The sequence below is a fragment of the Chiloscyllium plagiosum genome, unplaced genomic scaffold (genome assembly GCF_037043375.1).
Source record: "Chiloscyllium plagiosum isolate Xiang-an unplaced genomic scaffold, Cpla_swu_hap1 HiC_scaffold_30, whole genome shotgun sequence".
In the NCBI taxonomy this organism is placed as follows: Eukaryota; Metazoa; Chordata; class Chondrichthyes; order Orectolobiformes; family Hemiscylliidae; genus Chiloscyllium; species Chiloscyllium plagiosum.
In genome coordinates, this window is record NW_028270168.1 from 21,809,355 (window position 1) to 22,097,712 (window position 288,358).

General features: G+C 42.3%; 3 protein-coding genes and 1 pseudogene across 7 annotated transcripts; 3 read left to right on the forward strand and 1 right to left on the reverse strand.

Annotated features, from left to right (window-relative positions):
• The first annotated feature begins 17,668 nt into the window (after nucleotides 1–17,668).
• e2f2 (E2F transcription factor 2) lies at nucleotides 17,669–69,543 on the forward strand. Of its 3 annotated transcripts, none has more exons than XM_043717574.2 (7): nucleotides 17,669–18,166; nucleotides 53,291–53,396; nucleotides 54,704–54,923; nucleotides 55,884–56,042; nucleotides 56,628–56,742; nucleotides 59,153–59,381; nucleotides 60,992–69,543. In XM_043717574.2, exons 1-7 carry the CDS (start codon nucleotides 17,921–17,923, stop codon nucleotides 61,237–61,239), a joined length of 1,323 nt encoding a protein of 440 aa, XP_043573509.1. In that variant the 5' UTR covers nucleotides 17,669–17,920; the 3' UTR covers nucleotides 61,240–69,543. The 3 variants fall into 3 exon arrangements, with proteins under 3 accessions (XP_043573509.1, XP_087832927.1, XP_087832928.1); XM_087976801.1 differs by lacking the exon at nucleotides 17,669–18,166 and adding an exon at nucleotides 37,769–37,827; XM_087976802.1 differs by lacking the exon at nucleotides 17,669–18,166 and adding an exon at nucleotides 38,020–38,129.
• Nucleotides 69,544–86,955: 17,412 nt separating this feature from the next.
• LOC122563615 (arf-GAP with SH3 domain, ANK repeat and PH domain-containing protein 2-like) lies at nucleotides 86,956–165,553 on the forward strand. Its single transcript, XM_043717576.2, has 28 exons — nucleotides 86,956–87,230; nucleotides 105,211–105,283; nucleotides 111,898–112,043; nucleotides 115,100–115,174; nucleotides 117,837–117,886; nucleotides 124,647–124,776; nucleotides 126,249–126,334; nucleotides 127,460–127,535; nucleotides 132,341–132,427; nucleotides 133,766–133,869; nucleotides 134,658–134,727; nucleotides 135,813–135,900; nucleotides 136,354–136,402; nucleotides 137,349–137,515; nucleotides 140,656–140,789; nucleotides 143,196–143,290; nucleotides 147,585–147,765; nucleotides 148,488–148,573; nucleotides 149,697–149,812; nucleotides 152,496–152,563; nucleotides 152,669–152,776; nucleotides 155,650–155,893; nucleotides 156,584–156,682; nucleotides 157,218–157,452; nucleotides 158,672–158,733; nucleotides 160,467–160,576; nucleotides 162,778–162,900; nucleotides 164,167–165,553. Exons 1-28 carry the CDS (start codon nucleotides 87,105–87,107, stop codon nucleotides 164,239–164,241), a joined length of 3,063 nt encoding a protein of 1,020 aa, XP_043573511.1. The 5' UTR covers nucleotides 86,956–87,104; the 3' UTR covers nucleotides 164,242–165,553.
• A 31,855-nt stretch (nucleotides 165,554–197,408) lies between these two features.
• LOC122563617 (transcription elongation factor A protein 3) lies at nucleotides 197,409–226,132 on the forward strand. 2 transcript variants are annotated; one of them, XM_043717578.2, is made up of 13 exons: nucleotides 197,409–197,606; nucleotides 199,675–199,737; nucleotides 205,101–205,206; nucleotides 207,968–208,091; nucleotides 209,600–209,686; nucleotides 210,782–210,859; nucleotides 215,458–215,538; nucleotides 218,564–218,715; nucleotides 220,046–220,102; nucleotides 221,494–221,648; nucleotides 222,276–222,422; nucleotides 222,729–222,800; nucleotides 223,903–226,132. In XM_043717578.2, exons 1-13 carry the CDS (start codon nucleotides 197,538–197,540, stop codon nucleotides 223,909–223,911), a joined length of 1,200 nt encoding a protein of 399 aa, XP_043573513.2. In that variant the 5' UTR covers nucleotides 197,409–197,537; the 3' UTR covers nucleotides 223,912–226,132. The 2 variants fall into 2 exon arrangements, with proteins under 2 accessions (XP_043573513.2, XP_043573515.2); XM_043717580.2 differs by lacking the exon at nucleotides 215,458–215,538.
• A 2,545-nt stretch (nucleotides 226,133–228,677) lies between these two features.
• On the reverse strand, nucleotides 228,678–246,990 carry LOC122563618 (regulator of G protein signaling 17-like; annotated as a pseudogene). The gene is made up of 5 exons (XR_015752142.1): nucleotides 246,576–246,990; nucleotides 241,234–241,361; nucleotides 237,638–237,727; nucleotides 231,552–231,786; nucleotides 228,678–229,380 (listed from the first exon to the last, which is right to left on the reverse strand). The product of XR_015752142.1 is annotated as a regulator of G protein signaling 17-like (transcript).
• Between the last annotated feature and the right edge of the window lie 41,368 nt (nucleotides 246,991–288,358).

The following is a 288,358-nucleotide window of genomic DNA, read 5'->3' on the forward strand; positions in this document are numbered from 1 at the left end:
CTCAGGGAATACAGGGAGAACTAGCCATTTGGATACAGAATTGGCTCAAAGGTAGAAGACAGAGAGTGGTGGTAGAGGGTTGTTTTTCAGACTGGAGGCCTGTGACCAGTGGAGTGCCACAAGGATCGGTGCTGGGTCCTCTAATTTTTGTCATTTACATAAATGATTTGGATGTGAGCATAAGACGTGTAGTTAGTAAGTTTGCAGATGACACCAAAATTGGAGGTGTAGTGGACAGCGAAGAGGGTTACCTCAGATTACAACAGGATCTTGACCACATGGGCCAATGGGCTGAGGAGTGGCAGATGGAGTTTGATTCAGATAAATGCAAGGTGCTGCATTTTGGGAAAACAAATCTTAGCAGGACTTATACACTTAATGGTAAGGTCCTAGGGAGTGTGGCTGAACAAAGAGACCTTGGAGTGCAGGTTCATAGCTCCTTGAAAGTGATTTGGAGATGCCGGAGTTGGACTGAAGAAAGGCTTATGCCCGAAACATTGATTCTCCTGCTCCTTGGATGCTGCCTGACCTGCTGCGCTTTTCCAACAACACATTTTTCAGCTCTGATCTCCAGCATCTGCAGTCATCACTTTCTCAAAGTTAAAAATCACACAACACCAGGTTATAGTCCAACAGGTTTAATTGGAAACACTGGCTTTCGGAGCACCGCTCCATCAGGTGGTTGTGGAGGACACAATTGTAAGGCACAGAATTTATAGCAAAAGTTTGAGTGTGATGTAACTGAAATTATACATTGAAATTACCTTGATTGTCTGTTGAGTCTTTCATCTGTTCGAATACCATGATAGTTTCACTTCTTTCATGTGTAAATCACAAAACGTTTTTTAAAAGTTGCATTCTCAGGTTAACTGTAACAATTGGTGTTAGGTAGACAATATTTTGAAGGTGTTAGCCCCCTGTGTTTATCCTTGAAAGTGGAGTCGCAGATAGATAGAATAGTGAAGAAGGCATTTGGTATGCTTTCCTTTATTGGTCAGAGTATTGAGTACAGGAGTTGGGAGGTCATGTTGCAGCTGTACAGCAAATTGGTTAGGCCACTGTTGGAATATTGCATGCAATTCTGGTCTCCTTCCTATCGGAAAGATGTTGTGAAACTTGAAAGGGTTCAGAAAAGATTTACAAGGATGTTGCCAGAGTTGAAGGATTTGAGCTATAGGGAGAGGCTGAACAGGCTGGGGCTGTTTTCCCTGGAGCGTCGGAGGCTGAGGGGTGACCTTATAGAGGTTTACAAAATTATGAGGGACATGGATAGGGTAAATAGGCAAAGTCTTTTCCCTGGGGTCGGCGAGTCCAGAACTAGAGGGCATAGGTTTAGGGTGAGAGGGGAAAGATATAAAAGAGACCTACGGGGCAACGTTTTCATGCAGAGGGTGGTACATGTATGGAATGAGCTGCCAGAGGAAGTGGTGGAGGCTGGTACAATTGCAACATTTAAGAAGCATTTGGATGGGTATATGAATAGGAAGGGTTTGGAGGGACATGGGCCGGGTGCTGGCAGGTGGGACTAGATTGGGTTGGGATATCTGGTCGGCATGGACGGGTTGACCGAAGGGTCTGTTTCCGTGCTGTACATCTCTATGACTCTTGTGGGAATCTGTAAATCCATGCTAGACCTTTCCAATATTTCTTTATTCTACTGCTCAGATTAGATGTTAATCTTTCGGGCCCTGTCACACTGGCCTCTAAGAAATTGGCTAAAACGTATTGATGAGGAAGACAGGAGGCCAGCCAGGTTTCCTTCAGAACAGTCAACTTCATAAATAGCAAACAACTGTAGAAGAGTTGAGGCAAAGGAAGAATCAGCCAATGTTACCAAAATGGAAACAGGTGGTCCTTATGCTTGCCTGGGAAAAAGCTCATCTCAAAGTCAATGCACCAAGTTTATGAGCAGTCTGCTGTAGCCTCAGCCAGTGACCAGAAAGAACTAATGGGAAGGGATCTGAGGTGGACATCAAGGGCAATGGCTTCAGTCTTGCCAATATTTTGTCCGATGAAATCTCTGTTCAACCAACTGTGGATGTCAGACAGGTTGCATGACAATTTAGAAACAGTGGAGGGATCAAGAGGAAATGGTGATGGTGAGGTAACACTGAGTAATGTACTGAGTACATGTGAAACCTGACTGTTTTTGATGAGTAGCTGGGATATAGATGGCACGGATATAGATGAGAAGTTAGACAGACCATGGATTGATCCTTGTGAGACCTCATCAGAATGGTGCAAAAATGATAAGAAAAGCTATAGAAGATGTTTCTCTGGCTACGATTAAATAAACATGGAACCGGATGAGAGCACCTTGCTGGACAACAATGGAGAAGTAATGAAGCCAGGGCACAAAACATCATTTCCTTTTAGAGATTTCTTCTTGAAACTTACTCAGAAGCTACTTTAATTTTCCGGACCTACCTTTTGGTTTTCAGGGATTTTTTATCCATTCTCACTAACTCATTTGTTAGGGTATACGGTCATATGATTACAATAGATTTTGTATTTATGCTGACACATGGCGTATTTGTACTTCCACAGAGCCAGAATTAAAATATTAATATCATCAAGGTTGTCAATCTTCTACTAAATTAAAAGCTATAACACCCATGGAAAACTTTAATTTCTTAGTATTTAAATGGCACAAGACAGCAGACACTGGTTAACAATGAAAGGTTTTTCAAAATAATTGACACACATTCTACACACAAAATGTCATCACTCTAAGTAAGCCTTCTGCGGAGTGGTGAGGTCACAGCCAATATACTTCTCCCACAGATATACAAAACTGAAATGGTTTATCAGGCAGTTGCTGCTGTTTTTAAAGACATTTCACGTTTAAATTTAACAATTAACACAAACACTCATTGCAGTGGTATCCATTCCATTTTACCCCTGTAGGAATTCTTGTACTTATGCAGCCTTAAACTAGAAATTCCACATTCAGTTGCAATGAACTTTTTATTCTGGTCATCAATATTTCCTTGTTGACAGCTTTCAATTATTTTTTCGCAGTCTCCACCTTGTACTGACTGATGATACCCTCACCAGTGAACCTAAAGGCCAGGCTGGGTAAGAATGGCAGACATCCTTTCTAAAGAGTGAGGTGTGGTGACCCTAAAGTTAAACTCACCACCAGTCATCCAACTCAAATAACAGAGTAGCCTTATGGTCCTCTGAGGCTATGGTGACTTTCCTTATTAATGAATGAAATGAGATTTTACTTAATTGATTATAGTCGTCATGATCACCATACTGTAACTAGCTTTAGGGCAGCATGGTGGCACAATGGTTAGCACTGCAGCCTCACAGCGCCAGGGACTGGGTTCAATTCCCGCCTCTGGCAACTGTCTGTGTGGAGTGTTTGCACATTCTCCCCGTGTCTGCATGGGTTTCCTCTGGGTGCTCTGGTTTCCTCCCACAGTCCAAAGATGTGCAGGTCAGGTGAATTCGCCATGCTAAATTGCCCATAGTGTTAAGGGAATGGGTCTGGGTGGGTTGCTCTTCAGAGGGTCTGTATGGACTTGTTGGGCCGAAGGGCCTGTTTCCACATTGTAGGGAATCTAATCTTTATATTTCCATGTTAATTAATGAAATTCAAGTTCCTGCCTTTGCCATGGCACTAGCCTGGGCCCCCAGATTACTGTTATAGTGATGTTTCTATGACTCCTCCTTTTCCCCCCAGGATAGATTGAATTGCGATCATAGCTAGATAAAACTATGAGCCATCACAGATTAGAAGATTAGATTGATTGAAGTTGATGAGGCAAATTAGTTGAGAGACTGTGTAGAGCTTAAACACTGACATGGAAAGATTGGGCTAAAAGGCTTGTTTCTGGGTTGGAAACACAATATAACTCAATGTGATCACAGTGGCTACTGAGGCAAGTTACTGTGAATAAACAACACAAAGAATTTGGGTCACTAGCAAGAGGAATACAATATTTTTTTAAAGGAAAAGGGCCACCGTTCTGTGAGGATATTTCTTTTCTTTATCCCAAGGGTCATATCACTAACTTTCTCCATGTCTGATAAAAGAAAATAGAAGACCCGTATGCCAGTGAATGGAGAGAATATGCAGAGCAGGATAAATCAAACCTTCTTCCTTATGCACATGGACTGACTTTTGTTGAAATACAGGATCTCAGGGATGGTGGTTATAGAGGTGATATATTGGAACCATCAGCCTGGGTTCTCAGAACCAAATTCAGTGCCTCTTGTTATCAAGAGTGGCTCTCTCCAGAATGATAATCTCCATAGTTGAACAGCTGATGGATACTCACAATTTCAAAGTCATGCAGGAAGAATGGCTACTTGGATGAAGTATCAAAGGACCATGAGTACCCAAAGAGTGGTAAAACATAGGAGCAGGAGTAGGCCACATGACCCCTCAAGCCTGATCTTCCATTCATTACGATTATGGCTGACCTGCCTACAATAATGAATTGTCTCTCAAATGGAGAGAGATACCTATGTCCTTTGTGAAAAGTGGCTCTTTACATTATATCTGTTTATAGGCTCCTTATGTCCTCCTCTGGACTTATTCCTTTTATGTTAGCAGCAGATTTAACAACCATTTGTTTGGTTCCATCATCCAAGTCATTTATATAAATGGTAAAACGTTGAGGGCCCAGAAATGATCTCTGTGGCACAGCACGCCTGCCAATCAGAAAATGACCCATTTATACCTACTCTCTGTTTCCTGTTAGCTAGCTAATCTTCTACCCATGCGAATATGTTACCCACTATACCACAAACTTTTGTTTGCACATGTTGCACTTTATCAAATAATTCTGGAAACCTATATATTCACCAATTCTCTTTTTTCCACATCATTTGTTACTTCCTTAAAGAACTTAACAAACAACAAATTGGTTAAATATGATTTCCTTTTCACAAAAACATGGGCAATTGTTTTAGCCCTCTCTGGTATGATGACATTAATAGGGAGAGAGTTGGCTTTATCTTGTGAGAGTTAAAAATTAAGATTCTTAACATGAGGAAAATTCACTGATTCAGTCCTCAAGCCCCAGACAGTAAGATTAGAATCTCATCCTTGATGAACAGCAAGATTATACAATTTATTTGCATAAGTGTTCGCATTAGCATCGCACTTTCAATTTTTATCTCCTCCAATGAGACAATAGATGGTGCCAAATCCTGGCAGATAAAACAAACCTGGTACCTGGAGATAAAAACAGAAAGTGCTGGAGAAACTCAGCAGGTCTGCCAGCATCTGTGGAGAGAGAAACCAAGTTAATGTTTTGAGTCCAATATGACTCTTCTTCAGAACTGCTTCAAAACCTGGATTCATTATGTCCATGCCCATTAAAACCTGTAGAAAGCCTGTGCTGGCGTCAAGCTTCTCTCTCCCTTGGAGGCACCGTTCTGCATAAGGTACCTCCAAGGACAATGACTACACTCTTCTTGAATCCTTCATCCTTGCAACTTGACACCAGCAAAGCACCAGCCTCAGAATATCTTTGGAGCTTGATATCAGGCCAACTCTGTTGCCACTTGACACCTTCAGCCACCTACTGTTGAACTGAGGGACAGCCAGACATACTTCTTACATACTTCTGCTCGGCCACTTTGCACTCAGGGACAACCAGACAGCTCATGGATCTATGAAGGACTTTTACACTGACAAGGAGACAGGCATCCTATACATCTTAGCTTGCATTTTTAATGCACAACACTTATTTGGCAGTATCTAGCCTCGATGTGTTAGCCACATTTTTAGCATGGACAGTCTTTACTTCTGAGTTACAGGTAGCTAACCTTGTGGTTTATGCTGCTTTTCAGTGGAGAAGGAGACGCAAACAGCTTTTGGCAGTGGGAGCAGTGAAGTATAATTGTATCAGTCACAAACAGGGGTAGGATATATTGTTGTGAGGTTCCATGCAGCATCACCATGTGTTAGAGCTGATGTGACAAAGTACACTGCAAAGCATAAAAGTCAAAGGAAGAGTCCTTAGTGAGGTGAAGGTGGGTTACATTCAGTCAGAGTATCATCAGAGTCAGTCAAGGGGCTCATCTAATTACTATCCATGGGGTTGTTTAGAGTCAGTCAAGTGCTTGGTCCCACATAAATCTGAGCATCCACGCCCTACAAGAACAGGGATTGAACCATAATCAGTCCTTCAGTTCAATTGCAAGCTGTCTGGGAGTTACATGTATTTCAGTCAGGATGCTGATGAGGGATCAATCTGGGTATGGTGGCACCGCTGTCCTGCCAAGTCATTCTGGGGGAGAAGGTGTGCCCCTGTCAGTTCATGGTATTCAGTTACTAATACCAGGGGAACTCAACAAGGACAGGCTTTGACATTGTGGGGAAGTGGGCACATCAAGTCTGGGGATGGACTTCATTGTACTGGGTCACTGAGAGAATGGTTGTAGAGAAAGGTCCAGTTGTAGACAGTACCAGGGGTGACCCCATAAGGGTTCTGGAAGTGCTTGGAGTGTGATGGGGTGGGGGTTCAAGCAATTCCCAGTTACACTGGCTTTGACACGGGTGAGTTCAGGGCCAGCATGGGTATGGTAATCTCAAGAATGATGGGCTCTTGGGTAAAGCTAGCAGCTTTATAATAATGTAAAGGGGCTCAGTTGGAATGGGAGAGGCTGAAGGAGCATCAGGGTGACAGGAACAGCAACACAAAAGGGGATGTGAAGAATGGGTGGAATCACAGATGGAGCCTGCATTTCACTCACAATGACACAAGGTTGGAACTTTGCCAGGGTGGACTGAAAGAGAACTGTGCAATAACTTCATAAAATGACTGTGACCACATACAAAGTGAGAGATGCAAGTGACATTTTTATCTATGGCAGGAGAGTTACAAACCTTGATTTTGAGATCCCGCAAGAGGAAATGGAAGTAACCTCATCCATCTGCCTTCAATTCTCACTTTATCTGGAGGTCAGCAATTGTTGAATAATGTAGATAACCAGTTATGACCTCAAGCAATCATGAGCATCTCTTTGCGAGCACTGAGTGTCTCCTCATCATGTAAGTTCAACAAGTGCTTTTTTAACAAAAACTTAATAGTGAAACTTGGAGTTCCCATTTGGCAACTGGAACCCATAGCAAGTACTAAAATGCAACACACTAAAATTGCTACATTCTCACATGAAAATTATGTCTGCAAGGATCTTGGCTGTGATTTGTAAAGGAGATTTATGTTTTGGAGGTGGGTGCATGCTCCATGTTGGCAGAAGTCTGCTCCAAATGGAGCTCAGACACATTATTATCCGAGCATATCATTGATCACATATCTCAGTGCATGACAATGACTTTCTTCAGAGGACTCCATGCCACAAAATGTTCGTCAAGGAGGGTGAGGGCTCAGACGTCCCTTTAATATCACTGAGTGAACTCTCCAATTTTACCCAAGGATACTTTCCGACTGAACTGAAATGACCATGACCTTGCCTGGCTTTGCCACTACCCAACAAGAACAGCAATATCCAGCAGCTGCCACACAGCCTCCAGGTCAAGGCCCACCAGGAAGGGCAGGCAAATAGTAAGACCCAGAGTGTATAGGCTTCACCACAATTATCTTCAAATGTCCAAATGGCATTACCAACAAAGATCATGGATGTCACGTTCCACTGTATCAGAAACCTGACTGCTGCTCGAGGAGTCAAGAGTGTGGTGCTGGAAAAGCACAGCCGACCAGGCAGCATCCGAGAAATAGGAGAATCGAAGGGCTTATGCCTGAAATGTTGATTCTCCTGCTCCTCGGATTCTGCCTGAAATGCTGTGCTTTTCCAGCACCACACTCTCGATTCTGATCTCCAGCATCTGCAGTCCTAACTTTCTCCCTGCTACTTGAGGAGGACTTGTGGTCACAAATACTGAATGTAGCAAATCCATCCCTCTGGGGAATTAAGGTCACAAAGGTCATTAATTGTTAGGTAAATTAAGCGGGCATGGAACGCACTGCCTGCAATAGTAATAGACTTGCCAACTTTAAGAGCATTTAAATGGTCATTGGCTGGGCATATGGACAAGAATGGAATAGTGTAGGTTAGATGGGCTTCAGATTGGTTTCACAGGTTGTGCAACATCGAGGGCCGAAGGGCCTGTACCGCACTGTAATGTTCTATGTTCTATGTTCTAACTGGTTTGTTTCAGGGAACAACTGTGAACTTTTAAGGTATCTCCAAATACATGAGTCATGGGTCTATCTGGGATACCATTAATGCTATTTTTGCTAGAGCCCACCGCTTTATATCCTTTCTCCTTGATGGTGACAGTCATACAGTTATGGAATTAGAGTGGTCCACCATCGTTGGCTTCTCCCTATCGATCGCACCCAGTCACTCACTCATTGTGTTTGTGAACAGGAAAGGATTCCACTCCCTTAATGTTCAGATAATTTATGATCATTGAAGCCATATTTTGGAGGTCTGTGGCAGATATCCTGGGAGCTGACATGTTATGAATGTACTGGAGTATTCACAGGTACCTGGCTCTTTCCAAAATCATGGGCCATACAGGGAGGGCAACTAGACGCCCAAGGGTTACCCCGCCAAACATGAGTCATGACAACACCTCCACTGTTTTCTAGCTTGCTATTATTACAAAATATCATGGACCCTTCAACATTCAGGTCTCAGTCTATGCTATCCATAGCACTATTCACGAAGGTAATTTCAGGATTTTCACCCAGAGGTAGTGAAGGAATGATGATATGATTCAAGTCAGGATGGCTTATTACTTGAAAGGAAATCTGGTGTGATGATTTTTACATGCCTTGGAGATGGTGAGCTCGCAGCTTTGAAAGGGGCTGTCGGAATAGTCTTTGTGAGTTGTTGCAGCACATCCAGTAGGTGGCACACACTGCTGCCACTGCATTGGTGATGAAGAGGGTGAAGGTTTAGAATGGTGGATGGGGTGTCAATCAAGTGGGCTGCTTTTTACTGTACAGTGTTGACCTTCTTGAGTATTGTTAGAGTTGCACTCAACCAGGCAAGAGGAGACAATAACATCAGACCCTTGACTTGTGTCCTTTAGATAATGGAGAGGATTTGGGCATCAAGAGGATAGTTACTGCTGCAGAGTTCTCAATCTTTGATATACTCTTATAGCCACAGCATTGACATGGTTGAAGGGATACGTGGTAAGGTTTCATTCAGCTAGTCCTGGTTGTTCCAAGAACTCAGTTTGACCCAATTCTATCCTACTTGGCAATTAAGCCTCTTGAAGAAATAGCAATCAATTCTGGTTTTAAAATGCATCTTATCATATCATCAGAAAATTTCTAAAGAAATCAGATAACAAATTATTTTGGAGTACTGTTGAAGTTGGTATTGAGATATATGTCCTACCTAATATAATTTTGACTTATTTTCCAAGCTGTGATGTGTTTGTCACTGGAAATCTATAACTTACTACCCGTCACTAATTTCCCGGAGAGGCTGGTGGTGGGCCTTCTTCGGTTGTTGTAAATGAGGGGCATCTGGGCCTCTTTAGGTGGCAGTTAAGAGTCCAAGAATATAGGATGTTTAGTTGTTTATTATTTCGTCATGAGATGTCAGTGTCATTGGCTAGACCAGCGTTTATTGCTCATCTTGAATTGCTCGTGAGAAGATGGTGGTGAGCTGCCTTCTTTATCTGCTGCAGTCCTTGGGGTGTAGGGACACCCGTTGTGCAGTCGGGGAAGAGGTTCCAGGATTTTGACTCAGCAACAGTGAAGGAACAGTACATTCTCCCAATGTTTGTGTGGGTTTCCTCTGGGTGCTCTGATTTGCTCCCACAGTCCAAAGTGTGCAAGTTCGGTGGCCTGGCTATGCTAAATTGCCCATAGTGTTCAGGGATGTGCAGGCTAGGTAGGTTGGCCATGGGAGGTGCAGGGTTGCTGGAATGGTGGTGTGAGGAGAGGGTGTGGGGGTGCGGTTCTGTGTGGGATGCTCTTCGGAGGGTCCAAGTTCCAAGTCAGGATGGTATGTAGCTTGAAGGAATATATAGGTCAGATCAACAAGTTTCCTTCTTTGATGGACCTTTGTGAATTGGTTAGAACTTTAAGAAAATCTAATGGCTCCTCTTTTACTGAGGTTAGCTTTTTCATAGAATCATAGAACCATACAGCCCCTACAGAATGGAAACAGGCCTTTTGGCCTAACGGGTCAACACGGATCCTCCAAAGAGCATCCCACAGAGAACGGCTCCCCCAACACACCCTCTCCTTACCCCATCTCTGCAACCCTCCATCTTGCATGGCCAATCTACATAGTCTGCATATCCCTGAGCACTATGGGCAATTCAGCAGGGCCAATCCACTTAACTTGCACATCCTTGGGCTGTGGAAGGAAACCGCACATCCAGTGATAACCCATGCAAATACATGGAGAACATATAGATTCCACACAGATAGTTGTCTGAGGGTGGCATACCTACCAAGCTGGGATTGTAGATAGATTTCTAGATGATATATCCAGCAAAGTCTTATTTACTAATCCAAAGGTCTACCCACTGGATCTGTTTAATCACATTTTCTGCTTATGGGAGCTTACTGTACATAAATTAGCTGCTGTGTTTCTTATATTACAATATTGACTAACCTTTCTCTACTGTAATGTATTTTGTGATGACTTAGTAGGTTAATGTGAAGCCAGAAGGTGAAAGGGAGGGAAGAACTTAAAACAGTCACAATCTCTGGAGAAAATATACCAGGATAACCAATAGCATGAAAGGCTGACAAATTTCCCTAATCCAATGTCCTGCTTCCTAAGGTCTTAAAGAAGATGATGCTATGATTGTAATCTTCTAAAATTCCCTAGATTGTATAAAGGTCCCAATGGATTGAAAACCACAATTGTAATACCACTATTCAAGAAAGGAGGGAGAAAGAAAGCACCAAATTATAGCTCAGTTAGCCTGACATCTGTCATTGGGGAAGTGCTAAAATTCATTATTGAGAAAGTAGTGGCAGAATATTAGAAACTCATAATAAATAAAAGCAGAGTGAACATATTTTTATGAAAGGAAAATCAGTTTGACAAATTGATTAGATTTTTTTGAGAAATGTGTGATTTCTATGTCACAAGCAAGGCATATAAGAGGAACCAGTAGATGTTGAGTACAGTATTTGGACTTTTCAAAAGAGATTTGGCAAGGGATAACATTAAAAATTATTGCTCAAGAGAAGAGCTTATGGTGCCAAAGGGGCTACATTAGTGGGGGCTCAGTTTAGCTCAATTGGCTGAATGATTGTTTTGCAAAGCAGTATGATACCAACAGTCTGGGTTAAGTTCCCATCCTGGCTGAGATTACCATAAAGGACACTTCTTCTCAACCTCATCCCTCATCTGAGGTATGGTGGTCCTCAGGTTTAACCAGTCACCTACCTCTAATGAGAGAGCCACCCTATGGTCTGATAAGACTATGGCAACTTGACTAGATAAACGATTGACTAACAGGAAATAGACAATTGAGATAAATGTTAATATTCAACTTGACAAACTTTAGCTAGTGGAGTGCCATAGGGGCCCAATGGCATGGTCTCAACTATTTGAAATTTATATCAATAACTTGGATGAAAGAACTGACATTTTTGTAGCCAAACTTGCTGATGATACAAGGTTAAGAAGGAAAGCAAATTGTGCAGATTATACGAAGAATCTGCAAAGGAATATCAATAGGTTAAGTGCGTGGGCTAAAATTTGGCAGATGAAATATAATGTGAGAAATGTGAGGTTGACCATTTTGACAGGTAGTGTTAAAAAAACTGAATATGGAGACTACATAATGTTATGGCCTAGAGGCATCTGGGTATCCTCGTATGTGAATCACAAAATATTAGTCTCTGGATACAGAAAGTAATTAGGAAGGCAAAGGGAATATTGGCATCTATTGCAAGTGAGTTGGAGTATGAAAGTAGCAAAATCTTGCTGTATTTGCATTGGGAATTGGTGAGACCACATCTTAGGTATTGTGTCCAGTCTCCCTACTTAATAAGGAGTATTTTTGGATTGGAAGCAGTCCAAAGAAGATCCACTGGGCTGCATCCTAGCTTGAAGGGGTTATCTTTGGATGAAGGTTGACTGTTTAGGCCTTTGTTCATTGGAGTTCAGAAGAATGACAGGTGATGTTTCCTCAGGCAGCTGGGGAAATTTGGCATGACGGTGAATACCCTTGCCAACTTTCATATGTGCACAAACGAGAGCATTCTGTCTGGATGTATCACTACCAGATATGACAACTGTGTCATTCAAGATCAGAGACGGTTACAGAGAGTGGTGAACTTGGCCCGGACAATCACAAAGGCCAACCTCCCATCTATAGAATCCATCTACCAGGCCCACTGTCAAGGAAAGGCCGCCAGCATTCTCAAAGATCCATCCCACCCTGGCAATGTCAATCCCACCCTACAATCTCTATCATTGGGAAGAAGCCTGAACACACGCACCAGCCGATTTCGCAACAGTTTCTAATCTAGTGTTGTTAGAATACTGAATGGACTCACAAACTCTTACACAGAAACATTCGCCTGTACGTATGTTTTGTTTTTGCCACTGTTTACCTATTATTTATTTATCTATGCTACTTAACTAAGTGATCTGCCTGTATTGCTTGCAAGACAAAGCTTTTCACTGTACCTAGGTACATGTGACAATAAATTCAATTCAATGTTTTAAAACTTGTAAGATTATGATAGATCTTGACAGAGTAAATACTGAGAGGATGTTTCCTCACATTGGGTGCTCTGAGAACTAGGATGCACAGTTTAAAATGAGGAGTTTCCCAATTTAAGGTGGAGATGAGAAGGTTTTTCTCAGTTGTTTCTGGAATTCTGTTCCTCACAGAGCGCTGGAGATGGGGTAATTGAATAAATTCAAGGCTGAGTTAGATAAATTTTTATTCTGCTGTGGAGTTAAGGGTTGCGTGGGGTAGCAGGAAAGTGGTGGTAAGGCCACAATCCATTCAGATGCAAGCTCAAGGGCTGGATAGCTCACCATTGCTCCTATTTCTTTACGATCTTATGTCTGTAGGTGGTGAAGGCACTCAAAAGTTCATTTAATTTAAATGTAAAGGATTTTGGTACAATTGCAGGTGGCAATATTTTTTAGTATATCATTAAACTTGTTATTACCCAGCCATGTTTCCAGAGGCTTGGTAAAAAGATTATGTTACCAGGACAACGCTGCACTAGGGAGGAGTTGCATTTGCTTAGAAAATTATCAAAGTATTTTAATTAGGCACTTTGTTATGTAGTCATTAATCTTATGCAGCCAATTTTGCAGCCAACAAGATTCCAAACAATAATGAAACGAATGATGCTTTAGTTTTTTAATATAGAATTTTACCATGTAGATTCAGATATAAAACTAACCTATGCCAATGTTTATACTCCACATGAGATTCCACCTCATCCATTATCCCTTATCTAGCTCCCTTTTAATTGGTGCTGTTTGTCACAATTACTTCAGCTTGTAGCAAGTTCCATATTCTCTCAGAGTAAAGAGGTTACTCCTGAATTCCAGTGGGCAGGTAACGATCAACCACATTGCTGTGGCTCTGAAGTCACACATTTTCCAGACCAGGTAAGGTTGGCTGTTTCCTTCCCAAAAGGAAGGACATTAAATTTAGAATCCCTACAGTGTGGAAACAGGCCCTTTGGCCCAACAAGTCCACACAGACCCTCTGAAGAGTAACCAAACCCAAATCCATTCCCCTACCCTATTATCCTACATTTACCCCTGACTAATGCACCAAACCAACACATCCCCAAACACTATGGGCAATTTAGCATGGCCAATTCACCTAACCTGCACATCTTTGGATTGTGGGAGGAAACTGGAGCACCCAGAGGAAACGCACATACACGGGGAGAATGTGCAAACTCCACACAGATAGTTGCCCGAGGCTGGAATCAAACCTGGGTCCCTGGTACAGTGAGGCAGCAGTGCTAACTGCTGAGCCACTGTGCCACCCCACATTAGTGAACCAGATTTTTCTTTTCCTTGACAATCAACAATATTGCATAGTCATCATTAGACTTTTAATTCTAAATTTTTATTGAATTAAAATTCCACCATCTGCTTTGGCGAGATTCAAATCCAGGTCTCCAGAACATTGCTTGGGTCTCTGGATTAACAGTCCAATAATAATACCACTCGGCCATCACTTTGACACATGGAAGCATATATTTCTAATTATCTCACCAAACTCTACCTGTAATTTTAAAGACTTCTATCAGGTCACTCTTCACTGTCTGCTTTCTCTTTAGTAAAATAAACCCAACATTTTCTTGAAATTATGTAACCTGAGTCCTTAAATCAGCCTTGGAAATAATTGTTCCATATTCTCCGGTGTCTTCAGAGCCTTTTCATATTACTGGTACACACTCCTAATTTAAGCAACCTTGGGACCCAGGCTGTGTCAGACTTTGGAACATGCCAGTCTTCAGAGAGATAATAAATTGGAATGCGCTGGTTTAGATTGGAATGCTTTAATATGGTAAGTATGGGCTGCTGCAAAACCAACTTATATGATTACCAAGTATTTTAAGTTAATATCATTTGTCTGGTGATGTTAAATAACTGCTCATGCATTGGATTTAATATCCCTTTCATGCATTCCCACTTCATTATGTCAGCGCAATCTGGTTGAGGTCAGAACTATATAAAGGTCAGAACTATGTACCGTATTCCAAGAGTGGTCTAACCTAAGTTGTGTACAAGTTTAAAATAACATCTTTCCTTTCAATTCTATCCCTCTAGAAATTAATCTCAGTGCTCTGACCTCATTAACCTGCGTTGTTATTTTTAGTGATGTATGCATCTGTATCCCTCGAGCTCTTTGCTCCTCTCATTTTGACTCTAATTTTGCGCATTTACTAATGTTCACTACTTCACACTTACCTATGTTTAAATAAATGTGCCAGATATCCTTTGACCTGCTTCATTCACCTTGTACTCCCACCACAAGCAGATGGATGAACCAGAGAATGATTTTGGAAATGGCTGTCCTCTCAGGAAACTCCACCTCACAACTTCTTTGCAGTGACACGTGCAAATTTTGCTCTCCCAGTATGATATGTGACATGCTGAAGGAGGAAGTATTTCACAGATCTCTTGTTATTTCAAAAAGTTCAGATTTTTTTAGTGATTCTGGGCAAAGTGATTCACTTCCTTTGGTACTCATCTCTTCATTAGAGACAAATAAGTTGCACTTATACAGCACCTAGCCTGAGAGGAGTAAAAATGGAAAGAATTTGTGACTGGGAGGGGTGGTAGGTGTTGGGAAATAGATTTATTTACAGCCATCTCTGCAACATTTGAGTGACAGTGACCTCTGAGACATCATGCTGTAATGGATGGGTGAAAGTAAGTTCCCTCATGCTTCTAAACAGTTCAGGCTTGATGTGTTCACATTACTCTGACTATTATGAACAGTTAGTTTTGAGATCCTATTTCCCTGCCTTCTCTGTCTCTCACACATGGTTTGCTACTCCCAATATCTCTCCTTTTCTCTTGTCTCCTTCTGCCCATCTGTTTCTACTCACTTTTTCCTCTCCTCTTTGTTGACTGTTTCCTCCCAATGTGAAAAGGTGTTTTCTTTCTTCAAATTCCACCGCCAAGGCACAATACAGTTAGTTCGTGCATCAACAGCCTTCTATTCCTTGAACCCTTCCAGAATCTGACAAAGACTTGGGTTGGGGTTCCTCCTGGGACGCCGCTGATCTCAGCTGCAATGGCTTTGGGAAAGTTACAATTGGCCACAATCCCTCTGGGTTAAGGCAGAGGTAAATCAGCTAGCTCCCTGTTGCTGCTCATTATCCAAACACCCTGTCATTGAAAGTGCTTTTGTGTGTTGACATTGCATCCTGGAAGGGTTTGTGTGTTGCAAGGATGCAGAATTAGCAATAACAGCGTACATTACTTTATTTTTTTAAGAAAACCTTGCATTTGTGTAATGCCTTTCCCAACCTCAGGACACTATGCAATATCTAATGGCCAACAAAATAAGTTTTGAAAAATAGAATTACAGCAGTTCAAGAAGACAGCTCATCACCACTTGTTGCAGGATAATTGACAGTGAACAACAGATGTTGGCCCAACTAGTGGAGCCCACATCACATGGACAGTTAAATACGAATACAGCAGCCAACCTGTGCATAAGAAGATCCCACAACCTGATTATAACTAGAAATTCTATGTTATAATGCTGTTTGTTGAGGATAGAGGATATCAAGACCCTGGGGTGATCTCCCCTGTTTGTCTTTAAAGCAGTGATGTAGGGTTCCTGACAGGAAAGAGATGGCATCGATTGAACATTGCATTCAAAAGGAAGTGCCTTCAACAGTGCAGCACTCCCACAGTACCCTGGCAAGAATATCAGTCTGGATTACATGCTCAAGTGTCTGGAGGAGTTTTTAACTGTGTCTTGTGTGATTGGATAACCAGCAGCCACTCACTGTAGTGCCAGAGCAAACAGCGTTTCAGGAGACAGTCTTAGCGTCCTACAGTTATGTTCAGTCCAACTTGTCTATGGTGACCAGATATCCTAAATTAATCTATTCCCATTTGCCAGTGTTTGGTCCATATCCCTCTAAACCCTGGTAAAAACAATGACTGCAGATGCTGGAAACCAGATTCTGGATCAGTGGTGCTGGAAGAGCACAGCAATTCAGGCAGCATCCGACGAGCAGCAAAATCGACGTTTCGGCTTTTGCCCGAAACGTCGATTTTGCTGCTCGTCGGATGCTGCCTGAATTGCTGTGCTCTTCCAGCACCACTGATCCAGAATCCCTCTAAACCCTTCCTACTCAGATACCTTTTAAATGTTGTAATTGTACCAGACTACACCACTTCTTTTGGCAGCTCAATAAATACACACATCACCCTCTGCATGAATAAGTTGCCCCTTAGGTCCCTTTCATATCTACCCCTCTCACCTTAAACCTATGCCCTCAAGTTTATGACTCCCCTACACTGGGAAAAAAAAGACCCTATCCATGCCCTTCATGATTTTATAAACTTCGATAAGGTCATCCTTCAGCCTCCACTGCTCCAGGGAAAAATAGGCCCAGCCAATTCAGCCTCTCCCTTTAGCTGAAAGCCTCCAAACCCAGCAACATCCTTATAATCTTGCCTACACCCCTTCATGTTTAACGACATCATTCCTACAGCAGGGAGACCAGAATTGGACACAGTATTCCAAAAGTAGCTGAAGTCACAACTCCTATAGTCAATACATTGACCAACAAAGACGCGTGCGTGTGCCAAATGCCTTCTGTATTACCAGGTAGAGAAAGAGAGCAACATCATGCCAAATAATGAAGGTGGGAATGCAGCTTAGTAAAAGGAATGCAGGGAATAGAAATATAATTTGCTTCCACTAAAGAATCACTATTGTATCCAAAAACAGAATCCTCTGTTTGCGAAATATGAAGGCATTCAGGATGCTGTGGGAGCCTCAGCTGGAGTCAGGTTCTGTACGGAGCCTGCCGCTTTAAGAAACCGGTTCGAGCGCTGTGATTGGCCACCGCTGTACGTATCCCGGTTTGTTTTACGCCAATCAGCCGCGGGTATTTGCAACAGATGGCGGGAAATATGAATTTCGCGGCACAGGCTTTGGCGCCAGAGGCTGAGTTTCAGACTCTGTGAATCAGGCTGCATTCAGCAGCTAGTACAGTTTCTGCAGCCATTTTTCCCCTCTGAATCAGAGAGGACCTTTCACAATCCATTGCATCCTGCTGCATCTAAAGCAACATTAGCTCCGAGACCCCGTGCAGTTTAATCTAGAGACTTTGCTAATCATTTATATGCCTGCATTTGTTGACTTTGTCTTTTATTTTGTGTTCAAATCCCGGTTTGAAGTTAACCATTTTTTTTGCCCCTCTCTCTCTCTCTCGTTGCAAACAAAAGGGGGAGAGTGGGGGGAAGATTGCAGCTTTGCAAAAAAATGCCAAAAGGAGTTTCCCCAGCCCCGGGCAGGGGAATTATTGGGGTGGTGACTGGTTCCCAGAAAAAACTTAGCAATGTGGAAAATGGGAGTACGGGGCTATGTAGCCCCCAAATCCCTACCATCCCTGCCAGTTATTTCACTCAAATTGCAGGAGCAGTGTACTCTGATCACAGTGATTGTTTGTATGCAACCCCTCAAGGACCTGAAGTTAGAACAATAAGGACCAGCACAGGGCGCCTGCCGGTAAGTGTAATTTATAATTTATATGTTCATTTTGAAATAGATGTGCATTTATACTTGTGTGTTTAGCTCAGTTCCTGCAGATATCAGGTCATTCTGCATTAGTCATCATTCAGGGGAATTAACTTCGCTATTTCTGACATGTCTTTTTGCAAAAATACAAAAAACAACCCTACTTTGTATACGTATGGGAGTTGGGGGGAAGTGGGGGGTGTGAAAACAGGTTTCGCTTTCTTGCTGTGTAACTGGATCTATTGTAATAGAGAAACAGCTCAGATAGCTGTTTACTGCAACTCTTGGCTGCCTTAATTTTGCATTTATTTCAGGGCAAGCGAAAAAAGTTTCTCCAGCCTCTCGATTTATCATCAAAACACGTTGACCATTTTCTTAGGTGATCAAACTGTCACTGTCTGAAATTTTACTGGGCTTGTCTTGAGATTTAACTCTTAGGTTCAGAGGACTTTCTCAATATTTATATTTAGATATGAGGGTCAACATTTGAAGATTTTGGTGCTTTCATGTATGAAATTCAAATGAATGAAAGTGAAACTAACCAATCATTGGCACTTTACTGGCACTCAGCCTTTAACCTCATCAATCAATATTTTTACTGGAGGGTGGGGGAAGGATGTTTACTGCAAACTCTACGGTGTAGGCAGCTTAGGGTTCAAAGTTAAAAATGCAACTGACAATACACTGCCTGGTAGAGAAATTTGAAAGAAATAGTATGACAATGTCATGATTAATTTCAAAACGTGGGAAAAGTTGCTGCTGAATTTTCTTTTTGATCCTCTTTGTGAAATGTACCTGTTTCAATTTTAAACATCTTCAGTGGCTTAAAATTTAGATCCAATATTGTGTCTGAACAGGGCACTCATAGCCCCACTCATCATCTTTGAGGGTGAAGCAATATTAATACAAGACTATGCTCACCTGTGACACCTTTTTTATTATTGAACTCATTGAAGTTTCCTCTCGTGGATTGGGGAGCTTGTAAAGCACAGATGTCCTCAAAAATGCATCCATCGTTTCTAGTTTTTAAACCATGTCTGATTTTGGTCATGGCCTACTTTTTTTTTGAGGGGGATGGAATGGGGAAGGAGTTTCTTGTTGACTGAACTGCTTTTCTGGCAAAGGACTCCAGTCGTAGAACTTTATTTTTCCAAGGGTGCCTGTATTTATCTCTTGAATTCTGTATAAATGTTGCTGCTTTGTCTCATTGTTCTTCCTCCTATAGGATTGGAGTTCTTGTTCAGCTGCTCCCTCCATTGCCTCTGAAACAGGGAACACCATTTAATCCTCTGAGTCCTACCTTTGCCCCAAATACCTTTTTTAATATATATGCAAACCAAAGGTAGTAATAATTGGGTTAGCATTTGTTGAGAGTCTTTCACGACCCCCTGGAATAGTCAGAAGGCTGGCAAGGGGATTTAATTGGAGGCAAAAATTCAGTTTCCTGATGGGTTAAGGTTTTGCAGTCAAGTTCTCAAGAACTTTCAGATGGATAAACTTTCCTAATCTTCATTCTTAAGAGCCATTTCTGCATTCATTAGCATGTCATGAATGCTCATTAATAGCCCAGCCCACTGGAATTGAGTTAACAGTGCAATCCCATAATCCAAAATGGCAAGTCCATGTATATACTTGTGTATTCACAGATAGTCTACTCTGGCAGGCACAGGCCTTAATGTGCATACACTATGTCCTCCATACTCAACTTCACCGACTTGGCTCCTTTCCAAACAAGCTGTTGTTTTGCGCAAATGTTTAAAGGGTGAAGCCTGACCTGGTTAATCAGCTGGTGATAAGTCTGCCATATGCAAACTGCATCCCTGTAGTTAAATACTTGTAAAGAGTGAGGCATCTCCATGTTCAGCAGCTCACTGATTGAGAAGTCTTAGCTTTATGCAGTATGATTTTAGATTAGATTACTTACATTACTTACTTCGGCCCAACAAGTCCACACCGACCCTCCGAAGAGCAACCCACTCAGACCCATTCCTCTACATTTACCCTTTCACCTAACACTACGGGCAATTTAGCATGGCCAATTCACCTGACCTGCACATTTTTGGACTGTGGGAGGAAACCGGAGCACCCGGAGGAAACCCTCACAGACATGGGGAGAATGTGCAAACTCCACACAGACAGTTGCCTGAAGTGGGAATTGAACCTGGGTCTCTGGCGCTGTGAGGCAGCAGTGCTAACCACTGTGCTACAGTGCCACCCTAAAGTATGTAAGTGTTTAACATGTCAGTGTTGGGGATGAACACTGGGCCATCCATTATGTCTGCTCACATGAGGCAGCCACACCAGCTGATGCCAACAAATCTGATTGGGGCTGGCAAATGAGGCTGAACTCAGTGGGGTCATCTTTTGTGTTTGTACCTTTGTTCCATACCAGCCATTGCTGAAAACTATCAGTTGTGTACTTGTGTCAAGTTGTGATGGAAGGTCAATGAGTTGATGTATGAGCTGCTGTGTATTGTAGCTCCTTTTACTGTTTTGTATATGAACCCTGGCAGTTGTGAGAGTCAGTACTGCTGGTGCATGCAGTGCTGCTTAGGTAGCTGCAGTTAAGTGGCAGACATTGATTGTACATGAAGGATCCATTGGAGCTGCGTGGTAGCCAACCTCCTGTGTTGCTGTTCTCAGCTTGACAATGCTAACACTCACCCAGAGGGACGTCGAGTGGTACGTACTGTGCCAGAAGGCAACAGTTATTCACCAAGAGAGCCAGGTTCTCTTGAGCTGGCCACAGGCACTACCTCCAACAACTGCATTCATCAGTTGGGCTGGCCTCTTGTTGTCATCCACAGGGTAAAGAGCTTCCCTTCTCTCCAGGACAGCCCTCAGGGGAGCCTCTGAATGTAATGCCCACCCACCCATAAAAAATTGTCATTTTGCACACGTATGTATGTAATGAACTGAGAAGGTAATTGCCCAAGAAAACTCAGCCCATACCTGAGCAGAAATACCCCCTGCCTTTGAACCTGCCTTCAAACTTGGGGTGGAATTTTCACTTTGCTTTTTGAGCGAGTATCTTAAAGTGCTTCTTGGCTTCCTTTCTGAAAGATTTGGATTTAATTTGTAGACTTGTATCCCTTTCATTCTAGGCTACTGATTTACTGGAATTGGTTTCTTCCAAGTTAACTTGGCAGTTTCCCTTACTATCTTGAAAACTTTGCTGGAGCAGGTGATGTGTTAGGAGAAAGTGAGGACTGCAGATGCTGGAGATCGGAGTTGGAAAGTGTGGTGCTGGAAAAGTTAGCGGAAGAAATGCTCGATGTCTAGCCGCGTGTCGAACTCATTGATCTGGGAGCGTAGGGGGATGAAGGTGAGGCCTCTGCTGAGGACTGATTGTTCATCCTCAGAGAGGGGGAGGTCTGGAGGGATGGTGAAAATACGGCAGGGCTGGGAGCTAGGGCCTGCTGTGCTTTTCCAACACCACACTTTCCAACTCTGGAGCAGGTGATGGCCTAGTGGTGTTATCAGAGATATCAGGTGTTCATCTAGAAACATAAGTAATGTTGTGGAGACCTGGTTTCAAATCCCACCTTGGCAATAAAACTCTGGAATTAAAACTCTAATGATGTTCATTTGGAACCATTGTTGATAGTTGGTGTAAGAAAAAACCCAGTTCACTCATGTCCTTTAGGGAAGAAAAGTGCCATCCTTACTTGGGCAGGAATACATGTTGACTCTTAACTCCCCTCTAGGCAATTTCAGGATGGGCAATAAAAACTGTCTGGCCAGTAGCATTCATCCTGTCAATGAACAAAGGTCATATTGTACCCATCCAACCCTTGACTGTGTAATTCTTCACTGATACATGGAGTCCAAGGGTTACAATAAATCCATGTTGAACTCATTTCAAAGTTGGGCATGTATCCCTTGGAATGTGAGAGAATAAGAGGTGATCATGTTGAAATTTCTCAGACCCCAGGAGGGGGAGTTTGACAGAGTGAACACTTTTTAAAAAGAAAGTTTCCTCTTGTGGTGGACACCATAACTAGGAGACAGTATGTAAAAGTAAATGGGCTCCCAAGTAAGAGTAGCAGTTAGGAGAATTTATTTTCTTGATGTCTTGAGTCTGTGGAACGCTCCCTCTTCCTGAGGAAGCACTGGAATCTTGGAAATTGAATATTGTTAAGGTTGAGCTGGATGGATTCCTATCAGGCAAGGAAGTCAAAGGGAAATGGGAAAGTTGGTTTGTGGGCACAATCTGATTTGCCACAATCTTCTCCGGAGGAGGCCTGAGGACCTGAAAGCTGAATAGAAAGTGCTGACTGTTTGTTTTGCCCATGGGGGATGCTGGTTCTGATCCCAGTTCTGTCCTCGCTCTGCTGTTCAGATGGGCATTTTGAGTGAGCTGTTTTTGTAGGTTAGTGATGAGGGTGTAGGAAACCTGACAGCTTAGCTCACTCACCAGTCCAAAGACTCAGACAGGAGATTCATGCTGATTCTATAGTATATTTCTGATGGCACCCCCTCCCTCAGCCGTAGCACCATTTTGGGAGGATTGTATACAGTGTGTGGGCAAGGTTGTTTGATTGAACTCTTGGTGTTATTTGTGTGGCTGTTATCCAGTCCTTAACCAAGCCCTACCTATCCTCATACATCTTGTATTTGGTGGTCCTGTTTAAATCGTGTGGTTTTGGAGGGGAATGTCCTTCTGCTATTATCCAATTGATTGTTAAAACTTAACTCTGAGAATCATTTGATTGAAATTAAATAGGAACATGTAAATTCATGAAAACAGGAGATTTGGACTTTTATGGCCTTTATCTGGGCTATGATACGTTCCCTTACATAGGCTACCAATACTATCTACCCAGCACCTTTTTGGCAGGATGTTGTCATGTCTGCTATAATAAAATCAGGAATGAAGGCCTGAGGAAGGACTTATGCCCGAAACGTCAATTCTGCTGCTGTTTGGATGCTGCCTGACCTGCTGTGCTTTTCCAGCACCACACACTCGGCTCTGATCTCCAGCATCTGCAGTCCTCACTTTCTCCTGCTATAGTAAGTGGCTTTCCTGGGGTCTTGATCTCCTAAAATAGTTCCCGTTTTCTCTAGATCTTGAGTTAATGCTGTTTTTTTTCCCTTCGCTTGTATATTCTTCCATCTCCTTCATCTGTGTAATTGTCCCCTTCACAAAACTCGGATCTCTGTTCTTCTCTGTTTCTGGTCTTTTGTAGTCCCTGTTTTGATTGGCCATTGGTGGCCATGCCATCATCTACCTAGACACTTCACTCTGGAATTCCCTCCCTAAGCCTTTCTGTCCTTTTTAACTCACTCTCTTCTGAAGCCAACTTTATGATGAAGTTCTAGGCCACCCACTGAAAAAAATATTTGGGCAGATTAATGTTGAATAAAAACCAAAATAACTACAGATGATGTAAATAAGAAACAAAAATAGAAATTGCTGGAAAAGCTCAGCAGGTCTGGCAGCATCTGTGGAGAGAAATCAGAGTTAATGTTTCTGGTCAAGTGACCCTTCCTCCGTTCTGCCAGACCCGATTTAGTGTTGAATGTTGTTAACACTCCTCCATATCACTTTGGTGGGTTTTACATTTTTTTATAGGTGATATATAAATGCAGCTTGTTGTTGGAAGCAACTGCACCATAATTAAAGTTTTTTTGATTTATTAGTGGAGCTCAGTCCATCTTGCCTGCAAACATTTTCAACTGGTGTTGAGTTCAGGGCCTTGTTTACATATTTGCCCTTCGTTAAAGTCTTCTGATTTCATGTTGCTTTTATGACGTATTGTGATTCATTCCAATTCTCTAGTTGTTTAACATGCAAACAGACAAATTTAAATTTAACGTACAAGACAGGGTTGGTCCATTTCATAATGTGAAACAGGTACACTCCTGAAATGGAGATTTGTTTTTGGGAAGGGCTATGGGAGACAGAGAGCCAGTATAGAGATGGGCTGAATGGCTTCCTTCCATGTTATCGAAATGAGGAGAGTCTGAAATGCTAGTTTAAGAGCCCCTTCATATTCAAAGTTTGGGAGAAGATTTGTAGCTCGGGTGCTGGTTGTTGTGGTTCTGTTCGCTGAGCTGGGAATTTGTGTTGCAGACGTTTCGTCCCCTGTCTAGGTGACATCCTCAGTGCTTGGGAACCTCCTGTGAAGCGCTTCTGTGATGTTTCCTCCGGCACTTGTCATGGTTTGAATCTGCCGCTTCCGGTTGTCAGTTCCAGCTGTCCGTTGCAGTCGGTGGAACTGACAACCGGAAGCGGCAGATTCAAACCATTACAAATGCCGGAGGAAACATCACAGAAGCGCTTCACAGGAGGCTCCCAAGCACTGAGGATGTCACCTAGACAGGGGACGAAACGTCTGCAACACAAATTCCCAGCTCGGCGAACAGAACCACAACAGCCCCTTCATATAGCTCAGTGTGCCTTCTCTCTGTAACTAAGCAGGTGTTGCCTTTTGTCTCAATAGACTTTGTTGTTTTCAGGTTTATGAATGGAAGTTTATGGTGCTGATCTTTGTTTTGAAGCTTTGAATGAAAGATTTAGGGAGATGGTATGACAGCTAAAATGTCCCGCAATTACAACCAAAAAATCTGAGGAAAGCAAGGTCTTCATCTAAAGGGAGTAAGAGTTATGAAGTTGTAATTGCTAGAGCAAGCCATTGAAGTAGCCAATGTTAATTAGACAGATTTTATGATTAACCAGGAAGCCAACGGCATTGGGGAATAGTGGCGGGGGAGTGGAGTTGCAGCCACATCAGATCAGCCATGGTCCTGTTTACTGGCAGAGCAGGTTGGAGGGACCAAATAGTCTGTTTCTAATTTTTATGTTTTGTTTGATCCAAAGGCAATTGGGTAGATGTTTGGAAAGAATCTGATGAGCCAATGAGACCGAGTTGCGGAAAACCAGCTTGTGTTTTTGGGCCTAATGATGTTTTCCTACCTTTTCTCTCCCCTTCAGATTTCCTATTATCCTAATCAGCCCTGTATGATACAAAAACAGAAATTGCTCAAAAGGCTCAGCAAGTCAGGCAGCATCTGCGGAGAGCAGTCAGCCATGTACGGTGCCTGTATCTTTCCATGTTCTGCCATTCCAAGTGGACATTTGAGTTTGAATGCTGTGTGGTTGTTGCATCTGGCAATTGGTTGTCATTCAGTTGTAACTTCACTACAGAAAGCTGACTTCAAATTGGTCAGTTTTGGGAGGAGTCCATTTTAGCCATGTCCAAGTCAATGCTGAATTATATTTTCTCTTCTTTGAAGGACAGCTAAATTGGCTGCTAGTTGGGACGATGGCTAACCTCAGCGAGACTGTCTGTCTCTCTCCCCCACCCTCCCACGCTGTGCAAAATATTGGCTTTAGATGAGACTAAGTGCAAGCAATGCACCAGAAGTGGGCACAACGGAAATGAAACACATTCAAATGCTCACCAGCTAGTTTCAGGGGCTACCTTTTGAGGTCAAGTTTAAATTATTGCTGAAACTCTTTTATAAAACTGGAACACGAGAAGCTGATTGATGTCCACCTCTTGGACCTTGTCCCATTAAACCATCCTCTGCTTCTGCTGTTGTTTGGAGGGCAGATATTTGCTTTCATGTGTGTTTTTAAAACTTTTAAGCTGGTGCATTTCTTTGTTACTCTTCTTCCCATGCGCTGGGGTATTGTTTACTTCAATTAATTTGGTGTCGGCCCTAAAAATGTACAGAATATAAACTATACTTTTCTAAATATCACCTAGGCCCTAAGGACATGGCTGTGGTCATGAGCATAAAAACTACAACTTGTGCCCATATAGACAGAAACTTCAGACCTCTCTCTCTCTCTCTCTCTAAGTGCTTTACAGGAGAGTTATTGGACAAAATCTGGTACAGAGGTGCATAGCTTTAATAGCATAAGTGTCCAAACATTTAGTCAAAGGACTAGAGTTTTTTAAAAGGGAATCTCAAAGGCAGGAAGAGAGGCTGAGAGATTCAGGGAGGAAATTCCAGACCTTTGGGCTAAAGCAGCTGATGGTAAAACTGCCAATGGTGAAGGAATTCAGAATTGGTAAGGATGTCAAGGGATGATCTGATTAAGGTCTTTGATATTTGGGTTTCAATGTAGAGGGATTTGTATAGAGAGAGTACTTTCTGTCTGAGGGGAATCTGAGCAAGGAGGCACAATCTTGAAATTAGAGGTAGGCCGTTCAAGACAGAAATCAGGAAGCAATTCTTTACATAAATGTAGTTGAGATCTGGAACATTATCAGTCGCAAGTATTTAGTCTTTTGGGGTGAAAAAGAGGTCAATTAAAACTTTAAAGATGAAGGTGGAAGACTTATTCCTTGTAAAAGGTTATGGAGCAAAGATAGATAATTGGAGGTGAAGAAATTTGATGCATTTATACCAAATTATCTTTGGCTTTCTTACAATCCCCCCCCAAATTCTCCATCAAAGCAAATAGCGGCTTATGTGGCAGTGACTGCTCAGGGCTTTTCGAAATAAATATTCAGGAAGATCCAGATTCGCTTCCAATGATCTTCACATGTTAACATGGTTCAGGTTCTCCACCCAGTAGGTCCTGAAGATGTGGAGGGTTGTTTAGATTTGAATGAGTCAGCAACCAGGTGGTGGTTTTTTTTTTAAAAAAAGCGCATGTATTGTTTTGAATACTTCGAACACCCTTGAATGCTTGTGTGAGTGCCATGAAACCACAACAGATGTGGTCCTACTCCTATTGCCTACTTGCTTCCCTTCACTTCAGCACCCAGCTGTCGTCATGGTGGGTGACACTGAGCTGTGCTGAGGTTAACACTGAGGCCAAGGCAAGGACAATGTGAAACAGTCAGCTAAAGCATAACTGTAGAAAACAACCTGATTTCCTCTGGGGACACTCTTGTGATTAAACCAAGCAGATTGGTGGAGATCAAGTATTTTATTGATTTACAAAGCAAGCTGCAGGATAGGGATAGGCTATTTGGCCCATCTGCTTTTTGCATGCTCTACCCATTCATATCAGTCTATCCTGCTGTTGCTTTTTTGCTTATCTACTGTGTAACTTTCCCTTGTATGCAATTATGCTACTTGTCTCCCGTATTCCCACAAGGTTGTAAATTCTCCATTCTAACCAATCTCTCAGTAGAAGTATTTTTATATTGTCAGTTTCTTGTTTGTGACTCAGAAACATCATCTCAGTCTACTCTTTTATTTTCCTTTTCATCATTGTCATGGTCTCTGTTGAGTGAAGTTAATCCTAATCTTATACTTGAGCTGCACAATCTATCAATATGTGAACATGCAGCCAATGATTGTTCAAACCCAGTCAGAAGTCTCGTCAGACAATTGAATGGCCACATCTGGGAGTTGCCTTACTTGCCTCCAGATAAACCTGCAGTGCAATACTCAGCTTGGTAGGGTAGTTCAATGTCTCCAAAACTATGATACTCTTATCTCTAAAATTTCTGACTGTATCAGATCCCACTCACCCAAACCCTGACCTACATTGCTGCCTGATCTGGTGATGTCTTCATTTCCAAATTTCTACCTTTTTGCTTTCTGGTTCATCCATGCCTCGTTCTCGCCAATTCAGCACCCTTTGATTTTAATTACTGTACCATTGTTGGCTGTGCTTCAATTACCTAGACCTCAAACTTCTGGGCACCCTCTCCCATATCCCTGTCTCTCCACTGGCCTCTCCTATTGAGGATCCTTCTTAACACCTACCTGTCCAATCAAGCTTTTGGTCACTTTTCTGACAATCACTTGATGTGGCTTAGTTCCATATTCAGCTTTCAAACTTGCTGCGAAGTGTCGTGTATTAATGGCACTGTGTAAATCTCTTAAATTGTTGTCCTGACTTGGGTTAGCAATAAAATGTTAGGAGCATGCTCACAGTGGACAATATGCATGAACTTAGCAGCTGAATTTCAGTATGGCCAAGTAGATTTTGACCACTCTGAACTGTGGCTGTTGCCAACCTGTGGCATCTTCTCTGGATTGTGTGGCTGTGATATATCCTTTGGGCTGAGGTAAGAGTTTGTCCTCCATAATCAAAGGAAATAGTAACTAGTCTGTCAAGCTTGTTTTGGAGATTAGCAAAACCTTTGAACTGTGACTATTAGACTCTGTCCTTGCTGGGTGAGGCAGGGGTAGAGGATAATCTCAGGTTGTGGCCATTTTGCATAAAGGACTTTTTGGGAGACCCACCACTCAATCAGCAGCTTTGCAGGAGGAGTGAAGGCTAGAGGTTGGGTTGTTAGGCTGCAAGGGTAATTCTGCATCTCCTATTAGTTAAGTGGTATGCCATAATTGGAGCTACTCAAAATTTAAGCCTTGTGTCTTGCGATTGTTGAACTATTGTCCTCATAAATTTGAATTCCATTACCATAACAGGAAGGTGAATCCTTTACAAGGATGGTTGGTCTCAGTGAATTGTACATGCACACAAATAAAGCATTGTTCTGAGAGGGGAAGAGGTGAGGGGCTGATGGTGTGATGGGGAGAAAGAGACAGTTGAGGGAGACAGTGGGCTAACAAGAGAGGAGTCTGGCAATATAAAGCGCAGTGAGTTCCATCCTTTGAAGTTTGGCTGTTGGGAGACCTTCAAGTTCAAACATTGATCTGAGGCAAAAATGGAGGAGGAAGCAGAGAAGGTAAAAAAGAAACCATGGTTTTGATTAGTCTCTAAACCTCAACCACAGAACCTAACTTTTATCTTCACGGGTGCAGTCGATGTAATTATGATCTTGTCTGTGATCTAGATAAAATGTGCCATAACCGGTTGGTTGAGGTGGGGCCTCACCAGACTTTTCTCTTTTAGCATCTTTACAAATGTAAAATAAAAAGAATCAAAAATGTTACCCCTTCCATCCCCACCCCTCTCAGAAGCTCGTGTCTCAGCATGATTTCTTATTGAGTGTTATGATATTTTTACAGGCCATTCGGGCCAACACGGTTGTGCTGGTGGCTGCGCGCACACCATCTCCTATTCCACCTTTTCCAACCCTGTCATTTTAACCTTCCAGTCCAATCTACCTCATGTCCTGTTTTGGCTTCCTCCTAAATGTCCCTTTGCTATTCAACCCAATTTCTTCCTGTGCTTGTGACTTCCATAGCTTAATTGTTATTTGAATAGATGGGGTTCTGAAATTCCATACTGGATTTATTGGTGACAATTGTAAATTTATACCTCAGACTTTTGTGTTGTGCAAGGTTTTGTATTGTCCCCAATGCCCTTTTTCGGGGGGGGGGGGGGGGGGGTTGAAAAAAGTCATCTTTACCAGCAGTCTGTCAAACCCTTCCATAGTTGTCTAAAATTTCAATTTGGTACAAAAATGAGGAACTAATACCCCCCATGCCTGAAAGTTATGTCCCTTGGCATGGAGCACAAAGAGAATTTGATGTGGCTGTGATTTTTTTTTTGTTTCTCTGCCACTCCCTTATTGAATAGCCCGCCTAACCAGTCATGTCTAAATGTTTAACAAATGGTTGCAGCCCAAGGCGAATCTTTCAAATCCCTTTAAATTCTAATAGTCATGTTTGATTTTAGCTCTTGCCAAGGGGCAGTCCAATTGTTGGATTTTTCTCTGTTTGGTTCCTTAATCCATCCCTGTCCTCAATTCCTGTTTTGCAACGAACACTGTTACCTGTCAAGACTTTGATCTATGCTGTTTAGTACTGCCTCAACGCCAGGAACCCGGGTTCGATTCCAGCCTCTGTGCAAACTCCACACAGACAGTTGCCATTCTCCCCATGTCTGCATGGGTTTCCTCTAGGTGCTCCAGTTTCCTCCCACAATCCAAAGATATGCAGTCTAAGTGAATTGGCCATGATAAATCACCATAGTGTTCGGGGATGTGGAGGTTAGGTGCATTAGTCGGGGTAAATGTAGAGTAATAGGTTAGGAGAATGGGTTTGGGTGGGTTACGTTTTGGAGGGTCAGTGTGAACTTGCTGGGCTGAAGGTCCTGTTTCCACCCTGTAGGGATTCTATGATTCATGCCAGAAGGCTATGATCAACCTCTTCCTTGACCCTATTTCATTACTACCAAGGTGCTTGAAGCACATATTTCCATTAAGTCTTATGAAAGCAAACAGTGTTAGCCTCATTGTGACTTTTCTGAATTAATATTCATTTAAATTGAATTCATTTAAATTCCTGGTATGTTTCCTCACTTGTGCCATTGCCTGTTCACCCATTGACCCTTTGTTTGACGTTTCCATTTGCTCCTGGTTCACCAGATTTTTAAGTTGTTCATTCTTGTTTTCGATCACCGCATGGTCTTGTTCTCTCCAAATGTCCTCATTCCACTCTACTACCCTCTGAGATCTCTGTTCTTCAATTCTGGCCTCTTGTACATTTTTGTAACTCCATTGGTGATTTATGCCTTCAGCTCTAGGCCCTAAGCTCTGGAAATTCCGCGCCCCCCACCCCACCCCAAAAAATGGCTCCAGTTCTCTCATCTTTTGTGTTGCTCCTTAATGGTTTTTGGTGAACAAACCTAATGTCACCTCGTGTGTTCGTTTTCTTTGTGTAACATTCCAGTGAAGCTCCCTAGGGCATTTTTACTTAGAGTCATAGAGATGTACAGCATGGAAACAGACCCTTCGGTCCAACTCGTCTGTGCCGACCAGATATCCCAACCCAATCTAGTCCCACCTGCCTTGATTAAAGATGTTACAGAAATGGGAGTTCTTCAATTTTACACTCCATTTGGACCTGAGCCTCTGTCCTTTTTGGAAGGTCCTTTTCTAGACCTTCTTTCTGGTCTCCAAAGCTGGTTGCTTAGCTGGTGATGGTGGAAAGAGTCTCCATTTTGTCTACAGTTCCTTGTGAAGAACTTCCTCATCGTTCTTTGGAGGAGACTGTTGGACTGGGAACTTTGAACCTGGTGGCTTGCAAATCGGTGGCTTTAGCAGCACAGGACATGGTATGAGCTTGGATGAAAACATTCTTTCAGTTTACTTCAGCCTGGCAAAGACAAGTTCAAACTTGAGTGCCAGCAAGGGGTAGTTAGTTGAGTGATAGAGGGAAAATGCAAGGGCAGACTTGCAATGTGCAGGGAGTTGCCCTGGTTTAATTTGTGATTGCATCTCTTCTGTTCAGTCCGATCCCTGCTAACACCCTCTAGCCATGATTGTAGTTAGGGATTTTCTTTAATGTGGAGGCGATAAAGCCTAGACCAATTTGCTCATCGAATCGTCTGGTGTATCTCTTGAAATCCGTGTCTCTCCGTCTTACCATACTGATGGAATGTTTTTGTGAATGTTGTTCATTTTTGTTTGGGACTGTCAGATTAAATACTGACTATTACCTAATGCTTAATTCACTCTGATTACCTCAACATTGATCTCAAAAGTGCGTTGTTTGTTTTTTGCCTTTTATTCTCAACAGTAATTGAAGTGCAGGTAGCATTTATGAGTTTGAGCAAAGACCGAATGGAGTGAGATGAATTGGAAAGAACTCCCAAAGGGCTGGTAGAGGCATGCTGGGCAGAATGGCCTTGTTTGCAGCTGAGGTTGAGCTTATAACTTTTCCAAGTCTACGTGACTCCCTGCCTCACCACGCAGGGCATTAGCACATTAAAGCTTTTTGGGTACGAGGAGTGTGGGATTGTTCAGAATGCTAATACCTAATTAGATCAGTATATTCAGCTGGGTTGGTGCCTCACTTTTTGTGACCAGTACTGTAATCCATCACCACAACCTGCCCAGTGTGGCAGTGGTGAGGGAGCAGGGGATTGGCGAATTGATGGGCAAATGCTTCAGTTTTGACTGGAATCTGGTTATTTGTGTGGAACTCAGTGGATAGCACTCACTCACTCCATGAAACAGAAGATTTTGTTTTGCAGTCCACTCCAGAGACTAGACTACATAATCCCAGCTGGCATTGTCAGCTGAGGCACGGTGTATGTGTTCTAATAGGGTGGGAGTTGTGTAAAAGACCTCATGGCTCTATTTGAAGCACACTGCTGTTCTCCCAGGTTTCTCGGCCAAAGTTAATCTTACAGTCAACCCTGAAAAATGGGTCATCGAGTCACTTCCTTTCATTGGTACTTCTTCTCTTGTGTATGTTATCTGCCACTTTCTAACGTTGCAGCAGTAACTTCATTTCAGAATTGCCTATTCAGTTTTCATGTTGGTTGTGGAATGAGTATAGAGGACACTGGGGCGGAGGTTCAGTGAGCTGCAACATTAGTTTTGTTCACCACAGGTGCTCTGACCTGATGAGTCCTTTTATTGAATTTCCAGCATCCATGGTATTATTAACTATTGCATCAGGAGCAGGAGCTCATCTTGATGCCTCTTCCTCAGGCAGTGAAGCAACCCCTCAGTACTGCAGGGGGTGCTTGAACCCATGGTTGGAAGCCATTGGGGCTGGTGGTGGTGAGGAGCTGAAGTGCTACTGACTGAGGCATGGCTGGTGCATCGGGGTCAAGACACCGTAGAAGGCCAATCTTTTATTTTCGGATCTGTTTTTCACCTGGTTTGGCTGTTTAGAATTGTACAGCATGGAAACAGACCCGTTGGTCCACTCAGTCTACGCCGAACATAATCCCAAACTGCCTGCATTTTGCCCTTATCCCTCCAAACATTTCTTAGCCATGTACAGAGGAATCTTGATTATCCGAATATCAATTATCCAAAGGTGATCTCCAGATCCCGATAAAAGCATTACATCAAAAAGGTGTTTCCAACACTGATCACGTCTTGTATTTACAGTGATTAAAAACTAACTTGGCTTCCTGAAATGATGCCTAGAACAGTCCTGGACATTGATGGGAGCCCAGGCACATTCTCCAAATGACTGATCCTCTCTCTCTCTCTCTCTTTCCCTCCCCCCCCACACTTTCCCTGGAGTTCTACACAAACCTCCCCTTCTCTCCAACATTGTACTGTATAGTGATGTGGGTGGGGCAGGGGCGGACTGGTAAAACGGGGTTGGGGGGGGGGGGGCGGGGGTTCACAAGCAGTGTGCTGCTGCCTAATTTTCTGAATGGGGACCGACTTAGCAAGTGCTTGCTGTGTCAATCCCATTGAGCTGACTGGGGGCGGGAGGCTTGAGCAATGCTGCAGGTCTCTTACACACAAGTGTGTGTCTGCTCAGAAACAAACCCTGAGACCGGGAGAGTGAGCAAGGCAGGCAGAGCGAGGCATTGAATCAATTAACCAAGTAATCAATTATCTGAACGAAATAGTGCCTGCTCATCTCATTCGAATAATCGAGGTTCGTCTGTACTTCTCCAAATGTCTTTTAAATGCTGTAATTATAACTGTATTCACCACTTCCTCTGGCAGTTTATTCCTCATACTTTTTCTTGAAAGTTTCACCTCAATATCTTTTTAAATCTTTCCCCTCTCACCTTTAAAAGATGCTCCCCAGGCTTGAAATCCCCAACTCTAGGGAAAAGACATTTGCTGTTAACCTTCTGTATACGCCTCATAATTTTATAAACCTCTAAGGTCCCCTTTTTTTAGATCGGGCTGGTGCTCATCAACCACCTTGGCATCTTTGAAGACAAGACAAGATGGAAATCTCAGCGGGCATCCATGGATTGTTGAACAGGAAGGAGCTAACACATTATTCAGGTCAAAGTGCTGGTTTGAATATGTAAAGTGAACAGGGAGCCCAGGGAATGAAAATATTCTACAACTTGCAAATGACTACCAACTGCGGAGAGTAATAAAGGACACCACATTCTTGTTGATGCACTGACTGAGATCTGGCTGTGTTCTGCCTTTGTCTTTTTACTCTTTATTTCTGTTTATCCGGAGGCTAGTGGGCACTATAGTTCCCTTGATTTGAATTGCAAACAGAATGCGCTCAGCAGCTGTAAAGAGCGAGTAGGCCCCATTGCATGTTTCTGTTGTGACTCTGTCTTTATGACCCATTATTATCGCAAGTCCAATTCTGCCCAAATTGGCAAACTGATAGGCGTTCTGTGCAAACAGCTCGAGAGAGTAAATAGTACCTTTCATATGCCCATTAGAGATTATCACGAGATAAGGCTTTAATGTTACATGGGATTGGGAGTGGGGGTGTGCAGGGGGGAGGGGGAGCCTCTATCCAATGTCTCTTTTCCAATTACCCTCCTTTGCACAGTGTGATGCAGAGCCACTGGCAATGTGCAGGCTCACACAGAAACATTTTAAGATCAGCTCAGATGTTTTTCTACCACTAAAACATTGGTGCCCAGTAGGTGACAATTCTCCACTCCATTGTCCATGCTGTGATGAGTATGGCATTTGGGAATGCCTCCTTAACACCTGCTTTCTGCGCTGTAAAGATCGCATTGTCACTGTTTGTACACCTTGATTCAGGCTTTGAGGAATGTGCTTTGTCGCAGTGGTGTTGGAGTTTGTGCTGTGGATTTCTGCCTTGCTCTGTCCTTTTGTTTTATGCCTAAAAACGAATGTTGGCTGAAAGAAGAATCTTGCAGAGGCTTAGCAGATGGGAGGTAGAGAATCAAGTGGACGTTTTCTGTATTGTACGATGATCCTGCATGTTCCCTGCACCTCTGAGCAAATAGTTGAACTTCTGACTTTGGTTACTGTGTAGCAGCATTTGTCTGTCCATGGGGTAAAGAGACATTGGGTTAACAATGCGCAGCCTGTTGGTGGGGCCTCACCATGTGGTTTTATCACTCCCACCTTAACTCCTCTTGTTGAGTCGGAATTTTGGAAACCAAGAAACAAATTTGCATTTATAGAGTCATCGAGATGTACATAACGGAAATGGACTCTTCGGTCCAACTTGCCCATGCCGACCAGATAGCCCAACCTAATCTAGTCCCATTTGCCAGCACTTGGACCCATATCCCTCTAAATCTTTCCTATTCTTATACCCATCCAGATGCCTTTTTAAATGTTGTAATTGTACCACTTCCTCTGGCAGCTCATTCCATACACATGCACTACACTCTCTGCATGAAAAAGTTGCCCCTTAGGTCTCTTTTACTGCATAGTTTTCCCCTCTCTCCCGAAATCTATGTCCTCTAGTTCTGGACTCCCACCCCCCCACCCCAGAGAAAAAACCTTGTCTACCCTATTATAAAACATCTTTTCCCATTCTCAGGATGTGCCTTTTTAAAAGTATTTTTTAAAAAAGTGTTGCCATTCTTATGATTCATAGAATGAGCAACCAATTTACACACAGCAAGCTCACAAACTGTAATGTGACACCCACCAGTTTGTTCATGTAGGGATAAATATTGACCAGGACACCAGGGAGAATGTCTGTCTTTGGCCTGTCTTCAAAGAATGCCACGAGGTCTTGTCTGCCCTGTATCATCATGTGCAAATAGATGGCACTCCTGACAATGCAGCACTAAGGTCAATTGGAGGCTATTAGCCCAGCTTAAGAGTAAGATACCACCCAGCCTGCAATTCCAGACTCCACCCTTTTGTCATATCTACCACGGTGTCTTGGAGTCACCACCAGGTTTCAGAATGGAAAGCTTGCTTGCTGTGATTCCCTGCTGGTTGGTGCTCCAGTTGATTTCTCCACCTCCTGATGCTGCCTGGTTTGTTGTGTTCTTCCAGCCTCTTGCTTGTTTACGCTGGATTCCAGCATTTGCAGTTTTTTTTTAATTGTCTGTAACCAAGTTTGATGCTCAAGTAGCTATTTTTATTTCTGTCTCCCATGTAATCTCTGCCAGCCAATCCGCTGGTGACTTGAGATCAACTCTCCCAGTGACCAGCTATTCTCTGTTCTACTGTCCACACCTGATTCCCACCATGCCCCCCCGATTTTTCTGATAGCTGCTTTGGCAGGAAGCAGCTGTCCTCTCAATTGCCTCTTGCCCCCACCCACATATGGTATAGGGACACAGTGCCCTGTTAGGGAGGGAGTTCTAGGATTCTGATCCTGAAGGAATGGCCAATATGTTTCAGGATGGTGTTGAGGGGGTGCTCAGAGGGTAACTTGCAGGGGCTGATGTTCCCCAGACATCTGCTGCCCTCGCCCACTCCACAGGGGAGAGGTGATTGGTTTGGAAGATACTGTCTGAGGAGCCTCACTGCAGTGGGTCTTGAAAATGGTACACACTGCTGCGACTGAGCATTGGTGGTGGAGGGACTGGGTGCTTCCAGGAGTAGAGCTTTACTCTGTATCTAACCCCATCCTGTCCCTTTCCCTGGGATGGATTGGGATAGTGTTATACTCTAACTCTGTCAGGAAGCAACCAGCCAGGAGGACATAGTGAATTCCCATTTGTTGGAATAAGTGACTGCTGTTTCTAAACACCAGGGCCTGCAGTTTGTGGTGCTATCTGAGTGATGCTCCACTCCTCTGGAGTAGGTTCTGTATACATTGATTATTGGAATTCAGGGAGACTTAAAGTGGATTCCCGATTGTTTACCTAATAGCTTCTTAGCTCCTTTCCTGTTTTATTTAAGTGTCTTTCTCACTGGCTTGGATTTTGTATCTTTTCTTTAACTTCACCAGGCACTGTCTCTAACTGGGTAATGTGACCTCACATCCTGAGTGGTTTTTGGCCTTTAGTTTCCTTCCCCCTTGGCCACTGTGACTCATTGTTTCACCATGGTTACCCGTGAATCAGAAATTAATGTTCAAGTCCAGAAACATGACTGGCATTTTCACTCCTCCTTTGTGTGCTAGGCAGAGGGAGTGCTACACTGGCTGAAGTGCTGTCTTTTCAGGGCAGTAGTTAAATCAAGGCCCTGTTCGTTCTTAGTGTTGAAGAATATTTGGCATTCACTTATTTTGAAGGGGATCCAGGCAGATCTCTCCAGTATTAATCACTTGATTAATGTTGAGTTCAATTATGTGGACAGACTGAAGGTGCTGTGGAGATGATTGAAAGACTTGATAGAGGTGTTCATGGTGGTCCGAACAACTCTGATGGACAAAATCTGCTTTCCATTGGTAACAGTGTTGAGCCCGAGGACTGCAATGTGAGATAATTGGCAGAATAACCAGACTTGAGGAAAAATTTCTTTTATGCAACAAATAGAATGCATTGCCTGAGTTGTGTACGGTGGAGTTAGATTCAACCCTGACTATCCAAAAGGGATTGGAGAATTATCAGAAGAGTAAAGGGTTCCAAAGAAGATGCATTAAACGCAAAACATTAACAGTTGGTGCCAAACCTGTTTCTCCAGCACTTGCCGTTTTTATTTTAACATCATAGAATCCCTACAGTGTGGAAACGGGCTATTCAGTCATCCATTTTCTCCACCCGCCCCCCCTCCCCAAAGAGGATCCACCTGGCCCACCCTGTCATTCTGCATTTCACATGGGCCAATCCACTGCAGGAGGAAACCAGAGCACCCAGAGGAAACCCACACAGACACAGGGAGAATGTGCAAGTTCCACACAGACGCAGTCACCTGAGGTTGGAATCAAACACCGGTCCCTGGTGCTGTCAGGCAGCTGTGCTAACCACTGAGCCACCAGTGCCTACAGTAATTTTGCTTTTAATAAAAGTGAAGATTTACCAGCTATAGGGACAAAGTGGAGAGCTGCACTTGCTGAGAACCTGCACAATGGGTTAAATCTCCTCCTTCTGTGCTGTAACCATTCCAGATATTTGTAATCAGTCTGCTGAGACATGTTAAGACGCACCTGAACAGCAGGTAGAACCTGAACCCAGGGACACACTCACTGTACCAGAAAAGCCCTCCCTCCTGTTGCGGTTTGGAAACCCTATCTGCCTATCTTCAAGGTTTTATTTGGAGGTAACTTTCAGTAGCCCGATGGTCTAGGCAGATTATGGTGACTTCACCTTTACTTTTACTTTTAAGATACCTTTTTAAAAAAAATCTATTTGTTCAGACATGTTATGACCCACCTCTGGGCCAGGTGTGACTCGAACCCAGTGTCCTAGCCCAGAGGTGGAGACACCAGTACTGCACCACAAGAACCCTTTCCTCTGACTTTGAAACTGAGACCAACTCTTACAAATTGCCTTGATTGAGATCAGCTAGGTAACTTCTAAGTTACAACCTCACTGGTGTTGAATAGTGTTGCTCAGCTTTACGTAAGTATGATTACATACACATTGGAAATGGAGGACTGTGGTCTGTTGATGTGAAGGCCTATTGCTTACTTTAAAAGTTGGCGACAGTAATATCCTTTATAATGCTCCTGTATATGTGTGGAGCTGAGTGCTGGGGTGATCCAGTTCATTGCTGCTTTCTCAGTGCTTCTATTTATATAACCCATGCTGCTCCCAGGCCTGTGGAATGCAACTTATTTGCATGGATACACTGGGTTCTTCAGCAGTTCATGTTGTGCTGAGAGATTTGAAAAGGCAGTAACTTGCGTTTATTTCACGCAAAACCACTGAGGCAGAAATGTAGAAAAGTACTATCCTGTAAATGGAGGAAACTCAAAATTCTTGCAGTACAGAGGGATCTGGGTGTCCTGCGACAGGAAGAACAAAAAGTTAGTCAGCAGGGGATTGATAGTGATTAGAAAGGTGCAGGAAATGTTGGCATTTCTTATTTGGGGTTTGGAATATCAAATTACAGCCCGTTCTGCAATAATGCGGTAGTTCTATTCACATGCAATCCCGTGTTGTAAGAAAATCGTGTAATAGTAGCACCATTTAAACTAATGGGGCCAGAATCACGTTATAACCCATACACTGTTTAAAGGATCGTGCTAAAGAAACTGTGTTCCCCAATTCGTCAATTGCATAACAGTGAATTTGCATTAACAAAATGCAAGTTATAGCAGAAAGACCTGTAGGTTGTTTTGCTGCAGTGGTACTAGACATTTGGATGAGACCTCAGAGTGTGCAATTTGGTTTGACATATTTAAGGAAGTAGACATTTCAAATTTTTTGAAGAGAATGTTCACTTGAGTAAGAGATTAGTTTCTGAGGAAAGGTTATTCAGGTTGGGCTAGTATCCACTGGTGTTTAGAAGAATGACCGGTGATCCTTTCTGAATCATGTAAGATCCGAAGGGGTCTTGGTGGGATGAATGCTGATAGGATGTTTCCATTTCTGGAAGGAACAAGAACTCGGGAACCAAGTTTTTTTTTTTAACAAACAAAGTCTCCCATTTAAGCCTGATATGCAAAGATATATTCTCTCTGTCTCTCTGTCTTCCCCCTCCATCCTCTCTCTCTTTTCTTCCCCCCCCCCCCCACCCCGTCCAACTTTGTCACCCCCATCCCCACTCCCTCTCTGTCCCTTCCCCCTCTCCGTGTCTCTCCCTCTCCCACCCAGGGAGGGCTGAGAATATATACACCTTGCTGTCACTGAACGTTAAGGCAAAGGTTGATAGGTCCTTGATTAAAAAGGGATGTGGGGAGGGGATCTTTGGGCAAACAGGAAACTGGAGCCAACGCGATGATCTTATCAAATGGTGGAACAGGTTCAGGGAGCAAAATGGTCTTTTTACATATCAAATCGCTATAGTCTGGAAGCAGGCCATTCGGTTCAACAATGTCCCCACCGATCCTCTGACGAGCCTATTAGACTATTATTTCATTCCCAGGCCATTTGGCCGACTAGTGGGCGGCACGGTGGCACAGTGGTTAGCACTGCTGCCTCACAGCGCCAGAGACCCGGGTTCAATTCCCGCCTCAGGCGACTAACTGTGTGGAGTTTGCACGTTCTCCCCGTGTCTGCGTGGGTTTCCTCCGGGTGCTCCGGTTTCCTCCCACAGTCCAAAGATGTGCAGGTCAGGTGAATTGGCCATGCTAAATTGCCCGTAGTGTTAGGTAAGGGGTAAACGTAAGGGTATGGGTGGGTGGCGCTTCGGCGGGGCGGTGTGGACTTGTTGGGCCGAAGGGCCTGTTTCCACACTGTAAGTAATCTAGATCTATGCCAGTGTTTGTGTTTCAAACAAACCTCCTCCCATCCTAGCTTCATCTTGCCTTATCAGCATGTCCTTCTGTTCTCCCCTCGGTTGTGTTTATCTGCCATTCTCTGTACTGTCAGTAACACTGACAAGACTTGCTGAGTCCCACTGTCAATGGGATTTTTATTGAATTTGTTATTGGATTAATTGTTGAGGGGCTTTGTGTTCTTTGCCAGAAATGTGAGTGCATAATTTTAGGCATTGGTGGGACATCTGGACTGAAGCCCATCTGTACTGCCAGGTGGAAGTTACTGATCCTAAGCCATAGTTTAGAGGCAGAGCTAGGAGAGGATGTAGGTTAGTCATGAGGACAGATCAAGACATCCAAAGTACTTAGAATTAACTCTTACTTCCAACATGTCCTTTTTGTTTTCAATAGAAGTGCTGCAGCCAAAAGATGACTGCAGCTGTAAGTTCAGTGGCTGTCTGGCAGAATCCTTTTTCAGTGTTGCACCTGTACAAATTCAGGGAAATCTCAACAGGAATACTGAAAAGGAAAAGATAAAGAGGCTGATTGTTCTCACCAGGGAGCCATCTCCAGACATGTTTTTGTTTTACTCTTTCAAGGGTCTACGAAAGGGTTAAAAACTGATTGCGGCCCCTAGTCTGTGTATGCGTCTGATGTACTAGTGTGGCTAATTATCACAGCATTAGAATAGTTACTAAGCACCCCTACATTGAAGGTAAGAAGTCAAGGATGTCTTCTGCTCTGAATGCTGGCAAGCAGCCATTATCGAAAGGCACCAGAACAAAATTTCAATCAACCAGCAGAACCAAGAATCTCTAAATCAAGTGTTTGGCTCCCACCTTCAACTTGACCTGTACAATATAATGGCCATAGCATTCTACTATCTCTGCTTCATGATGAACTCTGACCTGTAAATATTTTCCATAACGTTTCTCCTTCTTATCTTTTTAGACGCCCTTATTTGTAACCTGTATCTTGCATTATTTCTTCTTGCATTTAGTGACTAATAAACTTACTCTTCTACTATAACATAAGTCTGGTTAAGTTGATTCATTTTAATACAAATTAATTTGTAGAAGTGTTCATAAGGGGAGGAAGTTTTTCTACATGAACCTTGTCGTAACCGAGTGAAAGAGATGGAGTTGACAGCTGAATGACAAAGGGAAGCCAGTTCCTTATTCTTCACACGGGAGCTTAACAATTTGGGGTAAGATATTGGGAACCTCACCCTAACGACAGTTGTTGGTGGTACAGTTGATGTGGCTGTTTCTGGAATCTTGCTGTCTTCAAAGTTGGGCTGTCACATTTCTTGCATTCCAATAGTGGCTATTTCACAAAAAAAACTATAAAATGGTTTGGCACCTCATGAGGTGGTTTTAAAAAAGTACTGGAGAAATGCAAACCTTTCATTAAAGGCCCAAGTGTTTGGCTGGCTTGTGACTTGAAGGGATCTTGTTAAAGAATTGATGATGAAAGGGATGTTGGAGGAATCCAAAGTGTTTGTGTGTGGTGTTGGAAGGAGATTGGACATTGGACATTGTGAAGTGAATTGTTTTGTGCAGTTGGGGGACAGGTGTGGGTGTTCCAGGCTGTTTCAGCAAAATGTTCCAACATGTTTCAACCTTTTTGCTTCAGCAAAGTTGTGCCTTGCCATTTGGAAACTTGACTCTTCTACTTGTATTTGAATAGTGCTCTTTTCAAGACTTCTGGATGTCCCAGGAAAACTTGCAATTTGGAATCCAGCCATTGTTGCATTGGAGTAAAACATGACAGCAAAGTTGCATACAGAACAGCAATGCAATGAAATGATGGGCAGATAATTTGTTTTCGAGTCTTTTGTGATTCCTCAGAGTTTGGGCATGCCCAGCTGACTGACTATGCACAACCCCAGGGCAGTGTCAGAAGCTTGTTCATCTAGGGCCCCAGTCAGGCTTCTCCCCATCCGACACTCACAAGTGCTGTTGATCTATCCCAAACAGAGGATGTGATTTGGATTCTGTTCATTGAGCTCCTCGTGGGATACTATTGTCATAGAACATTGCAGCGCAGTACAGGCCCTTCAGCCCTTGATGATTTCACAGGTCAGCGCAACAATCTGAAGCCCATCTAACCTACACTATTGCATTCTCATCCATATACCTATCCAATGACCATTTAAATGCCCTTATGGTTGGCGAGTCTACTACAGTTGCAGGCAGTGCGTTTCACACCATAACTACTGAGTAAAGAACCTACTTCTGACATCGGTCCTATATCTATCACCCCTCAATTTAAAGCTACGTCCCCTCTTGCTACACTTCGCCATCCGAGGGAAAAAGGCTCTCACTTTCCAATCTATTTAACTCTCTAATTATCTTTGTCTCAATTAAGTCACCTCTCTAATTTCTTCTCTCTAAAGAAAACCGCCTTAAATCCCTCAGCCTTCCTCATAAGACCTTCCCTCCATACCAGGCAACATCCTAGTAAATCTTCTCTGAACTCTTTCCAAAGCTTCCACATCCTTCCCATAATGCGGTGTCCAGGACTGTGTACGCAGAACTCCAAGTGTGGTCGCACCAGAGTTTTGTATTGTGTATTGATGTTGGAATCTCTTTCTTTTCCCTATTTATAAACTTCATTGGCAAAAAGTGTGGTGCTGGAAAAGCACAGCCGGTTAGGCAGCATCTGAGGAGCAGGAGAGATGACATTTCCAGCATTAGCTCTTCATCAGAAATGTGAAGACCTTATGCTTGAAATGTTGACTCTCCTGCTCCGTGGATACTGCCTGATTGGCTGTGCTTTTCCAGCACCACACGTTTTGACTCTGATCTCCAGCATCTGCAGTCCTCATTTTCTCCCAGCTGTTATCATTGGGTTGAGCTTTTCTGTGAACACAAACAAACGAAACAGACTATTCAGCCCCTCGAAGCTTGTTCTGACGTTCAATTGCATCATAAAAAAGCAGTCGGAACAATTGAACAAACATTCCTATTTTTAACTTGTTGAGGAGATTCTGTCAAAGGGAAGCATTTCTAATCCTGGAGAATCTGTCTACCTCCTGTCCCTTGGAGATTGTGACCAGAGTATAGTTTGACACCCTCATCTGAAACATTGCCAGGTGTGGTGTCGAGGAATTGAAGCCAGTTTCGTAATTCAGTTGCAATGTAACGTAGTTAGTTCTGATGTTATTATACAGAGTCTTTGAGCAGCACTGAGTCGGGAAGTTGTTGCTTCAAGACCAGTTCCGGAGGCTTGCACCCCTCATGCAGCTGAGAGTCTGAAGTCTTCAGTGTTGTGCAGAATTTAGTGTGCAGTATTTTGTACGCACTAGGTCCCACCATCTCCAAATGATCTCACCTTTTTGCCTGGCCAGCACTTTTTCTGTCTGAATGCAGTTGGCTACTGTCCACAGAGCCAAGGACAAGAGTACAATTGCTGAGGTGCCTTTCAGAGTTAAACTGTGTAAGCTCTTGCTTCTCAGGCTTGCATACTTTAGTGATGTGGAGGAGAGCAGGTAGGAAGGTGTAGAGTTACCTTTTCCACCACCAAACTCCCCCTGCTGCCCCAGCCCTTGAATTTGTTTATTAGCCCTTTTACAATTGTGCCTCCCATCTCTTCCTACCCAGTTGTCTGTCCTTTCCTGTGCATTTGATAGGCATTGACTATCTTCCCCCAACACAACATTCCTGCTGGAGTGTTTCAGGAAAATGGAGTGACAGGAGGTGAGTAAGCAAACCTTCTGCTGGGTCCTAGCGCCAGCCTTGTTTTGTCCCAGTTCACATGTCCTCTTGTGAGGCTGTTTCCAATCCCACCTTTCTATGTGCGACTGGCAGTGACTCCAAAATAGCATTGCTCACCCTCCCAAAGTCTCAGCCTGGGTCTCTGTCTTGATTGATCTGAGGCCAATCCAACCCTACCCTGTAATTTTGTACTGTTCTTTCTTTAAAGATAAAAATGCGACTTGCAAATATAGTAGTACTCTTTTGAATTGGATACTTGTGAACTGTAATTGTGCAAACAGAGTAATTTAACAGAGAATTCTTTCCCTCCGATTAACAGGGTGGGTACCTCTGAGTTTGAGAAGCCTTATTGGATTGGAAATCTCCATTTGTGTGCCCCTAAATGCACAGTGCTTTTTTAATTCTTACAAATACTCTAAATCCTCTGAAGCTGGGAGTTGGAGAGAAAATGGGGAGAAGGAAATAGTGACTTTCTTACTCCTCCTCCTCTCCCTGAGGTTAGGGGAAAGAGAGAGACAGACAGAAACAATGGTTTGCTTTGAAGTTTCCAGGTTTATGCAGAATAACTGCAGGCAAATTAACAGAGCCTTAGAGTGTGCCAATGAAAATGTCCCCGCACCCCCAACATGAATGTTACGTTCACACACTTGCAAACACACCTGTCAAGATGATAGCTGCCAACAGGTGTGGCCTTGTCACGGTGCAGTGCTAGGTCAAACCTGAGGAAATCCAGCCAGTCGCATCAACTGCTGCCTATTTGCCAGAGAGTCTCAGTTTAAAGCTCAAAGGCCCTGCTTTCATTGAACAGCATCTGCTGCTGTGGACTATAACCTCTTCCTAAAGAAGAGGCCAGTCCGTGGCACACATTGGGGCGACAAAGGGTTATGTCCATGGTGATCAGGGATGCTAGGTCCAGGGATCAAAGTCTTTGGTGAGAGGCAGATAGCGGAGGCTAACCCCCTAATGACTGTTAGCAATACAGTGAACCTCCTTCCTGCAATAGGCTCCTGCAGTGAGTAGGGGGTTCAGCTCATAAAGGGGCAGAACCTCATCAGCTAATTAAACATCAATAAGTTGTTTTTTTTTCCAAATATACGATCATAATATGCCGAAGCAGAGAATGCTCTTGCTGTTTATACAGTCTGTCTCTGATGTGCAGATTTCACCTTGTCTCTGGAATTCAGCTGTTTTGTCCATATTTGAACCAAGCCTATAATGAGGTTAGATGCGAAGAGGCCCTAGTGGAACCCAATCTGGGTGCCTGTTAACAGGTTATTGCTGAGTAAGTATCCTTGCCAACCTCTATCATCTGATGAATGGTGGTGGTGTGAGCTGGGTAATTAGTCTGATCAGATGTGTTTTGTTTCTTGTGTCCAGGACATACCTAGGCAATTTTCTAAATGTTTGAGGAGATGCCAGTGTTGTAGCAGCACAGGAAGAACTTGGCTAGAATCACCGCATATTCTATAGCACAAGTCTTCAGGGTTACAGCTGGGATGTTGTCAACAGCCGTCCCTTCTGCATGCAGTGGTTGTTGATATCCTGTTCTCCTGCATTAAAGAGGCTATTATAAGTGCAAGTTTATATACAGTGTTAGTATGGAATGACCTAATGTTCTCATGCTCTGGTACCTGTTATCTGAGCCTCCTTTTCTGTTCCGTGATGGTCAAACACACTCCTGATAGTGGAAGGAGATGTGATGGCTTGCAGTCCCAGTGCTCTACTGCTACATGACTGATGTTGACCAAAGGTTCTACGATGAAGAGACAGGGGTGGCAACAGCTCAGCAGAGCATGCAATGTTGAGATCACTGAAAGATAATTTGAAACGTGGGCCCAGAGGGAGAACCAAGCTAAGATCAGGGAGCCCAGAATTTTAAAAAAAAGGCTTCTTCAGCAGCAAGATGATTAAACACCAGAAAGAGTAAAGATATTTTATTTTTGCTGTGAAGTCCTTTGTCCATTTTCCCCGTACAATCATATGCTGATTTTTGAGTCGTCCTGCAGTTTAGTGAACAACATAATGGAAGCCATAACTACTAGAGTGCCTGGAAAATATTTAAGTTTTGCTTTTGGGAGTCTTTGTTGGATCCCTGAGGGTGGTCACTATCTGAGGTTCCTGGGTCTGCATTGCCCCACACAGCCATGAAATCTGAAACGGTCTCCACAAAAATTGGTAAGCTCGGAACGAAGGGGAGTTCATGGTGGGAATCAACTGGTAAGTTCCCAGCCTGAGCTTGATAGAGTTTTGCTAAGGGTTAGAGAATAGGGTTGAAGGGTATAATGGCTGCCTCCTACCCCCTATTGCAGTCAGAGGAACAAAAAGCTTTTATGATCCCTACTTTATCATCTATCTTGCACAGCACTGGCAGCCATGTGCAAGCAGAGTGCTGAGTGGAGGCCTCTCTGAGCCACAATGCCACAGGATCAATCATCCCTCCAAATTGTGTAGCTCCTCCGAGGTTCTGATTGTGCTCATTGTCCTACCAATACACGGACCTCCTCTGACAGATGTTTATTCCGAGCTCCGAGAAATAAAATGTAAAAGTATTCCACATGCCCATGGTTGGATATCTGAGGGTTTCCTCCAGTCCAGACCTTCACCGTCCTCCCTAATTGCCGAGACACCGAATGGGTTCCTACTTGTCTTGGGTGTGAAAATGAGTCCAAGAGTGACTTGAAATCAATAAATTTGTGTACTGCCTTTACCCTCAAACATTCTAAAATGCTTCACAGAAGATAATTGAGCAAATGTTGACCTCAAACCATGTTGAAACAGGATCTTGGTCAAAGAGAGAGAGGTTTTAAGGGAGCAACTTGGAAGAAGAGTGAGAGGCAGAGAGATTTGGGGAGGGATTTGTATAGCTTCGAACGGAGGCAGCTGAAGGTGCAGCTGTTAGTGACAGAATAAAGGAGGCCAGGGACGTTGTAGGGGCCAGAATTGGGGAATGCAGAGATCTCCAAGGCTTCTCTCTAGTTAAAGCGCTGAACTAATTAACACTCCTAGCTGAGCACTGGATGATTTGATGGCAAATTGAGCAATGTTTCTGCAAATTGCACCTGCCCTGACGTGTCTTGTTTGCTGCCTGGTCTATAGTGTAATTTTGAAAAAAACAGCAATGTGATCATGACCAGATTCTGATGCTGATTTAAGGAACAAATGTTGGCCAGGACAACTTCCCTGCCTTTCCTCAGCATAGTGCCATGGAATCTTTTGTATTCAGCTGAGCAGACAGGTGGTGCCACAGTTTAATGACTCTCCTGGAAGGTGGTATCTACAACCATGCAGCACTCCCTCAGTAGTGTGTTTTGAACTCATGTTCTGGAATTGGTGACTTGGGTCATGATGCTACTAACTGAACCATGCCTGGCACTGACTAACTTTCATGCCCAGGTCCTGGCAAGCTTGGTGGTGCAATAGATTGCTCCCTAATTTGATGGGTAACTGGCAACTTCTTACAGCAAGCACAAAGTGGCTGGGACCCTTGTTATAGGGATAAAGGTGAAAATGGAGAATTACAGTGTACCTAATGCAAAACTAGTGACCTCCAATTGCTGGATGGGAGCTCTTTCAATTGCCACTGCTAATGTCAGTCACTGAAAAGCTGTTGGATGATTAAAGTGTTCAAGCTGCCCCGGGAGTCTCTGGGAGCCCATTGTGTGGCTGTGACAATGCTATTCAACACCAAGATAATTCACAGCACAACAGAAGAAAGGATATCATTCAGCAAGTTGGGAAGCTGAATAATGGTGGCGTCGGTGTGGGGGTGTGTGCAAGAGTGATCCGAATACACGGTGAGTCTGCCAGAGTTTGAGAGGCATGCGTGGTGTTGGAGCAGCCTGGCCCTGGCTGTGTGAACTCGCTCCAGGAGTTTGAGAGCAGCATGCCATGAGACCACAGCACAGTTGTCCCAGAGGGATCCACTGGGAATGGGCTCGAGGTATGAGCTGTGAGAGCAAGCTTCTGGAGAAATGGCTTTGGAACTGTGAGGCTGGGGGTTGAAGGTGAAGAGGGAGTGAAGGGGAACAACTGGAAATGGGATCAAGTAGTAAGTTGGAAAGTAACAGGGCATTCGTGCAATGGGTTAGCGAGCATGGAAAGCAATGGAGTGAGGGTCTGTATGTCACAACTCCTGGAATCCCTCACCTGTACCCCTTTCAACACACTCTTACTCCAAGATACCACTCAACCTGATCTTTTGTTTTTGACCTCACACTTGTGTGGAACTTGGAGCATTTCTGACATAAAATTGGATGCCATTTGCTACACACGAGGGTGATGTACAATATTAGAAGATATGGCACTTAAAGTTGCTGTTATATCCTTGGAGGAAAGGGCCAATGTCCGTGAGCACTGGATGAGGGGAAGACTCTGAGCATTGTGTTCCTCTCAGCTGGCCAGAGGTCCCTCCATTCTCTCCAGATATCTGGCAGAGGGAGGTCTTGTAGGGAAGAGGGAAGTCCATCGAGGGCAGTGGCTCCCATCTGAATGATAATCAAAGGCCAACAAGGGGGTAGAGGTCAGATAAGGGGACAGCTTCTCGGCCTGTTATATCTGTTCAGGGTTAGACTTGGAACTGCAAGGGTCTGAGATTGGTAACAGTGTTCTCAAAATAAAGCTCTTCGGCCTGCACTTGGTTTACAATTCCTTAATTGCACGAAACCATTCAATGGCCAGTTTGGAGGTTTGTTGAGGGAGGAGTTCAGGGATTTTTTGAGAGAGAACGATCACAGCCACAACCCAGTGACCAGAGGAGAGCAATGAATCCTCAAATGGACCCTGCAGGGTATCCTTCCTCTTTTCCTCTTGTGTTTTGGGGAGACAATGAAGGCCCCTGTTTAGCAATGAGACTTGCTGCGACAGTGACCATGAAAGAGGGGAGCTGGAGTAGACCATTCAGCCCATTGAGTCTGCTCTACGATTCAATGAGATTATGGCTGATCTGATCATCCTTAATTGTGACTTTCCTGCTTTATCTCCAAAACCCTAGGAATTGGAGGATCACCTCCAGGCCATGTCAGCACTAACAAAAGCATTCCTGGGAAAAATTATCCTTGGGTCAATTAACATTGGCTTCTGAAAACACCTCTTGATGCTAGCTGTGTAAATATTGGAGATGATTTAAAAATTTATCTTGGCCTGGAGGACAGTAAACATCCTAACCTCGATGGCCCTCTGGAAAAACATTCCACCGATTCACTACCCTCAGAAATTCCTCCTCTTCTGTCTTCTAACTGGGAGACTCCTTACTATGAGACGGTGCCGTCTGATGTGGGACTCTTGCACAAGGGGAAACAATTTCTCCACATCCACCAGCAGTGACTTATCTTTAAAATTCCTTTCAAAGGCTCTGTGGTTTCACCCTTCCGTCTTCATGTAAACTGTGACAGCCCTCCGATCCCTGCACTCCTCCAGCTGTGGCTTTCGGGTTCATCGTTTAAATTCAAGTGTTGCTCAATTGGTGATCTCACTACCTTGTGGTTAAAGTGCTGAAACTCCCTGTCAGTCTTGAGGGTTTAAGCGGAACCCCCCCCCACTCCCCCTTGAGGATCGTTCCTGCTCCAATTGGGGTAGCATAGCAGTAATCGGCAGCTCTTCAGAAGATGTAGGGAGGAAGTGAGGCCTTGTCTGTAGGCCCTCAGCAACTCAAGTGGTTAGCTGCCTGTGTCAGTGAGAGATTGGCTGGGTGTGGGTTGTTCATGGTGTCAGATCAATTGAACAACAGGCTTCAGTTGTCACGTTTGTGATAACAAGGTGTCTGGGAAAAAGACCTGGGTTTGGAATCCAGCCAAACAGCGTGAGATCGCCCTTCAAAAGACTTTCGCCATGACAACGCCCCTAGTGATGAATGGCTGCAGTTAATGGTTTTCCTCCATGATGCTTTGTGGTTTCAAAGCCCTCTGAAGATACAGCAGCTCCGCTGGTGTGGTTTGTGGGGCTGTTTCAATGCTGTGGGCTCCTGCACTGTCACAATTGCAGAAGTTCTGGCCTGCTGAGCTATGGGTGTGACTTGTCTCAGAGCCAGAGTGTACACTCTAAATGTTCCAAGCTTTTGTGCTGAATCAGAAATGCTAATGATTTGCGACGATTAGCTTCTAAGCTCTTGGGCACTTGTTCCTATTTTCCACCTTCCTTGCAGCTGCTGAACCCTCTTCTCCTTTTCCCAGATGCACTGCCTCAGTCAACTAGCTGCTTCCTGCCATTGTGCCTGGAGGTAAGCATGGGCTATTCAACTATAGGGAGCATTACGATGGAGGCCCAGTATCCACATCTGTGCTGGGAGGATTCACTCACTCTCTGCTGGTTGAGATCCTGGCTGTTATTTGTCCCCCTCCAGCGCAGTTGTGTTGCCAACCCTTCAGGACTTTGTTGGACTCTCTAGGAATTGGAGGATCATCTCCAGGCCATGTCAGCACTAACAAAAACATTCCCAGAAAAAATTATTCTTGGGTCAATTAACATTGGCTTCTGAGAACACCTCTTGATGCTAGCTGTGTAAATATTGGAGATGAGGTAGAGAGCAGTGGCAGGTCACTTGGATGATGGAGATGAGAACCTGACTTTCTGAACGGCTTCGGAATTGCATGTTTTGAGGATGGACAGCTGGTTCTGTGTAAAAGTGGTCGACTGTGTAAATGGCTGGAATGTGGGGTTCATGTAGTTAGAGTCATGAGGCTTTGTTCTTCAATGTGTCCATCAGCTGGCAAGGCAAGCAAAGGATACATCTGTCATGAAGCAGTGGGGCATTTCAAGACTTGGGGCATGTTGTAAAGGTGAGAGGAGAAAGATTTTAAAGACAAGGGGGGTGCAATTGTTTTTTTAAGTGGAGCGGTGATAGATGTGGATACAGTTACAACATTTAAGACCTGTATTTATTTATTTAAATGAATAAGAAATATTTGAAGAGACGTAGATCAAGCATAAGCAAATAGGCCTAGTTTAGTTTGGGATTATGGGTCTGGTTGGACCAAGGAGTCTATTTCCATGCTGGTTGTCTCTGACGACTTTGGCACTGCCCTGGGATCTTCCAGAGTTTTGTCTCAGAGGGGTGCATTTCCCTGCTGAGCTGTTGCAGGAATTCACTGCTTTTATGAGGCTGTAGGACCTGTTTCTGGATTGGGTAAAGGAGGGAGGGTGCTGTGGTCACTGTTTAACCCTCACTCATTCACTCCCTGCCTTTTAACCATGTTTTTGCGATTGTGTTTGCATGACATTGTTTAACTGGGCTTGCATATTGTCACTCGATATAAAGCTGTTACCATCAAGCCTAATATAAATATTATCATTTAATTATACAAAGTTCATTTTTTTCGTATTACAAGAGATGTGCATAACTAACATGGGTCATACACATTCAGAATGTTCAAGGCCATTCATTTGAAGGAAGAGTTGCATTTACATAGTACCATTCCCGACTTCCAGATGCTTAAATACTTTAAAAAGGATGAATTATTACTTCTGTAATTTCATCTTGGCTGTATTATTAGGACTGGGACCTTTTTAACGAGCTGACTAAGTAATATTAATTAGTCAAGACACTAGAGAATTTTGCTACTGATCTTTGAATGAGTGCTGTACAGTCTTTTTACTAGCCACCTAATAGGTTTATGTCTCCCCTCCAGAGGCTGATAACTCCTTCTGTGCAGCTGTACTTACGTAGACCTCTATTTGTAGAATATATTTTAATGTCAGTGGCCGTCTTGTTAGTATCTAACTGCTTTAGTGATGGTAAATATTTAGGAGGTCAAGATGAGAAGGCGCTTGTATTAAAATGAGTATAAAGAAGAGTGGGTGATACATGGCTCAGTGGTTAGTACTGCTGCCTCAGTGCCAGGGACCCACTTCGATGCCACTCTCGGGTGACTGACTGTGTGTGGAATTTGAACGTTCTCCCTGTGTCTGTGTGGGTTTCCTCCAGGTGCTCCAGTTTCCTCCACAGTTCAAAAATGTGCAGTTTAGGTGAATTGGTCGTGCTAAATTGTCCATAGTGGCCGGAGATGTGCAGGCGCAGGATAGGGTTGGGTGGGATGCTTTTGGAGGGTCAGTGTGGACTCGATGGGCTGAATGGCCTGCTTTCACACTGTGTGTAGGGATTCTATGAAGAGCCTTTCAGAAGGAAGGACAGTGAATTTGAATGGGACAGAAAACTGCGCGAGTAAATAATGAAGCTCTTCCAAATACTCTAAATATGAATAGTTTCTCATCAACCTGTTGAAAATGCCCATTCTGTGCAATTGAAGATTTTCCACAGGGTCCACTTGGCCCCAGACTGCCTCGCAAAATTAAAAGTGGGTGCACCTCCAATGTGTCCTTAACATGAAGTGAGCGTGGGCATGCTCCCTCATTGTCTTTGGTCCTGCCACAGACAGTGGGCATGCTGGAGTGCTGTGGCAGGCGAAATAGAGAAGGCCTTGGGGACGGAGATGGCGATGGACCCGGTATCTCCTCTTCTTAGCTTTGCTAATTCATTTTTTCATTAAATGCACACAAAAAAAAGGCTTTTCAGTGTCCTCACTTTTTGTGCAAGAAAGAACATTCTGTTCAGGTGGGTGTCTGAAAATTCCCCCGGGGCTGTCAGGCTGGCGCAAACTAGCCATGGAACACATTCCCCACGCCCCTTTGCCTTAGACTTTCTCACTAGCATGGTGCACCATAAAATCGAGAACTTTTATAGGATACGGTGTCCCTTTTTGGACTATTTGGTACAGATTTGTCCACCATACTAATAAGAGCCTTTATATAGCCATGGCAATTCTATTTAATGAATCTGGTATCCAGAGAGGAAGAACTACGAACATATGAATATGTATAAACTTATGCACTCTGATCGAGGGCTGTTGCTTTGTTTCATTGAGCTTTTATTATGGTGGTGATTATTAATGTTAAGATTCTGCTTTGTTTTTGGTTTAGTTATTAGTTATTATTTATTTAGCTACGCAATTAGTGGGGTTTTTTTTAACATTGGTTTGACTTGTTTGGTTTTGTATATGTTGTTATATTCAAGAATTTATTTTTCCCCCCAAAAATTTTAAAAATCTGTTCAAAACTGTTTTTACGCCCTTCTGAGGCAGGGTGGACTTGGGTCAGAGGTCGGAGCACTATCACTGTGGTGGGCCTCCTGGATTAGAGATGGGAACACTACCACTGCGTCACAAGAATCCTTAGAGCCAGTAGGCTTGGAGTCCATCTAACACACCCAGCTCTGATGCCTCCCACAGTGTCTTCTAACCAGTGAAAGGTTTTCAAGAGCAAACTTGCATAAACACAAAACTGGGGTTACTTGCAAACTAAGTTGGTTGCAGCCATTTTACAATTGACCCCGACATTGTCCCCTCGGCAGAAATTCCTGCCTGTGATTTTTATTCCTATTTGTCTCTACTTTATTGAAAGAGGTTGGGATTATATCTGTCTGCCTCTCTCAATTGAATGGTACCTTGTTTGCTGTCTACCTTCATGTTAAAGAATAAATGTGTGGTATACAGAGCGGAGGTGGTAGAGCAAGGCTTTTTTTTTTAAGGAGTGTCTTGACTTTTGTTTTTGAGGCTGGCATAGGAGCAGAATAACTTTAGGAAATTTTAAAATGCAGAATTTTTTTAAAGACTTAAAGTTCCAATCTCAATCCGTTTTATTCCCCCCTCAGGCAAAACGCAAATTGGACCTGGAAGGCAGCGGTCATCAGTATTTACCGGAATTTCGAACTCCGAAAGGCAAAGGCAAAATGCCGGCCAGAATACCCAGTCCGAAAAGTGAGAATATGTCGTTGTGGTGGGTCACAGTGAAAAAGGGAGGACTTTCCAGGTTCTGTGCAAACCGTGGTGGAATTGAGCTCCCTTAAGTTGATTGATCTGGATTTGTGGGGAACTGATATTTAGGACTTGTTTGTAGCTTCTGTTCTCTCCTCTGTCTCAAGCGAAGAGAGAGACAGCAGTAATTATCCAGAGTTTCTGATCTTGATCACTAGACTTCACTCCCTTTGGAAAGGGCTGGGCTGAAGAGACTTACAAGGAGCTGTGTTGTTGAATAGGCTACCCTTGTTCAGTCTAAACTGCTAGATGAGGTCGGCTGGAACTAACACAGCTACTCTGCTGGGGCCTATTGCCCTCCGGTGAAAACAGAGTTGAGAGGACTTATCCCACCCTGCCATAGCTTTCCACAACTCACTCAATCCTCCCTAGCCGATGGTCATCTCCACTGTAAGCATCTACCCACAACAATTTGTCTTGAAATGGACTATTTTTAGGCTCCAGTTATTGAGTGGCCATCAGCTATGATTTTTTTTTTCAAGTGTCTAGAAGTGGTATTGAGGTCAAGGGACCTCCATTATAACAGACTGGAGAAGCAGGGAATGCAAGCCCAAGATGGGACCCTGAGAGGTTTCCTGGCCGGTTCAACAAGGAGCTCCATTGGTGAGGAGTTTGGTTATTACAGCACACCAACATGGGGTAATTGGCCAAAGAAACAGAACAGAGCTGAACAGAAAAGCTTTACAGTGACACATGACCTGAAATGCGCTGCCTGAAGGGGTGGTGGAAACTTTCAATCATAACCTTCAAAAGGATGTGTAAAGTTAGCTGGGTCCTGGGAAAAGAGCAGGATGTGAGACTAACCAGAGTGACGATGGACTGAATGGCCTTTTCTGAGCTTTATTCTTGTAAATGTTGATATTTTGCTGCCTTGTCTGTGTGAAATCCTCTCTCTCGTATCTGAACTCTAGAGAGTACAAGCCCAGTCTCCTCCATCTTTCCTCCATGCTGTCACCTCAGGAATTAATCAAATGAATCTCCATTGCACTCTGTGGGACATCCTTCCTTGGGTCAGGCCTAAAAATGCACCCACTGCTCCAGGTGTAAGCTCACCAAAGCACTATACAACTGAAGCAAGACCTTCTCTACACCCGTACTCAAACCACCTTGCACTGAAAGCCACTGTTCCACCTGCTTTCCTAAATGTTTGCTTGTTGATTTTATGAACTTCCTTATCTCTCTCCTTCTCTGATGTTTTCTCTGCCTGCGTTAATGCAGTGTGGTGTTTTATTTTTAATTGCCGCTCACAGCTCCCAAGTCTCCCGGGGAGAAGACTCGATATGACACCTCGCTTGGACTTCTGACCAAGAAGTTTGTCCATCTCCTCAGCGAGTCTCCAGATGGTGTCCTGGACCTGAACCGAGCAGCGGAGGTCCTCGAAGTCCAGAAGAGGCGAATTTACGATATCACCAACGTTCTGGAAGGAATTCAACTCATCCGGAAAAAATCCAAAAACAACATTCAGTGGATGTAAGTTGTTCCTTGCCCTCTGGGCTTTTCCAAATGACCACAGCCTTCAACTTGTGATTGAGTTTCTGAACAACTGGTGAGTCATTGCTCACTCAACGTGGACAGCCCTATGGACGTTTGCAATATCCAAATACGTTGTGGGCCCAATGTCCCCGTTGGTCACTTGATATTGGAACTGGGTCAATCATCGTGGTGCCTAATGTGAGACCGTTTCCTCTCCCAACAATTGACTGAGCATATCCCTTGCCAATAAGCCATTGGCATGGCCCATAATGGAACATGGTCTCTTTTCCTTTATGTAATTATTGAAAGAGGTCAGTGAGGCAAAGGGGGCCATACTCATGTCCAAAGATTACCTTGAGAATTGTATGGTGTCCACATCCCTGTCTTCAGTCACAATTTCACCTGCCTTTTGTCCCGCCTGTTAGAATTGGGAGTGGGAAGGGGTTAATATCTCCAACCTATCCAAACAATTACCACCTTACCAGCCCTTTGGCGAATTGGAGACTGAGCAGACTATTCCTTAACTAATTGGTTGATTCTCCAAACCAATCAAGCAGCTTATTCCCTGGCTCCAGGTTTTCTAAAGTTACATATAAGCAAAACTCTTCAGAGGAAGATTTTAAAAACAATGGTTTAATCCCTGCGTGATACTTCTGCATAAACTTTGATTACAGCAGTATCTTGAGAATTAATTTTCAATTCCAGTGTTTAGGAGTTTCTGGGGAATTTTGGAAGGTTGCAGTGACTTGTTAAGGCTTTTTTCTTGTGGATATTAATAGCACCATCATCATCTCCGATTGTGATGTTCCTTCCTTTGCCTCCTGTTTTATTTTAAAACAGAACTTGGTGCTTAGGATCAGCGACACCTCCAAGAGAGCCCTAAGCTCCAGGTTGCAGAAATGGAGCTCACTCACTCACTCTATCGCTCGCTCACTGACTCTGCCTTCCTTTCCACAGGGGCCGCAGTCTGTTTGAAGACACATCGGTGGTGGCGAAGCAGCAGTGCCTCAGGCAGGATCTGACTGATCTCATGAGGAAGGAGCGCTCCCTTGACGACCTCATCCAGAACTGCAGCACGCAGCTGAAAATGCTGACAGATGATGAGGAAAATCAGAGATATCCTTCCATGTGTTAAGTATTCTGTTCTGCATATCTCACTAATGAGTTGCATCTCTATCCCAATGGTGGAGTTATGTCCCGTATCATTGTGTCTCTTCCTCGTCTTCGATCTGCCCTTTTTGTTTTAAAAATTTCTATCATCCCAACATCAAAAGCAGATGTATCTGGTCATTAGTCCTCCCTGTTGTTAGTGAGAGCTTGCCGTGTGCACACTAGCTGCCCTGTTTCCGATTTGGCCATGGTGACTACACTTCAAAAAACCCCTCCGTGCCTGTGAAGTTGCTTTGGGATATGCTCAATTTGTGGAAGGCACTAAATGAATGCAGCTCCTCTCTTGAGTCTTCCAGGAGCCTTGCCTCATGGCTTTGTTCAGGCATAGGGAGTGTTGATCGTAGCGATTGAGTGGTTCAGTCTGGGAGATCCGAGGGGGTGCTGTGTGAGTCTACGGCCTCTTGCGAGCCTCACTTGCCTCCTGCCTGTCAATCTCCTCCAGGTGGAATTGGCCATTGCTGGGTGAGGCTTTGTGACATTGTGTGTGTCTTTGGAATCATTCTGTTCATTTCCACCTTGACCTGTGCTCACGCTAGCCTATGTCACATACCAAGATATTCGCTCAATTGACAGCTTCCAGGACCAGACAGTGATCGCGGTGAAAGCACCACCGGAGACAAGGCTAGAGGTGCCCGATGTCTGTGAGGTAAGGCATGCTGTCCTTCCTGATCTCTCCATCCCCTGTGGTTCACCCCAACGCCCGTGGGTTGGGCTGTGGTTTCAACTCCCATTCAGTAACTTGCACACATGCATGGTGGCCACACCAATGCAGCATAGAAGGAATGGTGCACTGCCAGATATTCTGTGGAAGCTCTGTATGCCATCTTGGGTTTCTAGAAGGTTCCAGGGTGCCTTTTTTGTTTTAAGAAGCTTCAGGGAGATTTCCTTCAGTCAACATTTAAAACCACATTTCTGCTCGCATTGCTGTTTGGGAGAGTTGGTTATGTAAATTGGCTTGTGTGGTCCATACATTCCAACAATGGCTACATGCTCAAGTAATTTCCAAACAATTGGAATCTAAGACATTGACTGCAATGTGGTTTGGAATATCACCATAAAATAGCTTTGAAATATTATCACTGTTAGTGTTTTCATCAGCAGTGTGTTAATAATTGGGACACAGCATAGCAGTAACCTCAGGTTCATGTTCTGGCATCGTTGGTTTGAATCACACTTACAGATGGTGCAATTTGAGTTCAATACAAATCTGGAATGAAGTTAGTTTAATGGCGATCATGTAACCATTGTCAAGTATTGTATCAGCTATCTGGTTCACTATTGTTCTTTCTCACGAAGAGAATCTGGTGTCTTTACGTGGTCGGATATCAATGTGACTCCAAACCCACAGCAGTATGGTTGATTCAGAACTGCCCTCTGGACAATTAGGAATGGGCAATATATGCTGGCTGGGTCAGTGAAGCTCATGTCCCATCAATGAATACAAACAATTAACTTTATTTATATAGACATTGGCCCAAGAATTCAGAAAGATGCCACACAAAACTGAGTCGGTTGCTGAAGCCGAATTAAAGCAATGGTTTTATGGATTAGCATGATCCTCCGACCTCAAGGTTTGCTGTAAACAGGGCATCCGTGACTAAGCTGTCATTAAGAGAGTGGGGACCTGGAAGAGGGTTAGATGCTAGTGGCCATGCAAAGCATTGGATGAGACAGTGGCTTCACTTTTTGTGATGGGGGTGGGAGGGGGAGGTAAGTGAAATCAGTTGATGACCCCCTCTATTGGAGGAATTTACTCCACGAGAGAAGGTTAGTGGATGATCTGAATGATGTTTCTGTCCTGGGTGTTTGAAAGGAAAGAGAGAAATCTTTCTTGGTTGGTCAGGGAGTCTAGGATAAGGTGACCTTAAAATACGAACCTGGTGATTTGAGGAAGACCCTTTCTGTCCAAGCACAGACATGTTTGTTCTATTCTCCCACGCTGTTCTCTTGCTCAGAAGCTTGAAGACCCTAAACTCACTGACTAGAGACCTGGCTCGTTTCTCTAACTGCTAGACTTGCTCAACATTTCCAGCACTTAGCTTCTCTCCCAAACAGAAAACAGTAAAATGCTTCTTCAGAAATTGTGACTCCCTTTTCCTGAGAAAAGGCAGCTGAAGCTTGCTGAATTAATAGTTTTCAAAGTGTGGTCCATAGGTCTTTGTTAGGCATAGGTGTGAAATGATACACTTTAACCACGATCCCCTGAATCGTGATAACTGAATGACACCACCTGATCCAAACTTAACGAGTGGAGACTTAATTTAGTTTATAAATCTCCCTCGGGGCTGTTGTAGTGCTGTGGTTGTGTCCCTGCCTCTGAGCCCTGAGGCCCAGGTTTAAGAGTTGTGTAAGAACAAGTTGATTAAAAATATCTATAAACTTTTCTAAACCAGGCAAAGTGCTCTGGGACCACCTAGTGGCCAGGGATGGAGCTACACTGTTATGGCAGATGCCAATTGTGTAAGTTTAGAATTTGCAATATCAAAACCAGTGCATCCTTGAAATTCAAAATGTGCACTTTTTTGTATATAACTATTTCTCTCATGCTCTGACACCTGTTCCACCTCCACCCCTCCCCAGAATATACACAACTCTCCGAGCACCTGCCTTCACCACTCCTCTATCTCCTACAACTCTCTGACCTCTGAACCCCTCCATTCTGGCCTTTTATGCATCTGCTTTGTTTATTTTGCTTCACCATTAGCGACAGTGCCTAAACTCTCACTGCTCTCCCTGGACTCTCTCTGCTTCTGTCTCCTCCTTTTAAGATGCTCCTTTAAAATCTCCCTCCCGGCTATTCTTTCGGTCACCTGTCCTGGTGTAATGTGACCTGGCAGCCTTTTTTGTTTTAGCATCGTTCCTGTGGACCATCTAGGAATAGTTTTCCATTCAAATGTCCCCATTAAATTGCAAGATGTTGTTGAAACACCTCATTGGTGCCACCTACACGAATTAACTAGTACTGCAGGGATTGTCACACATTGAAAGTCTAATGTTGGGTGGAATCAGCTGATCTCTAACTTCCGAGATTGACCAGCACTGTGTACTCCTTTTAGCAGGAGAACCTGCAGATTTACCTGAAGAGCACTAACGGTCCAATCGAGGTGTACCTTTGTCCAGAGGAAGCAATGGAGGAAAACAGCCCAATGAAGTACAGCACACCTAAGAAGGAGGAGGGTGCTGTCTCTGCAATTCTCCCAAAGGTTGAACCGGGGACACGTGCTCCAGTCCAGAGTGAAACAGAATGTCCGAAAATTGCCTGCAAACTTGAAATTAAGGAGGAAGGTAATTCGATGTGGGAGGAAATCCTGGAGTCATCCACTTCAGGCCTGGGCAAGCGAGTTTGGGATTGTTTTGTAAAACAGAAGGGCAGAGTGGTTGAGACAATCTTTGTAACAAACTAATGTAAGCAACAATTCCTAGGCTTGTCCACCAGAGCAGGACTAGGCTGTTTGGCACTTGAAGCATATGCTGCCATTCATTAGGGGTCTTTGCTCATCTGGTTTTCACACATTTCTACCTTCCTGCTGATGCCCACCCTTCCCCCTAAGCACGGACTCCCTTGTAGAACAAGAATCTGACTTTTCTAGTCTTAAATTCAGCAATCTAGCCCTAGGGAGAGAAACTAGGGACCATCAGAAAAGAGATTCCCCCTCATCAGTGTCTTAAATGGGAGACCCCCATGGTTAAAATTTGCCCACTCCCTCATTCGGTGCAATATACTTTCAGTATCTACCTTGTCGAGCCTCTTCAGCATCTTGTTTCAATAAGATTGGCCTTCTAAACTTCAATGGGTGTATGCCCAATCTTTCTTTATAAGGCAACCTGTTCATCACCGGAATGTGCCTAGTGAACAGTTTCCAAGTTTTAAGAAGACCAGTGATGTCTAGACACAGTCTTGTCAACACCCTGCCCAGTGGGAGCAAGTCTTTCCTGCTTTTTAGACTTCATTTCCTTGCAGTTAAAGTCAGCATTGCAAAAGCTAGTGGAATGTTGACTTTTATTGCAAGAGAGCTGGATTAACATGGGGTGGAGGTTTGTTAGTATAACCAGACCTTTAAGAGTCCTTTGGGCAGTTAAGAGGTTGCACCTTCTAAAGGATGTATTGGTGCTGGATGGGGATTCTCACAACGATGCAGTAAGTAACAGTTAAGTTGTAAACAGCTTGCATAGACTAGGCTTCTTGTTTTCGCTCGCATACGGACGATTGGGCCATTTCGGTGTCGATTGATTTAAAGGAACGGATCAGGAAGTTGGAGAGGAATTACAGTGGGAGGCACGGTGGCCCAGTCGTCAGCACTGCTGCCTCACAGTGCCAGGTACATGGGTTCGGTTCCACCCTTTGTGCAAACTGCACACAGACATTTGCCTTTCTCCCTGTGGTTTTCTGTCTGTTGCTCTGGTTTCCTCCCACAGTCCAAAGCTGTGCAGGTTAGGTGGATTGGCCATGGGAAATAAATAGGGTAGGGGCTGGGTCTGGGTGGGTTGCTGTTCAGAGAGTGTGAACTGCCTGCTTCCACACTGTAGGGATTGTATTTTCTCTAACGAGAATCTTGGACAAAGGTAAGGCTGTATAAAATTCAAGTTAGACCATTTGTGCGGGGTGTCAAAGTATTTCTTCACAAAGGCAGAAAATGGGAAATCTTATAACAAAATGCTGTTAAGGCAAGATGTTGTTGAAAATTTTAAAACTTGTAGATTTAATGTGCGGTAAAGATTAATGTGTTGAGGCGTAGAGGGACAGATGACTCCTCTTCTGTGCTGCCTCAATCTGTGATTGATTTTATGAAGGTGGGTGGCTGAACAGTATCGAGGGGCTGAACAGCCTGGTGCTATCTATTTAACGGTACTAGGTTCTGCCGAATTAATTCATGTCTTTCCACTCTCTCTCGTAGTTCCAGATGACCTGAAGCCAGTTTTGCCGAGCTCGCTGCTGGACTGTGAGGATGGGGTGCTCGGCCTGTCACATCACCTCCTCCAGCAGACAGAGGACCAACTCCCCTCCACGTCCTATGGCGATACCCCTTTTGTCAGCTTCTCACCGCCCTTGGACCGGGAGGATTACCTGTGGAGCCTAGAGGATGGCGAAGGGGTCAGTGACCTCTTTGACTCCTATGACCTTGATGAGCTGCTGCGTAACTAGTCCATTTGACCCTACGACATCCCACCCCCACCCTCAGATCCCCTGCTCCATCAAAGGCTCCATCTTCCTGAAGGTGATGAATGACTTTTAGAGAGAAGGCGTTCGCTCCCAACGGTCTACCCATGAACGTTTCAAGGGGCAATAGCGGACTTCTTGCTGATGTCGTCAAGGCATCTTGGGAGTTAGCAGGAGCGTGATGATCCCAGTGTCTGGAATCACAGGGATTGGCTGTGGGAGCCGGGAGGAACGTGCAGAGGATCTGCTCCTTGTGACTTGTAGTCTGTGCTGCCTTGAGTTTGGAATGGGGCTGTGTCAAAGAGGGAGTCTCGCCACTCTGTCACTGTTGACATGTTTGTTGCTGGTTTTATCAAATTTGACCGTATTGATGCTCGTCATTTCAGGCCCAGTTTACAATTCGTGACAAATTTTGAGGTGAGCAATGGGGCAGGCAATGCAATATGTTGGGCTGCCTTTCCCTGTCACCACTAGTTTTAAAATAAGCCTTGCCCTCCGATCTTCCTCACGTTTTATAGATTTTGGGTGAGTCATCTGTCTTTTATTCCCAGCTTTCTTACTCCCCTGCCTTTGAGCTGTGTGAATGTTACTCTGGCTCCATTTGAAAACAATGAAATACATCACTAACCATTACCCTATTGTATTGCACTGTGCCCCTTCCATAGTTTGTACCTGTCTTTGTCTTGTTTCCAATTAGTGCGCTCGCTTCCAGAGGGATCATGTGGAGGTAGGTTTAGGATTTGTGGGTTTTGCATGGTGGATTTCACTTTGCACCATTATCTCCTCTGGCTCCTGAGTTTCTGTCATTGGTCTTTCGCGTGACCGAGCATGTTGGCTTTTGTTTACAAAGCTTGTAGTTTTTTGGGTCCCCAGAATAGGGTAATCTGTAAAATCGTCAGAGACTGAGCACAGGATTTACTTCGCTCTTATATGCAATTCCCAGGAAATCAAAATATGAGTTTTTTTTTTTCCCCAAGTCCTGTTTTCTGATTTGGGAGCTTTGGAAAATGGGCTCAGCCGCCTCTCCCAGACTGTGAGTGGGTAGATGTTGGATGCAGCCTGGGTTGAATCAGTAATTAGAAAGTGAATTTGAGATCACCATCCAATCAGCTACGATCTAATCGAATGGGAAAGCAGACCTGGCTCAAGGGGCCCAGTGGCCTGCTCCTTCAAATTCTTGTGTTCTTTACAATTTCATCCCCAGTGTGGGTTAGTCCCATTTGGCCCATACCCCTCTAAACCTTTCCATTCCATGTGCCTGTCTAATTGTATTTTAAATGTACCCAACTCCACCACTTCCTCTGGCAGCTTGTTCCATACATGCACCACCCTCTCCATGAGAAAGTTGCTCCTCAGGTCCCTTTCTAAATCTTTTCCCCTCTCACCTTTTAAACCTATGCCCTCTTGTTTTGGTCTTCCCTCCCCTATAATTCACCATATGCATGGCCCTTTATGATTTTATAAATCTCTGTAAGGTCACCCCTCCGCTCCAGGGAAAAAGACGTGTACTACGCACAGCCCTCTAAGCTCTGAGAAACTTAGAAGGAATGTTGCAGGTGAGGGTGACTAGGCTCAGAGGTGGGGTGCTGGGGTTACTCATGGTCAATATGGTTATGTGTGGAGAGACTCCCTCCAGTGCGAGTGTGTTTAATGGATTGTTCGTCTGTCGACTGTTTACTGATCTGAAATGAATTTTTGGATTTCTGATGGTGCTTTTTTTTTACGAAGAAGAAAATCTTAAATGATGCCAGTTTTAAAACTCTGCTTAAATTTATCAACTTTTGAAATTGCTGTTTCTCAGGGGATAAGGGTGGGCACCGGTCACTTCCTGTGGATGAGGGTGAGCACCCTTGATTATCTTGAAAGCCACTCTGGCTGTCACTGAGGTGTTGGCAACCAAGTTAACTCTTCCTTTCTCGTCCTTTTCTGTGATGATTGCTTTCATTTTGAGGCACGACCGATAAAACATTTTTCTGACAGGAGAAACCATTCCTTTCCAAAGCTGCATTACATTGGCACAAGAATGGAACGTATGGTGTCACTAAAACTGTGGCTTTTGAGCTGGGTGTCACCATTTACTGCCTCAGTGACCCCACCGCTGTGTGAGTTTTTGGTGATTTCTTGCATCTTCTGACCTACAGCAGTTCAAGTCTCCACTCCATGGTGGATGAATGCTTTTAATGAGCTGTGTATCAAGAAGTGCCACTCCATTAAATTTAATGGTGATGTTTTTATAGCGGGCCATTCCCTCTTGTGACTGTGTTGGCTGACTTTGCTGAGGGAGTTGTGCCTGTCAACCCTGGCCCACCTCATACTTTTTGACAGAACTGACCGTAGTCCTGTTTCCCTTCTGTGTGTGCGTGTGTGTGCGTGTTCGTTCATTGCTGATGACCACCTCCTGACCAAAGCAATGTTTGAACATTCCTGTTTTCGAAACCGAGCAGCACCTGGTGATTCACCAGAAAAGTTGGCAAATCTGTGAATACTTTTTGAAACTTAAACAAAAAAAAAAGTGTTGATGTGTACATAGAGCAGAGATTTTAGTGGTAGGCTTTATATAAAATTGTGTATAGTTGTTATTTGAGGTGGTGTGTGCGTGCTTCGAGCAAGAACTGTTTGAGTTAAAGATGTTGTACAGAATCGATAGCTGATAATTTGGGAGATCAGCAGGAATTGTTTTGGGGGGTGGTGTGGGTGAGATCAGTGGCAAAGGAGAAACGCTGCTTTGGACACCAGTGGTGTGTGAAGGTATGCCACCTCTGTAGCTTTTCCTTTTTTTTTTGAATCCCCCATTCTATTTATTCATCAGATGGCCGCAAATTGATGAATGTAGGGAAAGTTGAGCGTGACAGACTCCATCTCCACATTATGCTCCCACCCAAGATCTCAACAGCAGTTCTCATCTCAGGTTCTGGTGGGATTTTTGTTATATTTGTTGGGGAGAGAGCAGGTTTTTGGTACGCTGGATGTTTCAGACTGCCAGGTGTTGCTATCTGTTTGGGAGCTCTGCAATTGCATTGTTTCTCCTTTTTTAGACATGGTATTTGATATCTTGAAAGCTCTGAGCTCACTGATCTAGAAAAGAATTGACTGGTGTGGTTTGATCTGATTTTCTTTTCACTAACCCGAGACCATCATGGTCTAATAAGCTCCTTTTGTGCAGTTTTATGTTTCATGAATAGGTAGTGATGGAATGGATTAGGAATTTGTGACTCTAAGTTGTCCAGTTTGATCTTAATAAATAATAGAATCAAAATGCTGTAGATTTTGGCAATCTGAAACAAACTATGAAAAAGCTGGAGAAACTCAGCAGGTCCTGCAGCATTTATGGAGAGGAACAAAATTAACTTTTGAGTCCAGCATCTCTGTGCTTCAAAATGCTTCTATTCATACTGGACTCTATTTCATTTTGATTTCCTCTCCACAAATCATGCCAGACCTGCTGAGTTCCTCTGGCATTTTCAAAACTTGTTTTAATCCTTATTGGACCCCCATTCATTTGGTCTCTGTCTCACACTGGCTTTCCTACTGGGTCCATTCAAGGAGCACCACCTACTTTTCTTGCAAATTCAAGTCTTTGTTGTTTTGAGAGGTATTGGAGGCAGGTGTAAGCTCGTCACCATGACAGCGGTCGTCCCTTTTAATCAGGTCCTATTCAGCCTGACCAGCGACACTATTAAAGGCAGCTCCTGTTCTCACGCAGAGCAGCCAGGACTTGCTCTCGTTTAGTGGGAACTCTGTTCCGGATGCCTGCTTCTATTTGATGAAAACGACCAGTCCCATGCTGGATAGGTTGAAGTTGGTCAATTTGGGGTCTGCAGGCTTGCCTGGACCTACTGTTGGAGGTCTCACTGTGTTCTAAACATGTCACCAGCCATGTCAGCCTCGGGAGCTGCTTTGACCCCAAAACAGGGTTGTACCAGTTTCTATCCCTTTGCCTGTGCCCACTAGCCTCCATTGGCAACAGTTCATGATTAGTGCTGCAGATCCGGGTAGAGTAAGGACTCTGTTTGCAGGGTTATGGAGACAATTTCTGTGGGGTGGCGTTAAGTTGGACAGGGCTTTTAAAGAGCTGTCACAGGCACAACCAGCCTGCTGTGCTGTAAGATCCAGCAGATCAGGAGGAAGGTCTGATGAATCGCCAAGGAACTTTTCTCTCTGCCTCAACTTGGTGTTTGCAAAAGCAATCGAAGCTGATGTCTACAAAGCTGCCACTTTGCACTGGGGATGTGGAATTTCAGGAGAGTTGTACTTGTATCAGCTGTGACCAGCAGAAAGCCCTGGCAATTTCATGATCCCATCCTGAGACAGCAGCAGGCTGGTTAATGACCAGCATTGTCACGAAGGCTGACAGGTGGCATGGAGGTTGTTGTTACAAGGACACTTTATTCTCCCTGTACTGTGTGGGATCAGACTTGTCCGATCAGTTCTTTAGTCCAATTTCAATTTTTTTTTTAACTGCATCAACTGTCCCTGTTGAATGTTGTCAGGGGCTCCTGCCCTGGATTGCCTAGCCCCTGCCCCATTGGTTGGCCAATCATCCTTGTATTTTCTGCATCTTTCCTAACTATTTGGAATGTGAATTCCTCTTCCTTCTTTACCGAGTTAGATCATTCTGGACTTTTGGTTTTAAAAAAAAGGTATTTTTTAATTCTGAGTTTTATAGCAAGTGCAAAGAGAAAAGTCAAACTTTCTGTTTGAACACCCAGATGATTTTGTTACACTCCAGAGGATTGTCTCTGATTCCTGAGAATTCTGAGTGGTCCATGTTGCTGATGTTTGGGTCTTTGACATCTTGTGGACATTTGACCCAAGTGTTGAAGGTATGAGAGGGAACATGGTTTCCTTTGTAACTGTCATGTCTCTCTAGTGAGTGTTTCACTGAATTTATCATTCTTTCATTTGATGCCTAGTCCTTGTGATTTTGCTATTTCAGTTGATAAAGATTTTAACTCTGTTTCTTCCATGTTTAACATCCTGGCAAATCATTGCCGAGTTTAATTTCCAATTCTCTGGACTCAAGTTTTGACCTTTGAGGCTATCAGGGACTATTTTTCCAATTTGCCCAACATCGTCCAAACCCAATGTATCATGCTACATACAATGGAAGTCTAATTGTGTGGTGCTGGAAAAGCACAGCTCATCATGCAGGGTTTATGCCTGAAATGTTTATTCTCCTGCTCTTTGGATGTTGCCTGACTGGCTGTGCTTTTCCAGCACCACACTCTTCGACTCTGATCTCCAGCATCTGCAGTCCTCCATTTCTCCTATGTAAGATGGAAGTTTATTTTCAGCTCTTAAAGCTCAACAGAAACTCAAACACTGCAGAGTTTCACATTTGGGGCCAGTTGGTGTGTACAGTTTATTGGGGCCCAAGAACATTGCAAAGTTCTCTTGCCGTGCTCTTGTGTTGCAAAAACAGTTGGGTGTATGGCACACTGGCAACAGTACATTTGTCAATCCTGCCCATGTTGTTCCCTGCTGCATAGGTTTCCTTCTCCCTGAGTCCTTATGTGTTCAAACCCAGCTAACATGTCACTGTCTCCTTCCTCTGTCATCTCTTGGAGCCTTGAAACTGTGGGTCAATCATCATCTCCCCCTGCCCACCCATCTCCCTTTTCTGGAACTGGTTCTGTTAAACACTATCTGTCTCACCCACATAGGCTGGCCTACTCTTGTAAAGTTCATGTTCAAGAGAAATTGATTCATCTTAATAGCACTGACCAAAAACTGTCCTTAACTTTATTCAGATTAGTGGATAATTGTCTGAGTGAATTTCTTTATATATTTTGAGGGGACTTGAGGAACTAATAAAAAACAAAAAGAAGGATTCACTTGATTCCAAATGAATTATGCAGTCTGTAGTTGAATGAAGTAAATGTGGCTGTGTATCATGTGTTCAGTTATCAGTTATTGTGTCCAGATTTGGATAAAATCCAAACCTAATTATCATTTTTTGCCTCTGGCTTTTTAAAAATTGTTCCCTTGTGGTGAACAATTGTTCAACAATGGGATACTGACGTGGGCAAACTTCCACTTTGTATATTTATATTGCGATTGGTAATTAGCTTAAATATCATCAATCAGACATTAAAATGCCTTGTGTGAAAGTGTGATTTGTAGCATTTTGTATCTGGTTTTAAGAGTTTAACTCTTGGAGGTTTATACAGTCTCTTGCAGCTTAAGATTCAGTTGTTTTCCTTTTCTCCGCTAAGCTCGGTCAATGGAAGAAGTATCTTCATTCTGCTGGTTTATAAGTGAATGGTTTAGTAGAACCCAGCATCTACACCAGACTCGGTCTGTGGTATGCCAGTAACTGGAATTGGACTGTTGTAGTCCACTTATTACACCCTTGCTAATGTTCTGAAAGAGCAATCCACTTCCTTAAATATTTATGTTGCAAATCTTTTATCTATTTTCACTTTTTTCATCTTAGAATCCAAAAAATAGGATTTTTCTTTTTTTTTCCATCGGTGTGGCACAAATGTTGCTTACGTTTAGCCCAGTGTTGTTCCTTGAGTTCTGGCTCAAGCAGTTTGTGTTGGCAGGTTATTTGACCATCTCCTGACATTTGGATTGCACATGGGAGACCAACCTTGAATCTAGGAAGGGAAAGAGCACAAGTGGTGGTGGCGGCATCAGAGATCTCATACCTCACTTCAGAGATTTAATATGTAAACTGTTTCATGACACCAAACAACAGGACTTTGGAATGGCATACTATATTATTAGGGTCAACTTTTTCTGTGGTATCAAGAGCACAAGTCATTTATCTTGATGCTGGTTGGACCATGCCACTACTTTCTGGCCTTTGTCTTTTGATGTCTTTTCATGCAATGTTTGTACAGAGCTGGAGAGTCTGTTGCAGTAATGAGGGTATTAATAGTATCAGTGTACAGTGAACATTACACTGTGTTTGGATCATGGTACAACTGCAAACAGTTTTAATTGGCTAATCCAACAATATTATGTATTTGAGTGACAGAGGTTTACTGAGTTTGCAGTTCCCCTCTTTTTAGTTCACCGCTCCCAACCTCCATATGTCTACCTCCTTATGAAGCCAAAATCCAAACTAAATAAATGATCATGCAATGAGGTGGGACGGTCCTTTTTTCTTTTTTGGTGTGGAATGCACTGTAGAAGTCTCTTGGGACTGGCTACAACATGACCTTTCGTTTCTGCTTCCGATCTCACCAGAAGTAAAGGGGCTGACAGCGTTTACTGTCCAATGGAGAGCTGGAGCTGTTGTACAGACCCTGTCCCTCGTGCCAATGCCCTGAAAGCAGCATTCGCCCAGGAGTGCCTGAAACCGCTTCTGTTCACTCGAGTTTCGACTGGAAACCCAAGTTGAAAGTCCCAATTCTTGGCACAACTAACAATACAGGTTACTGAAACTAATAGTCGTTATCTTATTGTACCCATCCTTGATAGGGTCAAATCCAGGGGAGCTGCTTGATATTGTAGTATACAATAATGCGTTGGACATAATGTATATTTCTGCATTTTTCTTTCCTCGACCCCCCCCCACCCTGTCTTTCTCTGTAGGGAAGTGTTTCCAAACTGCACCCAGCTTGGTGAGCCCTGTCAAAGGGTGGTCTGAAGTTAGCTCTTGTGATTTGTTTGTCTTCTGTATTCTCCTTGGTGCAGGATTTTTTTTGGAATAATGAGACACTGTGTCACTGAGATTCTGGTTGGATTGATGGTGAAGGAGCCTGCCAACACTTAGTATCTAGACTTGGGTGTGAGGGGGTGTCTCAGGTGATTGATCAGCACCACCTTTTTAGACAAGGCTTAGAATGAGTAAAGGGACCGTTTTGAAATGCCTTGGATTGTTCTAGCAGTTTTATCACCATAGTGTGAACAATGTCTCCAACAACATGAGCTGGGTGTTGTTTAAGGCAGTCCATTCCAGCATTCTTCACAATTGAACACTGATCAACAAGGAGGCTTGTCTATTTAACAAAACTCTGGGAGGGAGAGGCCAATTTGGATGATCGCAGATTGGCTTAGCATTGTTTCTGTAAATGGATTCTCCATCTCTAAAGAGGTGGTCTATAATTGTAAAGTTGTACATAGGAATGAGTGTATATTTACCCAGGTTTGAGCTGTTGCCTTAGTTTCTAGTGATTATATTTAAATGTTTGTTTCCTTTTTTTAAATAAACATGGAAAGGAATGCTAGGGTCTTAAACGTGTAAAAGTTGTGTGTTTTTTTAAATGCAAAAGTAAGTGTGGCACTTGATTTAGTATTGAATGAAATTTAAAAAATAAAAGATTGATTCTCCAGGTTTCTGGGCCTTCCATTAGGGAGGTTAGTTTATTGTCTTTTGTTCTCATTCCTGTCTACACTTGCCTACGTTTTTCCGAAAAAGATAACAATTTATTGGGCCTTGTGAAGAAGGTATTCACTGGGTTCCACAGGCACTCATTACCTCTACCCTACATTCTCTCAACCTGTTTCTTCATGTAACAACTGAGCTGCTGTGTGTACCACTCCTCTGAATACAAACTCGATAGTACAGAGGAACCTCGATTATCCGAAGGCCATGGGCAGGGAGTATTTTGTTTGGTTAATCAAATTCTGAATAATCAATTGCTGGATAACAACATTTTAGCCAAGCACTGGGACCTTGCGATCTTGCTGAATAATCAGATATTTGGATAATCGAGGTTCCTCTGTAGATAAAATTGCATAGCACTTTACCTGACCTAGATATGTGTTTCACAGCCAATTAAGGACTTTTGCAGTATCAGCAATATTGTAGGAAATACAACAAATGGCACAGAGGCAATGAGCAGGTTATGTTTGGTATTGTTTGGAGGATGTTGGCCATTTGTGCAGGATGATGATGATGACTATGTGCGTGCCTCCTTGAAACCACAAAAGCTTTTAATATCCATTTGACACAGCAGCCAGGGTCTATTCTGAAATGCAGTCCTTGCCTCTGTACTATATACAACAAAGTATTAGCCTTGACCTCTGCTCATGTTTCTACAATGGAAAGTTGAATCCAGAATCTTTCAAATCTCGAGGGTGTGTGTCATACCCTGACTTGAATACTATCTGTCTAGCTCCACCGCTATAATAGCTTCTCAGTTTTGACTCCCTGAATTGTGAATGGGGACACAAAGCTGGACTTTGATCTCCTTCTCTAATCTATTGCAGCCTGAAAGAACTGCCCCCATGAGCTGAAAGCCACCAGGATCTCAAATTGAGCATAGACCAACTTCCTTCATTTCCATGATGTGTTGGTATACACTTACTGCTACCATGATAAAACTGGGAGGCAGCTCCACCTCCCAGCCTCTTTTCAATTGGAAAGTCGTCTGTCCCCAGTTAGATGGCAGAGTAAAGCAGCTGGCACTGTGTTAACTTCAGGAAAGTTCATTTTGCTGTGAAGGACACGCTGACTGCACAAACTTGCCTACTTCTGTGGGTCCCAAGTTCTCTTGATGGTGGGCAACATTGTGAACAGACTTTGGGGTGGAACAAGGTGCATTTTATACAAAGGTGAGGATTAAAACAAGAGTGGATGTGAAACTTGCTGCATCATGTCTAGAAACTGGTTTGACTACAGATCAAAGCGAAAGGGAGGCATATTAAAAGTCAAATTTGTAGCTATGACTAATTTCTTTCTCTCGCACACCTGTTAGTAAGGTGCAAGTCTCATTGTAACACCTGTAAAGCAAAGATTCTTACTGGTTGTCATCTATTTACATAATACTGATCCATACAGACTTGAAATCCCAGGCTTGCTTTTGTGACAATCTGTAAGGACAGGTTTGTATTTTGGATGACAGGGTTTCTTATTGTTTGATGATTCAGTGGGTGATACATCCCAGGCAATGCTTGCTGCCCCATCGCTGTTTAACAAGCCCAAGGCATGGGTGTGCATTAGACAAGAGACCAGCTTCCTACTCAAACATGAGGATGCTCTCATACAGTTGTTCTGCAATCTTAATGAGGGGAAGCACCATGGTGCCAGATTGATCACAATTTGCACTCAATCTCTACCAAACACCCCCTGTTGCCTCCCTGAAAATTGTGGTAACCCTCACGTCTTTGTGACTTGCCTGTTGGAGGCAGTAAACCTGGGCAGGCCTAGGTCCTGCTTGTCCAGTGCCATTGCAGTTGGAAGACAATCTGGGGCATTTCCCAGCTCCACATTCCAAACTACAAACCTACTGGCAAGGGAAGGTAAAATCCAGCCTTTTGCTGTTCGTGCATAGAATATTTTGTTTTCCTCAATGAGAAAGTAACCTATTGATGAGAGAACAGTACCATAGTAGGAACTGACCATTCCATCCATGAGTTTGCTTATGATTCACTTTAGTTTCTCTCCTGAGAGATCCACTCCTGCTTTCATCACAACCATCCACACTATATCAGCTCCAGCCATGTGAAAAATATAAATCTCTTTTGATGACATTTTCCAGAGTTTGGTTTTGATAGCTAAGGCTATTATGATTGCCTCACTGGGTTTCAAAGTGTCCAGACAGTTGAGTTTTTATTTTGATTCAGTTTTAAGAAGCTTTTAAAGTTTATCTGTCTTTGGTGTTAGGAGTAGCTATGTTTCTTTCACAACAGATTAAGCATTTATGGAAGTTATTTTTTTATTGGGCATTGTAGATAATAGGTTTTTGAATATGATAGATTGTCAGGTCTTTACATGTCCATTTCAAAAGTTCTGCTGAAGTCTGCCAATGATGGATACAAATGAATGGTGATGGAGAATTAATGAAGGAGTCATGGAGATTAGGGTGGAGTGTTGATTCCAAGGGGTAACAGTGAGGTTGGGAAATGAGGAAATGTAGGAGTGAGTGGTAGAGGTGAGCGTTAGCCAGTATAAGAACTGGTTAGAAACCAAGCAGCTATCCTTGGGAACAGAAATTGGCTGCTGTACGCCTTTGACACTGCCCTGGGACTCCATGATATGACAATATGTGAGAATGGGTAAGAGTGATAGCCTCAGATTTCTGAACTCAGGAGATAGCCCAGTTGGCATTTCACAACTCACTCAACACAAAAGTCCAAACTCCTGTTGATAACCATGAAGGGGAGAGAGTTCCATATTTTCACCATTCTTTGAGTAAAGAAGTGCTTCCTGGTATCAGCCCTGAGCAGCACACTCCATTCTCTGAACAATACAATGAGTGGCTATATTCAACCTTTCCCCATACGTCAAACCTTTAGGCTCCAATAACTCTGTGCTGCATTCTTTGAGACCAATATCCATCACTTTAATCAACCTTTTCAGCCTTGTTATGACACACCTCCAAGGCAGGTGGGACTTGAACTAGACCTTCTGACCCAGAGGAAGGGAAACTACCACTGTACCACAAGATCCTTAAGGCAAACAGGTAAACGGTAAAATCAACATGGTTGCACAACTTATGGAGGTTTTAACTTCAGGAGAGGGGTGAGATTAGGAAGGTGGGACATTCATGATAACCTCAGCAGCTACAGGAACTGAACCCATACTGTTGACATGATTCTGCGTTGCAAACCAGCACCTAAACTCTTTCCCCCCCCCCTCCACGATTTATATAGGTACACAAAACTGAACTCCAGCTGCTGTCTAACCAAATCTTTGTTCAACTGCATTATAATTTCCATCTCTTCGTTGTCCAGCCACTTTCAGTTGAAGGCTGACATTTTGGTGAATGTTTAAAATACTTTACTGTGTCCAATAGATTTTATCCATGAAGTAAAGACTCTTAAGTCTGCATCTTCAGATTCTGAGCTTCTCCCCATATGCAAAAGAATTGCATTTTTATAGTGCTTTTTACAACTTCTTCCTTTTGACCTCTGAAGGTAGCATTGAACTCTGTGATAATTACTGACACTTGGCACTTTTTCAATTGGGTTTGTCCTGTGGAAAAATGGACTGTGTTTTGGTTGTCTTCTCACATCTGGGTGTGGGCAGGAGTGGTGCTGACACCGTATTGTGTTCCTGATTCAAGAGAGCTTTGATTGAACAGGTCAGGAGGTGCTGCAGATTTTCTCAATGTTCTGACATGTTTGGTGAAGTCTTTTAATCCCAAGCAATATCAATAAATGGAAGATGGTGCATTTTAGTCATGGAACAATTGGGCCTGTCTGAACTTTGGAAAATAAGAGGATAATTGGGGTCGAGGGGCACTGAGTTCTGGGGGTAGAGGATTGCAATTCATGGAAACTAATTACAGCATAATTAAGATATAAATGGGCAGATAAATCATTTTTAGAAGAAAACAAGAGAAATAACACTATGAAAATAGAAAATGTAGTTTTAGTAGGCTGCATATGTGTTGAAAGAAACAGCATTAATATTTCAGATCGATGATTCTTTGTGCCCATCCAATGAAATCTGGATTGGTTAATTCACTCATGAATAAGTGAATTGACCCAAACACTCCTGATCAATTTCCTGTGAAGGATCCCTACCTTTTTGATGTAACTTAAGAAAAAGATTGGTATATGTTGGAGAACTCTGAACCAATGACTGGCAATTGCCCTGAACACAGTAGATAGGCTTAATGCTCCCATACTTAGCAAAATGTTTGTACTGGTTATCTCCTGTGATTAAAGTGTCATTTTTACACACTGGCAGCAATCGCCATTATTATTACTGTGTCTTTTTGCTAAAGTACTTACAATGAGATTAACAATGATTGGATGCATCATACTTAATTTTAGTCCATTCCTATAATCATTTTTCTAAGAATTCAACATTTCTTGCAAAACAAATGACAGAATCATCAGTAGGAGGCCATAGCTTGCTTTCGCATTTTCTCCTGCCACCTCAGCTGTCACATAGACACATTTTGTATCTCTTTCTTATATATACTGCCAAGATTTTCACTTTTCAGATGTACAGCATCCATGTACAACAGCCTTCTGTACCCCACAGTGTAATGCAGGGAACTTTGGCAGCAGGTTTTGACACAGCAGCACACCATAAACAGTGCTGAGATGATATCCAGATAATCCTTTCTTTAAACAATGTTGATTGTAGAATAAACATTGGCCAGAACACTGACCATGGCAAGTGTCAGAAACTCCTGTCAAGGAGGGACGAGGCAGCAACAAGCAGAGTCCCTGTTGTTGATTATTGCTAAACAACAGATGTGGACACATGTTGAGTCTTGTGTATGCATTGCCCACAAGTCCAGGCGCCGTGCCAGTAAAAAAGTCACACTGATTGGAAATTGAGTGTGGCAACAAAGGAATTCAACTGGGAAATTCATTCTGTTCAACAGACTTGCACTTCTTGCTGACTGTCACTTAGAAATATAGAAGCTTACAGTATGGCAGATCATGTGATGCAGTTTATTTGTGCCAATTCTATGAAAGAGCTATCCAATTAGTCACATTCCACCTGCTGTCACCCACCAATACTACAGATTATTTCCCTTTTCAGTTCAAAATCCAATTCCCTTTTGAAAGTTACTATGGAATCTGCTTCCACCAGTCTTTCAGTAACTGTACTGCTAAGAACAATTCATCTCAGATTAAATAATTCTCCCAATATCTTACACAGGGGGATTTTCGTTATTTAACCAGACATTCACTGAGCACTACATGTCTAAACACTTCTGTGGTATGCCTCTCATAAGCATGCCAAGAGAGCCTAATGAGCTCAGGGATTTATTTCTGAAACTAGGTCAAATGTTCCATTTGTTAAAGTTCAAACACAAATACTTAGATATCTTCACAGCACAGGTTTTTCAAATTCGGGTGAGGAAATCTTCCCAAGAGAAATTCTGTTGTTTCAGCAGTACCTTATTTTCTACACAGGTCTTGAGGAAACAGTTACCATGAACATGCTTATGTTTGTTTGTTTTCTCAATTTTTTGCTCATTTTCAGTGAAAGCAAAGCAGGGAACAATACAAAGGCAGACACGGCACAATCTGAAGAAAGAAATATGCGTTTGTATAAAGACAGATAGGTTTTCATTTATATCTGATGTCTTTCATGACCTGATGCCCTAAAGTACTTCTCAGCCAAAAAAAACAGTTTTAAAGAGTAGTCACTGTGCAACATAGGAAACATGGAAGTTAATTTGTACACAGCAAAGTCCAGCACTAGAGTGAGACATGAAAGCAGAAATTGCTGGAAAAGCAAGAAGTTCTGAGGGTCACTCGATCTGAAATATTAACTTTGATTTCTCTCCAGTGATGTTGCCAGACTTGCTGAACTTTTCCAGCAATTTCTGTTCTCGTTTCTGATTTACAGCATCCACAATTTTTATCCAGCACTAAAGTGATGTTGGTTGATAAACAAATGTCATCCAGAAAGAAACCCCATCCCTAATCTTTGTTTGAAATAATGCTGTAAAACCTTTCACATCGATCTGAAAGGACAAATGGAAAGTTGTTTTTAACATCGCATCAGCACCTTATCAAATCTCTCAATAAACATTCTTCAAATATCAGAAATTACTTAGGAGTGCAGTATCTGCTGAAATGGAGCCAAACCTACAGTTCTTTTACAAAGCTAATCTACCTCCACGATTACAGGAAATGGGGGAGTGGGATCGTGGATGACGAGATTTTCAAAGTTGAGTCAAAAAGAGAAAAGAAGCATATGTAAGGTTTAAGAAACGGAAATCAGACAAGGTCCTTCAGGAACAGGAAATGTGTTGCTGGAAAAGCGCAGCAGGTCAGGCAGCACCCAGGGAACAGGAGAATCGACGTTTCGGGCATAAGCCCTTCTTCAGAAATTCCTGAAGAAGGGCTTATGCCCCAAACGTCGATTCTCCTGTTCCCTGGATGCTGCCTGACCTGCTGCACTTTTCCAGCAACACATTTCCAGCTCTGATCTCCAGCATCTGCAGACCTCACTTTCTCCTTCAGGAACATAAAGGGAACAGAAAATAACTTAAACAAGGAATTCGGTGGGCTAAACTGGGCCACAAAATATCTTTGGCAATAGGATTAAGGAAATCCCCAAGTCATTTTATACATCTATTAGGAGCAAGAGGGTAGCTGGGGAAAGGGTAGGTCCATTCAAGGACAAAGGAGGGAATTTATGTGTGGAGCTAGAACAAATGGGTGATGGTAAGTTTAGGGATGGGTATGTTGATATTCTAGGATATGTTGAGATGGTGGAGGTGTTAAGAATCTTGAAAAACATTAAGGTTGATAAATCCCCAGGGCCTGATGGGATTTATCCCATGATACTGAAGTTGACAAGTGAGGAGATTGCTGGGACCTTGACGAAGACCTTTGCATTCTCTTTAGCCACAGGTCAGGTCCTAGAAGACTAGACAATAGTCAATATTGTTTCTTGATTTAAGAAGGGCAACAGGGATAATCCAGGAAATTATTGGCCAATGACCCTTACATCAGTGGTAGGAAAATTATTGGAGGAGTTTCTTACGGACAGGATTTACTCGCATTTTGAAAAGAATGAACTTATTAGGAATAATCAGCATGACTTTGTGCAGAGGAGGTTTTGTCTCACAAATTGATTGAGTTTTTTGAAGAAATTATGAAGATGATTGATGAGGATAGGGCAATGAATGTTGTCTACATGGATTTTGCTAAAGCTTTTGAAAAGGTCCCTCATGTTAGGCTGGTCCAGACGTTTCAGTCGGATGCTGTTCCTCGGATGCTGCCTGACCTGCTGTGCTTTTCCAGCACCACACTCTCGACCCAGAGGTTTCAGTGACAGGACATCCACAGTGAGTTGGTGTTGAACACAAAATTGGCTCGGTCATAGAAGATCAGGGTAGCTGTGGAGCAATGGAGGCTCATCAACTCAACTAGTCCACTGAAAAAACACACCAACTGTCTGACTTCAGTTGTTCAGAGCAAAAGCATAGGTTGCATTCTCAAACAAGTTTAAAGCAGTGAAAAAGATGTGGTTAATGAATTATTCCATCAAAGAACAGCTCAAACTGAAATTAGTTGTAAAATATGAGTAGCTTTGGTTGCTAATCTGTGAAAATTAACCAGCTTCTACAGGAAAGCAAATTTACACATTGTGTGACCACATTGTTTTCCAGCAGAAATAGACTGCTTATAAAATAACACCACTGCTCTTGGGCAACCACACATTCTACTTGGATTGTAACTTTAACCTTGCAAAACATTCCATGATCCAATACAGGATCATTATCACAAAGAAGATATTAGAACTGGTGACCAAAAACCTGACTAAACAAATAGGTTTGAGATGCTTTTTAAAAGAAGAGAGTGTAACTGAGAGGTGGATAAGTCGAGGGAGGAAATCCCACAGCTAAGACAGCTGAAGACAATTGTGAAATGATAGAAATTGGACGTTTGGCAGAGACCAGAATTGGAGGAATGCATTGTGAGGTTAACGCTGTAGCAGTGACTGGAGCAGTAAGGCCTTTTAAATAAAGAATACTCTGGTGATACTGTCGGCAAAATCTATCAGCTGATGAACTACATGGGGATTCATGACCTCTGTCTGCTGGTTTACGTACCTTTGAGATTATGTTTTTGTCTGTGTATTTTTTAAATAGTCATTAGCTAAATTGCTCATTCCACCGCCCTTTTTAAATACGTAACACTGCCGGCTGCTTTATACCTCAGCTTGATGACCTGGTTTATGACTATACTGATCCAGGTGAATATCCTGTTCCTTTTTTAAGGCAAAAGACAATTGGACAGATGTAAATCTGGATTGACAGTATACCCATATTTGCCAGTCAGCCCACAATATCCTTGGGCTAAGTCTGTTGAGGCTGGGATACATTACAATTCATGTATAAAGGAGCAGGGAGTAGGCATTACATCAGTGCATCTGGGGTGGATAGCCAATTGAAGAATTTTGTAATAAGCATTCCAATACAACATAACCCAGAGCAGTCTGACAATTAAATAGCAGCTAAATTAATAAAGTCTCACCAAAGGGCGGTCTGGCTAGGGTGTGGCTGTAGGCTGCATTGTGTGGTGGTGTGCACGTCAACCTGCTATGTAAGACATTGCTGAATGCTTTGTCTTTAAACCGTTTCCTTAGGCAGATATGAGTCTCATGCCTTTGTGACCCCACTCAACGATTCCAATGCAAAAAACAACATACCGTGGGTACCGGATATCTGAGATAAAAACAGAAAATCTTGGAAATATCAATGTTGTAGGTGCATCCATGGAGAAAGAAGCAGAGTTCACATTTCAAATTAATGAATCTTCGACTTTTCTAATGCTTTCCTCTCTGGCACTCTAACATTTATCCTTTGTAAACTGGAGTAAATCCAAACCCTGATTGCTTATGTCCTGACTGGCACCAAATCTCGGTCACCAATCATCCCTGTGGCTGCTGACACATTGATTCCTGTCTCAAATTTAAAGGCTTCATCCTTTAAAATTCTTCAGGGGCTCACGCTTCCCCTATCTCTTAAAGCTCATACCTCCAATTCCGACCTCTTACATATCTCTGATGATAATGGCAGATAGAACATTGGCTCCCAAGTCTTTAAGTTCCAGAATTCCATTTTTATACCTCTCTTCCTCTTTACTTTCTTTAAGATGCTCTTAAAACCAGTCTCTTTGACCAAGCCATTTGTTCCAGCACTTCCTCAAGGGGCCAAGTTTCAAATTTAGTTTGTAACCAGCCTTCTGAAAGGTTTGATATGATTACTTTAATAAATTGAAGGCACTTTGTAAATGCAAGTTGATGATGTTCATTGTCCCCTGGATTTTTCCATCAGATTGAGTTTTGATCCAGCGGGGCTCTGCTAACTTGTACCAGCTGAGTTACATTAAAAACCTTAGAGACTTTCACACACTCCTTTCCTTATGCATTTATCTCCCCCTTACTTTCATGCATTACTCTACATCTGATTCATAGTTGTAAACCCTCATGTGTTAATCTGCCTCTGGCTACTGGCCACATTTTACTTGATGCTGAAGTGAACTCTCCTCCTCATTAAAATGATCCAGCACACAGATGTTAACTCATTGAAGTTTTTGAGCTGATATCATCAAATCTTTTACACTAAACCTTTCTCAGAATGAAATTCTCTGTGGTTTAATTCCACCGTGTAAGCATCCCCGCCCTCTCACGCCCAGCATGGCCAACACAGCTCCAGCTGTTTTCAGAAATCCCAGAGAAGGCCCACCAACAGCTGTTCTAACTTAAGCCATGGCACCATAAAGCTTCTTGTGAGATTGTAGTTACAGTCCTCACTCAATGGGCCATTCTTCATGTGTGAGTCTACACGGTGAGTGTCAGCAGGCCGTTCAATGGTGGAGGGATGTTTGAGGGTGGAGAGGACCTAAATGAGCCAGACTTTATCCTCAACTGAAGTTCACACACACAGTTGTCAATAAGCAAAAGCTTTTTAATTATGTAAGATTTTACACAACTTCAGCATGTCCCAAAGCTTTTTACAGTTAATGACATACTTTTAGAGTATGTTCTCTGATCTACTGACAACAACTAATCATAGAGTACAGAAGAGGCCCTTTGAGTCTATAGTGACTAGTCCCATTTCCTAGCACCTGGCACATTGCCTTAAATGGTACCACATTTCAAGTACTCGTGCGAGTATCATTTAAAGATGGCGAGGTTTTCTGCCTCAACTACCCCCCAGTGCACTCCAGACTCCCAGTAGTCTCTGGGTGAAAGCATTTGAGGCCGGGAGGTAGGGGCCCCATGTATCTCCACCCCCACTCCATCTTGGGTGGCAGCATTGGAAGACGAGCCAGGATCCAGGCCGTCAACCTGGAGCTAGGACTGATGATGTCCAGGGTCAGAGGAGGGCTGGGACCCGCACGGCACGACCATCTCCAGCTCAGAGGCCACAGGATGTGGTCGTGTCAGAAAAGGAGCACATTGCCAGGACCCCAGGGACGATGTCGGACAGTAGCGACTGGAGGAGCAGAAGCTTTAGTTTTAGTAATATCAATTTAATATTAATTTATTTCAGTATTTTACCATTTATACAATATATTCAGTAATTTATTCTGCAATCCAAAATGGTGGCGACATTATTCACTTTTCACTATCCCCAGGCACAAGTGACAACATTAAATAATTATGCCCGTTAAGGAAGTAACAAAGATGATTGATGAGGGCAGGGAGGTGGATGTTCTCTCTGTGGACTTTGACAAGACTTTTGACAATGTCCCTCATGATAGGCTGATACAGAAGGTGATGTTACATGGGATACGTGGTGAGCTGGTAAGATGGATGCAGAACTGCCTTGGCCATAGAAAACACAGTGTAGGTGTAGAGGGGTGTTTTTCTGACTGGAGGTCTGTGATCAGTGGTGTTCCACAAGGATCAATGCTGGGACCTCTGTTATTTGCAATATATATAAATGATTTGGATTAAATTGTAGGTGGTCTGATTAGTAAGCTTACAGATGACATGAACATTTGTGGATCCGTGGATAATAAGGAGGATTGCCAGAGGATACAGCAGGATATACATGGGCTGTAGACTTGGGTGGGGAAATGACTGTTATTGAATCCAGACTAATATAAGGTGATGCATTTTGGCAGGCCCAATGCAGGAGGGACATGTACAGTAATCGGCAGAACCCTGTGAAACATTAACATACAGAGGGATAGAGACATTCAGATCTACTGTTCCTTGGAAGTGGCAACACAAGTGGATAAAGTGGTTAAGAAGGCATATGGCAAGCTTGCCTTCATTGGACAGGGCATTGAGTATACAAATTGGCAAGTCATGTTGTAGCTGTGTAGAACTTTATTTCGGTCACATTTGGAATATTGTGTACAATTCTGGTCGCCACACTTCAGAGGGTATAGAAAATGTTTACCAGGACGTTGTCTGGTTTGGAGGGTTTTAGCTAGAGATTGCACAAACATGGTTTGTTTCACTTGAGCATCAAAACCTGAGGAGCGAACTGATAGATGTTTACAAAATGATGAGAAGCACAGATAGAATGAATAGCCTGAGTCTGTTTCCTGGGCTAGAAATGTCAATTGTTATGGGACATTGCTTTAAGGTAAAAGGGGGCAAGTTTAAAGGAGATGTGAGAGGCAATTTTTTACACAGAGATTAGTAAGGGCTTTGAATGCATTACAAAGGAGGTAGTAGAAGCAGATACAACAGCAACATTTAAGAGGCATTATGACAGATATATGAATAGGTAGGGAATAGAGGGGCATGGATCACATAGAGGCAAATGGGTTTTAGTTTCGAAAGGTGTCATGTGTTGACACAGGTTTGGTGGGCTGGAGGGCCAGTCCCTGTGTTGTACTGTCCTTTGTTATTGACTCTTCTACGAAGAGGAGCTAAACTATTTTCAATCCACCCTGTCCATGCCCCTCATAATCTCATACACCTCAATCAGTTCCCCTCTCAACCTTCTCTGCTCCAAAGAAAGCAACCAGAACTTATCCAACCTCTCCTCATAGCTGAAATGCTCCATCCCACACAATATCCTGGTGAATCGCCTCTGTATCCTCTCCAGTGCAATCACATCCTTGCGTCTGCACACAGTACTCCAGCTGCGGACTAACTAAAATGCTGTACAGCTCCAACATGACCTCCCTGCTCTTATAATCAATTAATAAAGACAGTTGTCCCAGATGCCTTCCGTATCTGACATCCCTGTCCTGCTGGCTCAGTGATCTGTGGAAAAGCATCCCAAGATCCCCCGGTTTCTTTGAGCTTCTAATGTCCTACCATTCATTGAGTACTCCCCTGTCCTGTTACTTCTTTCAAAGTGTATCAACTCATACTTCTCAGGGTTAAGTTCCATCTGCCACTGATCTGCCCATTTGACCAATCTGTTTATATCCTCCTGCAACCTACTACCTTCCTTCTCACTGTCAGTCACCAGGCCAATCTTTGTGTCATCCAGACTTATCATCTCACAGATACTTTCATTTTTATCGTTGATATATATAAAGGGCCTAATGTTAACATCTCACCTGAAAAATGGCACTTCCAACAATGCAGCACTTCCTAAGACTACACCAGAAGTGTAAGCCTAAATTTTGTGTCAAAGTTGCTGATGTGGGACTTGAACCCCATAACTTGATGCTTCAGTAGAGAAACTATCCACTGAGCAAAGCCTGCGTCTCATACTGGCACATGGGACAGTCACGATTGCTATTATTTTTTTCCATGTTTGGATTTGAGTGCTGAGACCGATCACTGCATTTAACAAACTGCTCCCTTGGGTCATATCAGCTGGTTTAACAGATTGTAGGTATTAACCATGGCTCAGCATCTTGCACTCTCATGTCTAAAGTTAGAAAGTTGTGGGTTTGAGGCCTATTTCAGGAACTTGTGCACATAATCAAAGCTAACACCTCAGTGTGGCAATCAATGAGTGCTGTGCTTTTGGAGGTACCATCTTTTGGATATTATTTTAAACCCAGGGCCTCATCTGTGCTCTTGAATGGATTTCATGGTGATATTTTGTGGTGGTGTTTTTTGACTTTCCATAACCACCCTCAATAAAACTGATCGTCAGGTTATGTGTTTCTTTGCTTTCTTTGTGACCTGCTTGTGCATAAATTACTTGCTGTGCTTTTGACATTACAACATGACCGCTGTAATCAGGGACACCATGTAATTCCATTTCTTTCTATTCAGAATGGAACTTGAGATTTTCCTGTTTGGTGGAATTAAACACATTTTATCTACGTCGATTCAACAATTAGCTCTGATGCTGCCTTAAGTCCCTATGCTAGCACTACACTGGCGGTGGAAGTAACGGAAACAACATGCAAAAGTGGGCTACAGAGGTCAGAAAATCTGGCAAGAACTATTTGCAATTTTTCCCTCGTGTTATTTATTTATCTAGTGACAGCACGCCATCTGTGTGGCCAGCTCCTGAAGCATATTGCATGTGGGGCCATGATCTCGTCAAATTGCCAGGAACTGAAGGGAGGGGCTAGGGTGGGGTGGTGATTGGTGAACCTTGGATCCACTTACTAGAATGATATTGAAAGTAAGAGCAGTTCCTCAGCTCAGAGCTGTTCTAAGTGTGGAAATACAAGAAGTGTTATTCCAGGCTCCAAGACCACACATACTGAGTTGAGAACTTGGGAGTGGAGCTGGAATGAATTGCATAGATTTTTAACTCTTACATTACCAGTCCCAACCAGGAGTGAGTGTCAACACCCACAGAGATGAAAGAAGACTGATGTGACTTGTATTTTTATGGCACTTTTCATGATCACAGGTTGCTCCAAAATGCTTTGCAGACAGTGAAGTGTAATCATTGTTGCAATGTCAGAAATATTGCTGTGACAATAACCTCCAAAACCCATAAATTTGACACAAACCAGATAATCTATTTCAGGGCTGTTTGGCAATGCTGAATATTGGTTGTGACAAGAGGAAACTTTTTTTTTCAAAGTTGGATATTTTACAAACACTCACAAAACATAGACAGGACATTGATTTAATATATTTAATGTGAAAGATGGCATGACCAACAGCACTGCATTTCCTCAGTACTGCACTGGGCAGTCTGGGCATTGCTTCAGAGAGCAATGGCACAAGAATTGCAATTGGATGCAACATGTCAATCAGGAAATGTTGTAATTTTATTGCATTTTTTGTGATGTCTAATTTGAAGTGCTTTGCAATGTCATTTTGGATATTTTGTGAATGCGTTATATTCTTGGACTACAAAATCAGAAGCTTGGGTACATGGACTAACTGTACTCTACAGGCTGTTCCCAGGCAAACCCTCCACGACAAACATCAGCTGCTGCTTGAGGATCATCAGCTCAGTAAAAGAGACGCTTTGCCTGAAACTTATTGGTCATCCATTGCAAAGAATTGTTTCCGACTGAATGATGCAGACTGGCTCATTCCAAGCTCTGGGACAATGTGTTGAGGAAGGCCTTAAAGTTTGGGGCAGCTGCTGTGAAGGTCCAGGTGAGAAAGGCCAGTCTATTGGCCTTCAACCATAACGCACTAAAGAGTCATTGGTTTTCAGAATCCTCTAGGCTGCATGCTGGACATTAAATGTATACAGTACCAGGACAGAAAGTTATTCCATTTAACATCTACAAAACAATGAAGCAGGTTCACCTCAAAACCCAGCATCTCCTCCAAGGCCTTGAGCATCATGGTGGCTCAGTGGTTAGCACTACTGCCTCACAGCGCCAGAGACCCAGATTCAATTCCTGCCTTGGGCTACTGTCTGTGTAGAGTTTGCACATTCTCCCTGTGTCTGCGTGGGTTTCCTCGAGGTGCTCTGGTTTCCTCCCACAGTCCAAGGATGTGCAGGTTAGGTGAATTGGCCATGCTAAATTGTCGTAGTGTTAGGTGAAGGGTACGCTTAGGGGAATGTGTCTGGGTGTGTTGCTCTTCGGAGGGTCAGTGTGGACTTGTTGGGCTGAAGGGCCTGTTTCCACACTGTAAGTAATCTAATCATGAACTTGCTCATCAATGATATTTTTGAGCACATTGCAGGGGAGGCTTCCCGTCTTGGCCCATTATAACAATCGCAGCATCATCAGTTAGTTCCCTGGAGATCCAGACCAACATGCGCCTGCTGCTGCCCGGGGAGCTGGCTAAACACACCATGTTGGAGGGCACAAAGATGGTGACCAGGTACACCAGCTCCATGTGAAACACCACAATGTACTGGAAATGCAGGAATTGGTCCAAGTATGGCAATTACACGGAGCCACCTAAGGCTGCAACAAATTCTTTCAAGAAAAATTGTATTTACATCCTATTTGAAATGTCTTTGAATGGAAGTTTCATAAATAAACAATACTTTTGAACAAAACAGAAGCATGGGTACAGAATCTGAGCCAGTAAACATTAAATACATACCTCAAAATCATTATACCTTGAAGGTCACATTTCCAAGGAGATCAATGAAACCAGGCAGACTACATTTACAAAAGATGTACAGTATTTGATACTGAAATCCCTCAAGTACATTCCATCCTGAAACCCACTCCCTAATATTGGATACAACTTCCACATCACGCCCCCCACAACCTCATTAGATTCCAGTCTAATAAAGACATATAAGGCTCGTTTCCTCGAAAGGAAATATCAAAATATTCTTAAAGTGGAACACGTGTTATTTGGTGTAGGAAGATCATTCCAATTTATAGTATTAATCTAAACAGTGAGAGCGGGACAATGTAGACACAGAATAGTGAAAGTCAAACGCAAGAACTGATTGCAGGAAGTTAATACAGAGGGCCGATTCTTGGAACGGTTCCCTCTTAGAGATTTAAAAACAAAACAGGCACTGAAATTTTATGTACGGTAAATAGCATAAATGCAAATAGCATAGGAGTCTGTGGAGTGTTCTGGCCAGACTGGGTAGCGTTGGTTATCGGTACACCTCGCAGTCCACGGCTGGATCCCACTATCCTATCCTCAAGTCGGCATCCAGGAAGTTCCGGGTGGTCTAGTTTCCTCTACCTCCCTCCACAACCCCATCTGATTTCCCGCTATCATACCGAGAGATACTGATGTTAGGAAAGGCGATTCATTAAAACCAAAGTAACATAACAACACCACTGTGATGACAGACACATCCAAACTGCAAAATATTGAAGAATTAGTCACGGCAATTAAATTATGAAACTGCGCTGTCACAGAGTCCAACAAAACTCCCCACACTTCCGACAAGACAATGAGAAATTACCAAGGGATATACAAATGTCAAGCTTCATTTGTTGCATTGTTTGACATACTGCATCCTTGCAATAAATCCCCCCTTCAGCTCTCCCGGTGGCCTGGAGTGTACTAACTGTGGCCCCAAGCAGAACAGAGCTGCTTTCAGACCAGATCCGTGTTCAGCCAGCCCCAGTCTCGAACTTCAGTTACTGAGCAACACATAGCGTGGCACAGTGGAATAAAATTCACCTTGCGTCAGGAAAACGGGGAGAGGTATCAATCAGGGCTCCTGCAATTGACTGTTATCCAAGGTCAGCCCTCTGCAAAGAATCACCTCGGTAAAAACAATAACTGCAGATGCTGGAAACCAGATTCTGGATTAGTGGTGCTGGAAGAGCACAGCAGGTCAAGCAGCATCCGAGGAGCAGGAAAATCGACGTTTCGGGCAAAAGCCCTTCATCAGGAATACAGGCAGAGACCCTGAAGGGTGGAGAGATAAGTGAGGGTGGGGGTGGAGAGAAAGTAGCATAGAGTACAATGGGTGAGTGGGAGAGGGGATGAAAGTGATAGGTCGGTGGGGGGTGGGGGTGGGGGGAGAGTGGAGTGGATAGGTGAGAAAGAAGATAGGCAGGTAGGAAGAGCTTCAGGGCAGAGGAAATGACCTGGGAGTTGCAGTGAGATTCTTGTGGAGAGAGGAGGAAAACTTCTTCAAGACAGGCATCCTTGCAACAGGATTCGCAGTAGGGTTAAAATCAACTAGGTAAAAACAATACCTGCAAAGAATCAGGCTGTGATGCCTCCACAGCTGAATAGCTCCGCGTGTGGGAGTTCTGCAGACCCACTTCCTGAATAAGAAGGTCCACCCTGATGAGAAGAGGCTATGTCGGGAAATAAAAAAAACTGGAAAGAAGGGAGAAGAATTATTTCTGTGAATGTTAATTGAAAAAAAAGAGGGTGATTTAAAAGAAAAGTTGATGCCGAGGATCAGAGATGCAGACATGGATACAAGAGGGAAAGCATACTCAAAAATAGAGCGAAAGAAGTCCCAGATTTCCTCCTCCCTGGCGTGTTCCTGCGCGGTACAGTGTTGCTTTAAATTGTATCCCAGTCGAGCCCCACGTGATTGTGCCGAAGAGTTTGATACAAAGTGACCCGCAGCTGAAATTGACTCGAGTGAACTCGCTGCTTGTAACTTTCACTCATTCAGCCTGCGCTCCCACTGCGCAGGATAAAACTGTTGTGATCTTCTATTTTCGTGAATAAAAGGTATTGGATTTCTTTTTTTTCCTCCCCCCCCCCCCAAGTCAGGATGCCGGAACAGATCAGCATCTCCGAGTTTGTGAGTGAAACTTTGGAGGACATCAACTCGCCGATCACCTCCAACTTTACCTCGAAAATGATGAGCTGCAGGAACACGGTGGCTGCTCTGGAAGAGGTCAGTGACTGTAAAGTGGCAGAAAGGGGATTTGAAGAAAAGTACCAGGGCACACCTTTTAATCTCACAGGATGTTACTTTGTTAAGTGCATTTTCGGCGCAGCTAATGATTCGCGATTCTTTGTGTTCCTACAACGCCTGGATTTTACTGGAGTTCAGTTGGGAAGCACTTTATTTCTCCCGTATCATGTCCCTTCTTGTGCATCAGCAACAAGGCCTCTAGTAATCATTTGTTCTGTAAAAGTAGGCAAAAGTGTCTTCTTGAGCAGGTGCCCGTCTAGGGAAACTTGCATGTTGCTCTGGGGAATAATGGCAGAGGGAGACGGAGGAATTTCTGAAAGCTCTTGTTACATTTTGAACTGTCTGTGCGCGTCTTTCCCCTTTCAAGCGCCTCCAGCTAATGACCGTGAGGCTGATCTCACCTTGTTTATAAACAGAGGTGAAGTCTTCCTCTTTTGATGGTATGTTATTGTTTTCAGCGATCCCTCGCGGCTCTCCAACATTCCCCTGATTAGTCTTGACTTGACGTGTGACCTTGTCGCAGGGTTAAGCGACCCTTGGAAGGGGGTGGTGAGTATCGCTTCTCAACACCTCCCACCCCCCCGCCCCCAACACACACACATATGAATTGGCTCGCGCAGACAGCTGCCTGATTTGCCTCCCCCTTCAGAACAGGTAGAGGCTATTCAGCCCCTCGAACCCGTTCTGTCATCCATTCGATCTGTATTGTAACTCTCTCCGCCCTCCTTGGTTCCAGATCCTTCAATACTCTCCCATGATGAATCTTGGGTTATAGTGTTTTCCAGCAGCATCTACTTTATTTTGGCGGGGTGGGGCTTGTCCCAAATTTTCACCAGCCTCCGTGTGAAAAAATGCTCCCTGACATCGCCCCTGAACAGTCTCGCTCGAATATTAATGTCCCGTCAGCTGGACTTCCCCACCAGACAGGGTTGTGGGCCGAGTGCTGAGAAATTGGGGTTAGAATATTTAGGTGTATTTTTTTTGACCGTACAGACTCAATGGGCCTCTCCTGTGCTGTAGATCACCAAGACTGGATGGCTATGACCCTCTTTGCCCTATTGAAGCCTTGGATGATCATTCTGTGAGGGGGCAGTGCCTTTGCTAATTGAGGCATCGTGAGACTTTGAAACTTGGAGCCAAAGGGTGTGATCAGTGAATGGGATGCTGTAACTGCAGCTCATAAGATAAATCCCATCATTGGCAAGTTGCAAAATTGAATTAAATAAATCTGGTAGTTCTTCCTGGTCAACATGAGAAGATGTTGTTAAAAACTCAATAAAGGTTCTTCAGGGCAGGGAACAAAGTGACCCTTAATGACTCGTGCTGTTGAAGACTTTCAAAACATAAGGGGGATAACATTAAAATGGGAACTTTGCTATTTATGAGTCAGTTTAAGCATCAGATTCCTGATGAAGGGCTTTTGCCCGAAACGTCGATTCTCCTGCTCTTCAGATGCTGCCTGACCTGCTGTGCTTTTCCAGCACCACTCTGATCTTGACTATTTAAGGGTCAGGTCCATCCGCAGTATCATTGTTCATTTATTTATGTAATAAATACAGAACATGCTGGGGTAACTTAGATCTGAAAGTATCTGTGGAGAGAGAAACGGGTTAACATTTCAAGCCCAGTATGACTTCTTCTGAGGAGTCATATCAGACTGAAGAAATTAACTCTGTTTCTCTCTGCACAGATGATGACAGATCTGCTGAGTTTCTCCAGCATTTTCTGTTTTGTAGATTTCCAGCATCTATTAAATTTTGCTTTTATTTCCTGTGTTAGTGATATACAGAGAGTCGTCAGTATTTTTGACAGCATCATTACCAGCTGATAATCTCTTAGATTTGTGATAATATTTACTGGCAGACTTCGGTAACTCAGCAGTTGGAATGGTTCCTTTGGTTAACATTAAAAATCACAGCACCAGGTTATAGTCCAACAGATTTATTTGAAAGTACAAGCTTTCCTTTGCTTAAGGCATAGCAAACCCGGCTGTGGATTCTCTTCTTGGTTAACTAACTCCCTGCTGGGAATGCAGGCATAGTGGGTCTGGGCTCAAATGATCACGTAGAATCAAGCAATCAATGAATATTCATTGTCTTTGGATTGCATGTGAAAATTAGGGTTCTGGATGAGGTACTGGAGAATTATTACCTACCAGTCTTTATTCCAGTTAAAAATGTGATAAGTTCAAGAGCAGGGGCAAGTGTAAAACTACCAGCACAAATACAGCTGAAAGACAATCATTGACTATATTCACAATTTCTATTTATTTATTCATGTATAAGTTCCTGTGTCCACATTTACAGTGAGAACTGTTCATGTAAACTTGTGTGGTGACATTTACCTTTTTTCTCCAAATCCAACCCACTGGTTCCCTGTGAGGTTCTGCAGCACTGTCACTGGTTGAAGAGTGTAATTCCAGTGTGACATCTTTATATTATATATTAGGTTAAAGGGAATTAAAATGGAAATATAAAAATAAGAGCTGACTGTATAGATGTAGACTGCCTTTTTAAAAAAAAATAAATCTAGTCTAATTACTACTGCCCTTTGGTCTGATGCAATCTGAAGAGCACACTCAATGTTGACTCTCATTGTGAAAGCTTGACTGCACATATTGCGAAAGAAAGAGTAATCACATGGCTCTATCATGACTATGTGATGAATATATTTCTGATGTGTTTGGGTTTCAGTCGTGGGAGCTCTCATGTGATGCCTTCTGCTGGGGATTTTGCTCCTGAACATCAATGATTCTATACTCTCTCTGTAGCGTTGTTGCAATATGGTTTTCATAGAATCCCTGCAGTATAGAAGGAGACCAGTCAGCCCATCGAGTCTGCACCAACCCTCTGAAAAACATCCCACCTCCCTATCTCCATAATTCCACCCAGTTTATTCTTACCATTAGCGAGGTAAGGACACCCAAGGAAACCCAAACATATAAATAGAAGGCAGGAAACACCAGCAGTGCTTCATCCGAAGGCTCACTGAAGATGTTACCTAGTAGAGTGCCAAAGCGTCTGAAAATGAACCTTCCAGCTCAGCGAGCAAACCTACATCCATTATTCTTGCGATGACTAATCCACCAAACCTACACATCTCTGAACATTATGGGCAATTTAGCATGGCCAATCCATGGAACCTGCACATCTTTGGATTGTGGGAGGAAACTCGTGCATCTGGAGGAAAGCCATGCAAACACGGGGAGAATGTGCAAACTTCAGACAAACGGTCACCCAAGGCTGGAATTGAACCTGCGTCCCTGGTGCTATGAAGCAGCAGTGTCAATCACTGAGCCACTGTGCCATTTTGCTTTGCTTTAGGGGTAGTCACTGTTGTAATGTAATGAAACATATCTACCAATTTGTACAAAGTAAGCTCCCACAGACAGCAATGTAATAGTGACCAGATAGTCAGCTTTGGTGACAGTTGGACGGATAAATATTAGCAACCCTAAGTGACCTCCTCCTTCACTTCTTTGAATTAACCATGTTACGTCCACTTGAGAGGATTCTATGTTTAATTTCCCATATAAAAGACAGGAACTCTGTGCAGAACTTACCCAGTAATGCACAGGTTGTGTCGGAGATTAGGTTTGCACTTATGTCTGTCAGTTCTGAAATTGTTGTGTAAATTTGAGTTGAAGCTTGTTCTGTTTGCAGAGTGAAGCTTCCTGTGTGAAATGAAAACACATTAATAGTGAGGGTTGTTGTGAATACAGGCCTAAAGAAAGGAAATGTTCGATAACAGTGTATATGAAGGAGAGCAGGAGCAAGATGACCTGCCTTCTGTAGTGTTCTCTTCTCTTGTGAGAAAGGTTTCCCATTCACCCTGGAGCACACAGGCTGAGAAAAGCTCACTGGCAGAAAATTGCACGAGGGGTGGATTTATCCAATTTGAACCTCTTGTATTGAGGCAGCTGGTTTGTGCTTTTCTGAAGGCCCTGATCTGGGTATGGCTCAATAGGTGATTGGCGGCCCTGGCAGTACCCCACCAAAGTGTTCAGTCTTCATCTGCCACCGGAAAGTAGGAGTAGCATTGTGTCCTATTTGACCACAGAAGGCATCACTGAAATGCTTCATCTCCTGTCCTCACCTGACAATGCGAATCTACACTTACAGGACAGCAGTTGAGAATGGGGACTTCCTTCTTCCAACCCCAGTTCCCCAGCACAAGAGTTGTCAAGGCCAAAATTCTGCTTTTCCCACTGCCTAAGCTGAGGCGTAGGTGTGTCGGTTGCTTGCTTTACCAAATGCATTTACATGTCCACCTATTCAAGTCTTTGATCTTTTGCCATTGCTTCCTGTTACAAAATGGGGCAGGGCTTCAAGTGTTGAAGGGTTGTAATACACAGCGAATTTGGGCCGGTTGGGGCAAATTTTGGGACGTAGGGAAAGTGGGAAAGAGAAGACAAATTGTCTTTCGCACCACCGCAACAAGCCAACTGCATAGCACCATGAGATGTAGCCAGGAGCTGGTTAATTGCCTGCTGCCGCTCATTTTTATGGGCACACTAGGGTCAAGAAAGGAATGTGAGGGGAGAGATCGAGAGGTGAATAAGAAATGACTGAAACTCCAGCTTCCTTGTGCTGTTGATAGTGTGGGACTGAACCTAGAAACCGACTAGAGTTCATCCCCAGCTGGCCTGGGATGTGGGTTATTGGCTGTCTAAGAAGAGAAGGTTAATTCTGGGGAGACAGCAATGTGTAACACAGAGAGAAATCAGAGTTGTTGAAGAAAATCTGCAGAGAGCATGTAATGAAACCTCAAGGAATATACGCAGAGAGCAACCCTCGTTTGTACACCAGTTGGGACACAAAATTAACATCAAGACTGATTTAAGCTGGAAAAAGGAAGAAAAAATCAATCTGGGTTCATGTTTCTATGTGCTATGCAGTGATTCTTGCTGGACAGAGTTCATATGGAGCTGATGATGATGAATTTAAACTTGGCTGCAGAAGGGCAGGTTAAGTGGGATATGAAAGAAAGGAGTTGCATTTATATAGTGCCTTTTACAATTTCAGGATGCTTCACAGATCACAAAATGTTGGAGGAGGCCTTCAACTTGTGTAAAGATTAGAGGGAGGAAGGGAAACTGCTTCACACTGGTCTTTTCCATGGAGTTAGATCCGTATGAGGTTTCAAAAGAGAGCTGGTTACATATTTGTGAGTAATGAATTTACAGTGTAACGGAGATGGGGCTTGGGAATGAGACTAGCTGGGTAGAGTAACTGGCAGGAGTAACTATGACTCTCTTAGATGGGTCTCCTATGTGGGTTTCCCAGGCTGGTTGTCACTGGAGCTGGCTTTGTATGTATTTTGCCCAGTGCACTGTTGGCCAGACCCCCAATAGGCCTCATCAGAAATAGCAACAGGCCCTTTTTGGTTATGGCTGGAGAAGCTTTGTTGCCTGGTTAAATCGATCAATGTGAAGTGCAATTGACCACCTTCAGTTTTGGGCTGTGGTGGATAGTATTGTATATTCCCGAGAGAAAAGCTATGAGATGGCTATAGGTCCGTGTGGATCCGGGGTTTGGCCCTATTCAAAAAAACAAGCAGAAGTGGCGGTTGACCCCAAGAGTGTTTCTAGGGCGACATCATATACAGGCTGATTGAGGTGTTCTGGTGTGAAAAATGTCCCTGCGAGGTGTAGTGGCAGTGTCGTGTGTTAAATATTGAGTGCCATTTAACATCCATTATTTGGTCACCTTGGCTGGATAGAGACCTAACGATGATGACCACAATCTGTGTGTTCTCAGTCTGGTTGTTAGGCGTGAGGGCTGAGATCCATAGAGATGACCCATTACACCCTTCGTTGGATGGCCTCCCCAATGGTTGGGCAACACATCAGATGACAAGTGGTATACCTGGCAAAAGTGGGTACTGCAGATGATGGAGATTAGAGTCCAGATTAGACTATTGCTGGAAAAACACAGCAGGTCTGGCAGCATCCGAGGAGCAGGAAAGTCGATGTTTCGGGCAGAAGCCCTTCATCAGGAATGAGGATATACCTGAGTGGTATAACTGGTATGGTGTCCGGTTGGTTCCTGAATGTGGGTGAGAGCTGTACTTGTTGGGCCTGTGCCGCAATGACCCGTTGGACTGTCATTATCCATTCCGCTTAACACTGGTTTGGTCAGCTGATAGAGGTCTTCCGCACCTTGACATGCGACGTTAAAAACTCGGACAAGGAACGCCAGTGTACCAAAACAGCCAGTAGAAACATGATGGATTGAATGGCCTCCTTCTGTACTGTGAAATTCAATGATTGTAAACAGCAACCTCTGTGGGGCTAGCTGAGGAAGGATGGTTAGCACAGAGGAGATGAGTCATGAGTATTCTGGGAGGCAAAGACTGAAAGAAATCTCTTCATGTAGTTGAAATCCAAACATGATATTCAGCTTCACAATTTTCCTATGTGTTAGTTCATGTTTTTCCAGATAAACAGTGGAATAAACCTCAGACACACCTGTCTAGTACATTTGAACAGAGTATAACTGTTTGCTTTCCAAATATTTAAAATCCTTTAACTTTTCCAGCTTGTGTATTAAGCCCAGACATAACACGATTAGCATATTTAAAGGCAGAAATGCCAATACTTAAAATAGTCATGGAGGTATGATTTGGGACAACACTGAGCTCAACAATACAAGACAACTGAATAAATATTACATCTGACTTACAGAAATTATCATTTGTGAATAAGTCTTAAATCTTTTGCATTTCACGAGGCTTTCATGTCCAGCCGCACAGTTCATGGTTTCAAGAAGTCTCAAATACTTCACAGTGAATAATGTACGCTCAGTATTTTAATAATTTAGCTAACTTGCGCACAGCATGTTCTCACAAACAGTATTTTTTAAATACAAGGCAGAATTTGCATTAATGTAACACTCCTCACAACCCCAGAATGTCCCAAAGCACTTTGTAGCTAACTTTGTTGAACTGTAGTCACTATTTGTAAAGCAGAAAATGATAATTAGGTTTTGTGATAGAAAGATACATGTTGGCAAGGTACGTGCTGTTCAAAATAGCATGGCGTGATTTTTCTTAAATGTGCCTTCAAACAAATGGCAGCTTTGACAGCACTGTACTCCTTCGTATTACCTTCGTCTGTTCAGGTTGTGTATTGAATCCTCAGCCTCCTGATTTGCAGTAGAGTGTCGCCAATGCAGCTGTGGCTGATGCCAATTAATTTAATGGTGCAATTAATTACAGCCTGGCTGAAAAAATATGCAGCACGAACAAAGTATCAATTGAGTTAACACAATTAAGCAGCGTCCACCAGTAAAGAACAGAACAACTTACAAATAATGGGACACATCATGCTGGAAAAGTAATGGATGTGTTGATGATGCACATCGGTATTTAATATGCAATTAACCAACAAAAGTAGGAATTCAAATATGTTGAGTTATGGATCTCTGCTGCCTGATTTCTGCCTTTTTGCTGTTTAATTCAGTCAGTCAGTGAGGTCATAGTGTGCAGTGTTGCACATCCAACAAATTACACAGAAAACTATATTTGACCTGAAAGGTACAGAGAAAAAAAAATAATTATGCTTCAAGCCTCAGCAAAGTTTCCCTTAATAAATTAAACTCTCTGGATGGCTCAGTGGGTAAAGGCATCTTGTTGCCTCTGCACTCCTCAGCACTGGGGGAAGAGCCAAGTCAGGTAGGATTTTTGTTTGTGATCCTGGTGATTTCCACTGAACTGTGCAGCTGTGAGTTGAAAGTAGGCTAGTGCTCGACTGTGATGGTTTCAAAAGCAGGACAATCCTACTCCTCCCCATTTCCCAACACTTCCAAATGGGTCACAATATCAATAACACTGTACCCCAGCCAAGTTCCTATCCTTTAGGTGAGAAGAGGGGACCATTGGAGTACCAAAAAAAAACTTATTTGACTCTTACAGCACAGAGGACAGGAATTTGAGGCATTATGCTTGTGTCAGTACCTTTCAGCTGATCCATTAGCCCCACAACCCTTCGGTTTCGCCATTGTCCCTGCAATTCCTTCTTCTTCAAGCATCTGTGCAGTTCCCTTTTGAAAGTTACTATTGATTCTGCTCCTACCACCCTTTCAGGCATTGTGGACATAATCATAACTTTAGCTTTGTACTTTTTCCCCTCCTCATCTTGCCCCTCTCTCAGTTTTGCCAAATATCTTAAATCCATGTCATTACCAACCCTTTCGTCAATGGCACCAGTTTCCCTTTATTTCACTTTTCATAATGCTTCATAATTGAGAACAGCCCAATTAGATCTTCCCTCTATGTTCTCTGATCCGCGGGGATAAATTCTAGCTTCTGCACTCTCCAGATAGCTATACATTGAAATCATTCCTTATGAAACATGATCTCTACTTAAGAATTCCCATTATATTTACTGCTATGGAGAAAAGGTCTGGTCAATGTTTGATTTTTATTCACTATGCCAGTTTAGTTTTGTGTATCTAGTGCAGCCTAACATTTTCCATCAACCTAATTCAGATTCCTTGTCTGCAAATTTTTACCACGCTTGAGTCTGGCTCCAATGGCACACTGATGCTTAAGAGACTTGACCACAAATGCACAAACACTTGAGCATACAATTTTCCAAGTTTGGCTCCTTGTGGTCTTAATATCTGACTCTGTTTGACGTGTGCCATCCTTAGAGGGGGAGGAATACAAAATAAATATTTCCATACAGTTATGGACTTTTTCACTCATTCTGAAAAGTCAAAGCCAGAATTGGCCTGAAGGCTATCAGTGAATCATAGAAACTTACAGCACCGAAGGAAGTAATTCAGCTCCTTGTGCCTTTGCAGTTTCCTTGGAAAAGCAGTCAAGCTTAGTTCCACATCCCTTTTCTGCCTGTGACCCTGTTGCATTCTTTAACCTAATGTATCGGCCCAGTTTTAAATGTCATTGATGGATCACTGATGCCCGAGCAAGGTGATGAATGGTAGTGTGCTTCTGCAGGCATTTTACATCCTGTGTGATAAAGTTAGTTTCTGACCTGGTTGATTCTAAAGTTTCGAAAGATTTTCTTGAACAAACAGGACTGTTTTATTTTGTTAAAGAACAAGATTTTCTCTCCTCTGTGTCCCATGACAGCATTTATTAAAGGTTTTCCATGTATTTGATCCAGCAGAAAATATTTTTGGATAAAATTGAAATGTTCAGTGTTGGCAAGTGCCTTATAAAACCATCTTTCCCTCTGACAATAAATCAGTTTTGAATAATTGGTTTTACAAAAAACCTCTGGAAATTGAGAGTGGTTTTTATATCTTCAATGATTTGATATGTCTTGGAGTGCACTCTTTCTGAAATGTTGATGGAAGCAGATTCAATACTCGCTGCTCTTTTCCAGCAGAAAATTGGATAAGTACTCGCATAATAAAAATTTGCAGAGCTGTTGGGGAAAGGGTTGCGGCGATGCTGCTCCTTTCAACAAGGTTATGTTGTCCTTTTTTTTCAAGAGGGGTTGTAAAGGCAGAGGTTCCAGTTTGTCTGGGTTTTGGCGTCTTTGCTAATGGCTAACAGATATTGCCCATGGCAACAATCAGGGAAAAGGCTTTTAGTTTTTTTTTACACAGTTGTACAATGAAAGGGAAATGGCCACTTCTCCCAGTTGTGGGATTTCTTTCTTGTTTGGTTTAGTTTTTAACAGGGGACCCAAAGAAGCCGCTACAGTGTAAGGAGGTCCCATGCTGATTCTGTCTCTGACATCTGTCTTGTAAGAACCTGTGTTTGAATTTATCTTTTTTGCCAAGGGCTGTATTAATGAGGATGTTGCAGGAAATTGGAACAGCATCATTAAGTTACGATTGAGTCATTTGGGGTTTCACATAAGTTGTTCTCTATTCTGTTCGCTTTTGTTCGTATTACATTCAGTAGTCTGTAAATAAATCCTGTTTTTGTTTAAAACTGAGTGGTTTGACCAGCTGCATCTCTCTTGGAATATCAACCTTGCATCTGCTTAAAACCACTAAAAAAACTAGGATCTGGGCTACCTTCTGGAAATGTTTTGATGGTAACAGAGTGGAGGAACATGATAAATTGGCTAGCTTTTTCAAAGAGCTGATATGGGATGATGGACTGAATGGTTTTAATTGTATATTTTATATGGCTCAGAGGTGTGTATAGATGACAGTAATTTCCATGAGTGTAATAGATTTTATTCACGATACTTTAAAATGTCTGCTCCACATTTTACAATTTCATACTTTCAGCAGCATCTACAGTTGACTAATTTTGAATGTACACTCAAGCTTAACTAGTCGAGCATAGTGTGTGCCAGTATCAAACAGATTAATGTAATCAAACACAATGAATGCTATAGTTTAATTATTTGTTGCTTGATTGTACAAATGTACTCTGTCCTAGGACTTGTTGGCTTAGTGCTTAGCAGTCTTAAGACCTTTGTTGGACATAAGATATTCATACTTTAAAACATTCTATGATCTCTTCCTTGATATTCCTTACTCATAAAGGTCTGTGTTGTGTTGGTGTTTGAATGAGTGGCATTGGTTGGTGAGGGTATTACCCACATTGACTTGTCCTCCGCATCAACCTACACAACATTGTTCTTCAATGTAGTTGATTAAAGGTTGTCTTCAAAAAACAATTGTGTTTAAGTATTGACCTGTAGCTGAGACTTCACAGAACTATTTTCCATTAAAATTTGATAGCAAGCCAAATATGGAAGTTTTGGAATCAATCACCAAAAGCATGATCAAAGAGGTAGGTTTTATGCAAAGTCTTAGAGGAGAGAAGTGATGAGAAACTTAAAGAGCAAATTCAGACCTGGTGTTGAGCTGAGACCCTGACCATTGATGGTAGAGTGATTACTAATAGCTCAAATGTGTAGAAGTTAAGTCTTTACTCCCACCTCTAGTTTGCTAGCTTTTGAAGTTCCAGCTATGGCTTTACACTTTTCCATTTAACGTGGTTCTCCCTGCTGCCTTAGCTGTTAGCCTACATACACTTTTGAACGTGACTCTTTGTTTCTGATTCCTTAGCTTGAATGTTGTAGGAACAAGAGAAGACCATGCAGCCTCTGCCATTCATCGCATTTAATTATATCCCACCTGATCTCCACATAAACTCTGTTTACTTGCCAAACATTCTTTAACTCAAAATAAAGTACAGATCTCAGTCTTGAGCTTCAATTGTCTCTGACATCCTTTGGCTTTATGAGAGCATGCTAAATTGATACAAACCTTCATGTGCAAAAGGTGATTTCCCTTCTCAGTGGCCTAGGCCTAATCTTAATGTTATATTCACTGCTATTCTGTTTTCTTCACTGGAGGTTAGTACTTTATTGTAACGTTGACCATGGCTTAGTAGGTAGTACATTTGTCTCTTGATTCAGATGTATTCTGGTGCTAGGTGAGAGATTCCAGCACAAAGCTCCAGACTGATGGTCCCAGTGCAGTTCTGAGGGGCTGCAGCACTCTCCCAGGTGCTGACTTTCAGATGAGACTTTAGACTGAACATCTATCCATCTCTTTGTGCGATTTGCAAAAGATCACAGAGTAGCACAACTTGAAGAAGACCATGGGAATTTTCCCCGGTCTCTTGGCAAATACTAGGAGAAAGTGAGGACTGCAGATGCTGGAGAATCAGAGTCAAAAGTGTGGTGTAGGAACAGCATAGCCAATCAGGCAGCATCCGAGGAGCAGGAGAGTCAACGTTTCGAGCATAAGCTCTTCATCCGGAGCTTATGCCCAAAACGTCAACTCTCCTGCTCCTCAGATGCTGCCTGATCAGCTGTGCTTTTCCAGCACCACACTTTTTGACTCTTGGCAAACACTTATCACTAACCTTGTAGAAGCTTACTGTGTGCACGTAGATGGTTGGGATTCTTATATTACAACTGTGACTGAATTTGTTGTAAAGTGTTTCAGGACAAGTAAGGTGGGAAATGTTAGATAAATGTAAGTTTTTTCTTTGCAAAAAGATTGTGCTGTTTAAGGTTCCTATTCTCTATAGAACAACACTGTAAAAGGTCTCTGAGGGGCAAGCTCTGCCTTAATAACATTATAGAGAGTAACTATTTCATATACCTCGTGATAGAGCATCTTAAAAGGTGGTTAAAACAAATTCTGGTCTCAATATACTCTGCTGAACCCATGATCATAGGTACCAATCTATGATGAATACTAAGTCAATATGAATAGCCTTAATTGGCTCTCCAACTCTGAATTGTAATGGTGTTGGGTAGTAGGCATTCTTAGGGTATGATGTTCCTGCATGTTTTCTACCTCTGAATAACCTACCAAGGTATTATCTGTTCACCCAACATTTACGTATGAACCCTTGTGTTCATATGGTAAGGCACCCATTTTAAATGGGTGTTGTGTCTTGCCTGGAAAGACTGCAGCAAGGAATGTCGCATGATTTCTTGTAACTGTGCAGTATAGATTGGAAAATAGCTCACAGCTGCATCGCTGCCTGATGTGACAGTGAGTCGTACTGAGAGAGTTTCAGTTGTGTGCAGAGCACAGCAAACCCAGCTGAGCTGCTGGAATTGGCTTAGCACCACACAGCCCTCTGACAGACAGGGGAATTCAGCAAAGGCGTTTGTATCTCATCTGGTTCCCAGAAACTGGAATGTTGTTTTATGTCTTCTTTGGTAGGGGAGGAGAAGTTGGTATTGACTTAAGCTGTCAAGCCCTCTCACTTGATTCATCATAGAAAAACTCAGGGGGAGGTCATTTGGCCCATCATTCATCTGCCACCAATTGACAGCTGTTACATTATCCGAATCATGATGAATCTGCTTTAGGGCAGTGAATTCCAGACTGTAACAACTGGCTATGTCATTTTATCTTCTCTGCCACTTGCTAATTATCTTTAAACCTATGCCCTCTAGTTAGAAATCCTGCTGCCAGGGGAAAAAGGGTTTCATTGTTTAATCTATCAAAGAGCTTGATTTGAACACCTTTTCTTTAAGAGAAATGTCCTGCAAATGAAGAAATTATGTATGTGAGACACTAAAAGACTACTATTGCCTTGAAACTGTACTGTAATGTAAATCAGAAGTGGGGGAGCAGAATAAAATGGAGCAGATTGTGTTACAAGAACAACAAATGCCTTTTTTAAAACTTGGGAAGTGGCTGTGGACAAAGGGAGGTCTGTATTGTTTTGTTGTTTAAATTTGGATGAATTCCAAGTTGATGCAATAGGCTGTAGCCAGTAATTCTTTATCTACGCACAGTAAATAATAACTGGATGTTGATTTGTCTGTCTGTTATGACAGCCATCTGTCCTTTACTTCTAAAAGCTATCCCTCATAGACGGATTGTTTTGTAGGTTTTGGTGGCCACTGTAGTACATTTCTAACTGTAGTCATTTCTTGCTTTAGCTTAGAGGGTTTTTATTTGACCCCTGCTGCACCCTTGCCTGACCTCTGAGGCATTCAGCAGGAGTTGCCGATTTCCAGTCAGCATTATGAACCCTGGGTGAAATCTTCCTTTCCAACTTTTGGAGATTTGTTATGACCAGTCTCCAGGTGAGGATCCCCAATTCCTTATGATCTTGGGCTTTTAGGGTGGAGCTGACTTCCCTTCTCTATTCATCTCCTTCCATCTGTTTGCAACAAGATTTAACTTTAAGAGATCCCATTGCTCATGGATGCCTGTTCCAATTTCAATGTATTTATGTTTTAAAAGAAGCCAAATTAACCAGCTTTTCTTCAGTTAAAGAGAGTGAGTTTGTCAGCTACTAAAATGTGACTCAGATTAGAAAAGTGAAGTGAGTAAAGAGTTGTACAAATCAGTCTTTACTTTGTCCTTGCTGAACATTGTGGCTGTCAAATTGTTAAAAATCACGCAACACCTTTTTATAGTTGCGCTTTAAAATTTTTATTAACTTCTCCACCCAAGTCGAACACCGGCTCCTCCACATCATGACTGTTAAACCGGGTGATTTTGGATGTATTGACTCAGCAATTTAAGTAGTTGTTTTGGAGATTGAGCTCTGCAGATTAGCTGAAAGGTGTTGTCCAGTTTTATGTTCAAACTGTAGCTTCTCACTGGGATGTAATCCCAGCAATTGAGAAGGATTCTGTTCTTTTTGCAAGCTCAGGGCTGTCTAGACTAATCCCAGCAGTAACCTGGATAGCACACTTTCTCTAGGTCAGTAGTACTAAAACACCAAACTGACATGCTAATACTAGAACAGCAGGCAGTCACGGGAATACTAAATGAGTTTGCAAGCTCCAGAAGTGCAGTTAATTTTTAACTCCTCCTCTAGAGTTTTCTCCTGCCTGGAATAAATAAACATGTCTTTTGTTCCCCCAAAGATACTGTTCCCTCATGACCACTGTATGGGAAGAGAACTCACAGGTGATAGTTTTGGACAGTTTCTTTAGAAAATTCTCATGACTCTATTTCAGGTTCAATATTCCATGGTCTATCTCGAGGAAATGCTTTGTATGTCCTTTTCCATTTTGCATACAAAAGTCTTACTTAAATTCTCTATGCCCATAAGTAATTTGGGACAGTGATCCATTATCATGACAATGTACAGACCTCTCACTCCATCCATTGTGACGTCAGTTGATGCAAACTAAAGGCTTTAGAGCCATAGAGATGTACAGCATGGAAACAGACCCTTCAGTCCAACTTGTCCATGCCGACCAACTATCCTAAATTAATCAAGTCCCATTTGTCACACTTGGACTATATCTCTCTAAACTCTTCCTATTCAGAAACCCATCCAGATGCTTTTAAAATGTTGTAACTGTACCAGCCTCCACCACTTCCTCTGGCAGCTCATTCTATATACACACCACCTTCCCTGTGAAAAAGCTGCCCCTTAAATCTTTCCCTCACTTCAACCTTGTCTATTTACCCTATCCATGCCCCTCATGATTTTATAAACCTCTATAAAATTATCTCAACCTATTCAGCCTCTCCATATAGCTCAAACCCTCCAACCCGAGCAACATTTTTGTAAATCTTTTCTTTCATGTATCACAGCAACTTTCCTAATAGTAGGGATACCAGAATTGCACGTAATATTCCAAAAGTGGCCTAACGGTTTGTACAGCTGCAACATGACCTCCCAACTCCTATGGTCAGTGCACTGACCAATAAAGGCAAGCGTACCAAACACCACCTTCTTCACTATCCTCTCTATCTGCAACTCCATTTGTAAGGAACTACGAATCTGCACTCCAAGGACTCTTTTTGATCAGCAACCCCCACCCCAGGACCTTATCATTAAGTGTAGAAGTCCTGCCCTGATTTGCCTTTCCAAAATGCCTTTCTAAATTAAACTCCATCTGCCATTCCTCGTCCCATTGACCCATTTGATCGAGATCCCATTGTACTCTGAGGTAACGTTCTTCACTGTTCACTACATCTCCAATCTTGGTGTCATCTGCAAACTTACTAACCATACCTCCTATGTTCACATCTAAATCATTTATATAAATGACAAAAAGCTGTGGACCCAGCATTAATCCTTGGGGCACACCACTGGTCTCAGGCCTGCAACCTGAAAAGCAACCCTCCACCTCAGTCTTCTACTTTGGAGCCAGTTCTGTGTCCAAATGATTGGTTTCCTTGTGATCTAACCTTGCTAACTGGTCAACCATGAGTAACCTTGTCAAACGCTTTTCTGAAGTCCATATAGATCACATCCATCACTCTGCCCTCATCAGTGCTCTTTGTTACTTCTTCAAAAAACTCAGTCAAGTTATTGTTATGATGTGACAACCAAATTTGGGAAGGGGGGAGTCAAGAAGGTAGAAGAGATGGTATTGGACACAGGGGGTAATAAGTAGTGTCAGAAATGGGGGTGAAAGAGAGAGATTAGGCTGAGTTGAGTCAAAGTGGGGAAAGTAGCCAAGAGAGATATCGGCCAGTCCTGAGTGAGTGGCACAAGTTCCCTTTGGAACTATTCTACCCATTTTTGTTTAGTGACATTAGTTTTTTGCTTGGTTAGCTTTCAATTCTTAAGCGTTCGGGGAGAGGTATAATCAATAGAAAGAGGTAAAGGTGGCAACTTTGAACACAGTTTGGCTCCTGGTGATGAGCATTACAACTATGCAAATATGTACTTGAGGGACAAATCTGTGATTGGTTGCTTGCAGAAGTATCAGACTATCAGAAGTAAAACTATAATACTTTTACAGAGCTTTATCGTATAATGGGATAATTGGCTTACATTCATTGAAAAACTGATGAGCAACATCCAGGGATGGTGGTCTTCAGGTGGAAGTGGAGATTGGATGTCTCATGGTGAAAAAGAGCCAGTTTGGGATAAGGAAGCTGTTAATCCTGACCTCATCAGATTAAATTGCAAGGGTTACTAATTTTGAGGGAAAACAATATGGAAGGAAAGTGCTGATCGGTAGAGGCATTGCTCTAGTCAATGATGACTGATAATTAACTGCTTAGCTTTGTTTATATTTTAAACCAGACAGGTTAATTCTGATTCATCAAGGTGTTGCCCTGTAAAATGAGGATAGCTGTCACCTATTTTGTTCAGTTGAAGGAGGTGCAGTGTGTGTACATCTATCTTCTGTTAAATAATACGACCTTTGTGTATTGATATGTAGCTTCCAGAATGTGCAAGTGAGCCATACAGTGAGGCCAACTGATGAGCCTGAATCGATTGACAATGTAATTCTTCTCACGCGCCAGTTTATTTAACCAATGCTGTCCAATTGCAGAATCACATCTAATGTGTGACATTAGGAACATGACATGGGACATTTGAGAGTTTTGCAAGTGCAAGCTGATTTGTTTCATTACAACCAGCAGAAGGGTATTTTGCATGATCTGTCAGTTTTTGGGAAATATTAACTGTGGATGCAGCTATCAATACAGCAGCACTGAAATTCAGTTAGCATCTTACCTACTTGTTTGATAGATGTCCATCTTTTTGGCTTGGCAGCAACATCCTGTTAGTGGCATAACAATACATGGGTCATATTAACAGCCTCCTCCTTGCCTTGGTTGGTAGTACTCTTGCCTCTGGATAATGTTCAAGCCCTTCTTCAGAAACATGGGCACAAAATGCAGGCTGATGCATCCGGGTGGTTTTTGGACAAGTTGCTACATCAAGGCCCTATCTAGCTCTCTTGGATGGACATAAATATTCATGAAACTATTTTGAATAGGAGGCCAGGGGAGTTCTGCTCCGTGTCCTGCCATATATTAATCTGTCAAACCAGCATCACTGGAAATATTCTGTGATCAGTTATAGTCATTGCTGTTTGTTGGACCTTACACTGTAGGCAAATTATTTGCCACATTTCCTATGTCTTAACACAAAATACACATCAGAAAGTACCAAGAAGTTAGGATATTCTGAGGTCATGAAAGATGCAATAAACTTAAATTGTGTGCTAAATCTGAGCGGGTGATTGACTATCACCTACACACGGACAAAGTTCAAAAATGAACATGGTTTGTTTCTCTGTTGTAAATTCCATATGATAACAGTATAACAATACAGCAGTGTGATTTTCATCATATTTACATATTAGATTAAGCAATATACGTGTAAATTATCTGCCTTTTCAAATCTGGAGGCTTTGGATAAATGTTGTGCTTTGAGACTTTCTTCCATGTTAACGTTGTCACAAGGACTACTATTCAACTTGTAAAGAGCTCTGTTCAGACTGTACCTAGACTCCTGTGTCCAGATCTTCTTGTTGAAATGCAAGAATGACTTTTGGCCATTATTAATAGTGCTAATGAAAGCCACAAGATCATTTTGTCTGAGGAATGAGTGGATGAGTGGGAGGAATGAGAGAAGGGGGGTTGCTACTGAGTTTCTTGACTTTTCTTTTGCGAAGTCATGCATGGGTTCAATTCAGTCCGTTCTATTGAATGTATGCTTGTCACTATGTATGCTGTCAGTGCAAACTGATTCGGCTGTGTAGCTCTCTATGTTGCTGGCTCTGTTGGAAGTTTCCTGAGGAGTTGTGTCTTGATGGTACTTTTTTTTCTTTTAGTCGCTGGAAGCAGATCAGGCCATCCTACTGAAGATGAAGAAGTTGATTAAAGCCATTCACTCCTCTGGACTCTGTAAGTCACACACTCTGGCTAGGGTTATGGAGTCTCAATCCAAAAGAATTAATTCTTGAGACTCTATGATTGACTGAAGCTGTGCTGTGTGAGGGAAAATAATTCCCTCTGACAAATGTGGAATGGAGAGGGATGAATGGAGAATTTTGTGTGGTGGATAATAGCCTATAAAAGAGCTGCTTATGTGAGTACATTTCCAAAGATGGGAGAGTTATTAAGGCTTAGGCATTTCTCCTGCTTCACTAACTTGCCAGTTTAGTATGCGCGATGAACAGTGAGTTGTTCTAATTTACAAATGCACTTGAGGTGAATGCCAACCCAGATAGACATTACTTTTCTATTCAGTTTGTGTGTATATGCAGCTTCAAAATATTCTCAATAGGTCTCAGCAAAACACTAGCTAGTGGTGCAGTATCTTTTAGCACCCTCTCCTCCCCACCAATCTTTCTGCATGTTGCTGTTGGTTGTGGCCTACAGGATAGAATTCTCACTTCTGAGTCAGAATATTAGCCACTCCAGAGGTATAAGCGCCTAATACATTTGCAACATTCTCGCCATTGAAAGGAGTTCTGCATTGTTAGTGTCTTATTTCAGACAAGAATTAAATCAAAGCCTTGTTACCCTCTCAAATGGATGTAAATGGTCCCGTGACACTAGTTGAAAAAGAACAGAGAGCTCCCTGGTGGCCTGCCAATATTTGTTCCTAAACCAACATCACTTTATTTAAAAAAGAAACCAGATGATCTGATTATTATCACACTGCTGTTTGCAGAACCATTGTTCACAAGTGATCTGTGTTTTCTACAGTATCTGTACTTTTAAAGTATTGTAAGCTGTAAAACAAAGTGGGATATAATGCGGTCCTGAAAGTTGGACTATAAACTCAGAACCATGAATGCCAGCAGAGGTCGTAACCATAAGCAACAAAGGAGGCCTATCGTGTCTGTGTTGGTTCTATCTATTCCATCATTTTGCTTCTAACTTTGAATTTTCAGCTATGTCAATATTCATCCATGCTTTGTTTTTAATAAATAAAATTGCCTCTTCCTATATTGGAGCAGCCCAGGGTCTAACAAATCTGCGTCAGGAATTATCCCTAACTCCACTCCACCTCGGTTTTGGCTTAAACTGGTGACCTGGCAATATTGAGTCTAAGGCTTTAGGAGATAACATTTGAGTCTGAGGCAAAGGTGAGGGCTCTAAGAATGTGAAATTCTGAAAACCCTCTGTTTACCTTCAACAGAAATGATTACTAGTTGATCATTTCAGCTAGTAATGAACTGATTAACTCAACATTGCTAGCTGAAATGATCAGCTAGTAATCATTTATGTTGAAATTAAACAGGGTTTAAATGAAGTAATAAGATAAAGAACAAAATAAGGAACAGAAGGCTATCAAATATGGGAAGTGGCTGACTTCAACAGGTAAGGTGTCCACAGTCCTACTGGGTCACAGGACTGCTCTCTTATTAGAGAGGGAGAGATGCCTGGTGGTTGTTTAACCTGAACATCACTGTGCTTCAGGCTAAGGGGTGAGGTTGAGAAGGAGAATACTTCACGGTAACCTCAGCCACTGTTGCAATTGAATCCATGCTGTAGGCATCATTCTGCATCACACACCAGCCATTCAGCCAACTGAACTAAATGAGCTCCAAAAGCGTTTATCAGATAAAAATCCAGTCATTGATAAGACAATGGAAATATTACTCCCACCAAGTAATGATTGGAATCTCATTTTTCAGCATCAGCAGTTCTAAGAGAATAGTCCCATTTCTTACTGGCTATGTGCCTTATGGGCATCTGCAGAGAAAACAAGATTTTATTCCCCTGTGAGCTACAATTGATGCCCTCTCCACCCAGTAACAGTTTTATTTCATTTTAAAAACAACAGTATGGAGCTGTATGAGAGTGGCCAAACCGTATACCATAACATCAATCTATGGGCAAAATGGTGGTGGAAAACAAATTGGTGTTTGGATTATTTGCCAATTTGTATAATGTTTGATCTTTTGATTTTATTTGGATATATGCCAAATAATGGGGCCATAGATTTAAACATTAAACTGGAAATATTAAGATCAGTTTTGCGCATGGAAGAAAGGTTCATCTCAAGGGCTGTCTGATTGCTAGAATATCTTACGAATCTTTCCAAACTGCACATTCTTTCCTTCACTCACTCTTGCTCTGAAAAAAGAACAAGTAGATTTCTAGCGCTCTGTCTTAAGTCAACCTGTTCAGGCGTGTTATGACACATCTCTGGGGCAGAATCAACTTGAAGACAGGTCTCCTGGCCTAGTGCTAAGAACACTAGAATCTTCAAAATTAAAAATCACACAACACCAGGTTATAGTTCAACAGGTTTATTTGGAAGCATTAGCCTTTGAAGCACTGCTTCTTCATCAGGTGGTTGTGAAGCAGGACCGTAAAACACAGAATTTATAGCAAAAGATTATAGTGTCATGCAGCTGAAATGATATATTGAGCAAACCTAGAATAGATCTTTCATTTTTGGAATGAGTTTAGAATTATATGCAAATATAATTGTGCAAATATAAATGCACCCCATAAGTTTGTGTGTGTGTGCAGGAGAGAGAGAGAGAGAGAGAGACAGAGACAGTAAGTGTGTGCATATTAGTGTGAGTGCATGTGAGAGAGTGTGTGCTTGCATGTGAGCAAGCTTGCTAAAGTATGTGTGAGAGTATGAGGCATTATAAGCCTGTGAGAGGATGTGTGCGTGGCTACGTCAATGGATGAATGGACACCGCACAACAATCACCAGGCAAGTGTGTTCCCTTCCAGTTGGGGAACACTTCAGCAGTCTGGGACATTCGGCCGCGGACCTTCAGGTGGCCATCCTTCAAGGCGGACTTTGGGACAGGCAACAATGCAGAGTGGCCGAGCAGAGGCTGATAGCTATGGGGATGGTCTCAACCGGGACCTTGGGTTCATGTCACATTGCAGGTGACCACGCGCGCATGTGTGTGCACACACACACTCATGCACACACACACTTATGCAGACTCTCTCTCATACGCATACATATACAACTCACACCCATGCACAAATCCTCTCTCTCTCTCTCTCTCTCTCCTGCAAGCACACACATATACATTTATGGGGTGAATTTATATTTGCAGAATTATATTTGCATATACATTCTATTTTGCTCAATAAATGCGTAATCTACAGGCAGTCAATCTATGTAATACCTTGTAAATTCCACTTTAGAAATAGAACCAGTCTGACTTAAGATTGGGAAACAGACAGCCACTAACCTTACAACTTTAATGCACTATCTGAGCTGAGATTGCACCTTTTGTTATAAAACCTTAAGTTATCTTGAGAATTTGACCTAAAAGAAGTTCTGAGATTTACATATTAAAGAAGCAAAACTAGCAAACTCATTCTAAAAGATGAAAGACTTAACAATTTAGGTTTGTTCAATATATCACTTCAGCTGCATGACACTGTAATCGTTTGCTATAAATTCTGTGTCTTATGATCCTGTTTCACAACCTGATGAAGGAGCAGTATTTTGAAAGCTAGTGCTTCCAAATAAACCTGTTGGACTATAACCTGGTATTGTGTGATTTTTAACTTTGTCCACCCCAGTCCAACACGGCTCCTCCAAATCATGACTAGAATCTTCAATATTGTGAGCTACTTGATGTGTCATTCCCATTATGTGACAATCTTGAGTGCAGGAGACATGTCTGCTCCATTCACTGAAAGATTCGCCATGACTGTATGGTGACTAAAACCAATTGCAAACGTAACTACAAACATACCTGCATTGGTATTGGGATTGTTACTGTAGTATTGCACCACGATTCACTTCAGTCCACTGTCCCACCTGCAGTCGATGCAACCTGAGCAGAAAATGCTGAAATAAATCTTTTCAGGCTTGTGAAAGGAGACAATTGCAACTACAACTTGAGGAAGTTTATATTTGCTTGTCTGTACACATCTGGAGTTCAGCAATCTGATCTGAGCATCACTTCTCTTGAAGAATATTTTGGTGATAAATGGAGCTGCAGTACAGAGTCACCAGAGTGACAGGGAGTTCTGAGGAATGGTCATTTGATCTGAAATGGTAACTCTGATTTCTCTCCACAGATGCTGCCAGACCTGCTGAGCATACCAGAATGACAGTTGGGTTATTAGGGCACATTAGACTTGTATTCATTTGACCACAGAAGATAATCTAGTTGATGTGTTTGAGATTTGAAATCAATCGTTTGTTTAATCCCTGTCTGGGGAAATCTGGAACAAAGAGGCGTAGCACTAGAATTCAACATCCAGTGGTAGCCTGAGGAAGAACTTGGCCACTCAAGGAGTAGTGGAAACCTGGAATGCTCTCCTCAAGAGGTTGAGGCTGGGGGTCAATTGAATATTTATAGTTTTGAAGTTGAAGCATAAAAGTACAAAGGTATTGATGTAATGCTGAAAACTTAAAACACTGATTTGCTTCAATTGGATCATTCAATCTGATTTTGGGCATTGTCCATGAAGCATGTGAAGGCTTTAGATAGAGTTCAGGATAGGGTCAAAGGAATGGTTCCAGGGACATTTTATGCAGACAGGTTGGAGAAGCTGGAGTGATTATTTTAGAGGAGACTGTGGATGGGAGATTTTTTTTTTGAGGTGCTCAACGCCATAATGCATTGTTATATATGAACAATCTGGATGAAGGAACTGTGGGTTTTTGCTGAGTTTGCAGATGTCACAAAGCACAGAGCACTGACCAGTAGTGTTGAGGATGCAGGGTGGCTGCAGAAGGACTTGAACAGATGAGGAGAGTAGGCAGATAAGTGACAGATGGAATACCATGTGGCAAAGTGTGAGGTTTTATATTTTGGTAGGTATTTTTGGTAGGGGTGGCCTAGCTGCTTCACAGTGCCAGGGACCTGGTTCGATTCCCACCTCGGGCAATTATAAGTGTGGAGTTTGTACATTCTCTCCGTGTCTGCGTGGGTTTCCTCCGGGTGCTCCGGTTTCCTTCCACAATCCAAAGATGTACAGGGGTAGGCTATTTTCTAAATGGGGAAAAGCTTCAGATATCTGAAGAACAGAGGGGCTTGGGAGTCCTAGTTCAGGATTCTCTTGTAGTTAACGTGCAGGTTCAGCTGGTGGTTAGGAAGACAAATGTAGTGTTGTGTTCATTTCAAGAGGGCTAGAGTACAAGAGTAGAAATGTACAGCTGAGGTTGATCAGACTGCATTTGGAATGTTGTGCGCAGTTTTGCCCCTCCCCTCCCACCCGGTATCTAGGGAAAATTGTGCTGGAATTGGAGGGGGTCCAGAGGAGGTTTACAATAGTAGTCCCAGGGATGAAGGGCTTATCTTTTGAAGAGCGGTTGAGAACTTGGGGTCTATACTGAGTGGGGTTTAGAAGGATAAGGGGAGGTCTGATTTGCAGGATACTGAGAGACCTGGATAGAGTGAAAGTGGAGATGATGCTTCCACTAGTAGGAGAGACTAGGACAGGGGACAGAGCCACAGAGTGAAGGGGCAACCCTTTAGAATTGGGATGAGGAATTTTTTACAATCAGAAGGCGATGACTGTGGAACTCATTACCGTAGAGGGCTCTAGTGGACTAGTCATTGAGTGTATAAGACAGAAAGGTTTTTGATTGGAAAAGGAAAATGGGTTATAGGGAGAAGGCAGGAGAGTGGGGTTGAGAAACAAATCTGCCATGATCGACTGAAGGGCTGAATAGCCTAATGCTACTCCGATATCTTATGGTCTTGTGATGGGGCAGGGTTAGATGGAGAGAAATTCCATTCTCATTGACCGAAGGATCAGGAACCAGAGGACATCAATTAAGGTGATTGGCAAAAGTGGCAGCAGGACACAAGAAAAAAAACACCTTCAGTGGCAAATGATTAGGAGCTGGAATGTTCTTTCCTAGGAGTGTGCAGGAGGCAGGTTCATTTGTGGCTACCAAAAGAAAAGGAATTAGATGAGCACCAAATTAACACGGGTAAACAAATCAGAGCTACAGGAAAAGGGAGAGGAGGTGGAGCCAGGGGAACTACAATTCCAGAGTGCTAGCATGGGTATAACAGCCTTCTGTGCTGTCACCATTTTACAGTCTTATGCGTCCAGCATTTCATAGATTTTTATTAGATAATGAATTTAAAGCATTGACCAATTCCAGTTGAATCCCCCATAGAGCTTCATTTGATTTCAGATTTTTGCAAGCTTATTATTTACATATTAAAACATTTGTTTCTAGTGAAATTTTTCCTTGATACTCATTTGTAAATGCAACATATTTAATGAGATCTATCGATCTTGCTGGTTTCACTTTCCCTTCCCAGCCTGAGAATTTCATCTGTTTAGTGTGAAGGTAACTAATGCTGGCTGGGTTTGATGTAACTATACCACCGTTATCCTGTGTGTTCCTGATTATACTGTGGTGGGGGGTGGGGGGAGGTGTTGGGAGAATGAATGATTTATTGGTTTGGATTCTCCTTCACTACAGAAACTGGTACAGAGAATGTACTTGGAGACCAGCTGACATTGTGTGTTGATGTGGGAGTTAGTATGGGTGTCCATTGAACCTTTATCTAACAAGAAGCCTGTTTTTTTCCTTTGATGTTGGTGTTCAGCACATGTGGAGAATAAGGAGCAGTACATTGAAGTTCTGGAAAGCTTTGGGAACCACCATCTATCTCAAAACAAGAATGAGTTGTCTATGGGTTTCCTTAACCTTGGTGTTTTCACACGTGAAGTAACAGCACTCTTTAAAAACCTGGTAAGTGTGTTCAACTCACCATTTCACTGTGTGCCATTGTAAGCATCTGGTTTTTAGTAGATGAAAGGAAAATAAGCTAAGTGGTAGACATAAGAGGTTTCAAAGGGACATAGAGAGTTCAGAAGGTGGCAGATAGAGCTTAATGCATTTAAATTATTCTGTTTGGAAATCATTCTGTTATGAAAGTACAGCCAGCAATTAGAAAAACAATTGACGTTAACCTTTTAATGCAAGGGTATTGGTTTACAAGAGTACAAAGACTTGCTGCAATTATATATGTGATCTGGTGGGCAGTAGCTGTCATACTGTGTCTAGTTTATTTATCATTACATAGGGAACAATCTATTATCTTTAGGATTATGGCATTAGGTGAGATTTACTTGGTATTTGGTATTTACTTGATTCTTGGGATGAGAATTGTCTTGTGGGAATGGGGGGAGACAAGAAGAAAAAAATCTCTGTTAACCAAAAAACCTCTCCGTGATGGAGTTTAACGCACATGTTTATTGTTGTCCACTTCACTGTCCCTGTTATCATAGGAACAGGAGTCGGCCATTCAACCTATTGAGTTTGCAACACCAATTAATATGATCACGGTTGATCAGTCATTTCTTTGATACCATTAATAATCAAAGTTTACAAGCCTCTCTACTTCAAATATACTCAAAAATAGAGTTTTAACCGCCTTCTAGGTAAGACAATTCCAAAGATTCGCCACTCTGAGTTTAAAAAGACAACTCCTCTTCTCAATCCTAAATGGCAACAACTTTATTTTTAGATTGTGCTTGATCATCTTACCTGCACCTACTCTGTCTGTGTTTTAAGCATTTTGTAGGTTTCAATGAGACACTTCTCACTTGAAATTTTGGAGAATTCCGGCTTAGTTTTCTAAATCTCTCTTCATAGGAAAGTCCTGCTAACCTGGGAACGAGTCTAATGAATCTTTGCACTCCCTCTTTCAGCAGTAATATCTTTCCTGAGATAAGGAGGCCAAAACTGCACAGTTATCTCAAACATCTGTTTACTCTAAGCCTTGGTGTAGCCCCCAAGAGCTAATTAATTAAGCACAGTGACCATAGAGCAGGAAACACAGGTCCATTAAGCCATTGAGCACTTGTCACTACAGTGAACTCCTTTATTCACTCTACCAAATTGTACTGACTGTCACTTCTACAAATTTGTCATCTTGATAACCAAGTGGAAATAGGCTTTCTTTTATTAAAACCATCATTATCCTGTGTATCTGAATTACTCTTGGCATTTCCTGTTCGTGAATAGTCTGTCCGTTCTGTTTAAAAGCCCTGTTCACAGAGCAACTGTTCAAAGTTAACATTGGTTCAACTATCACTTTGCAAAGTTTGTAGGCTGTCTTTAATCCCTAATGCACCCAACTAGGATACTGTGTAGACATCACAATCCACCTGTTCTGCAATGTCAAAGATATTATATATATATATGTATATATATTCTTAAAGTATAATGCCATCCTTCAAGCTAAGACAAAGAAAATGAATTGTTCACAACCAAATGTTTTTACACTATTGTATAAAACATGAGACACCGTTTAAACAAAACAGTGGCTTATATTTCCTTTTCATGGGAATGGTCAGATTCTGGTGTCTTGGAAATGTCAGAGGACTGCTTCCTTGCAACGGGTTTTTAAAACCCGTTATTTTTCCTGTTTTTAGGGCTTTTTGATCCAGTAAAGAAAGAACTTGTATTTGTAAAGCATCTTGCATCACCTTGGCAAGTCACAAAGCACCAATGAAATACTTTTGAAGTGTGGTCTCTGTTGTAATGTAGGAAACCCAGTAACTGTCACTGCAGAGTTAGCTCTATAAGCAGGAATGTGAATAGGAGCAGATTATCTTTTTCTTGTGATGTTGATTTGAGGGATGAAGATTTATAAAACAGCAAACAATTTCTCAATAATTGAAAACACATTTACAAATGAATTCTTCTATTGTTAGCTAACTAACTCCATCTTGCAAGCCTGTACCTCTAGTCTCTCTCATGAACTGGTTGCTTAACTGCAGTGTTGGACACATTGCTTATTGTGGTTATAGGATGTTCTGTAACTTACAGTATTATTCTAATTGTAAGTAGTTACATTGTTAAAATTGTAAGGAGAAATTGGAATGGAAAGAGAACCACAATCGAAGCTATTTTGTAACTCTTTATTCCTCTTTTCCATTTCGGAAAGTTGGCCACATTTGGTCGACAAAAGAAAAAAAACATTCAGCTGAAACATTGCAGCAACACCAGGCTGTCTCTAATGAGAACAGGTTCAGTTTATTTAACCTTGAGCCGAACTTTCAACCTTTCATCTTTTCTGCCACCAAGACTGCCTCCTCCGAGTTTTTAACATCACTTGTCTCCATGCTATTCTTGACCTACCTTCCACTGAACACTTTCTCAAGCTCCAGTTACCCAATAACAACAATAGCTGCTCTCCTGGTCAACAGAAGCTCATCCAAAACCTTATCTATATCCAAACTGGCACCAAATGCAGTTCACCCAGCTCTCCGTACTAGGATGCTAACAATGCTTTTTTTTGTTTCTGTTCCCGCTTTCCCATTTCATGGCCTCTCTAGAACCTCCTGCCAATGTATGTCACACACCTCAAATTCTGGATCCATCATTGGTCATATTTGGTCAATGTCCTGAATTATGGAATTACCCCTTCCTTAAATCTTTTTTGCCTCTCCATCCTTCTTTCTTCATTTTAAGATGCTGTTTAACTTTTGTTAACACTCCTGTGAAGTGCCTTGGAAAACTTATATGATGTCAAAGCTGCTTTATAAATATAAGCTGTAACAGCAAATTTGTCAATGGTGTTCCCATGATCCTGCTTGTATGAAATGTAAAAATTCATAAAGTGAACAACACTGTGGGCCTTCAGAACATTGAATACATGCATTTTATTTGTGTTTGATTATATGAAATCTTCTTGTGATATTTCCAAATTAAGAATGGAATGGTGATGACTTGCTTGGAAACAATTGTCTATTTCCTTGTAGGATTTTAATGGTGACTTTTAAAAAATTTGTTTACAGACTCAAAACATGAACAACATCCTTTCCTTTCCATTGGACAGTCTCCTGAAAGGCGATTTGAAGGAAGGAAAAGGGGTGAAGTTATTTCTCTTTTTATCTGTCTTTGAGGAATTGTAGCCTTAACACCCCCGTTTAGCTTGAGCATGTAACTGACTACGGTAACGGTGGAGGAGGACATTAACTGTCTCTCTGGGAGAAACAATTTTGGCTTCTGCTTTCTGGTAGACCTCTGACAATTATTTTTATTATAGGGCTGTGGTGTACTTTCCTCTCCTCTGCTTATTGGAGAAGCTGTGTAGAATAAAGACAAGAGACTAAAAGGAAATTGAATAACCAGTTAAAAATTTGCATTTTATGATTGAAAATGAAGTAACATGTCCTTAATCACCCTACCATTTGGAGCAATGTTTGTGTACCACAGAGAATATCCAGCACGTAACACTTGGCCATCTAAGTCTTTAAGCCAAGGCAACTAAGCTAGAGCGGCTAACTGTCCAGAATTGACCTGGAGTCACCAGTTATTGAAAGTTAATCTCTAGGTCACTTCTGCATATGAACTAACCAGAAGAGTTAAGGGTGCATTAAATTCTTTGCCTAATTTTCTCTGAATGGATTTTATTAACAAAAGCATAGATGTGAGAGGGAGAAGAAAAGGCCGTTTGGCTGATGGTCAAGAATGACCCAGTTGGGTTTCTCATCGGCTTTGGGAACATGGAGCACTGTGAAGTTATGTTAATTCATGTTATTATATACATATTATGTTAATACATGTTATTCAACAAGGAGCAGCTGTGTAGAGGCTGCTGGAGGTCATGTGACAATCCTGGAATAACCTTAGTTAGTACCCCCATTACATGTACTGGCTATATTTTGTTCTGACTAAGCTATCTGGGCCTGCGGGCTTAGAATGAGCTATTCTTAGGCATTCTTGTCTAGGTAGGTAAGTCGTAACTTATTTAATTTGCTTTGCATTCCAGCCCTTTGCGCTCTGTTGTTTTGGAATTTACGAGTCTATATGTGGCCTCTTGAGAGGTTGCTGGCTGTTACTAAACGATTTACAATAAATCAAAGGACTTGGGTGTGCTGGGCTAGATCTGATACTGATGAAATGATGGGTAGACTAGTTAACGTTTTGGCCTGCCCTACTGAAGGACACTGAGACTACTCTTCAGATTCTGTGAATTCATTATTTCTGCTCATTTCTTGATCTTGGGGTTTGGGCCCAATTATATTGCCATCTACAATATGTCAAGTCAGCTGAGCAGAGACCATGTGTGTGTATCAATTTGCACCATTGAGTGCCCCCTTTTCATGTTCACTCTGGCAACTGTATTGGGATGAAGGCACAATAGAATTGGCAAGGACATGATGCTGACAGCAGGGGAGGGTGCAGGAGGGACGGCTGCCAGCCTTTGGGTGGTACCTGGACTTTGTCTTCTGGAGTCCCTCCAAATACTGATGTGAAAGTTATTCATACTCTGGTTTTCCTTGAAACATGGCACCCCCTTAAAATCAAATGACATGAATAAGACTTTGTACTTGGGCTGAGTTTTGAAATGAGGTTGCCGCCTTTTGATTTGAGTCACAGTCTGAGATTGAACAGCGTTCTGCAGTTCGGTGGAAGATTTTAACATCCACTCTAGACTGATCTGACAGCTGTGTGTGTCTTTGAGCTGTGAAATCATTGGAAACTGGCCACATATGGAAATTCTATTTATTTTAATGTTTCAGGTCACCTCTGAGACCTGGAACATTAATTTCCTCACACTTTCCACTCTTTTTAATGTCAAATTGATGCTTTCTATGTCCAGTCTATTGTGGTCAAATGTTCCTTTTACTTTTAACCCCTCCGGCCCCTACGAACATCTCATGGCAAGAAGCATCTGGTATTTCCATTTATACATTGCAGTCCTGATGACCTTTCTTGTCTTGTGTAGATGTCTCTCATTAATCTATTCAGCTAAGTTATGACATACCTCTGGAGTAGGTAGTTGTCGGAGCTGGACTTCTTGGGCCTCTTAGCCCAGAGGTAGGGACATTACCTCTATGTCTCAAGAACCCACCTGTCTTGTGTGTATGGTTGACAACTTGGTGTTGAGGTGTAGACCAATCCATCCTAAGGGAGTATTCTTTTAATCTCAGACCTGCTTTGGAGTCTTTTCAGTTGATGAGGGGAGGCAGTTAATTTGATTAAAACCATTTCTGGTTGGCTTGAACTGAATTAAAATCCCAAGGAACAACACATTGGATGGTCATGAAAATTGTAAAATAAACCTGAGGAGTCTATATGACCCGATTTGTATCTCTAATTGCCACCTCACTTGTAACTTCTAAAAGTAGGCACTAGAAAGCAGAATGCTACTGAAATGGGCTGTTTCAATCAAGTTGACTGAGTAGATTGTGCCTTTTTGAAGGAAAGAAGATTAAAAGATTAATTAGTGATGCGGTGATACAGATACTGCTACGATGAATGCATTTATCCAAAATTTCAAATCTTATTGTTGCTAATTTGGGGAATTGTTTGAATACTCACTGAGTTATCTGGCTCAATTATTGCCTAATATTATTCAGTCCTGACCTATGTACTTTGTGGCTGTGAGAGTAAGTGGACTGTGAAGCTCCCAGTTTAACAGTCACTGAATCTTGGCAGCAATTTCTGGTGTGACAGATGGGTGTTGACTTTGCCATCCATTTATAATTGAGGTCAATTAAACTACTGTTTAATCTCTGCTTGCAGGATCCAAAGAAACTCATTGAAAAAGCTTGGAAAGACTATGAAACCAAAGTGTAAGTACTCCTCAGAAACAGTGATTGAAAGAACACCACACATTTCTTCTTCAGGTGGCATTATTCATTTTATGCCAATCTGATTAGACAAATGGAAACTTAGTTTAACATATTATCTAAATGATAATAACTTCAATCAGTGCAATGTCTCCTCAACATTGCTCTGGACTATCAGCCATTTATGTTCTTTTTTGTGATCAGTGCCGTAGAGCGGGAGTTGAAGACAGCCCAATAATAGGTCGTAGCTGAGACAATATTGAAACTAAAGCAAGGTTTGTGATTGAATATTTCATGTTGCTATTTGAAGTGTTGGGAGTTTTCCACACCTCATTTTCTCCATGCACTAATTCTATTTTTTACAAAAAGTGTTATTGCCTCATTGCCTTGCACTAAGAAATTGCTCTTGGGGTCAACAGTATATGTGTTTTAAGATTCATTCTGCCCATTACATTCATCCAGCTCTTTGGAAAGCGTCCAGTCCCACTCTCTTACTATTTCCCCATAATTTGTTCTCGAATCTGCTTCCACAATGTTTCCAGTCTCTGCATTGCAGATCATCATAATTCATTGTTTTTAAATTTAAAAAGTCCTTCATTTTATATTGATTCTTTTCATTAAGTGCCTTATCTGTATTCACTGATATTGACTCCTCAGTTAGTGGAAACCTTTTTTTTCTCTCGAGTCTTATCTAAGCTCTTTATGGTTTTGATTCATATTTTACTTTACTGCTGTCGTGCTGTAAGGATTATCATCCCAATGTCTCTAGTTTCTTTATGCTACCATCATCTTTCATTCCTGGTACTGTTCAAGTAAATGTCCTCTGCGTCCTTTTCAAAGGCATCTAAATACTTTAAAGTAACTTGTGTGAACTAGCTTGAGACTTTTGAGAGCTGTAATAAGGTGCTGAATAAATATGTTCTCATTTGTTGCATATGTCAATCTAAGTCTGCCTCCAGGCAGGATCTGGAATTATTGTCTTGTGTTCTAATGTTGGCTTGTTCTCCCGTATTTTTTCATATTGGACATTGCTGGCAGGACCAGCATTTATTGACCATCTCTAGATGCCTTTGTTGACTTTGATTTGTTAGCCTTTTCAGAGAACAACTGAGAATCAGCCACCACCTCTCTCTGGGTCTGGAGTCATATATAGCCAGACAACAGATTCCCATCTTGAAAAATCCATGGTAACAATCCATGATAATGGCCATGGTCACCATTAGCTTCAATTTCAGATTTATTCATTGGATTTCTATTTCAGCAGCTGTTTTAATGGGACTTGCACCTCTTTGTGCAGAGTCTGAGCTTGAGTCCTTGGATTCCTAGTCCAGTGACATTACCCCTACATCACCATCTCCCCAGCAATGCTAGATTTGATTGAAATCTTCTACACCTGCCTTCAGCGGGTGAAAAACGTTTTCTGAATCTTGGTATGAACAGTTATAGAAACTTTATGAAAGGGGGGGTTTAGGGTGTATGTTTGCTCTCTGAGCTGTAGGTTTGATATCCAGACGTTTCATTACCTGGCTAGGTAACATCATCAGTGGCGACCTCCAAGTAAAGCGAAGCTGTTGTCTCCTGCTTTCTATTTATATGTTTGTCCTGGATGGGGTTCCTGGGGTTTGTGGTGATGTCATTTCCTGTTCGTTTTCTGGGGGGTTGATAGATGGTATCTAGATCTATGTGTTTGTTTAAGGCGTTGAGGTTGGAGTGCCAGGCCTCTAGGAATTCTCTGGCATGTCTTTGCTTAGACTGTCCCAGAATAGATGTGTTGTCCCAGTCGAAATGGTGGTTTTTTTCCTCCGTGTGTAGGGCTACGAGGGAGCGAGGGTCATGTCATTTTGTGGCTAGCTGGTGTTCGTGTATCCTGGTGGCTAACTTTCTTCCGTTTGTCCTACGGAAGCGGCAGGTACAAATCACTATAAATGCTGGAGGAAACATCACAGAAGCGCTTCACAGGAGGCTCCCAAGCACTGAGGATGTCACCTAGACAGGGGACGAAACTTCTGCAACACAAATTCCCAGCTAAGTGAACAGAACTACGACAACGAGCACCCAAGCTACAAATTTTCTCCCAAACTTTGTCCTACATAGTGTTTGTGGCAGTCCTTGCATGGAATTTTGTAGATGACGTTGGTTTTGTCCATGGGTTGTACTGGGTCTTTTAAGTTTGTTAGTTTTTGTTTGAGAGTGTTGGTGGATTTGTGTGCTACTAGGATTCTGAGGGGTCTTAGTAGTCTGGCTGTCATTTCTGAAACTTCTTTGATGTATGGTAAGGTGGTTAGGGCTTCTGGCTGTGCTTTGTCTGCTTGTCGTGGTTTGTTCATGAGGAATCTGCGCACTGTATTTTTTGAGTATCCGTTCTTCTTGAATATGTTGTATAGGTGGTTCTGCTCTGTTTTCCGAAGTTCGTCTGTGCTGCAGTGTGTGGTGGCTTGTTGGAGTAGTGTTCTGATACAGCTTCGTTTGTGTGTGTTGGCATGGTTGCTGGTGTAGTTAAGTATTTGGTCAGTGTTTGTCGGTTTTCTGTATACGCAGGTTTGTAGTTCTCCGTTGTCTGTTCTTTTGACTGTGACGTCCAGGAATGCGAGTTTGTTGTCAGTTTCTTCCTCCTTGGTGAACTTTATGCCTGTGAGAGTGTTGTTGATGATGTTAAATGTCTCTTCTATCTTGTTTCGTTTTGTGATGACAGCCAGTCTACTAAGACCCCTCGGAATCCTAGTAGCACACAAACCCACCAACACTCTCAAACAATAACTAACAAACCTAAAAGACCCAGTACAACCCATGGACAAAACCAACGTCGTCTACAAAATTCCATGCAAGGACTGCCACAAACACTATGTAGGACAAAGTTTGGGAGAAAATTTGTAGCTTGGGTGCTCGTTGTTGTAGTTCTGTTCACTTAGCTGGGAATTTGTGTTGCAGAAGTTTCGTCCCCTGTCTAGGTGACATCCTCAGTGCTTGGGAGCCTCCTGTGAAGCGCTTCTGTGATGTTTCCTCCAGCATTTATAGTGATTTGTACCTGCCGCTTCCGTAGGACAAACGGAAGAAAGTTAGCCACCAGGATACACGAACACCAGCTAGCCACAAAATGACATGACCCTCGCTCCCTCGTAGCCCTACACACGGAGGAAATAAAACACCATTTCGACTGGGACAACACATCTATTCTGGGACAGTCTAAGCAAAGACATGCCAGAGAATTCCTAGAGGCCTGGCACTCCAACCTCAACGCCTTAAACAAACACATAGATCTAGATACCATCTATCAACCCCCCAGAAAACGAACAGGAAATGACATCACCACAAACCCCAGGAACCCCATCCAGGACAGACATATAAATAGAAAGCAGGAGACAACAGCTTCGCTTTACTTGGAGGTCGTCACTGATGATGTTACCTAGCCATGTAATGAAACGTCTGGATAGCAAACCTACACGCTAAACCTCAAACTGAGCTATAAACCTTCACAAACCTTGCAAAAAACTTTATGAAAGCTTGGATTCGAAATCAGACAACCAGCAACCCAATCACCAAGTCCCTGGAACTTGGGTAGAACTCCATTGTGCCCTTTGATGTCAAGTTTGAATTATAATGACTTTTCTTCCTGTCGATGAAGCCTATCTTCCATTTGCTCTGGTATGAAACTTTCCCTCATCATCTAGGGGTTTTTCATTGGAAATAATTGTTGCATTATTGGTCCTAACACTGACTGTTCCTTTCTGTTGTTAATTTGCTTCTGATCCAAGTTTCTGTTGAGAGGGTTACAGATTTCTGTGTCTTTCCCATGTTAAATTTTATTAATGATAAGTTGTTAGATGAAGTGTACTTTTGTTTTGATGGAGGAGGTGAAAGGTTTAAAATGGTTAAAGTGATTTGCTTTTTTCCTTTTTAACTTCCTGTCTCACCTACTGCTTAAGAACCGAGAAAAGGGAAGCAGTTGTGAAATATAGCCATAAACCTAGAACTGAGTCTTGAAAAAGCTTTAGGGAACACAAAACAAAATCGAGTTCTTGATATTTTGTTATTTCTTTTCAGTCACTGATAGTGTCTTATGGTTTGTGTTTGTGTGATGTTACATTATGCAGTACGACAAAGTTACTGATTTGTACAGAATATGAAGTGCGATCGTAATGTTTAGAATAAATGACAGAGAGAGCAAGTAGGGCAAAAAGGCAATCGACTTGGATTTATTTAGCATCATTCACCATCTCTGGATGCCACAAGCATTTTACAATTTTTTTTTAAAAGTTATAAACATTTCTGAAATATAAGAACAGAGCTGACAATTTGTGCACAGCAGGATCCCACAGGCAACAATGTGATAAGGACCAGATAATCTGTTTTATTTTTGTGACCTTGGTTGAGATTAGCCAGAACACAGTTGCATAAACTCCTGCTCTTTTGAATTACACTGTGGAATATTTCATGCTCCCTTGAGAGATCAGGCAGGGTCTCAGTTTAATGTCTCGTCGAAATGACTACCTCCCCAATGATGCAGTGCTCCCTGGTACTGCACATGGCATGTGAGCTTGGGTCATGTGTTCAAGTCCAGGGTGATAGAATGTGTAGTTTTAAAAAATACGTTTTTTTTGTTTTCACTTCTCTTTTCTGAGGTGCAGTTACATTAATGCTAACTGTATTCTTGCACCTTGTACCATAGGAGTGGAAGTAAGGCCATTTGGCCCATCGAGTCCACTCCACCATTCAATTATGGCTGATGGGCATTTCAACTCCACTTACCCGCATTCTCCCCGTAGCCCTTAATTCCTTGTGACATCAAGAGTTTATCAATGTCTAAATTCCATGCTACTTCTGTATTTGTAATGCTGACTTTTCACACTCCTTCCATCTTCAGGTAATCCTGTCTTGTCTTTTGAGCTGCACATTACACCACACTGGGAAGATCTCTTTGAATATGTTTGGGATCCTCACTCATGTCAGAACATGTGTTCTCACCAGTATGATCCAGTTAGTTCACCCTCCCATGCCCTATCTTTTTTTTTAACAAACTTGTCCTGGCACTGCATCTCAATCAGTTTAAAGGAGAGGCAAGTTGAAAAGCTCCTTTTGTTCCAATGATCATGTTCAAATCTCTGCTGCCATTCACCCATCTATGTGCTCACTGACCTACATTAGCTCCCAGTCTAACAATGCCTTTTAATTTTATTTATTTTATTTTATTCTGTTCAAATTCCACCATTGCCTTGTCATTACCTATCTCTGTAACCTTCTTACAGAATTCACAGAGTTGTTGCAATACAGAAGGAAGCCATTTGGCCCCTCAGCTTCTCAACCTTCCAAATACAGTTTCGAAGAAAAATCATATTGGAATAGAAACAATGCCCTGTTTCTCTCTCTACAAAGTATTGTCAGAACTCATTGAGTTTCTCCATCACTTTTATTCCAAATTATCTGCAGTACTTTGCTCTAACTTCGGTCTCTCCTGCATTCAGTCCATCCTTTGCCACACCGTTAGTAGCTATGCCTTCATTCACTTAGGCCTTAGGCTTTGCAATTCCCTTCTCAAACCTCTCCCTTCTCCCATTTCAAGACACTCCTTTTAACACTCTGGTCGATTTAACCATCATTTTAAATATATCATATCCTTGTATGGACATACGTAAAATGATGTCTTCTGAAGTTGCTTACAATTTTTTACTATGTTGAATGGTACTGTAAAAAATCTTTGTACCTGGTCCATTAGAGAACTATTTATGTAAACCTGTTTAAAACTGGTGAATGGGAAGGTGAGCTGCCTACAGGTGAAGGGGAAGTGGGTGAAGCACTGGCAGCCAAGTTTCTACTTCCCAATTCCAAATAGGAGGACTTCATAAACCAAAGGGAGAAGTGAGTATTGATTGCAGTTTAAGTTCAAAGAAAGCAATCATTTTTTCATTCTGAAACTGGTAAAGGTATTTTAAGGCAGGTTATGAGAGCTTAACCTCAGACCTGTTTTTAGTGCCAATTTTGTTCATTCTATTGTTTAGGAGAAAGTGAGGACTGCAGATGCTCGAGATCAGAGTCAGGAGTGTGTTGCTGGGGAAGCACAGCAGGTCAGGCAGCATTCAAGGAGCAGGAGAAGCGACATTTTGGGCATAAGCTCTTCATCAGCCCTCCCTGATGAAGAGCTTATGCCCGAAACGTCAATTCTCCTGCTCCTCGGATGCTGTCTGACCTGCTGTGCTTTCCCAGCACCTCACTCTTGACTCAGACTATCTGTGGCAAACAATAGTATAAATGTGCTGAAGATCGCTCTTTGTGATGGCAAGTTTCACATTCCAACTGCTGTCAGTAAAGAAGCTTCTCCTGAAGTTTTTGTTTGATTTATTAGTAGCTACCTACCTTTACCTCTACTTGTTTTGGATCCCCTTGCAAGGTAGAACATTTTCCTTGTGTCACTCTTTCAAACCTTTATCAGGTCATCCTTCAATCGTATTTCTTCCCTGGAAAAAAGAGCCGAAATCTGTTCAGCCTTCCTGATAATTAGAACCTCTCAAATCATGAATTGTATTGTTTGCTGTGGTTGTATCCACAGAAATCCAGAAATCCCTATCTATTGCCACATTACAATTTGTATCAGATGTTGAGGGTTATCACACAAAGGAAAAGTACCTTGAAATCAGTGGGGAAAACCCTACTTGTGTCACAATGTTTGGAGCCACTTTGAACAGGCAATACAAGACAATGTGTGTCTGACTAATTTTGACTGCGTTTAGCTGGGTTGTTGTCTTGTTTTGAATCTACATTTACTTTTCAGCAATAAAATTGAAAAGGAAAAGAAAGACCGTGCCAAGCAATTTGGATTGAGTCGTTCAGAAATCAGTGCTGCTGAGCTCGCAGATGATCTGGACAAAGAACGAAAGATGTTCCAACTCCAAATGTGCGAAGTGAGTTGACATGTTTTGTTTTTAAGAGATTAATTTCTATTTGTGATATTAGAATGGAAATCCTCCAATTGGTATTGTGGCGTCTGGGTATCCCAAAATATACCAGAAATAATTTTAAATTGTACTCATTTTACATCCATCTATGAGGACAGATGGAACCTCAATTTAAGCTGAAAATTGGCACCTCTGACAATGCAGCACTCCCTTGGGGTTGGCCTTTATTACGGACTCAGGTATCTGAAAATGAGCCCTTAGCCTTCTGCCTTGAGAGTACATTACTTCTGAGCCATGGCTGACACCAGTCTAATCTATGATGATGATGCTAACCACGTACAAGAAGGTCATTCAGCCTATTATATCAGTACCAGCTGTCCAAGTGAGCAATTCCCCCACTGCCAACCTTCCATCTTTTCCTTGTAACCCTGCAGCTCCTCTTCATTGTGTTCTCCTAATTCACAACGTCTGACACAATTAGCAGTGTGTTATTATGTATCCATCGGGAAATGGTGCTTTTGCAAAGTTTGTGTTGCATTTGTACCTGATGTGGTTCAAGTAGCATCAATTAAATGTCATCAAATCTCTTTTTAAGTTAGAAAACCATTTTTCTCTGGTCTAGCTCAGTGCCATTTATTGCTCTCCCCTGTGGTGGGTTTGGTCAGACAGGGACATTTGGGGCCCATCACCTTCTTGCTTTTGATTATATTTGGGGGAAGGGGGGGGCAAAGCAACATGGAAACCTTTTCCTTCCCTTTGACAATTGAGACCTTTTTGAAGGATAAATTACTGGCCACTTGAGAGCAGCATTTGGTGTGTTGGGAGGGGGTTGAGACCTACTTGCTGTTGATTTCCACTCCCACCCACTCCCGCCAACATCTTGATTAACTGTCCAACCCCCCACCACCACCACCAATGCTCTGAAGTCCCTCTTGCCATCCTATACCTTTGGTTTGGATGTACTGCCAGTCATGGGCTTTGGCTGGGCATCCTACCAGAAGCAGCCTGTGCCTTGCAATGATGAGCTGCCAGTCTTGGACAGGGCTTGCCAGTTAATGGTACTATAAAGGTGACTGTAAAATGTTTTCAGACATTATAAGTTTGGAAAGGTGCTATTTAAATATTTCTCTCTTATGGTATCACAAAGCCCACAATATCTGCTATAGTTGTCTCCAAACAGCCAAGTTCTGCACAATAATGTATGTAAAATACTTCCTTTTTAAATCTCTGAGATATTCATCAGGCTTTAGACTTTTCTTCCTTCCTTACGAACAGCACAGAGCAAGCCATGCCTGGTGTGTTCTCTAGTTTTACATATTGTTTAATAACCCGCAGCCATCCCTGTTAGTGGTGGCTCAGTGTTATCAATCTGCAGGATTTCTAGTTTCACATTTTAATTTGTGAAGTAGGTACATTGATGGTGGGAGAGTGGGATGATGTTCTCAAGGTGAACTGATTATACTTTGTTTGTTTTGCAGTATCTTCTCAAGGTGAACGAAATAAAGATTCGAGAAGGCCCTGACCTAATCCAGAGCCTAATCAAGTACTTCCATGCTCAGCAAAAGTACGTCACCTGTTAGCTGGTCAGTGTGTGTGTCTGGGTGGGGATGTGTGGGTGTGTGTGTGTACGAGGTCGCATCAACACTCCATCCTCAAAGGATCTTTCCTCTCAGATATTTTTGAACTTAATCTGTGAATTGACATTTTAATCAAAGTTTGCAGTGTAGCTGAGGATTATTTAAACAGTATCATTAATATTTTACACCAGTGACCCCCTTCTCTTATTGGAATGTTTAATCATACTGTTTATCCCCCACAGATGCAGCTTAAACGTCTGAGTGTTTGCAGTATTTTATATTTCTCTTTCACATGTACAACACTGAGTATTTTACTGTTTATTTTAAACTTGCTGTTTCAGCTTGTGTCAAATCACTCAGTGATGAGTACAATATGCAGAAATCACTCAGTAATGAGTACAATATGCGGAAATCTCCAGTGAATTTTGTCAATGGAGGTTTGGTGTAGCTGATTATGATATCATTGCTGGGGAAGAAATAATCTGGCGTCTCTGCAATATTTTACACAACAGTTTTTTTTTAAAAAGTATTTTTCAATTTTTCTTCCCCTGACAAAGCTGCTGGCTGATTCTTCTTTTTACCCTTAAGTTCCTGTTCCTCTGGGTTAAAATATATAACAGGCCACTCCACTCTAGTGGGTAGCAGAGTCCTACTCTCTCAGTATATGTCATCTCTGACATAGTGACTGGCGAGTGATTTAAGTAAATGTGTGACCTCTGATTTGGCTTCTAACCTCCTACCAGTCCCTGAGGACCGAGATCACTTGTGTTATTAATCCAGCTGAGACTACCTACTCTGAGCAAAGACTGGGAATTGAACCAGTGACCTGAATTAGAGTGGAGTAAAGGGCTTGTGTATGGAGGTATTCTTACCTATTGATGACTTCATCCGTCAGCTCATGAGGAACTTTGCAGTGATCCACTATCTTTCATTCCAACGATTTATTGAAATAAATGTGAGATGTTGTTCTGTTTTCCACATATATTCCTTGAGGACTGAAATTGTGGGATATGTTCCCAACACTGAGATTTGAATCTCCACAATTACTATCAAATTCAGACCAACACAAAACCTTTACTTATTTTTTTTTGCTTTGTTTTTCTCTTCTAAAGTTTTTTCCAGGATGGTCTCAAGGCAGCTGAAAGCTTATCACCTTTTGTGGAAAAATTGGCTGCAATTGTACACACTGTGAGTATTGTAGGGATGCTGCTGCAAAACATCAAGCAGCGCATGTCCCTCCAACTGTTTGCTGTTATGTTTAATTCTATCATGCTGCTCTATTCCTGACCTGTCTTTAAATATTTATCCAGTCAAGTGTATGTACTTTCTTTTTGAATGATAAAACATTGTCACTGCAATCGTAAGAGTTGCCTTCATGGCTCAGACCTTTGAGGAAAGGAGTTGGGTTGTTATTGTAAAGGTTGTACAAGACATTGATGAGGCCTCCTCTGGAGAACTGTGTCTCGTCCTAGTCACCCTGTTCGAGGAAGGATATTATTAAGCTGGAGAGGGTTCAGAAAAGATTTACCAGGTTGTTGTCGGGAATGGAGGGTTTGAGTTATAAGGAGAGGCTGGATAGGCGAGGACTTTTTCACTGGAGCATAGGAGATTGAGGAGTGAGGTTATAGAGGTTTGTAAAATTCTGAGGGGTACTGATAAGATGAATAGCAGGTGTCTTTTCCCTCGGATGGGGGATTTCGAGATGGGGACATATTTTTAAGGTAAGAGGAGAAAGATTTTAAAAAAGACATGAGGTGCATTTTTTTTTCCACAGAGTGGTTCATGTGTGGAATGAAGTTCCAGAGGAAGTGGTGGTTGCAACTAGAGTTACAATGTTTAAGAGACGTTTAGATAAGTACATGAATAAGAAATGTTTGGAGGGCCAGGTGCAAGCAGGTTGGACTTGTTTAGTTTATGATTATGTTTGGCATGGACTGGTTGGACCGAAGAGTCTGTTTCCGTCCTGTATGACTGTGTAAGTTCATCATTTTCCCTCAACACCTCGCTTTTAGGTTTTGTTGTCTTCATGTGTGCAAGGTTGAGATTTATTGCCATTCCAAGTTGCCCTTGTGAAGTTGTGGTGTCTCTGCCCCCAAGGTTTTCCTACATTTTATAGGAAGTTTTGAGGGCAGGTGGATATGCAGGCTAGGTGGATTAGTCATGGGAAATGAGGGGTTACAGGGAATGATTAGGGGGCTGGTTCAGGTTGAGATACTCTTTTCAGCAATGGTGGAGACTCAATGGGTGGAATACCCTGTAGGGCATCTGTGATTTGATGTTTGAGTGAATACAGGAATTTGGTCAATAGTTATTCTTCAATCAACATCACAAACCTGATTACTTGCTCATTATCAGATTGTTTGTGAATGTTTGCTGCACACAAATTGGCTGCTGCTTTTCCTACATTGTAACACTGACAATTCAGAAAGTACTTCCTTAGCTTTAAGGTTCTTTTAGATGCTCAGTGGTCATGAAGAACAGTATATAAGTCTGTTTGATCTTTTTTTGAAAAAAGGAAATCTTATTCAAAGGAAATGGAGAGAAACTGAGTTGGTCTTCGCAATGTCAAGGTTAATCTCCCTGAAGAAGGGCTTATGCCCGAAACGTCGATTCTCCTGATCCCTGGATGCTGCCTGACCTGCTGCGCTGTTCCAGCAACATATTTTCAGCTCTAATCTCCATGATTCCAGGGCGCTCCTGGGGAGTTGACAACCCTGGCATGAAGTAGATGCTGCATTTGCATAACCAAGTAATGGAGAGAACTGAATCCATGAATTTAACTAACCAACCTCCTTGCTAGACCAATAGACCAATTGAGGCGTGAAACTATGGATCATGCCCTATAAGAATTGCTGCCTCTGTTCCGGGTGTGGCAAATTATCACTGTTCGGTCTCTATAATGGTCACCTTTCCAGCCATTTCCTTCTTTTTCTGGCATGATGGGATCTTTCAGAGGTTGACTTTAGATGTAGGTGTAGAATTAGGCCATTCGGCCCATCGGGTCTGCCTCACCATGCAATGAGATCATGGCTGATTTTGATAATCCTCAACTCTGCTTTCTGGCCTTTTCCTCATCATCCTTGATTCCCTTACTGACTTAAAAAAAAACCTCAGTCTTGAATATATTTAACCATATCTGCCTGCAGTAAAGAATTCCAGATAAAAGAAATGACTTCTCATCTCTGTCTTAAACAGATGACCGTTATCTTTGAGATTATGCCCTCTCGGCCTAGACATTCCCAAAAGGGAAACCAACTTCTCAGCATCCACTGAGAATCTTCTATGTTTCATAAACTCGCTTCTTATTCCTCTAAACTCCAATGAGTACACGCCCAACATACTCAACCTCTCCTCATTAGAAAATCACACCATACCTGGAATTAACATGAACATGAACCTTCCCTACACTGTCTCCAATGCCAGTATGTCTCTCCTTAGATAAAGGAGCCAAAACTGTTTGCAGTACATAGGTGTAACAAAACTCTCTGTACTTTTTGGTCCATTCAATTTGCAGAAAAGACCAACATTATCTTCCCTATTACCTGCTGAGCTTGTTTGCTTGCATTTTTATGAATAATACAAGATGATCCTCTCTACTGCTGTTTTCTGCAGTCTTTCTTCATATTCATATCCTCTATTCTTCCTGCCAAATAGGGAGAGGTTGAATAGGCTGGAGTGTCGAAGGCTGAAGGATGATCTTAATAGAGGTTTAGAAAATCATGAAGGGCATGGATATGGTAAATATACATGGTTCTTTCCCTGGGGTGGAGGAGTCCAGAACTAGAGGGCACAGGTTTAGGGTGAGGGACGAAAAATTTAAAAGGGATCTAAGGGGCAACTTTTTTATGCAGAGGTTGGTGCGTATGTGGAATGGGCTGCCAGAGGAAGTGGTGGAGACTGAGACAATTACAGTGTTTAAAAGGCATCTGGATGGGTATATGAATAGGCAAGGATTAGAGGGATATGGGCTGGGCGCTGGCAGGTGGGACTAGATTGGGTTGAGATATCTGGGCGGCATGGACGGGTTGGACGAAAGGGTCTGTTTCCATGCCGTACATCTCTATAGCTATGATTCTAAGTGCAGAACATTTTCTTACATTATGATTCATTCCTGGATTGAATTTAGGAACAGGAACTGGCTACTTAACCCTTTCTGACATTCTTCTTGTCCCCTTAATAGCCCTGGGCAGCAACAAAGTACCGATCTCCCATGTAAAATTATTGAGCTTATAACTACTCTGCTGAGTGCGGCCAGAATCCTGTGTCTATCCTATTGCCCTTTATGAAGAGAAGATATTCCTGACATTTCCTTGTGAATGGCCTGGCTCTGACTTTTAAGGTAGCATTCCTTGTGGAATCATGGAAACTGCGATTTGATCGGCAGTCATCCTGCAATGTGTTTCGAGAGTGCACCAGGAGCAAGAAGATGTGAGATTACTCTGTTCAGCATCGATTGGATAATAATGGAAAATGAAAAGTGTCTTTTGGGCTGGCCAGTCAGTGTAACACCAAGAGACGCTGTTTTCCATGTGATGTCCTAAACTGAAGCCTTGTTTGCTTTTCAGATGGACCTAAAGAAGAAACTTGCATTTACGTAGTGCCTTTAACAGCTTCAATGCTTTCAAAGTCCTCTTGAAGTGCAGCCACTTTTTTAATGTAGGAAGCATGGCAGTAAATTTGTGCACAGCAAGGTACCACAAACATATTCAACAAACAATTATATCATCTTTGTTTTGGTGTTGATTGCAATGAGAAATGCTGACTAAGGATTCCAGATGATCACCGCTTTCCTTATTTCAATATTGCTATTGGGTCTCTTATATTCTCTAAAAAGAGTAGGCAGGGTCCTGATTTAATATCCTATTGGACAGTCAGAAAAATACCCTGTACAAATTTCTCTCTCCAGCTTTGAGGTAAACTGACCAGGAACTCTCTTCCCACCTTGTCTCTGTCTCTCTCGCTTCTCTGTGGTTTGTTAGTTATCTTGTCTAATTTATGCTTTTCTAAAGTGCTGATTCTGCTACATCAAAGGTGCTATTTAATTGCAATTCATTCCGTTGTATTATATTAGATTAAATTAGATTACTTACAGTGGCCTATCAAGTCCACACTGACCCTCCGAAGAGCAACCCACCCAGACCCATTCTCCTACATTTACCCCATCACCTAACACTATGGGCAATTTAGCATGGCCAATTCACCTGACCTGCACATCTTTGGATTGTGGGAGGAAACCGGAGCACCCGGAGGAAACCCACGCAGACACTGGGAGAATGTACAAACTCCACACTGACAGTAGCCCAAGGCGGGAATTGAACCTGGGTCTCTGGTGCTGTGAGGCAGCAGTACTAACCACTGCACCACCGTGTAATAGCCCATCATGAAGCTTCAAGGATAGATGGACTGGCTAGATATGGGAAGAATGTTTCTGATGTTTGAGAAGCCCGGAACTATTGGGGTGGGGGGGGAGGGGGGGGGGGGCACAGTGTTATAATAATCGGGAAGCCATTCAGGATTGAGCTGAGGAAGGACTTCTTCACTCAGAGTTGTGAACCTGTGGAATTCTCTCCCAAAGAAACTTTTGGAGCCTGTTTGTCAGATATATTCAAGAGGGAGCTGGATATGGCGCTTGCAGCTAAAGGGTATGGGGAAGAGGGTTGGAATGGGATACTGAGATTGCATGATCAGTCATGATCATATTGAATGGTGGTGCAGGCTCAAAGGGCTGAATGGCCTACTCCTGCACCTATTTTCTATGGTTCTGTATCAAGTTGGGCTTCTTTCTGATGGCCAATTATTGATGTTATCATTTTTGTGGTCCATGGGAGTTTTGATATCAGAGACCCTTGAGGAAAAGGATGCAGAAAGCGGAACTTTTTGTTTTAGCCGGGCATTCTGCCCTGCCTGTGTTGACCTGTTGTGCATTGGCTGAAACCTCTGGGCAGATCTCTTCTTGCTGTAACTTGAGACTTCTTTTATCTTTTGGTTTGAAGCTGAAACAAGCACAAGATGAGGAGATGAAACAGCTGACCCAGATCAGAGACTCCCTGAGATCCGTACTCCAAGTGGATCACAAGGAGGTAGGTAACAACAGCACCAAGTGTGCTCCCTGCAAGCAGGAAGTTCCTTTAAAATGGGAAGAGAAAGGGAATTCCGCAGAGGATTGGAAGAGGATCAGAGAGTTGCAATTAGACAGGAGTGTGAGAGTAGGACTACAGTCATGGGTCACCAATGACCAATCCGTAGCTTTCAGATTGAGTTCTTCTCAAAGAACAGCAGTGGTTACATGGAAAGATATAACTGTAAAGATTCTTGAGCAAATGAAAATTACCATTAGCTGGGAGAGAACAGTATTCCAAATGCTGAGTTTTGACGTTTTTGATCAACTTTTGTTGGTGTAGCTGTTTTGATACTTTCTAAAGCCCAGGGACACTCACCTTTCCTGGGTTGTTTGGTTTTGGTTGCCATTGTATTACTCGAGATGTCATTGTATTCAATACTCCTGTCCAATAGGCTCACCTCCATGGTCCTCCCGATGGTGGTGAGCTACAGGAGGGGATATTAAAAACCGATTGCTTGGTCAAAAACATGAATTTTAAGAAGGTCGTTAAAGGAGGTGCTCAGCAGATCTGGCAGCATCTGTAGAGAAACAACATTTACTTTTGGGGTCAATCAGATTTATGAAGAGAGGGCTTGACCCTAAGCATTTAATTCTGTTCTCATTCTACTGGTGTTACCAGACTTGCTGAGTCTTTCCAGAATTATCTGGATTCTATTGAATTTCCAGCAACAGCAGTATTTTGAGTTTCCTCATAAGGCAGGAGGGGATTCTCGAGTAAGAAATGTTTAACAGCAGAAGGTAGGTGGACCATTGACAAAGCCACAGCAGTAACAGCGTATGGCGTTTGCTAAGCTGGATGATAAGATGGCACTAGAGAGGGTGAGGCTATGAAAAATCTAAATGTGCATAAAATAATGGGTGTCAAGCTACCTGGGGATTATGTACAGTGAGCACAGGGTGGGAGGGAGGGAGGTTACAGCTCAAACAGGATTTGAACATCAAAATAGAGAAAGGGTTCAGTAAGATGGTGGAGATGGAGAGCTGGTGCCCTCCATATACACATGGAAGCCTAAACCTATATAAGTGGATTCTACTGCTTTGGGAACACTTGTCTTTGGTAGCAGACATAGACTTGAGGGTGATTGCAGTGTGGGTGGATGAATGGTGACTCCTAATTCTTTCTGGCAAGAAGAAATAAATTGGTCTGAATGGTCTGTAACATTCATGTTTATCTTTCGATTCAACACACAAAGGATTGTGGCACATTGAGAAAGTTCTCAGGCTGGTGGGCTGGGCTAGTTACCCATTGCCGTTTCCTGTACCAAACTCTTTGTTTCTCTTTTTTTTTTTCTCTCAGGATGGTTTGAACAGGAAGAATTCAGGCTACAGCATCCATCCACTTCCAGGGAACCGTCTGTATGGTACAGAAAAATCTGGTTTTCTAAACAAAAAGAGCGATGGGTAAGAAATGGGAAAGATTTAACAGTGTCAGTCCTGAGTCTGAAAACCCTTCACTTTTCAAATCACAATGTACTTGTGGAGCTGCAATGATTTCTTTCTCCTTGTACGAGGGGTGGGCGTTGGTGGCAAAGCCAATATTCTCTGTCCATCACTAGTTGTTTTTGAATTGATTGTATGTCCAGGCTGATTGCGAGGGCAGTTAACAGTCTACCACATCGCTGTAGGATTGGGGTCACATGTAGATCAGATCAGGTAAGGATGGCAGACTTCCTTTCTAAAGAAAGTTCGTCAACCAGATGGATTTTTGCTACAGCTGTCGAGGGTTTTAATTTATCTTTATAATTCCAAATTTTTGCATTGAATTCTGATTTATTTACCTTGAGAGCTGGGATTTGAACCCATACCCCCATCTCCTTGGTTCAGGGTCCTGGATTGCTACTCGGCTCACTATGTTGTCACTACCTCCCTCTATTTCTGCTTCAAAGAAAACATTAATGGGAGATTTGGTAGAGATCCTCCATATTGTGTTATGTTTTGATAGTTTCTCCTTATTTGCCCTAATTCAATTCACTGGAGGGCTGTAATCAAGGATTTTGATTGAAGAATCTTTGGAAAAAGAGTCAGGGATGAAATGAGTTTTGTTTTACTATAATAAGTTATGATAATCTAGAATACATTATCTGAGAAAGGCAGTGAAAATGATAACTTAATTGATGGGCCATACAGGAGGTTAATTATAAATGAAGTGTATCTGGTGCAAATTCTGCTCTGTCTGTCTCCACTTCCAGGATCCGAAGAGTGTGGCAGAAGAGGAAGTGTGGGGTTAAATATGGCTACCTCACAATATCACACAGTACTGTAAGTAAACATTACCGTAGTGTAAGGTATCCATATAGCATCAGCTGGTGGTAAAGCACCCATTTCCTATTTCCCTTTACCTTTTGTTATAGAAGCAGGTATTGAACGTCTCTGAATCTTCTCCATTGGAACTCGACACTAGGGAGTAATGCATAAACTAAAATGAACAGCCTTTTAAAACTATATTTACTTTGTTTTTATTCCGTTACAAAAACAATCAGAAGCAGCAGCTAATTCTCCTTTCCCTTTTACTGCAGTGTAATGTTCCAGTGTGTGAGCCACATGTTAGGAATGCCCAAAGTTTGATTCCAGTCTGTAATGAATCAGTTGATCTGAATGGGAGTGTTGGCGTTCCTACATTCCCTCTTCATCAGCCCTGCTGTAGAGGGGATGACAAGTTAACCAAGGCCACAAATCATTGTAGCTGTCTCTCAGCCTGGTCTGGATGTGTGTGTGCATGTTGAATGGAGACCAGGTAGGGCATGGCTGTGACACACTTGGTGGTGGAATAGCAGGCTTTCATTGTCAAAGAGCAGGCCACTTGGACAATCAACTGTCCTAAGGATTGCCCACCTGGTTCATTTTGTTGAACTGTCTGGGCGAGATGGGTGCAGAATATCTAACTCAATTGTAAGAGGTAGAACCCAAGTGGACATGTTGGTCTGCGCCTACAGACTATGCTGCATTTGAGAGAGAATCTGTAGGAAGAGAGACTTTGTATAACCTTAGCACCTTTCATAACCCCCAAACATCCAAAAGGCTTCACATCAATGCAGCACTTTCAAAGTGCCAGGGACGGAAATGTGGCAGCCAATTAACACACAGTGAATTCCCGTAAAACAAGCTGCTGATAACCAGATAAATAATCAAAGTTTTTTATTCATGTTGGTTAATTAAATTGCTCTGTGACCTTAGGGCAATTAGAATGAAATGTTCAGATTTTTATCTTTGAAGTTAAATGCACTTTATACTGGCATCTTCAGTTGGGTAAGAGATTTTTAAAGAAGCACTTCCTTATTGGCTTTAAATAATTGCTGTTTGTTCCTATTCTGTATTTCTCATTTTCTTCTGCAATTCCCTTTCAGATTAACAGGCCTCCAGCCATACTCAAGCTGCTGACCTGTCAGGTGAAACCAAATTCCGAAGAAAAAAGGTGCTTCGATCTTATAACACGTAAGTCTGATTTACTACACAACATATATTAAGGCAAAGGACATGGTTGCATTTATGTAGCACCCCTTTCGACCTTGGGATGTCCCAAGAAGCTTTACGGGTAACAAAGTACTCTTTTTGAAATGTGGTCGCTTTGGCAAATGGAGAGATGCAGCAGTCAATTACTACAGAGCACATTCTCTCAAACAGTAAATAGGTAAGACACCAGTTAGTTGGGTGGCAGGATAATTATTGGCCAAAGACTTTATGTGTCTCCAGTTCTTCAAGTAGTGTAGTAGAATCTTTGCACTCACCTGAGAGGGTAGATGGGATATTGATTGGACATCTCATTTGAAAGACAGTACCCCTGACTGTGTAATACACTCTCTCTGGTGTATCAGCATGAAGCATACATTTATGTTGAAGCTGTGCTGCTATACTTTAGGCATCAAAATCTCGTTTGCTTTTGCGTAGATAATCGAACATACCACTTCCAAGCTGAGGATGAACAGGAATGTCAAGCGTGAGTAAAAGCATTGTTTTTGTATGACATTTTACACTGGAAACCTAGTCTGATATTTATTTGCATAAGGTTTAGTGGCTGTCATTTTCCATGTGTTCTGAGCAAAGTTTAAAATTTGAGTTGACCAGATATGCTTCTAGGCCTTTTAGGCATCAAGGAACTCGGTCACATTTTCTGCGAAGCTACAAAATATTTACAGGCCATTCAGCCAATCAACTCCATGCTCACACTTGTGTTGGACATTAACATCTTCCTATCTTCCCTATCTAAGACCGTCAAGGATAAAATAGCCTACATAATTAACAGTCATTCTCTCATTAAATACTCACTCCCCCCACCTCTGTTTTAGAGGCAGTGGTGTGATCTATCCACTAGAGGTACTGGAGCAATTTGCTGAAGTCCCTCCAATAGCACCTCCCAAACTTGTGGCATGTATCATTTAGAGCAAGGGCTGTTGATGTATGGGGACACTGTCCCTCCAAGCTCTGTTCCAAGTCGCATACCCACCGAAACTTGAAAACATATTGATTATTCATTGACACCAAGTCAATATCTGGTTATTCTGTACCCAACAGTGCTGTAGGTGAACGAACCTACATCACAAGGACAATGAGAATTCACCACCAACACCGCAAGCACTTGGGGTGGGCCAACAACCTTCTGATTTAAGTAAGAGTGCTAACCACTAAGCCAGGTTTCACACAATATCATATGCCAAAGACAACCACAAATAAATTTTGTTTCATCTCTATACGCAAAGACCATGATTGAAGTTAAAGCTGTATTTGTATGTACTTATTTAATAACTTGCTGGCACACTATCTATACTGACACTGAACTTTATCCAGTAAAAAAGTGCCCACGTGAGTGCTTTGATGTGATTATTCATCGAGTCTAAGCCAGTCCTAAGTATTCATGGCCAGTGCATATGTTCTTGTGCTTTCAGATGGGTTTCTGTGTTACAGAACAGCAAGGAAGAGGCACTCAACAATGCCTTTAAAGGAGACAATGGCAATGGCAGCAATGACACTGTACAGGAACTGACCAAGTCAATCATTGCTGAGGTCAAAGGCATGCCAGGCAATGAAGTGTGCTGTGACTGTGGTGCAGCAGGTAAATGTCGCCTATCAGGAATCTGTTTATCTGTTTGTCTGTCCCATTCTAGCATGAAGTTGGGGTGAGTCAGCTGTATCCACATATAGGAACACCAACCTTTAGTGCATGCCTGTATTTTAGGATATTTCTGTTAGTGATTGGGGTTGGATGTGTGCGTGTTGGAGGTTGAGGGATCATCTTGATCAATGAGTTTAGTGCTACTATGTTCAGGTTGTGTTTGAAAGTTTGATTGTCGTGTATAATTTTGGTTTGAATTGCTGGTTACCAGGACTTGAATCGTCTACCTGGAGTTTCTGGTTTAGCTTCTCCAAGCAAGTTCAAGTGCTGACTAGGTGCAATTTTTACAGACAATTCAGTGTGGGCTCTATCCCCTTACATTTACTGGAGGCATGGATTGCTCTTGGCACAAAGGGAACAGTTCGGAACAAAGGGATAGAGTTCTGAGATGGTACTGAAGACCCAGTGCATATCTCATCGCAGGGGGGTGGAGGGGTGGGTGTGTGTGAGATCTCAATCCCAATCCCCATCCCCATCTCCATCCCCTCTTGCTACATGGAACATCCTATTCTTCTTGCTGATAGAGGTCAGCCCTGAGCAAATTGTTCGAGACCAAATGCTGTTTTTGTCTTGATGTCTTTAGTAACGTGGGTAGTGTGGTCCTCACTCCTTCTAGGTGGAGTCCTCAGAAACACTTTTTGGCTGCTTTTGGAGGCTTTTCAGCCCTTAACATATTCATCGATATTCCCATCTCCAATATATTTTGAGCAAGAAAGGTGTCAGGTTGAGCAACCTCTCCCTCAGCTTCCCCTTGCTGCACACTGCTCCCTATGTCCTGCACCATGGACTGAATTGGACTCAACCACCAACTCAAACCACTTTCCAATTCACGTGTCTGTGTAAGTAATGGGTGTTGCAATGCCCTGGAGCTTAGACGTCTTGCACAATGGTGAACACCAGTTTTAATTTGCACTTACAATTGGCTGTGCTTATTGTTAAAAGTTGATGGTTGTTGGAGGGTGGTAGTTTACAAAAATACCACAGCTCCTTCAGTAAGCATTAAAAAGGGTAATCAGCTATTTAATGACCCTTTGGGATGGCTGTTTCAAATCTTGTCCTAAATCCATGTTCAAACTCGAGAGTCATTGTCAGCTGCTTTTGGAGGCTTTTCCGTGCTTAATGTATTCGTTGATATTCCCATCACCTATTTGTTTTGAGCAAGAAAGATTTCAGGTTGAGGAACTTCTCCCTCAGCTTCCCCTTGCTGCACACTGCCCCCACCTCCCTTCCCACAATCCCCACCCACCCCCATCCCCCATCCCCCTAACCACCTCTGATCAGGGTAGGCTTATGGTTATAAAGCGAGAGTGTATGAGCTGAAAGGGCAGTGTGGGCAGATGATGGCAGAGTGGGCTATGCTGAGAGGCTCATGCCCTGGGCACTGGATTCCAATCTCATTGCGACAGGTAGTTGGGTTTATTCAATTAATAATAAAGTTAGTCTCAGCAATGGTGACCAGAACGCTCATTGATTGTTGCAAAAACCTATCCTTACCTGGTCTGGCCCACCATTTGACACCAAATCCACAGCAGTGAAGTCGACTCTGATAGGCCTAGTGACTCACTTAGTTGAAGGGCAATTAAGGAGTGACAACAAATTCTGGCCTTGGAGAACTTCTATTCTCTGAGTGAGTCTGAGGGGACTCTTAATATACTCCTGATCTTGGACTCAGTTTACCTCCATCACAGGACGCTGAGAAATGCCAGTTTAAATTGAGTTTAAAGTCCAGTGGAGGGTGTGACTCCCCTATCCTTGAGGCAAATGGATTACCTGAGTGGCTCTTACCCTCCTCTGTGTATAATTATGGTTCATAAAGTTTGTTGCTGTTCACTCCCCAAACCAGATTTCAGATTACTACACTATATAAAGCAAGTGGCTTTCTGCCAGCTCTCACTGAGAAACTAGCATAGGCCACGTGTGGAAGACTGGTCATTTTTAGCCACACTGATACCGGATGTTTTGCGAGTTTGGTAGGTGTTACCCAGTTGGGCAGTTAAAATCCTTTTCTCTTTTGATTGTATTGGTAATGCTTCAGATGAACCATCAGAAGTGACAATTGTACCTCAGTTCTTGAACCAGCAGCTGGGATGGAGCAATTCAGTGGTGTACTTTTTTTTTGAGATACTAAACCATAAATGGATCTAGTGTTTGGAAAAATTTATTAGGTGGCATTTGCGATACCCAGGCTTCCTGCACCATGAACTGAACTGAACTCAACCACCAACTCAAAACACTTGCTAATTCATATGTTTGCATTATCATTTGGGTGTTGCAATGCTCAGGACCTTGACTTCCTACACCATGTTAGTGATCTTGGCTCTTCTGGCTAGTGGGAGAAATGACAGTTTATCTAAAATAAGGAGTTGCTTTATGCAATGATGCTTACTGTTGCATGTTAATAGAATCTTTAACATAGCAAGATATCGCAAACAACATCATTGGATAGAAAATGCAACAGCAAATGGATAGAAGTGAACTTTGAGAAGTTGGGATTACACAGCTGAAGGCTTGGCCACCAATGGTGCAGTGATGGAAATTGGGGATGCACAACAGGTTAGAGTTGGAGGAAGAAAATGATCTTGGAGGGTTGAGATTACAGAAATTTAAAAAGAGGAAACAGTGGAGGGATTTGAGCATTGAAAAGCAAGTAAACAACCCCCCCCCCCCCCCCCACCCCCCACCCCCGTGGCTGTTGTTGAACAGCAGTGGATATGAGTAGAGTTACACTGTTTAAAAGACATTTGGGTAAGTACATGATAAGAAATGGTTGGAGAGATATGGGCCAAGTGCAGGCAGGTGGGACTAGTTTAGTTTGGGATTATGGTTGGAATGGACTGGTTGGCCCAAAGGGTCTGTTTCCATGCTATTGGCTCTATGATTCTATAACTGGTCCAACTATCTCCAAGACATGATGGGTTTTCATTATCTGCCCTCCAGTTGAGGGTGGGCTCCGTGGGGGGTTGGGGAGCTGGGTGGGGCAGGATTTGCCTATTGAATACAACTGGTGTTGATGTAATAGCTGATTTTATATGGTGTTCTCTTATAATCAAGTGTAAATAATCCTGCTGATCTTGTTTTAGATCCTACTTGGCTCTCTACCAATCTGGGCATTGTCATCTGTATTGAATGTTCTGGAATTCATCGAGAATTGGGTGTCCACTATTCCAGGATACAATCTCTCATGCTGGATGTGCTAGGCACGTCTGAACTGTTGGTGAGTCAGATTTTCTTACTGCAGCCTCTTTGGTGTTCTTTCTTTTCTCTTTCTTGTCTTCAAATAACTTAGCCCAGCTTCGGGATATCCCAAAGTGTTATACAGACAATGCAGTCCTTTTACTGTGCAGCCACCATGATAATGTGAGGCAATGCAGTATCCAAGTAGAGCGCAGAAAGATTCCACAGAGAGCAGTGTGAAGATGACCAAATAGGCTTTGACACATTGAGGGATAAATGTAGCCAGAGCACCAGGGAGAAGTTCCAAGCTCTTTTGAAATATGGTCATGGGATTCCTTCCATCATCCACCTAGAAGGGTAAATGTGGTTTCATTTCACTGTCTGTCTGACAGTGCAGCTCTCCCTCAACACTCTCTTGCAGAAGCATCAATCTTGATTCTGTGCTCAAATCTCAAGACTGGGACTTGGACCCATAGCCTCCTGACTACGAGGCAAGGGCGTGACTAACTGAGCCAGGACTGACCTGCAGTTAGAAAGTTTATTTGACTTTTGTGGCACTACAGTGAAGCTTGACCCTTTTTTTGAAAAAGAAAAATTAAATACAGGGTTCACTTGTATTTTATTTATCCACCTTCTGTCCCCATCTCACTTAGCCAGAAAGTTCTGGGGTCAGTTACACCTCCCTAACTTGGCATTAACCAATGTGTGCTAAGTTTCAACCTTGCTGCCCTTTCTAACTCGGGAACACTCTGGCTGAAGATTTCCACTTCTCTACCACCCTGACTGTCTGCTCCCGTCTTAAGATTAGATCAAAATGTGCCCATTCTCATGCTAAGGCTTGATAAAGCACACTGACTGCTGGTCATGATCTATGACAAGAGCCTGTTTATAAACCCAGATTCTCATTGGCTCAGGGGCTTTAAATTACTGCTGGTTAATGAGACTGTCTTCTGCTCCCTAGATGCTATAGTTCATCTTTTGATTTGGTCTTTAGACTGAGGTAGGTCTCTACATTTGTTTGTCATGTAAGCACACATTCCGGGGGGGGGGGGGAGGGTTGATAAATATTTGCATTCACTCTGTACAAACCTTTTGACATCAGTAAAATCTAACTCTGTTATCCACTTGACTGCCCTGAATTTTCAGATACTCAACAGTAAATGTCGTAGACCACTCCTCTCTGCAGGGCATTGTGTGTCGTGCAATAGGTGCACACCTCCCAGTCTGCAGAAGTGAGAATTCTGCCACCTTTCTCTCTTTCCTCACGCCATCCCTAATGCTGTTCTACACCATGTCTGATCAGCTAACTCAGCACAGGGCCTGAACCCAGGACTTTCCTCTTCTGTTTTACGCACTGTCAGCAGACTAGGTTTCCTTTGGGTTCAATATCTGTCATGTTGTGATCTTTGTCCATCATGTGAGTTCCTTATTTAAAGGAGCTTTTCATAACAAGGGTTCACGATAATCTTTGTTCCTGGAGCACTGAACAAAATGTTTTCCCTCTATCTGAATGACAAGGAATGCTTTTTATTCCTCTTGTTGTGTGAGGTCCTCCCTAGAAAAGCTATTTGTGCTATGCTTTGGAAACTGAATGCTGCCAAGGTAACGTTTTGCCTTGGAGTGTTGGCTATGTGCCCATTCACTGATTCACCGAAGTCCTTGAGCAATAGGTAATTGGTGTTACTGGTTAGGAGAGTGTGAGAGAGTGTGTTGGGGTGCTTAGGTGGCTAATGGATATGACTGAGCCTGGATATCATAGGGAATAGGTGGGAATGGCTCTACGGCTCTGGGTGTTGCCTTGCACAGTGTGGGTTTGTGTGCACAGTGAGGTGGAATGGCCATCTGCAGGCAGTCATCCCATGTAACGTATTATAAATTCCACTTTGGAAATAGAACCAGTCTGACTCAAGATTGGGATACCAACACACTGTAACCTCACACCTTTAATGCATTGTCTGAGCTGCGATGTCACCTTTTTTTTAATAAAACCTTAAGTTATCTCAAGAATGTGACTGAAAAGAAGTTCTGGGATTTAAATATTAATGAACTGAAACCTGCAACCCATTCAAAAAGATGAAAGACTTAACAATAATCTAGGCTTGTTCAATGTATCATTTCAGTAGCGTGACACTGTAATCTTTTCCTATAAATTCTGTGTCTTATGGGCCTGCTCCAGAGCTACCTGATGAAAGAGCAGCCCTCCGAAAGCTAGTGCTTCCAAATAAACCTGTTGGACTATAACCTGGTGTTGTGTGATTTTTAATTTTGTCCACCCCAGTCCAACACTGGCTCCTCCACATCATGGTTGCTGATAACACAGTGTGCATAGGGGTCTGTGTTGTGCTGTACCTAAGTAACTATAAAGACGCAGTTGATCCTTTTCAAGTGTTCACTTGCTTTACATTCCGTACATGCCATTAATCCAGTGCTATCTTGCTTCCTACAGCTTGCTAATAACATCGGAAACACTAGGTTGAATGAGATTTTTGAGGCAAACTTGCCAGCTCAGTGTGGAGTAAAACCCACTTCAACCAGTGACATGTAAGTACCACATTAGGGCCAGTGTTGTAAAGATGGATTAGGGGGTCTGTAAATAGTGGGCTGAATAGACCATCTGTCATCACAAAATCCTCCTTACTCCCATCTCGGGGCTAGTGCCAACATTGGGAGAGTTGTCATTCAGGCAAGTCAAGAAACAGCCCGACATAATTGTACATCGTGGAATCAAACCTTGGAAATAATGTCCCAGATATAATCATCACCTGTCCTAGCTGCAGGATAGGCCCAGCAGAGGGGCAGTACAGTGATACACAGTCGGGGTGCAGTGCCCTAAAAGTCTTCAATATTGATTCTGAACCTAATAAAGTCTCATGGCATGAGGTCATACACAGGAAAGGAGACCTACTGCTGTTTACCACACACTGTCCTCTCCTTCACCTTAACTGATGAATCAGTACTTCTCCATGTTGGACACTACTTGGAAGAAGCACTGAGGGTGGCAATGGTGTAGAGTGTACACTGGATGTGGGACTTCAGTGTCCACAGGTTGGTTTCTGCCAGGATCATTCAGCTCCTGACCTTATCTCAGCATTGATTCAAATGTGGGGAAAAAAGCTAAAGTCCAGAGGTGAGGTGGAGCATTAAGGCTCCATTTGATAGAATATGGCATCCAGAAGCCTAAGAAAAACTACAGTCAATGGAAATTGGGAATGGGTGGGGAAGTTGTGGGTGGCTGGTGGAGATGCAGATCTCCACTGGTTGGAGTCATACTCAACACAAAAGAAGATGGTCGTAGTTGTTGGAGGTCAGTCATCTTAGCTCCAGAAATCTCTTCAGGAGTTCCCAGGATGGTATCCTCGATCCAATCATCTCCAGCTGCTTCGTCTATCACCTTCCCTCCATCATAAAGTCAGAAGTGCTCAGCACCATTCATGACTCCTCAAATACTGAGACGAGAGTGTGATATTGGAAAAGCATAGCAGGTCAGGCAGCATCTGAGGAGCAGGAGGATCGACATTTTGGGCATAAGGCCCTTCATCAGATGCTGAGGTAAATTTCCAAGATTTGGACAAAATCCAAGTTTGGTTTGAAAAATGGCAAGTAACATTCAGGCCAGGCAATGACCATCTCCAATGAGACAAAATCTAACCATCACTTCTTGACATTCAATGACATTATCATTGCTGAATCTCCATTATCAACATCCCGGGGGTTACCATTTTCCAGAAATTAAACCTGACTAGCCATAGAAATAGTTTTGGTATAAGAGCAGGTCAGAGGCTAGGGATCCTGCAGTGAGTAACTCCCCTACTGTCCCCTCAAAGCCTGTCCATCATCTACAAGGCTCAAGTCTGGAGTGTGATAGAATACTCTCAACTGGCCTGGATGGGTACAAAAAGAAGCTTGCCAACATCCAGGACAAGACAGCCTGCTTGACTAGCACCACGTTCACTCTCTCCACCACCAATGCTCAGTTGCAGCAGCGTTCACCAAGGCTCCTTCAACAGAACCTTCCAAACCCACAACCATCACCTGGAACATCACCATCTGCAAGTTTCCCCTCCAAGTAACTCACCATTCTGACTTGGAATTATATCACCTTTTCTTCAGTCTTGTTGGGTCAAAATCTTGGCATTCCCTCACTTAGGGCATTGGGGATCTACCCACAACAGATGGATTGCAGTGGTTCAAAAAGGCCTTTCACCACCACCTTCTCAAGGACAACTAGAGATGGGCAATGAATGCTGGCCAGCCAATGACGCCCACATCCTGCAAATGAATAAAAGTGCTTGCTGTTTTTTTTCCCCTGCCCAACCGCCATCCTTCAAAGCCACTGGTAGTGGAACTTCAAATCAAATCCATCATCATAACCAGTAAATACTGTAAATGCAAGGATTGAAGTCAAAGGCTTCCAGACTTGTCCTGCATGTTGTTCAATGTGCAGTTGTCATGGAATTAATGTGCCTGCTGCTGTGTAAGGCGTCTGGCAAGCAACCAAAACCACATTTCCAGTTTTTCTGCATCATCATTAATGTCACACTAAATACATCCTTTATCCCCTTGGAGCCCGATTCCAACTGTAAAATGCCTTTGGGTGATTTGTTGCTGTATAAATGTTACTTTTTATTAAAACAAATGTAAATGGGAAAAGAAGTGAATTATATCACGGAGGGATTGGAGGTGACCTTTTGGTCTTTCATTCCTGTACAATCTTGGTCAATCTGCACCACAACTCCACTTACCTACCTTTTGCTTTGTACTCCTCAAAGCCTGTAACCTGAAAACAAAACAATTTGCATTGGTTTTGAAAGCTCCAATTTGTCCTATAGCATCCACAGACACTTTAGTGGAGACAGTTCCAGAATTCCCCAACCCCCTCTGTGTTGGGAGAAAATGTGACTGGATTCTAGCCCTAAATGGCTGTAATTTGAAGGCCATGCTGATACCTCTCGACTCTGTAACCAATCTTACTGCCAAATCCTTCAACATCTTTGATCCCCTAAATGCCTTGTACTCCAGAATGTGAACAAAGACATCATCAGCATGAAGAAGGCCATTCAGCCCATTGTGTCAGCACTGGCTCTTTTGAAGAGTTAGTTCTGATCTCCTACTCTGTCCTCATATCCACACACAATTGATCTCTCTCGTAAATCTCCTTTGAGACCCTATTAACTCTGTTTCCGTCATCTGTAAGGTATTGCTGCCGGGATCAGTCACCTTGAATCTGTAACCTCTGTTTATACTCCTTCAGCTGTTGGAATGTTTTTCTTTATCTACTTTATCTTCAACCTGTCACATTTTTAAACACCTCTAACAGGTCTCCCCATCTTCTCCCCTGCTCAAAGGTGAACAACCTCAACTCCTTCAAATCATTTGCAAAACTATAATTCCTTCTCCTTGATTTCAGTGACTGTGTCCGATCCGTCTCTAAAGTCTTTGCGCACTTCCTGAAGGGTGGTGCCTGGAAATGGACACAATACTTCAACTGGGAATGAACTTGTGCTGTAGAATGATCTGTTATAAGTTCCGAGCAGTTGTACTTTGTGCTTTCGTATCTGTTTTAATCAACCAATTTGTTAACCTGTGCTGCCTTTCTCAATGAGTTCTGCACCAGCCCTCCCTGCAGCTTGCCTTTTTAATCTTGTACCATTTTACCAGTCAAGACAAATCTCCTCTCATCATTAATGTGGCGATCTTTCCCCTGTGCAGTGTGGGAGGCTTTTGTATAAATGTTATGGCACTTCATTGGAGAAAAGAGCCTTTGGAATTTTAAGAAAGTGTTAGTTGAATTCCTCGGAGTCCTTGGTGTAACAGGAGATTAAACTATTTCTGTCTTGTTTGGGCAAAGGCCAGGTGTAATGTCCATTTCTCTTGAAGACAATAGCTAGTGCTGGGATGGTGTGGGTGGAATTGTTTCACAGACATCAGCTCCCCACAGCCGGGAACCAAACCCAACTGAACATTTTTCATGCATGTGTCAGTGGAAGGCTGTGGGTGCACCACCATTCTGTCTGATCCTTTTCAGCAGGAGCTTCACCATGCTCTCCCAACCGCAGCTGATCAGGGAAATAAGGAATTGAACCTGGGATTCTTTTTAAATCCGTGAGACTTAATAACCCCATCTTGCAATCTACCTAACATCCAGCAGCTGAATGGTTAAGGCTGTGTGTACGTCTTAGACCTTGACTACTGAGAGCTCCCCATCTCCAGAAACACTAAGCGGGATCACAGTAACCAGTAACAGAGGATTCAAAATAAACAAACCTCTAGCTGACCTGACCTCCTCTGATCTTATAAATGAATTTGCCTTCTCGATGTTGAATGACAAACAACTAGTACCTTTTGATCTTCTGCACAGTGATCCCTGAAGTCCAGTTGACCAGTTGAATCCAAAGCTGGAAGGAGGGCAGGATTCAAAATTACTATCCAGAAATAGGCCATTCAGCCCGACTGGTCCATGCTAGTATTTATGCTCCAGAGAAACCTCCTCTGCATCCCTACTGCACAGACCCATTACTAGCACAATGTTCAGGTCTTTCCCTAAGCAGCCTTTTAAATGCACCAAATGCCCCCAAGTGGTTGCAATCTTTGGGTAAGAAAGTTTCTCTTCAATCCCCTATTGGATTTTGTCATGACTGTCATGCCATCATGAATTATAAGGCTGCAGATGGAAAGTGCATGCTGAGTTGTAACCCACTGAATGAGAGACTGGTGGATGTTAGTCTTTGAACGGTAGTGATGGTGATGTGTTGAATTGGTTCCTTGAGCAGCTGGGGCCACTAGGCAATGATCTTCAAGCTAACCTCTGCTTAAAGATTCCCTCTACACCCAATAGGAACTCTCGTAAGGAATTTATTACGGCAAAATACGTGGAGCACAAATATACAAAGAAAGGTGTTTGCGAGGATGGGTGGAAGCTGTTTGAGGCCATCCGGAACAAGGACATCCTGAGTCTACTGCAGATGTACAGCGAGCGTGTGGATTTCAGTGCAGCACTCAGCCTGCCAGATGGACAGGTAACTCTTCTTACTCCTTCCCCACTCTGTCTCCTGTTTACCCATCACTCCAATAATGGCGTCTTTAGCTTAACAGGGAGCATTCCTCACATCCATTCCTATCTATTTTCACTGAGCTGATTATTGGGATGCTTGGGCTGCCTATGAGGCGTGAGAGAGAGAGGGGAAGCTAGGCTTACATTCCCTAAAGGTGCCACAAACACAATGCTGAAGACGCTCAGCAGGTCTGGCAGTATCTGTGCAGAAAGGAACAAAGTTAATGTTTTGGGTTTGATCAGATTCTTCCTTGGGTGCTTTCATGAAGCATGCAAACTTCTTAAATGGTAGGTGTTTCCTCTGGCTGGGGAAAGAGCTCTGGAACTAGGGGTCACAGTTTCAGATTTAAAGGGCAGGCCATTTCAGACTGAGATGAAGACTGTTCACTTGGAGGGTTCTCTGTCCCAAAGGGCTGTGGAGTCACAGTCATTGAGTATGGTTTGTGACAGAGATTGATAGCTTTCTTGATTTTATGTATATTGAGAGTCACAGAGACAGTGTGGAAAAATGGCATTGAGGTAAGACATGAGCCATTATGAGGTTGATTGGCAGAACAGGTATGAGGGGCTGAATGGCCTACTCCCTTGTTCCTATTTGAACTATGGAATCATAGCATCCCTACAGTGCTGTTGGAGTCATTACTTTTAAAATAAAAGTCCTTAGAACAATTTTTCTCTTTTTTATAGGACCTTGGGGAAACACCGTTGCACCTCGCTGTGCGGTTGGCAGACAGGACATCGCTGGCTTTGGTTGACTTTCTGATCCAGAATGGGTTGGTATCATTTCCAATGCAGAGTTGGGCGGGAATGTATCTAGTTTGGAGTTGGCTGTTTCTCAGATCTTAATGTGGCTTTCCTGGCTGGGAAAGGCCTGTTTTTATTATTTCTGTTTCGCTCTTTTGATTCGGATTGGAAGCATCCACCTTCAGCTGTTTGGGTCATGTGATTTGAGCCAGGCTATGGAGCTGAACACGCATGTTCAAACACACATTATTGCTCAGGTTTCTGCAATGTCACTGACCCGACGTAGCTTTCATGATGTGATCGGGTCATCTCAGTGACCTTTTGGATCACTGAGGGGTAAATTCCTTTTTTGTCCAGGTTGTCTGATTGGAAGGCAGAAACCTCACACCTGACCAGATATTAAACCCGAAACCTCCCTGGTCTGTATGACCCGGTGATGATGAAGGAAAGGTCAATGTAATTCCGAGTTGGGATGATGTCAGGATTGATGACAGTGATCCTAGTTCTGGTGGCTCTCCAACATGCCTCCATCATTGAAGTGATGGAGGTTCTGGGTTTGAGATGCAATCAAAGAAAGCCTTATGATTGTGGGGTGGGTGGCGGGTGTGGAATAACCTGGAAGTCAGACAGAATCTTACAGTTTGGCCTTTGAATTAGACCTATCCTGTTTGTACCAACTATAAGCTTTGATTGCATTGCCAACACCCCAGGGGGTTTCCCTGGACTCTCCTGGAAGTGATGACTAATCTCCATGGTTTTGCAGGAAATGACCCAGAAAGAAAAAAAAACTGTTGTTGCATCAGGAAGAAAAAAGAAATCGTTTTCTTTGGTTTTGTTGTGGGAATTTTGGAAGAATGATTTTAAAAAGAAAACACTTCTTGACTAAGATATAAAACAAAACATCAAATTGGATTACAAAGAGTTCCGAATAGCTGGGTCTGTGGTATATGTGCAGAGGGTTGCTGTGCTTGGTAATCATCAGGAAACATTCTGAAATACATCCAATCAGATTTGACAACCCTGAGTACCCCCCTACGCTGTAATCTCCTGGCTATATGACGTTGGAAAATGGGTCAAAAGCGATTTGGTTGGTTGGTTTGTTTGCATCCCTGAGACCTGTTTGTGTAAGACTGGTATGTGATGTTCTTGCAGAGGTGGCCTGGATGTGAAGACAGCAGAGGGGAACACCCCCCTTCATTACTGCAGCCTGTACAACAAAACCGAGAGCCTGAAACTGTTACTGAAGGCAAAGGCCAGCTTGCAGATCGGTAAGACCAGGCTCCCCTTCAATCTTCACTCAGATTCCCCACATCACTCACTTCTCTCTGTTTAAGATATCACTTGAATCTCAGCTCTTCTGTCGAGCTATTAGTCAGCTAAACTAATGTCTGAGATTCAATTTGTGCGTGAAACGTACAAGATGCTTCTCAGGAGCTTTACTAAAGGTGCCATACAAATCCACATTGTTCTCCCTGACCTCATCTCCACTCCTTCTCGGGCCCTTGCTTTCAAGAGTTTAAACACCTCATTGAGGATTTCAGACTTCACTGCTCACTTTGTTTCCGGTCGATTTCGAGGAATAATTGCAATGTAAATCCCAGCTTTAGTGTGAACTGAATTGTGGTGAAGAGTTGCTTTAATGGTGTGGAGGGCTTCTGGGGTTCCCTGAATCCATTGACTTGTTTTCACCAACATCGCTCCTTTGCAAAGGGAAGCCCTGATGTTCTGTGTGCATTGCAAAAGGGAAAAAAAAATCCCACACCAGTAAGTGGACTGTTCCATCGTTCTGAGAGGTTGAGTTACCAACTCACGGATAGCATTGTACATCTCTGTTCTGTCCCTCCCATCCAGTCCCATGTAGTTTCTCATCACAGGAACACGAAATAGGAACTGGAGTAGGCCATTCATCCACGACTGATGTGACATCCTTCAAGTCCACACTCCCAACCTTTTTCCTCATTTCTGTACATCTACAATGACCTTAAATGTTCAGGAGGGACCACACAGTCACTGGTGACTGCTATGTACCTTAACCCCATTCACCAGGCTTGAATGGGGTTCCATTATCCTGAATATATTGCCAAGCTAAAATCAATCCTGGCTTTGAAATCTCCGATTGGCCACAACCTCAAGAGCTTTGTTCTGAGAGGTTAGTTTTCAAGATCCATTATCCTCCATGTGTAGAAATGCTTCCTACCAGACTCTTGGACAGCCAGCTATGACCTCGATGTTACAGCCCCTAGTTCTAGTCTTACCACCAGAGAAAAGACAGTCAGCACTCCCTTTTCAAGTGGCTCAGTTTTATGACCTTTTGGTTTTAACATTCATCAGTTACTGGGGCAAATATTTGTGTTGGGAATTTTGTTTTGGTGTTTTTTCCACCTCAGGTGCATTGCAGGATTGCATGGCACTAACTGTGCCATGTTGGAGTGGGCACTTGCTCTCCCTGGCTCTGTCTTGATGCCCCTTCCTGGTGCAGATTATCCTCCTAGCATTTCAACTCAAACCTGTTCTTGCTCCGAAGTTACTCCTCCTGCCTGTCTCCAATCATTTTCCCGAGCCCTTGTTCACAGCCATGCCTCTGGAGAAGAAAGCAGGGGTTAGCACTGTCAATTCACAATAGGGTGAGGGTGCACAGTGCATAGCAAGCTGCAACTAAAGCAAGCAAGGTCATTGGCAACTGGGATGTGGGAAAGAGTTGACGTATTTCATACTTTTAAAATTTACTTTTTACTTTATTACAAATGTATTTCATGTTACAACTGTCAGAACTTAGCAATTATGGTACTTGAAGCCATAATATTTAATAAAAACAAAATACAGCTACTGCTGACAATCTGAAATAGAAACAAAGTGCTGGAGAAGTTCAGCAAGTCTTGGCAGCATGTGGAGGGAGGAAAAAAGTTAATGTTTAGAGTCTGACATAACATTTATTTGGTTTGTATTATATTTTGAATGACTTTTTTTTCCCTGAGAGAAAAGGTCTTTTCAGAGTTTAACTGTGTAACAGTTGTAATGGGAGACTGGTTTTCTTATTGTTTCACTTGACATTCAGGACCACCAATACCACATTCAGTAAGGACGTTAATGTTACTCAATGTTTCCTTTGTCTTAACTAGGTCAAGCTCAATTGGATCAATCCCCTTTAACCTTTTTGAGGGATGCAAACCAGGCCTGTGCAACCTGCTACTTCTCTTTATCGGCTCAGCATTACCTTGGTGAATCTGTACTGTGTATACTGTCTGAGGCCAGGAGCTCACTACCATTTGCATGTGTAAATAAATGAAACAAAACATGAATGCAAGGAGAGAACTTTATTGCTGAAAAGGACATAAAGGATGTAAATTTGTTTCCATACTGATGGGAAAATAGCCCCAGATGGGAACAGAAAATTAATGCAGGCCATTCGGCCCTTTTGAGGCTGTTCCTCCATCCAGTTAGTTTCTGGCTGATTTTGTTTGTCCCTCAGTTCTACCTGGCCTGTTGCCTGCTTTATTGTTATGTCCCTCAATGCCATTCCTCGCTCCACAAAATCCACTGAACAGGTCTAGAACATCTTAAATAACCCCAACCGCCCAATCTTCTTCACCCCTCCCCCAGTCCCAGTCCTGCCATGGGGATAGGTATTTGACAGGGAGAGAAGTAGGGGTGGGATTTGTTTTGGATGAATAACTCCTGCAAAGAGACATCACAGCGAGGAGGGTGAAGGACAAATCTCTACACTCCAAACTCTTCCTTTATTGACCTCTGTCCTCCTGTGAGGAATTGCCTTGTGACCATACTCAATGACAGAATCCTGAGCGCATAGAGTTGTGAGAGCAGACCTGCCCACCCCCCAACCTCAACACAAAATGTCCTATTCTTAGTTTTGACTGTGATTCTGACTGAGGCCCTGACCAGAGATTGGGTTTTGTTTTCGATTAACACTTTCACCCTCTCATCCTGTTGAAGGTAACGCGGCTGGAGAGACTGCCTTAGACATTGCAAAGAAATTCAACCACTCCCGTTGCGAGGAACTGGTACGCTCCTTTATTTTTCAGTTTTGAGTTGTGTTTTTTTTTTAAATCCAGTTTATTGTGGATTTGAAGCAGGAGTTGAGCAGTCTTGTAACACTTTGATTGCAGCTTGATCAAGCACTGTCTGGGAAGTTTAACCCTCCTGTTCACGTGGAGTACGACTGGATAGTACAACAAGACTTTTCTTACGACAGTGAGGACGACTTGGAGGAAAAGGTGACATACCCTGGTCTCGTCTTCTCTCTCTTGTTACCTCTATCTTTTCACTTTGATCTGTAGAATTCAGTCTCAAGATGTACCAGTAGGGCCTCAGCTCATGTACTGGGTGTAATTCTGTGCACCAGCCCCCTTTTTAAGGAAGCACTTCAAGATCTTGCAGAGGGTCCAGAAGGAGACCAGGCCAGACATTGGCTCGGGAGGACAGAGGTGGTCAGGAAGAAATTCAATCAAGGTGTTCAAAATCAAGAAGGGCTTTGATAGAGGGAGAGACTGCCCACAGTAGCAAGGATTAGGGGATGCACATTTAAGGTGATGGGCACAAAAATAAAGGCAAACAGGATAAAAACGCAGTTACATTAATACGATTTGCTGCCTGAAATGATGGAAGCTGATTGCAACTTTGAAAAAGAGCTGGGCGTGAAGGGGAACTTGTTTTTATTCTGGGCTTGAAGGAAATGTTAGAGAACTGGGTTAAAATAATAAAGAAGCAGGACAGACTGGATGGTCAAACTGAGATTGTCCTGTGTCTCCTTCGATGATACCCTGATTGCACGAGATGGGAGAGAGAAGGCTTCTCCAAAGTGCTTTATTCAGATGGTGTGCTGGACGGTATGGAGCAGGCAAGAATGATGCAGCTTCACTTTCCCTCCTGCATTCCCTGAGCTCAGCGCTCCAGTCGATCTGAATATAGAAAAACAAAGAAGGATGCCTTGTGGGTGGCATTCAGGGATGTCATGGTGGCTCAGCAGTTAGCACTGCTGCCTCACAGCACCGGGACCCAGCTTCGATTCCACCCCACTGGTGACTGTCTGTGTGGAGTTTGCACATTCTCCCCGTGTCCGTATGGGTTTCCTTCGGGTGCTCCGGTTTTCTCCCACAGTCCGAAGATGTGCAGGTTAGGTGGATGGACCATGCTAAATTGCCTGTAGCGTCCAGGGATGTGCTGGCTGGGTGGATTAGCTATGGGAAATGCAGGGGTGGATCTGGGTGGGGTGCTCCTCGGAAGGTCAATGTAGACTCGATGGGCTAAATGGCCAGCATTCACGCTGTCGGGATTCTATGATTCCTGTCTGAGCCAATGGACTCTGGGTTCAAGTCCCATTCAAGGTCAAGGGATGGTGCTGCTAAAACGCAGACTTGTAAATCCATCCGATATTTACCAATGGCAGGCAGTGAGAGCAGGAAAGATTCCTGGTCAGTCAAAGTGATGAAGCATTTCCGTCACGATCCATCATTTCAGGCTATCTAAAAGTGATGTCATCATAGCAACCTGGACTCCTTCTGGAGAGGGGAGTTGGAGGGGGCAGTTGGGGTGGGAGTTGACATAACAAAAACTCACAGCACTAGAGCATTATTCCAAACTGATATTTACCCCTTAACATCACTAAAAGCAGATTACTTGATCGTGTATGTCTTTGAGTGTCCTGCTGCATTTCCTACATTGCAAAAGTGGTTTTACTTCACAAGTACCTGTAATTTGCATTGGGACATACTGAAGTTGTGAAAGTCTCTGTATAAATTCAAATCTTTCTTGCACAATCCCAATGCAGAATGCAACCTCTAAATCTGCTGCCCTCATGTGGTAGATCAGTGTCACTGTCCAGTTACAGAAGAAAGGTTCGAGTTTTCAGTACAGTGTTCCTCCATCACCTCAATCCTTTTTGTACCTTCCCTCCTCCTTTTCATTGCAGAGTACCATAATGTAGATAGTGTTCAGATTTGGAAAATCTCCTTTGCAACAATCACTGAGGGTTTCTGAGTAGGGAAAATACTGTGATGGGGGATGTAATGGTGCTGACCAGTTGTTAGGTTTTAAAATTGACTGTGATGGAGTTGTTGAACTTTTCTCTCCTGAAACTTGAAGGCACATGTTAAGTTGTGGGCGGCACGGTGGCACAGTGGTTAGCACTGCTGCCTCACAGCGCCAGAGAACCGGGTTCAATTCCCGACTCAGGCGACTGACTGTGTGGAGTTTGCACGTTCTCCCCGTGTCTGCGTGGGTTTCCTCCGGGTGCTCCGGTTTCCTCCCACAATCCAAAGATGTGCGGGTCAGGTGAATTGGCCATGCTAAATTGCCCGTAGTGTTAGGTTAAAGGGGTAAATGTAGGGGTATGGGTGGGTTGCGCTTCGGCGGGTCGGTGTGGACTTGTTGGGCCGAAGGGCCTGTTTCCACACTGTAAGTAATCTAATCTAATCTAATCTAATCTTAAACTAGTGCAGACTCAGCACAAAGCAGAGTTCAAGTGATTCCCTTCAGGTTCCTGTGAACCCTAATATGGTACTGAACCAACATGTATTGTAACATTAAGGACTAATAGGTAGGAGGGGGGACACAGTTGGGGGGGTGGGGGATGGAATTGCCTTTGGGAGACATAGAAGTCCACTTCACCCTCTGGTGGCTTTCTTCCTGAGTTAGATGTTTTTGAACTCCCATTTCAGGAGTGGAGTGTATAAAGAGGCTGATGTGGCGATTAGGCACTGCACTGTTACCTACTGTACAGAGCTTCAAATTAAGCCATTGACAAGCTTGTCCCAGTTAGTTGTTCAGGTGGTTATTGATGTAACTCGTAAACTGCTTGATCTCAAAGCTGATGCTAAATTACCCACCCCACTCCCCCCAATTCCCTCAGCCTGTAGGAAAAACTGTGCTTATTTGTTGGTTTCTGTTTGTGCGATCTTCCTGATCGTTTACAAATTGACAGTCACTGCATCTTGAAGCGAAATGTACTCATTTTGTGCAAAGTGTTTTGAGATTGAATACAATTCTATCTGTCTCTGAGGCCTCAAGCCAAGGCTGTTTGTTGTTAACCTTGGTGAGGGCACCTCAGTCACTTTGGCTTCTATATTGTTCTTTTCATCCCCCTGTCCAGGTCAGTCCTTTGCAAAGGTCATTCAAATCCATTGGCCAACTCTCTCCTCCGATTGCTTCCATCACATCTCCACCATTTGGGAACCACAGCCCTTCTGGCTCCAAGAAGGAAAGATGGAGTTTCACTGGCTCCAATATTGTGAATGAGACGTACGGAGCAGTGGTCCTTCCCTCCAAGGCATCTGCTCATTCACCGACTAGCAACACCACGCCACCACCACTGCCTGTCAAAACCTTCACCAGGGGTGAGTGCTCCACAGGAATGGTCAGGAATATGGGTTTGGGGGAGGTGGGAGGGGAATTTAATAGCACACTGGCTTTTCAGTGTCCGCAGAATTGAACAATGTCTCCTCTCTGCCTCTTGCCTGTAAAGGGTCCAATATGACATGGCTTGGGCCCATCCCATCTCACGGGCATTGCATAATGTTCAAAACACTGTCACAGGTCCATGACAGGATATATGTCCACATCAACCTCCTCCCAGCCCTTTGGATCATTAGAACAGACAAAATAGGAACAGGAGTAAGCCATTCAGCCCCTTGAGTACCCTGCTGTTCGATATGATAGTGGCTGATTTTAGACATCAGCTCTACTTTCCATCCAAATTTTCATCCCCTTTGATTCTCTTTACTGTCCAAAAATCAAAGTAAACCCCAGGGTAGGGAATATTAAAGATTCACCACCTATTTCTTTCTCCCTCTTGTATTTATCAAACTTTCATTAAATACATCCATGTTGTTCACCTTGTTTATTTGCAGTATCGAGTTCCATGTTAGCAGTCCAATGATAGCTTATCCTGAATTAATTACTGGACTTATTAATGATTAGTATTATGTTTAAAGATTTAATATTTGCTTCATTATGAAAACACCACTTTATGTTTAGTCTGTACAACACTTCTGATGAAAAGAATTACATGGAATTTCTTCCTGTAGCTGGGTCCGTTGATGGACAGAACAAACGATGCTCCCTTGGGAACGGTCCTGTACTTGCCCCATCACCGAGTCATGGGATCACACCTGCCAAAGCTCCAGGTAATCTGTTTCTTTCATTCGAGTTTCATGGTGACATTACAGGCTAACTCCGCCTGTGAAATGTTTGCAACTTTTTAGGTGTTGAACTGACATGAAAGAACACTTATTCTTAAGGATGGGAATTTTTGCTTTTCTCTGGGGTTAGGCTGGGCCCACCAGTAGGCATCGGTGCTCAGTTGGAAGTTAGGCTCGGCCTACTAGATTCAGGCCTAGTGTCAAATCTGGTCGCTGTGGGTTTTGTCAGGACAGATCTGGCAAGAACATACTCCAAATGAAGGGAAACAGTCATTTTAATGCAAAAGCAATATACTGTTGATGTTAGAAATATAAAAACCAGAATTGCTGGAAATACTAAACAGGATAGGTCACACATGTAGAGAGAGAAGGAGCATTATTCTTTCCAGTTAATTGTTTTCCTGTTGATATGAAACATTGGACAGAACTTTCTTCTCTGACTGATGGGGTGAGCTGGGATGCTATGATTTGAACCCGAACAGGCTGACAATTTCACCATGTTTTCGTTCATTTAATCCAGCACGCCCGGACATGCTTTGGAGACACTCCATTGGTGGATCAACAGAGATCTCGAGCTCTCAGACCAAGTCAAACTCTCAGACCAGAATGTCCTACCACTGGGGAAGTCAGACACTGCCTGAGGTGCCAGACTGCAGGAGGCAAGGGTCACAGAGTGAAGCAACCCTTCAGAACACAGAGCAGCACCATCCCCCCAGCCACCCAGTGCCAGCGCCAGAGCCCCCACCGTCGGTGAGGTAGGAGCTCCACGAACCGTATCCCATGCCCATTTGACAGTAATTGCTCTTTACTTAGCAAACCCCCCCCCACCCCCCAGCTGAAATAAAAGCACAATACTGCGGATGCTGGAGATCTGAAATCAAACCAAAAGCTGCTGGAGAAACTCAGCAGGTCTGGCAGCATTTGCAGTGGGAGAAACAGGGCTAATGTTTTGAGTCTGGCGTTTCTAATGTGCCGTCTATTCTGAAACAGAAACCAAGTCCAAGGGGTGATTTGTATCCCGTTGAGACACAGTTATCAATTGCCTTTCTATGTTTATGGAGCTAAGTGGGGAATTCAGTGGGAGTTACTTAGACAAGGTCAAGTGATCCCTGTATGGGAGGGAGTATTGTCCTAATTAGTGTGCGCTATTCCGAGAATAGTTGCTGATTTTGATGAGGTAGAGGGACCTAATGGAAGACATCAGTGTCAATGCCTTTCACCTTCAGTCCTGTGGCTCAGACCGTTGTTTGGTTGGGGGTGGTAGGTGGGAGCAAGGATTCAGGAAATGGTGGGTTTGGTTCCTTGACCCCTGGTTTTACAAGGGTGGGGTGGGGAATTTGTTCTCCTGTTTGCACTCCGGATGCTGTTCTAACCCCCACCAGCATCGGTCCTCTGTTTGGACAGGAGGCTCTGCCTTGACCACCTGAAAACCGATTAGATTAAAATCTCAGAACAGACCGTCTTGCCAAATCTCTGTGCCCAAAATGCACATACATTGCCTTTTAGCTACTGCCTTTGAACTCTCCTGACCTCGAGAAACAGACTGAAGCTTTGACACTGAGCCACAATAAGGAGACACCAAGCCAGCTTGGCAAAATCTTGGTCAACGATCTCTGTCCTTGGGATGAGAGAAGGAGTTAGAGATGTTTAGGGAAGGAATAACTCGGTTTCGGGTCCAACAAGTGGAAGACAAGGCCACTGATGGTGGAAAATAGTATAAATTCAGGAATGTGCAAGAGATCAGACTTGGAGCTGAGAGATCCAAAGATCTCTGAGGAATAATGGAGGAGGTCACCGGGATTGAGAGGAATTTGAACACAAGGACAAACATTTCCAAACCTCTCCAAACTGGGAGCCAGCACAGGTTCATGAGTACACGGTTGATGGGTGATTTTGTTCAGTACAGTCTGTGCTGAGATCTCTGAGGAAGTCATCACTTCTTTTCAAATTAAAAAAAACCTCATTTCTTTGCAGTCCTAACCGTGTAACATTCACCAGAAAACCCAGCAGAGAAGAGGGAGTAAAGAAGCCAAGAGGTAGGTTGTATGGTTACCTTCCAGCTGTGTATCTGTTCTTGAAATTTCTGTCAAATGTATACACTGCCTCAAGGAATATCTTATAAGAAATGAGGAAGAGGTTAAGAAGATGTTCCTAAACTCCATTGCATTAATGTTGGTATTTTGTGTTTTGCAGTTTTATTTGTAGCATGATAATGAGGGGAAAAAAGCCAGGCATCCACCTTCATTCAAGCAGAGTCTGATTAGTCTGCTTATTGGTTAAACGGGCCTGTATCCATTATTATTTTTCCCTGATGGTTTCTGTTGGAAAGCTGCTAACAACAATGTAAAGCCAATTGCATTAAGGCACTATAGGTTCACACTTGCTCCACTAATATTTGTAGAACTTCTCTTAACCATGAGAGAGTTCATCGAGTAGGCAAAGGACTACCCACACTACCATACATCAAGAGCATTTCCGAACTGACAGCCAGACTACTGCGACCACTAGGACTCATAACAGCACACAAACCAACAGCCACTCTCAGACAACAACTCACCAGAACGAAGGACCCGATACACAGCATGAGCAAAACTAATGTAGTGTACAAAGTCCCATGCAAGGACTGCACAAAACACTACATAGGACAAACAGGAAGACAGCTAATGATCCGCATCCATGAACACCAACTAGCCACGAAACGACATGACCAGCTATCCTTAGTAGCCACACACGCAGATGACAAGCAACATGAATTCGACTGGGACAACACTACTATTATAGGACAAGCCAAACAGAGAACAGCCAGGGAATTCCTAGAGGCATGGCACTCATCCACAGATTCAGTCAAAAAGCACATCGACCTGGACCCAATATACCGACCACTGCAACGGACAGCTGGAACTGACAACCGGAAGCAGCAGATTCAAACCACTATAAATGCCGGAGGAAAGATCACAGAAGCACTTCACAGGAGGCTCCCAAGCACTGAGGATGTCACCTAGACAGGGGACGAAACGTCTGCAACACAAATTCCCAGCTCGGCGAACACAACCACAACGAGCACCCGAGCTACAAATCTTCTCACAAACTTTGAGTAGGCAACCAGGTTAAAACCAGATTAGGTAAAAACAAGGACTGCAGATGCTGGAAACCAGAGTCTAGATTAGAGTGGTGCAGGAAAAGCACAGCAGGTCAGGCAGCATCCGAGGAGCAGGAAAATCGAAGTTTCGGGCAAAATCCCTTCATCACGATTTTCCTGCTCCTCGGATGCTGCCTGACCTGCTGTGCTTTTCCAGCACCACTCTAATCTAAAACCAGAATAGATGAGTCAGCAAGAGTGCAAGTTGGAGTTTGTAAGTTAACAGGAGATGCTTATTGCATTATCTTTTTAAATTTTTGTTCCTTTTTTAAAAGCAAAAGTAAGGAAACCTCTGCACCCAGTATATAGCAATATGTCAACCCCAGTCAAATAGGCTACCTTCCTCTTAATGCATCTGTTGAGTGGTTTAAATTTCACCTGATCACTCAACTAAGCACTCAGACCTGGTTAATACTGCTCGGGGAATACTGTTGGGCAAGGGTGGGAAGGAAGAGAGTGCAGGGGAATGGGGTTGAGGGCGCAATGTCTTTTCAGATTATTGAGAAAAAGTAAGGAACACTTTGGACGAATGGGGTCAATCTTTCAATGGACTACTATATGCTCAATGGGCTGAGTGATTCCGTGGAAATAAATCTTGTTCAAATCTTGTTTCTCATTTCCCTGCAAAAGGGGAATACCTCTCACCGACAGACTCGAGTTCAAGGAGTCGGGAAGATGTTTATATTGTTCCAGAAAGCTCCAAACCAATCCCTGTGCCGCTACCGAGGAGGTCAGTTGGGGTGAGTTGTTCTGTATTGCACAAGCAGTTGGCAAATACTAGAAAGTTCTGCCATTTTCCAACAGCACTTGGTTTCCCCAGTGTGTGCTGGTATTTTTACATGTATGTAGTACTTAGGAGCTCTTGTTGTTCAGTATGCAGAGCCCCTGTCTCCCAGCCTGGAGCTCCAGTCCCACTCCATAGAATCATAGAATCCCTACGGTGTGGAAACAGGCCATTCGGCCCAACAAGTCTACATCTATCCTCTGAAGAGTATCCCACCCAGACCCATTTCCCTACCTTGTTACTCTATATTTCCTATGACTAATGCATCTAGCCTACACATCCCTGAACAATATGGGCAACTTAGCATTGCCAATTCACCTAATCTGCATGTCTTTGGACTGTAGGAGGAAACTGGAGCAGACATGGGGCGAATGTGCAAACTCCACACAGTCACCCAAGGCTGGAATTGAACCCAGGTCCCTGACGCTGTGAGGCAGCAGTGCTAACCACTGAGCCACTATGCTGTGCCCCCCCCCCCCCCCGCCAGCTGAGTCACCGTGCTGCCCTTGTTGGTCATGGAAAGTGTGTTCCTGGCATGATAACCAGCTTATTGATCCTTAAACATTTCTCCACCAACATCTCAAAGTAGAGGGATAATGGTCAAATTAGAAAGTTCCCCAGTCTAATCCAGACTTCCTCTTCCCTGAACCTTTCAATATTGCTGTTCTCAAGCAACTGAATCCCACAACAAATCCCAGCATACAGGTTTCTGACACTTCCTTTTCCCTCAACACATGAATGTCCTAAGTCAGAGTAGAAGTAGATCATTGGCCCTTTGTAAGACTTTAAGGTTATAAATAAGATCAGTAAGATCAGGACTGATCTCTGTGTTTAGAATTCCACATTCCTGTATTTCCCTGATTAATATTAAGATTTTTGTTAAGTAAGACATTTGATCTCCTCTGCCTTTGTTCTTCCTGCCAAAATGAACAAGTTTACATTATCCCACTTCATATACCATCCACCAGATTTTTGCCCACTCACTTGACCTATTTGTATCTTGAGCGACCATCTTATATCTTTGCAATATATGTGCTATTTGAGAATTTAGCTCCTATGTCTTTACTCCCTTCATCTAAATCATCTGAAGGAAATAGTATAAGGTTGAGGCCTTCTGCCCCTTGCAGCAGTTTTAGTGTCATTGAGATGTACGACACGGAAACCGACCCTTTCATCCAACTTGTCCATGTCACCCAGATATCCTAACCTAATCTGGTCCCACTTGTCAGCACCTGGCCCATATCCCTCTAAACTCTTCCTAATTATATACCCATCCAGATGCCTTTCAAATGTTGCAATTGTACCAGCCTCCACCACTTCCTCTGGCAGCTCATTCCATACACATACCACCTTCTGCGTGGAAAAGTAACCCCTTAGGTTCCAAATAAATCTTTCCCCATCACCCTAAATCTATGCCCTCTAACTTCCTCTTGCACATTACCAATGTTTTCCCATCTCAATTTGTTTCTACTGTTTGATATAACGCATTTTTTCACACTTGATCCCTTGGACCCACTATTTAGTTTAAAATCCCCTCCACTTCCCTGCGTGTGCTGTTCACAAAAGCAATGGCATTCGCATGGTTCGGGTGCAGACTGGCCCAACACTACAGTGCATCTGTCCATGTCTGCTTGGCCTTCTTCCAGCTGCTCCTGTTTCCTCCCACAGGAGAAAGTGAGGACTGCAGATGCTGGAGATCAGAGTTGAGAGTGTGGTGCTGGAAAAGCACAGCAGGTCAGGCAGCGCCCGAGGATCAGGCGAATCAACGTTTTGAGCATAAGCCCATCATCAGGAATGAGGCTCATTCTCCTACAGTCCACAGTTGTACGGGATAGGTGGATTGGCCTTGCTAAATTGGCCATAGTGTCCAGGGATGTGCAGACTAGGTGGATTAGCCATGGGAAATGCTGAGTTACAGGGATGGGGTGGAGGGGGCTAGGTGTGGGTGGGATGTTCTTCGGAGGGTCAGGTCAGCCTCAGTAGGCTGAATGGCCTCTTTCTGCATGTTTCTGCCACCATATGGCAGCTAGCGGATGGGGCAATAAATGTCAGTGATGCCCATATCTTGAACATTTGTAACATAGAGAGACCCCCCTCTGGGTTTTGTATTGTTGAGTGCTGTGTGTGTTGTTTCGGAGTGCTACTTTACTTCCACAGGTGAAGCTGAAGCAGAAGCGAGTGAAGGCAATTCTGGACTGTACAGCGGACCATCCCGATGAGCTGACTTTTGTTAAGGGGGAGGTCATTATTGTGACTGGAGAAGAAGATTCATTTTGGTGGGTGAGTGTCTGCCTTTGCAAAATCTCCTTGAGTTGCTAAATAAACTTTGTGGCTCCCGCATACAGTTGAGACAGAATTGGGTTCAGTGAGCAAATGCCTTCACATTGAGAGAATTGCTTCATGTACACATTGCATATCTCACAACAACAACTTGTATTTGTATAGCACATTTCAGAGCATTTCACAGGAATGTTATCAAATAAGATTTGTCAGAGAGCCATATAAGGACGTGAGTAATATTCAGCTGACACAGAATGGATTCAGTTAATTGCTGTCAACTACACCTGGCCGATTATATACAGATGAGCAAAAGAATGATTTCCAATTGCCTCACTCGCTTTCTTCTAATATGGTGAGGGGTTTAGGGAGAAAGTTTGACAGCTGAAGGCAAAGTAGTCAGGAGTGGAGCAAGAGAAAAATGGGGGCCTAAGTCCTGAATTGGAGGTGAATTAACTTGTAAATAGGAAGTAAAGAAAAACTTGTATTTATACAACTCATTTGATAATCTTTACGTCTAAGTGCTTCACAGACAACTAAATACTTTTGAAAACTTGCGTCAATGTAATCTGGGAAATCAGAAAGCTTGAGCAACATCAATGCAATAAACATTCAGAATTAAAGATGTGTTTGATGAGGGATAATTATTGGCTAGGTCACCATAGAGATGTCCTTGCTCTTTTTGTCAAAATAGTGCCATGGGGGATGTTTTCTATTGGCCCGAGAAGGTATTCAGAGCCTTGGTTTAATGTCTTGTCTGAAGCATGGGTAGATTTCCTTGTATTCAGACTCTTTTTGGGGTGGGGGCAGCAATTTCACAGGTGGTGTTAGGCCCACTGGACATTCTTTATGTATAAATCTTGTTAGAATGTGTCAGCCAACTATTTGGCTGTAAAACACCTCACACAGTAGCTCCAGCCTATTCACAGCCTCCACGATAAAGATTGTGTAGGAACTTCACCAGTTCATGTTTTTGTTTGTCACATGTAGCTCATGTTTCCTGAAGCTAGTTTTGGCAGTGATTACAATTATCCTGTTTAAGGATGGTCATTTCCACATTGACCAGGAATCCAGCTACTCACCACTGAGGCTGCATTAACCTGGTCTTGAACTATAGCGTAGTTAGTTTATATCAGTTATCTTAGCCATTTTAGTCAGATGTCAACAGAGGAAGGCAGCATGGAAGTGAATCTCTTCAACCATTTTAAAGCAGTAATAAATTGCTCATTACGTGTTGATCTTAATTGCTCAATTTGGCTTCTTTTGCAGGTCGGACATGTAGAAGGAGACAAATCACGATCGGGAGCCTTCCCAGTGGACTATGTCCATCTCTTGTCTGAATGAAGAGCTCCCGGCTAATAGGAGGAGTTTTGAGAGCACTTGACTTTGCAAACTACTCAGGAAGCCATTCAGAATGCTTGGGTTTCTCTGATCAGGCTTGGGATGAGGCCGGATGCCTTTGCTCAGGATATCAGCTTGGCTACCTTCTGATAGGATGCCCTTTGAGGAACTTCAAAGATCCTATTCTTATTGGTATCATGGAAAAATCCGGGACATTGCAACTGAGCTTGAATCAGACTTATAAACAATTTGAGTGTTGGCCAGGCTTCAGCCTATAGTGTCCAACGTCTTATTTTGTATTTAGCACCTATTCCTTTTGTGTATTGCAATTTATGGATTTATAAATTTGTCTTAGGCTGAATGGATTATGGGCTGGCACTATTGAACAATAGCATTTAATGTCTAGCCTGAGCAATATATTCCACAAGGGTAGTTTGGGTCCAAGGTTGAGGATTATGGTGGGGAGAATGCAAAGGATTTGAAGGGCGAAGACACTAAAAGATGAACCTAGCTTTACTGAGGAAAGCGATATGTATTTGTGAGGCAAGGTTCTCTGCACCTAAACAGAGGGTCAAAAACATTGGAACTGCAAACCTATAACATGTGCACTGCAGCGATCGAAGAAGGTGGCTTATCACCACCACCTACTTCAGCAATTAGGGATGGGTAATGAATGCTGTCTTTTGGCAGGGAGCCTCACATCCCATTGAAAAATAATTAAAGGTGGGAGCACATACCATGCAGAGACTGAAAACTTATTGCACAACTTTAATGCAAAACAGAAGCTGAATGCTGCATTAAATGGTGGGAGTAGTAGAGTCTTGCAGTGTTTTGAACTGAAATGTTTATTGCACAAGTTAAATTGCTGTATGTTAACCGAGTGTTATATTGCACAGTGTGAGAGGAGAGAAGAAGGGATACCAATATAGGAAAACTATAAATGCATCAATTGAAGTTCAATCTTTAATACGCTCCACTGACTATCAAAGATCAAACCTGCACCACAATGCCTGGAAGCTGCAGGAGCTTTTGCAAAATTTAAAGTTGTTTGGAGCAGGTCATCACTTCTGCTTAAGAAGGAGACAACCATACAAGTGTGCATGCATTAAGCACACCCTGCATTCTAAAATCCTGCCTTTTAACAGAATCCTTCTGTTTACAGCCACACAAACTAGAACTAGGAATGATGAATAATTTGATTTTGGGAGAATTCCAGTGTCACTTTGTTTCTGGGACTCGAGAATTCATTGCAATGTCTCTTTCTTTATAGTATTTTTTAATTGACAGTGTTTAAATAAATATTGTCAAAATGTTGCATTCTGTGGCGTTAAATAGACTATGAAAGGGGATGGGGTGGACGGCTGGAAGAGGGAGCAGGGGAATGGATGAGACATAGTGTGGCGTGAAGACAGCCATCACTTAGTTTCTTGTAATCTTTATTTCCGACATCAGGCCATGATTGAGAGGAATGTTCGGAAGTACATCTCCTGCCTCTTGTTCAGCAAATGATCACTATCAGAAATTCCCTCTTTTCGTAACCTCCTCACCCCCCCCCCCCCAACAAGAGTGTCCCCTACCATTCTACGTTTTTGGCGGTTTAGATTTTGGTCAGTTGTCCTTACAAAGACTGCAGTGCCCAAAAATTGACATCTAGGAAGTCAGAAGTCATCTGTATTGACACATCTGACTATAAAACCATCAGAGTGGAATTAGGCCATTTGGCCCAGTGAGTCTGCTCTAACATTAATTTGATATATTTCTCAATCCCATTCTCCTGCCTTTTCTCCATAACCTTTAATCCCCTTATTAATCAAGAATCTCTCCATCCCTGTCTTAAATACACTCAGTGACCTAGCTCCACAGCCTTCTGCAGCAATAAGTTCCACAGATTCACCACCCTTTTGCTGAAGAAAGTCCTCCTCAACTCCGTTCTAAAGTTTGCTCCGTCACTTTGTGCCCTCAGGTGTTAGTCTCTCCTACTAGTAGAAACATCTTCTCCATGTCCACTTTGTCCAGGCCTCTCAGTATTCTCTAAGTTTAAATCTGATCCCCTCTCATCTTTCTAAACTTTGAGTACAGACCCAGAGTCCTCAAACACTCCTCCTATGACCAGCCATTCATCTCTATGATCATTCTTCTAATGTTCTCTGGACCCCCTCCAATGCTTGAACCATAAAAACTGTTTATGAAGGAGAGTTATCTCACTCTGAAGGCAGCACTTGTAAAAATCTTAATGAGCGTACAGCATGAGAGGTTTCTTTATAGAGGTATACTGAGCTGAGAGATAAAGCAAAATACACTGTTTGTCTGTACAGCAGGTTCAGTGTCATATGAAGGTCATGGACGAGAACTGATTATAATAGATCAATAAAATATTGTCACCACATTGCAAGTTAAGCTCCATATCTTTAAAAAGAAACAGTATTTGCTTGCAAAGGTGTTCATTGCTGTTATTCTATTCTGTACTTAACCCTTGCTCTTGTATCATCCCAGGATTCCTCAGCTCTTCAGTTGCTGGCGTGGCTTCAGCTGCCTCAGCATTTCGTTGTGAAATGCACAACCTTCTGTATCCCTCATTCTTTCTCGTTTTTGAGATACTACTTAACTTGGTCAAGGAGGATACTTCATTCACCTTCCCTAATATCTTCCCATATGTAAATCTGTTTGATAATATTCCTGTGAAATGTCTCCGATGTTTTTACTGTGTTGTATGTGGGAGACTGGGCAGAATGGTGAGGCGACTGATGAGCTCCTACTCAAGCAGTCGGTGCAGGTGAAGATTCTCGCATACAGTGCTGTTAAAAAGAGAGGTCTGGAATTTGATGCAGTGATGATATTTCAAAGGAATAGTTATGGCTGAGGTTTCGGATTAAGTTGTCAACCTGTTTCCTAGCAGAAAGTAATAATGATACGCTGTAGAACAACAGAAATTCCCACCAAGTGAGTTACCTGTTTAAAAATTTCTCTCCTGTATCCTTTTACTGAGTGGGGCTGTTGGCAATCAGTCTGTTTCTCAGCTATACTTTACAAACATTTCTCTTTTGAGTCTATGGCTCTATTTGGACATATGATTGTTTTCTGAATGTGAGACATCTGAATATCAAACTGTCTCTACTCCATTTGCAAAATGCTAATTAAGTAATAGACTTGCTCAGGAATGGAATGTAAAGCTGAAAATGTGTTGCTGGAAAAGCGCAGCAGGTCAGGCAGCATCCAGGGAACAGGAGAATCGACGTTTCGGGCATAAGCCCTCCTTCAGGAATGAGGAAAGTTTGTCCAGCAGGCTAAGATAAAAGGTAGGGAGGAGGGACTTGGGGGAGGGGCGTCAGAAATGTGATAGGTGGAGAGAGGTCAAGGTGAGGGTGATAGGTCAGACTGGGGTGGGGGCGGAGAGGTCAGGAAGAAGATTGCAGGTTAGGAAAGCGGTGCTGAATTCGATGGATTTGACTGAGACAAGGTGGGGGGAGGGGAAATGAGGAAACTGGTGAAATCTGAGTTCATCCCTTGTGGTTGGAGGGTTCCTAGGCGGAAGATGAGGCGCTCTTCCTCCAACCGTCATTTTGTTGTGGTCTGGCAATGGAGGAGTCCAAAGACCTGCATATCCTTGGTGGAGTGGGAGGGGGAGTTGAAATGTTGAGCCACAGGGTGGTTGGGTTGGTTGGTCCGGGTGTCCCAGAGGTGTTCTCTGAAACGCTCCGCAAGTAGCCGGCCTGTCTCCCCAATATAGGAGGTCACGAACCGTCGATTCTCCTGTTCCCTGGATGCTGCCTGACCTGCTGCGCTTTTCCAGCAACACATTTTCAGCTCTGATCTCCAGCATCTGCAGACCTCACTTTCTCCCCAATGGAATGTAAAGATATGGCAATCATTTACAACTTAATGCAGCCCTGTCCAGGTATTGGAGTACCATCTGCAAGTAACTCTCCAGCTCACATGCCATCCTGACTTGGAACTAGATTGATGTTCAATCAATGATGCTGAGTCAGAGTTCTGGAGCTGCCTCCCTAACTGCCCTGTGCTTATACGACATGGTCCACAACAGTTCAAGATGAAGGCTCATCACAGTCTTGTCAAGGACAATTTATAGATTTGACAATAGGAATTAAATGCATTTAAAAATTCTCACATGGTCATAGTGCTCTACAGCACAGAAAAAGGCCCTCTGCGTACAAATTCTCAAGTACAAAATGTGTCCTCGTTTTTAGAAAGTGAATGTAATGTTGTCATTTATTGCAAGAAGGTTAGTATATAAAAGCAGCAATATGCTTCTGCGACTTTTAGGCCCCATTTAGAATACTGTGTCCACTTTTGGGCCCCACACCTCAGAAAGGACATACTGGCACTGGAGCGTGTCCAGCGGAGATTCACACGGATGATCCCTGGAATGGTAGGCCTAACATACGATGAATGGCTGAGGATCCTGGGACTGTGTTCATTAGAGTTTAGAAGGTTGAGGTGAGGTCTAATAGAAACTTACAAGATAATGCATGGCTTAGAAAGGCTGGGAAGTTGTTTTCGTTAGGCAGGGAGACTAGGACCCGTGGGCACAGCCTTAGAATTAGAGAGAGTCAATTTAGAATGGAAATGAGGAGCCATTTCTTCAGCGAGAGAATGGTGGGCCTGTGGAATTCATTGTCTAGGAGTGCAGTGGAGACCGGGACATTAAATGTCTTCAAGGCAGAGATTGATAAATTCTTGATCTCACAAGGAATTAAGGGCTACAGGGAGAATGCAGTTTAGTGGAGGTGAAATGCCCATCAGCCATGATTAAATGGCGAAGTGGACGCAATGGGCTGAATGACCTTATTTTCACTTCTATGTCTTATGGTCTTAGTTCCTTGTCTCACTGTTACACCTGAAGCAATGGGCAGAGGAGTAGCAGATGGAGTTTAATTTAGGTAATAAGGTAAATGTGAGATGCTGCCTTTTGGAAAGGCAAATAAGGGCAGGACATCTACACTTACTGACAAGATCCTGGGGAGTGTTGCTGAACAAAGAGACCTTGGAGTGCAGGTTCATAGTTCCTTGAAAGTGGAGTTGCAGATGGTTAGGATAAGGTGTTTAGTATGCTTGTCTCTATTGGTCAGAGCATTGAGAATAGGAGTTGTGAGGTCATGTTGCAGCTGTAGAAGTCATTGGTTAGGCCACTTTTGGAGTACTGTGTCTATTTACCTTGTAGCTCATTCCCTACATGCACCACCCTCTGCCTGAAAAAGATGCCCCTTGGGTCCATTTCAAATCTTTCCCCTCTCACCTTAAACCTATGCCTTCTAGTTTTAGAATCCTCCACCTGTCATAGAGGTGTACAGCATGGAAACAGACCCTTCGGTCCAGCCCATCCATGCCGGTCAGCTATCCCAAACCAATCTAGTCCCACCTGCCAGCACCCTGCCCATATCTCTCCAAACCCTTCCTATTCATATACCCATCCAAATGTCTCTTAAATGTTGCAATTGTACCAGCCTCCACCACTTCCTCTGGCAGCTCATTCCATACACGTACCACCCTCTGTGTGAAAAGGTTGCCCCGTAGGTCTCTTCTATATCTTTCCCCTCTCATCTTAAACCTATGCCCTCTAGTTCTGGACTCCCCGACCCCAGGGAAAAGACTTTGCCTAATAACCCTATCCATGTCCCACATAATTTTGTAAACCTCTATCAGGTCACCCCTCAGCCTCCGACGCTCCAGGGAAAACAGCCCCAGCCTGTTCAGCCTCTCCCTATAGCTCAAATCCTCCAACCCTGGCAACATTGTTGTAAATCTTTTCTGAACCCTTTCAAGTTTCACAGCATCTTTCCGATAGGAAGGAGACCATAATTGCACGCAATTTCCAACAGTGGCCTAACCAATGTCCTGTACAGCCACAACACGACCTCTCAACTCCTGTACTCAATATTCTACCAATAAAGGAAAGCATACACAATGCCTTCTTCACTATCCTATCTACCTGTGACTCCACTTTCAAGGAGCTATGAACCTACACTCCAAGGTCTCTTTGTCCAGCAACACTCCCTAGGACCTTACCATTAAGTGTATAAGTCCTGCTAAGATTTGTTTTCCCAAAATGCAGCATCTCACATTTATCTGAATTAAACTCCATCTGCCACTCCTCAGCCCATTGGCCCATCTGGTCCAGATCCTGTTGTAATCTGAGGTAGCCCTCTTCGCTGTCCACGACACCTCCAATTTTGGTGTCACCTGCAAACTTACTAACTGTACCTCTTTTGCTTGCATCCAAATCATTTATGTAAATGAAAAAAAGTAGAGGACCCAGCACCGATCCTTGTGGCATTCGACTGGTCACAGGCCTCCAGTCTGAAAAACAACCCTCCACCACCACTCTCTGTCTTCTACCTTTAGGCCAGTTCTGTATCCAAACGGCTAGTTCTCCTTGTATTCCATGAGATCTAACCTTGCTAACCCGTTTAACCTTGTTAAATGCCTTACTGAAGTCCATCTAGATCACATCTACCGCTCTGCCCTCATCAATCCTCTTTGTTACTTCCTCAAAAAAACTCAATCAAGTTTGTGAGACATGGTTTCCCACACACAAAATCATGTTGACTATCCCTATCCATATTTCTCATGATTTTATAAATCTCCATAAGGTCCGTTAGCCTCCAATGCTCCAGGATTGATTACAATTAGTTCTTACCTTACTGCAGAGAAAGGAGCTAGTTGATTGTGGTGGTGAAGGTCATAACTATGGTAATATTTAACAATAGAGATGTTGACATGTAAATAGGAGCAGTAGTAGTACATTTGGCCCTTTAAGCCTGATTTGCCACAACATGATTATGGCTGATCATCCAACTCAATCCCCTGTTCATGCTTTCACCTCATACCCTTTTATTCATTTAGCAACAAACTCTTAGCTTCTCCTTGAAAACATTCATTTGATTTGGCCTCAACTGCTTTTCTGTGGCAGAGAATTCCAGCGATGGATCATTTTGAGTGAATTGTGGGGAATAGCACACTCAGACGAAGATAGAATTTGTGCAATACTTAGACATGGCCTTGATTCAGGAGATAAGGATGTAGAATTAGTTTGGATGGTGATAAGGAATAGTCAGAGTAAATTGTTAGAGCGAATGGTCTCTAAGCCCCTAACTAACTATAATGTGGGACAAAGTATACAAGAAGAAATATTGGGATTATTTTTCCATGTTATCATACAGCTCTGGAACTGGTTCAACTTGAGGCTAGGCCATGATGCCACAGGAGACCTCAGACTCATTGTGTGCTTGTGATAAAAGGCTGGCAATAATTATGGGTAGCTTTATCAACATATGAACTGGAACAATCAGATTTGCAGTTGTAGCCTGGGTGAATTGTTTGTAGAGTGTTTTGACCAGAATGTATTCAAACAACACTAATTGTAACTAACCAGGGAGCATTTTATGTTAGACTTAGAAACTTGGGGTGGGGTTGAGGGGTGGGAAGCAGGTAAAATGAAGTTAAAGCTACTGATTAGGCATCATCTAATTGAAGGAAGAACCGGCTGGGAGGCCTAAATGGACTGTAGTTCCTCTGAATCTATGAGAGAGCCCCAATATGGTGAAACCATTAATAGTAAACAGCTACTGATAAGGCTCTTGAGAAGATGGATATTACCCCATTATCTTTTGACTACTGGGAGACGTTTCCCCAGCTGGACAGTAGAGCACTGAGGGTCATAGTTCTGGATTTAAAGGACTGACTATTTAATAGTGAGTGATGAGGAATTCATTCAGAGGATTGCGAAGGTTTGGAATTCTGTACAGAGATCAGTGGGTAGCTTTTGCGTATTCTCACTTCTGATGGACTTTTGGTCATGGGAGATGGCGGTAAAGGGGTGAGGAAAAGTCAAGTATGGTCCAATTGAATGCTACGTTAAGTTTGAGGCGTCATTTGGCTTTCTCCTCCTTTGAAACGAACACACTGTGCAGAATGACATAAATATGGTGAAACAGTTTGTCCTGTTTTGCCCTTCCCCCTTAAAAGCTGTTCCTTAATTACCCCCCATTCCTCCAGGTTCACGCAGGCTGCTGTCCACATGACATCATGCAGGCGCAGCCAGACATAGCCCAGATATGAGTGTGCTTTCAGTTTGCTCCTCATCAGACACCACTTTATCATTTGCACAATAAAGCAGCATATGATTAGAAAGAGTAATGAGCATCTGCCTTTGCAAATGACAGACCCATCTAAAACAGCGTGTTCTAACGTAGATTAGACATCAGCTCTGATTCCAAACATCACGACTCCTCATTTCTGCATATTCCTTAATTACTTGTCGGGGGAATGAAGATGGGGACAGATGTGGGCCATTCTGCCTCTCCAGCTTGTTTTGTCTGATGCTTTGCGTTTGCATTTTGAGGGCTTGAAAGAGGCTTTTCTTTTTAACTGCTAGTGCCACATCTAGGATCATTTAGTAACCAAGCTCTGTTGAAAATGCAAAGTAATGGGATCATGATTTAAAGTTTTTAAACGTGGACCCCGTGACACTTTTGTATATATTCACCATCAACACAGATAAAAGACCGAGACAGCTGCGAGCCAGCTGAGCTGAGTTCAGTGGCGCAGGACAAAGCTCATTCTAGCTACAGCTTTTAATTTAAAAAAAAAACAGGTGCATCATCAAAATACAGTTTTGTTTCAATGTTAATTTCAACAGATGGGCAGCAGTTGGAAATGGTGGCAATGTCCTATTTGTGAGTTAAATAGAAACAGCCCCGCCGAAATGATCCTGTAGATTGATGTACATCTGGTCGCTTCTTTTTAAATTGTGGATGTGAGTAATTGAGAAGAGATTGGAGGGAACGAGGACCAGTGCGCGCCTTTTAATTTGATCCAAATTTCTTCCTCTTCTGGCACTCGTTCACACTGAGGTTACAATTCTACAGTTATTGGCAATCCTTCAGTTTGATTGCTGTTTGTAATCAATGGTATTTACGCTCTGATTAAAGTAAGCTCCTAAGTGTCTGCTGCTGAAGCTTTCATTTTGGTGTTGGCAGTTCTTGGTGGTGATGGCTTCCAATGTGCTTCCCTTTCAGGTAGGGTAAGGAGGTGGAAGCCAGATCCACCTCGGCTGGACAGAAATTAATCCTGCAATGTTAGTGTTCTTTTGAGCTAACTGCTCCCTGATCCCTGTAAATCTAGTCAATGTGTGACAGTGAGTTATCTGACCACAGGAAGCATCATCCTTAATCCTGATCCCTCCCTCATTGTGTCTATATTCAGGCTTTTATAATTTAACTCCCTCTGCAGGCAGGAGCTGTGGCACTACAGCTGTCGCAGTCAAGTTCAGTTAACTCAGCAAAGAACACCCCCCCCAGTTGGAAAAGAAGGAAAGAAATAATCTTTCATGATCCTGGGACATCGGAAGTTACAGTTCAAAAATATTTTGTGGGCTCTGGTCACTTTCGTTATTTCAGAAACAAAGCAGGCAAACTCCCTTTAAAAGAAAGAGCAGTGAAATAATTGAGCAGGTACATATTTTTAAATGTTGCTATTTAAGGGATCAATATTAGTTTAGGAGATTGGAAGAGAGTGTATGTTTTTAGAGTTATAGAGATATACAGCACAGAAACAGACACTTCGGTCCATGCCGACTGGATATCCCAACCCAATCTAGTCCCACCTGGCAGCACCCTGCCCATATCCCTCCAAACCCTTCCTACTCATGTACCCATCCAAATGCCTTTTAAATGTTGCAATTGTACCAGCCTCCTCGAGGAGAAAGTGAGGTCTGCAGATGCTGGAGATCAAAGTTGAAACTTTATTGCTGGAACAGCACAGCAGGTCAGGCAGCATCCAGGGAACAGGAGATTCGACGTTTCGGGCACAGGCCGGGCCTGTGCCCGAAACGTCGAATCTCCTGTTCCCTGGATGCTGCCTGACCTGCTGTGCTGTTCCAGCAATAAAGTTTCAACTACCAGCCTCCTCCACTTCCTCTGGCAGCTCATTCCATACCTGTACAACCCTCTATGTGAAAAAGTTGCCCTGTAGGTCTCTTTTATATCTTTACCCTCTCACCCTAAACCTATGCCCTCCAGTTCTGGACTTCCCCCATCCCAGGGAAAAGGCTTTGTCTATTTATCCTATCCATGTCTCTCATGATTTTATAAACTCTATAAGGTTAACCCTCAGCCTCTGACACTCCAGGGAAAACAGCCCTAGCCTGTTCAACCTCTCCCTATAGCACAAATCCTCCAACCCTGGCAACATCCTTGTAAATCTTTTCTGAACCCTTTCAAGTTTCACAACATCTTTCCGATAGGAAGGAGACCAGAATGGCACGCAATTTCCAACAGTGGCCTAACCAATGTCCTGTAAAGCTGCAACATGACCTCCCAACTCCTGTACTCAATACTCTGACCAATAAAGGAAAGCATACCAACTGCCTTCTTCACTATCCTATCTACCTGTGACTCCACTTTTAAGGAGCTATGAACCTGCACTCCAAGGTCTCTTTGTTCAGAAACACTCCCTAGGACCTTACCATTAAGGGTATAAGTCCTGCTAAGATTTGCTTTCCCAAAATGCAGCACCTCACATTTATCTGAATTAAACTTCATCTGCCACTCCTCAGCCCATTGGTCCATCTGATCAAGATCCCGTTGTAATGTGAGGTAACCTTCTTCGCTGTCCACTACACCTCCAATTTTGGTGTCATCTGCAAATTTACTAACTATATTTCTTATGCTCACATCCAAATCATTTGTATAAATGATGAAAAGTAGTGGACCCAGCACCGATCCTTGTGGCACTCCACTGGTCACAGGCCTCCAGTCTGAAAAAACAATCCTCCACCACCACCCTCTGTCTTCTACCTTTCAGCCAGTTCTGTATCCAAATGGCTAGTTCTCCCTGTATTCCATGAGATCTAACCTTGCTAACCAGTTTCCCATGGGGAACCTTGTCAAACGCCTTACTGAAGTCCATATACTTTAGGTCTACCACTCTGCCCTCATCAATCCTCTTTGTTACTTCTTCAAATAGCTCAATCAAGTTCGTGAGACATGATTTCCCATGCACAAAGCCATGTTGACTATTCCTAATCATTCCTTGCTCTTCCAAATACAAGAGGCCCAGCAATCACTTCCCTAGCTTTCCAAAGCATTCTAGGGTACACCTGTTCAGGTCCTGGGGATTTATCCACTTTTGTGCATTTCACGACATCCAGCACTTCCTCCTGTGTAATATGGACATTTTTCAAGGTGTCACCATCTATTTCCCTACATTCTATATTGCCCATGTCCTTTTCCACAGTAAATACTTATGCAAAGTACTCATTCAGTATCTCCCCCAGCTCCTGTAGTTCCACGCAAAGGCTGCCTTGCTGATCATTGAGGGGCCCTATTCTCACCCCAGTTACCCTTTTGTCCTTAACGTACTTGTAAAAAGCCCTTTGGATTCTTCTTAACTCTATTTGCCAAAGCTATCTCATGTTCCCTTTTTGTCCTCCTGATTTCCCTCTTCAGTATACTCCTACTGCCTTTAGACTCTTCTAAGGATTCACTCGATCTATCCTGTCTATACCTGACATATGCTTCTTCCTTTTTCTTAGCCAAACCCTCAATTTCTTTAGTCATCCAGCATTCCCTATACCTACCAGCCTTCCCTTTCACCCTAACAGGAATATACTTTCTCTGAACTCCCCTTATCTCATTTCTGAAGGCTTCCCATTTTCCAGCTGTCCCTTTTTCTGCGAACATCTGCCCCCGTCAGCTTTTGAAAGTTCTTGCCTAATAATGTCAAATTTTGCCTTCCTCCAATTTAGAACTTCAACTTTTAAATGAGGTCTATCCTTTTCCATCACTATTTTAAAACTAATAGAATTATGGTCGCTGGCCCCAAAGTGCTCCCCCACAGATACCTCAGTCACTTGCCCTGCCTTATTTCCCAAGAATAGATCAAGTTTTGCACCTTCTCTAGTAGGTACATCCACACAGTGAATCAGAAAATTTTCTTGTACACACTTAACAAATTCCTCTCCATCTAGATCCTTAACACTATGGTAGTTGCAGTCTATGTTTGGAAAGTTAAAATCTCCTACCATAACCACTCTATTATTCTTACAGATAGTTGAGATCTCCTCACACATATTTTTCTCAATTTCCCTCTGACTATTAGGGGGTCTATAATACAATCCCAAAACGGTGATCATCCCTTTCTTATATCTCAGTTCCACCCAAATAACTTCCCTGGATGTATTTCTGGGAATATCCTCCCTTAGTACAGCTGTAATGCTATCCCTTGTCAAAAATGCCACTCCCGCACCTCTCATGCCTCCCTTTCTATCCTTCCTGCAGCATTTGTATCCTGGAACATTAAGCTGCCAGTCCTGCCCATCCCTGAGCCATGTTTCTGTAACTGCTATGACATCTCAGTCCCATGTACCTAACCATGCCTTGAGTTCATCTGCCTTCCCTGTTAGACCCCTTGTATTGAAATAAATGCAGTTTAGTTTATCAGTCCTGCCTTGTTCTCTGCTTTGTCCCTGCCTGCCCTGACTGTTTGACTCGCTTCTGTTCTCAACTGTACCAGTCTCAGATTGATCTCTTTTCTCACAATCTCCCTGGATCCCGCCACCCTCCCCCCTGCCTCCCCCCCCCCCCCGCCCCCAACCCACAACACCTTACTAGTTTAAATCCTCCTGAGCAGCTCTAGCAAATCTCCCTGCCAGTATATTAGTCCCCTTGCAATTTAGGTGCAATCCGTCCTTCTTGTACTGGTCACTTCCATCCCAGAAGAGATTCCAATGATACAAAAATGTGAACCCTTCTCCAATACACCAGCTCCTCAGCCATGCATTCATCTGCTCTATCCTCATATTCCTACCCTCACTAGCTTGTAGCGCCAGGAGTAATTCAGATATTACTACTGTCGAGGACATCCTTTTTAAATTCCTGCCTAACTCTCTGTAATCTCCCTTCAGAATCCCAACCTTTTCCCTTCCCATGTCGTTGGTTCCAATGTGAACAATGACCTCCTGCTGGCCCCTCTCCCACTTGAGAATATTCGGCACCCTCTCTGAGACATCCTTGATCCTGGCACCAGGGAAGCAACACACCATTCTGATTTTTCACTGCTGGCCACAGAAATGTCCGCCTGTAACTCAGACTAGAGAGTCCCCTGACACAATTGATCTCTTGGAACCCAATGTATCCCTCATTGCATTAGAGCCATTCTCAACACCAGAAACTTGGCTATTCGTGCCATGTTTCCCTGTGAATTCATCACTCCCTACATTATCCAATGCAGCATACTTGTTTGAAATGGGATAGCCACAGAAGATTCCTGTACTACCTGCCTACCTCTATTACCTTTTCTGGAGTTAACCCATCTATGTGACTGTATCTGCGACTTTTCCCCCTTCCTATAACCGCCATCCATCACATTCCCTTGCTCTTGTAAATTTCTCATTGCCTCTAACTGTCTCTCCAACTGATCCATTCGATCTGATGGGATTTGCAACCAATGGCATTTATTGCAGATATAATCCTCAGTAACCTGTAAACTCTCCCTAAACTCCCACATCCGAAAGAAGAGCATATCACTCTACTAAAGGCCATTTTTGCTTCTTTTAATCTACAGATACAGAAAATAGCACTGTCTTATTTGTCTACAAAACACTGCTCCAAGTTAAATTAATACTTATGGCTTATATTTTAAGTTTAATCAAGAGACATATCTTAATATAACATATAATCAAGAAAGCACCCACTCTACTCATGACTGCAGACTTACTGTAAGACCACACTTAAAATATTAACTTATCTGTTTCTGTGCTGTGACCTCTCCCAAACAGGTTCCTCCAAAATTAGTTGTGATTTTCACTGTTTGTTAATTTTCCCAGATGCACTCCGATGTCCAATGATACATGAATTCAAACAGCAAAGGCAATAACTGTGCAGGTTCACTGCTGTGTCAGTTAGCAGTGTGAGTTTCTTTCTTTCTCTCTCTCTCCTGCACTGACCTCACCATGTGCTTCCTTTGTCTGTTCTTCTCCCTTATAAAAGCGCTGTTGTTTTGACTTTTTTTTTCTCCAAAGTTCCAAAACAATGCAACGCATATAAAACGGTAACTGCTGCTCCTGGTATTTGAGGAAAACACCTCCAACACCTAAAATACCTCAAAAAAGAAGTAGCCTGTTACAGCCAGAAATATTTCCCATACTCCATCTTGGATTACATTCTTTTGTACTAGTGCCATCAGATCATTTACAATTACCCAAGCAGGTGGCGTCTTGGTTTGACATTTCATCCAAAGGACAACTACATTTTTTAAATTTCAAAAATATACTTTATTGCTAAAAATGATATACAACAATAATAGTACATGAAGAGAACAAGCAAATATTGGAGTTTGGTTTGTTTGTTGGATAGAGTTAAAGGCATCTCTTACTTGTACAAGACTATGTTTACATGCATATCTGAGACATCAGGAGGGTCCAATAACTGAACAGGTCCTCACTTAGCTTCTGCGGGATGACCTCAGACAGTGGTCTTTCCCCTTACAGCATTGTATTGGGTGTAGTACCCTGTGTTGGATGTTCAATGCTCTGGATTGGAACTTCAACTTATCATTTTGGTTTGGAGCAGAGTACTCCCCAGTAAGCCCCAGCTGACACCAGAGCAAAGCCATGTGCTAATATAATTAGTACATCCATCTTACATGGGCAAATTTCACCGAAGGTCACTTTGACATTGGGAGAGATGTTTATGACGGAGGTTGTGCAAGGAATGTTAATTATCCAACAAAACACATCCCCTGAGTAATTCCTTGACTGAGGAAGAAATAAAGACTTGCACATAGATATCACGTTTCATGCCACCTTACAGAAAATTAAATATATTTGAAACTTTGCAGTTGTTGTAATGAAAGATATACAGCAGCTACTTGTGTACATAGCAAGATCCCATAAACAGCAAGGTGATACAAAATAAGAACAGAAGTAGGCCCTTTATGCCTGCTCTTTCATTGAATAAGATTGTGCTTGAACTTCTATCTTAACTCCTTCATCCTAATCCGTCCTCATATTGCTTGGTTGCTTTGGTGCCCAGATTCTCATTCGTCTCATTGACCACATCTCCTGTGTTCTCTGATTGAGAATACCAAAGGATCACAACTCTGATTGAAAGGATTTCTCAAGACCTTACATTTAAATGGCCTGAGTCTATGACTTCCAGTTTGGAGTCTCCAGTGAAAGCTTTACATGTTTTCATGGGATCACCACTTATTCACCCAAACATCAGAGAATATAGTCCTAGTCTTTTGAGCTCTCCTTATAAGATGGTCCTATCATCCTAGATCATAATCCATGAACATTTTTGCTTTTTCCGCTCATTCATGCAATGTGGGCCTTGCTGGCTCGGCCTGAGTGCCTATAGTGGTGGCGGTAACCAGCTGCCTTGAACTACTGAGGTCCATGTTGTGTAGAGATTCACACAGTGCTATTAGTAAGTTCCAGAATTTTGACTCAGCGTCGACGAAATATTAGAGATATAGTTTCCAAACTAGAATCGTGTGTGGCTTGGAGTACTTGCATTTGGTGGTGTTCAGGTATCTGCAATCCATGTCCTTTTAATTGACAGAGATTGTTGGTTTGGAAGGTGCTGTTGAAGGAGCTTTTGTGAGTTGGTGTAGTGTGTCTTGTGCATGGTACACAATGTTGCCACTGTGCATTAATGATGGAGGAGGGAATATTTAAGGTAATGAAAGAATTGCAGATATGTGCTGCTTCATCCTGGATGGTATTGAGTATCTTAAATGTTGGATGCAGTCATCAAGGTAAGTGGAAAGTAATCCATCACACTACTAAGGACAGCCTTTCTAAATGGTGGATAGGCCTTTGAGAGTCAGAAAGTGAGTTACTCACCACAGAATTCCTAATCTCTGACCTTTTGTTGCAGCCACATTATTGATATGGCTGGTATCATTCATGCCAGCTATGCCTGCCTCTTCGTCGGATATGTGGAACAGTCCATCTTCCGCAGCTACACTGGCACCACCCCCCACCTTTTCCTCCGCTACATCGATGACTGTATCGGCGCTACCTCGTGCTCCCACGAGGAGGTTGAACAGTTCATCCACTTTACTAACACCTTCCATCCCGACCTCAAATTTACCTGGACCTTCTCAGACTCCTCCCTCCCCTTCCTAGACCTCTCCATTTCTATCTTGGGTGACCGAATCAACATGGACATTTATTATCAACCGACCGACTTCCACAGCTACCTAGATTACACCTCCTCCCACCTGCTCCTGTAAAAACGTCATCCCATATTCCCAATTCCTTTGCCTCTGCCGCATCTGCTCCCAGGAGGACCAATTCCAATACCGAACAACCCAGATGGCCTCCTTCTTCAAAGACCGCAATTTCCCCTCAAACGTGGTTGACGATGCTCTCCACTGCATTTCCTCCACTTCCCGCTCCTCTGCCCTTGAACCCTGCCCCTCCAATCACCACCAGGTCAGAACCCCACTGGTCCTCAGCTACCACCCCACCAACCTTCAGATACATTGTATCATTCTTCGTCATTTCCACCACCTCCAAACAGACCCTACCATCAAGTGTATATTTCCCTCCCCTCCCCTATCAGCACTCTGGAAAGACCACTCCCTCCGCGACTCCCTCGTCAGGTCCACACCCCCCACCAACCCAACCTCCACTCCCGGCACCTTCCCCTGCAACCGCAAGAAATGCAAAACCTGTGCCCACACGTGCCCCCTCACTTCCCTCCAAGGCCCCAAGGGATCCTTCCATATCCGTCACAAATTCACCTGCACCTCCACACACATCATTTACTGCATCCACTGCACCCGATGTGGCCTCCTCTACATTGGGGAGACAGGCCGCCTACTTGCGGAACGTTTCAGAGAACACCTCTGGGGCACCCGCACCAACCAACCCAACCACCCCGTGGCTGAACACTTTAACTCCCCCTCCCACTCTGCCAAGGACATGCAGGTCCTTGGCCTCCTCCATCGCCAGACCATGGCAACATGACGCCTGGAGGAAGAGCGCCTCATCTTCTGCCTAGGAACCCTCCAACCACAAGGGATGAATGCAGATTTCTCCAGCTTCCTCATTTCCCCTCCCCCCATCTTATCTCAGTCCCAACCCTCGGACTCAGCACCGCCTTCTTGACCTGCAATCTTCTTCCCGACCTCTCCGCCACCACGCCCTCTCTGGTCTATCACCCTCACCTTAACCTCCTTCCATCTATCACATTCCCAATGCCCCTCCCCCAAGTCCCTCCTCCTTACCTTTTATCTTAGCCTGCTTGGCACTCCCTCCTCATTCCTGAAGAAGGGCTTATGCCTGAAACGTCGATTCTCCTGCTCCTTGGATGCTGCCTGACCTGCTGCGCTTTTCCAGCAACACATTTTTCAATACTGAAGGGATGGCCTTAACATTACTAATGGGAAGAGTCAAATAATTTCTTGTCAATACACTTTGTCTAAATTTAATCAAAACAAAAAGCCAAATCAGTATAAACTAATAAGTCAGAGAACTCATTGAATTTCCACTCAATTGTCACCCTAATACAAAAATATAATCATCAAAGCATATGACAAGTATAGACAGGAGAGGTCGAGTGAATCCTTAGAGTGTAAAGGCAGTAGGAGTATACTTAAGAGAGAACTCAGGCGAGCAAAAAGGGAACATGAGATAGCTTAGGCAAATAGGGTTAAGGAGAATCCAAAGGGTTTTTATAATACATTAAGGACAAAAAGGTAACTAGGGAGAGAATAGGGCCTCTCAAAGATCAGCAAGGCAGCCTATGTGTGGAGCCGCAGGAGATGGGGGAGATACTAAACTAGTCTTTTGCATCAGTGTTTGCTGTGGAGAAGCATAAGGAAGATATAGAATGTAGGGAAATAGATGGTGACATCTTGAAAAATGTCCATATTACAGAGGAGCAAGTGGTGGATGTCTTGAAATGCATAAAAGTGCACTTGATCAGGTGTATTTTGTGGGAAGGTAGGGAAGTGATTGCTGGGCCCCTTGCTGAGATATTTTTATCATTGATAGTCACAGATGAGGTGCTGGAAGACTGGAGATTGGCTAATGTGGTGACACTATTTAAGAAAGGTGGAAAGACAAGCCAGGGAACTATAGACCGGTGATCCTCACATCAGTGGTGGGCAAGTTTTGGAGGGAATCCCGAGAGACAGAATTTACACGTATTTGGAAAGGCAAGGATTGATTAGGGACAGTCAGCATGGCTTCATGTGTAGTAGGTTTTTGAATAAGTAACAAAGAGGATTGATGAGGGCAGAGTGGTAGACGTGATCTATATAGACTTCAGGAAGGCGTTCAACAAGGTTCCTCGTGGGAGACTGGTTAGCAAGGTTGGATCTCATGGAATACAGGGAGAACTAGCCATTTGGATACAGAACTGGTTTGAAGGAAGAAGACAGAGGGAGGAGGTGGAGGATTGCTTTTCAGACTGGAGGCCTGTGACCAGTGGAGTTGTCACAAGGATCGGTGCTGGATCCACTGCTTTTCATCATTTATATAAATTATTTGGATGTGAACACATGAGGTACAGTTAATAAGTTTGCAGATGACACCAAAATTGGAGATGTACTGGACAACGAAAAAGGTTTCCTCAGATTACAATGGGATTTTAATCAGATGGGCCAATGGACTGAGGAGTGGCAGATGGAGTTTAATTTAGATAAATGTGAGGTTGCTGCATTTCGGAAAGGCAAGTCAGAGCAGAACATATACACTGAATGGTAAAGTCCTAGGGAGTTTTGCTGAACAAAGAGACCTTGAAGTGCAGGTTCATAGCTCTTTGAAAGTAGAGTCACAGATAAATAGGATCATGAAGAAGGCATTTGGTATGCTTTCCTTTATTGATCAGAGCATTGAGTGCAGGAGTTGGGATGTCATGTTCTGGTTGTACAGGACATTGGTTAGGCTGCTTTTGAAATATTGTGTGCGAATCTGATCTCCTTTCTAACGGAAGGATGTTATAAATCTTTTCTGAATCCTTTCAAGTTTCACAAGAATGTTGCCAGGGTTGAAAGATTAGAGCTATGGGGAGAGACTGAATAGGCTGGGGCTGTTTTCCCTAGAGTGTCGGAGGCCGAGGGGTGACCTTATAGAGGTTTATAAAATCATGCGGGACATGATAGGAAAGGATAAATAGGCAAGGTCTTTTCCCTGGGATGGAGGAGTCCAGAACGAGAGGGCATAGGTTTAGGGGGAGAGGGGAAAGATATAAAAGTGCCCTAAGGGGCAACTTTTTCATGCAGTGGGTGGTGCGTGTCTGGAATGAGCTGCCAGAGGAAGTGGTGGAGGCTATTACAATTATAGCATTTAAAAGGCATCTAGAAGGGTATATAAATAGGAAGCGTTTAGAGGGATATGGGCTAAATGTTGGCAAATGGGACTAGACTAGGTTAGGATATCTTGGCGGCATAGATGACTTGGACTGAAGGGTCTGTTTCTGTGCTGTATAATCTTTATGACTCTATGATTTTAATGCATTCTCGGTCTTTCCATGTGCACACCAGCCAAGACATTGTGTGAAATAAATCAATTGATAGAACAGTCTCACAATTGGGGGAAGATGCAGCTATTAAGATACAAAGGGAGCAACCAGAATGACTGAGGGGATGGAGGGACTGGATTATGAGGAGACATGACACTAACTGGCCTCTTTTTCGCTGGAAAAGGAATGGTTGAGAGGTGATATGTGGCTGTTTTCCAAATGTAAGCCATGACAAATTGTTTCACCTTGTTTGGAACAGGAGAAGCAGAGGACCTGCTCCTCATTCGAAGGGAGATAGATTCAACAGTAATTGGTGGAAACAATATTTCAGTCAGTGAGTGGTGAATCTATGTAATAGGCTCCCTGCCAAGATGGTGCATACAGCTAGTATAGCTCATTCAAATGCTAATTCTTTCAGAGAATGATGTGTTCCAGGTTGAATGGAGGGTAAGCCTGGAGCACGCATACCTAAATATGAGGTGACAACCAAGTGAAGCTACAAAACAGAAACACATTCATGCAAAATAGCACAAGCCTCAAGTGACAGAGCTAAGTAATTTCACAACCAATGGCTCAGATTTAAGCTCTGCAATCCTGCCACATCCAGTCATGAATGGTGGTGGACAATTAAATAAATCACGGAAGTCCTCGAGATCTGGAGGACACAGAAAGGCCCTTAGACTGACCGAGTGTGCGCCAGTCAAACACAACCACATAACTATGCTAATCCCATTTTCCAGCGCTTGGCTCAAAGCCTTATGTGCCCTGCAATTCCACGTGTACATCTAAATACTTAAATGTTCTGAGGATTTCTGCCTGTACCAACATTAGATTCAGAGTTTCAGATTCCCACCACTGTTTGAGTGAAAAGATTTTTCCTCACATCCCCTCTTAACCTCCTGCCCTTTATGCTGACTGGCCATCGATCCCTCCACCAAGTTTGCCTCTTTTTTTATTCCCCTCATAATTTTAAACGTCTCAAACATGGCCTCCCTCAGTCTTTTCTGCTCCAAGAAAAACAGCCTCAATCCAACCCTTCCATCTTCTTAACTAAAACTTTCCAGTTCAGGCAACATCCTGGTAAATTTTCTCTGTACCTTTCCAGTGCAATCACATTCCCTCCTATAATGTGGATTCCAGAACTGCACATACTACTGTAACTGTGACTAAAACAGTTTTTAATACAGTTTAAGCATCACTTCCTTGCTCTTAAACTCTATGTTTCAGCTCAGAAAGGTATGTGTACCATTGACTTACGAACCACTTTATCTACTTGTCCTAATATCTTAAGGGACCAGTGGACATATGTACCAAGGTCCCTCTAATCCTTGGTGCTTCCCAGGTCCTACCATTCATCATGTATTCCTGTTTGCCTTGTTTGTCCTGCCCAGTGCATCACCTCACGCAAACGTTCCCATCCTCCAAAATGGGTGAGTATAGTACATCAGTACAAAAGAGAAGGCTGAAGTAATTCTAACAATCTTCAGACAGAGGTGGTAAGTGGATGATCTGAATTTGGTTGCCAGTGTTTAGCTAATTCGATGCATTCTGCATGATACCAAGAAACAATTGAAGGGATTGGACACAAAAGACTATGGGCCCTGACAAATTCTAGAAATAGTTCTGAAGACACAAGTCGACAATGATATGCACCTGACAATACAGAAAATTGCCTAGATCTGTCTTGTTCACAGAAAACGAAAAGTCTAACCTGGCCAATTACTGCCCCATTAATCTATAATCATCATCAGTAAAGTAAGGGAAGATGTTATCTAAAGAGTTATCAAGCAGTATTTGCTTACTAATAATCTGTTCACTGTCACTCAGTTTGGGTTCCACCATGGCCACTGACCTCAGTTCAAATGTGGATAAAAGAGCTGAACTCCAGATGTGAGATGAGAGTGACTGTACTTGTCATTGAGGCTGGTTTTGACAGAGTGTCTCATCGAGGAGCCCTAGCAGAACTACAGTAAATAGGAATCAGGGAGAAAATTCTCCACTGGTTAGAGTAATATCTGGCACACAAGATGATGGCTCGTCATCTCAGCTCAGCACAACTTTTTAAGGATTAAGTCAGAGGAATATCCCAGACCCATTCATTTTCAGCTACTCCAACAATGACTTTCTTCATAAGGTCAGACGGGGTGTTCACGATGATTGCACCATATTCAGCACCATTCTTGATTCCTCAAATACTGAAGCAATCCATGTTCAAATGCAGCAAGACCTGGACCATATCCAGTGGCAAGTAACATTCACACAATGACGAGTGGCAAGTAACATTCACACCACACAAATGCCAGGCAATGACCATCTCTAACATAAGAAGATCTGAACATCAATGGCATTGCTGAAACTCCATTATCAATATCATGGGGGTTACTATTGACCAAGAACTGGACTAGCCATAGAGCTGCTCTGGTTACACAAGCAAATGAGAGGCTAGGAATTCGAAAATGAGTAACTTGCTTCCTGACTCCCTGGAGCCTATCCAGTTTCAAGGCACAAGTCAGGAGTGTGATGGAATACTCTCAATTCCCCGGATGGGTGCAGCTTCAATAAATCTCAAGAAGCTTGACACCATCCAGGACAAAGCAAACCACTTGATTGGCATCACACCCACAAATATCCACTCCCTCCAACACTGACACTCAGTAGCAGCAATATTTGCCATCTAGTAGTGAGTAATTTGTGTGCTGTGATGTGACTTCGGGCCAATGGTTCCTAAACTTCTGCACCTACGAGTGTCCAGCTGTAGCTGATGCCTGGATCTGTTGTGGACTAACCAATAGAGATTGCATGCTATGATTAGACAATAACTCCATATGTGAATGATGCAAATACTGAAATGATGGAAGATAATTGTGATGCATTTGTTTCCCGACAGTTCCAATGTTTCTTGTATTGCTCTTATCCAGAAGGTTTAGAAGTTGAGGGGAAAAAATTCATTAACTTGCAGCAAATATTTGAACATAAGGGATAATGCATTCTGTTGAACACTGCCTGGAATGCTGTGTGCTGTCTAAAGCTTTTGTTTATGGTGTACTGCATCCGACTACAGCTGGTTAATGTGGATGCAACATTGGTCTTAACTGTTTGAGAGTTTAATTATATATTTGAGAGCTTCCCCAAGTTCATTTGGCAGGGTTCAGTGTGAGACTGAGCCACATAAGCCAGGATATATCAACTTGCCTCAGCATGCCTGGGAAAGGGATAGTCAGCCAAGATTCCTATTTCCCTCCTGCTGATCACAAGGCTGGAATTTGCCAGTGAGTGGGGAGAGGACAATAATTTGTTAAGGTTTAGTTATACCATTCACATACTAGAACAGCCTGTTATTCTCAGGTAGTGTTCATTACAAGCAATGGCAGTCACAGTAGGGCCATGTGGTTGTGAAGTCTATCCCGTGAAAAGAAGATTGGCTGGAGCTGGGGGCAAAGTGAAATTGGAGGAGTTCTGGCTGTTACTTTTGAATTGAACAGTAACGCCAGTCTAGGTTATATGGGAGGTACTTGATTGACCTCAGTGTAACTGGATTGCACTGCATCCTAAGTGGAAGTGACTTTACTATAAGCACACAGTCAAAGTGTAGTGGTGCCTATGAAACTGACAGGACCACATGGAGACCATCTCAAATAGCAGCTCACAAACCATCATGGGGCTTATGTGAACTATTTTTAAATGTTTTCCAGCAGCAGCTGCCCCTTTAAAGTTTGCAGTGCCTGCCACTCCTGGCAATGCTCAGCGGGCAAGGCTAATTCTGTCATTAGGCTGTAGTAGGGAATGGGCTGTTTGTCAACAAGAATCATTCTGTAAAGTACTCTCTCTGACTGTAATGGGGAGAGTTTCTGAAATATTCACAGCTAAATCAGCGGTAAGTCACAAGGGCAGGACATTATCCAATGGACTGCAAGTCTCTTGTTAAAATAAGCACTTTGAAAAAATGACAGGAAGTGTTACACTGCATGTAGAAATTATTAATAACATATCAATGTGGATGTTCTGGAATTCTCCGATATTAAAGGATTCATGAATGCAAGATTTAAATCCAGTAAAACTGATGGAAGCGTGGACCTGAAACGTTAATACCTGTCAAAACCTGATAAGTGGAATGCTTTACCCCACCTCCTCCCCACCCTCGTCAGATCCTTCTGTCAGCTGTGGCTTTCTCCCTAGCCCTCAGACGGGTACAATAGACGACATAGCATTATTTTGAAGAACAGAAGGGGAGTTCTCCCTTGAAATGTGACTAATATTTAACACTCAATTAACATATCTTTAAAAAACACAGACCAGAGGGTATAAGTTTCAGATGAGGGGCAAGTGATTTAGAGGAGATCTGAGAAAAATTGTTTTCACTCAGAGGAAAGGATCGTGCTGTCTGAGAAGGTGGTGGCTGCAAGTACACTCACAGCATTTAAGATGTACCTGAATGAACATTTAAAATGCCAGGGACTAGTATGAATCAAGTGCAGGTAAATGGAGTGAGTGTAGTTTGGTGTTTGTTGATTGGCATAGAAAAGGTGGACTGAAGGCCCTGTTTCTATGCTGTATGACTCTAATAAGCTGGTGATGTACTTCCTTGCTGTTGTTGGACTTGTATGTAATACTGTGTTTCCTAAAACACATCTATAATTACACTTAAAAAGAAGCTACTGACCTTTTCAAGGAAAACCACATTCAACTCAAAACTTTGGGCACAATCTTCTCAGATCCTGAAAGACGTGGGCATTGTCAGTTGAAGACATGTGGCGAGATCAGCAGAAATAAGATTGTCGACGTCAAGCAAATCTACAACAAAGAGCGGAGTCTTACATGGGTCTGAGCATCATTGAGTTCTGGTGCAAAATGTGGCAGAATCATGTCAAACACTTAAACAAGGAATCAAGCGGGCTAAAAGGGGTCATGACTAGCTTTAGCGAGCAGAATTAAGGAGAATCCCAAAGCATTCTATTCTTATATAAGAAGCAAGCAGATAACTAGAGAAAGGATTGGTCCACTAAAGGATAACGAAGGAAGGCTGTGTGTCGAACCTGAGAGAATGGGTGAGATTCTGAATGATTACTTTGCATCAGTGTTCACTGAGGAGAGGAACATGAGGAATGTTGAGATTAGAGATAGAAGTTTGATTAGTCTGAATCACGTTGACATAAATAGGGAAGATGTGTTGGGTAGGCTAAAGGTTATTAAGGTGGACAAATCCCCAGGACTGGATGGGATCTATCCCAGGTTGCTGAGGGAGGTGAGACAGGAAATAGCTGGGGCCCTGACATATCTTTGTGGCATCCTTAAATACAGATGAAGTGCCAGAGGACTGGAGGGTTGTTCATGTTGTCCCCCTGTACAAGAAGGGTAGCAGGGATATTCTGGGCAACTACAGACTAGTGAGCCTGACGTCGGTGGTGGAAAAGTTGCTGAAGAAGGTACTGAGGGATAGGATCTATTTATATTTAGAAAAGAATGGGCTTATCAGTGATAGGCAACATGGTTTTTTGCGGGGGAGATCGTGCCTTACCAACTTAATAGAGTTCTTTGAAGAATTGACCAAGTTGATAAATGAAGGAAGGGCTGTTGATGTCATATATATGGACTTTAGTAAGACGTTTGATAGGGTTCCCCATGGTAGACTAATGGAGAAAGTGAAGTCACATGGTGTGCAGGGTGTTCTAGCTAAGTGGATAAAGAACTGGCTGAACAACAGGAGACAGAGAGTAGTAGTTGAAGGGAGTTTCTCGAAATGGAGAAAGGTGACCAGTGGTGTTCCACAGGGGTCAGTGCTGGGGCCACTGTTGTTTGTAATATACATAAATGATCTGGAAGAGGGCACTGTTGGTATGATCAGCAAGTTTGCAGGTGACATGAAGATTGGTGGAGTAGCAGAAAGCATAAGGGACTGTCAGAGAATACAGGAGGATATAGATAGACTGGAGAGTTGGGCAGAAAAGTGGCAGATGGTTTTCAATCCAGACAAGCATGAGGTGATGCATTTAGGCAAGACTAATTCTAGAGCGAATTATACAATGAATGGAAGAGCCTTGGGAAAAGTTGATGGGCAGAGAGATCTGGAAGTGCAGGTCCATTGCATCCTGAAGGTTCTGCACAGGTGGATAGAGTGATCAAGAAGGCTTGCCTTCATTGGATGGGGTATTGAGTATAAGAGCTGGCAAGTCATGTTAATATTGTACAAGACATTGGTTCGGCCGTACAGTTCTGGTCGCCACATTACCAAAAGGATGTGGACGCTTTGGAGAGGGTGCAAAGAAGGTTTACGAGAATGTTGCCTGGTACGGAAGGTGCTAGCAATGAAGAGAGGTTTAATAGGTTAGGTTTATTTTCATTAGCAAAAAAGGAGATTGAGGGGGGACCTGATTGAGGTGTATAAAATCATGAAGGATATAGACAGGGTGGATAGAGACAAGCTTTTTCCCAGGGTGAAGGATTCAATAATGAGAGGTCACGCTTTCAAGGCGAGAGGTGGAAAGTTTAAGGGGGATACACGCGGCAAGTACTTCACACAGAGGGTGGTGGGCGTTTGGAACGCATTGCCAGCAGAGGTGGTAGAGGCAGGCATGGTAGATTCATTTAAGATGCATCTGGATAAATGCATGAGTAGGTGGGGAGTAGAGGGATACAGATGCTTAGGAATTGGGCGACAGGTTTAAGATTAGATTATAGTGTGGAAACAGGCCCTTCAGCCCAACAAGTCCACACCGACCCGCCGAAGCGCAACTCACCCATACCCCTACATTTACCCCTTACCTAACACTACGAGCAATTTAACATGGCCAATTCACCTGACCCGCACATCTTTGGACTGTGGGAGGAAACCGGAGCACCTGGAGGAAACCCAGGCAGACATGGGGAGAACGTGCAAACTCCATGCAGTCAGTCGCCTGAGGCGGGAATTGAACCGGGGTCTCTGGCGCTGAGAGGCAACAGTGCTAACCACTGTGCCACCGTGCCGCCCACGGTGGCACATTAGAGAATACATTTGGCTCAGGCTTGGAGGGCCGAAGAGCCTGTTCCTGGCCTGTAAACATTCTTTGTTCTTTGTTTTTTGTTCTTTGTTAAGCTCTGCAAGGCCAATGTGGACATCAGGAGCAACTCACTAAATCTTTTAATTACATCCTACTATTGAGATGAGATTCTTGTGACCATATTAACTGCACATCTTGTATCATTAATATGCAGCTCCCTATCCTACCATTCACTGCGAGAAAATCAGGCATTGGAAAGACAGGGCATGGGCATCAAGAGATTTGGGCACACTCCATGGGTATCAGCCACATGTACCCCATGTCCATGGACAATATATGACGTGTCAGCATCCAAGAATCTTCATGGCACATCTCCAATCCACTTACAGGACAATTATGTGTATCAATGCTGCACCTTGGACTGCTCTTGCATCTTTCATTGTACCACTGAAGCAAGGAAATGCTGTGCTTTTAGGGACACACATCCACTTCAGTGGATAGGGCCAGGCTGTGTCTCTTGGCTGTTCGCATGCTTTCTTAGTGCACACTCACTTTGAGCCTAACCTCTGGATGCTCACAGCATCCCTGTGTTCCTTTCTCTTGCCTTTTGCACCTAGTGCCTTAGCCTGAGATGCCAGGCTTATAGTGCTGCTGTATTGCCGTGGCCTTTAGCACAGACACAAAGCCTGATTGTCATGGTTGTTAGCAGGCTTCAGTCAACTCAAAGGAGATAACAACATGAGCAATAAAAGCAGGAGAAGGCCATTCAGCCTTTCAAATCTGCCCTGTCTTTCAACAAGCTCATCTGGCTGATCTGTCTCAGGCGAGAGTGGGGTGCTGGAAAAGCACAGCAGGTCAGGCAGCATCCAAGGAACTCCTGCCCCTCGGACGCTGCCTGACCTGCTGTGCTTTTCCAGCACCACATTCTCAACTCTGATCTCCAGCATCTGCAGTCCTCACTTTCTCCTGATCTATCCCAGGCCTCAATTCTTCTTTTGTACCAGCTCAGCAGAGCCCTCAACTCCTTGACGGTGCAAAAATCTTCCTACCTTGACTTGAAATACTTCTAGTGATCTACTTCCACAACATCCTGGGGTAATGGATCTCAAACATTCAAACATCCTCTGGCAGAAGAAATTCTTTCTCATCTCAGTTTTGAATAAATGTCCCCTTATTCTGTAACTGTGTCTCCTAGCTGCAGATTCCCTCACTACTGGAAACAACTCCTCAGCTTCCACTGTGTCAAACCCCCCTAAGAATTTTGTAGGAACTGTAATAATAAGATTACCCCATGTCCTTCTAAACTCTAATGGGTAAAGGCTTAACCAGTTTAGCCACTCTTGATCATTCTAAGCCCTTCATCCCATGGTTAGCTTAGTGAATCTCTTTTGAACTGTCTCCAATGTCAGCATATCCTCTCTTAAAAACGGGAACTAAAACTGTAGACAGTTTTCCAGGTGCTGCCTCACCAACACCCTGTATAAATGTAATAAAACTTTCCCGATTCTAAACTCCAAACCCCTAGCGATAATGGACAAAATACCATTTAATTTTTAAATTATTTGCTGCATCTGCATGTTAACACTTTGTGTTTCATGCAGAACACCCAGATCCTTCTGCACTGCATTTCTTTTAGCATCTCTCCAGTTAAATAATAGTGTTTTGATTCTTCCTAACAAAGTGCATGACCTCTCATTTCCCTACAATGAACTCCATCAGTTTTTGCCCACTGACTCAAACTATACACAGTGCATATCCCTTTGTGGATTCTTTATGCTCCCACCACAACAGGGTGGTATGGTGGCTCAGTGGTTAGCACTGCTGCCTCATAGTGCCAGGGACCTGGGTTTGATTCCAACCTTGGGTGACCGTCTGTGTGAAGTTTGTACGTTCTGTGTGGGTTTGCTCCAGTTTCCTTCCACAGTCCAAAGATGTGTGGGTTAGGTGAATTGGCCATGCCAAATTGCCCATGGTATTTAGGGATGTGTAGGTTAGGTGCATTAGTTAGGATAAATATAGGGGAATGGATCTGGGTGGGTTACTCTTCAGAGGGTTGTTGAGCCAAATGGCCTGTTTCTATACTGTAGGCATTCTATGAACATACCCTCCCAACTATTTTGTATTGTCAGTAAATTTGGATAAATTATTCACTGCCCCATTCACTATCACTAATATAGATAATAAGTAATTGAGGGTTTAAGCCTGATCCTTCTGATACTCCATTAGTTAGATACTTTCAATTTGAAAAAGACACATTAATCCCAAATCTCTGTCTCCTCAGTATTAATCAATCCTCAAACAATTTAATGTTCCATTACCATGACCTCCGAACTTATGCAATAATATTTTTATGTGGCACCTCAGCAAATGCCTTCTGAAAGTTCAAATACACTACATGTACTAGTTCCCCTCTGTCATCTCTGACTTGTTATACTCTCAAAGATAGTCTTTGGTTGGGGTGTCTGGGAATTGTGTCAGTTTAGAAATAAGGTAGTTAATGGAGAAAGTATAGTAAAGAGAGGTGAGCAAACTTGCTTGGCCTCTTGAAGTGAAACCCTCCGTGAAACTCAGCAAAACTGAGGAGGCAGTGGCCCAGTGATATTATCACTGGATTGTTAATCCAGAGATCCCAGGTAATGTCCTGGGGACCCAGGTTCAAATCCTGCCACAGCAGATGGTGTATTTTGAACTCAGTAAAATCTGGAATTAAATGTCTAATGATAACTGTGAGTCCATTATCAATTGTTGGGAAAAAAAACCATCTGGTTCACTAATGTCCTTTAGGGAAGGAAACTGCCATCCTTACCTACATGTGATCCAGACCCACAGCATATGGTTGACTCTCATCTGCTCTCTGGACAATTAGGGATGGGCAATAAATGCTGGCTTGGCCAGTGACACATTCATCCTCATGAATAAAAAAAAGCTGACATTTGACCACAAAAACCCAAGATTTAGTCCCTAGTCTTAGACAGTGAGAAGTGAATTTTGCTGGTGAACAGCAAGAAGCCTACTTGCATGGATTTGCATGCCATTAGTATCAAACCTCTCCTCATTGATATGCGTTCTCCTATTCTCCCATACACTGGGGAGAAACTACACAGCAACAATTCCCAAAACAAAAATCAGAGCAGGTGCCTTATTGATACTTGTTCATTGCTTTCTCCTCCAGGTCTCCATCTTGCACAGCAATTGGCAACATCACAGGGTACAATCTATAAACAGTTACAACCACAGTTGCTGCCCCAGTCCACAGAGATTAGCATCGGACTCATAGCAGCTTTAATGTATCATCATGACAAATCTCTGATCCATTTGCAACACAGTTCTCCATTGCTTTGGTACACTTTGGGGCACACCAATGTTTTACACTGTACTGCTGCTGTCAAGGCACTTTGCAAGCACCACCTCATGGATTCGACCAATGTGCATTTTGGGGTCTTTGCTTGCTATCTTTGTGCTCACAGCATCCATGCCTTGCTTTTTGCAATATCCGTCCGCATTCAGAGTTTGAGGCCTTAAAGTACTTTTGTCTTGCCTTGCCTTGTCACATGGAGTAAAGTAGGGACATGATCAGTTAAACATGTGGTTGGGTGGAAATTTGGGAAATTCAAAGGTAATGGAGTTGGCAGGGAAGGCAAGGAAGAAGGAAAGGTTTGGAGGTGATCAGTGGGGGTAGGAAGTGGGGGTGTTCACTGAGATTGAGAGGCTGAGCCTGTTACCTATTGCATGAAGTACGGTCACCGTTGCCATTCATCCTCATCCAAATTGTAAATGTAGAATGGAAATGAAAATGGCTGCCATCAAATCTGGAGTGAGCAGAGTGAATGTTCCATTCTATGAAGGAACAGGTTCACTATCTTGTGATGTAAGGACCTTCAGATGGTAAAGGCATTAAACAAACCCCAACACTGTCCAGGTTAAATACATCTGTGATCACAAAATGCTGTTTTACACCTTTATACTGACTTACTGTGTGAACTAAAATCCTGGTCCTAAACTCTCTTGATTAATACAATTGACATTATGAATCAACCCAAGCAAGGGCATGAGTTGAGGTACAAAGAATGTTTTGCAGTCTGTAAAAATCACCTCAATTGTAAATCGTAGTAATCAGTTTCTAAGGTTGCATTGCTTGCACAAGGTGCAGGAGCTGTTCACTTCTCAACTTGGACTATAAAACTTACACACATTATCCTGGATGCAGGGCTGTCTTTCCAGGGTTCTGTTGAGGTTGGGGTGGGGGAGCGATCTTCACTATTTGCGCCACATGTAAAATCTCTACTGTTTGTGCACAGAAAAGCTTGAGCAAGTCATTTGAATCAAAGTGCAAAGTTCAAGTACAGGCATCTCACTGGTCTCCTTGTCTGGCGGGCTTCCAGGTGCCAATATTTGGAGGGCACTGTTGAAATTTTCTGCTGAATTATCCCATTACTGAGGTGCTGCTTTGTTTCTGATATTTCCCGCATAGGCTCATTGAAACTTTCTCAGTGGATTCAGGCACATAAACTGTGGCTGTCCCTGCCTCGTCTGCATCAAGATTAATACACAATTGGATAGGGAACCTTCAGCTGATGTGGAGTCATTCTCACTGCGGAGCTTGTAACCATAAGTGCCCTCACAATGTGCTGAAGACATGGGAGATCCACAGTTTCTCATTTTCCATGGAATTGATATGCAGATGAGAGCGGGGAAGTGATACTATGCTCTGTCCGAGGAGAAAGTTAGGATTCTGGGTGATGCTGTCCAGTGCATCAACAATTCAACATCTCTTTCCACTGGAGCCAACAATGGAGAATGGATGACCTCTCTAAATCAGGTTTCCATGCAGGTCATGTCTGGGACTTCATACTGGTCCCACCCAAAGAGGATGCGACTTGATCCTTGGAATCTCTACTTCAAAAAAATGGGGGAACGCACCAAGGCTATGGAATGGATGATAGGAGTCTGTGAGAGCCACAGCATTGAGATGAAGAAAATGTACTTCAGATGGATTAGCATCATCAGTATCTGACAGCACAACAGTCATTTTGGATAAGATATTAAACTAAGGCCATATCTGCCCACTCAGGTGGATGTTAAAGCACTGTTTGAAACAGAGAAGTAGTGTTCTGCCTGCTGTGTCCTGGCCATTTAGCCCTCAAACCAACATCACCAAAATAGATGTTGTGACCATTATTCCTGTGCTGTCTGTGGGAGTTGCTGTAAGCCAATTGTCTGCTGTGTTTCCAACATTAGAACAAGTGACTACACTTTGGTGACAGCTGTGTAATATATAAAATACATATTTTCAGTTTGGATTTTAAATTAGTGGCAAGTGAGTGTTGGATTATATTTGAGGAGGGATTTAAAAATTAATTAAGGATGCATGAGTGATCAGTAAATTGGCGGGTGGATCTACTTTTCCCAGAAGATTAGAAAAGCAGAATATTGTTGAAATGGAGAGAGGCTGCAGTATGAGGGAGATAGGTGTACGAGTTCATGAATATAAAAAAGTCAGTGTACAAGAGAATGCCTTCATTAGAGGGAGGATGGAGTATAAAAGGCAGGGAGGTCTTGCTACAATTATACAGAATATGGTGAGACCATGTACAGTTTGTGTACAATACTGTGTACAGTTTTGGTCTCATTAACTTGAATGATTCCTGGGATGAAGGGATTGTCTTGCAAGGAAGGGTTGAGCAGTTTGGTCCTTTGCTCATTACAGTTTAAAGAATTTAAAACTAAAATATTCTGTCTAAGCTTAACAGGACAGATTATGATAAGGTGTTTGTTGTGTCCCTACCCATGGACCAAGAAGCCTGGGTTCCAGTTCCACCCCAGAGGTGTATAATAACATCTCTGAACAGATTTATTAGGAGAAATAAGTTAATAAAAAATACAGTGGACACCAAGATATGGTTTTCTCCCAGCTGTGTCATGGTCTCTCAAACCAACATCACCAAAGTAGATATTGTGGTCATTATCCCTGTGCTGTCTGTGCGTATTACTGGGTGCCAATTGTTTGTTGTGTTTCCAACTTTAGAACAGTGACTACACTTTGTGATGAAAGATGTGTGATATATAGTAGATTTTAAATTAGTGGCACATGGATGTTGGTTTATTTTTGACAAGGGTTTGAAAATTAATTCAGGATGCTGAATGGCCTTTTTCTGCTCTTATTTCTCATGTTTTACTTTGATTTCCATTTAATTGTTTAACAGGGTGTCCTCCACTACAGGAGCTTTGTCTGTTCAACTGGGTATTTGTTGATCAGCTAAGAACGCCACGGAAACACATTTTGTGGTTGTTCTCTGTCCCTTTATATCTCAAATTCTGCAATCTTAAATCTACAAGTTCAGGTTTCTTGTGTCACAGCAATAGTGTACCGAGACAGAGGAGCCAGGTTCAAGTCCCGCCTGCTCCACATGTTGTAGTAACACCTCTAGACAGGTTGATCTAGAAAATATCAACATGTACAAATTCCGTCAGATTTCAAAACAATCTTGACTTGTGTCTGCCCTCAAACCAAAACTATATTCACAAAAATAAAGCCAGCTCTTTTGTTTAAGGGCTGCTCCCTTTACGACCTTGTACCGGTAACAGCCCTTCGCCAGTTATTCTGGGTATGGCTGGATATGTGGAAGTTTGACAGCACTTTTTTTGTGTGCTTGGGAACTGATACAGCGCCGAGCGATGGGACACGCCTCTTTCTGCCCGAGAGCTCACCATTAGCCCGGGTGACTTTTTTTTCCAAAAAAATGTTTAGTTTTGATTTCGATCTTTCGAATGTAGTGATTGTAATGTAATTGTGCATTTTGCGGATTTATGCAGGAGAGAGAGCACCATGGGAAGAGAGGAAAACCTCATCAGAATTGCCAAAAAGCTGGATAAGATGGTATCGAGGAAGAGTATGGTAAGGTTAATGAGCTCGAAGGAGACAGTGTGAAATTGATCAGAAGTTGCTGCGCTCCGCATCGGGACAGTTGGTTTCTCAAGTTTGAAAACAGATTTGCACTTTAGTTAAAATCTCAAAGTCACTTTTGAGTGTCCAGGAGCAGTTTTCTCGACGTGCCTGAGCTGGGGTGAAAGTCTCCACAACTTATTTACAGAAGCTAGCTCCATTTGTCGAGCAGGTGGTCTGGTTGGAACCGCAGTCTCCCACGTTACCGAGCAATGGGATCGCCCTGTGCTCTCTGGCCAATTAATGCCCCCCCCCCCATGTCTTAAAACGAAACGCCACATTCTAGCCTTGGACTTTCTTTTTAAAGAAACGTAAACGAAACTGAGAAGCACCACGGTTCGCCAAATGTGCAAACGCCGCCTTGTGACCGAGCCAGGGATATTTTAAAACCTGAATGCCCTTCACTTGCCTGTTCTTACCTTTCGCCTCCCCTTCCATCTCCTCCCCTGTCCACCTGCCCTCTTCTTCACTCCTATTGGCCCCACACCCTCTCCTTGCTTTCCAAACCTCCTCGGACTGTGATGATATGCACTGTATGATTCAACATGGAATTAGATGCACAAATTAAAGATGTTGCCAGGGTTTGAGTTTGAACAGGTTGGGGCTGTTTTCCCTGGAGTGTCAGAGGCAGAGGGGTGACCTTATAGAGGTTTACAAAATCATGAAGGGCATGGATAGGGTAAATAGACAAGGCCTTTTCCCTGGGGTGGACGAGTCCAGAACTAGAGGGTATAGGTTTATGGTGAGAGGGGAAAGATATAAAACAGACCTAAGGAGCAATCTTTTCACACAGAGGGGGATGTGTGTATTGAATAAATTGCCAGAGGAAGTGGTGGAGGTGAGTACAATTACAACATTTAAAAGGCATCTGGATGTGTATATGAAAGGGAAAGGTTTAGAGGGATATGGGCCAAATGCTGTCAAATGAGACTAGATTCATTTAGGATATCTGGTTGGCATGGACGAGTTGGTCTGAATGGTCTATTTCCGTGCTGTATGACTCTAAGCAATATTAACAGGATTGGGCATGGAATTGATTAGCCCTTTCCAAAGCTCATCATAGACAGAATGAGCTGAATAGCTTGCTTCAATGCAGTATGACTTTGGAATCCAAGCAGGTTGCACTGTGGTGGGAAGAACAAGGCTTGTAAAATAGTAGGTTGGAATGTGGAGCCCTATAAGACACACTTTTAAGGGTTCAATGCATCCCTCTGGATAGGCTGAGACCTTTTCCTTACTGGAGAGGTTTATAAAATCATGAGGAAGATGAATGGCAGATGCCTTTTCCCTACGTTGGGGAATTTCAAGACTTGAGGTCATATTTTTAAGGTGAGAGAAGAACAGTTCAAAGAAGACATAAGGGACATTTTTTTTACACAGAGTGTGGTTCATGTGTGGAATGAACTTCCAGAGGAAATGGTGGATGAGGGTACAACAACATTTGAAAGGCATTTCAGTAAGTACATAAATAAGAAATGTTTGAAGGGATATTGGTCAGGTGCAGGCAGGTGGGACTAGTTTAGTTTGGGATTATGGTCAGCATGGACTGTTTCCATGCAGTATGACTTTACGATTCTCCATTGTGTGCTTTCCAATAGGAGTGGCATGATGGTTAGCATTGCTGCCTCACAGCCCTAGGAACCCGGGTTTGATTCCAGCCTCCAGTGACCGTGTGGAGTTTGCATTTTCTCCCCGCGTCTGCGTGGATTTCCTTCCACAATGCAAAGATATGCAGGTTAGATACATTGCCCATAGTGTTCAGGGAAGTGTAGATTAGGTGCATTGGTCAGAGGTAAGTATAGGATAATAGATAGGGGAATAGGTCTGTGTGGATCACTCTTTAGTGGGTCAGTGTGGACTTGTTGGGCCAAAGGCCTGTTTCCACACTGTAGAGATTCTGGGAAAGAAAATCTTGCAGATGTTCAACATTGACAGCCAATGAACAGTTGTACTCATTAAAAAAAGATCAAAGGCTGCCAGAATTTCATAATGAAAGATCATTTCAATTTTGTTTGAATAGGATGGTGCTCTGGATCTGCTCCAGGAACTGCGAGGTGTAAAGATGACTCTAAAGTTGTTGCAGGTAACTTAATGATACAAACACTACCAAATGGCCATTTCCCTCTGTTTCTGTGGGAGGTGCCCTGGGATGACTGCAGTAATCACCGAAATCCCTTCCTGCCTCAACTCATCCACTTTTGAAACTGTCTTATTGTATATTGCTGCTTCCACAACTATTTTGTTTTTCACTTGGCTGACCTCCCATTGTGTCTTCTGTAATCTTGATCTGGTTTAAAATAAAATCTCTGTTGTCCAGATGTTAACTTATACCATGTCCTGCTCACCCATCATCCCTCAGCTCACTGACCTACATTAACTCTTGGATCAGCAAAACCTCAATTTTAAAATTCTCATCCTTATTTGATAATGCCCCTCATCATCCCCCCACCATCATTTGATCGATTCGCTGCCTCTCTATTTCTGTAACCTGGATTCCCTCCCTAAATCTTGCTGTATCTCCCTTTCTTTTCTCTTTTTAAGTTGTGCCTTAAGGATTTTTGGCTTTCTGTTCTAATTATCTTAATCGATTTGGTGTTCAATTCTGTCCTATAATGTTCCTGTAATTTGCCCTAGGATGTTTGTATTACCTCAAAAATGCAAGTTCCTGTTTAAAGGTACTTTTGTGGATGTAGCTACGTCTTTCCTTGTGGCTCAGTGACTCAAGACTGTTGAGTTTGGAATTGAAATCATGTGGACACCAGGATGTTTCCAGGTGTAGTTCCTGGAATGGCAGTAGGAGGTGCTGTGTTCATCTCGATGCCCTGGGCTGTGGAGAACAAGTCGAAGCACTGACCTTGATTCTGATTCTAATCCAATGCTGGGAGTTGTGTGCTCTGACCTGGTGCTGAAGGATGTATGGCTTTCAGAGGCAGACAAGATCAGAGCACTCCCCGAGAGTGTAATGGATGGCAGAAAGCTTCCCTATTTTAATCTCCCCAGACAGCACACCGGGGGCAAGACATTGCCATGATCTATTTCTCCAGCTCTCTATTGCCATCACATTCAATAAAATGTGCTGACAGATACAGGCCATTTGGCCTGCCAGTCTGTGCTGTTGTTCAGATTCGATAGGAGTCTCACTCTATCCCATCTATCTCACTTCAGTACTTCACCATGTTTTTGTATCCCAACTTTCTCTGCTATACTCATCTAACTTCCTTTTTGAAGGGAAATAGATGTTGGATAATGAAAAAAAATGGTTTGGCACATGTTACTGCCAGCCACGTGGATTTGAACATGGCTTCACAGGTTGGCAATGTCAAACATAAGGTTGTGGTAAAATGTTTATATTAGTTTCAACACCACACTCTGCAGTGTCCAATTGCTTTAATGATAAAGACAAACTGTTCTAAAATACAGTACACAAGTGAGAGTTGGATTCCTGGCTAAATTGCGAATGAGGAAATGTTCAAATTCAGTATTCAAATATTGGACTTGAGTATTGTTTAAAAAAAAGACATATTTTATCTTGCACTTGTTTTTTCTTGTGAATTGTCTGGATGAGCTGCTTTTCCGACATTGTTCATATTGTATATAATGCTTTCCATATCGTCATGGGGACCCTCAATGCTGTTTCATGCTAAACACTTGTTTTAAATTCATATACATGTGCAATCATAAAAATTTACAACAAGGGAGAAGGCGATTCAGCTGATTGTGTTCATGTCAGCTGACAAGTAACCATCTAGTTTGTAATCACGGTTAAATATACAAAAATCCTAGGTATACTTAGATTAAAAATACAACAGGTATTATAACTGCAGACGTAACTCAGTTCTAGCTATACCTATAACTGACCTCTTTCCTTCCTGGCTCCTCCTTACCAAAATCTCATTTATTTCACATAAACTGATCTTTTGTTGCTTGGGTTAAATTTATCGATCACACCTTGATTTGTTGTTAGAGGTTTGGCTGACACCAGTGAATCTTCTGGATTTGGGAAGTATGGACTGTGTGGGAGAGAAACATGAACATCGAGTATACAATAATGCTAAATAACATGAAGTGTGTAAAGCTGGAAACAGTTAAGCAGTTGAGCTCTTGGACAGGCTCCCATTCCATATTGCTAACATGTGTTCAGTTCCCACTTGGAAGTTGCAGAACTTTCAATTCCAGCAAAACCTGATCTGATAAACACATTTTTATTTTGTTGGCTGTAATGTTTCTGAAGTGAAATAAATTTAGATGTTAATCCTCTAATAACCACTCATTCACAACTCAACGTAGTGAGAAATCTCTTTAGCAGCCAGTAATAACTATCGTAGGAATTGGTAAGATTCACAAAAGGTGCAGAGAAGCTGCATTTGTGAGGTTGAGGGTAAAGTTAGTTATTTCTGGTGCAGTGCAGTGTAATTTTTAACCAGAGTTCCCATTAGTTGACCTGAGCTCAGACAGGATACAAACAAAATGTTAACCTTTCCAGCGTTGGTTCTTGATGAATGTATTTCTAACTCTCTTTCCCCCACCAATGGCTATTCTTAAAAAACTTTAAATTGCAAAATGTGAAGAGTTGATGCAGGGACGAAATTGAATTGGCAGAGATTAGTATTGAGAATAGAATGCTGCTGGCCAAAAGCTTTATTGACTTGGCTCAGTAAAGACTAAAACCATAGATGAAAGGAATGCAGCCAAATTAAAATGATTCTCTGTTTGTAAAATCTGCACCACATTCTCGATACCAGAAACATGTACCAGTGATAGGTAAGGTGCACCCGGGAGGTGATGGCCTAGTGATACTATCGTTGAACTGTTAATCCAGAGACCTGAGTAATGTTCTGGGGACCTGGCTTTGAGATGAATTTGCTGAAAATGTGTTGCTGGAAAAGCGCAGCAGGTCAGGCAGCATCCAAGGAACAGGAGAATCGATGTTTCGGGCATAAGCCCTTCTCAGGAATGAGGAAAGTGTGTCCAGCAGGCTAAGATAAAAGGTAGGGAGGAGGGACTTGGGGGAGGGGCGTTGGAATTGCGATAGGTGGAGGGAGGTCAAGGTGAGGGTGATAGGCCGGAGTGGGGTGGGGCGGAGAGGTCAGGAAGAAGATTGCAAGTTAGGAAGGCGGTGCTGAATGGAGGGATTTGACTGAGACAAGGTGGGGGGAGGGGAAATGAGGAAACTGGAGAAATCTGAGTTCATCCTTTGTGGTTGGAGGGTTCCCAGGCAGAAGATGAGGCGCTCTTCCTCCAACCGTCGTGTTGCCATGGTCTGGCAATGGAGGAGCCCAAGGACCTGCATGTCCTTGGTGGAGTGGGAGGGGGAGTTAAAGTGTTCAGCCACGGGGTGGTTGGGTTGGTTGGTCCGGGTGTCCCAGAGGTGTTCTCTGAACCGTTCTGCAAGTAGGCGGCCTGTCTCCCCAATATAGAGGAGGCCAGATCGGGTGCAGCAGATGCAATAAATGATGTGTGTGGAGGTGCAGGTGAATTTGTGGCGGATATGGAAGTGTCCCTTGGGGCCTTGGAGGGAAGTAAGGGGGGAGGTGTGGGCGCAAGTTTTGCATTTCTTGCGGTTGCAGGGGAAGGTGCCGGGAGTGGAGGTTGGGTTGGTGGGGGGTGTGGACCTGACGAGGGAGTCATGGAGGGAGTGGTTTTTTCGGAACGCTGATAGGGGAGGGGAGGGAAATATATCCATGGTGGTGGGGTCCGTTTGGAGGTGGCGGAAATGACGGCGGATGATACGTTGTACATGGAGGTTGGTGGGGTGGTAGGTGAGGACCAGTGGGGTTCTGTCCTGGTGGCGGTTGGAGGAGCGGGGTTCAAGGGCGGAGGAGCAGGAAGTGGAAGAGATGCGGTGGAGGGCATCGTCGACTACGTCTGGCGGGAAATGTGGTCCTTGAAGAAGGAGGCCATCTGGTTGTTCGGTATTGGAATTGGTCCTCCTGGGAGCAGATGCGGCGGAGACGAAGGAATTGGGAATAAGGGATGGCGTTTTTATAGGGGGCAGGGTGGGAGGAGGTGTAGTCTAGGTAGCTGTGGGAGTCGGTCGGTTTATAGTAAATGTCCGTGTCGATTCGGCCACCCGAGATAGAAATGGAAAGGTCTAGGAAGGGGAGGGAGGGAGGGGAAGACAGGCCGCCTACTTGCGGAACGTTTCAGAGAACACCTCTGGGATACCCGGACCAACCAACCCAACCACCCCGTGGCTGAACACTTTAACTCCCCCTCCCACTCCACCAAGGACATGCAGGTCCTTGGACTCCTCCATCGCCAGACCATGGCAACACGACAGTTGGAGGAAGAGCGCCTCATCTTCTGCCTGGGAACCCTCCAACCACAAGGGATGAACTCAGATTTCTCCAGTTTCCTCATTTCCCCTCCCCCCACCTTGTCTCAGTCAAATCCCTCCATTCAGCACCGCCTTCCTAACCTGCAATCTTCTTCCTGACCTCTCTGCCCCCACCCCACTCCGGCCTATCACCCTCACCTTGACCTCCCTCCACCTATCGCAATTCCAACGCTCCTTCCCCAAGTCCCTCCTCCCTACCTTTTATCTTAGCCTGCTGGACACACTTTCCTCATTCCTGAAGAAGGGCTTATGCCCGAAATGTCGATTCTCCTGTTCCTTGGATGCTGCCTGACCTGCTGCGCTTTTCCAGCAACACATTTTCAGCTCTGACCTCCAGCATCTGCAGTCCTCACTTTCTCCTTTGAGATGAATTTGCCTTTATTAAAATTCTGGAATTAAGAGTCTAATGATGATCATGAGTCAATTGTCAGACAATCCTGTCTGGTTCATGAATGTCCTTCAGGGAAGGAAACTGCCAACCTTACCTGGTCTGGCCTACGAGTGACTCCAGACCCAGAGCAATGTCGTTAATGCTTAACTGCTATCTGGGCAATTAGTGTTGGGCAATGAATGCTGGCCTGGCCAGTGATGTCCTCTATCCCATGAATGAATAAAACAAAAACGTGGGAGCAAAGCCCCCTGGACATTGCAGACATCTGACTCCATGTTCTTCTCGGTTGGTAATAAATACAGCTGACAGGTTGACACCTGAATCTTAACAGCAATTCCAAATAATGTCCTTGAAGTTGTTCTCAACACTCCAGGATTACCCTGGAATCTTCAGGAATTGAAGATTAATCACCCAGGCACTGCTGAGGAGATTTATAGATTTTTTAAAGAAAAAATACATATTTTGATATGTGATTTAATATTTTTTGTTTTATTGTATACATTTTGGTGATAAGGAAGGGTGACTAAGCCTGCAGACTGTTGTTGATAAGAATCGATAACCTTGTCTCACGTGCGTAATTGCTGTTGTATAGCAAAGTGCATTTGGTTGGTTTGTTTTAATCCACCTTATTGCAATGTCAGTGAAGTTCCTGCATGTTAGGTGAGGACTGCTCGAGTTGTTCTGATTGAATTAGACTTCCCTTTTTATCTCTGACCAGAGTACAAAAATTGGCATGTCTGTAAATGCAATTCGTAAGCATAGCACGGATGAGGAAGTCATCGCGCTCGCTAAAATCCTCATCAAAAACTGGAAGAAGCTTCTAGGTAAGTGCACAAACGCAACTGTTAAGAGTCTATTTTATCTACAAGTAAAAGTGAAAACACCAACAAAAGGCAGTGTCCTTTATCTGTTGCCTAGATATCTACAACTATCATGGTAAAATGTTACTGACTGAGTATTCATCTTGAAACATTAAAATCACCAAGTACTGTACATCGGTGTTGTGTCTAATCACTAAACGTGTGTGGATTTAATGAGGTCCTATGAAGATGGCTTTGGTTCAGGGCCTTTGAATTAGGAGATCATGGCACAAGTCCCATTCCAAGGTGAGAAGTCTGGGCTGACACATTAGCATGCTCCACAAACTTGGAGGCCTTTCTTGTTGAGAAGTCAATAAACTAAGACCCTCTTTTCCCTCTCAGTTGATTTTTTAAAAATTTCATTAAGTATTTAATGCCTGTCCCCAGTTACCACTGAATTGTGCTGACCTGCCTTCTTGAAATGCTGCAGTTCTTGGGGTGTGGGGACACCCCTTTCGCTTTTAGAAAGGCAGTCCCAGGATTTTGACCAGGAAGTGGTGAAGGAACATTGATATAGTTACATGTCAGGAAGGAGGGGAGGTGGCTGGCTGGGGTGCGGTAGAATCTTGCAACTTTTGGTCTTCCCATGTAACTGCTGTCCTTGTCTTTCTGGGTAGAGGTCATGAGTTTGGGGTAAACAATGGTAGGGGATGGCACACATTGCTGTCATTGTGCATTAATGGTGAATGTGGAAGCTGGTGAATGGGGCACTGATTTGTCATGGATAACACTGAGCTTCTTGGGTATTGTTGGAGCAGCACCCATCCAGGCAAATGGAAATTCCAACAGTAACCTTTGTAGGAGGTGGACAGGCTTCAGCATGACAGAAGGTTGATTACTCTCTGCAGATTTCTAAGTCTTTCACCAGCTTTTGTAGCCACAATATTTATGTGGCTGGCCCAGTTGAGGTTCTGATCAATGGTAATCCTTGGGATGTTGATAGTGAAGGAATTCAGCAATGGAATGACATTGAATGTCACATGCCGATGTTTATGTTCTCTCATGTTAGAGACATTCATGTGACGAGAATCTTACTTGCTATTTGTCAGCCCAAGCCTGGATGTTTTGAAGAAGAATAGAGGAGTTGCCCTCCCTATGGCTGGCTAATTTTTATTCCTCAACTTCTCTAAAACAACTGCTCAAGTGGTTGCTGTGTTCATTTCAGATGTATAATTTCAGGATGTCCCAAGGTGCTTTGCAGGCAATGCATTCGTTTTTAGTTGTTGTAATTTAGGAAAGGAGGTTTCCAGTTTTTCATAGAGCTAGATCCCATAAACCGCAGTGTGACAGTGAACAAAGATGTTTTATTTTTCCTTATGCTGATTGAATGCATTAATGAGGGGATGTTCTATTACTTCATGAAGATTTTAGCCAAATTGTGATCTTGTGAGTTCACATAAATGTTGACGGTTCCATTTGCATTATTCAAAGAAGTGTACACATTTTTCAACTGACCTGGCCAGCATTCCTCTCTGCCTGAATATTCACTTCACTCTTCTTTGCAATTACATTACTTGGTGAAAAATTGACTGGCTATAAAAACAATTAATGCGGATTAGAATCGCTAATTGTATATAATCAGGTACTTTTAAAGTTTAATTCTGAAGAACGATTGCTGGACTTGAAGTGTTAACTTTGATTTCTTTCCACAGATGCTGCCAGCCCTGTAGAGTTTCTTCAGTAATTTCTGTTTTCGTTTCAGATCTCCAGCATCTGCAGTTCTTTGTTTTATTTTGCTGTATAAACTTACATTTTACATGTTCTTGGAACAACATCCTGCATCCACATTTAACACTGAGAGGGTTAAATTATTAGGATATGTTCTGTAGACTGGGTTTCTATTCCAGTTGGCTGTGAGCATTGTTAGCAAGGCCAGTAATTATTGTCCATCTCTACTTGCTATTGAGAAGACAATGGTGAGTATAGAACTTTAAGAGTGACCTAATTGTGGAATGTAAAATGACTAGAAGAATTTAAAATGTGAGGAAATATTTCTTCTGATCTGGGGAGAGATGATAATTGGAAGAGACTAAAACAGTGGGGAGAAACTATGAAATTAGAACTAGGAGTCGAGAGCACTTTGTCAAACATCAGTTCATAAAAATCTCATTTTCTTCTCCAATTCCCAAAAGCTGTGAACTGTGTGTTGGGTGGGGGTGGTAAGATGAAAATTTCAAAATTGAGTTTAATGGACTCTTGGAATTGCAGACTCAAAAAAAAAGTCAGTGGTATTGGGGTATAAATTAGCTATGATCTAATTGAATGGAAGGACATGCTAATTGGTAGATGGCCTATTCTTGATAATATGCATTCAACAATGTTTGACTTTGCATGACCAAAATAATTTTGCAATCATACCCCTCTTTGAAAATAATTTCCATAAAATTGTAGCACTTTAATTGTCCATCTCCTCTCCCTAAGTGTTACTTCCTATTGACACTTGTTTTGTTCACATTGTATCCAATAACATTTTGCAATATTAGCTGTCACAATGGGGCCACAGGCTGTGACCATCAGATGGCTTTTGAATGCTTTTCCGAAGCCTCTCCCTGGAGATTATGTTGCTATATCCGATGCATGAAAGATTTTTATATTCATCCGTTGATTACAAGGGACACCTCTATTATGTCTTAACTTTTTATTCGTTGGTTCTAATGATTACTGTTGATTCACAATAAAAACAAAGGAGCGATCAGAATGAATCTCAATACATTTTCTCTTTCAGCCTCAGAAATTCCAGCTGATCACAAGGCTGTGAAAGCAGCAGGAAAGGAGGGTGAGAAGAAAGACAAAGCACCAACTGTGTCCCCGGCACCCCGAAAACATCCCGAAGAGAAATATGTGGAGAGGTAATGGAACAGGTCACCATTCTGCACTGAACTGTCATGATCTAGTTAAAGTAACAATGACAGATGCATTAGGTTACCAGAGGTCATAAATTTAGTATGATTAGCAAAAGATTGAGAACAGAATTGAGAATTATTTTTCACAGAGAGTTGTTATAACCTGGAACATAAGAAATGTAAGTATCAGATTCTGTAGGAACTTTCTATGTACTTGCTTTGATACTTGCTAAGAGTCGAATGTAGTGAACATGCTTTTGCATGTCGAGGGAAATTATTAATGCTGGAGCACTGAAAAGGCATTCCTAATGCTGTATCCTTGTGATTATTCTGCGGGTTGTAATACATAAATCAACGTGGAATGCCTTCAAAAATCATTCCAAAAGCAAGGGTTGATATTTTTGCAAGGTGTAAAGTTGAACTGTTGGTGAGGGTTGAGTGGTCGCCATTTTGAAATGTGAAAAAACCCAATGGTAATTCATGTTAATGTGGAATGAATTAATTCTACAAAGATACCTTTGACCATAATCAAAACATTTTCCAACCCATCAAGTTCATTGTCTTCATCCTCTGACAAAAGAGATCATCAAAATTTATTAAGTCACTTTGAGTCATTTTTTGAACAATCTGTGCATTTATTGTCTCTCCCACATTATAAGAATAGCTACAATTCAAAGTTAATTCATTGGCTGTAAAGGGCATTGTGATGTCCTGAAGACATGAATGGATTTGTTAACTTTTTTCTTTCTTAACCACTTGTGCTAGATGATGTAATGACTGTCCAGCTGTTATTGCCATTGTAACTATCCAGTTCTGTCGATTTTTTTCTCACTGTTGTTGGAGTATGTCCGTTGGCTGTTTCTTCATAATTTAAATGCTCTCAGATTAACTCTAGTTTATTTTTTCCATAGGAATGAGAGTTTAGTTGAGGTAAATGAATAGAAAGGGATAAGTAGACTGTCTTTATTCTATGCAATGTTGAATGCATTGGTAGGAATTGATTAAAATATGTATCTGGTGTCCTCCAGCGATGATAAAACATGAGGTAGCCATCCACACACTAACTATAAAGACAGTTATGCTAACAGTCTTTCTTCCTGGAAGAATGGCTGATGTGTGATGTGGAATGATGCCAACAATATGGGTTCATTTTCTGTACTGACGAATGTCACCATGATAGCCTTAACATCTCAACATTACCTGAGGTACAATGACCCTCAGGGTCATCATGCAATGTTTGGGACTTCCACTTTTTCACTTTCCAAGGATGATCCCATAATCGAACAAGCTGCCAAAGGAAATAGTCACAGTCTATCAATGGAAATCTTTAAGGCCCATCTTTAGATTAACTCTATCTTAAAGATATCTGGACGGTAAACCCAGTGGCACATTCCTGCCTTGGCTAGCATTACATCAGAGATGTTCGGAGAATGTCGATCTTAGTCTCTGATTAGCAGAAAAGGAATTAAACGTTTCTCACCAATAGGTTTGATTAATTCTAATTTGATTTCTAGGCAAGATTTATTCAGCTCCAAGCCTCCACTGACAACTTCACCCATGTCCAGGAAGAACTCCACAGATGGACAGCGGGACCATCAGAGGTGAGAAAATGATTGTTAGCCTTTTTTAGCTCTGCAGGTGAGCTACCCCCTCGAGGTAAAATTGGAATCTTAGGCCCATTGGTGAGATAGTCAATCTCATTCATTGCCATTATGTTTAATGTGTTAAATACACAGGAACAGCATGGTTGCAGTAGTTCCTAGCTAAGCAACAGTTTGACAATTTGAAAAAAAAGTTCTTTCCTGGGATGTGAGCACTGCTCATAAAGCCAGCATGTTTTAGATTAGATTAGATTAGATTCCCTACGGTATGGAAACAGGCCCTTCGGCCTAACAAGTTCACACTGACCGTCTGAAAAGTAACCCACCCAGACCCATTCCCCTACCTTATATTCACCACTGACACTCTGGGCAATTTTAGAATGGCCAATTCACCTAACCTGCACATCTTTGGATTGTGGGAGGAAACCGGAGCACCCGGAGGAAACCCACGCAGAACCTATTCCTAATTGTCCTTGAATGAAGTTGTTTGCTAGTCTGAAGTTGCTATTTAATTACATTGTCTGGCTGAGGAAGTACTTTTCTCGTAATTTAAATGATTTAGTAAGTTCCACTTGAACCACAAAGTCATAGTTAGTTTTGCATGAAGAAAACACTTTAACTCCTGTTAGGTTGCCTCTCCAAACACGAATCCTTCTATCACCTCCCAACAGTATCGAGCGATTTCCAAAATGCAGGGATCACAGTTAGATAGACTACACAGTTTTCAGATTCCAAAGAAAATCTCTGATTTTGGATACATTCTAGGTTGCTATGTGCATGGTTATACAGTTAGCAGGCAATGTGAGTGAATGTCATGCCTAATTCATAAATATAAAGGATGATATTCTTTTGAAATAGGAAGGGCTCTAGATAGATAGTGCAGCGGACAATGTTTGAAAGTTGTTTGTTGCTAAACTGAGAGTGGAAGTCATTCATTTCCTGCTAATTATCATGGATTTTCAGAGCATTACTGGAAAATGAAATTAGTTATACGGCTGTTCTGTAAAGTAAACTGTTAACGATGCATAAATGGCTGTATAACTGCTGCTTTATTTATTTTCCTTGAGGGCTTTTGAAATGGCTCTTATTTTGCAGACGTGATTCCTCGAGCTCGATGTCACCAATGACTCTTTCACCTATGTCCAGGAAAAACTCTACAGATACTGAAGAGAGGTAGGATAATACCTGGCTTGCTATGAAAGGGAGTAAAAAATAATTAGAAGAAATATCTGGCAGACTTCTATTTTCTTTGTGCATGAGGAGCAGAAAGATGCATGTTTTTGCCAAGATGCACCACAAATTGAATAACATTCATCAAGGTGGCAGTGATTTATTCTTCTTGAATGCAGGGAAAGCAAAGATGTTAAAAGTTTTAAACTATTGAATACTGCCACTTCTTAAAAATCATACAGTAACTGAAGTTATAGGCAATAAAAAAGTTTTATTCTCGAGCATATTGCTGAGCTGTGGTCTTTTCCGTGATGTATTCTTCACTCAGGTGACATTAACGTCTGTTTCTTGATTTTGTTCAAGGATTGTGGCAATTCAACACAGTTTTGTTGCTGACACATTTCATAATAACTAGCTCTGCTTCTCCCAGCAACACTGTTTGTGTATATAAATAGAAAACCACATGGTTAACATCAGTGGGAACAAAGATTTATTCATTAGTTCAATGCCTCATTTCCAAGATTTGGAACATTGTGCATCCAAGTAGCCCTGTCCACTCTGTTGTGACAGCACTAACATGTGTTGGGTAGGTCCTCTGACTGTTCTGGAACTGAGAACCTGGACAAGCTTGAGGAAGACATTTTGAGCCTGATCTTGTCTTCACTTGAACTGTCAGTAGGAATGACTTTGATCTCTTGATTTCTAATCAAATGGCTCTGAGAAAGAAATGGAGATGTCTATTTATATAGCGTCTTATCAGATCTCTCAGACACATCAAAGCCCCCTCATCAAACTTGGATTTATAAGGAAACTTTACCTGTTCCAAAGTCCTTTCGCAGGACTGTAAACGGTCACTGCCATTGAGTCAATTTATGAAACTCCCTTTCTAACATTGAGTTCCTATGCATTGCAGTCAGATAGACAGCTCACCACCACCTTTTCAAGGACAATTAGGATGGACAATAAATACTGGCTTAGCCGTGATGCCCTCATCCCATTATAGAAGATGTTCTGCCAGCAATGAGCCATTAGGAGAGCATAAGATAGCTATGTTGTTATCAATATAAGAAGAGGAGTGGAGTACTCAAGCCTGTTCTGCTATTCTCATCAGATCTGCTCGATCAAACCATTATAATGACCTGTTTTGGAAGATTGGCAAAAGAGGTGTTAAACAAAGATGACAAAATCATCTGTTAAGAAATGTGGTCCCATTTGTACCATGTTAGCAGACTGATACTAATGGCTTATCAGGAAAATGAATGGGATTTTGCCTCCCAGAGTGACTTGAATAGTATAATGATGCAGCTCCTCAAGGCTAGATAACTCTGATATGTGGTCTCTGGTTCAGAAAAGATAAATCCCAGGTGAAGGTTAAAGTCTGAGGATCTTTTGACATTAGCACATCCGTGATAATTACTCGGATAAAATTAACACTTTTGCCAAGTGTAAAGATTTCTTGTGTTACTTTTCAAGCTCATTGAGTTCACAGTAGCTTTAAAGAATACTGATGCTCCTCTTCACAAATCATGTGAATGTTTTACTGGGGAATGAGAGACAGGAAGAGTTACATGGTTACAAGCAGTGAACACCATACAGTGATAACATCACCTGCCTGAGCATGAAAGGTTAACACTGAAAATGCTCAATGCACCATTTACTTCTATCATCCAGCAAATCCCCACAATCAACTTGAAGTTGTTGAGGAAACATTCAACAGATAAAAAGGATGAACGATAACTGTTGGATTCTATCTCATTATCAGACTAGAAATACAGAGCAAAACCAGTATAGTCTAATCTTCACTTGCCTTTAATTATCTTCACACTCTTTTTGAAGATGTTGACTTTTCCTAATGCAGCTATTTTATGGTACATCATGCAGGAGACTGCCTTTTGTCACCTGAGGAGGCAGTGACGGACATTTAAATGGTTATGAAAAGCACTGACAGAGATCAAACTTTTCAGATCTGTTTTCATCTCTTGTTTTCACCATAGTATGCAACGAGGTCAATGAATTATAATAAAGAGTGGGATCACTGACTGATCCTTATCCCCCATTCCCTTTGGTAGGTGTTGCTTCCTAGGCACATCCTGAGCTACCCAGCCTGGACCAGAGACCACACGTCAGAGTTATCTGGCCTTGAGGTGCTGTACCATTGAGTATGATATTATTCTAGTCACTCTGGGAGGCAAAATCCCATTCATGTTCACGGTATCAGTTGAGAAACCAGAAGCTTAGACATTCCCTTATGTGTAGTATTCTGTAACGGCCTCTTCCTGCTTTGCAGAGAACCTAAAATCAACAAAATCTTCCAGTATCATCTTGTACTGAGTGCAATTAGACGAAAGGTACAGCCACAAGGTTACAAACCAACTCCTATATTGCTTTACGCAGACTTTAACAGAACTGAACCAGAACATACCACTGTACAATGAACAGAATACATTGCCAATGAAGACCATGGCTGTGGCAATCCTTGCTTGTTGCATATTATTGCCAAGTGCCAGTCTTGAACATACAAACTACAGGAATAAGTTGAATATTTTATAGATGATTCTAGGTTATTGCAAGAAATGTTGTTTACTTAAATACGCCCCAGTGAATGGTAAATATTGTATCTTGGTAAGTACATAATTTAAATTGCCAACCAGCTGCAAATCTAAAGGGAAATGTGTATTTGTGTTATCCTTTCTTGGGACCATGAATGTTTACAGTGAAGAAAGATGCATTTTGTCTGTGTAGTCTCCATTCCAGAGCAAGCCAGCCAAATGCAGAGGAGATTCACTGGAATGATGCTGGGGATGAGATCCTTCAGTGGAGTGGGGCTGATTCCACTCCTCCTCCTTGGGAGCAGAAATGGTTAAGGAGAGATCTTATACACTGGTTCAGATCAAATAGAATTTTAAAAGAGTAACTGTTTCCATTGGCAGGTTTGTCAATGGGCACAGATTTAAACTGAGAGAGTCAGAGACAAGACGAGTTTTGTTTTATGATCTGGAAATTATTGCTTTATGCCTCCCTCCCACTCTTGCTCTGAAGCTGTCTGTCCATATGCAGCACGGCCTGTGCAACATTTCAGGCTTGGACCAAACAAGTGTCAGCCAATGACCACCTCCACTAAAGTGGCACTACCATCACTGAATCCCCTACTATTCATACCTTGCAGGTTACCATTGCTCAGATACTGAACATGAAACATAGAAAATAGGCCATTCAGCTGTTTGAGCTTACACTGCCATTCACTATGATTCTTGATGATCAGCCAACTTAACACCCTGTTCCCAATTTCTCCCTGTGCCCTGTGATCCCTTTAGACCTCAGCACTGAACCAACTATATAAATACTCTGGTTAAAAGTGCAGCTAAGAACCTAGAAACTTTAAAGTGTGTAATTTGCCTCCTGACTTCCCAAAATTTGCCCATTATGTGTAAAGGGAGTGCGATGGAATACTCTCACCTTGCTGGATGAGTATTCCTCTGATAATACTCAAGAAGGTTTGATAATGCCAACACAAAATGGGCGGCACAGTGGCACAGTGGTTAGCAGTGCTGCCTCACAGCGCCAGAGACCTGGGTTCAATTCCCGCCTCAGGCGACTGACTGTGTGGAGTTTGCACATTCTCCCCGTGTCTGCGTGGGTTTCCTCCGGGTGCTCCGGTTTCCTCCCACAGTCCAAAGATGTGCAGGTCAGGTGAATTGGCCATGCTAAATTGCCCGTAGTGTTAGGTAAGGGGTAAATGTAGGGGTATGGGTGGGTTGCGCATCGGCGGGTCGGTATGGACTTGTTGGGCTGAAGAACCTGTTTCCACACTGTAAGTAATCTAATCTAATCTAATCTAAAAACAACTTACTTGGCTAGTATCCCAACAACCACTTCAAACATTCACAACTGCCAGGGGCAGCAATGTGTACCATCGAGGAGATACACAGTGACAACTCACTGAGGGTCCTCTGTCCTTCTGTATCACCAATACTTAGAAGGACAAGGTGAGCCGACACATTTGAGCACTTTCAGCTGCAAGTTCCTCTTCAACCACCGTACTATCCTGACCTAGAACAATATCACTGTCTCAAAACCCTGGGACTCATCACTGATGGGATTAGCTTCATGACATGGACTGCAGTGGTTCAAGGCCAGTTCCCATCACCAGCTTCTGCAGAGCAATTAGGGATGGTGAATGAATGCTGATCTAGCTTTAATGCCTATATCCTGTTGATGAATTAAACAAAAAACTGCATACACTCTATCTTCCTGTGAATAAAATATGTACTCCCTTTTTGTGGAAACAATGGCTATTGCCTCAAGCATTTCCCTTGGCAAAATAATCTGTTCTCCAACAATACTCTGAATAAAGAAATATCTTGCAGGTTAGCTTATTCTGAGGGACAGTAGTAAATAGAGAACTCCCAATCACTGAGATCCTAACCTAGACAAAATTGTTTCCTCCTATTTGTCCAATACTTATTTTTTTTTAAAAGATCCCATTTTCACTGGCCCCTGCTCTAGTGGCAGTCTGTCCTGGTGGTGTGTTATCTGTGGTATCTTGTGATGTACACTAGCTAAAATTAAACAGCCAGTATACCCTTCATTCTGTGTTGTAGGAAGGATTCATACAACAGCAAATCATCAACAGTGACCTCGCCAGCTCGAAGAACTTCAGTGGATAGTTCGAAAGAAGAAAGGTTAACTATCTGTGCTAGACTTCTTTAAAATTCAAAATCCAACTGGGACCACAATGCAGGATAGCTGGAAAGAAAGCCAAATAGAACACAAAGTGAATCTGAATAATGGTTCAGTGGTTAAAAGCTTCAGTTTCGACAGACTCAAAGAGGAAAGACTGAGAGAAGAAAAGATTTTAATTCCTGGGAAAATATTTGAGAGTACAATTCCATGTAGTGGATCTTAATTTCAAAGTATTTGGGATGTAGTGAGCAGCAGTTCTGATCAGACATTGGTTTGGCCGCATTTAGAATACTGTGTACAGTTCTGGTCGCCACATTACCAAAAGGATGTGGACGCTTTGGAGAGGGTGCAGAGAAGGTTTACAAGGATGTTGCCTGTTATGGAAGGTGCTAGCTATGAAGAAAGGTTGAGTAGGTTAGGTTTATTTTCATTAGAAAAAAGGAGATTGATGGGGGACCTGATTGAGGTTTATAAAATCATGAAGGGTATAGACAGGGTGGATAGAGACAAGCTTTTTCCCAGGGTGCAGGATTCAATAATAAGAAGTCATGCTTTCAAGGTGAGAGGTGGAAAGTTTAAGGGGATACACGCGGCAAGTACTTCACACAGAGGGTGGTGGGCGTTTGGAACACGTTGCCAGCAGAGGTGGTAGAGGCAGGCATAGTAGATTCATTTAAGATGCGTCTGGATAAATGCATGAGTAGGTGAGGAGTAGAGGGATACAGATATTTAGGAATTGACCGACAGGTTCAGACAGTACATTTGATTCGGCTCAGGCTTGGAGGGCTGAAGAGCCTGTTCCTGGGCTGTAAATTTTCCTTGTTCTTTGTTTTTCTTTGTTCTTGATGATTTTGGTCACATCTTCATGTAATAGCATAGGAGAATGGTCTTGTTACTCATTTCCTCAGTTGTGGGCCATGTGCTAATTCCCAGTTGCTGCCTTGTGTTCCCATTCTGGACCTGGCCGAAGCTTACCTTTGTTCATTTCTGATCTTTCATTGTTGACTCACTGCCTCTAGTCTCATGGAAACATAGGGTAGAGCTTTATATCTCCCTAGGAGTAGGCTTTCAGGTGAGTGGGTTTGAGGTGGGACATATAAAATTGGGTGCTAAGGATTGAGACAGTGCCGTGTCTGTACCTACTTTTACTAACAGTGAGAAAGGCTTCAGACAATCTGCTTACCCTTGAGACAGTTAAGGTCTTTTAAGTTGTACCTGGGAAGCATTTTGTAAGCTACGAATGGGGGTCCATCCTCTTCAGCACCTTGTGCCTCAAGCCACAATACACCTGCCCCCTCACCAGCTCCAAATCTGCTTCCAGCTCTTCAATGCCCTCCTAAAGGTGGCTGTCCCAGAGTGGTCCCTGCCTTCCCTGCCCCCATACAAACTTATCTTTGGGATTTGGTTGCATGACTCCTCAGCAAGGGGACTGCATGCTGTTCCAGAATTGGCCACTGCTGCTCCCAGTGGTGCTACTGAGATTAGGCTGCAGCCGGTAGACGTCTGAGACAAGATTGCCTCCCGAGTGGGAGTAGACTTCTTGCTCTGAGCTAATTAATAGCCCGATGGCTATAAAATTACTTTGGACTGACCCATCCAAGTGGGCTGGGACCATGTAAAAACTAGCCCTTGGGTTAAGAACAGATCATTCAGCTCAAAGGCCCTGTTTCATTTACTTTGATCATGGTCATTCATGTTGATTTCATTTGTCCCCTGGGCTCCTTCAACCTTACTGTTCGTTAAAACAGGATTCAATCAATTTCAGTTTTGAAATCTTCAGTTGACCCCAGCTTAACAGCTTTTTAGGGGAAAAACTTCCAGATGTTCATTACTGTCTGTAAATTTAATGTTTTTTTGTAGAATATAAGTGTCACTAGGTAGCATTTATTCTGCATCCCTAATTACTCTTCTAGAGTCCCTCAATAAAATTATAGAGTCATAGAGATGTACAGCATGGAAACAGACCCTTCGGTCCAACCTGTCCATGCCGGCCAGATATCCCAATGCAATCAAGTCCCACCTGCCAGCACCCGGCCCATATCCCTCCAAACCCTTCCTATTTATATATCCATCCAAATGCCATTTAAATGTTGAAATTGTACCAGCCTCCACCACTTCCTCTGGCAGTTCATTCCATACACATACCACCCTCTGCGTGAAAATGTTGCCCTTTAGGTCCCTTTTATATCTTTCCCCTCTCACCCTAAACCTATGCCCTCTAGTTCTGGACTGCCCCACCCCAGAGAAACGACTTTGTCTATTTATCCTATCCATGCCCCTCATAATTTTGTCAACCTCTATAAGGTCACCCCTCAGCCTCCGATGCTCTAGGGACAACAGTCCCAGCCTGTTCAGCCTCTCCCTACAGCTCAAATCCCCAACGCTGGCAACATCCTTATAAATCTTATCTGAACCCTTTCAAGTTTCACAACATCTTTCCGATAGGAAGGAGACCAGAATTGCATGCATTATTCCAACAGTGGCCTAACCAATGTCCTGTACAGCCGCAACATGACCTCCCAACCCCTGTACTCAATACTCTACCAATAAAGGAAAGCATACCAAATGCCTCCTTCACTATCCTATCTACCTGCAACTCCACTTTGAAGGAGCTATGAACCTGCACTCCAAATCTATTTACCGATCCAATCCTTTAATCATTAGCCGTGACGACAATGCCATAAAGTGTCAAGGAACGATAGTTAGATCTCTCCTGTTGGAGATGGGCATCACTTGCCACTTGACAAGCCAAACCTGGATATTGTCCAGGTCTTACTGCATTTGGACATAGACTGCTTCAGTTTCTGAGGTGTCGCAAATGGTCTGTTAAATCAAGCTCTTGGAGAGGGGAGGTGGGCTTTCACATTTACTGGACCCCTTGTTCTTTTGGGTTGCCCTCTATGTACCCTGTTGATCACAGAAATAAAGACATTTTGGGATTCTTGGGGATTTACTGTAACTTGCACGTCCAGCTTCATCTTTCAGAGATTTGCTCTTATGATGCTTTTTCTACCTGTTTTACAGTGGTGTTGGCAGCAAGGGAAAGATGGAATCACCTTCCACACCTACTAGCCCTACCTTCTCCACACCAACTATCCTCCCTCCTTTCTTGTCAACTGGGGAGTCCATCCGTGACAAATGTATAGAGATGTTAATAGCAGCTTTGAAGACTGATGGTGAGATACCTTTTCCATGTTAAATTGTTATTTTTGTTCTAAACATGTGCTGGTCAGTGCCAGTAGATAGCAGTGTGTAGAGTGGGTGATGAGTGTAAAAGCTCAAGGATATCTTGACAATTTTGAGTTGAACAAGAAAACAAAGCAGAACAAATTCACTTTGAAATTTCTTGAAATTAAAACGATGAATTTTCTTCATTTCTTGACATTCAAAGAGTTTCATGATTAAGGAATGAAAAAAAAGGAATTTATTTCAGACAATTTATGTCAATTCTGAGTCAAATGGGACTTGAATGCAGACTTTCTGACCCAGAGATGAGACACTACCACTGAGCCACAAAAACTCTGAACTTGTAAATGCCTAACCTAGACAAAATTTCTTCCTCCAATTTGTCCAATAGACATCTCAAAATGATTTTATAGACAATTATGTATGTTCAAAGTGTCATCACAATTGTATCAAAGGAAATGCAATGCCAGTTTATGCAAACGATAGTCCCACAATGTCAGCAGCATGATAATTACTAGCTAATCCAAACAATGATGCTAATTGAAGGAAAAAGCTTGACTAGAACACCACGGAGAACCTGCTTTTATATAGTGCTTTTCCACAACAAGTTTCAAAAGGCTATGACTTAATGTCGGATCTGAACAATATCTTCTCCAACAGTGCAACACTCCTTCTGTACTGTTCTGGCAGTACCAACCTAGGCTTTGGGCTCATGTCTCTGGTGTGAGATTTGACTCTTGGTTAGGGGTATTAGTAAAATAAGTCAGAGCCAACTTCTAATTGGATGCCAAAAGACTTTCTGTCACTTAAAACTTTCTTCAATTAGCTCACTTATGGTAGTAACTTGTTTGGAACTGAGATGGGTTGGAAAAGAATGATAATTGAAAAGAAATGGGTGAAGTTATCAATACTGCTGGTGGAGTAGACTAGTATCACCTGTGGCAATCGTACTGTTGTGTTGAGGTAATATTTTATGTGGTTAGACATCTTGCCTTGAACATGTTAACTCAACTTTCAATCAAAATAGCAATATAATCTTGTTGCCACATGCTCTCATCTCAGCATAATTTTATATATTATTTATAGTTCAATTGACTCACCACCATCTGTAATATGTGCAGTAAATGCTGGGCTTTGGAATGAATTGTAGGGGAGTTTCCAAACTCCCTGTCATGTTTAACAGGGTGGGAAATCCTGGATGTGCATCTTCCCCACAGGCACTCCCTATGAATTTCATTCCAAGCTGGCAATACTGGATCGTGCATCATCCTGTGACTTTCTACTTGGAATGTTGGAATAATTTGCTGCTTATTTCCACAGATGATTACAAGGACTATGGTGTGAACTGTGACAAGATGGGTGCTGAAATTGAAGACTATATCCTTTTGAATTAGACGGCACAGAAACTAAGGTGTGAAGGTGTCCCAAAATCAAAAAAAGAGTGAAAGAAAAAAAAGTACACCGTTCCTTTCATAACTACACATCTCAAAGCCCTTTATAACCAATGAACTATATTCAGAGTGTTATCTCTGTTGTCATGTAAGAAATGTTGTGCATAGCATTTAAGTAATCAGCATTGAGATAATGTGTTGGCTGGGAGATCACTCTTAGTCAGAATATCAGGAGGAACTCCCTACCCTCCTTAATGGAATTTTTTATGCACACCTGAGAGCATACAAAGATCTTACAATCTCTGACTGTTACAGAGCTGCCTCAGTACAGCACTGGGAGTATTAGCAAAGGCTTTTTTGTTGAAGTCCCAAAGAGTTCAGAATTGAATCTATAACTGTTTGATTAGATTAGATTCCCTACAGTGTGGAAACAGGCCCTTCAGCCCAATCAGTCCACATTGATCGTCCGAAGAGTAACCCACCCAGATCTATTTCCCTCTGATTAATGCACCTCACAATATGGGCAATTTAGCATGGCCAATTCACCTGACCTGCACATCTTTGGACTGTGGGAGGAAACCGGAGCACCCGGAGGAAACCTGCACAGACCTAGGGAGAATGTGCAAACTCCACACAGACAATTGCCTGAGGCTGGAATCAAACCTGGGACCCTGGTGCTGTGAGGAAGCAGTGCTAACCACTGAGCCACCATGCCACCTAAGAAGTGTGACTGTGCGGCCCTGAGTTGGGGGACATGGTAGTGTTGTATCAGTGGACTCGTAATCAGGAAGCACAACTCATGTCCTGAGGATGAGTTCAAATTCCGCCACTGCAGCTAGTGGAATTTTAATTGAATTAATAAAACCTGGCCAATAAAGGTGGTCCTAATAACTGCGACCATGACAATTGTTGTCAGTTGTCTTTAAGAATACATGTGGGTCTGTAATATCCTTCAGGTAAAGAAATCTGCCATCCTTATCTAGTCTGACCTACATGTGAGTCTATGCTCAGAACAATGTGGTTTACTCTTAACTGCCTTTTGAAGTCTGTTCAAGATCAATTAGGGATTGGTAACAAATACTGGTCATACAAGTGATACCCAGATCCCACGAAGAAGAATAAAAACATCATTTGGTGCAGCAGTGGCTCTTTAGAAGAATGAGCACAATTAATCACATTCCTCTGCCTTCTCACTCCAGCCCTGTAGATTCCTTCCCCTGAAGAACTTAAGTTCCCTTTTTTTTGAATGTTGCTAATACATTAACCTTCACCAACCTTTCACGCAGCGTGTTTTACTCCTGATGCTGGAAGATTTTTGTTTATTTTCTCTTGTCAGCTCCATTTCATTTGCCCTTCTGTTTTTCTGAACCATTTCACATATCTACCAGGAGTTTCAGAAAACAGACATGAAATACAAAAACCGTGTTCGAAGCAGAATAAGTAACCTGAAGGACCCAAAGAACCCTAACCTGAGAAAGAATGTGTTGGCTGGTGCGATTGACTTGTTCCATCTGGCAAAGATGACTGCAGAGGTGAGATGGCTTCTTGGTGCATGGTAACACCTGTGAGTGAAGAGATGAAAAGAGAGACTAATATCTTATGGGATTAGCCCAGTTGCAGTACCGCCTCCAGCCAACTTGCATTCACTGTATTGATCAGGAGCCGGACACTTGGGTAAGGGATTGAAGTGCTTCAGCTGCGCGTGGAACTGCTCTGTGGTGGGAGCACCAATCTTGTAGAAGAGGGGAGGAGAGCTGACAAAGGGAAGCTTATTAATACTTACTCAGTGTTATTGTATTGTACAGCTAATTGTACAACTACCACACTCTAAAGTGGTTCTGCTTGCATGTACAAAGTTTGGATCAAATAGAGATGGCACTATATTATGATTTTCTTAGTGGAAGGCAACACTTCCTCCATTTTTCTCTGAAAATCAAATTTTCTGTGAAGTCTTTAGAGTTGAATCTGACCTCTGTTGACTTTAACTCAAGATTAAAGTCGTAGGTTTCAATTTAATTGGGCTGTTTGCTCATAGAAACCAGCTGAGGTGAAGACGCAAGCCAATTTGTCTTTTTTTAACGTGGGTTATTTATGGAGTTTTGACATTCCATTAACTGGACTGTCATTCGTGAGACTATCATTTACTCTTGTCTTCACAGGAGATGGCCAGTGATGAGTTGAAGGAGCTTCGCAATGTGATAACCAAAGAAGCTATCAGGGAACATCAAATGGCAAAGACGGGTGGAACTCAGTCTAATCTTTTTCAATGTGGAAAATGCAAGAAGAAAAATTGTACCTATAACCAGGTAGATGGACATTATTGTCAGAAGGCCAGTACAAAAATTCTTAATGTTCTAGATGTGTGATACATTTTACTCAAATTTCCTCATGCTATGCCATTATGTCCAACCTTAATAATACTTTACTACTTCTCGCTGATTAATATTTCATCAACTGAATGAGGCTACATGTCATATTTTGATCCATGGAACACAGATTTGAGAATCAGTTTTAGGGCTCCACACAATCATTTATACTTATGATAATAAATTGAACCTATGTTATTATCATACACCGACCAAAGGCTAATTTGTTTTTAATTGACACCATAGGTCCAGACCCGTAGTGCTGATGAACCAATGACCACGTTCGTCCTGTGTAATGAATGCGGAAACCGCTGGAAGGTATGTCTTACTATTCCTTCATTCTTTACATTTTGTTTTATTTCTTCCTTCCTTCCTTCCTTCTTTCTCTCTTTGACAACCTCCAACCTCTATCCTTCCCTCCCCTTCACAAGTAGACAAGGTGGACTTTGGTCCCATTTTTCATGTGTGTTGGGTGAGATAACAGTGTGGGTTTTGGCTTATTATTCAACTGTGAAGACTCTTACAAGTCTGATTCATTTCTCAAAATCATAGGCATACACTTTCCAGCAGAAGTCATTGGGTAAGAGTCTTGGACAATACTTCCCACTCCACTCCAATGTTGCTGGAGGCATCTGCCTTCTCTTTCCATCATTTTGATCTTGCCTCTCAAGGATGCTGTCCCAAACTGGGTTATAATTTCAGGAATGCTGGCAACATTGTTACCACAATAGACTGACCATTTTTAGTGTGTATGGACAAATACTTCCATGATGTACATTCCACAGGACAGACTAAATCTGTTTTCATCCAATGTCTCTTCAAGCACCCATTACCAGATAAGAAACTCTGTAACTACTTTTTCCACCATTCACTGGCATTGGGCACTGATGCCAGTTATAGCTAATTTACTACCATCCCAGTTGGGATTAGTAAACACTGGCCATCAAATGTTCAGATTTTCCTAGTCTGTAACTATTCCCAATAATGTGTAGAGATAATAGACTGGAACATGTCACTTGGTTATTACTACAGACTCAAGATTAGAGTGGTGTTGAAAAAGCCTACAGGTCAGGCAGCATCAAAGGAGCAGGAAAATCGACGTTTTGGGCAAAAGCCCTTCATCATTCTTGCCCAAAATGTTGATTTTCCTGTCCTTGGATGCTGCCTGACCTGCTGTGCTTTTCCAGCACCACTCTAATCTTGACTGTAATCTCCAGCATCTGCAGTACCCAATTCTGCCTATTACTACAGACTGATAATGTTGATTAAAACATTTAGGCTTGGCCTTGTTTTGGTAGATTGTTGTCAAAGATTTGATATGTCACTGCTGTGCCGTACCATTGGCAAAGGGCCATTGCTGTTTAATGAGTGTATAGTAAATAATACCTCCTCAAGATTTTTGTTTTACCACTTATTTCAGTTCTGCTGATCGAACAGGACACAAACATTTTCACGACCATTTGAATTACGGCCTTCTGTGAGGAGAGAAAAACGTGTAATTCAATAAGGCCAGAGACTCTTGCTGGGCTCCTTTATCCTTTACGTCAGACAATGGAAGAGCAATTTGATTCTTCAACATTAATCTTCAAGAACTGAATGACTTCTGTAGCTTTTGCATGTTGTAGCTTTCCTGTTGTGTAAATTGCATTGCAAGGAAACTGACTTCTGTTCCTGGTGATCACTGTGAATTTATTCAAATCATTTGCAAATCAAATTTTGTGGCATTCTTCAAATTTCTAGAAACCATTTTTGAGATTTATGTTCTTGATGCAGGAAAATTAAGCTGGTGTCCAAAGGGTTAATTTTGTTGTAGGAACTAAGTTTATAGGCAGGATATTTCTCACTTAATTTTATTTTAGAGATTGCAAAACTAGGTTTTGATTTCACATTGAAGTAAAGTAGTTTGATTTTCATTTAGAATTATTTGGAACCAACTCTCCTTAGAATAATGAGTAATGAGAAACTAATTCCACACTGGCAGGAGAGTCCCACCTGAACCTGAAAGCCTGGTCGCTGCCATTACGCCTTAAAAATCTGTTCTTTTGATTTTTTTGTTGCTGATTTGTTTTGTTCTTTTTCAGAAAATTGCTCTATCCCTTGCCTTGCCTTCAAATATTCCACTCCCATCCCCTTCCAAATGTTTCTTCCTTTTGCAGAGAGCTGCTTCATGCGATACAATTGTCCTTCAATATCTCACGGAAGCAGCCACTCTTCAGGGGCGATACCCGTGGAGCTGTTTGGTTGGGAGGGTTTCATCAGCCTGATTCTTGCCTGGTGACTGCACGTGTGCACAATTGGAGTCAATGAAAACCCTTGACTGTGTAGCCAGGCTGTGATTTGCTAAGAGTGGCCAACTCTGGTTAGATATATAGACCACCTGGCCATTGCACCCAAACCATCACCATTGAGAATGGTAAACGTTTCTGATATCACTGCGTTCTGTTTTCCACAGCCAAGTGCAGTGTAAGTGTCCGCTTGGTTACTCGATTGGCTGATTCTTCACTGTCAGGGAAATAGTCTTTCTCTTCCCATCATCTAATCTTTTTATAACTAGGAACAAAATTTTAATGAAGCACTTTTTAAAAAAAAAAGTCAATATTGTCACTGTGATTTTTTTTTTCTCCCGATGTTTCTTGCAGCATTTATCTGAATTGTGATCTTTAATTCTCAGAGACTCCAGGATTATCTTCCGAGATGGGCAACCCTACTCCACATGCTAAAAGAATATTAATATCCCCACCTGTAGCGAGATTGGTGACAGAGGCATTTAATCAGATAGGGCGGGGCGAAACACCCTGTACTTCCCACCTCCCCACCTCCCCACTTCCACTTGGATTAAGTCTGTGTAGGAAGTCTTGTGGATTCCTCCCCTGCTACCAGTCAAGGGCCTTAAGTAGGTAATTGGTACAGTTATAATGGTACTGCTGGTATTAGCCCAGTAAGGGATTGTTTCCAGACTCCCAAGCTGGGATCCTTCATTCAAAGCCACTGTGTTGCTGACCTGGCATTGGATGGCCCTCTTGAGAGTCTGTCCTTTGCTCCTTTTTGCTGCTGTCCTCCCTCCAATCCCCACCCTGACCACTCTCCTGTGATTCAGTGGTGACGCAAGGTCCCAGATGGGTGTCATACCAGCAGTAGCCATTACCTCTGGTTGGCACTGTGAATGAATGGATCTATCAATCTTTGATTGGCTGGCTGCTGTCAGTCAGATGGAGTTTTGCCCAGGGTTCTCAGTTCCAGGGGAAGGCCAGTTGTCATCTATGTCCCTGTCTTTCTCATGATGCATTGGGTCTTCTTAATGAAGAGACAGTGCGGGTTACTTGCTGATACTCCAGCAGGTGGTCAAGTCCTCCATCTATCCCATTTAAACATTGACATATGACCTGTGTTTTAGTTTGTGTGAAGTATTTCCTGTTGATATTTGAATTTAAATGTGTGCTTTCTTTTTTTTTAAGCTATTCTTTAAGGCTGGCTTGCTGCTCTGCTGAAAATGAAATATTTAATATTTAAATTGTCACTTTTTCTTCCCCTGCTTCAGACCAGATGCTGGCATTAGAATTCAGTGAACTCAAGTAACTGGTAATTGCACTCAAATTTCTTTAGAAACATGAGTGTCAATCAATGATTAAATTAAACTTTTTTCATTTTAAGCAATGGTTGTTCCAGTTTCTTTCATAAGCAGCGTGAGATTCCAAGGTCGTGGGTCTGAGAGGGTTCAAGGATTCAAAATTGAATTCACAGGATTATGGCAAATTCACAACGAAGATGTAGTTCCTTTGGCCTAGGTTGGCCTTTGTTACATTTCACACAAACATTTTTGCATTCTACCTCATCTATCAGTATATTTTATGTTCCTGTATTTGTTGTGTGTTTATTTAGCTGTCTCTTAACTGCATCTATAACATTTATCTCAATTACTCCCTGTCGTTAGGGAGTTCAACATTCACAAGGCTCACTACAAACAAAGTTGATGAAATTTGCTGCTTGGACTGTATGGGTAGCAGGAGGAAGAGGAAGTAATGTTTGCTCTACTATTGGTTCCCAAGATGAGGAAGTTATTCAATCTAGTGCACTTTTAAAATAAACGTTTCACTCTGTCTAATATCCATCCTTAATGAAGGATATCAAACTGTCTAAAGTTAACTACAAGTGGAGCCATTGTCCTTTTGGACTATGTGCATGTATTGTTTGGTATTAAATGCCTCCTGAAAGATTCTCACTATTGCTTTATCCCTATAGATGCTGCCACATCTGTTAAGTTTTCTCAACATTTTTTTCCCTCTGATTTCCAGCATCTGCAGTTCTTTGGTTTGTTTGTTGAATGTTACAATATAGGGACTTCAGGTCTTTACAATTGGGTGAATCAACACCAATAGCTTGCATTCCAGTGCTGCCTTTAAACTAGTAAAATGGTCCAAATCAGGAATAAGATTTGTTACTGAATCATATAAGGAGATATTAAACAGGTGACTTCAAGGTTTAGACAATTGCCATGACTGGGTGCAATGATTAAAATCAGGAAAGCACAGGAGACCAGCATTTGAGGACTGCAGAGATCTCAATGCTGTAGGATGGAGGAAGTTATGGTGATATAGTAATGGTGAAGCCATGGTGGGATTTGAAAACACAGATGCTGGTGTTGTGGTTGGCAGCTAACAAATCTCAGTCCAGAATATGGGAATTTAAATATTGGCTAAAACCATTAGAAACAGGCTTTGGTTTAAACATTTCATTCACAATGCCAACATTTGAACAATGCAGTGCTCCCTTGAGCAATACTGGTTTGTCAGTCCAGATACATTGCAGGCTGAGGTGAATCTATGACCTTATAATTCTGAAGGTTAATGTTAAGTCAAGCTGATCTATCAGAAACCAGCTGATACAAATTAATATTGAATACAAACCAACTGATAAACTTAGAGAAAAAAATCACTTTATAAAGGCCATGAGTTTAGGCCTATGCAGTATTTGAGTTCACTGGAGCAATGCTCTACTTTATTCCAAATGCATGCACTGAACCTTTCCTTCAAACTATGCAATACTAGTCTTCTCACAAGTGAATACAGAATAGCTTGATAAAAAGAATTTTCACTTAGATTTAGGCCTTTTTTTTAAGATTACTTACAGAGTGGAAACAGGCCCTTCGGCCCAACAAGTCCACACCGACCCTGCTGTTCGGAGGGTTGGTGTGGACTTGTTGGGCCGACGGGCCTGTTTCCACACTGTAAGTAATCTTAAAAAAAAAAGGCCTAAATCTAAGTGAAATTTATTTTTATCAAGCTATTCTGTATTCACTTGTGAGGAGACTAGCATTGCATAGTTTGAAGGAAAGGTTCAGTGCATGCATTTGGAATAAAGTAGAGCATTGTTCCCAGTGAACTCAAATATTGCATAGCCTAAACTCATGGCATTTTCTAGCTAATGGGATATTCTTGAAGTTCAGCTACTGTTGTAATATGGGAAATATGGCACTTAATGTAAAACAGCAAGCTTCCATGGGGAGTAATGTAAAAGTGCAGAAGATTGGTTTTTTGAGATTTGACTGGGGATAAGGATTGGCCAGGACATCAGGAAGGAGTTCCTGCCTCATCTTCAGAATCACACTGTTGAATCTTTTACAAACTTCAGAGAGGGTTTGGTAAAGCTTAGGTTTAACATTTTATCCCCAAAACAGAAGCCCTGACAGTGCAATATTCCTTCTGTACTGTGCTGGGATCAGAAGGGTAGATTAGATGCTTGAGTGTCTTAACTAGGACTCTAATTATACCTCGCCATATGAATTAAGTTAATAGGGAGATGGTGGCAAGTAATTATATAATTGGATTAGTGATCCACGGGCCGAGACTAGGGACACAAGTTCAAAACCCGCTGAGGCAGCTGGTGGGAATTTAAACTAAATCAATTAAGAACAATCAGGAATTTAAAGCTAGTCTCAGTAATGATGATCTTGAAACAATTGAACCAGATGAGTTTATTATGCTCTTGAAGGAAGGAAATCTGCCATCCTCACCTGGTATGGCTGACATGTGACACTAAATTCACAGTAATTTGGTTGACTCTACCCAATATTTCAAAATTGCCTCAACAATAAAGCAAGTTGATTAAATTATCTCTAAAACAACTTTTTACAAAGACTCATCTTTGGCCACTTCTACAAAATGGGTTATTGAGGTTTAGCCACCAGTAATATGAAACTTTCCACATATTAATATTTATTAATGTCATATTAATATAAAGACCAATGAGGTGAAAAGTAAAGCTGTGAAAGGGAAAACCTGAACTTAAGACATCCATAGCACAACAAATGAAACGGTCTTTGAAAGAGATGGATTATCCTCCAGGATTAAACCTTTCAACAAGACTGAATTTTGCTTAACTCAGGGTGGATCTACATATTATGGGATTGTCAATAGCCCAATGGAAATTTAAACAGAGTCAATGAGTTGTTGAAGCCTTCCAATCTTCTGGTATGTGTAGACTTAGGTGTTATGGAAGGTTTTGGATACTTCATAGGATACAGCATTTTGTCCACATTATATCAGTAAGGCAAGTGGTGGTCATTTTGGTGAGAAATTGATGGCCCCATTTTGCTTCAAGAAGTGTGAGAAGGATTGCCATAGAGGCCTGAGAGTTTGATTCTTCATCAATCTTCATATCGCCTCGGTTTTTGGTCTTGCGCACAATGGTGGAATGACTGTTACAGTTTAGAATCCAGGGCATTGCCTGAGACAGTTGCGTTTTGTAAAAGTGATTTGTACATTGGTGAATTCAAGAATCTTGGGTAGGAGTCCCTGTGCATCAGTGCATATATCTGCATTTGTGCTTCGTTAAACATGTCTGCTGTTGGCATCACCATGTTTTTGTTGATTGTCTCTCGTACACTCGCATCGATGCTGACCTAGGGAAAGAAACTCAGCTGTGAAACTCAGCATTGCTTAATTATTTAAAGAAAGACTCTTGTAATCAGAGACACTGACAAAGTGGGAATTCTGCCATAATATATTCTCTTTAAAGTAATAGAGATCCCTTTTAAATATGGGATATGGGATAGTACATTACAAACATATCCAGCTGGCCACAACAGCAAAAAGAATGATTGCAAATAGCTGTTTCATAGTCTATAATGGGAGGTAATGAGATGGTGGCAAGTTTGAAAGTACAGTAAACATTAGGAAGGATAATGGATTTTAAAAGCACATTGGCTGTGTGGTGTGCTTAAGGATCAGCACTCAATCATTGCACTTTCAATATATCTTAATAACTCTAAGTTAGCTTGCTGACATTGAAGGTTTGTTTTAAGATGTTTAATCACCATGGCTAGGTAACATCATTAGTGACAGTCTCTGTTGAAACGTTGGTGGTATGTCCCACTGCTCTATTTATAGGTCTTGGTTTCTTAAGGTTGATGATGTCATTTCCGGTTCTTTTTTTCAGGGCAAGTTAGGTAGGATCTAAGTTGATGTGTTTATTGATGGTGTATGCCATGCCTCTAAGAATTATCGTGCATATCTTTGTTTCACCTTTCCTAGAATGTATGTGTTGTCCTAGTCAAAGTGGTGTCTTTCTTTGTGTGTATGGAAACTAGTAATAGTGGGTCGTGTCTTTTGGTGGCCAGTTGGTGTTCATGTACCCTGGTGGCAAGTTTCCTGCCAGTTTGCCAGATGTAATGTTTTTTACAGATTTTGTATGGTAACTTGTAAATGACGTTAGTTTTGCTGGTGGTATCTAATGGATCCTTTAGGTTCATTAGTTGCTAAAGGATCCATTAAATACCACCAGCAAAACTAACGTCATTTACAAGATACCATGCAAGACACTACATTGGACAAACTAGCAGGAAACTTGCCACCAGGGTACACGAACATCAACTGGCCACCAAAAGACATGACCCACGATCACTAGTTTCCATACATATAGATAAAGTAGGACATCACTTTGATTGGGACAACATACACAGTCTAGTACAGGCGAAACAAAGGCACGCAAGAGAATTCTTAGAGGCATGGCATTCTAACCAGAACTCCATCAATAAACACCTCAACTTAGATCCCACCTACCTACCATTGAGAAAAAGAACTGGAAATGAAATCGCCCACCTTAAGAAACCAAGACCTATAAACAGAGAAGTGGTACATATCACCAGTGTTTCACCTGATACTCTCACTGATGATGTTACCTAGTATGGTGATGAAACATCTGAAAACAAACCTTTAAGCTCAGTGAGCTAACTTACAGACTTATCATCAACCTGAGCTACAAATCTTCTCAAAAATCACTACTACCTTAATAGTATGAACTTGGGGAATCAGAGCACAATTTCCAAATTTTTCAGATGGTGGCAAGACAATAAACATTAGGGAGGATAATGGATTTTAAAAGGACATAGGCCGTGTGGTGATATGTTTTGGTATGAAGAATATGTAAAGAAATGCATGCTGAACAGTACAATATGAAAGTTGTGCAAGAACAGAGAGAGCTGGGGATATTTATTGCAGTAAATATCTGGGCACTTGGCGCGGTACCTATGCAATTACTATGAGAGTTTACTCCTTTGGTACATCATTGAACCAATTTTTGGGGAAAACATGTAATGGACAAAGAAATAGAGATGTGACTGTATTTCAGCTGTGTATCTGAGGGTAGCACTCTTCCAAAGTCAGAAAGTTATGGGCTTCCACAATCCCAATTCAGGGACATTCCAAAGGCTGGATTGAGGGAGGTTTGCACTATTGGAGATGCTTCCTCTCAGCAGAGATGTTAAACCAAGGACCTATATGTCATATCAGGTGGATATAAATGATTACATTGCACCATTCTGAAGACTTTGAGTGCAGTGTTCCTCATGCACCAATGAACATTTGTCCCTCCACAAACATTGTTCAAAAGACTGTCTGCTTATTTAACATATTTCTGTAGGAACTTGTACACAGATTGTCTGCCTTGTTACTGTATTTCAACAGCTGTTGGGCACTTTGGGATGCAATGAGGTAATTAAAGATAAACGCAAATTACTTCTTTTATGTGCATCCTCTTTATTTACGTGCTCCAATTCTTTCACATATCACTCACCTCCTTTGGAGACAGTATTGAGATATAGTCTAGGTAAATTGATTTTGCCATTTCTGCAATGATAGCTTTGTCATCTTCCTGCTTAAGTTTCTCACAAGCAAGCCAGAAGAGAATGTTTTCATCACTGTGTTCACTTTGTAAGAATTCCATTAAAATGTTCCTTCCAGCTGAATTCTTCAGAAGCTGTTCAAATGACTGGGACCAAGCAGTGACCTCTTCCAGGCTCAGAATCCCACTGTGAATCAAAAGGGGAGATGCCAGCTATTAGGAATGTATCTGTTTCAGGGGAAGGTGAGGGAAATTGCAACTGGTTTATTCTCTCTGGTAAAGAAGCTTCCTAGTCTTATGAACTGAAAGTGCCAAAATTATTCAGAAATAATACTCATGATGGCGAAGAGTTTATTTTATCGTGAAATATGAGTAAAATACTGGGAAACTTAAGAATATGAAGGGATATGAAACAGAATATATCAAATGGCCTCTCATGTACAACCCTATGGAATGTTAATCTTTACTTTCTTACGCTACAGAGACGTAATAAAACTAAGCTCTCCTGCAAAAAGGTAGTTGTTACGAAATAAATTATTCAAGAATGGCATTGAGGCAGACAACATAATTGGGTCATAGAGGCAATGAGATGAATTTTGAGAGAAATAAATGGCATTTAACGAGAGGAATTCTTCTAAAATTAATTAGTAAACCTGTTTCTGCTGGTTAGTGACTGGGTAACTAAAAGATATAATAAGAAATACATTACTCAATAGTTTGTTGGATAATGACAGGTTCATGCAGAGAAGGTGGTGGGAGCAGGACCCAGAATAGCTTTTGAAAGGGAAATAGATAAATGCTTGAAAAGAATGGAGAAAAGGCAAGGGGTAGGATGAAGTAAATAGGTCTTTTGAAGTTCCAGCACCGACATAATGAGCTAAACGGCCTCCATCATTGTTACAAAATTCCATGATTCCAGAGAGTTGAGTGAGCATGGGAGTATTTGAGATAAACCTTTACAAAAACCATCTGACACCATACAGGCTATTGACCTTTTATCTATTCATAAATAGTCATATAAATATTACTAATTTCATCTTGAATTTCCATACAATATTTCATAGAATCCCTACAGTGTGGAAATTTGGCCCTACATATCCACACTGATCCTCCGAAGAGTAAACCACCCAGACCTATTTCCCTACTCTATTACTATACATTTACCCCTGACTAATACACCTAATCCACACATCCCTGAACACTAAGGGAAATTTAGCATGGCCAATTCACTTAAGATGTACATCTTTGGACTGTGGGAGGAAACTCGAACACCTAGAGGAACCCACGCAGGGAGAATGTGCAAACTCCACAAAGACAGTTGCCCGAGGCTGGATTCAAACCCAGGTCCCTGGTGCTGTGAGGCAGCAGTGCTAGTCACTGTGCCACCTTCGATATGGCACTATATATGGCACAAATACATGCCATTTAGTCCGACCAGTCCATGTGGTGTTGTTGCTACACTTGAACCTCCTCCCATCTTTCCTCACCTAAAACTACCAGTGTAACCCTTCCCTCTAATATGCTTGTCTGGTTTCCCTTTACACTATTCTAATAGATATTTTGTATTACAGAACTTGAGAAAAGACACACTTTGAAGATTTTTCAGCAATTCTATACTATTCTTCAACCATTTCCTGTGGTAACCAGTTCTGCCTTCTTGCCCCTTGATTTAAAAAACAAATTTTCTTCTGAATTTCCTATTGGATTTCTTACTGGCTGTCTTGCATTGACAGTTTCTGGATATTCTGTTCTCCACAAGAGGAAACAGTATTGATGTTGCCAAAACTTTTCATAACTTTAAACATCTCTATCAGGTCACTACTCAGCCTTCTTATTAAAGGGAAAGGAGATCCAGTCTGTTAATCCTTTCCCAGTCTGTTAATCCAGTCTGTTAATACTCATGCATTTCTCATAACGTTTGGAGGCATTGTGCTCCATACATGATGTTATCAAAGGCTGAGTTCTAGAATTAGTCAATAGAACTTCATAGCACAGAAACAGGCAACTGGGTGCAACTGGTTTGTATTGGTGTTAATGTTCCACATGAGCTAACCCTACAGTATAATAACCTATTCCTTTCCACCTCATGTATTTATCTAGCTTCCTTTTAAATGTTTGCCTATTGTTTGCTCCTCTTTATTTTTGTGAGTTCCACTTTCTTGGTTTCTTCTGAATTCCATATAACTTTTGTTTTTGTGAATATCTTATACATGTGCACATTTTGGGCTTCCACACATCTATTAGATTAGATTAGATTACTTACAGTGTGGACTAATTCATAGATTCAAAACCCTTAACCCCTCAGTCTTTGCTTTGCAAGTAAAAAGAATTCCAATTTGTTTTGTTGTTCCTGATAATTTATAAACTCTTCAGCTACCCTCAATTAGAATTAGAATCCCTGCAGTGTGGAATCAGGCCCTTCGGCCCAACAAGTCCACACCAACCCTCTGAAGAGTAACCCATTCCCCTGCCCTATATTTACCCCTGACTCATAACCTACACTATGGGCAATTTTGCATGGCCACATAGAACTTGGAAACCTACACAGATCTTGCAAACCCCACACAGCCACCCAAGGCTAGAATTGAGCCCGGGTCTCTGGTGCTGTGAGGCAACAGTGCTAACCACTGAGCCACCATGCCTTTCAATATATATCAAATCACTTGTACAGGCTTATAAATTATTGCAGTTGTTAAATGTCACCTCTTTTTGAAAATGAAGATGGTGTTTGATATTTTCCAGAGGTCTGCAGTGCCAATAAATAGTTGTTAGCACCACCAGTGACCTCATAGAAATCTCTGATCTCAGTATTGCCACAGTGTGATGGTGGGGAGTGCTGTAAATGAGCCTCAATCCAGTTCCAGTTTGATCAAACATGCTCAATAGTTGGAGCTTTGGATTCTCCTATCAGAGCACAGATGGTTGGGTGATCCACATCTCTATGATCACCTTGCCTTTCTTCCATCACCTTTCTTCCTCTTCCTGTTGATATATTTCCCCATGTTATTTCCCAGTCTGACCTCTGCCACTGTGCACTAAATATTTAAAGTTCCTCTGGGCACATGCTGTGTTGCTATATTTGACCCATTACCATCTCTTGTTACTTTACATTATCATTCCCTTCGTATTGGAACATGAGTCAGCCATTCAGTCCCTGAGATTGTTCTATCTTTTGTCATTTAGTCACTCACACCCTTTAGCCTAGCACTGATCCTCCCATTTGTTCTTTTCTTTTCCCCACTGCCACTTTAATTTTCCTTGCCTCCAAATGTACACAAAAGCTATTTTGTCACTGGCCAGACCAGTGTTTATTCCTCATCTCTAATTACCTAGAGACTCTTGCAAATTTTTATAGATGCACCATAGAAAGCATCCTACCTGAATGCATCACAGCATAATATAGCAACTGCCCTTCCCAAGACCGAAAGGAACTACAGACAGTTGTGAGCACAATCCAGTCCATCAGCCTTCCATCCATTGACTTTATCTATATTTCCCACTGCCTTGGGAAAGCAGTCAATACAATCAAAGACCCCTCCCACCCTGGTTATGCTCCTCTCCAGCCTCATCCATTGGGTAGAAGATATAAAAGTTTATATACACACACAAACACATTCAAGAACAGCTTCTTCCCTGCTGTTGTCAGACTTTTGAATGGACCTCTACAATGTTAATGTTGATTGTTGATTTTTTTTTCTTTTTTTTTCTCTCTCTCTCCCCCTTCTCAGCAGCTGTAACATTGCATCCTGCACTCTGTTCTGTTACCCTGCTACACCTGTTAAATACAATCTGCCTGTAAAACAATTAACACAACACTTTTCACTGTACCTCGGTACATGTGACAGTAATAAACTGAATTAAATCAAATCAAATCGAAGGCAATTAAGGCTCAACCACATTACTCTGGGTCTGAATTCAAATGTAGATCAGACTGGTGACAACAGATTTCCTTCCCTAAAGGATATTAATGAACCAGGAGAGTTTTTCCTGACAATTGGCAATGGCTTCATAATCATCATTGGACTCTTAATCCCACATTTTAAAAAAGAATTAAAATTCCATCATCTGCCATGGTGAGGTTTGAAACTGGGTCCCTGGGACATTACCTTGGTTTCTGGGTTAATAATCTAATGACAATACTGCTAAGCCATTGTCTTTCCTGAATTAATCTTCAACATCTTGCATTTTGAACTTTAGCTACCTTGAATTTTCCCAATCACACAGAGACAGTTTAGCCACACAATCATAGAGTCATACAGCACGAGAAAATACACTGCGGTCCAACCAGTACATGCCGAACATAATCCCAAACTAAACTAGTCCCATCTGCCTGCTCCTGGCCCATATCCCTTAAAACCTTGCCTATTCATATACTTATCCAAGTGTCTTTTTAAGTGTAACTACACCCACATTCACCACTTCCTCAGGAAGTTGACCTCTCCTACATGCAAACCACTCTCTGTGTAAAATAATGCCCCATTTTAAATCTCTCCCCCTCATCTTAAACATATGTCTCATAGTCTGGAAATTCCCTATCCCAGGGAATATACACCTACCATTAACCCTATCTATACCCCTCATGATCTTATAAACCTCCATACAGTCACCTCTCAGTCTCCTACGCTCCCGTGAAAGAGGTCTCAGCCTATACAAGCCTTTCTTTATAATTCAAACCTTACATAGCCAGCAATATCCTGGTAAATCTCTCTTGAACCCTTTCTTGCTTAATAATATCCTTCCTATAACGGGGTAACCAGAACTGGACATAGTACTCCAGAAGAGGCCTCACCAATGTCCTTTATAACCTCAACATGACTTCCCAACTATATTCAAAGAACTGAACAATGAAGCCAAGTGTGCTAAATGCCTTTTTATCCTGCCTACGTGTAACGTAAACTTCAAAAGGTTATGTATCTAAACCTCTAGGTCCCCCTATTCTACAACACTACCCAAGGCCCTAACATTAATTGTACAAGTCCTGTCTCTGTTTGTTTTACCAAAATGCAATACCTCACATTTATCCAAATTGAACTCCACCTGCTATTTTTTAGCCCATTGACCCATTTGATCAAGATTCCTTTGTAACCTTAGAAAACCTTCTTTACTGTCTCCTATGTCACCAATTTTGATGTCACCCGTAAACTTACTAACCATGCCTTTTTTATTCTCATCCAAATGAATTACGTAAATGTCAAACAAAACTATAGACAGGACCAGGAGCAAGAGCAGGAAAGCTGCATTCCTACCTCCACGCTATCTTGCCAAAGGTGGAGTGAAGGCTGCAGAAATTACCTTCCTGGAATTCATGAGCAACTGTGTGGGCCTAATATTGACAGAACTGGCAAACAACTGGGTCTGCTAGGACCTTGTGGAAGTTCACTAACTGCTCATCTCTGGGACATTCGCAAAAGATGTCACACTATGGCCACATTTAGGTTTGAGGCAGAATTGAAGCTGACATCTGGACCGCAGCCTGACTGGAAAATCAACATCTTAGCTCTGTTTCTCTCTCTCCACAGGTGCTGCCTGACCTGTTGGGTGGTCCCAGTATTTTCTGCTTTAATTTCTGATTCCCAGCCCCTGCAGGTTTTACAGAGAAGATTAGGGCTAATGAGGTGTGTTGATGAGGATTTGGTGAAGGCTCATGTGGATCATAAATAACAGCAGATGGCCTGTTTCTGTGATGTACATTTGATGTAATTTCCTCCTTTGTTGCTCTGGCGTTAATCCCTTGTAATCAATTTACCAATCAGTGGGAACAATCTTTCATTGGCTATCCTCTCATAAATCTTCAAAATATTCCTAACTCAGACTCACCCTCCTGTATATAGCAGGTATGTTTCTAAAAATTCCATGTGTTATGTTGACCAGATATGAGTTTTTTTTAACTCAATAAAAATAGAAAGTGCTGGAGAAACTCAGCAGGTCTGGCAGCGTCTGCGGAGTGAGAAACAAAGTTGATGTTTCATGTCCGGTGTGATTCAAAAAATTATGTTCAAATTGAAAAGAGATCACCACCTCAGGAGTGATTTGTTCACCTTTCTTCTTTGTTCTGAAGACTTTCCATCTGGGAAATTAGAGATGGTGTCCTGTTGCAATCATGTTTATCTTCATTTCTGACAGTTAGGCTGAAAAGTAATAAGAAGTTTTATTTCATTGTGCATAATGGCAATCTGACATACAATTCTCACCCTAACCTCTCTCCAGGTGGTATCTTTATTCAACAACTCACAGTTATATAATGCCTTCAAAAAAATGAAACATTATTCTAGGGTTTGCATAAGAGCACTTCCAGGTACAAATTGGTGCTGAGATTACGTGTTTATTCTCACAAGTGGGATTTCCAAGCTATTTTCCACATAAGGGAGGTGACCAAAACAAAAAACTGGACACAAATGTAGGTTTTAAAGAGTATCCCAAAGAATTGGAAAAGACAGAGAGGATTACAGACAGAATTACCCAGCTGAAAGTCTAGCTGACTGAAGATATGGTTGTCAATGATGGAATAATGAAAGTTTAGTCAAGTTAGAGAAATGGAGAGATCTTTCGAATTATAGCCTTGTTTGTTTTGGGTTCTTTCTGCTGCAGTATTCAATTTGCTTTGATCTTCGAAACAGCTGGTGAAGGGGGCTACCACTTTCCGATAAAATGCCTTAAAGATGTGATTAAAAAAGAACTCCTCCGCCTTTCCCTGCCTCCAACCTATGTAGGGCTGAATCTTATCATATTATGGCTGTCACTTTTGACGAGTTTCATGGAGGGTTTCCCCTTGCAATGTCTGTATGGTTGCAGGATCCCAAGGTGGACTATGAGGCCTAGAGGAAAAGCGCCTTATGTTCCACCTTGGGACCCTGCAACCACACAGGATTAATGTGGATTTCAACAGTTTCCTCATTTCCCCTCCCCCCACATTATCCCAGTCCCAAACCCCCACCTCAGCACTGCCCTCCTGATCTGTCCATCACCTTTCCCATCTATCTGCTCCACCCCCTCTCTGACATATCACCTTCTCCCTCATTTTCATCTACCTAATGCATTCTCAGCTACCTTCCCCCCAACCCCATCCCCCTCCCATTTATCTCTCAGCCCCCCCGGCCCACAAGCCTCATTCCTGATGAAGGGCTTAAGCCCGAAATGTCAATTCTCCTGCTCCTCAGTTGCTGCCTGACCTTCTTTCATTCCTGGGACCATTCTTGTGAACCTCCTCTGGACCCGCTCCAGGGCCAGTACATCTTTCCTGAGGTATGGGGCCCAAAATTGCTCACAATACTCTAAATGTGGTCTGACCAGAGCCTTATAAAGCCTCAGAAGTACATCCCTGCCTTTATGTTGTAGTCCTCTCGAGATGAATGACAACATTGTATTTGCCTTCCTAACTACTGACTCTGCCCTTGAGGCTGGCCTTGATCTACTGTACAGGGATCCCATGCCTGAAGGATGTGTTCCTTGAGAGGACAGGATTACTCACTGTAGACTTTGAGACATGGCCATTGGGTTGAAGCACATGGAGTATGTTTGTTGTGAATTCAACTGGTACATGAATCAAGTGTGAGAATGACACAGCACAATGCTGGACAGCAAAATGTCCACGCCTCATGACTGATGACTGCTACTACATATAACAAGAAGCTTAGCTTTGTGCCTGCGCTGGAAGGCAAAGTGTAAGTATTGTGAGCCTTGCTGAGAGGGCAAAGCACAAAACAGCAACACAAGGCAGGAATTCTGTGAGCATCGAAATAGGCACAGAGGGAATGATTAGATTAGATTACTTACAGTGTGGAAACAGGCCCTTCGGCCCAACAAGTCCACACCAACCCGCAGAAGAGCAACCCACCCAGACCCATTCCCCTACATTTACCCCTTCACCTAATACTATGGGCAACTTAGCATGGCCAATCCACCTGACCTGCAGATCTTTGGACTGTGGGAGGAAACCGGAGCACCCGGGGGAAACCCACACAGACACAGGGAGAATGTGCAAACTCCACACAGACAGTTGCCCGAGGCGAGAATTGAACCCAGGTCTCTGGCACTGTGATGCAGCAGTGCTAACCACTGTGCCACCGTGCCGCCCCCTAATGAATGCTAAGAGAGTGAGTAAGCCAACCTGAGATGTTCTCAATTACAAACCAGGAAATGTTTGCCTGTCCCTGCATGGAAAATGTCCTTGCAGCAGCATTCCAATGAAAAGTACCGAAGTGCGGTGTTGATATGCAGAAACATAGTGTGCATGGATCAGAGAGATATTACAATGACGCAGCGATGCTGGTACATGTTGCCTGCTGATGTCTGTGGATTGGGGTAGCCACTGCCCAGGGAACATGCTCAGAGATGTGGAAACGGGTATCCAAGATTAAGGTCCAGAGGAACAATTTTTAAGCTGGAATTGCTAGCTACCCGCTCTGACTTTGATGGTGGGAATTCTTGGCTTCTAGTTCTTACCTGGCAGTGGAGAACAGAAAACTACACAATATCAAGACAAGCTTAGGTAGTAATGTTGATCATTCAAGCAAAAAGGCCTCTCACTGCTCACTCTTGAGAAACACATTTTGCCGACCAACACTGATTGTAAATGGGACTTTTTGCTCTCAGGGATGGGAACGTCTTCACTGGTCATCTCATCTGATGTTCCCAACTTTCTTGCTGTTCAGGGACTGGGGAGATCCGCCTGTAGACCCCAAAATTTCCTTGTGCAAATTTTCTAGAAGTGCGTTTGCAAACTGTCATTAGGTGCATTAATAGTTAAGCATAACAGATTTATTTTGAACATAATTACTCAGAGCGGGATATGATTCCAACATCATACAGATATCATTTTGACTGAGTATATGTCACCTTGAATCAACTGAGTTGTCATCTGTGAGTGTAGATAGCTATTGCCAAGTGGCTACTTCTCGATAGTGGGGGAGATCGGAGAAATCACATTTAAATCCAATCTTATGCAGACCTGATATTGACATGTTTATAGTTTCCAAGAGTGCTTATTAGTCAATGACATGAACAGGAACTGGTTCGCTCCTGTCCCATGAATGCTGATGACAAGTAATCTAACCACTGCCTCAGCTACATTCAGTACCTCAGTGCAGACCAGAAACCAACCTTGGGACCTTCTACTGCAAATGGTGTGATATGTCTGTTTACTGGACCAAGAGGGAACCTTCCATATGGAAGAAAACTTACACTTATATAGCACCTTTCATAAGCACAGAGCCGTTCAAATGCCTCAGTGGCAATAAAGCATGTTCGTGAAATGTAGTCACTGTTGTAATATAGGAAATGCAGCACATTATTTACACATTTCAGACTCCCAGAAAGTAAGAGCAACATCAGATAATCTGCTTTAGGTGTAGGTTGAAGGATAATTATTGAGGATACTGGGGACACATCCTGCTCTCAGCTCCAAAATAAGACATGGGGTCTTTTTCATCCACCTGAGAAAGCAGAGTGCTTGGTGAACTGGCTTTCCTCTGACACTGTAGCATTTCCTCCAGTATTGTCAGAGGGAGTGCCAGCAGCAAATTTGTGCTCAGGTCTCTGGAGAGGGATCTCATGTCATTCTTTAACATCTGGCACATGTAGGTCACCTCCTAACCAATTACAAAAATGTCTTTCCGTTACAATTTCAGATCTGTACCAGGAACAGCAGCAGCACCAGCAGAAACAGCAAGTGTTTGGATGTCTCCTGCACAGGCGACTGGAGCTGGAATTACTGCTTGACTGTGAACTCTGTCTTCTTAGTTGTGCTTGGTGAGAAGCCATCGTCTGGAAAAAAGACAAGACAAAAAAGATTGCTGCCCTGTAGGATGGTGGATACAATGCTAAAACTAACTTTAATACCAAAGTAATGATTAAAAACCTAATTAGTTCAGGTCTGATGTGCAGGAGATATATACACAATGCTGATGAAATCTCATTGATCTGAAGACTTGCCTCTGTTTTCCTCTTCATTAATGTTCCTAAACATTTTCTTCACATTAATCTATTCTAGTTTTCTTTGTGAATTTGCATTTTTTTTTTCTGATTGAAGCTACTGGCCCTTCCTAGAATAGGACTGATTTTTAAAAACTCATTCATGAGATGTGAGCATTTCTAGTTAGGCCAGGATTTAATTCCCATCCCTAATTGCCCAGAGGATAGTTAAGAGTCAATCACATTGTTGTGGGTTTGGAGTTACGTGTCCACCAGATCAGGTAAAGATGGCAGCTTTCTTTCCCTGAAGATCATTAATAAACAAGGTGAATTTTTACAGCAACCAATAATAGTTGGCATTAGATTAGCTTTTCATTTCACCATCTGCTAGGGAGGGGTTTAAAGCCATTTCCCCAGAACCTTGGCCTAGGATTCTGGATTACTATCCAATTACATTACCACTATACCCCTGCCTCACCTTGAATACTTCTCCCCAATGACTACCTTTCACAAACAGCAAGTTTTGGCAGACTATTTGACTCCAGCAGGTGGTGGGGAGGGTCATCATAGTAGAGATTTGGGGAACATCCACTGTTACAGATTTTCTAGTGGGAAGCATTGAAAGAATTTCAGGAGCCTCGCTGTTGCTGAGGTTAATTAACTCAGCAAATAACTTGGGATCCTCCTGTCTTTCATCATCATGTTAGGATATGTGTTTCATCACTGGATCATTGTTAGGGACATTATCACTAATGGTGCTCAGGGAGAAAATCTGTTTTCTTTAATTGATATGGCCTACATGTGACTCCAGACTCACAGCAATGTGATTGGCTCTTAAATGTTCTCTGAAATGCTCTAGCAAACCATTTCATTGTTTCATAGTGCCGTAGAAAAAGGCACTGTGGGGGTATCTACACCCACATGGATGGCAGCAGTTAGCTCATCTCATCTTCTCATGGAGAACTAGTCTGGGCAATAAATACTGACCTTGCCTGCAATGCACGCACCTGCAGAATCAATAACCAAAAAAAAAGCAAAACCGAGTTCAGTCAATGTGATGGATTTATTTGGCACTGTCTTACTGGATGACTCCCAATGCAATATCACTCCACTTTTCTGCTGAGTACATTCAGGGCTTGACACCTGATTTACTCTTAGCATGTTTAAAGACGGAGGAGAGCCCAGAGGAACTTCACATTGACATTAAATTAATAATCAAATGCACTTTTGTGGTCATTTTTTCTGGGAATGTGGAGTCCTGCATCAGAAGACCTTACAAAAATCAATCTATATATCCACATATGATTGATTTTTTTAACCCCTATGATGAAATGATACACACATACACATCATCATAAGGGTTTCAAAAGGGTAGGGAGAGGAGCTTCTAGTGACAGGAGGTCAGTGATCTGAACACACAGATTTAATAGGAAAAAGAACCTGAGACAGGAATGGGAAGAATAGGTTTATGCCACAAGATATTATAATCTATAATCATGTCTGAAAGTGTGGGTGGAGGTACATTCAATAATAACTTTTCAAAGGTAGTTGTGTAAGTGCTTGACAGTAAAGTTTCAGGGTTATGGGCAAAGAAAAGAGGTGTGAGACAGATTGGATTGCTCTTTCAAAGCAACATGATGCAAAGTGGCTTCCTCCCTGCCTTATGATCCTAGTCATGAAGAAAGAATAAATAAAGGCTTTTAATATTTGAACAATGAGTTTTCAACACTCAGGCGTTTGCAGATGAAACAGTTTCTTGTAGATCAGGTGGTGCAGGTACACCCCACAGTGCTGTTAAGGAGGGACTCTGTGACTGTGAAGGCACAGCAATATATTTTCATGGCAGAATGATACATGACTTGAAGGGGAGCTTGGAGATGATGGTGCTCCCATGTGCCTACAGACGTTGCCCTTTTGAGGTCAGGGGTGACAGGTTACTGCAGGAAATCTACTGCACTGAGATTAAAAGACACACCTCTACAGTTTCAAACTGTGCTGTCTAAGCAGGCAATAACATATTTCACTAAATTAAACATTGAAAGGAATCAAGTTGTGAGAGAGATACTTTACAATGAATACAACAACATCTTTCTGTCTTTGAACTTCCACAGCATCGGTGCCTCCAGCCCTCTAAATATTGCTTTCTGGAATACAATCTCCAAACAGCAGCAAAACATACTAGCATCTATAATGTACTAAAACATCTCAAGGTGCTCTAAAGGAGCAGACAAAATTTAGTTTTGAGTTATGAAAGGAAATCTTGTGAAAAGTTTGGTCAAAGAGGTTATTTTTAAGCACCTTAACGAAAGAATGAGAGAGATGTAGAGAGAAATAAAGAAGTTTTGAAAGGGAATTGGAGATCTTAGGGTTTAGCACATGAAGACACAGCCACTAATGGTGGGGTGTGGATATTAGGGTTGTGTAGGAGACCAGCATTCCAGGGCAGCAGAAAGTCTAGAGGCCTGTTCATCTGAAGGAGCAGAAGAAAATACTCAACTGGTGATGGACATCAAAAGGCAGCAAACTCCCCTTGCTCAGAGCTGGCTGTTTTCTGAAACTCCTCTTGTCCATGCACAGGATAAAGCTGCATCACATCAGTGGTTTGATGTCTGATTACTATTGTTAGAGAGTGAGACGTTAGACCCTGCTCAATAAAGAAAGCTTCTCACAAATTTCAAGCTGAAACACTCCTTCAATCAGAATCCATATTCAGGTCTGAGACTATTTGGCTTGAGAAAAGTAGTTGATCTTTTTCCCATGTTAATGTCTACAGCAGTCTTGAACGAGATGTCTAAACTGTAAAATAGTTTAGTTTTCACTTTTCCTTATTGCGTTACAGCTTGATGTTTTGCAGAACTGTTCGTTACATATTCATAAATGTTTACCCAACAGGAAATATTACAGTACAGAGTAGTTTAACTAACTACCGGTAAGATATTGCACAAGCCATGCAAAAAATTTGCAATGACTTTCCCATGAAAGTCTTACTTTTTTGGGCACTGGGAACAATTTTTGACAACCTCTGAACACTTGTTTAAAATCTGCTATTTATTTTCCAAATTTGTGGAGAATTTCAACTTGAATTTGTGACGCCCCTTCAATTAAGCAAAAAAATTCCAAAATATTTTGCAAATAAAACTTGGCAGAGTGAAATATGTATATTTTGAGGCAGGTGGCCAAAGTTTAGTCAAAATGTTTGGTGTAAGGGCATGCCAGAATGAAGGAAAGAAGGATGAAAAGGTGAAGATTGCAAGTGCTCAGATAATTGAAGGCATGCCTGCCAAACATAGCTCAATGCAAAACAGAGGTGTACATGGGGGAAAAAAATGGATTGACACAGTAATCTCAATAGGCTGCTGGTCTGGAGGTTCTAGTATAGGGAAAGAGCAAGGTTAGGGAAGGTTCAAAAATTAAGAATGTGACTTTTAAAATCTAGTTTTGTTTGACCAGATCCTAGTATAGTTCAATAAACACCAGGGTGCTGGGTGAACAAGAATTTGTTCACATGAGACGATGGGCAACTGAGTTTTCCATGAGCTCAAGTTAATATGGATAAAAGGCAAGAAGCCAAGAAGAGATGTTGGAGTTGTTGAGTGAAGTGTTAAAGAAGGTACAGATGCAGGTTTAGCAGCTGAGGCAGGAATGTGGTCAAGTGTTAAAGCAACTGAAGCCTTGTGCATTCTTTGAAATAAACTCCAATATTTTCCAGTTCTAACCCGAGATGCTAACATGTTCCTCTCATGACAGATTCAGTCTGACCTCATGAAGTTTTCCAGTGTTTGCTTTTTGATCTTTCCATGTCTTCATGCATACGTTTTTTTCTCCTTTGGGCATTAGTGGCAACTGATTGAAGCATTCACATGCTGATTATCAACCTATTGAACTACATCATGTATGCTCCTGTGTATCTCACAGGTCCCAATGGGGAGTTGAACCCAGAGGTTCTGACACATAGGTAGGGGTGCTCTCACTGCACTGCCAGACCACCTGGTTTTTGTGGTTGAGGGATGCATATTGGCCAGGAAACCTCTGAACTTCTGAACTATAATATTGTGAGGGGAATGGATAGGGTGAATAGGGAAGGTTTTATTCCCCAGGGTAGGGGATTCCTTAAACTCGCATAGGTTTAAGGTGAGAAGGGAAACATTTAAAGGGGACTTGAGGGACAACTTTTTCACACAGGGTGGTGCACGTATGGAATGAGCTTCTAGAGGAAGTGGTGGAGGCTAGTACAATTACAGTATTTAAAAGACATCTGGAAAAGTACCTGAATAGGAAGGGTTTAGAGGGATTGGGCCAAATGCTGGCAAATGGGACTAGATTAATTTAAGACATTTGGTCTGCCTGGAGGAGTTGGACAGCTATCCAGTTCTATGGCACCATGGCATGACATACACTTGGCTTAAACTCTCATTGGAAAGACAACACCTATGACAATATAGCACTCCCTCAGTGCAGCAATTTGAGAAACAATCCTAAATTGATTCTGTTGTCTGTGAGATCTGAATGCTCAATCTTCTGGCCATAGAACATCATGGACTTAGATGACATTTGGCGTTGATGGAGAAAACACAATACACTGCAGCCCTGAACTGAAACCTGAAAATAGGATCAACCCACCGGAGAAAATAAAATCTTGAGATGGACCTAAATAATCAGCAGTGAAACCGTCCTCAGAACATATTCCTACGAATTAATTATCACTGGCGCTATATCGTGTACTGAACAGGTATCGAGACTTCAATGCTATCTGCTGCATATCAGAGTTTTTTATTTAAAGCAAACTATTTAAATGACTACATCGCCCCGCTGTTGGAAACGTGCTTTGGTTTGTTCCTGTTTAAAGAATGTATATTATTCAACTCTGTCGGGCGATCTTCATCGCATATCGATGAGAAACACCAGCAGACAACTGCAAAGGGAAAAGGGAGTTGCTCTCTCACGTCAATATAACAAAACAAATTCGCCAGAGATTCAAAAAAAAAACATGCCTAGAAATGTCACAATGGATTAAAGAAGCTGTTCAAACACTGGCTCATTACACAAGGATTAGTTAGCAGTACTTACAGTCACTAAATCATATTTCGACTTGTTGCAGAACTGGCGGGGATTTTCCCTCCTTCCTATTCGAAATCCATTCTGATCTTTTTCCGTCTTTTTAAACAATTTTGATTGAAGATGTCAGTTTCAGCTGGAGAGACGCATGCGTGGTCATTCCCGGCTCTCCTTAGCCAATGCGAATATTTGCCCCACTTTATTTTTCGTCCGCCTCCTTCCTAAACAATAATCAGAAGGTGTGCGGACAATGCATTCGGGGGGAGTGATGGTTCGGAATTTATTTTTCTGTGAAAAAGACCTGTTATTGAAAGATGCCTTCTGTGAGCAGAATCATAAAGACGTGCATGGCAATAATTTGCCTTTAGGATGTAGTCAGTTCTAACACAATCGGGGGACAGTTCATCTACTGCTATTTAATACCTTACTACAGTAACATGAACCTATTGGCGATAAAATCCACTGACAGACAGATAACATGAACCATGTACCTTGGACTTCTCTGGATGGAGCACCTGCCTCCCTTTATTTAGCCATGATTCAACACATATCCATCCTTTGGGCCGTAACTTTGGAAAACTCACATCTTTTGAGGGTGTCACCCAGCCTGAATCCTGTAAGAACATTCCCCCTAACCACAGTCCACAGTTCAACCCCTTCCCCCAAAATTGTTTGCTCTTCTAACTCCATCCATTTGTTCATCACCACCCTTGGTTTGACCCTGCATTAGTGCTGTAGCCTTCAGTTCCCTGGACAGTGTGCTCCTTAGTTCCCTTCTTAAAGTCTCTCTCTTGCCACTTCTGTTCCTACCTGCCCTGTAGAAAAACACAGCTAAATAACTGAAAGAACGGCAAATGCTGGATAAGCAGAAAGTTGCTGGATTAGCATAGCTTGCCTGACAGCATCTGTGGACAGAAATCAGAAAGTTAATGTTTCAGATCGATTCACTTTTCCTCAGAACTGATGGAGCTAGGACAAAGTTGTTTTTTATGCAGAAGATAGGGTGGAAGGGGGCGGGGGTAAGGAGTAAACAATAGGTAGTGATAGAGCCCAAAGACAGAAGAACCATCAGACAGACAAAAGAGTGGATCAGTGTAGCAGAATGAATAGCTACCAATGGGGACAATTGGTAGCTAACAATGGGTTGCGTTGTGGAGGTGCCGGTGTTGGACTGGGCTGGACAGAATCAGAAATCGCGTGACACCAGATTATCATCCAACAGGTTTACCTGAAGTCACAAGCTTTCAGAACACTGCTCCTTCATTAGGTGAAGTGCCTTGAAGAAGCAGCGCTCCAAAAGCTTGTGATTTCAAATCTGTTGGACTATAACCTGGTGTCATGTGACTTCTGAATGGGTTATGTGTAACAGCAGACCATATGATAACAAGGCCTGGTGTGTGGGGATTGGGGTAAGGGCATGGGGGAAATAAAACATAGCTGTTTGGCTCAGATTTTGCCTCCCTCCCATTTAGTGTTTATTGGCTCACTCAACCAGACTGTAGGTCGTGGTGGAACACTTTCATACATTACAGACACTAATAAAACTAAGTTGTTTTTTAAATTATATTTTATTTCTTTTAGTTATCTCTCTGATAAACTGACCTAAGTTAATAAGTACCTTCAGAAAAGGAAGTACTTTTGAAGTGTCATTACTGTTATATTGACCAACTAAAGAACTAATTAAAACCTAACAAGGTACGTACAAATAGCAGTGAGATAAATGACCTGTGAATCTCTTCTTTTATCCTGGTGATGTGAGAGGATGTTCTATTCTTATTCATTAATATTCACAAAAGCTGTGATTTCTGTTTATCGAAAAGTCCACTGCTCTTCCCTACTCTTAAGGACCATTGTTTGATGAAAGATGATTTGAATTTTTATTTCTCAGAACTTTAAGATAACACATGGACAGAAATTTAGTATCAACAGCACGGGTTCAGACAGAAATAATGCTATTTGACATGACAATGCATTCTGATTTATTCATGTGGAGTTATTCTATACAAGATAGCATATTGTTTAGATTTGATTTATTGGTGTCATATGTACCTCAGTACAGTGAAAGGTTTTGTTTTGCATGCAGTACAGGCACACCATAACAAACAAGGACCCAGAAACTGGGGGCTGGCTAACATGGTGCCACTATTTAAGAAAGGTGGCAAGGAAAAGCCAGAAAACTATAAACAGGGGAGCCTGGCATCGGTGGTGGGCAAATTGTTGGAGGGAATTCTGAAACTCAGGATTTATATGAATTTGGAAAGGGAAGCACTGATTAGGGATAGTCAACATGGCTTTGTGCATGGAAAATCATGTCTCACAAACTTGATTGAGTTTTTTGAAGAAGTAACAAAGAGAATTGATGAGGACAGAGTGGTGGACGTGATCTATATGGACTTCAGTAGACTGATTAACAAGGCTAGAAATCCTGGAATACAGAAAGAACTCCTATTTGATACAGAACTAGTTTGAAGATAGAAGACAGAAGGTGGTGGTGGAGAGTTGCTTTTCAGACTGGAGGCCTGTGACCAGTGTTGTGCCACAAGGATTGGTGATGGGTCCACTGCTTTTCGTCATTTATGTAAATTATTTGAATGCGAGCATAAGATGTAAAGTTAGTAAGTTTTCAGAAGACACCAAAATTGGAAGTGTAGTGGACAGCGAAGAAGGTTACCCCAAATATAATGGGATCTTGATCAGATGGGCCAATGGGCCGAGGAGTGGCAGATGGAGTTTAATTTGAATAAATGTGAGGTGCTGCAATTTGGAAAGGCAAATCGGAGCAGAACTTATACAGTTAATGGTAAGGTCCTAGAAAGTGTTGCTGAACAAAGAGACCTTGGAGTGCAGGTTCATAGTCCCTTGACGGTGGAGTTGCAGGTAGATAGGATAGTGAAGAAGGCGTTTGGTATGCTTTCCTTTATTGGTCAGAGTATTGAGTACAGGAGTTGGGAGGTCATGTTGTGGCTGTATATGACATTGGTTAGGCCACTTTTGGAATATTGTGTGCAATTCTGATCTCCCTCCTACAGGAAGGATGTTGTGAAACTTGAAAGGGTTCAGAAAAGACTTACAAGGATGTTGCCAGGATTGTAGGATTAAAGCTATAGGGAAAGGCTGAACAGGCTGGGGCTGTTTTTCCTGGAACATTGGAGGCTGAGGGGTGATCTTATAGAGTTTATAAAATTATGAGGGGCATGGATAAGATAAATAGACAAAGTCTTTTCCCTGTGGGATGGGGGAGTCCAGAACTAGAGGGCATAGGTTTAGGGTGAGAGGGGAAAAATTTAAAAGGGACCTAAAGGGCACCTGCCAGAGGAAGGGGTGGAGGCTAGTACAATTACAACATTTAAAAGATACCTGGATGGCATATGAATAGGAAGAGCTTAGAGGGATATGAGCCAAATGCTGGCAAATGGAACTAGATTAGTTTAGGATATCTAAACGGCATGGATGAATTGGACCGAGGGGGTCTGTTTCTGTGTTATACATCTTTATGACTCTTGAACAGAGTTAGGTATACAAAGTTACGTACAATGTCCAAAAGCAAGATGAACATTAAATTTGAAATTTGAGAGGTCCTTTCAACAGTGTAATAATAGCAGGGAAGAAGCAGTTCTTGAATCTGTTCGTAAGTGTATTTAAGCTTTTCTATCTTCTGCTTCATGGGCAGAGGTTATTCTTGGAATTGGCAAGGTGGTATCATGGGATTTCTTGTTATGGGTTTGGGAGTGATGTGGTTTAAGTGTTGAGACTATGTGCTTGTTCATGGTTTTGTTTTTTGCATTGTTTTACAATATTTATGCTTTCTTTTGTTACTATTGCTGCAAAACTTCTAAATCTGAAAATCTCCATCTTCTTGATTAGCTGGTGTAACATCTTCCCATTGCCAGAAGTTCAACTCAAGTGTTTTGGTCATCCAGTTCTCCAATTTAGGAAGCTCATAAATTGGGACAAAGGTTAATCCTTAAAACAACTTTCAAAATGACCACAGTCACAACTAAGTGAAAATGAGCATTGGCAATGCTGAAACAAGACACACAGTTGTTTCGGAATGAACACGAGAAGCTCATGAACAAAATTGTACCTTGGTTGTCAGTTCGAAATGCTACTTTGTCACACTGCTCTTAAGAGATGGATTTAGTTAGAAAAATCCCTGGTTGCCTTTGCGGAATCATGGGAAGCAGAAATTCATTTCCAATTCAAATCAGGACATTTTTACTCTGGTTTCTGAGATCAGCAATCAACTAGAGACAGAGATCTCCCCCTTTCCTACCCCAATTGCTCCTATGAGTTCACAATAACTGGAACTTGTCTTGTTCACCACAGCAACCTATATTGGCTTCTGGCCCCTTTATGCTTCCAATTTAAAATTCTTATCTGCATGCTTAAAACCACTTCACAATCTCTCTGTAATTTCATCCAGTCCTACATCTTATCCCCCAGAACTTCTTGTTCCTCTGAGTTGGCCTCTCTGTTATGCCAGCTCATTTGTGGACATACCTTCAGCTATCTAGATCTTCATACACTTTCGAAATTCCTCTCTAAAGCTTTCAGCTTCTCCACCTCCCAATCCTTCTTTAAGACTCTGCTTTAAGTTCACTGGATTTGATTAATCAAATTTCCAGAAACCAAGTATTATAGTAGAAGAAAAGAAGCCTATTTTGTAAAGCCAGAAAGTAATTGTTATCCAAAGCACTGGACAAGACAAACCTTGTTTTTTTGTCAAATTTGATGCATCTAGATACAAGTCATGAAGATGATGAAGGGTCTGTTTCCATGCTGTACATCTCTATGACTCTATGACTCTGTGATGATTGACAGGAAGAGGAGCTTTAAGGTAATTGGAGAACGCAGCTTCAAGACCAAAGGATCAGAGGGACATGGGATTTATTGTGATTAGAAACATACAGCTGAAGAGTGTGGTGGAGACAAATTCAACAGCAATATTGAAAGGTGAATTGAATAATTAGTTGAAAGGAAATAATTTACAACATTATGGACAAGAGCAAAGAACTAGGACTAATTCATTAACTCTATCAAAGTGCTGGCACAATGGAATGGATGGCCTCTTTTAGTGCTGCATATTTCTGACTCTATGTAAATGTACATTGTGAATCTAACTATTTTTGTGCTAACATATTCAAAACTTGATTGAACTCCCTGGGGGTAGATTATTGTGTTCAAGTCCCTGGAGCAATCTTGTGGTGATGTGACAGAGCTGCAAACATCGAACATAAATAGTTTGGGCAGAGTTAACACATTGCACTGCATACATTGGAAGAACACCACCACACGGCAACATATTTCAAAATGGAAGATTCATGTGAACACGGGGACATGAACACAGAAAAATAGAGTAGTGTTCACCTAAAGTAACTGTAAATCAGAGCAAGGAATATCTATGATTACGATGTGTTTTGCATTTAGGATTAATGTATAATAAGTAGTGCTATTTTGAATTCTAACACAATAGACATTTCTTTGCTTTACTTTCTCCTTGTTCAGTATGTTTCAAACCTGAACTCATAGGGCATGATCAAACCACATAATAAAAGATGGTTTACAGGATACGCTATCCAGAAAGTTGTGAAAATCAAGAAACAGCCCTGGGATCTCCTGAGGAAGGGAAAGTTTCAAAAAATCGAATTTTGTCAAGGAATCGGCAGTCCGTTTTAAGGCCAGCTTGCAGCTAGAAAATCAACAGAGCTGAACAGGTGTTGTGAAGTAAAAATCTCTGAACAGGAAACTCTTCCTGAGAAATCATCAGAACACTGTAAATACTCTCAAAAACCCTCTGACAGTCAGGGATAAGTGAAACACATCTTGAAAAAGGCAGTGAAAGCCCATGGCTACTAAAAGAAGCCAATCAAATTGAGTACCTGTGACAAGAGGCCAATTATCAGATATTAAAACAGATTCAATCCATTAAGAGAAGGGAGCATCTGTGAAACTGAGCTGAGGGGCAGAGTCTTGACATTTAGCAGTGAGTGGACATATCTCTGAATGATATACTTGATGATAAAGTTAATGACAACAATTTCAGATAATTCTTCAGGTGCCAGTTTAAGTAAACCAATTGTAAAAAAAAAATCAGGATTTTTTTAAAATTCGAAGTATCAAAGGGAATAACACGGAAGCTGATGAAATCTTTGATGGTTTGAATGACAAATTCAATGCTTTATTCAACAACTAAACAACTTTACCAATTTTATTCACTAAAATGCAAGAAATCGGATAACGAAGAAAACCACAAATCTATTCATGTTGTGTCAAATTTAGTGTGAAAATATCTTGGATACAGAAAAATATTGATGTAATTTATATCCTGGCAGCCATTTTTGACACAGTCAAAATACATTGAATCTTATTGAGGAAAGCTATTTTGAGAAAATTATGCTCCCAGCTCTTTGGGAGATCCTCCAGGCATTCTGGAAAAAAATACCTTAAATTTATCTCTTAGAATATGCCATATTAGTAATGGAAAACTGACTTTTATGTTGAACACAACATTCAGAACTGCAAAACTTCAGCAATTTCCAGATTTAGTATCAACCTTTATCAAAACAATGATTCAATATCAACTTTATTAACAAAGAAACCAACAAGGCAACAAAAAGAAAGCAAAATGCTAGCAATATTCTTAAAAATCAAGAAAATAATCAACAACATCAATTGTCCATCAACAATTAAACATTGCAACAAAATTTACCGATACCAATATTTCCTTCAGACAAATTCAGGATACCAGATTCATTTGAAATGCCAGCAATTTGGCAAATGTGGAAAGCATAATTTTAAAGATATCAGACAGCTTCAGTATTGGAAACCAATCAAGTGCAGAACAAACTGCATATTTCTCAGTGACATGGGAACATGATCTGACAATGTCCTACAGTGAGAAACAAATTGTATTTGATATCTTCAAAACAGCTTTTGATCAATATTTCACTTCAAGAACAAATATGACATTGATGCAATCATGCTTTATTAGCAGATTGTCTTTATATAATTTCATTATTGACCTGTACGTACCATCTGAACCATGTGCTGTGAAAACGTACAAAAATAGTTTATTTGTGACAGAAGTGTCATTGGCTTCTTAGTTAGATTAGCAACTGAACTTCTTCAATCAAAAGAGAATCTTATCTCCAGAAGCAGCAGTCTAAAGAGCAATTAATACAGACCCAGAAGACTGTTCAACAAGCTCTGCATGGCAAACATTCAATCTAATGTAGAACAGTCTACAGAGAGTGTAGACTACTTAACACAAAACAAACCATCTAACCAGAGGAAAAAAACTTCTCATCTGAACAAAATGTTACATGTGACAGCATCAACAGCCATCTAGGGATGTAGCTCCAAGACTCACCTTTAGGAAGGTCAAAAGTGTCTAGCTTCCGCCTTATTCTAGTAAAATGGGCTATGATTCAAAGATATGCAACAGTCTGAAGAACATATCAAATGTTAATCAAATCATAACCAATCAAACATGTACATTCATTTCTTGGAATAGAACTTTGGAGGACGTCACCTTTGAAGGGAACAAACTTCTTTACTTGAAGATAACAGCTCATGGATAGACTATTTTTTCTCTAGGGAGTCTAATAATGCAATATGACACTAATAATGGAGCAGAAGATGTATAACCAGCACATAAGTCACATACATTTCTGAAGTTACATCTTCATAAGTTTCTTCAGCTAGACCAATAGAATCTCTGATGTTACAGAAGCCAATACAGGTCAAACAAGATCACTACCATTCCCTCAAATATTTCTATATCTGGTTATAGTCTTTCTTGATCTCTCTATTGAAGTAGATAAATCAAGTCAAAGATTTGGGGAGGGGTAGAAGTAATGCAAAAAAAAGTAAATACAAAATGAATAATCTCGCTAATTCCTTTGCATAACTTAATCAATGTTAATTACAGAGGAAAACGCTTCGGGAAGGGTGCTGTGTAACACATTCATGATACTGGAACAACTTTGCGACAGAACTGCACATTGTTTAGCACAAATAGGACAGTGTGGGTGCAGTCAGAGTATTGTATTCTGGAATGCACACTCTGGAAGAATATCACCAGATTGCAACAATATAGATTGGAAGATTTGTGTGAGCACATGGACATGAACACATGAAGAACATAGAACAGTCTTCACCTAAAGTAATTATAGGTCAGATCTTGATATATCTATGATTACCATGTAGAGCACTATTGAGCATTAATATGTATTAAATAACATTACTTTGAAGTTTAAGCATGAGTACAGTTTTTGATATTGCCTTCTCCTTGATTAGTATGTCTCAAATCCAAATTCAGTGTGGCATCAAACCACATGATGAAAGAAGGATCTTCCATCAATGCTAAGCAGGCTGGACCAGATTGTACTGAACGATAGGATAAACAAAAGCAGCAATTAACAGCTATTATCAGACAGGACCTTCAAAGGACTTGAAAAAGCAAGGCATTGGAAGAAAACCTAGCTGCATGTTACATTAATGTAGGAGTCAGACTAAATGAGGTAGCTCTTGACTTCATGTGAAGGGATAAGTTGTGTGATAACAGCAACATCCCAATTTACATTTTCTATTTTTACTTCTATTGAACTCAACAGGGCTAATAATTGGAAAGTATAAAACATGGAATGTTGATTCGATTCCATTTCCATAATGACTACAATGTCCTTCATCTACCCAAACAGCTGTATACTACCCTAGATATGTTTCCCAAACTTGCCAATTTGGAGAACTATTTCCCTGCTTCTCGAGAAAAGTGGATTACAATAAACCAGAAGTCAAAATAATGATCTAATTGAAGTGTTTATCACGAGTAAAGGGAATTAAGGTAAATAGAGAGAAACCACTTTCTCTGGTTAGGAGGACCAAACCAAGGAGCCATATATTTGAAATGAGAGCTAGATTAGTCAGGAGGGATAGCAGGAAGCACTCCCTTACATGAAGGGACTGAAAAACTGGAACTCTCTCCCTCAAAAAGCTGTTGAGTCTGGGGTTTGGTTGACAATTTCAAAACTAAACTGATTAATGATAGATTTCTGTTAGGTAACAATATTGAGGATTATGGATCCAAGATGCAAAAATAGATTTCAAATACAGATCAGCAATGGTGTAATTGAACACAGAACACATTTGAGGGTGGAATTGCATCTTCTTGATCCAATGTTCTGTATAAAAATAAACAAAACTGGAGGAGGCCCAAGGCATCACAGTTACTCTGTTCCTTTTGAGTTGATGGCTTCATTTGATATCATAAATTGCGGCATCACCAAAGCATAATAATTAAGCTAATAACTTCTTAGAACCTAAAGCAATTATAATTTTGCTGCCCTGCTCACTTGCTGGTAAAATAGTATCATCTCAACTATAAAAGCACCTTGCTGTGTATTGTCAGGCAAGCGGTATCATTTTAAAACTCATTCTCAGGATATAGGAGTCACTGGCAATTATTTCCCATCCTGAGTTGCCCTGAAAATGTGATGATATGTCTGAGCGATAGTTAGGCCACATCAGCAAACAACTGAAAGCACCTTGAAGTGGGACTGGAATGAGACAGGTTCAAATGGGGTAAGGAAGGCTGGTTTTCTTTATTACAGGACATGAACAAACAGGATGAGTTTTTAAACTAATCATGGGCACTTTGACTGAAATCAGCTTTCTGTTTCCAGGTATTTGAGAGCAAATTCAGATTTTCCAACTGCCTTGGTGGGATTTAATCTCGCCATTTTCTGGATTTTCCTCCTGGTCTCTGGAACATAATTCACCAAATAGGATAGATGCACTACTGCTGGACCCTGGTCACAGGTCTGGATTACAGAGTATCAGCAGTAACCTCTTAAATGATTGGATTTCAAGATGCTTAAGATTGGGTTTTGTTCCTACCACGTAGCATACTTACAGTTTTACCGAGGAAGTTCTCAACAGCAGTGGTACAACTGTCTCTTCTGTCTCTTAAGGCAATGGCACATCCAATTTTTCTGTGCAAGAGGTTGTAGATCTGGTAGCATATGTCTAAATAAAGCCCATGTTTTCCTCACCTCAGAACATTCTACAGCACAATGAGACCAAGAATATCATACTTACTGTGGATTTCTGCTGTGAAAGGTTTTTAGGAGCTTAGAGGAACTTTGCAACAATGGCATGGAGCTCCTTCTCATTGGGCATAAATAGCACAGTATAGGTGGAGTTAAAGAAAGAAGCATGTAGAGTACATCAACTAAAAAGAGATAGTAAAGTTTATGGAATGGTTTTTCAATAATGTAACAGTAAGATTAAAGCCTGATACATCTTTGATTGCCATACTGTATATTGTAACACTTGGTCTTAATATGTATTAAACAGAATGATAGAGAAGCCCAAACCTGAAGATATTTCTTGATTTTACCTTCTCCTCGACCAGTCTGTCTTGAAGCCAAGCTCATACAGGGACATAAAACCACATAACAAAAAAATTCCATTCTCCTTACGGCTGGAAGTGTATCCAAAGCCAATCCCAGTAACATTTCCCAATGATGGGACATGGTCAGCCTCCAGTAGAACTTAGTGACTATTTTGCCAGTTGCTAAGCATTTTAATTGTTTCAAGCCAAATGTAGGTAGATGTTTCAGTATGTGCACTCTCCTGGATACTGGCCTATGAATTATTTTATTCAATTCAGGCCGATTGGGATTCTTTTGTTGCCCCGGATCCGCATAGCGGCAGTAACTACAATGGCTTTCTGGCCTGGATCGTGAAGAAAATGTTGACCTGAATTAACCCCACAGAGAAAGTGAGGACTGCAGATGCTGGAGATCAGAGCTGAAAATGTGTTGCTGGAAAAGCGCAGCAGGTCAGGCAGCATCCAAGGAGCAGGAGAATTGACGTTTCGGGCATGAGCCCTTCTTCAGCCCTCCTCATTCCTGAAGAAGGGCTCATGCCCGAAACGTCAATTCTCCTGCTCCTTGGATGCTGTCTGACCTGCTGCGCTTTTCCAGCAACACATTTTCAGCTCATAACCCCACAGAGGCCAGTATCCCATCACTAAATCACCTTTTATTTACATAGCCATAATACTTGAACTGATCCAGCTCCCTCAGAGCTAGCTCTCAGAGTGAACAGAACCTCTGACACTCCTGCCTATATCTATCAGCCAAGGCTCCCTGATTGGCCAGCTTAACAGCCCCAATCAGGAACCTCATATTCCATGAGGTCCACTTGGCTGGCTTCATTACAATCACTACACCCACTCCCTCCCTCTACTTCCAGGGGCATAGGCTGGTTCTTTTCCTTGTAGCATCTCCTGGGGTCATGCACCAGGCCCAGTTCCGCCAATTCAGCCTTGGATATGAGCGGCATGTACTGGACCATAGCGTCTTGCCTCCGGTGCACCGTGACAGAAATTCATCATCTTCTTCAGGTGGTAAAGGCATCAAAGGTGTGACATCTGCTGTGTCCATCTCAGACCCCAAAGTTTCATTGATGCTAACTGGAGGGGGAGGACCTTTTCCTGCTACTGTGAGAAGCAGGATATGTTTTGCTCCTGCCACATTTGTGAGTTTGCAGCTTTCATGTAGTCCATGTGCCTGTTCAGGACCACATTATCTACCAGAATTTTGTACATCACAGGACCTGGCCCTGCGTCGATCTTGCCTCTTACCCATGTAGGGCCATTTCCATGGGTTCGGCACCAAATCTTTACCCTGAAGTAAACTGTCTCTCTTGCTTAGAAGAGTCTGGTGACTAGCATTGCAAAGTCCAGGAAGATAAGATTTAACCTGGTGTGGAGTCTTCTCCCCATTAGCAATGCTGCTGGAGCTATCCCTGTAGTTGAATGAGGGATGGTCTGATAATCAAATAGGAACCGGGAGAGTTAGGTATTGAGTGAAGCTGTATACTGTTTCTTTAAGACCTCCTTCAAAGTTTGGACTGCTCTTTCCTGCAGACCATTGGACGATGGATGGTATGGAGCTGTCTCTATATGCCGAATGCCATTCCACTTTTGGAATTACTCAAATTATGGCTCGTTATCTGTGATCAAACTTGCGGGAGTCTGTGCATTACAAAAGATGCTCGCAACTTTTCAAACATCTTCCATGTGTTTGATGAATGAATTCCAAGCATGTCCAACCACTTCGAATGGGTGTCCACAATGACTAAGGAAGTTGAGTTCATGAAAGGACCGGAATAGTTGACATATAACTGAGTGCAGGGTTTATCCAACCTCATTCCCACAAATGTAGGGGAGCAGCGACCAGTAATTTTTGTCCTTGTTGGCACTCTGGGCACTGCTTTACCAACATAGCTATGTCAGCATCCAATCCCAGCCACCAGACATAAATTCTTGTCAACATCTTCATTTTGGATATACCTGATGGAGTTCAGTCAGTGCCTGACAGTGACCTTTGCTTGGGACAATCACTCTTACTCCCTATAATAAAATGCCGTCCTCTATGGTGATCTGGTCTGGCCAGGTCCAGAAAGGTTTAAGTTCTAGTTGTGATGGCCCTTTTGTTTCCACCATCACCACCAGCTACTTTAGTTTTGCCAGCACCGGATCTTTCTCCGTCCACACTCTGATATTATCACTGGTGACTGGAAGGTTGTCCAGAAAGTTTAAAACCAGAACGGATTCTTCCAGTGATGGCATCACCAGTAGAGTATCTGCCAGCTGGAGGTGGCTCAAGGCATCCAGATTTGTTACTTGGCCTCCTGGACAGTGTCCCAACTTGTGATTGTATGCACTTAGAATGAGAGCCCACCCACTGAATTTGACCTGAAGCTATGGGTAGCATGATCTTGTCCTCTTTGAGTAGCCCTACCAGGGACTTGTGGTCTGTTTCTATTAGAAATTTACATCCGTAAAGTTACTGAGGAACTTTCTCACACTTATCTGGGCTTATTTGCTCTCTGTATCATCCAAGGTCTGGGAAGCATATGCTATTGGACGTTCCTCTCCATTGGGCTATGTGTGAGGCAACACTATCCTGATACCATATGGGGAGACATTGCATGTCAGCACCAGATCTCGCTTGGGATCATAATGTGCCAACACATCAGGTGATGATAGCTGCTTATTCACTTCCCTAAAAGCCACACCTTGGCTCTGAGATTATTTTCAGAGCTGACCATTTTTCAATAGTAGATGTAAGGCTGCCAGGATGGAGGCAAGGATACATATGAATTTTCCATAAATTACCAGTCCAAGGAAAAACTTAAGCTCCAGTGCAGACAAGGGAGCCAGGGCACCTTTGATTGCCCTCACTTTATTTTCCAATGGGTGTAAGCCAGTCTTATTGACTCTGTGACCCAAGTAGGTCACTTAGGTGCCTGGAACACACATTTCTCAATTCTAAAGCATACTTCCACCTCAGAGAAACATCTGAGGATTATATCCAAGTTCTCTAAGTGCTCTTTATTGGTCTTTCTTGTTATTAGCATGCCATCCAGATAAATGGTGACCTGGAGCAGACCTTGTAAAATGTTCTCCATCATCCACTGAAAAATGGCAGAGATTGATGATACCCCAAATTGCAGTCTCGTGTATTGGTGCAAATCCTAATGAGTATTAATTGTAGCAGACTTCTGGGAATCCTCATCTAACCACAATTGCTCATGATCAACTTCATGAAGGACAGCACCCTCCTGTCAGCTATGCAAGTGATTGGGTATTTATCCAGCTATGAGAAGTGGTTTACCATTTGTTTCAAATCCCCACAAAGTCAAACCGACCTGTTGCTTCACAATCAATGTGACTGGTGCTGTCCATTCCGCAAACTGGGCTGGTTTGATGATTCCATCCCTTTCCAGCCTCCTGATTTCTGCCTTTCCTTTTGCAAATGGCACTAGGTGGGTCATGCTGAATCGTGGAATTGCTTCCTGGTCAACCTATAAGATGGCCTTGGCTCCTTTGACAGTGCTTAGACCCTCCTGAAAAATGTCTGGGTTTTTAGTTAGGACTTTGCTCAGGCAGCCATTAACTAATTGAGAAATGTTGAACCAATCAAGGAGAATCTTTCTCAATCAATGCCACCCTGTGAGGCTTGGGCCCTAGCCTTTTACTACAATAGCAATAACTGAACCATCTGCTTTTCATAAGAGTCCAGAACCGAAGTTGTACCTCCAATATAGGTTCTCAGTCAAGCTGAGGTCTTGCGTACACTTTAGGGTTGGAGTGCAGAGTGAATTTTATTGAAGACTGGTTCTGTGATCACTGAAACAACAGTGCTAGTGTCGACCTCCATTAGAACCATGTGACCATTTAACCAGACATTTATTTTGATTGGTTCTGATTTGGATGTTGCTAAGCAATTTAACTGTTCCAAGCCAGATGTAGGTGGATTTTCCAGAATGTGTACTCTCCTATGAGTTCTCTTACTCAATTCACGTCTAATAGGACTCTTTCGCTGTCTGGAGTCCGCATACTGGAAGCAATGACAATGGCTTGCTGGTCTGGATCCTGAAGAAATGGTAACCTTTTGGCTTTGCTTTGTTGTTTAGCTGTGGACTGACCTAAAATCTCTCTGTTCAGGATATGTCTGAGTGAGGATATGCAGTTGCCTTCTTTCAGGTGGTGTTCCCCAAGTCCAGTCAACCTGGCAAGGGCATTCACTTCCATTGGCATACCCTGCAACCCATGCTCCACTTGCTACATTTTCTAATGACAAACCCAGTTGTCCTGCCGTTTGAAGTCTAGTTGGGCTTCAGCTAGTCAGTGCATTTGCATGATTACAGCATAAAGCCCACATACCAAATGGTCTCTCAGCATCTCATTAAGGTTTAAATCATACCTCTGCCAGTCACTTTAACTTTGTCAAAAATCCCAACATGGATTTCCCTGGTTCTCAAACTGCTGAGTAAAATCGAGAGTGTCTCAGAATTACAGGTGGCTTGGGGTTACAAAAAGCCTTAACTAAGTCCGTCAGCTTTTGAAAGATTTCTGGTGCATCAGAGAAAGTTAGGGTCCTAATAACCAAAAATACTGCGGGTCCACAAGCTGTCAGAAAAGTCAGTAGTTGCTTTTCATTTGCCTCAATGTCTTTAGCCCGAAAAGATACTACATTCTTTCCACATACTGGGCCCTGTCTTTGACAGCAGCCTTGAATGAGTCAATCTTCCCAAATAACGGCATAGTGCCAGAAATGCTGACCCCAACTCAAAGATGACTGTTGTGAGCAAATTTCTTTTTCTTTCATCACCACTGAATTAACTCCACAAAGGCCGATATCATGTCACCAAGTCACCCTTTATTTCCACATGGAGAATCCTTGGCACTGATCCAGCTTCCTCAGAGCCGGCTCTCAGAGTGAATGGAACTTCTGACTCTCCTGTTTATATATGGCAGCCAGGGCTCCCTGACTGGATCAGGTTAACAGCCTCAATCAGGGAACTCATATTCTATGAGGTCCACTTGGCCACCTCGTCACAATCACTACAGAATGATACTTGCAATTCTAGCCAATATTTAGCCTTTAATCAATATCACTAAGTGGTGTCATTGAATTGCTGTTCATGGTACCTTACAGTGTGCAAATTGGTTTTCATGCTTCCTGTTGTACAACAGTGGCTACACTTTAGAACCTGTTCATTAGTTGTGAAGTACTTTGGAATGTCATGAAAGGCACCTTTTGGTGCAAATATTCCTTCCCATTCCTCCTTTCAAGGCAACTAGAGATGGATAACGAATGGACACTAGTGATATCCACATCCTAAAAAATTAATTAAATAAAACTGCATATGTTGATGGACACTTCCTAAATATTCCCTCTATTGTTGCATGAACATGCATTGTTTCATGTAGATGGTTTTTTTGCTGTCAAAAGTGTCATTCCTTCTCTTGTCCAGAGGGTAGCAGTGTAGGGATATTAAAGACTTCAGAATTATTGCTGACTTTGGTACGTTTGTCTTACTCGGTAAAAAGGAAGACATGCATTCATACGGCACTCACTCGAACACATGCTCACACAAATACACATACGTATAAGAACTTACACTCTGGCGCTCATGTTGAGCTCACAGTAGCATAAGGGTTCATATAAACATATGACATGAACATTAATCACTAGTAGGAACGTTGACTTCCAAGTGCAGCCAAGAGCAATTGCAACCCCCGTCTCCTGTCCACTTAAGATTTTTAGAATGTTGTTATTAATGTTCACTGTGAAGCTTTTACGAATTTGTATCTTCATCAAAGGTTGCATTCTCAAAAAACAGTTACACCTCTGAGAGTTAATCCCTGATTCAGAGAAATTTGATGATTAATTTGATATGCAGCCTGATTGGTTTTATTATTGATTTTAATTTTTTTTCTTAACTTTGCACTTAACATCATTCACCAGCGTGGCTACTTTCTGAGCAGTTACTAGTGCTCCTCTTCATCTGACCATTGGGGGCATGCCAGAGCGGCATGTTACATTTCCTCACAATTTCCTCACTCTCCAAAAAAAAGGGTCAAGTTTGTCCCAGAGAAATACGGCTGCATTCTGTGGGGAATTGGGAACACGTTCTACTAGGACGATTCTAAAATTGAGAAGTTATACCTTTTGGGAAAGATTGTGCTTGGGGCTCCTTTTCCTTGAAAAGATAAGGTGGGGGCAAACTGCTTGCTGTCTTTCGAAACATGAACAAATTTGTGGAGTAGTCGTAGAGAATGGTGTTTCCATTTATTGAGGAAACCAAAACTAGAGCCATATATATACCAGAGCCACTAATATTTCGAGTAAGAAATTCGGGGAAAACTTCCTTAACCCTAGAATGTTTAAAATGTGGAATATGTCACCAGATAAAGTGGTTGTGGTAAATAGAATGATTGCATTTAAGGGAGTGGTAGATAAGCATATAAAGGAGAAAGGAACAAAAGGCTATGTGAATGGGGTGAGGTGAAGACAGATGATGGGTGTCTTTTTTGGAGAATAAACACAGGGAGGGCACAGTTACACCTGTTTCTATGCTGCACATTTGATGTAATGTGATGCACTGTGCTCCAGCAAAAGACTCAGAGCTCACGCTGCAACTGCATCAGCTCAACAAGTTCTGTTTGTGACGTTACTGGACATAGTTGCCATTTTAAGTTATAGAACATTTGACTCTAACCAATCACAATTCCAAAATTGCAATTAGCAGAAGAAGCATCTAATCAAGTGATGAATATGAAATGAACAGAGGGACATGCTGATATTTGACTGGTGGAAGTATTAATTTGGGGTGTGTGTTGAAATAGCAGCTTTCTGGTATTCTGCCTATGCTGTGATTATGTTAATTAAAGTCTTCTCAAATTATAAAAGCTGCAGGAGACCTGAAAATTTCAGCTGTATAGCTCTAAAATCTGTAAATTCCTTTCCTAATTCAATCTTGTGGGAAAAGATCTACTAACCCACGATAAGCCCACAAATGCAAAATTGGCCAAACTGTATGAAAAACACCCAGAATTCCCAAGCAGGCTCACAAGCCAAATCAGACAACCCATGTAGACAAGAGAATACACTTTAAGCTCGCTGACAATGAAAGAGCACCACAGATATTTCAAAGCCGCAAGGGCAGTTTCACAACCCAGCAATTCCAAAGCCACACAAAGAGCAGCCCAGACAAGAGGCACCAGCAAGGATATGCTCCAGGAACAGGACAATGGAAGCACCTCACCACTTCAGAGGAGACATTAATACCTACCCGTGAGGAGGAATGGAACCATTGATACTGTCAGGATGTCAGGAAGTTGCATTGTGCAAAGGAACAGGACATTCATCCGATAATTGTTTTCCAATTAGCATCCTTGCAACTAGATTACTCCATTTCCAGATACATTGTAGTTTCCCATTTCTTAATCAGCCTTATTGTGCAGCATTATTATAAAACTGGTCTCATCCTCAGCTCTGGGAAGAGAAAGTCTGATCTACATGTACAGACTGTCAGTTCAGTGGCAGCTTAGTCAGTTTCTCTTCCAGTGATATCGCTTGCAATACACTGTGCCAATTTCACTTTGAGCTGTGTTTTGTGATCTCTAACCTATTGGGCAAATTTCTCCGACAGATTTCCATCTTTGTCTGCCTTTTTTCCTCATTAAGATTCTCCTTAAAACTTGCCTCTTTGGCCAAAATTTAGGCATCTAGTATGGCTTTTGTTGCATGGCTTCAAGTTTTTGATTTGATAACATTTCTTTAAACTCCTTGGGATACTGTATTGCATTAAGGAGTTAGAAAAATACAGATTGTTGGGTTGAAATTGATCTCAGAACAATTCCAATCAGATTGGAAAGACAAACTGTGAAAGGAACAGCAATCTTGAAAAATAACAAGTGTGAGGCTGTGCGGATCATGTTGCAATTTACTGATCAGAGGATTGAAGACCATAGTTGTTAAAAAGCTGTGCCATTTCCCCTCCATTACCTTCACCTCCTGATGATAATCTTGGAATCTGCAGGAATTAAAGATGAACTCTTTTGGATATCGTGTCACAAGCAACAGCCAAAAAGAAAAAAAACACAGCAAGTCCATGAAACTATTATGTTTTTAATCTTCGTTTTCTTACCATGGCTTTCCTTTGGTTTGTTTCAGGTGCTGGTGGGAGGAAGAAAGATTGCTTTAACTGAACAAGGCAGTTGGGGGCAGGAGGTCCTGTGTTAAATCCTCATGGAATATGCCAAACAGAGTTAACAAGCCTGAGGAAAATCCAATTTCACTGAATGTTGTTTAAAAGAAATGGCTTATAAATTTAGGCTTTGTATGCAGGAGAGTTTGTACTGTTACTGAACCTGGATGAACTAACCATGTTACGACCAGGTGAGAAGGGTTAACCAGCTCCACTCGATGCAACCTCCTCAGTTAATAACAGTAAACATTTCAGTTCTTATTATCATGAGGCTAAACCCCTCCGGTTAGAAATGTAGTCAACTGAGTAGCAATCTTGGAACTGTATTTGGACAGTGCTCTTATCGTGTTGAAGAGTCAGGGGGAGACAAAACATATCTCTTTTCTTACAGCACTCACCTGTTATATTGTGAAAAGCAAAGCTGCAGGATCACACACAGACTTTTAACAGCTTCTATCAAAAAGGCAAGTATAGAAGGTAAGCATGATGTTTGGATGCTCGGAGGATAAGGTGCCAGCTGGATAGTGAGTAGGGTGCCAGATACGTAGGGGTGCCAGGTGGATAGTGTGCCAAGTGTGCAGAGGCCAGATAAGTAGAATATCAGCTTGCAGTGTGGCCAGGCAAGTGATGACGTGTTTGTGCTAGGTCAGGGTGGGCCAAAGACATCTCGTCTTGTTGGGGTTGTTTGCAAGGGGAAGGGGCAATGTCAAGTCTTGTTGGGTGCTGGACAGTAAAGGAAATCCTGATATGAGAAGGGGTTTCAGATCATTGCGTGAGGGAAGTGTTTCTGGGGGTGTGTGAGGTAAGTTAGGGGTGTTAGGTGAATAAAATGCAGGATTTAGATTAGGTTTTCAATATTGTAAACTGTCCTGTGTAATTATTTATTTAACTTCATCAGAACCTTCCAAATTCTCTGATTTAATGAGATATTTTTGGAAGATTACAGGCATAGAGGAATTGCTCAGTGGAATATTGAACTTTTTGGGCTATAATGGGGATTCCACAGGGTCCCCATGTTTCTGAAATGATTATATAGCCATTGGAAAACCTGGGCAAATATTTTGTTTTGTGCCATAAGGAGTCAGTCAACAGAATCTCTTCAGTTGATGAAAGAGCAAATTTATTATTTGTTAATCCCAAGAAAAATTCTGTAAACAGAATGCCAAACATGTAATCTTTATGCAGTTACTTCCCTCCATAGAAACCTTACACAGATGTAAACAATCACACAAACATTCGTGTGTACAATATAAAAGGGGACAGCTGTAATACAAAAGAATATACAGCATAGATGTCTTTTGTTGTCTTTAAGGCGTGAAGTTTTAATCTAAGTTCACTATAGCAAATGTATTTATTTAAAATTCTCAGTTCTAAGATGACATTTACCTGTAGATTTTGCTGTGGGATCTGAGTGCCAACTTCCCATATTCTGTGAATGGAAATATCTGCTGGGTTGCCGTGGGAAAACCAGGAGTTTTGAGCTTGATTGGATAGCACTTACAAAGAGCTAGCACAAGCATGATAGGACAAATAGCTTCCTTCTGAGCTATAACTAATCCCATTTTTTTTGCAGTTCTGTGCTCTAATTAGTTACCATGTTGGTCTGCAAGACAACAGTAATTATATATCAAAGTTAACTTGTGTGATTTTTCTTTGAGGTGTTTCTTAGAGATATAAATGTAGGAATGCAAAGCTTTCTTTCCACTAGTATCAATGCAGTTTCAAGATTCCAAAATGACCTGCCTTCTCTAGGTTTTGTTCCATGTATTCTATTATCCTCTGTAATCTCTAATCTTAAACTTAGCGCACTTCTTGTGAAGTTTGCTATTGGCAAATGTCTTTTATGTACTTTTCACCTTTTCTGTTCATCATTCGGAAATATCCACTCTGTCAGATTCAGTGCAGTCTAACAGATAAGACACAATTAGTTGAAATACAAATTTAAGTTGAATTTATTAATTTAGATTTACAATGAGCTCTTTCAGAGCACATGGGATTCAAACATTTCTCAATACACATTGGTCCAAATTGCTAGTTGTATTAATTAGACTTTATATTCATTTATTATTAATTGAATTAAATTTTCCCCAGCTACCGTGCTGGATTTGATCTTGTGTCACAGGATAATTAGCCCAGACTCCTGATATAATTAAAAGTAAAGACTGCAGATGCTGGCAATCTAAAATAAAAAACAGAAAGTGCTGGAGAAACTCAGTAGGTTTAGCAGCATCTGTGGAGAGAGATACAGATAATGTTTCAACTCAGAACTTGGAAGAAGAATCACACTGGATTCAAAACATGAACTGGGATTTGGGGAAAAAAGACATTTTGGGTAGACTTTTGTCTTTACTGCCAGGGTGTTAAAATCACTGGGGGGAAACTCGGCTGGGAGAATTTTGTAAGAGTTAAATTACCACAAGTTTTTTTTTTAACTAGAAGGAAATCGTGACCATTTCTGTTTAGATCTGATTCTTCATCCCACATCTATATCAGGATTCATTTAAGTAATACCCAATGACTGTGTGGTACAATCTGGAATACAACCCCTCACACACCTACTTATAGCCCCATCCACCATTTCAATGATTTTTAGACCAACAGCTCTGATGGAGTTACTATGAGACAAGAGCAGGCGCTTACGAAAGATGAGGCGAGTTAGCTGTGATGGTGGGATTTGAAAGACATCGTTTCTGTGCAACTGTAGGTGGCACTCAGGTCTAATTCAGCCCTTCTGTTTTGACTTTGTAGCTTTAATCTTGTTTTCCTGATTCTCCAATGGAATACAAAAACATACATTTCCTTCAATAAATCATAGCCCTATTATGGATAATAGAGACCATGGCCTAAAACCTATCCATTTGCCACAATGTTAATAGAAGTTTACGTGGTGCGGGTTCACTCAGCTGCAACACTCTCTGAGTCACTATTGATTGTCTCCAACTAGACAAGCAAGATCCCTCATTAATGGAACATTACTCAACTTCTGCGTCTGTGTTCAACATGAGTCAGGAAAGAACATCAATTTAATGAGAAGGTTCTTAATGAAACTGAACATTGAGGAAATTGATGTATTGTGGCTGAGCAGCAAAACTATTGATTTATCAAGAAACCTGAGAGGTGCTCCCAATAGATAGAAGACTGATGGACAGTTCTTACGCTTTGGACATTAACTATAATGTACTTACTTTGGAAAGGAGTGGTTTTGTATTGTCAATGATTTTGTCGCCCTACCCCCTCAAAGTGATATTTTTTTCCAGTCAAAATGGTGGGAAATAAAAACAATTTGGGTAGATAGCAACAAAAGTATTAAGAGTCATAGAATTACTGAGTTGTACAGTACAGAAACAGAGCTTTCGGTCCAACTCTCTACTCCTTCGGCTCACAAGCCTCATTCCTGATGAAGGGCTCTTGCCCAAAACGTTGATTCTCCTGCTCCTCGGATGCTGCCTGACCTGCTGTGCTTTTCCAGCACCACACTCTCGGCTCTGATCTCTAGCACCTGCAGTCCTCACTTTCCCCTTCGGTCCAATTCGTCCATGTCGATCAGATACTTTAAATTAATCTAGTTTCATTTGCCAGCATTTGGCCCCTAACCCTCACCCTTCTATTCATATACTCATTCCAGATGCCTTTTAAATGTTGTCATTATACCAACCTCCACCACTTCCTCTGGTAGCTCATTTTATACATGCACCACCCTCTGTGTGAAAATGTTGCCCCTCAGGATCTCTTTTAAATCTTTCCCCTCTCAACTTAAACATATGCCCTCCAGTTTTGGATTCCCCTGCCCCGGGGAAAATACCTTGACAATTTATCTCATCCATGCTCCTCATGATTTTATAAACCTCCATCAGGTCACCCCTCAGCCTCCTACGCTCCAAGGGAAAAATGCCCTGTCTTATTCAGTCTTTCCTTATAGCTCAAACCCTCTAACACTGGGATATCCTTGTAACTCTTTTCTGAACCCTTTCAAGTTTTTCAACATCTTTCCTATTGCAAGGAGACCAGAACTGAACACAGAATTTCAAAAGTAGCCTAACTGATGTCCTGTACTGTTGGAACATGACTTCCCAACTCCTAAACCCAGTGCACTGATTAACTAAGGCAAGTGTACCAAATCTTCACTATCCTGTCTACCTGCCTTTCAAGGACTTATGAACCTGCAACCCAAAGTCTCTTTGTTCAGCAGCACTCTCCAGGTCCTCACCACTAAGTGTATAAATCCTGCCCTGATCTACCAATTAGAGTCATAGAGTCATAGAGATGTACAGCATGGAAAAAGATCCTTTGGTTCAACCTGTCCATGCTGACCAGATATCCCAACCCAATCTAGTCCCATCTGCCAGCACTTGACCCATATCCCTCCAAACACTTCCTATTCATATACCCATCCAAATGCCTCTTAAATGTTGCAATTGTACCAGCCTCCACCACATCCTCTGGCAGCTCATTCCATACACGTATCACCCTCTGCGTGAAAAGGTTGCCCCTTAGGTCCCTTTTATATCTTTCCCCTCACACCCTAAACCTATGCCCTCTAGTTCTGGACTCCCCGACCCAAGGGAAAAGACTTTGTCTATTTATCCTATCCATGCCCCTCATAATTTTGTAAACCTCTATAAGGTCACCTCTCAGCCTCTGACGCTCCAGGGAAAACAGCCCCAGCCTGTTCAGCCTCTCCCCATAGCTCAAATCCTCCAATCCTGGCAACATCCTTGTAAATCTTTTCTGAACCCTTTCAAGTTTCACAAAATCTTTCTGATAGGAAGGAGACCAGAATTGCACACAATATTCCAACAGTGGCCTAATCAATGTCCTGTACAGCCACAACATGACCTCCCAACTCCTGTACTCAATACTCTGACCAATGAAAGAAAGTATACCAAACGCCTTCTTTACTATCCTATCTACCTGCGACTCCACTTTCAAGGAGTTATGAATCTGCACTCCAAGGTCTCTTTGTTCAGCAACACTCCCTAGGACCTTACCATTAAGTGTATAAGTCCTGCTAAGATTTGCTTTCCCAAAATGCAGCATCTCGCATTTATCTGAATTAAACTCCATCTGCCACTTCTCAGTCCATTGGCCCATCTGATCAAATCCTGTTGTAATCTGAGGTAACCTTCTTCGCTGTCCACTACACCTCCAATTTTGGTGCCATCTGCAAAACTACTAACTGTATCTCTTATGCTCGCATCCAAATCATTTATGTAAATAACAAAAAAAAGAGGACCCAGCACCAATCCTTGTAGCACTCCACTGGTCACAGGCCTCCAGTCTGAAAAACAAACCTCCACCACCACCTTCTGTCTTCTACCTTTGAGCCAGTTCTGATTCACTGTGTGGATGTACCTACGAGAGAAGGTGCAAAACATGACCTACTCTTGAGAAATAAGGCAGGGCAGGTGACTGAGGTGTCAGTGGGGGAGCACTTTGGGGCCAGTGACCATAACTCTATTAGATTTACAATAGTGATGGAAAGGCATAGACCAAATCTGTATCCAAATGGCTAGTTCTCCCTTTATTTCGTGAGATCTAACCTGGCTAAACAGTCTCCCATGGGGAACCTTGTTGAACACCTTACTGAAGTCCACACAGATCACATCTATATGGGCGGCATGGTGGCTCAGTGATTAGCATTGCAGCCTCACAGGACAAGGATCCCAGGTTTGATTCCAGCCTCGGGTGACTGTCTGTGTGGAGTTTGCAAATTCTCCCCGTGTCTGCGTGGGTTTCCTCCGGGTGCTCCGGTTTCCTCCCACAGTCCAAAAATGTGCAGGTCAGGTGAAGTGGCCATGCTAAATTGCCCATAGTGTTAGGTGCATTAGTCAGAGGGAAATGGGTCTGGGTGAGTTACTCTTTGGAGGGTCGGTGTGGACTGATTGAGCTGAAGGGCCTGTTTCCACACTGTAGGGAATCTAATCTAATCTCACCTACTGCTCTGCCCTCATCAATCCTCTTTGTTAATTCTTCAAAAAACTCAATCAAGTTTGTGAGACATGATTTCCCACGTACAAAGCCATGTTGACTATCCCTAATCAGTCCTTGCCTTTTCAAATACATGTATATCCTGTCCCTCAGGATTCCCTCCAACAACTTGCCCACCACCGACATCAGGCTCACTGGTCTATAGTTCCCTGGCTTGTCCTTACTACCCTTCTTAAACAGTGGCACCACGTTAGCCAACCTCCAGTCTTCTGACACCTCACCTGTGACTGTCGATGATACAAATATCTCAGCATGAGGCCCAGCAATCACTTCTAGCTTCCCACAGAGTTCTAGGGTACACTTGATCAGGTCCTGGGGATTTATTCACCTTTATGCGTTTCAAGACATCCAGCACTTGCTCCTCTGTAATATGAACATTTCGCAAGGTGTCACTATCTATTTCTCTACAGTCTATATCTTCCATATCTTTTTCCACAGTAAATACTGATGTAAAATACTCATTTAGTATCTCCCCCATTTTCTGCGGCTCCACATAAAGGCCGTCTTGCTGATCTTTGAGTGGCCCTATTCTCTCCCTAGTTATCCTTTTGTCCTTAATGTATTTGTAAAAACCCTTTGGATTCTCCTTAACTCTATTTGCCAAAGCTATTTCATGTCCCCTTTTTGCCCTCCTGATTTCCCTCTTAAGTATACTCTTACTGCCTTTATACTCTTCTAAAGATTCACTCGATCTATCCTGTTTATACCTTACATATGCTTCCTTCTTTTTCTTAACCAAACCCTCAATTTCTTTAGTCATCCAGTTATCTCATTTCTGAAGGCTTCCTATTTTCCAGCCGTCCCTTTACCTGCAAACATCTGCCCCCAATTAGCTTTTGAAAGTTCTTGCTAATACTGTCAAAATTGGCCTTTCTCCAATTTAGAACTTCAACTTTTAGATCTGGTCTATCCTTTTCCATCACTATTGTAAATCTAATAGAATTATGGTCACTGGCCCCAAAGTGCTCCCCCACTGACACCTCAGTCACCTGCCCTGCCTTATTTCCCAAGAGTAGATCAAGTTTTGCACCTTCTCTAGTAGGTACATCCACACAGTGAATCAGAAAATTTTCTTGTACACACTTAACAAATTCCTCTCCATCTAATCCCTTAACACTATGCAGTCCCAGTCTATGTTTGGAAAGTTAAAATCCCCTGCCATAACAACCCTATTCTAACAGATAGCTGAGATCTCCTTCCAAGTTTGTCTCTCAATTTCCCTCTGACTATTAGGGGTCTATAATACAATCCCAATAATACATCCCTTTCTTATTTCTCAGTTCCACCCAAATAACTTCCCTGGATGTATTTCCAGGAATATCCACCCTCAGTACAGCTGTAATGCTATCCCTTACCAAACACGCCACTCCCCCTCCTCTCTTGCCTCCCTTTCTATCCTTCCTGTAGCATTTGTATCCTGGAACGTTAAGCTGCCAGTCCTGCCCATCGTTGAGTCAAGCTTCTGTAATTGCGATGATATCCCAGTCCCATGTTACTAACCGTGCCCTCAGTTCATCTGTCTTCCCTGTTAGGCCCCCTGCATTGAAATAAATGCAGTTTAATTTATTAGTTCTGCCTTGTCCCTGCCTGCCCTGACTGTTCGACTCACTTCTGTTCTCGACTGTACCAGTCTCAGATTGATCTCTTTCCTCACTATCTCCCTGGGTCCCACCCCCAACCTTACTAATTTAAATACTCGATTAGGGAAGGTGCTGGGAACCTAACATGTGATTCTAAAAAGATTTTTGTGGCATTTCAGAGATTTTACTCTGAATTATGCCAATCTGAGGGTTGTGAGGCCAAGACGGAGCCCTTTTTCAAGGATCTGGAGCTTCCGAGTGTGACCCCTGAACAAGAGTCTGTTCTCAACGCCCCCTTATCAGATCAATAGGTGCAGGAGGCTGTGAAGCAGCTTCAGAATGGAAAGGCACCCGGTCCTGACAGACTTCCCAGCGAATTCTATAAGGAATTTATAAGCATATTGTCAGGCCCGATGCTCAACCTGTTCAATGACTCGTACAGCCATTATCATCTCTCGCCATTTCTAAGAAAGGTTAACAGTTTGCTTATTCTTAAAAAAGGGAAGGTCCCGGAGGACTGTGCTTCTTACAGGCCCATTTCACTCTTAAATGTTGACTTTAAAATCCTCTGTAAGACTCTTACATTAAGGCGGGAGACTGTGTCACCTTCTATTGTTAAAGAGGACCAGACGGGCTTCATAAATGTCCACAGAGCCTCCAATAACGCTAGGAGGCTGCTTAATGTAATTCAGGCATGTCAACAACAGTCAATACAGGGACTGGTGATTTCTCTAGATGCAGAGAAGGCATTTGACCGAGTTGAGTGGCCATACCTTTGCTATACTCTAGAGTGGTTTGGCTTGGGCAAATCCTTTATACAATGGGTAAAGGTTCTCCACAGTGACCCTCTCGCTGTGGTCATCACCAATGTGGTACAATCAAGCAATTTTAGTATTTTTAGGGGTTGTTGACACGGCTGTCCCCTTTCACTGTTGCTTTTTACATTGGTGATTGAACCATTGATGGAGGCCATTTGTATGGATCCCAATATATCAGTTCCAAAAGTGAGATCAAAATTACATAAATCGTTGTACGCGGACGATGTCCTCCTTTTTTTGTCAAGTCCAGCAGTTTCAGAGCCTCACCTGATACAATGCATTAGTTTGTTTGGCACCTTTTCGGGGTACAAGATTAATTTTGCAAAATGAGAGGCCATGCCTATGGGTGATCTTATGAAGGTGCTAGGTCTTGAGGGCGAATGGTGATCCCATTTAAAAGGTCACGGGGGGGGGTTTATGTATTTGGGCATATTCATCCCTCAAGTTTTTGATTGGTTGTTTAAAGCTAATTCTGTTCAATTATTCAACAAAATCAGACATGACCTTCAATTGGGAGGCACTTCGGTTGAACGGTTACGTTGGATAGCTCACATTAAGATGTGTTTGTTGTATCCTATATGGATGCCCCCCCTGATTTTCGATAAGCGAACATTCAGGAGACTGAATGGCTGGTTCAGCTCTTTTATTTGGCATTGTAAGCGGCCCCTTATTAAATTAGCTAAACTGCCATTGCCTCACAGGTGGGGGGGGGGGTGTTGAGTGGATCTCCTAGACATTAAAAAAGCTATCAGCTAAGCACACTTTTATCTTATGTGAGTGATTGGGGTTGTGGGGACCCTCTTTCAATATGGCTAGACATCGAAAACTCTCAGGCAGGGTGCCCCTTACTAGCTTGTCCTAGCTAGCTTGGACAAAATTAGGACAGTTGGGAATGTTGCCATAACCCAATAGTTACCAATACTGTTAAGACATAGAGGGCAATTCAGCAGAGGGAAGGCAATATTGGCAATATCTTCTTTTACACCTACAGTGGGTATGCTGGGTTTTTAACCGAGGATAATGGATTCAGGATTCAAACATTGGGCAGCTAGAGGTGTGTCTTGCATGGGTGATTTATCTGAGGGAGACACAATGATATCCTTTGATCAGTTAGTGTGGAAATACGAGCTATCTAACAGGAACCTCTTTCGTTTTTTTCATGTTCGGGTTTTTATTCAACAAAAGACCACACTTTTGACTGATCCCTACAAGTCAGACATAGAGAGAAGGGTGCTCAGTGCTAAGAGTACACTTTCTGTCAGCAAACTATATCATAAATTGGGGGGTGCGTCCTCAGATGAGTTCGATCGACTCTGCAGGGTGTGGGAGAGAGAGCTTGGTGTTGAGGTCCCCTCGGAGGCATGGCAAGGTACGTGTATTTGGGAAAATGCAAGAAAGATCAGAATTTGCAACAGGACCCATGCTTTACAGTTGAAGATTCTCCACAAGGTTCCGGATCCTTTGTCAAAATTTAAACCGGGGTATCTTCAACATGTCACAAGTATAAAGTTAGTACTGGCACTCTTAACCATTATCTCTGGTCCTGGGGCAGGCTTCAAATATACTGGAGCACTGTGACAGATGCAATGGAGGGGATTTTGGGTATAAGGGTGGAGAGGGACCTGATCTCCCTTCTTCTTGGCCTGCCCAGTGTATTCCCTGTAGATGCACATAAGAAAAAAAATTTTCAACATCCTCACTTTGTGCGCAGGAAAGAATATCCTGTTAGGGCGGGTATCCAAAAACACCTTGGATCTGTCGGGTTGATGTAAGAATATAATGGAGCATATCCCCTTGGATTTTCTTACAAGTATGTTACACCACAAAACTGAGAATGTATGTAAGACATGGCAGCCCTTTTTGGACTACCTGGACGCAGATTAGACTGCTGCACTAATAAGGGCTTTTATATAGCCGTAATGATTGTGCTTTACGAGTCCAATATCCAGACAGGGGAAACTGCGAGCGTATGAACATGTGAAAATTAATGATATTCGACAGTGAGCATTTTGTTTTGCTGAGTTGTATTATTACTATTTATTAGCTTGTTATTATTATTTATTTAATTAAGTAGTTAGGGGTTTTAAAAAATATTTATATATTTCTACACAAGGGCGGTTTGGGTTTTTAAAAATTCTTTGTTCTTTCTTTGTATTGTTTTGAATTGTATTGTTCTGTATCTGTTGTAATATTTAAAAATCTATTTAAAAAAATAGCTAGTAAAAATTGTTATAAAAATCTATCCAGTTCACTAATGTCCTACAGAGAAGGAAATTTGGGTTGAGAGTGTGGTGCTGAAAAAACACAGCTAGTCATGCAGCATCCGAGGAGCAGGCGAATCAACGTTTTGGGCATAAGCCCTTTCTCAGGAAGGAAATTTGTCAACTCTGCCTGGGTGACCTATACGTGTCACCTACAAGTCCCATAGCGGTTGACTTTTAATAGCTCCCTGAAATGGCAGAAGAAACCACCCAGCTATCCACATGGACAACAACATTCAAGTGAGCAGCTCACCCCAATACTGTCGAGGATAATTAGGGATTGGCAGTTAATGTTTGCATTGCCATTAACACTCACATCCCATCGTCTAAAATAAAGTATTAGATCCTGGCTGACTTGAATCCCAACTCCATTCCCTGACCTTGGATGCTTATCACTTGATATTCTCACCCAACAATAACCAGATGATCTCATGATAGTTACATTATTTCTCACCATTTGCTGGAGAGACTTCTAGATACTTATGACTGCGTGTATAGATTTGCTTTGTAATTTCAATCCTAAATGGCTTGGCTCCAATTTAAAAATCACACCAGCTCATTCTTGATTTTCCAACCAAAGATAATAGTTTCTTTATCAACCCTATCAATTGTTCAACATTTTAAACACCTCAGTGACGCCATTTCTCATTTTTTTAATCGGGCTGGAATAGAAGCATTGTAAACCTGACATCATCATTAAACCTGCCCAAGGTACCCTGTTTAGATTAGATTAGATTAGATTCCCTACAGTATGGAAAAAAGCCCTTCGACCCAACAAGTCCACATCAACCCTCTGAAGAGTAACCCACCCAGACCCGTTCCCCTACATTTACCCCTGACTAATGCACCTAACACTATAGACAATTTAGCATGGCCAATTCACCTGACTGGCACATCTTTGGATTGTGGGAGGAAACCGGAGCACCTGGCGGAAAACCACGCAGACACAAGGAGAATGTGCAAACTCCACACTGACAGAAGTCCTGAGGCTGGAATCGACCCTGGGTCCCTGGGGCAATGAGGCAGCAGTGCTGAGTACTGAGCCAACGTGCTGCCTGACTGCAATGTACCCTGTATAAGGTGAATCTGTGATGTACCTGTTCAAGGTGAATCTGCGATGTACCTGTTTAAGGTGAATCTGTGATGTACCTGTTCAAGGTGAATCTGCGATGTACCTGTTCAAGGTGAATCTGCGATGTACCTGTTTAAGGTGAATTTGTGATGTACCCTGTTCAAGATGAATCTGTGATGTACCCCGTTTAAGGTGAATCTGTGATATACCCTGTTCAAGGTGAATGTGCAATGCACCGTGTAAGGTGAATTTGTGATGTACCCTGTTCAAGGTGAATCTGTGTTTGAACCTGCTCAAGACAAATATATTCTTCTTAAGGTACATTGCTCACATGTGAAGACAGTTGGCCAAATGGCTTCAATGTTAGCCTGATAAATCGAAGGCATGATTCCTGCCCCTTAATACAAACAAACGTTCCATTAGCAGATGTATGCATATAATCCAATAAAGCTCAGAGACATTAGGACTCAATATAACCACTGTTAATTCAATACAGAGACTTTCCTGAGCTGAATGTCTGAATGATCTATTTTGTGATTTTACCTTTACTCTGGGTGTAGCGACTGAGCATGTGCAAAAGTCACTTGGAGCTGGTGTGTGGGTCTGCAGGTCTCCAGGAAAAAAATGTTCTCTGTACTGTCCTCTACATTCAATAATTTTCACTAATGCCTGTTAATGTTCATTCTGATGCGTGTGATCCAAATCTTACTACAATCAGTAAGTTTTCAGATTGCAACTAATATTGAGCATTTTCTGTTTTGTTTTATTATGTATTGTAATTGCAATTTTTAAGCATCTTTACATGAACAAAAAAGCCTGAAGGCACCTTAGTAGAGTGTTACTGAGCAAAATACTAATCTACATTGATTGTAAAACGACAGCCTGAGGGGTGGTGGGAACAGATTCAATGATAATTTTGGATAAGTACACGGAAATAAAAGAATTTGCATTTCAGTTGGCAAAGAGGAGGTGGTTGGGAACACCTGGGTATCTCTTTTGCAGAGAAAGTGAGGACTGCAGTGGTGACAAGTAGGGATGAGAATTTCCTTTGATATTCTCCCAGATGGATTTCAGGGAAAACTTTCATCAAAGTTCCAGTGGCAAAGCTTGAAAAGTCTCAAGGAAATTCACACTCAGCAGGAAGCTGATAAATCGACCTCAACATTTTAGAGAGTCCTAAAAGCTTTTTTTTGTCGTGATGGTGATAGCTGAGAAATATTTTTTTGAAATTTCCACTACTTCAACAGAAGATGTAATACACAGTGCATGTCCAATCCTTAATTTTGTTCTCACTGTCAATGTTGTCCTGCATAATATTTATCCTGCATCAAACATGACTAAAGTAGATTATCTGGTCACTTTCACACCTCTGTATGTGAAAGCTTGTGAAAAATGGCTGCTGTTGCATTTTTGTATTTCAACAGAATTTCATTGTCACACTGAGCATGGGGGCCTCCCAGGGCTGTGTGCTCAGGCCACTGCTGTTCACCCTGTTGACATACAACTGTGCATTGATACACAGGTCGAATCACATCATCAAGTTCGCTGATGATACGACTGTAGTGGGGCTCATCAGTATGAACGATGAGTCAGCATACAGAGAGGAGATGCAGAGGTTAACAGACTGGTGCAGAGCCAACAACCTGTCTCTGAATGTGGACAAGATGAAAGAGATGGTTGTTGACTTCAGGAAGGCACAGAGCGACCACTCTCCGCTGGACATCAACAGCTCCTCCGTGGAGATGGTGAAGAGCACCAAATTTCTTGGTGTACACCCTGGTGGAGAATCTCACCCTGTCCCTCAACACCAGCTCTATAGCCAAGAAAGCCCAGCAGCGTCTCCACTTTCTGCACAGGCTGAGGAAAGCCAACCTCGCACCCTCCATCCTTGCCACATTCTACAGAGGGTTCAATGAGAGTACCCTGAGCTGCTGAATCACTACCTGGTTCAGGAATTGCACCATCTCGGATTGTAAGATCCTAAACTGGATAGTGAGGATCATCGGGGTCTCTATTCCCTCCATTACAGACATTTACACCACACGCTGCATCTGAAAGGCTAAGAGCATTGTGGAAGACCCAACACACTCCTCACTCAAACTCTTCTCCCTCCTGCCATCTGGCAGAAGATACCAGAGCATTTGGTCTCTCATGGCCAGACTGTACAATAGTTCATTAGGTTCCTTAACACATTTTGATCGGACTCTTGTCCATTTGAAATTCTTTGCACAACTTCGAATTGCTGCTAGAAAAATGTCTATTATTTATCGTTCTTCTATTACACTGTAACTTGCGTGGTTTGCACTTTATGCCATGTACGATTGCATAGTTTGTGCTGTCCATGTCACACCCTCGGTGTTGGAGGAACGTTGTCTCATTTTTACTGTCTCAGTTGTATATGATAGAAGTGACAAATAAAAGCTTTTCTCTCTATCTCACTCTCTCTCTGTCTCTCTCTCTCTCTCTCTCTCTCTCTCTCTCTATATATATATATATATATACTCTCTCTAAAGTGCTTTTGGCGCATCTTGAGGCTATGAAAGGTTGTATACAAATGCAAGTTTTCAACATGAATGATTCTATACAATGTACCATGCAGTTGATGGAAGGTATCCCTTGTCTTTATAGTGTTCAATATTCATTCACTATCGTTAAGTGATGTTGAAAGACAAGGTTGTAAAATTCACAAACTCTCCCTCAAGTCATCAATATCTATGCAGAACAGGATCACTGATATTGGACAAACTGCAGAGTATTATAAACTTGTAAATAAGGTTATAATAGGTAAAAAAAAAAGGCTACTCTACCCTTTGAACTTTCTACTCTGTTGAACTATCAATTTTGTACCCATTTCATCTTTACTGTGTCCTATGCGACATTTGCTTATCTCAGCTTACATCAAAACCACTAACCTTCAATCCCAATGGCCACTGTTAGGACCATGGAGAAGTAAAATACCATGTGCAGCCCGGATCATAATTCTGTACTCAAGTTATGAATACCTGAACAGAATCACTCTATATTTTCTCTCCAAATTCTCATTCTGTGAGCAATGTTTCTGTGATCTTTTTGTTGCATTATATAAGTTGTAGGGGCGTGGAGCCTTTAATCCAGGAGTTCTCTTTTTATCATATTTGAAATAAGCCTCTGTTTTTTCTACCATTTTAATGAGATTTGTATATTCCCCAACTATTCTCCTTATTTTTTTTTAATCATAATAAAAGTCGTTTCCTCAATGACATGCTGTCAGCATATTTGGAGAAGCAAACAATTAGGTTTATTGTCGTGCCTCTGTTTTCCCACTCCTCCACACCTCATTGAAATTTGTGAATGTTGGTGACTGTTTTCTCAGTTTGCATTAATTTGTATCTTCTACAAAATGCAAGAATGTCATGTTTCTTCACAGATGTCTCAGTGACATACAATACACTACAATACAATACGCATTTGGAGGCTGGTTATGGTTTAAAGGGGTGTAGAGCTTGACGGTGCCGTGATATTAAGAGCCAGTGTTGTGGGAGCTGTACAGCTGCTGCAAAAAGTTCTATTTGCTTTCATCATTAATGTAATGAGAAAAGCTAAATGGTAAAGGGTATGATGCTGAGACAGACCTGAGCACTAAAGAGCAACTCATTATAATAAAGGATTTTAATTGAATTATTCCACTGGCTCTTAGCCTGAAAAGACTCTATACTTGCAGAATGTATTGTAAATCCTTCGTGAATAAAGCACCTTTATAGGGAATGTCAATTCAATTGGAATCTTTTGGATCATTTTAAAATCAAGCAGAATTGGATCAGAGAAAGATCTTATCAGAGACCAAGTGAAAGAATAAAGGTTTCCATCACTTTAAAAGTCGAATACCACAATTTTAAGGATAAATTTATTGCCTAGTGGAGATTGATTTCTAAATCAATTTTAGTCTTTGAAGAGTGCAATTTGAAGAATTCCACTGTGCCTGTAGGACTACAGGGATATAAAAGATATTTTCCTTCACTCAGAGGGTGGTCAACCTATGGAATTCACTTCCACAAAAGATTGTGGAAGGCAGGTCACTGAGTTTATTCAAGAAAGAGATGGATATATTTTTCCATATTAACGGCATCAAGGGGTACACAGAGAAAGGGCAAATATGGCATTGAGACAGAGGATTAGCCCTGACCATATTGAATGGTGGAGCAGACTCGGTTGACTCATTCCTGCTCCTAGTTTCTATGTTTCTCATTTACCATGTATGAACTACATTGCTGTGTAGTTTATGACATGTTATTGGAATGAAAGAACCATGTCCCTTCGGCCTTTGTTGCCCTCATTGTCCTGTCCACTATGTATCTCTGTTTAACAACAATGATTAAAATGGATTGTATCAGATGCCTAATTGTTGTTTGTGGGGCCGTACTATATTTTCTCCATTACAACAGTTTTAACAGTTCATTGGCCACAGAGTATACTGAGTTTGTGAAAGGTGATACCTAATTTATAAATATACCTCTTTATTTCCTTCCCTCCCTTCTCTCTAAGTGAGATTTCAATTTTTGTACCAAGTTAAAGACAGTTTTGAGCCATGGGCCAATGACCTGCACATAATGCGTAGAAACTACAAACATATTTCTCATAGACCAAACATGCGCATCTCATTGGTTTGGCCTGAGCCTGAGTTGAAAGAATAGTGTCAAAACATGCTTATTACACAACACAAATCACAAACACCAATTTCAATTATTTTGCTGCCTTTGTGTTTAGCCTTTGCAAAGCTCACTGCCTCTTTCCATGGCCCATCTATCATTCACCACAAAAAAATTAAACAAGTAAAATGTGTTCAGATGCTGTTTTTGGAATGACCCTGTTCACTGACTGAAATGTTTTTAATTAAATGTTCGGAACAAATAGTTCTGAGTTAGGCAGGGAAACTAAGCAGTTAGCTTAGGTTGATACTTCTGAGCTGTCCAACTTCGCACGGGAGAGGGGAAAGAGATAGGAAGGAGAGAGGGACAGGGAAAGAGAATGTGTATGTCCATATGTATATATGGGTGTCTGTTGGGGATATGATTGGACTTGGCTGTGGTGCCACTATAGCCATATAGTCAATAGGCATGGGTTATGAATCATGGTTTCTTGAGGGAACTTCATAATCATAGAAACGAAAGAGTCAATAACTTCAGGAGAGAAGGCACTAAAATGACAAGTTACATATAAAGTAAAGAAAAATTACTTTAATTATTTATAACGGCTGCAGATGTTTTATTTCTTGGCCAGCTATATACCATGTAGAAGTTATCATCACACTCCACTAGATATATGAAGGAAATAAATAGTTTTCATTTATTTATCCCTTGTAACAATGTCACATTAAAGTAGGATGAGTAACAATCTGGGATTTTACAAAGCCATCCTATAGTATGCCATTTTTTTCAACATTTATGGGACAGCATTTTGAGACTGCTTGTTATTGCAAGTGTGCTCAGAGATGGACATGGGGCAGGTCTATGTAACCAAAATATTGTATTGAAGTTAATATACAATACATAAACAGCAGAGAGGGAGCCCCAGTTATCTTACAGAAACCCTTCTACTCACTGTTTATCACGGTGCCCTGATATTATTGCCCCTGGTTATCTTCTTTTCATGAGATGTGGATGACATTTGTAAAATTGACAAATGCGACCCCTAAAAGTTCTCGATCAAATGACTGGTGAGGTCATTTCCAAAACAGTTAAGAGGCAATTACATTTTTGAGGATCTGGAATGATATGTAGGCCAAATCAGAAATGGATGGCAGATTTCCTTTCTTAAAAGACATTAGCAGATTAGATGGATTTTTTCTTGCATCAACAACAAGTCTGTTGATTGCTGCTTCCCATATTCTACCGCTTCCTCCTTCTGTTCCTTAACATTTACATCTTTTCATCATTGACTTCTTTAATCTGTATTCCTCCCCCCTCCTCATGAAGTCTCTGCCACTCTCCAGAGGTGGATGGACAAGGATTAAAATAGTTTGATCATGTTCTCAGCTCCTTCAGAGGCACAGGAGTACTGTCTCTCTCACAGGGGTATGTTAATCCTCGAACAGGGCAATCTGCTTGGACTCTTGACTGTTGAAGTATCTGGGCAGAAGTGAGGACCGCAAATGCTGGAAACCAGATTTTAGATTAGAGTGGTGCTGGAAAAGCACAGCAGGTCAGGCAGCATCCGAGGAGCAGGAAAATCGACGTTTCAGGCAAAAGCCCTCCATTCATAATTAAGGGCTTTTGCCCAAAACGTCAATTTTCCTGCTCCTCGCATGCTGCCTGACCTGCTGTGCTTTTCCAGCACCACTCTAATCTAAAATGTTGAAGTATCTGGTCTAGCCCCTCAAAAGCCTTTCTAGGTTAAGAATCACTATGAGTCCATTTCCTCTGACTGTCATGGTCTACAGGTAAAAGGTTTATGGCATGTGCCAGAACTTGACCTTCACAATTCAGCTCACAAACCCTCACTGACTCTCTTGTCAGGAAGTCAAATAAATAAGTCCCTTGCTTTATGGGGATGATTATTGTTTGTGGTCTGGTAGGCATGATCTTTGTCCTTTCCTACCCTCTGTATTCCTGCGACCTTGAGGCATGGACAGAGAGTGTGAGGAAGAGTTGGGAATTCAAGAGAAGTTCTGATGGAGATGAGCAGTGCTGTAGTAGTGTGGGATGATAGTTTATTAAGGCTCTGTTGAAAAAAAAAATTTATTGTTTGGCCATCTCTCTCAGCCTCCCCATTAGCCCACAGATATCTAGCTGAGCTAGTGAGTAAATCAGTAGGTCTCCATAAATAAATTTAAAGCACTGTGAACCATGAGCCATTATCCATAATGACAAAACCTGGAATGCTGTGTTTGGTGAAAATTTCTTTGATCTGTGCTATGTCAGCCCTCAGACTATGCAGTAATTTCCTGATGAAGGGCTCCGGCCTGAAAAATCGATTTTCCTGCTCCTCGGATGCTGCCTGACTTGCTGTGCTTTTCCAGCACCACTCTAATTTTGACAGTAATTTGACCTTGACCATCTGGAGTAACAATGAATATGATGAATATTTAGTTTCTGAAAGTAAAACTTTCCATCCTGAAGTGCTGTCATGGTGTAGATGGGAATAAAGAGTTCTTCAGTTGCTCCTGCTGATCTTGGATATAATTGAGCAGGTAATACAGCAAGAAACCATGTCCTCAATGGCTTTGGCGATCTCAGCCATCAAACCAAACCGAATTACAGATACTTGCCTGACATTTGGTGACACCCAGGTACCATGGGTGGAAGTGTTGAAGGATGTTGAGTCTTAGGACTCTGGTGTGACTATGCTCTTTCATTCTAGAACAACTCATTCACGTGCTAATGTCTGGATGTTGTTTGAAGTATCGTTTGAGAATAAAATCATTGAGACCATACACTGCCTAGTCTTTGAGGCAATAGCTCTGTATCTATGCATACTCTACATTTGCTGTCTAAACTCTGGAATTTCCTTGACTCATTGAGTATAGTTTGCAGGTAGAAGTCATATGGTCAAAAAGTGTGGAGTTCAACATACTTGACAAAATTGTTGTCTTGTGGTAGGGGCATTTCTGTCAGGATGTGGAACAATGTGGCTGTTGTTGGTTGATGTTTACCTTGAACAGACTCTATAGTGGTATCAAAACAGATGAATCTAAGAAAAAATATCTGTCTACTTGGTGCAGCATCTTCTCTTATTCTTCAGTTCTGATCCAGGTGACTAATAGTTTATGTTCTGGCTGGATGGTGAACTTGAGTCCGAGGATTTACTCTGAGAATTTCTCAAGTGATGGTTAAGTCTTTGTTTTCAATGACTGCATATTGTTGTTCTGTGTCCAATAGCCTGCGTCTGCATTGCTTTCTGGAACTGAAACAGAATGGCTCCTAAGCCAATGGACATCTGCTGCAATGATAATGGATCATAATGAGCAAATATTTAAGTTGAGATATGCATTTGTTAGAGATCATTCCAATATCAGGCACAGTGCTACCTTGTAATTGCTGTAATGGCTTATTCACCTATGTCAAATTTGGGAAGACCTTCCCTCGATGAGTCACCATACCAAACTGCTGAAGCTCTGTAGCATTGTGAGATAGTGGAAAGTTTTTAATGGCCTTTGTCTTCTTGGAGTTAGCTCTGATGCCTGATGAACATAATGTCCTAAAAGTTCTTTGTAGATCTAACAATTAACATTTATGGTTCTGTGTGAGTTCTGAGTCCTGCAAACAGTGAAACACTGCATGCGCCTGAGAATCATGTTATGGCAGAGTGGATCCTTAGTGAGTGATGTTGTCCATGTGGCAGATAACATTTCTAGTCCCTCCAAAATGTTGGTCATGGTTTGATGAAAGATCTGCAGTGAGGAGGCCATTCCAAATGTCAGCCAATTGGAGCAATATCTCCCAAACAGTGTGATAAATATCATCAGTAGTTTAGGTTCTTTGTCTAAGGCTAGCTGCCAGAAACCACTGAGAACATCAACCTTGTAAACATCACGTTCCTTACAAGCGTCACCAGGATTTTATCCCTTTGGATGGCCTTGTTCAACAGTGTGAGGTCAACACAGATACCTGGTTTGGGGACATGAACCATTCCTGAACACCAACATGTATGAGATGTTAGTGCATGCAATTCTGTCACTCACACCTCGCCATTAAAGCTTAGGGTGAAAAATCAATCTTTTCTTTCAATGTAGAGAATTTCATTTTTCCAATTTTGCCATATTTTTCTGAATACCTCTCCAGGTCATTCAGGGGCTGAGAAAGTTCTTCCCTGTGTTTTTTTCCCCAACCTATCTGTTTTTTTTCTTGCATTAAACTTAATTACTAAAGCTGCTGATACTTCCTGCCCACATATTGGCCCTTCACCGCTGACACATATATGTGACATTGTGCCATCTGGTCAGAGAGGGGAGGGTGGACCACAGATTGGTTTGTGATTGGTCACTTAGGGAAAACATGACGTTGCTTGATAACCTTTTATTTCTGTGCTCATTTTTTAGTAAATGCCATGTTTAGGTTTGGACTTCTGCCATGCATCAGCACTCCAGGGACTTGTTAGACAGTCATTTTCCTGAATCGTGAACAAGCCTTTCTCTTCCGTTCATTAATGCAGCTACTGCAAAGATCATTAGGCAGACATGTCTTCCTCTTCCTTCTTTTGCTATATATGTATATCTTAGAGATGAAAGTCTTCCATCAATGTGTTAGTCATTAAAACAAAGAATTAAAGAGTAGTTACAAAATAATAGAAATGAACGTGCCATTTAATTAAGATATAAAATCAAATGCTTTAGTGCCAAACTTAAACTTTGTTTTTGCTTTTTTTTTGTTAAATTTCAATTATTTCTTGATGACGTCTGGTTTGAAGTTATCAGCTTCTTTGCCAAAATAGGCCTTAAAGATAAATGAAAATGAATTATTGTCAATAGGTAGAAATCTTGTTCTTTATCTGTCAGAGGCATTCAGCATGATCATGGGCAATCTATAAATGGAAACTTAGATTAATGCCTCCACCTCTGACATCAGTGTAATGGTTATTTTCATTTAGCACAATTTGATTCAATGATTATATCTTGTGCTAGTCTCCTCCCCACATTGTTAAACTCATAAGACGATAAGACCATAAGACATAGGAGTGAAAATAAGGCCATTCGGCCCATCGAGTCCACTCCACCATTCAATCATGGCTGATGGGCATTTCAACTCCACTTACTCTCATTCTCCCCGTAGCCCTTAATTCCTTGTGACATCAAGAATTTATCAATCTCTGCCTTGAAAACATTTAACATCCCGGCCTCCACTGCACTCCGCGGCAATGAATTCCACAGGCCCGCCACTCTCTGGCTGAAGAAATGTCTCCGCAATTCTGTTCTGAATTTACCCCCTCTAATTCTAAGGCTGTGTCCACGGGTCCTAGTCTCCTCGCCTAACGGAAACAATTTCCTAGCGTTCACCCTTTCCAAGCCATGTTTTATCTTGTAAGTTTCTATTAATCTTCTAAACTCCAATGAATACAATCCCAGGATCCTCAGCCGTTCCTCATATGTTAGACCTACCATTCCAGGGATCATCCGTGTGAATCTCCGCTGGACACGCTCCAGTTCCAGTATGTCCTTCCTGAGGTGTGGGGACCAAAACTGGACACAGTACTCCAAACGGGGCCTAACCAGAGCTTTATAAAGTCTCAGTAGCACAACGGTGCTTTTATATTCCAACACTCTTGAGATAAATGACAACATTGCATTTGCTTTCTTAATCACAGACTCAACCTGCATGTTTACCTTTAGAGAATCCTCGACTAGCACTCCCAGATCCCTTTGTACTTTGGCTTTATGAATTTTCTCACCGTTTAGAAAGTAGTCCATGCTTGTATTCTTTTTTCCAAAGTGCAGGACCTCGCATTTGCTCATATTGAATTCCATCAGCCATTTCCTGGATCACTCTCCCAAACTGTCTAGATCCTTCTGCAGCCTCTCCACTTCCTCAGTACTACCTGCCTGTCCACCTAACTTCGTATCATCGGCAAACTTCGCTAGAATGCCCCCAGTCCCTTCATCCAGATCATTAATATATAACGTGAACAGCTGCGGCCCCAACACTGAACCCTGCAGGACACCGCTTGTCACCGGCTGCCATTCCGAAAAAGAACCTTTTATCCCAACTCTCTGCCTTCTGTCAGGCAGCCAATCCATACCAGTAGCTCACCTCGAACACCATGGGCCCTCACCTTACTCAGCAGCCTCCCTTGTGGCACCTTATCAAAGGCCTTTTGGAAGTCTAGATAGACCACATCCACTGGGTTTCCCCGGTCTAACTGACTTGTCACCTCTTCAAAGAATTCCAACAGGTTTGTCAGGCACGACTTCCCCTTACTAAATCCATGTTGACTTGTTCTAATCCGACACTGCTCTTCCAAGAATTTAGAAACCTCATCCTTAATGATGGATTCTAGAATTTTACCAACAACCGAGGTTAGGCTAATTGGCCTATAATTTTCCATCTTTTGTCTTGATCCTTTCTTGAACAAGCAGGTTACAACAGCGATCTTCCAATCATCCGGGACTTTCCCTGACTCCAGTGACTTTTGAAAGATCTCAACCAACGCCTCCGCTATTTCCTCAGCCACCTCCCTCAGAGCTCCAGGATGTAGCCCATCGGGGCCAGGAGATTTATCAATTTTAAGACCTTTTAGCTTTTCTAGCACTTTCTCTTTTGTAATGGCAACCATACTCAACTCAGCCCCCTGACTCCCTTTAATTGTTGGAATATTACTCATGTCTTCCACTGTGAAGACTGACGCAAAGTACTTATTAAGTTCTCCAGCTATTTCCTTATCTCCCATCACTAGGCTTCCAACATCAGTTTGAAGTGGCCCAATGTCTACTTTTGCCTGTCGTTTCTTTCTTATGAATTGAAAGAAACTTTTACCATCATTTCTAATATTACTGGCTCACCTACCTTCATATTTGATCCTCTCCTTCCTTATTTCT

What these genes read in the sequence shown, in the direction of transcription:
- e2f2 (XM_043717574.2), top strand. Translation starts at nt 17,921, where the DNA reads ATGCCAAAAGGAGTTTCCCCAGCCCCGGGCAGGGGAATTATTGGGGTG. An exon ending in AAAAACAACATTCAGTGGAT is followed by an intron (nt 54,924 to 55,883) that starts GTAAGTTGTTCC and finishes TCCTTTCCACAG; the next exon opens with GGGCCGCAGTCTGTTTGAAG. An exon ending in ACTTGAAATTAAGGAGGAAG is followed by an intron (nt 59,382 to 60,991) that starts GTAATTCGATGT and finishes TCTCTCTCGTAG; the next exon opens with TTCCAGATGACCTGAAGCCA.
- LOC122563617 (XM_043717578.2), top strand. Translation starts at nt 197,538, where the DNA reads ATGGGAAGAGAGGAAAACCTCATCAGAATTGCCAAAAAGCTGGATAAG. An exon ending in TCTACAGATACTGAAGAGAG is followed by an intron (nt 210,860 to 215,457) that starts GTAGGATAATAC and finishes TCTGTGTTGTAG; the next exon opens with GAAGGATTCATACAACAGCA. An exon ending in GATAGTTCGAAAGAAGAAAG is followed by an intron (nt 215,539 to 218,563) that starts GTTAACTATCTG and finishes CCTGTTTTACAG; the next exon opens with TGGTGTTGGCAGCAAGGGAA.
- LOC122563615 (XM_043717576.2), top strand. Translation starts at nt 87,105, where the DNA reads ATGCCGGAACAGATCAGCATCTCCGAGTTTGTGAGTGAAACTTTGGAG. An exon ending in TGTCAAAACCTTCACCAGGG is followed by an intron (nt 155,894 to 156,583) that starts GTGAGTGCTCCA and finishes TTCTTCCTGTAG; the next exon opens with CTGGGTCCGTTGATGGACAG. An exon ending in GGGAGTAAAGAAGCCAAGAG is followed by an intron (nt 158,734 to 160,466) that starts GTAGGTTGTATG and finishes TCCCTGCAAAAG; the next exon opens with GGGAATACCTCTCACCGACA.